This window comes from Ornithodoros turicata, chromosome 5 (genome assembly GCF_037126465.1).
Source record: "Ornithodoros turicata isolate Travis chromosome 5, ASM3712646v1, whole genome shotgun sequence".
NCBI classification, from domain to species: Eukaryota; Metazoa; Arthropoda; class Arachnida; order Ixodida; family Argasidae; genus Ornithodoros; species Ornithodoros turicata.
Genome location: NC_088205.1, coordinates 80852549 through 81064448, shown reverse-complemented (window position 1 = coordinate 81064448; position 211900 = coordinate 80852549). Strand labels below are relative to the sequence as shown.

General features: G+C 45.5%; 2 protein-coding genes across 6 annotated transcripts; both read left to right on the top strand.

Moving 5' to 3' along the window:
* The first annotated feature begins 5472 nt into the window (after positions 1 to 5472).
* On the top strand, positions 5473 to 197235 carry LOC135394968 (glutamate receptor 1-like). 5 transcript variants are annotated; one of them, XM_064626093.1, is made up of 18 exons: positions 5473 to 5682; positions 6306 to 6446; positions 103008 to 103154; positions 128483 to 128607; positions 128672 to 128795; positions 161098 to 161348; positions 163981 to 164139; positions 166662 to 166862; positions 167256 to 167363; positions 167446 to 167559; positions 167903 to 168118; positions 169850 to 170205; positions 176152 to 176350; positions 179995 to 180239; positions 185587 to 185695; positions 190381 to 190518; positions 194567 to 194662; positions 196625 to 197235. In XM_064626093.1, the coding sequence occupies exons 3-18, from the start codon at positions 103019 to 103021 to the stop codon at positions 196709 to 196711; spliced, it is 2664 nt and encodes an 887-aa protein (XP_064482163.1). In that variant the 5' UTR covers positions 5473 to 5682; positions 6306 to 6446; positions 103008 to 103018; the 3' UTR covers positions 196712 to 197235. The 5 variants fall into 5 exon arrangements, with proteins under 5 accessions (XP_064482163.1, XP_064482164.1, XP_064482160.1 ...); XM_064626094.1 differs by lacking the exon at positions 6306 to 6446; XM_064626090.1 differs by lacking the exons at positions 5473 to 5682; positions 6306 to 6446 and adding an exon at positions 57189 to 57489.
* A 9578-nt stretch (positions 197236 to 206813) lies between these two features.
* Positions 206814 to 210215, top strand: LOC135396250 (OCIA domain-containing protein 1-like). Its single transcript, XM_064627274.1, has 8 exons — positions 206814 to 206914; positions 207268 to 207337; positions 207421 to 207474; positions 207545 to 207592; positions 208214 to 208346; positions 208451 to 208611; positions 208733 to 208966; positions 210095 to 210215. Exons 1-8 carry the CDS (start codon positions 206837 to 206839, stop codon positions 210133 to 210135), a joined length of 819 nt encoding a protein of 272 aa, XP_064483344.1. The 5' UTR covers positions 206814 to 206836; the 3' UTR covers positions 210136 to 210215.
* The last annotated feature ends 1685 nt before the right edge of the window (positions 210216 to 211900 follow it).

The following is a 211900-nucleotide window of genomic DNA, read 5'->3' as shown; positions in this document are numbered from 1 at the left end:
TTGGATCAGATTGAATTGGATTGGATCGTATCGGATCGGGTTGAATTGAAAATAAAAGAAAAACCTTGCCTTGTTCATTTTGTATTTTACTGGTTCCCTTAGACGGGTACCGAATACGTGACTCGTCACAACGGCGTGTCGAAGCAGAAGCAGGATAACAATTTTATAAATCCTAAGTGTAACTGCGTGGCATGTTCTTAGTGCAGTCGCAGCCCAATACTGATATCCACTGCTCTTACCTCTTTCTATGTGAGAAAGGAGGCCTACGCCTTATTCTTCCATGTCACAATTGCGCTTGTCCCACGTCCTCGGCAAGTTTTTTGGGAGGTACGACTAATGGATGTTTTCTGTGTTGTCCGGATGCACTTTCAGACAAGTGTCGGTAGAGTTTCCCGTGAAGCTACCCACGATATTTTCTGTACACGCGTTTCTGAAATGAATGGTATGTAATATGAAGTAAAATATGAACACATAGATCTTAGATTTACAGAAAGTGTTTACAGTGTCTGATAGAGTATCCGCGTAGCATAATGTAGTTCTTCCCGTGGGGCCCGCTTGTGAATCACGCGGCTTTGAATTCAAGTTTCAAAGTAACAACAAACAACGCGAAGTCTTGAACTTGTATAAATCGGGATAAAGTAGGTATGTAACGGTGATGCCCGATGAGTAACACAGACCGCGGCTCAGGGCACCACCAGTGACCGCGTAAAAATGGCGCTAAACGCTGGCGAGAGCGGGGTGACGCATTCTACATCATGCACATTAAGCTGCTCCCAGTGACCGAGTTCTCGGAACATGAACGGCTCTGCCGCCACAAGCAGCAAGCTGCCACCTAGCGGTATGCAGATACTTGATTATTGAACAAAACTGGTGTTGAAATAGCAGTTTTCGCGCGTTGTGTAATACGCGTGCTGTCTAACGACCGCTTTCAAGTACTTTCAAACGCACCTCACAGTAGGCGGCTTCACTGCATCACACAACGTCACCAACCTCACAAAAATGCAGTGAAATCCAATCCAATCTTTATTTTTGTGACGATACCTATGAACGAGTACATGGTCTAAACAACGGTGCAATGTACTCTAATTACCCAACAGACCACATTGGGTGCGTGGCACAGGCGACAAGCGCCCGGGTGATTGAGATATTCCGTGACGTAATTCCTGTTGAGCGGCGGCAGAATGACCTTCGAAGTGTGGGCTTGGAAGCGAGATACAGACTTTCTATGTTACCCAATGCTACGATTTCAGTAAACTGTAATATTTTTCTAACTATTATCATGCTGTTCTACTAGTGGGCAACCTCCACACGGATATCGGTGGTCGTTCGTTGGAAATGAAGTGCTTTAATGCAGACGTCTTCACGCCATGACGCCATCTTCACAGTAAACAGCTCCTATGACGTCTGTTACAAATTCCCATCTTTTCCATTTCATTCACTATTACAAGGAGAAGTCTTCACAACCGCAGTCGTCTCTTCCAACGTTGCTATATGTTCAAACGCGTGTCCTCCGTCTGCATGAGCCACGGCATGAGCGGACAACCTGAAGCGACATCAGAAAGCGAGTATAGTGGCCACTCCGGGTGTGCCATGCCCCCAGTTCGAGTGCGCCGAAAGAGGGGCGCCTACTTAACGCACCCAATGACATCACTTAACCTTAGCAGCCCGTTCAACCACAAAGACCACAATTCACAGCGAACCCCATTTCGACCCTCATAATGAAAATGGACGTGGATATCGATATACCGCCGCAGAACAAAGTCTCGCCGTTTTGTTTGCGTCCATTCACTGCGTCTAATGTTACACCGACCTCATATTTTAGAGTGGCATTATCCCAACATCCAGCAAAATAGCGGCATATTCTCCCTGGCCATATGACACCAGTACGAAAGAAGGAAATGCGACGCATAATCACCAATCTCATATAAGTCCTAACCGAACGATTTTTTTTCTAATCTGCACGACGAAAAGTCGTGGCCTCCATATACTCTGAGAAGGAGCCGTATATACTTCTAGTTTCCGTCATTTGCATAATCATCGCACTCTGTGACGTTTTCGCCTGTGGACTCTTTCCGTGCTCGTTAGTCGGCTTTGCATTCGAAAGCTCGGCGAAATATGCATGGATATCTCTGCGTGCTCAAGATCGCCAGAGCTGAGCCACAAACTACGGAATTATTCATGGTCCATCTGTCTGGCCCCAAGTTTTGAGAGTGTTAATTGGGAAGGCGTAAGCAGAGGGCGAATGTTCGAGGGTTCAATGAGAACCATTAAATATATTTATTTGCAAAGTTACTCAATCAACGGCATGTCCAAGTGGAAACATCATCCGTTCGGCACGAATACTGGAATGCGGTGTGTTCGGTTCGTTACACTGGCTGTGCGGTCTGAGAATCTCTAAGCCAACGCCCCCGAAGTACACTCTAAATCTTTTCACACCTTTAAAGGTGTAACAACGTGCATGGCGCACGCCTTTTTAGGTGTAATTTTGGTAACATCATAAGGGAGCACGGTTTCGCACAAATTTTCTTTACTCGACTGTTGTCTGTCCTCCAAAAATTCAGTCTTGCAACATCTCAACATTGTTCAACCGTATTGTAGACACTTGCGCGTGCTCGATTATCGATAGCGATGCATATATGCATAAGGTCGTACGTACGATATCCAAGATATAATGAGAGCAAGATTTGCACTGACACTTGATCTTTAGTAATGCTTTCCAAATTTTGTAAAATATCATCCTGGAGATGCAATGATACGCAACCAGGTTGCATGTTCATAGCGCACACTTTTAAAGGTGTGAAAAAGTTTACAGTGTAGGCCTAGGACCGCACCAATAGACGGGCTCAGAAAATCCCAGAGTGCTTAGCGCCGCTTTGAACTGTGGGAGTTTACTAATACGAAAGAAACGGGTGGCCTCCAAACTGTTCCGATTTCTCCCCTACCGGTCCATTGTCCACGACGTGTCAAGGTCAACGAAAGCGAAACGTGAAGGATTATTCTTCGTTCCCCCGCTCAGCAAACGCCCAGGATGCAACGCGTGGCCAAAGAGCACTGGGATTTTCTAAAGTCGTCCATTTCTCTGTCTCCGACTCTCCTTCCTACTGTCCTCTTTCTTCATTCTCCTTAGCCTGCCCCCCTCCGATACCTCACGGAGGTACAGGGTTGTATGTCTTATAGTCTTCCCACGTCCCCCTCCCCCCCCCCCCCCTCTCACATGTTATTGCCCTGTCCCTTTTCCCAGTGATGGGCAAAGTATCTCAAAATTGTACTTAAAGTACCAAGTACCTGACAGAGTTTTAACGTACAGTTAAGTACACCGCAGATTTGTTCGTATCACTCATTATTGTTTCACCATTTTCTGCTGACCACGCAGTGAAAAAGTAATTCTAAGTAATTATTGTTCCACCCACAAACGCGTTTTGGAGTAGCCAGTCCTGACTGGGTCGGGACTAACATCTCCATATTTTTCTTTCATTTCCAATATAAATTATATGTCTCGAAATTTACAGAAAATGTTTAGCACTCAGGAAATACGTACAGTTGGTCGAGTTTTAATTTTCCGCGAACCAAACCAATTTAGGAGCACATACAGGAGACAGACGTGCTGACGTCTCTTCTCCTGTATGCACTCCACGTTTCTTCGTCCCTTTAGCACTCATTTTCGGCGCAGTGTTGATTACTCATGACTGGGAATTAAGACAGATTACTTAATTTGCATTTACACCTGCGCAGTCAGCCTGTGGTGCTAATGCGACGTTCTGATATAATATCATCCACGAAGGCATACTTTCACGCACACACACGTACAAAAAAAAAGAAATGAAAAAGAAAAAGCTCATTTCCCCGCTGCTTTCTGTCGAGTCACATACATAACAAATTATCGCTATCATTATGAAACACTTGCTTGTTACAGCTATGTAAAAACGTAAAGCAAAACACATGTGGCTTCTGTTTTATCATTTCCTCATATAATAATTAGAAGATGTTCGGGCATTGTGAAATTAAATGATTATAGCATATGACGACTGATACTGGTGGAACCATCTGCACCGTGCTGCCCATCGCAACAACAAACAACGGACAATTTTTTTAATTTTTTAAACCAATCAATCAACGGGGAAATTCGCCACATGAGGTGCGGCCCACTACCCCAAGGCACAGTGGACAGGATGGATGATGGATGGAACGTGACCAGTGCATAAAATGTCAGTTTATTTTCGTGTTCCCAGGATCTAACAAGTATTCGATGATATAAAATCGGGTACTTCACGGTAAATGCTGGAGAAGGTGCTCTATAAAGTGCACAATTAAAAACTTGCTAAAAGTAAAGTATCCAGAAATGTACTTGAAGTAGTACTTTAATACTTGATACTTCAAGTACTTCCCATTACTGTTCCACGAGCCCACGCCTGTACACCACCCAAAGCCACAGTTGCTACGCGGTGTTTTAGCGGAATGAAAAAAAAAGAAAAAGCAATTTTCATGCCGTTCAATGCAAATGTTTGGGAGCTTTGAAAATACATGCACACCGGTAGAAAAATAAGAAAAAAATGTTGCTGCATATTTTCGTCGTCTAGGTGCTCCGCTCGCGTTCTAGGGGTATTGATAGTATTGGATGGTATTTATATAATTATTAGATTGATTGACGATAGTATTAATATTGCCTATACGGACGGAACAGTACAGCGGTGATTCACGGAGAAAACGGCGAAAAGGCAGGCGATCTGGTGGTTACTGTCATCAATACTAGAACCCTGAGATCGGGAAAGCAGCGGGAATGCAGTCACGGCACGTCGCGTGCCGTGTCTGCCTGTCTTCCCCAATCTCAGAGGGTGGTTCACAGTTTTAACACTCTCGTGCGTAGTTTCTTATTTCCACTTCGTCCGCAACCACTAGGTAGCAAATTGTTCCTACTAGAATAACCTTTGCCCGAAGGCCTATAAAATGGTAACCAGCGTAGTCGCGAACCAAAGACTCTCAAAACAGAGATGCAGAAAGCTCTCAAGGAAATAGAACCAGCGGACCAGTCTGACGTTAGCATCTACGTACACATCAGCATCGCCTCACTCGCATGTCACTGTCACTGTTATGCGACTGTACACTGTCAGCAACGTCGTCGCTAAGGTACACCATACTTTAAATTTACATACTCAACGTCATAATAACGTCATAAAACGTCACGCATCTGATTCGGCTGCCATATATTTTCAGTGAGACAGCTTTCTTCCTCTTCGCTCTTTCGGTGACATCATATCTGTCTATCGCAAACAGCTACAGCAGGACCAGACGCGTGACGTAAGCTGAAAGAATGCGGGGGGGCCTTCTGTTATCTAGAAGGTGTCGGTTGAGTTGGTTTATCGCGGCAAATCCTCTCCCATCAGGCCATGTCAACCAATCTTCTAAAAATGATTCATATGAGGTTATGCGATAAGTCAGCTCGGCGCGTTTCTGACGCATTCACGTAAACGCCGCTCGTGTGTGTTTCACGGATTATTATTTGAGTAGTGAACTTGTCAGCTTGGATACGTGTGTTTCTCTCAGCCTGGATATATTGCATGGTGCTGGTCGGTGGTGGTGAAACTGCTTACCGATGGAGTGCATGACCGACCACGTATTTCTGTCAGCCTGGAAACGCAACGCGCAACCAGTAAGGATACCTCACGCCACGTGTACCTCGAATCGGTAAGCGAGCGTCAAACTTTGCTAAAGGGCTTCTGTTTCATGATGTCTCGTGTTGTGGTTCGATTTAGAGTTTAATTTTGTAGCATGCCTGTTTATGTGACGTCATTATCATGCACTTTCTACTCAGTTCTATTCTCCATTCACTGTCGCCGCCGAGTGCCCCTCTCACATCAACAAAATGACGTCTTATGTTTGTGACGTTTTATAACATCATTTAGTTATGAGGGTGCCCGCGCAATCGTCCTGAGGCTTTGGGTTGGAACACTGCTAGTGACGCCACTAATTAGGTGATACGTCATATGTTACGTCATTTTCCGTGTAGCGGTATTAAACACAGGGTGTCGAGGTTTCAGCACGTAACCCTCAGCTGGGGCAAAATTAATCCCCACGCTGGCTTCGCGCCTAATCATAGTTGTCTAGCGACGTAGTGAATTATTGATATTCACATTTATGATTTGACCATGGCACCATAAGTGAATGTGTGTGTCTGAGGCATGGTATGGGGGGGTACAGCAGTGGCTCGTTCCTGGATGTTCCAGGGCCATGCTGAAGACTGAGAGGTGGTGGATCCGAATCATTCTACCGGTTGTGCTCTCTGAGGTTTTCCCTGGGTTTTTCGGCAGGCTTTTCACATGGATGTCGGCAGAGCTTCTCCTGGACGCATAGTAACCCCCCCTGGCTTCCAGTCCTGCCTGCTGTCCGCGCGTCTATGCCGCTTATAGCCACAGTCGCTTCGCGGTGCTAACACTGCATCAGGAGAGAATGTGAGCCACGTTTTCGCTTTTCTCTGATATAAACTGCTTATTTATTGAATGATATTCTTCACATGGGCATAAGTAGCACATGACGACAGCCACCACTATATAGTGAGCGCTCATTGGCAGTACCTCAACACATCTCTCCCAGACATTGTGCCGCATGCGGTTAGCGACGTCATTTTTCAGATGCCACAATGCAATGCGAAAGCCGGCACTGTTTCGCAACGCGGTGTTTAATTTAACCTCTCGCCGAGCGCGCAGGACTTGACACCAACCGAAGCGCACGGCAATATGGGAGTTACTGATTACAAGGCCTCGCCGTCCAAACGACTGTCGGAAAGCAGCGGTGGCAACTATATAGTTCACGGGAACCGTTGTCTGGCGAGGAACAACATTTCACGGCTCGACTTTTCCAATGGATCGATGCGCCACATTTGCTGGCAACTTTGAGAATTAATTTTTGCGAAACGTCGACAATGTCCTCGTAAGGAGGGAATTGGAAGCGTATTTCACGGTTCGTGAAGCGGAGGTGACGTGGGACGGGTGGTAGGACGTTATCAACTGATCAACATTCTCCGTTATTAAAGAGTGGTGCTCCAGTCTTAAAAAACTTTGTTGATGAACGAAGAACGGCGACAGTGTCCACACCTTACGTTCGCCCTTGCTGTCGAGATATACCTAAGAGAGCGAGACAAGCAAGACCTGTATAGTGGTTAGCACGTGTATGGTGCAGCGGAAACTACGCAACGCATAGTATATATTATAGTGCATATTATAATGCACTGCATTAGGCGTGCATCACAAAGAGCTACACTGAGAGTTTCACTTGATCCTAGACAGCAGGGTCCTCAATATAGTGAAGGTGTTGGGACCTTGTGCACTGAGCAAGAAGGGTGCTGCCTTGGCGGCACCTGTGAAATTTGTTCAGAGCTGCGGGATAGATACAACCTTCTAGGATCCTCCATGCATGATCTTGGGATAATTGTGACTTCTAGTGAACATGTGAATAGTGGACTTCTGAATAGGGAACGTGTGAATAGTGAATAGCGAACTTGCGAGTAGAGCACCTGAGAAGTATTTTTGGAGGGGGGGGTGAGAATTTATGTTAGGAGTAGCAGTTTCTCTTCCTTTTTTTCGTTACACACAAACAAACCTTCGTCTTCTACTTCGTCACTGCCGTCCAGTGGCCACCAGTCGCGCAAGGAGAGGCAGCTTGGACGGCGCCGGAAAACAGGCCTCCGGTGACCTATAGCTCCGGTGGCCTAGTTGATGGCATTCCACGCTGGGGCTGGGAGCCCGCTGTGCTGTCTGGATGTTTCCCCTGGGTTTTCCTCACAGGCTTTAAGACAAACGTCGGCACAGTTCCCTGTGAAGTCGGCCTAGGACGCATGATACGCCTGCCTGAGCGTAGCCGACTATACGGCAAGCAGTTCCACGGCCCCCGGTGACCCATAAGTAGAGTTCCGAGTTTTCGGACTTTATTTGGGGATATATTCCGGGAGTGTTTTTCGGATTTCGTTATTTCGGTGTTTTCGGCGTTTACTGTTTTTGACCTTATCATTCCATTTTTAACTAGTACACTTTTGGCAATGTTTTGGCGCATTATAGCCTCCATCGCTGCTGCGCCATTAAAATACTAATAAACACTAATCATCATCATCACTTTTTACAACTGAGTTAATATTAAAAAAAAAATGCTGAGAAAAAGCGATGGCTGTGAACGAAGCGAATGCGAAGCTTATTTGCCAAAAGAACGCTCACCGTTATGCGGCATAACCAGCAGGCAACGACATCTCCGTCACTGCCACCTGGAGACGAAATATGGATATTCCTTGACAATAGTCGCCAGGCAGGATTCGCTTGCGTCCCACCTTACTGTCCGCGTGGCAACAACTAGAGTCACTGAATAGGAGCACAGAGTATCGCATTCCTTTTCCTCGCCGGAGCCGCCGATCGGTGTCCGCGATTGGGCCGATCGTGTCACGTGGTTTCTCCTTCCAAAAACTCGTCCTCCATGTTGGGTCACCTCCATCCAAAAACGGTTTCCTGCGTGAGGCGAGCTGTCTCGACTGCGCGTTGTTCTCCACCGGAGAAGGGAGAGATTTGCGTCCCGTTGCTAGGCGACGCAGCCGCCCCTGACCCAATATGGCGGGCTCGCTCAGTGTTGCTACCCCGCTTTTGAAGAGGACGATTTGTATGTCATATATGCGCCCCTGTGCACTTTACTTTGAGGTGGACGTCAAACACTACTCACAGAAAAGATGGGAAAGGGAAATCCTAGGCGCTCTACATTTTCCAAGGAAATCTGAAAAGTGGCCGAGATTGCCTCAAAATGTCCTCACGTCCAGTAGTGACTAAATACCTATAGTCAGTGACTACATTGTCGAGATGCGTCTAGGCAAAGACAGAGCGTTGCACAGTGGGTTTGCGTCAGTACAACAACCCATATCCTTGTCGCCGGGGCTAAGCCGCGACGAGGAACCCACAATGCGGGGCAATCTCGACACAAAAGCAATCCAACCCAATCAGCCAGTCCTCAGGGCACGGTTTTTCTTGCTTGCTGAGTTCTCGGTTACTAGAACCACCATAAGCGGAATTTCTCGGATTTAAAAAATAAAAAATCCGGATTGCTTTAAATTTTACTGGCGTACGTTTTTCGTTTTTTTTTTTTCGGGTAAATTCGACAATCCGGAACACTACCTATAAACGACCTTTCTGCCATTACGGGTGCCGTTGCGGTTGTTAGCCTGGCAGTGGAAACGTAGATTTACTGAAGCGGAAACTGACCTTCTCCCGCTGCTCCTCGTAGCCCGGAAACGCCTCTTCCGATCAGCGCACCAATCTTTCTGCGAGCTACTTTAAAAGCATTCCCTGCATGCTCATTTCCAAACATAAAACCCATTGCTGGCGCGACGTTAGAAACAAGCGAAGGCAGTGAAAACTGCCGAGAATCAGAATACCGGGAAGGACCAAATAAAAATCCACCACATAAAGACGGATGAAAAATTCTCTGTCCGTGCATGCCGACTGTAAAAGTGGCGCTTTCGATGTTGTGCCGGTGTGTGTGTGTGTCGAGAAATCGATTCTCTTTCCTTTTCTTTTTGGGAGTGTTTTTTTTTTTTTTTCGAGTCTCTGTTTCTGTAATCCTCGCCTGGCAAATAGGGAAAGGCGAAAGACAGAGTGTGTGGACGGCGACACGTGTGGCTGTGAGCAGTCTGTCTGTTGCACTTTTCCGGCTGATGAAATGGGAGAAGCGGGATCGTAGAAAGAAACGGTCAGCTGACCCGCCACTACAAAGTAGTTTTCACCTTAAAAGGAACAAAAACTTACACCTTATACTTCACTGCGTAATAGGATCGAAGGCTGTTCACAGTGTGATAGTGCGCTCTGTTTTGGTACATTAGGAGGAGTGGAGCGTACGCCCTTTTGTGAATGGACAATGCAGAGGGTGCGTCTTGGGAAAGTCGAAACGAAAAGGATCACGGTGAACGGAGATAGTCTCGGCTTCATATCTTTATCCTTACCCTAACGTTATTGGATCAAGGAAGACCTGTACGGTTTACAGATGAGCCAAGACAAAATTTTAAAAGACGAAAATATAAATTCGAAGTGAATGAAGAATAACGGAATACCAATAAAAGATTTCATTCTGAGCTTTCGTGCAGAGTGCGCAGTGTACAAAATTTTCTAATTAAATGATTGATTTGTGCTTCTTTATTATTTGTTTTTTTTTTCAACTTCATGCTTGCGCCAGTCAACTTCAAAGAAAACCAAACGAAAAGTTTGTTGGGTTGAGCTTTCCATATGGATTAGATAAGACAGGAAATTTAGAGAACGGTGAGTGGCGTTTGTTATAACTGTTCTCCTTGCGTTTATTCCCATACATATACTTTTCCCCTTTTATCTTTCATTTTCCTCTTCTTTTTTTTCTGCCACTAAATTCCCCCATATATATTTCACTTCAATTGAACTTTGTAGTTTACGACAGCCACACTAGCCCTATAAGAAGCCGTGCCTTCACTCATCTGGAACTTACAGACCCAACAGTCTCGCGCGAAAAAGAACAATTAGTTGCCTGTTCGCCCGTGCGAGAATCCTTTGTGCGGTTTCCTTGCTGCGATAAAGAAGCCCAATTGTCGGTGGAAGATGTAGCGAGGAGTTGCTTTACACCTTGCCGTGCTGTGTTCTCCGCCTCGGTGAACAACTTGGCCGTGTTCTCGGGAGCTGTTGGTTTCTTTCAGGGGGTACTTAATGTAATTGCTTCATTCCTCAAGCGGTTGCTCACATCAATGGCTGCGGCGGCGCTGAACGCGTTCGTTTCAGCCGACAGTACCCCTTCTGTACAAAAGAACTCTGAAGATATCAAAAGATGAGGACAAAATGGGGCCTGTGCGTATGGGAACAGACCAGAGAGTGCGCGCTCCGATGAATAGGTTGTATAGGAGGGTGACCTCGATTCGAATACCGCGGCACCTGCTGCGCTGTCTGGTTTGTGTTCCTTGGGGTTTCCCTCAGACGCTGTACGGCGGATGTCGTCACGGTTCCTTGTGAAGTCGGCCCAGGACGCACAATGCTCACCGAGCAACATGCCACCACAACGGCAGGCAGACTCGCTCGGTAAAATCAGGATATACAAACATTGGAGAAATTGTTAAACTGCGGTTGGAAATGCCGTTGTGAAGGATGCCGGCTCAGTTCCTCCTGAAGTTGGCCCAGGATGCATCTCTCTCTCCTCCACCCTTTCCGGCTGTCCTCTCACCATTTGTACACATCCGTTCAACTGTCATAACCCCAGTTGCTTCGCCGTCGCTACACGAAAGGAACAGTTCCTCTTCATTAAGCTCTATACACTTTTTTTTCATGGCGTATTTTCTTTCTTCTGAAGAGCAACAGAGAACAACGTTCAAGGTCCACATCATAGCCACAGCGTTTGCTCCGCTTGAATGATTTTCCAGAATACGAACATGTATCACCCAATGATCCGTGAAAGAAACATCATTATTTTCCCGTTCCGTTTATAACTGAACGCTTGTAGAAGGACCCTTAGCGTCATGGCTCCTGCCGACGCCATATGTTCTCGTACAATACATATAGACTCCTTTCACGGACGAAATCTTCGGTTTTTGACCATTCTCTGTGCTGTGCGGTCGGCTGGGCTGGTGCTCTAAGAGCTCCATCGTTCGATCTAAAGGGCAGAAGAATGAATTGAAATTCTTATCAAGAGCCGTACGTGAGAAACACTGCGTGATGCAGGTACCTCCTTTCAGCTGCACTCTAAGAAAAAAAGGAGTGAAATGAGGAGTAGAGAGAGAGAGAAATACATGATGGCGATGATATGGGGATGAATGGGGAGTAATTGCAGCTTCTAGTCCCCTAGATTGCAGTTACTCCCCATTTTATAGTCCTCTCACCCCGACATTTACTCTCCATGACTGCAAATAGTCACTGAACATCGCAAATGGTCTTCGGAGTGTAATAGTGTACATAAATAACTGCTCTTGGTCAATTTAGTGACATAAGGCTGTATAACTCAGCCAACTTAGCAATTTTTCATCCACACAGTGTAAGAAACAGTTAGACTTGTTTCTTCGCAAATTGTGCCCTATGTATGTCGCAAGATTTGCTATCACTCGACGGTTTTATTCAAAACATTTTCACGCATGCACACGAATTATACACCTGAAATTCTTAGAACAGAGCGTGAAATGTAGTCTCCACTCTGTGACATTCATTTAGCCCCTTGCATTTACTCCCGAAAGGGACCATTTTTTTATGGCAATGCATTTAGTCCCCAAAAGGAGTAAAAATACTCCTTGTTTTTCTTAGAGTGTAGCAGCTAATAACCCATGAATGCAGAGTTGCAGGTCTTGCATTTTGTAGCCAGTCCCGCTGCATAATGAACTACTAGGAACCCGAGGGTTTCCTTATGAATGGCCCCATCTGAACCCCTAGAACTACATAGGAGAAATAATCGAAGGAAACTGCTTTATGAGATACATAAGTGTGATACTGGCCTGGACAGGGAGGAATTTCTTAATCCACCTGGATACATGGAATGAACCATTCCTAAAAGATTAGACCTTATCGGTACCCCTCAGACATTTTAAAACAATCTTTCTTCTGCAGTACAATCCAACTGTGGAACTCCCTTCCGTCTAGTATCGTGAATGAACCCAACTCTCGTGCGTATTTGTTCAGACTGAAGGCTATGTCTGATTAGTGTTGAGATTGGTCGCCTTATTCTTTGTTATCTACACTATTTGTTTTCGTATTCGATGTCCTTTGCTCTCTGATCCCAACACCCACTCCCACTGCTACAATGCCTTATGGCGCTGCGGGATATTGGGAATCAATAAATAATCCTTTCTCTGTTTTTCTTGTCATGTCCCCGCTCTAGTAAACGATTCCGATAAAGCTGCTGTATGATTATGCTCGGTGGCGCGTGCCGGAAGCGAGTGAGAGTGAGGCAGACGTCGCCTCAGCGTTCCCGCATCCAAAACTACTCAATAAGAAATGACTAGCTGTCAGCTTGTTCAAATATTGTACGTGGTAACTCTGAAGTATCGTGAGCACCAATCATTGCCTCCGTTTCTCCTTCAATCCCAAACGGTCATTGATCGATCAGCTTTAAGTGTTACGGAGTAGACGTCCCCAACCGTCGTGGAACCACAATCTTCGTATCTTCCTCTGAATATCCTTCCATCCTAACGTGAAAGATCATGTAACTGTGTTTCTTCTTTTCTTTTCCTTTTCTTTTTCTTCCTCTTTTCTCCTTTCCTTTTTCGTTTTTTTTTTTTTTTTTTGTTTGCATTTGCTCTGAATATGGTGTTGGTTGGGAGAAAGAAAAAAATAAAATCGAGAATGTGACGCTCATGAAGGGGATCGGTTACTCCAGCAGTTCTCATAATTCAAAGACGACAGCCATTCATAATCCTATACCCAATATACGCCATTGAAATGCACCTGTCTCACATTGCATATACGTCGCAAAATATTCTCTCTCTCAACGTGGAGATGAAGTCATATCCAATAATAAATGGAATCTAATGAAATAAATTTGCGTACCATCTGCCTTCGCCTGGCAGCATTATTGCCCCCCGCGCCGAGGCCTGAGGACGACAGCGCCATAACAGATGCGGCGGGTGTTCTGCTAAATATAATCGTCGCTCGAGCAACACGGGAATATAGGACGCTCGACTCGCTATGTTGTCGTAGGCCACTGTACCACCGACACAACCATCGGCATTGTTACCCAACGTGTCCATCATGGTACCGGAAGGCCTGGTTCGTTCCACCTGGGTTTGGGTTTATCGAGCCGTGAAGATGAACGCCAGTTCGGTCGGGCTCTGTCGAGCGGACGGGAGCGGACGTCGACCGACTGATTGGTCACTGGAAGGACTGTCGCCTGCAGTGGACCACACGTGTCGCGGGAAACCATGTTACCGTAAGACGATGACTGGGTTTCTGCTCTGTCACGAAGGGAAGGTATGTTGGCAAGAGTATGTGATGATGAGGTAATCAAAGTAATTAGGTATAAGGTGGGGGTTAGATATATTTATTCGAACAGAGGGGGGGAAAATGGGAGGAACGGTCAGCCAAAGGATGACGTCGGCTTGCTATTCCGCAAAGAGAAAAGAAAATAAATAAAAAGAAAAGAAGAAAAGAATTAGGAACTAAAAGGTAAACTAAGAAACGATGAGAGAAGGATGAGATGGATTACAGAAAAAGATGACTTAAAAGGTTAGTAACTGTACTGTAATAAACTGTAATAAATAATAACTTAACTGAGAAGGTTAATGCGTTGAGGGTGAGAGTGAGCCACTGAAGAAGTGCCCCAAGTATAAGGTATGGCGCGTTGAATTCTTGGCACGACTATTTCGGGATATGTATACCCTATGGCAGTCATGGTAAAGTTGAAAAAATGGCTAGGAAGCAAGCGAGCTGGTGAAGATGATGCATAATGTAAAACCCCCGAGACTAGGGAACACGAAAGGACAGACAACAACACGAAGTCTCAAACACAGCTGAAAGTTTTACTTCACATACAAGAAATACGTACACAAACAGAGGGAAGAGAACAACCAGTTGAGAACAATTTATATTAGATATAATAGATATAAATTTCTTGTATGTGAATAAAATTTTCAGCTGTTTTTGAGACTTCGTGTTGTGTCTGCCCTTTCGTGTTCGCTAGTCTCGGGGTTTTACATTATGCATGGTAAAGTTACTTAACAAATATATCTTAGTTGCAGCTAGCTTGTGGAAGTTGTAACTCAGAGTTAGAGGTACGTTTTCTCGAAATGTAACTATAACTGCTGTGGCTGCTGTTTCCAAGTTAAAGTAACTCATTCACAGTTATACCTACTAGGGGGGGAAAAAAAGGCGCCAACAAAAGAAGAGCATGAAAAAAAAAGACTAGTTCAAAGCTAAGAAAGTTCGAGAATATGGTGTAGTCTACAAACGGTACAAAATTCGTACATTTTAAAAATACACTTCCTGAAATGTTCTGTATTAAGCAACCAGAATGATATATGGCTATTTAATTCGAATTAAACTTAGTTTCGTCGTGTATTACGTGGCGATGTTGACACCGATCTAACGCGTTTCTTTTCTGTAATCGCGCGCCCTTAAGAGCCAAATTTCCAACTGAACCATATGCGTTGGATGCAGCATAATGGATGCGCCAGAGGCTTTCAAGTAGGAAATATGATGGCATCAATCCTGCGTCAAAGGAATGCATTACGCCTTTCTCCGCTAAGGCGGGAACAGATTTATTGTTTCCTTTCGGAACACGGCCTGGAACATCTATTATAAAGAACACGAATGTAGAGGGGCATTGTAACACTCGCAGTCGGCGTCGGAGACATTTTCCAGAACATTTCTAGAATTTTGCCCATATGTGATTGCATTTGCTAATTTAATTTTTGGCCACTTTTTTTTTTGTGACCAGTGACCATTTTGATATATTTTATGGCAAATTTGGGTGGTCATTTCGTAGCAACTTGTTTTTTGCCAGATCTCGAGCAGTAATGTTCGCTTGGTCAAAATGAAACAATCTCGCATGTTCACGTGGCGCTTTCAATTTCAAGTACCTAAAACCGCTGGATTCCTAGCAATCATGTTCGGGTGGCTAGGGTCACGTGATCCCGCTCGGTCGCCGACCTAGCAATTCCCGAGCGCTCGGCCGTGTTGCTACGAAATGACCACCCGAATTCGCTATTAACATCTGGTCATGAGGAAATCGCACGTGCACTACTATACTCGCATAAAAAATATCTCATTTATACCGCACTTTTCCGATAAGGAAAAGTTAGTGGAAATATCCACAAATTATCACTAGCTCGTTGCTTATAATGTTACGCTAAACATATCCGGCTTTATTATTGTTGGTGTCACATGACTTGACCCTTCTCTCTTTCCCTCTTTCTCGCGAAGAAGTAGCGTGCTCCGCGTTCCTTACCTTTCAGTCGGATGCGGCGCCTTGTTCGTTAGCCTCCAGGGGGCATCCGTGTGTAATCCATTAGGATCCGTTAGAGGAAGAGGGCGTAAGTGGGAATCTTCTGCAATCAGTCACGTTGACTGAGACACTTTTTGCCTCGCAGTCGTAATTAGCAGGGCCAACATTTCTTCTTTCCTTTTGTTTTCTTTTTCTTTATTTCTGTTTCTCAGCCACTCTTTCGGTCAGAAAACTTGCTGACGTGCAGGTAATCTGCGACAGGTTCGCCCTGAAACTCACTCCAGGGAGGCTAAGTTCGTTCAGCGTAGAGATAATTTGATGCGCCGAGAAAAAAAATAATACGGAACGCGTCTATTGGGCAGCGGGCAGCGCCGTGCGCAGCGCTGTCCAATAGGCGCGTTCCGATTCGACGCATCAAGTTATCTCTACACTGAACGAACTTATATTACCCCTGTCAGTCGGACTAATTTAGTGTCACTTTCAACGAGTGACACTTGCACTTAGTGTCATTCGTGTGCTGTCACATGTGTCCTTTAGTGACACTCGGCAGAAAGTGCGCTAACGATTTAGTAAGTTCCCCAAACTCACTTCACTTCTCTCCGGCTGACCAGTAGCCTCGACGGCAGGCTTTGTGGTACAGGTACAAGTAACGAGGAGCCCCGACACCGTGTCGACATTGTGTCGAGAAAAACGTCCTTACTCTCGTTCACAGCCTGCGAGAACTTCGCGGTCTCGGCGATCGGGCGGCGGCCATTTTGTTTCTGGCACCATTTTGAGGCCAATTTATTTTATGTTGGAAGAAGAGTGGCAGGAGGTGTTTCTAAATCAAAGAAAAGCATTCTGAGGAAGGTAACCTGACGCACGCGTAAAACTTTTGCCGCCGTTTATTCTCATCTATCGTATAGCAGCCATCATTGCTTAAGTGACACTTACTTAACTGTAAAGTCGGAGCATGAAAAAACGCGGACAACGTGAATGACGCAAAACACACGCAAGACATACGGGCTCCGGGCGATTTCTATGCTCGGACTTTACAGACATGTACCAACTACCTAATACGGCCATTGTCGTTACACTTACTTAAAGTGCCACACAGTCGATATGACACGGAGCAAAAAGAACTCTGTAGTCTGAAAAGGCACGGAGTTAGAGATGAGTTTGTTCCGTGAAAATCTCTTAGAATGGAGCGTGGGGGGATTTATCGTCGCGAACACGCAACTCGCGATGAAATACGGTAGTGTGTATGGCCGACATGAGCCCGAGTGGAGCCTGTGAAAGAGTGAAAAACATCACCGATCACCGGCAAAGAAAGCGGTCCCAACGCGTTCGCATTTCACGGACGCGAGAAACATCAGGTTACTGTGAAACCGGCCTTAATGGTATTCCCTGTAAATCTCTTCGAAGCAGTGAGAGGGAATCCACGAAATCTAGTAGATCTCGTTAGTTCGGGTATAGGCAAAGTAGAGCATGTCCAACGTCTCCCTATTTTTCTTTTACTTTACTTCTTTCTTTCTTTATTTTTCGTCATCCAACTTAAAACAAACAACGCACGAAACACTCCGTACCCGCGTACTGCGCCGTTGTCGTGTTCACTCCTAAAGGGCATTCCTCGTCTCTGTATTGTTTTTTTTCTTCTTTTTTTTTTCTTTTCTGTGTACCCAAGCAGCACAATGTACTGAAAGTCGAGTGCAATAGGGATGGACGGTATGTGTCTTATCAATGTTCTTTAGTTTCATCAGTCTGTTCAAGGCCTTCCACCTACCCGTCCACCCCTATTGTACTCGACTTTCAGTACATTTTGCTGCTTGGGTAATTTCCGCAATACTAACCTAAGCTGTACCTTCGAGTCCAAATTATCAGCTCATCTATCCGAACTCTTCAGTAATCATTTGTTCGGGGGACGAAATACACAGAAAAGAAGGCGAGCGAAATGGTACCCGGACTAGGGACCATTTCTCTCTCTCTGTCGTGCCCCGGCCCAGTTTTCATCCGTCCTTCTTTAGGCCTAATCTTTTAGGCCCCTATCGCGCACACACACCGACCGCAGCAAACCGCAGGTAGTAGCAAAGTCCTCTCTCTCTCTCTCTCTCTCTCTCTTTCTCTCTCTCCCCACTTCCGATGGATTATGCACGCAATTATTCGCCAGACTAACCATCAAACAAAGCGCAAGGAAAACGACAAGACAAGAGGGGCTCGTATCTAGCATCCGTACACCTCTGTTTCCCTTTTGCCGTGCGAAAGTGTACATCTGGCAACAGAGCAAGCAGAGGTAACATTGTTTTCGGATGATAATGTCACTGTGCGGAGAGGCTGCCGTGACCCTGTTGCGTGCCTACGGTGTGGGTTAATAATGAGTTTTTTTTAGTGCGTCGTACTAAACTTACTTATTACTAAAGCCTTTGTGCCCGTAAGGGATAGCGTGGTGGTTATAAGCGCACTGCGCGGAGCTCTCTTTATGTTTTTGCGCGTGCGCGGAACCACCAACGCTATACGTGAAGCCGGTTGCGTACGGTGCATTGAAACTCACTAATAGAGAGTTTTAGTGCATCGTACGTTATCGCCTTTGCGTACGAAAGGGATATGGCTGGCGTTTCTGCGCACTGCGCGAAGCTCTCTTTCTGTTGTGGCCGTGCGCAGAACCATCAAAGCTATGCCTTCCGTACGCATGGGCGGTAGCGTACGATGTACTACAACTCTCTATTAACGCAACAAGGCTTCGCTTTAGGGGCAACACTTGAGTTCGTTCCTCGGTTCGTTTCTCTCTCTCTCTCTCTCTCTCTCACACACACACACTCTCTCACTCTCTTTATGTGGTAGATGCAGGTCAGTCATGCCAAGCGGTGCATGAGTAGACGGATTCGCACTTGTGGAGCCGCCATCTCCCATATTGTTCTTCATTTTCTCCATCCATCCGTCCCTCCTTGGTTCCTCTTGTGTTCACGGTAAATATACCGGCCTCGGTAGCTCAGTTGATAGCGTGCTTCCATACTGATCCCAAGGTTGCGGGTTCGAACCCAGTCGAGGACTCCAGCGCCGTGGTGCCACGGGTTATACAAGTTGCTTTGACGCACCGTCTTCCAGGAAGGACGTGTGCTGTGTGTCGAGATTTCAGCGCACGTTAAAGAACCCTCAGGTTTGCAAAATCAGTTCACAGACCGACCACTACGGCGTCGCACATGATCACAGACATGATCACAAGACAGCGACTCTTTTCGGCGCACATTTTAGGCAGATATTGCTGCTGTTCCCTCTGAAGTCCGCCTAGGAGGTATAGTACCTCACTTTCTACCGCAGCTTCCTGATCATACCCGGGTAAATTACTTCTAAACTGTAATGAAATCACATTACTCATTACTGCAATTGAAATGTAATGAAGTTACGTTACAATTACTACGAAAAAGCAACGACCATATCAAAGTCATTAATACAAACTCCATTCTTTCGTAAAAAGGTAATGGGTAACGTCACTACAATTACTGCCCAAATGTAATTAAATTACATTACAAATTACATAATGTCAGAAGAAATGCATTGCATTGGAAACTACCAGAAAATGTAATTCATGTTGTTCGAGAAAATTTATTGGACGACTCATACTATAGAGCACACTACGAGTACTAATACTAATACACACTAATACACTAGTTGGAATTAGGTATTAGTTAGTAACTAATCTCAACTAGTGTATTAGTGTGTATTAGTTACATACACACTAGTTAGTTAATACACACTAATACACTAGTTGGAATTAGTTATTAGTTAGTAACTAATAACTAACCGTATTAGTTATTAGTTAGTTTTTTTCTTTTTCCTTTGAATCATCATCATCATCATCAGTTATTAGTTAGTTATAATTCATTACTGTAATTTCATTACAGTAATGACATTACTACCCAGGTATGCTCCTGATGTCCTCTCCGCGCGTGACCAAGTTTGTACGCCGCTCAAAGCCCACGTTGCTTCGATGTGCTCGCGCTGCGTTTAAAAAAGAAGAAAGTCAGCTCAATAAACACTCTAACCTGCTCCAGAAAGAGGGAGCAAGTTCAGAAGGACAAAAAAAAAAAGGAAAAACGAGTCCCAACGGTATCGCAAATCAAGCAGCGGTAGCGGAAAAGCTGTTCTTTCCTTTGCGTCCCTAGTGATTAATGCGTGGATCTTTTCCCTTTTTTTTTTTTTTTTTTTTACCTTTAAGGGTCTCCATAATTGGGAAGGTGGAAATGGTCGGCCCGGGGGACTGTTCTAAACAAATCGTGTCCAGCAGCAAACGGCTGTTACCCAAATGACCCCTGCCCGAGAAATAGTGTCCTCCTTCCCCCTCCAGAGATCATGGCTGGCATCTCTGTCGTCCCACGTAACCTTATTCCGGCGCACGCACAATTCCAGTCTTTGTCCTCTTATTTATGTTCATTCTTTCTTCTCTAATGTGAGCGAGAAGACGTTTCTGTTTCGGAGAGCGCTCTGCAGTGAATGGTTTCTCCTTCGTCCGCTTTCTTGACGTTTTTTTTTTTTTTTGTATGTGTAGATATTGCAGGAAATGCTACGTTATTTGAAACAGAGACAAGGAAGAAATTTTCGAACTTATCTCGAAGTCTTCTCGAAGAAAGGTCCTCACGAAAAAGCAATTCGCGAAAGGGATGCACACAATTTATTCATTTCCGCATGCCACATGTACTCTAAGCACGTCGTCCGAAAATACAGCGCGGTATTTGTCGGTTTTACGGGTCTTTTTTTCTTTTTTTACGGTATTTGGTACACGGCGTATAGCGGTATCGCTCACAACGTAAAGCACCGTACTTTTGCATTCTGTTTGTGTCGCAGCGTTCGTTCCGTGAGACTCACCGAAGTGCTGCCTCTTTGATTGTTCAGAAGATAGGACAGGACAGATTTTGAGGATGGAGATGAGCTGTCTATTCTCCGAAGGTTGATCTACGAAATGAACGTGATTACGTCGCGTGGTAAGCGACCTTGACTTCATCTTCTTTGTTGAGATAAAATATTGAGTTCGAGTTTCATTATAGAAAAAAGAAATATTTACATAACATTAAACAGATTGCTTGCTTGCTTGATTGATTGATTGATTGGATAATCGAAAGTACCGCAATGAGTAATAAAGTGTCGTAAACGCGTAGTAAATGCGGAGGAGGTACCTTAGGCCATCATCATCATTATCGTCTCTTTAGACGTGTGCGTGTACCTTGCGCGATGCCTACAATGTCTACATCAGTCAATTTCTAGCAGGCCGCATATGATGATATATGATATGATGATTTCATATGATATATGAAAGGAGAGATGAATGCTTTTTTTATGACGCTTCTCACACGTTGTGCGTCCAACGCTTCCTTCAAGTGGGAGCATTCGTTTAGAGAAGAGAGAAATGCCATCAACATTTCACTTTGCGACCGAAGGAGGGGTTGACCACATGTCCGGCAATGCCCACTAATGTGTGTAATCTAACCACATTTACTCAACGATTGATTAAATCTGCGTGACTCAGTCGGTAGCGTGTGCGCCTTCTGATCCCGAGATCGCGGGTTCGAACCCGGCCGAGAACGCCAGCAACTTGGTGGCAGGGTACAAGTTGCTTACACACGCCGTCTTCCGCGAGGGACGTTAAATACGGGGTGCCGTGTGATGAGCTTTCATCGCACGTTAAAGGTTTGAACCCTCAGGTGGGCAAAAGCAATCCACAGACCGACCGCTGTGGCGTCGCTCATGATCTCAGTTGTCTCGCGACGTAAACACCCAATTATTATTATTATTATTCTGCATGTATCTTCGAAAAGCCCGATCACTTTCACGTCTGACATAAAATGTTAAGCATGCAGACATTAGCCAAGTACTTAATTGATCGATTAGTTTGATTGGTAATTTATATGCTCGGTTAGATTGTTGTACTTAGCTACGTATATTACAGAAAATAACAGAGGCGAAGCGTGTACGGCTCGTAAAAGTTACCCTCGCCCATTCAACACAAAGGGCCAACCAACCATCAACACAATTACGGATCTTTTATTTGGTACTATCTCCGCTAGTACTTTTATCTACGTATCTTTTATACTAGCGACGCAAACACAGTCGTCCGAACAGGCAGGCAGGCAAACACAGCTATATACAACGTGTTGCCGAAACTATTCCGAATTCCGGAACCGCGGCCGTCGTTACTCTGCGGAGAACTAAACGTTTTCCGTTGCCAGCGACTGGGAACGCAATTAAGGCGGGCCTGAACCCATTCAACCTGTTTACATAGACGTCCCCATAAACTTGCGGCCAACGAAAGTCGTTCAATATCTTCGCTCTCTTGTGTTCTCCGGGACGCTTTCCTCCACAAATTTGGGAGGATCGCTTTTTACGAGATCCGTAAAAAAACTTTGCAAGCCGCACTCTTGACGTGGCCGTAAATATGCGTAAAATTTTAAGCCCCGTGGACTGCCCTGGATGATTCATAAGGAGCGCCCTCTTCTCCGAGCGGGCTGGGGTAATAAGTTGTGACCAGACATGTACAAGATACTCACAAGTGTATTTAAGATAAGATAATAAATAGTAACGTTAGAATGGTAATTAAGAGTATAAATACATGAAAAAGTAAGATAGAGTACAAAATACTTCTAAAAGTATTTGAAATACAATTAAGATACTATTTATCCTTGAACGCAAAAAGTTACCAGTCAGTAGTCAATGCGGCAAGTCGCCGCTACGTGACATGAATCACCTAAACCCTCGCGCACTACGCTGACCCCCGCTGTGTGATAGGAGTCATCTAGACACAAGTGCCAAAAAAGATGACAAAGAGATACCACAACAACAACAACAACTTTATTTTTGACCTTGGAGAGTGGGGAGTTTCGTCGACACAGGCGATACTCTACCCCATTGCTGGTTGGAATGGGGGGAATAAAATAAGGAGCCCCATCACAATTACGATCGAAGTCCGATGGTGTCCAGAAATGTCAGAAGAGCTTTGAGCGCAGAGCGTTGCTGGGCTGGATTGGGCCAGGGACCAAGCAATTTCACCACATAACTCCAGTAAGTATATGTGACGGAGAACAAAGCAAACTTCTAGCATGTCCCTGCTCGGCGAGGTCAGAATTCGGCATCACAATGTCAGGGCACACATAATAGAACCCTCACTGGCCAAGGATTAGTACACAGGGGCAAGATCTCTCACTGGGGACTTCCAAGAAGGGCCAATGTCCGGGTCAAGCCAGAGGGACTCAGGAAATTTCCACTGAACAAGCAAGATAATGGAAAGACGAGACACAGAAAGTCTGAAAGGGAGATCCAAAATATGTAATTAGAGTATTGAGTAGAAAATACCGTACAATGTATTTTAAATAGAGTACAAATGCACAAAACAAAAAGTATTGAGCACAGTACCAATAGTGTACCGGCCGGAGGAATGTTAAGTGAACAAAATCCTCGAATTAAACTACGAGAATAATTTAGTTCAATTAAAGGCACTGTAAAGGAGCAGAGGCCGAATTTCATTTAGTGTGGCTATTCTATAGTCCAAGCCATCAGTACAATAGCGGCGCAAATTTCATTCCAATTGGTGGTGCAGTTAATTAGAAAATTAAAATTAAAGATTACGGGCAACACTGTATTAGGGATCCGTACTCTCAGCCGCGTACGGCGGCAACCACGTTGCGTGCGTATAACACTGGGCCCGACAGCCCCCGAACAGCGCTGCGTTTCTTTTTCATTTTATTTCGCAAAAAAACACCCTAAACCGGGGTCTCTGAACTCCTATCGAAATATGATACGAAATAATATAGCCACCAAAAGAACAAAACGGGACAAAATAGTGCTGCGTACGTAATACATAATCGACAGTGTTGCCTGCTGCACAGGGGGTTGTTCGACACCAGGCGTCGCGCCGCTGCACTACGCCTGATTTTTCATGATAAATTCAAAATATTTAGAGAGCGTTGTCGGTCGTATGGTTCCGCATATGGGATTCACCAGCAACAAAGTCTCAAGGCACGTCGCCAGCATAGCCTGCTTGTCTTTACAGTTTTACAGTTTTACGCTTTACAGTACCTTTAAGATTTCTCTATGGCCCCAAGGGTTACTGTAATCTTGCTCGGGAACGAGACCGTATTTTTCTTCAGTGTTATTATTAAGGTTGACGGGAGCTGTACCTAGTTGTACGGCTATTATCACGGGCAATCGGGGTTTTCTGGTTACTGCCTGAAAAGATCAAGATACATCGCTTCGTAGGCTGTATCTGAGTACATTCCACCCCTGTTCATGACATTATATAGGGTCGGTATACGCAGTGGCTACGACATCGGATCGTGGCGACGGATCCAAAGCCAAAGACATTCACTGGCGCAGGTCGCGGGGTCGAACCTCGCTACAGTCTGCACTGTCGGAGGTCCTCCATGGGAATTTTCAATGGTCATTCCGAAGGCGATGTTGCCAGAGTTATCCCTTGCGCCGGCCGAGGGCTTATAAAACCCCGGAGCTTTCTCCCGTTCCCTCCTGCGGTCTTCTCTTTGTCTGTCCACCTCCGCACACTGTAGACACAGTGGCTTTACGGTGTTTACGCGTAATTTACGTGTCATAATTTCATGCCGCATTACAGTATAAAGAAACGCGCCCGTTTTTACCGACACGGGATCCTGATATATATATATATATATATATAATGCAGGAAAAAAAGCCATTAAAGAAACAAATAAATGATACTAGACGTGTTTGAAATTCAAACTTACAGATTAGCATGGCTTCTATGGCTGCACGCAGAGAAACAGATACTCATGGAACGATGCAGCAGCACCAGAGGACACGTGTTTCGCCGTGTTTGCGGCTCGTCGGCCCTGGGTAGCTGCGCATCGTTCCGAATTGGCAAACCAGGGGTCACTCAGCGAGCGATATACACCTGGGAGGGTGACTGAGCACTCCTCAATGCCACAGTGCAAGCTAGTGAATTGTAATGCAGGAAAAAAAGCCATTAAAGAAACAAATAAATGATACTAGACGTGTTTGAAATTCAAACTTACAGATTAGCATGGCTTCTATGGCTGCACGCAGAGAAACAGATACTCATGGAACGATGCAGCAGCACCAGAGGACACGTGTTTCGCCGTGTTTGCGGCTCGTCGGCCCTGGGTAGCTGCGCATCGTTCCGAATTGGCAAACCAGGGGTCACTCAACGAGTTTGCCAATTCGGAGTTCGAGTTCGGAATTCGAGTTTGCCAACGGTTTGCCAATTCGGAACGATGCGCAGCTACCCAGGGCCGACGAGCCGCAAACACGGCGAAACACGTGTCCTCTGGTGCTGCTGCATCGTTCCATGAGTATCTATATATATATATATATATATATATATATATATATAAAGGAAGTGTAAGAAAAGCACGATTCGAGCGACATGGTCGTCTGTGTGTGACATTGATGAAACCTTAGAGGCGCGGGGTCTCCTTTCGCCGGTGCGCAAAAATGGGCCGACTTTTTCGCAGAAAGTTTTTCGTCGATACTTGGAAGCTGGTCTCCTGTTGCGAAAACATCGTTTGTCCCGTTCGCTCTTGAATGCAGGTAAAAGAAGAAAAAAATTATTTTTCTTTTCTTCTTTATTTTTTTTGCAGACACGTATAGAGTTGTCTTTCAACAGTGAGGAGATAGCGTTACCATTAGGTATTTGAAACTGCTTGGGTTTGCCAGCGGATGTTCAGTATTTGGAGTGCACTTTGAAGATGGAAATGGATCATGCTTCACTTTTCAAGTTGAGTAAGGAAGTTGCTTCAGTAAGTCATTTTTAGAGCGAGATTAATGAGTCGAAAATTGTGACAGAGAAAACTTTTTTTTTTTTCTGAATTGTTGTGCAACTTGGCGTACTGTCTCCGAAACAGCCACGTGAGCTTCTCAATCTTTACACAAAAAATTAGACAAGAGCAACATGCAGAAGTTAGTTTTGAGGCGGTAAGGAGCGGTCACCCCAATACGCCTGTCCTAATGAGGACATGAACAGCAAATGAAGGCAAAAGGACACGAAGAGGAAACTACGAAAAAACAAACAGACAAGAAGTGCAGCAAATGGTTGTCCCGTCTTACACCGCTGAAAAAGCTGAACAGCTAAAATGGCGCTGAAACCGTCTCGGAATATACAGCCGGCACGTCAACAAATATTCCCCATTTCTTCGTAGACATCTCGCAATACTCTTTGACCTATCAGAGTTGTTAGACCACCGTTTGGTTCGTCGCTGATTCGAGCGAAAAAAAAATAAAAAAAATAAATTAATGCGAAGAGGGAACGCGCCTGGATGTGAGATCATTAAATCTGCGTCAGTGAAAAGTGCGGTCCCCAATTTCTAATCTGCTGGGAAGCCCGGTCACGTGTTCGTAGAATGCTTCTGTTTCTGTCGCCGACAACACACCTGCGACACGCACGGACACAGAGAAATTTTTGCCGAGATTCGGTTCCTCTGCATTCGTCTCCGCGGATAATCGGATCGATGCTGGTGAGGTTTACAGTTGGCTGTCCGTTGGTCGCCTAAGTGTTTCGCGTGAGTTACGGTCTCTTTCTGTGGATTTGCGATGCGCATCTGGTACTGTTTCCGTTTCGCTTCGACAAGCGAAGCTCCTTGGTGTTTCAAAGCTGATGAACGATTTGAAAAGTTCCTTAATTTTTTTGGCTGTAGTGCACTCTTAAGAATGAACTTCTCCGCATAGCGCACTCCTAGCCAACCATAATCTCAAATGATATCGTTATCTGCCCTGGTTCGTTGAAAACGGGAGGCGTACGCCTCCTTTGTCACAATTATGTGACAACGAACAGCATAAGTGTCACAGAAAAGGCGTACGCCTCTCGTTTTCGACAAGTCAGGGCAGGGAACGATATCATTCGAGATGACTCATTGTTATTATTGTACACTCTTAAAAATGAACTTCACCCCATAGCACGCTCCTAGCCAATCGAATGCCTAGCCAATCATATCGAATGAAAACGTTCTCTCCCCCCGATTTGTTGAAAACGAGAGGCGGAGCATATTTCATGCCGTATACATAATGGCCGCAAAATAGGCTCCGCCTCTCGTTTTCAACAAATCGGGGACGAGAACGTTGTCATTCGGGATGGTGGTTGGCTAGGAGCGTGCTATGTGGTGAAGTTCATTTTTAAGAGTGTACAATAAGAACAATGAGTGACAAAGACACTCAGAGAGAGTTTTAGAATAAGAGATCCAAGTGCTTTCGGGTCAGATAGGAGACAGTGGATAGTGCACTCTTAAAAATGAACTTCGCCTCATAGTGCGCTCCTAGCCAACCATCATCTCGAATGATATCGTTATCTGCCCTGATTTCTTGAAAACGGGAGGCGTAGACCTTTTCTGTGACAATTATGACAAGCATAAGTATCACAAAAAAGGCGTACGCCTCCCATTTCCATCAAATCAGGGCAGACAACGATGCCATTCGAGATTATGGTTGGCTACGAGCGTGCTATGCGGTGAAGTTCATTTTTAAGAGTGTGTAGTTCACCGCGTTCACCGGTCTACGTAAGACGTCAGAAGATAATGTCCAAAGCTTTTGGTCGGGTTGTGACGACGCTTTGATGGATGTGGTTCGTTGCACCGTGAATGCATTGAACCACGTAGACGCTAGAAGTTTGAGGGAAACATCATTCTTTAGATTTGTTGAAAACGTGAGGAGGAGCCTATTTTGTGCCGTGCATAATGGCACAAAATATGCTCCTCCTCCCGTTTTCAACAAATCAGGGGCGGGAACGTTGTCATTCGGGTTGATGGTTGGCTAGGAGCGTGCTATGTGGCGAAGTTCATTTTTAAGAGTGTAGGTGTCGAGAGAGAAACCCTGGAACATACCCCCGTCCCGTACTCGGTGACTCAGTCGGTAGCGTGTCTGCCTGCTGATCCCAAGGTCGCGGGTTCGAACCCGGTAGAGTACGGTGGCAACCTGATGGAAGGGTACAGGCTTCTCAGACACGCCGTCTTCCGCGAAGGATGTTAAAATGTGGTGTGCCGCGTGTCAATATTTCGGCGCACGTTAACGAACGTTCTGCCCTCAGGTGGGCAAAATTAATCCACAGACACGACCACTGTATGGCGTCGCTCGTGATCACAGTTATCTCGCGACGTAAAGCGCCGAATTATTACGTGCTTCCGGTGACATCAGAGGAGCGCGAGCATCGGCCATTTTCCATTGGTCCTCGAAAGCACGTGACTTGGCCCGCGGCTACGTCACTGGCGTGGATGTCCGCCGTCATATGGGAAACGGAGGAGTTTCCGTTTTCGCGCTGCAGATTTCGTTCGCGTTCATTATTCTCGTCGCTGTAAAATTTGGAATGCAATTTCACGTCACTTATCCGACGAAGGGTGAAGCCAGGCTTGAGAATTCCTCGAAGCAATTGATAAGTTGATAAGTAAATTTAAACAACAACAGCAATTATATATTGAGGATGAAGCGGCACCCGACCGATTCTGCAACTCAAAAAGAATAAAAGAGAAAGAACAAAAACGGGTCGTAACACAGCAAAACGTAGTCGCGGGGCCCCAATTACATACAAAGCGATAATATGTGCGCAACAATTGACTTTAAGCGCATGACACGAGTTGCCTCAAGCCTTGTGCTCCCTCATTTTCCTCTCGGTTTTCCTCGGACGCTTTAAGACAAATGTCGGCACAGTTCCCTGCGAAGTCGGCCCAGGACACACAATCCCCCCTGCGATAGTCGCGGCGTTGGCCGCCTAAGCCATCACCACCACCTAAATACGGGTGTATTTTCGAATTTGAGTACATAGGCGAACCACTCTGTGCAGCGTATCATATTGACGCCCCGCTTCGCAGAAAGGCGTACGCCCCGCTGTCGTCCACCAGATGCACCAGGTGCATGAATACTTTCAAGCCCAGCTGCTGCGCGAATACCGTGTTACCTTGCATGAACTAACTACGCCTTACATCTGCAGCTTAATTCGAAGCGACTTGGGTTGGTAATTGGGGTTTACCTCAAAAGAGTATAATTGGTACTAACGTTTGGACCCAACTTGGCTTGATCGGAGTAATTTATCTTAATCCAAATGATAAACGAGTGCGGTATAATTGCTGGCTTCGTGAGTAATCTATCATGGACGACCGTAGTTGGTGCCTTCGGCTGAGACTCTACATGAACGAACGCGGGGGGCATCGATACGCCGCGATATGATTCCTTGAGCTTTTGCTCGCGAGCCTTCACCTGTTTGCGGTGGCTAGGAACCACTATGCGTGTATTGTTGGGAGAACTACCCGTGGAGCCGGGCCCTTTTACACAGCCAGAAACTCTACATCTTACGATAAAATGGCGTCGGTACAGGCTAGCTAGACGAACTCCTTGATGAAGGGCAGAAGAGAGAGCGCAACAACAACAACACGAAACACTTCGTGTTGTGCTTAATATCTTACGTTCCAGATGGCACTGAATGTATTGTTGCCCGAGAAGAAAACGATAGCTAATTTGTAGCAGAGTAAGCGTTTGGGCTGGTTGGTTCATATTGAATTAAAAACAATTAAAAAACCCCAGTGCTGGGTAGGACAAGGACAGAGGATAAAAGGACAAGGACCGGCACTGAGACCGCAAACTTTCAGTGCCGGTCCTTGTCCTTTTATCCTCTGTCCTTGTCCTACCCAGCACTGGGGGTTTTTAATTGTTTTTAATTCAGCTAATTTGTTGTTGCTAAATATTACCACTCTGTCCATGAAAGAAACAGACGGTGTAAAACGTGGAGGTTATTTTGCAAATCAGATTTTCGACTCTTTGAATACCTGTCAGAAACAATGCTCAGAAAATGTGACCCATTGCTGGCTGTTCATAGTTTCCTCCATATCATCGTCATCATGTATCTTTCTCTCTCTCTCTCTTTCATAGTTTCCTATTTGTGTGCGTGTTTTGTTTACGGGAGAGAGAGTGATATAGGAATGAAATAAAAATGAGCGGAATAGCTCACTGAACAGCTGATGTGCCCGCAAACAACAGGATAAAGAAATTTAGACAGGGAGCACCGATGGTGAGAAGAAAACGCAGCATCATTGGCAGAGAAATAACGAAACAACAACAACAAAAAAAAAAAAAAAAACAGCGGAAATCGCTACGAGGTTTTGAGGCATCTGGAGCAAGCCGAGGGTCGTCAATAATTCTATAGATAATCAATAACCATGAAGGTTTGCACAGAGACAAAGCTCTAGAACATCAACCAGGCCGGATAGCTTCTTTCGAAGCAATCTTCAGTCCAAGCGCCTTTGTCTTATACGACGCCAAACTCTCTGGTCATGAAAACGAACTTGACCACATGGCACGGTGAAACAACTTTATTTTAAAATCATGAAGCACGGTGAAGGCCAGCCATTGCACAGAATTAATATCGTTATCACTGCTGATTTGTGAAAAGCCTAAGTGTCGTAAAAAGGCGTACGCCTCCCGTCTTTAACCAATCACGGGTTCAGGACGTTGTCATTCGAGATGGTAGCTGGCTAAGAGCGTGTTATGCGGTGAAGTTCTGTTTTAAGGGTCTACCTCGTCTCTGTCTCACTCTAAAAACATAACTTCACTGCATAGCACGATGTGCGCTAACCAGTGCCACATTGCTAACGATGGGAGCGTACGCCTCTTTGTGTCAATAATAATATATCGAATTGACAAAATGACAAATTGGCAAATTGACAAAAAGGCGTACGGCCCCTGGGCTCAGGACGTGCTACTATGCAACTACACTCTTAAAAATGAACTTCACCACATAGCACGCTCCTAGCCAACCATCACCCCGAATGACAACGTTCTCGCACTAGATTTGTTGAAAACGGGAGGAGGAGCCTATTTTGTGCCATTATGCACGGCACAAAATAGGCTCCTCCTCCCGTTTTCAACAAATCTAGTGCGAGAACGTTGTCATTCGGGGTGATGGTTGGCTAGGAGCGTGCTATGTGGTGAAGTTCATTTTTAAGAGTGTACTGACAACACGCCGCCAATCTGTTGAGTTAGAGTTTGATTATAGAAAAAAAAAAACAAAAAAAAAACAAGGAAGATGTTGAATTCGTCGCCGCCACTCTGTTTTTAGATATGTTTGTATACATAACGTACACCACATTTCTCCCGTTCGAAACAGCTTAAAATTGAGACCCTGCTCCATGCCGGAACTCAAAGTCAGCCCCTCTTTGTCTCCCAGTCGGGAAGTCCTGCGCGTAATCTGTCCATCTCCGACTATCTCGATGGGACTGGGAGTCCCTGCTAAGCCTTGTTTACGGCGGATTCTGTTCTCCAGCCACGCTGAAAAAGGATTCCCTGCGACGCCGTTCAAACAACCCGAGGCGAAAGGCAAATACGCGCTCGGGTATCAGCCTCGTGCAAACGTCCTGATGTCTGACTGCGCAATGGGCTCGCTTATTGTCCTCCAGTGCATGGATTACAGGGGAGTGAGAAAACGACCGCTAGGACTAACGTGGAGCTTTGCTTCGTGACTGCGCTGGGCATCGGTGATCCTGTTAGCTTCGTCTGGTGCGATGATCGAATCTGAGACGAGAGACAGAAGATGACGAAATATGTGCCTTTGCGTATCAACAGAGCCACAGTCTGTTGAAGCCGATGATGGGTGAAAAGCCGCCCTGTCTGCTGAAGTTGTGCGTAAATTAACTTGATGCAGATAGTTTATTTGTATAGCATAAATTAGATTGTTTTCACTAAGCCAGTAAACAGCAGAACAATGACCGAGGGGTCCTCTTGTTAAGCCGATTGTAGTCTGGTTGGGCGTTCACTTTTTTTTTAAATAAAGAAATTCCACTTTAGTATACGATAAATATTAAATATTCCCCCTAGATAAAATAAATTAAATAAATATTGCCCTTTAGTATACGAAATTAAATTTGGTGGTTGCCATGCGACTTGTCTAGCGGAATTATATAACGTATCGCGGCGCTTTTTTAGCCTGTAATTTGTTTTTTTAGTCACTTGTATTGTGTGAACTGAAAAAAAAAGGGTCTCTCCAGGTGCAGGCTCCGCCAGGCACCGCTAGAAATTTTCTGGTAGCTTTCTGGCTTATTTTTCTTCTTCTTTTTTTTTTTTTTTGTTTTTTGGTTTTCACATTTACGTCTTCAAATGATCGTATGTTACATTCTCGCACTCAAAACAGCACATGAGTCCTAGTTACCGAATAGGTTCCTCTTCTATTGCACAGACTATAGCGTCTGCAAGTACGTCGGTTTGTTTCTTACCTCAGATCTTTCTTGGACGCGCCACATTAAAGGCATACTCTTTAAAAAATGACATACTGCGCTCACTCAGATGCCTTCGGAGAAATTTAAAAATTGCTCCAGTTTCAGTGAAATATCAAACATACAAAACCTTGATACGGCAGATACTAGAATTTGATTTGCAGCATCTATGTGGGACCCATATGTTATTATAATCTCACTCACTGGCTTCAAACGCTCAAAAATCGAGCTACCCGCTTCACCATTTAGAATTTCATACCTTAAACTTTCTCTTGGCCTACCAGGTCTTCGTCTACGTAGAAAGAATCTTCGGCTTTGTCTACTTTTTACAAGTTCTACCACTATTTCAACATTGGTCCTCAGAACCTGCATCCAGCATAACATTCCTTCCAGGCTCGACCATCATTTGAAGATCAAGTGTCCTCCTAGCAATACCCAGCAGTACCTCTTTTCCTTCTTCCCGCGGGTTCTGATCGATTGGAATTCTCTACCCCAGCCATTGGCCATAATCTCTGATTTCCATGTGTTCGGTTTGCGCATAACAACAACAGCACTTTGCGCGTAAAATCTGTCTTTGCTGCCACATTTACGAGGCATGCATATGGTGATCGCCTGCCATTGGTGACCTGATCACATTTCTTGAGCGCTTCAGCGCATCAAGGTAGGTACCCGGGTAGGTAGGTACCTGGGAGGTACCCGGGTTCGAATCCCGGTGCCGGCTGTGCTGTCTGGGGTTTTTCCTGGGTTTTCCTCAGACGCTTTCAGACATATGTCGGCACAGTTCCCCTAGAAGTCGGCCCAGGACGCACATTTCCCCAGGGCGTCAGTCGTGACGTTGCCCACATACGTGAGGCCGACAACGGCAAGCCCTTTCACCATCACCACCACCACCACCACCATCAGCGCATCAACCTGAACCACCGTGAAGGGGCCATACATAAAAAAGTTTGCCTACATTTCGACAGGGGGGGGGCTGCATTTAACCCCCCCAGCGCCCCCCCCTCCCCTCGCACACGCCACGTTCCTAATGCTTCCACATCCCCTACCAGGGGCGGATCCAGACCCTCGGTTTGGGGGGGGGGGTTTCTTTGTCGGAGAGCGTAGTGGGGGAGGGAAGAGAGGGAAATCCAATGTATAAACTGACGTTTTGAGGGGGGCGATCACCCCCCCCCCTTGGATCCGCCACTGTCCCCTACCACTTCGCCAACGTACTTAAAGCAAGGAACAGGGTACTTTTAAATATACTGATCAAGTACATTTGCAAATCTCTTGTAGTTTGTATCTCTTTTCGGTTTATCATTAACCGTTGGACGGTCGTAAAAGTGAGAAAGTAATTATGCTTGTGTTTTTAGTGAGCATTTTATCAGGTGCTGACTCGTGATTATGAGCTGAACCAGATGGCAGAGTTGCACATGCACACAGGCAGTCAGATGTGCCAGTGCAAAGCATTATTATATCACGAGCACGATTGATTCATTACATCACCTCTTTTGTACGGTGCTCTGGCTCTAGTCTCTTGGTATAATACGCGAAAAGGCACGATTTCACGCGGAGGTTTCACGGATTTCACGAATTTTCACTCCCGTTTTTCTTTATCACATCACCATCACCATCACCATCACACGTCTGATCCCCAGTTTCGTCTACTGATGTGGAGCAAGCCGAGGGTCGTCAATAATTCTATAGATTTCGAATAATTCTATAGAAGTATTTACGAGAACTCATTGCTGCTCTTAGAAACGTCACATAGGGTATAGAAAGTGCAATGCAAAACTTCGGTCACCTTTTTTTTTTCCCCTCTGCTTTGGTACTGTCCCTAAGCTCTACCAACAAATTCTTACGATGCGTGTTGCTAACGCACGAATTGGTATTCTTCGTTCGCTGTGTTTTGGAGCTGGTGTTGTGTTTCCTCGTTAGTTGTCCTTGTCTCGGGTCTTTGTCTTTCTTGTTATTCTTCTACTCATCCTAGTATGGTCACCAGAGTGAATGACCCACACAGACTGCACGTTTTTCGTTGGGCTCCTTTACCACTATTTATTGAGTCTAAAGCCCCCATCATAGCATCTCGGTTTATTCTTCCTGGCTCCTTACATATTGACTCCTTTGGTCGCCTCCTCCTTGAGAGAAACTTGTATTTGAGCTTCTCCGACGCATGTCTTGCCGCGAATTAGTGGGTCTGGTTCCACCAAGTTCCACCGACTGCTATAGAAGTCTCGTCTGACTGAGTGTGAGGGAAGACGTAGCGTCTGTGTATCCGATTCCAGTATGAATTGACTGGGCTTTCTTCTGCACCTGTGCACTGACAGCTTGTGGTGATGCAGCCCGATCGGTGAAGCAGGCCGACAGGCATGATCCTGTCGGTGGTGAAGCTTCATTTGTGACTTACTAGGAGGTTCACTCATTCGGTATCGAAGGACAGAAGTATAAAAGAAGTGGAACGAATTTGGGTATCCGTCGTGTAAGCTGGACAAAATGAAGGACTGCTTTTACCGAGGGGGAAAATGAAGGGTTGTGAGGCTTCTAGAAGCGGAACTACTAGCAGGAGGTATCTGGCGATGGGGCTTAAATACGTATTCACTTTTTGCGCGTGTATTGATACAGCCTTCGCGAATGTTTCTCAGAAACGCGACACGTTTCGAATGAAGATTTTCGAAGACAAAGTTCTCCCAAAACGGGATAAACCGGAAACCGAATATACAGGGTGCCTTTTTTTTTTTTTTCGATACAGATTTTTCGTAAACACTATAAGGGTTTCACTGTTTTCACTTCTGTCATCTCTGGGCCGGCGGACCTTCTTGGCTATCTGTTGCTCAACCGTCGAATGACTAATTACCTAAAAATCGTTAATTAACTTTTTAATTATAAAAGCTACGAAGTTGTCCCAATGAGAACATCGGTTCCTTTCGGTCACCTGATACCGTAACCGTTTTCGGAGCAAAAATCCGCTCGATAGATCGGACGTACACCAAGCAGAGCAACATCTTAACCCAATGTTGGCTGTACATAGGAAATACTGGTCCAATATTGGTCCAGCATTGAACCGGTATTGCCGATATCCAGCCGACATTGGACCAAGATAATTGTGCTGCTTGAGACGCGCTCACTCCATTCGCCCCCTACATTTCTTCTCATACAGACACACATATACACTTACTACGTGAGTGTGAGGCAGTGGAATCTGGTGAACACGATGGAAAGCAACCGACGAACATGTTATTGGTTCTTAGGCACCTTGAGGCTCGTGTTGTGTTCGTACTTTGCGCTCTTCAGCCTCAGAACAGTTACTTTGCATCGTGATCTACAGTGACTCATTATAATGATTCCAATCATTTTAACATCTCTCAACAAATTTTGCGGTCTTCATCTTCAGCACTGACGTACCGGATGAACCTCAGCGACCCTCGCCAACTGCTCGGCACTTTTGTGGCTCTCGGGAAACAGTAATAAACGAGTGATTCTCTTCACGTAGAGATGAAATCCTCTTATCCTCGGCCTGGACGTCGGTCCCTGGGGCTAAAACACCGGGCTCAGAGAAACACAGAGCATGGCTCACATCTTCTCTTTTGCCCTCCCTCACTAACGCATGGACAGCAGTGGTCGCTGCATGAAGATCGGCTTGCTCCTTTGACGGATCCTCCGGAGCCATAACATAATTTAAGCGTCTCGGGGCGAAAGCACATCAAATATGTGGAAGAGAAGGTTCGTGCTTAGAAGCACACACACAAAAAAAAAAGGAAGAAGAAGAAGAAGAAGAAAAACGAATCCGATGGTGGAAAGAGAGGAGTTTGGGTTTTCGAGGGATACCGTCTACGTGCCTCGGCCGAGATGTTTTGGAGCAGTGTCTCATGTAGTTAGATAACTTGCACGGCGGTTGGGGGAATGGTATAATAACACTAACAAAAACAAAAAAAAACAAGTGAAATAAAACGTAAGAAGGAAACGTTCACTGGAAACTGGAATAGCTTTTACGGGGAAAAAAAATATGAATTTTTTTTTTATGCCGCTTGATCGATTCCGTGTGAAAGTGAACTTTTTCGTTCGCTGTTATTGACTTATTCGTCTGTGTGGTTATTACTCACTTCTTCTTTTCAACGTTATTGTTCTTTACCTCTTCATTTTTTGTTGCGTTCCTTTTTCCTCTTCCTCCATCTCGCGCTCCCGTTGATGTTGTTGATGTTGATGAAGAAAAAATACGAGGGAGAGGTTGGATTCGTCACACGACAAATCCCGCTCCCGTGGTTTCGCTGCACTCCATTGAAACTCCGCCGAGTGCAACGAACGACAAAGTATGCGAGAAATATGAAGGGAGGTTGGCAACCATGGCGTCGTTGTGGAAGAACCAGGAACAACCATCAGGATGCGACGTGGCCCGAAACAATGTTCTTGGTGCAACCGGAGCGATACCGTGTTGTCTGCCCATTTTTGAATTATCCGGTTGTAGTGGCCAGTAGCGCAATAGCGATTTTTGTTTAAATAAAATTTTCAACTTTGTTATTTCTAACTACCCGCTCAATATAATTAGTCGTTTTTCACGACTATTTTTTTTTTCTTTCCGGTAGCTTCAAGCACCGGAACTACTTTAAAAGTGTTGCTTGCGATGATGATGCCGGTGTACGCTTCACTGTTAGTGCACTCTCAATTCTCAATGCAAGCCGTATACCTCAACCAACAATAAAAATTGGCTGCATATTTGAGCATTCTGCAGAAGGCGTTTAAATGACGTCACTTTCCACGCCCATCACGTGGTCATATAGGGTGTGACGTGGTGTGTAGCTCCCATGGTCTGACCTGTATACTGTTGTTTACCCAGGAAAGCTTTCGCTTTCATAACAGCCGCCTGCAGAGAGAGACTGGGAGGGGGGGTGGATTCGTCCCAAATTGTAATCTAATCTAATCTAAGCTACGGGGGAATGCAAAGGTTTTGACCTGTAAAGACCTTTGTAGGTACAGGTCTTCATCACAGGTCTTTACAGATACGCGTAGTTTACACAGCATTTTAGGTGTTGCGGTTTGCGACGTGTGGACCAGAAACCACGTCTGTCATGGCAACTGAGAATTGAATTTTGAGAGCAAAGGGAATGGATTACCCGAAGAATTCTGCTATTTCCAGTTCGGTCCACACCCCAACCTCCCACCTTACAAAAAAAAAAAAACGGGGGGAGCGGGGTAATGGTAACAGCTTGCTAAAAGAAAGCCACCCTAACACTGCCAGCTCCTCCAATCATACAGCTCCAGGAACTGTTGCGTTGTTGAACTGGCGAGCGCGGTGGCGAAAAGTAAAAAGGAGAACGATGCTGCTGAGAAGTCCCTTTGCGCCGCCTAGGTTTCTATGTACTATGTGAGTTCGACAACAATAACGAACAACAAGTTGACAGCGACACTTTTCTGAGCGTATATGCTTTTACAGAAGGACGGAGAAAAAAAAACAAGTGATGAAACCAAAAAAATCGGAGAGAGGAGTATTGAACCGCTTCTGCTACGCCAATGAGAGAGAGAAATCCCCTTGCGGAGGCTTATAGTTGTTTGCCCTTAGCTGTTAGTCGCTGTCGGATCAAACAGGGAAATGGAACAGAGCTCCAGGCGCAACTCCGTCGTTTGAGAGCACTCATTCTTTGCGGGGAATGCGAAATATAACGTCTATACAAAATATAAATAAATAAATAAAACGAATGCCAAACAGACAGACAGAGAGCAGACGATATAGGCATCACGTGAGTAATGATGTGCCGGGAATGTAATCCGCTTCCAGTCTTTCGATGAAGTCGCGACATCTTTGTGCGCACGTGCTGACCTATCTCTCTTTTCTTTATTGTGTGTGTGTGTGGGGGGGGGGGATGTGAAATAGAGTACGACAACGACAGTCCTCATAATGCATATTGCTGGAGAGGAACAGAGCCAGTAAGCTGTTGGAATTGATTGCGAGAATAATAAGCCAGGTTCAAACTTCAAGCCCCAACTTCGATACCAGTTGATGGACGAAGCAATTGCACGATGGGTTCTGTAAAGAGAAAGTCTATCCCTCTCTCTCTCTCTTCTTTTTGGAGTTACCTGTCTACGTATTCGTATTGTATTAGTCCGCTACCTTCATTCATTTCGGCATGGTCGTCATCACCCTAAGCGCGCTCCCAACCTCACGCGCAAGGTTTCGTTTTGCATCAACGTTAAAGGGGCCGTAAACAGGTACAAAAGGTGCACATTTCTTTGTGTTATATTACTGAAACTTAGGTAGTGAAAACTCCTTGCAATTACTAACGCTCAAAAACAAAAGGCGCTTGCATACGGATGAAACATTCACTGCACTCTTTCGCATTTTAGCTCCGCCCCGCGCTCTAACTTTACGTCATTTTGACGTTGCGCTTTCCTCACCAATTACGATCGAGTGCTCCGCGTATAATTTTATTTCAAATGCGGAATTGGACTAGATGAACGTGAATCCTCTTCTATTCAAAATCTAAACAGTTACAGCCTCAAACTGAAAAAGAAATGCGTTTAATTTAGGTATCATATGCGCACTACGTTTTCTGGGCAGTAGCACGCAGCACACCACGAGCGCGAATGAATACCCGTGACCACAGTTCCGGAATCTTAGGTAGGTGCGCGATGGAACATCTTCGTCATCTTCGAATGGTTCCAACAACTGGGTTGCCGTACTTTGGTGTGAGCCACGCGGCATCGCGTCACCAGCTCGCGTCGTACAGTGGATGGCGTGCTGGTCATGTCACGTCGTGACTGGGAGGAACCCGGGTTCGAATCGCGTCATGTGATAGCAGCCCAACTGTTGACGTTTGCGCCAGCCGGAGATGTTGAAGATGTCATGACGTTGAATTTCGGTACCACGGAGCGCACGTTTCACACAAACTAACTGAGCGCTCCGACTCACAGCTGATAACGAAGTATGTTTATTGGCTGGTAATTTGAAACGTCATGTGCGCAGCTCGGCCCCCCGATTGGACGGCAAAACGCTACGTAGCCATGTGATGTATGCGTGGTGGAGAGAGGCTCGCTGGTTACTCATCTTTGAAAGCAGTTATACGGGTCAATGAGCTGGCACGAGCCGAACGAAATGTATATTTGGGTATTATGATCTGCGTTCTTTCATGGGGTATCATTATTTCAGAAATGTTTGGTGGCCTGTTTACGGCCCCTTTAACGTTCCGCCATTAAACATCGTCCCGTTGTGGAGTACGGTCGTTTGTTGTCTCCAACTCTACAGTTGGGTGACCCACCAATGGCACAAGAGGAGACCGCTCCACTGCACCCTCGCTAGAAGCCGCGGTCGCCTCGCATGTCTTGCCACGCTACTCAACGGCGGACACGAAACAATGGTTCGCACGACTGGAAGTTCATTTCGTCAACCGTCCGATCATTTCCCAGCTTTTAAAAAATTTGGAAACGTCATCGCCCGCCTTCCACCCGAGGCAGCTGCTAAACTGACTTGGATCATTCACCCGCACCCCGAAACTCCGTATACGATACGTTGGGTGATGAAGTCATTCGGCGCTTCAACATCTGAGCAACGTCGCCTTGAGCGATTGCTCACCACTCAAGAGCTTCGGGACCGACAGCTCTCCCAGCTGTTGCGGCGCATGCGCGAGCCTGTGGCTACTTTCACCACCGATGATTCAGTCCTTCACGAACTCTTCCTGCGGTCGCTGCCCCGTACCGTACGGCTGATGCTCGGCGCTGCTGAGCATTCCACCCTCGAACACCTCGCGAAGATCGCGGACCGTATCATCGACTTGACTGGCATTCCCCCACCCGGTGATATCGCCGATGTCACTCCCCAGTCGAAGCCCTCGCCACAAGTTGATCCCTCCATGGCGGGTCCTACTGCCTCCCTTCCACGACTACACGGCGTCGTCGCAGCCCTGACCGAGAAGGTCGCCACAATAGGCGATTTCAGATATTCCCCTTGTGCTCCGCACGGGGGCCCTCCGTCGCCCAAGTCACGCGCATCGCGCAATGCGTCGTGGGAAATGGTTTACATTCGTGCTCGTCTGCCTGTTACTCGAAGGTGCGGGAGGTGAAGGAGAGATAAAACCGAAACCGTTAGCGCTCTTCTTCTTCTCTCTGACTCATGAAAACTAAATCCCAAGGTGCAGCGGGGCTTTCGCAACACGGCGCTCTCTGGTGGGCCATTCATGCAATTTCTGAAATCGTCTATTCCCGTTGGGCAGCACTAGTCTTCTCGGTCTTCCTCTCGCCGGCGAGGAACACCATCTCACTGTCGCAGCCTCTCTCCATCGCCTGTCAAACACCCCCCACTGTTGGTAACACCGAACCTTCGGGGATGTCGCTCGAAATTGCAGGCCGCCATGTTGTCGGGTGGGAAACGCCACTCCCTAATAGTGAGTTTTAGTATACCGTTGATAAAGTTATCGTCTCTATCGGAACCAATCGCACTCGTGCGTGACTCAGAATCTTATCCATTGATTGGTTCCGGTTGATACGGTCAGACGCTAGCGCTAGAGCTAGACCTTCAAGACGAATTCCTGCTGAAATTCCTACTTTGGTAACCAGCTTCTAGGAATTTTCCTTTTTATTCGAATCATTCGAATTAATAATATTGATTCTATAAATTTGATACATTACACGATCTGTTACGAATGTGTTGCACCATCTCCACATCACATCCGTGTGCCTCTCCTGGACGCCGTTGCTTCACGGTGCAACTAGAGTCACTAAACAGCGGTTTAGAGTATCGCGTTCGTTTTCGATTCGCCGTTCGGTGTCCGCGATTGGGCCAATCGTGTCACGTGGTTTCTCCTTCCAAGAACGCGCCGTCCATATTCAGACCCCTTCATTCAAAACCGGTGTCCTGGGTTGCGAGCTGGCTCCACTGCGCGATTTTCTCCGGTGGAGACGGAGGAGATTGGCATCCCGTTGCTAGGCGACGCTGCCGCGGCCGACGCAAGATGGCGGGCTCGCTTGCCGCCGTGGCTCAGTGTCACTACTCTGCTCCCTATTTAGTCACTCTAGGTGAAACCAGAGCCACCAAGGCAACCAGGGTTAAGGCGTCCCGCTCGTAGGTCGTGCTGAAGGTGGCGGGTTCGAAACCTACCACCTGTTCTGCTGCCTGAGGTTTCACCTGGGTTTTCCGAAGACTTTCCAGACGAATGCTGGCACACTTCCCCGCGAAGTCGGCCCAGGACGCTTACTAACCCCCCCTGTCCCCCACTCCTTCTTACCTGTCCTCTCTCCATCTGTTCACATCTGTACGCCGCTCGTAGCCACAGTTGTTTCGCGGCGCTGCCGCGGAATCAAACGAGAAAAAAAAACGTGTGGAAAAAGTAAGCTTTGCGCCATCTTTAAAGTGGGACTCCGCAACCAAATCACCACAAAGATTATGACACAGCAGTAATCCTTGGGGCGTCATATATACATAGGGACATACATATACGAAATATCGCGTTCCCAAAGTGCGCAGATTTTATTCCAACGAATTATTACGAAGTGAGCGCTTCGCCTCTGTGAAGCGAGAGGGCGCTGAAAGCAACACCGCAGACGTCATCCGGCATGGAAGGATGCAAGCTTCGTAGCAGACGACAACGTTGGGTGACGTCACAGTATCTTCCTCCGGGCGAACCACTGTGCGCTTTGCATTTTGGTTTCGGTTTGGTATTGTCATCATTTACGAATTAATTACTCGCACAAAATGAATGCGAATGTTGTATTCGGTATCAAGGGATCGGTCCGTGTTCGGTATGATGCTCACTTAATGTTTTTTCGAATCCTTGCGAAGTCTCCCTTTAACATCATGCTGATTTTCATGGGCGACTCACCATTCACCACACACACCTCACAAACGAACTGGTATGGTATCCGCCCGTAAAAAGTTACTTTTCTGTATCATCCTATACAGACCCATCACGGCGATATCGGTTTTATCAATCGTTCTCACTGATCGCAAAATGGCTCCGGGTGAAGTCATTAAAGTTTATTGATAACTTTGGAACTTGATAATTAAGCTTGAGCGCTGGTTCCCGATGGAGACATCCGAATTCCTCTCACATGTGCGGCGCGTCATCGGGAACCATCGTCCCTAAAACCGGGGAAAATGTTGTTCCGTATTTGGTTTTCAACACAGGCTGTTACACTGCACTCTAAAAACAGAACTTCACCGCATAGCACGCTGTGCTCCAACCATCGCCAAGAATGATATTGTTATCGCTTCTGATTCGAAGAGGGACGAGGGTGTACGCCTTTTTGTGGCAATTTTTATATATCCAAATTGACACAAAAAATGCGTACGCCCACCTCTCTCTTCGAATCAGAAGCGATGAGCCTATCATTCGTGGCAATGGTTGGCTCACAGCGTGCTATGCGGTGAAGTTCTGTTTTTAGAGCATGCTCTTGCAGGAGCAACAAACGCGTAACGTTAGAGCTAGATAACCTCTGGATCACATATAAACAAATTTTCTGCTGGTAGATGATCAAACGATAATAATGAGTACAATATTATGACGCATAGTCCTACGCCCTAATCTTCTAAAAAATGACTACAAACAGGATGTTTGGCCAATTTTGAGGATCGGATCCCGGGTGAAAGATAAGGGACCGTCCCTAATCCCTCGCTCTACTATGACCAGATAAGGCACCGAACGTGAAATTAGGCTGCATATGCCTGTAAGGAAATGAAGCTATAGCAGGAGGCTATAAAAAGGGGAAGAGCCGGGGTCGGCACCAAAAAAGCAATTTCCGTCTCGCCTCGAGGGGGCGTTTGTGTCAGTGTTGAGGGGAATGTAGGCTGAGCTAGGGAAGGGAAGGGAAGGCAGGCGTAGTAAAAGTAATAACATGCGTTCCCGCTTGTGTGAATTCTTTTTTAATTATCATTATTACTAAAAATGTAACTTAAAGTGCAAAGGACGTAAGAAGAGTTGGAAAAGAGAAAACATTTGGGGTTGACTTTAGCAAACAGATTGTAGGCCTCACAGCGGTGAGCAAAGTCACGACTAACGCTTTTGGAGGGAATGTATGTCCTGGGCCGACTTCTGAGGCATGTCTGACAGCGTCTGAGGAAAACCCAGGAAAAAGCCCAGTTATGGGAAGTACTTGAAGTAACATTTCTCGGCACTTGTACTTTTACTTAAAGTCATAGCTCGGCGCTTCGAGCCTTCGAAACTGGCGATCACAATCATCTGATAAGGCGTGGGTTCGGGACCCGCTACGAACTCACGTGAAGGTCGACATGATCGTATCGGTGAGCGCGGTCATGTCGCATATTAGTGCACTCACCAGACAACATCACACTCGTAAAAAGAGCAGATGTGATGTTATCTGGTGAGTGCGCTAACATCCGGCATGATCGAGCTCTCCGATTCGCCATGTCGACCTTCACGTGAGTTCGTAGCAGGGCCCGCACTCACGGCTTATCAGACGATTGTGATTCGTGAGTTTCGAAGGCCCGAAACGCCGAGCTATGCTTAAAGTACATTCTAACTTGTGTACTTTGTACAATGCTTTGAGTACCTTTCCTGAGTACTTTCCTTTGAAGCGCGCAAGTACCCAGTTGGCAATACAAACGAAAAACTTGGTCGCAAAATCATTGCTTTCGGTTCATCATCCAATGTATGTGTGTGTGTCATATTAATGAGCCAGCTGTAAACTATCCCTTTTTTCTAGCTAGGAAGCTTGGCAGCAATGCTCGCTAGAAGCTTTCTAAAGATAATAGTAGAAATATAATTACCTCACGTTTCACCACTACCAATCGTTGAAACTTCCATAAGTATACAACAACAACCACAAATAATTTAATGATAATGAATGGTACATAAGTATACATAACATACGAAAGGTACGTAAGTACATTTCTAGTATGTCCACGCCGAGACTGGGAGGTGGTACGGGTTCGAATCCCCTCACCGACTGTGCTATCTGAGGTTTTCCCCGGGTTTTCCGAAGACTTTCCAGACGAGTGTCGGCACAGTTCCTCCTGAAGTCGGCCCAGGACGCCTACTAACCCTCCCTGTTCCCCCACTCCTTCCTGCTGTCCTCTCTCCATCTGTGCACGTCTGTACGCCGCTCATAGCCACAGTTGCTTCGCGGCGCTAACACCGAATTAAAAAAAATTGTAGCATGTTAATTCGTACTGTACTTAAAGTACAACAAGTGCTAGGTACATGGCACTTCACTTCAAGTTCAATTTTGAGGTACATCGCCCATCACTGGTGGTGAGACAGCGTACACTCTTAAAAATGAACTTCGCCGCATAGCACGCTCCTAGCCAACCATTATCTTGAACGATATCGTTATCTGCTCTGATTTGTTGAAAACAGGAGGCGTACGCCTTTTTTGTGACAATTACGAACAGCATAAGTGTCACAAAAAAAGGGCGTACGCCCCCGGTTTTCAACAAATCAGGGCAGATAACGATATCATTCGAGATGATGGTTGGTTAGGAGCGTGCTATGCGGTGAAGTTCATTTTTAAGAGTGTAGGGTGACATTACGAAGGCACGACCGTATTAGCCGATAGACACCGTATGATGATGAACCATTTCAACCATTGTGTCCATTAAAACGTTGATTCGCACACAGCTGACGCTGAAAATCGCTTTACGATTGCGCACCCGTCCCATCGCAATAATAAGGATTGAATTAGGTTCGCACTATTACTTGTAGATTGCACACGCACACACTTTAACACGGGAAAGCCATTGTGTAAAGTATATCCTCCTTCCCCCGACATTACGGGCGAGATGATTCCATTGCGAGAGGCGTTTCCGACTCCTCGAGGATCACATTCCCCGGGTGCAGTTTTAGAAAGAACCATTCCCAGTGCTGTCTCCAACGGGGAATAACCATTTGTTTGGTAAATTACGACAAATGCTGAACGGACGCACTCGAATGTCTTTTCCCTTGGGCGGCTGCTTCCTGTAATTTACGTCAGGATCCTAGCAAGAGGTGTTTACCTAAACAGGGATGAATCCGACTTAATTGCGACCACGAAGCGGCCACCCCATGGGGGTGTTCAAGTAAGTGCCGAAAAGGTGTCATCACGTGATCACCGGTTTCGAATAATTGACGTTGTAATTTGGATATCTGGAAAACCTCCCCGCTTCATCGTCAAAATATAATTGTTGTTGGTGTTGAATATCTGAAGCCGTATAATTTCATCGAACTGTTTATGTTATTAGACGGGTAGAAATCGAACGGTCAAGGAAGTTGTTGTGTATGTCCATAGTCACACAGAACACTTGGAACATCCAACAAGAGGTTCTTTAATTTCGGCACATCATGGCCCGACAGCTCGGAGCCACGTAGCAAGTACAAAAGAGACTCAGAACCACCTACAGCGCGATCTTATACACAGTTAGGCGGCGCTGCTTATCAAGGTCATACATGTAGGCACGTGGAACAGAATCACAACACGCGTGATAAGATTAACCGCTTATACACATCAGAAGTATGAAGGGAATTGCCTCAGGTCGAGAGCCACATTTATGTTATTGTATTATATAGTATGTGGTACATATTAGGTATTACTACAAATTCTTCATTATTCTTTATTAATGTTTTATTTTACCCCCATTTCTAATATGGCTAAATTGTGTTAACGACCTATTGCTTAAAGGTTATTTAATGCATGCCTAATAATGCTAAATTGGATTACCTTGCTCTCAAAGTGTTCACCTATCTCACAGTCCTTGATACAGCTTTGATTACTTTATGCCACATCAAAATTATCTTGTAAGCCAAAAAATTATCAAAAAATTTAGAATATTGAAGCAGCTTCAACGATGTTAAAAGCTATAAAACCTCAGTGCCGACTAAAAGAAATGATTAAGGACCTTCATATTTTTTTAGTCCTGGCGCTATGGTTTTATCGCTTTTGACAATGTAGCACCAACCAGCCCGGACCTCAACCTTGTTCAACGATGTCTCAAGAAGCATGTAGTGACGTGAACTTTAAGCGATGTGAGTCCACGGAACTTCGCGCATCTTTAAATGCATACAGTGTCCGTTGCTAGACATACATGTCAAAGCAAACGCTGCGAAAGAAAAACTCTCAAAAGCGCGTATATTTTAAACCGCAAACTACGGCGCTAAATACCCCCCCCCCCTCCTTTTGTCCACTGTCAGCATAAATTATGGTGCTCGGCCAGCGACAAAAATTGCCCGCCCAATTGTATGTCGTTTACGCATTCCTTACGAATGGCTTCTCAAGAGAATATGATGGAGCTATTCCCCGTGTGACCATTATTTTCGTGACGTAATAGCCGCAGCCATTACTCGACTTTGCAATGAATAGAGTACCGCGTTTTATCCTCGAAGCCATTGTGTAAAGTGGAATGCTTCACCGTTTCATGTGCGCTTCTAGTTTAACTGTTAAATGGCGCCTTCTATGCTGGCCTTTCACTATACCGGTGGGGAGCCATTGTGGAAGTTGCCCTAAAGCCTGGCCGAGTGAATGGAACATTCGCACGTTGGTGGTGGTGGTGGTGGTTTTGAGATCATGCTAGGAACTGGAAGCTTGTTGCTACCACACTCTTAAAAATGAACTTCACCACATAGCACGCTCCTAGCCAACCACACTCTTAAAAATGAACTTCACCACATAGCAAGCTCCAAGCCAACCATCATCCCGAGTGACATCGTTCTCTCACATGATTTGTGGAAAACGGGAGGCGTACGCCTTTTTGTGACAATTAACATTTCTGCATAAGTGTCACAAAAAGGCGTACGCCTCCCGTTTTCAACAAATCAAGGAAGGGAACGATATCACACGGGATGATGGTTGGCTAGGAGCGTGCTATGTGGCGAAGTTCATTTTTAAGAGTGCACCATCCCGAATGACAACGTTCTCGCCCCTGATTTGTTGAAAACGGGAGGAGGAGCCTATTTTGTGCCGTGCATAATGGCACAAAATAGGCTCCTCCTCCCGTTTTCAACAAATCTAGTGCGAGAACGTTGTCATTCGGGGTGATGGTTGGCTAGGAGCGTGCTATGTGGCGAAGTTCATTTTTAAGAGTGCAGGAGCCGTGCTGTATTAGGTTGTCCGCAGTATTCGCCGGCAGACCTTTCCGACGGGTATCTGCACAGTAACTTCCTGACGCCAGCCCAGGGAGAATCTTTCACTCCTTCCTGCTGTCCTTTGTCCTTCGGTCCACGACTGTATACACGGCTGATAACAACAGTTGCTTCGCGGTGCTAACACAGGAATTTAAGAATGTGGATGTTTGTCTCCCTGCAGTACCGACCGCAGTACCTACCGCTGTTGGTTGGGATAAAAACGAAAAGGAAATGCCTCGGTGGATAAACGCGTGGAGGTCGTAACACTTCCGCTTACTGTCCTCAGGGTAGAATGTTCGAACCCAACCGAGGGCGCTAGCGACTTGGCGGCATGGTGCAAGCCTCTGGTAGAAGCTACTTAGGCAGGCCGTCTTCCGCGAGGGGTCGTTGGATGCGGTATGCTCACGCTTGAGATTTCAGCGAAGGTTAAAGTTCATTCGGGAGGAAAAAATAATTCCAGCTCCGCCGACAACGGCGCCGATCATGATCCTACACTCTTAGAAATGAACTTCACCACATAGCACGCTCCTAGCCAACCATCATCCCGAATGACAACGTTCTCGCCCCTGATTTGTTGAAAACGGGAGGAGGAGCCTATTTTGTGGCCATTATGCACGGCACAAAATAGGCTCCTCCTCCCGTTTTCAACAAATCAGGGGCGAGAACGTTGTCATTCGGGATGCTGGTTGGCTAGGAGCGTGCTATGTGGTGAAGTTCATTTTTAAGAGTGTAGTTAACGCACGAAGTAAACTCCTGAAATCTACTTATAAGTGGTCATCTCCGGGGTTGAGAACAAAGACAAAAGATGCAAGAAGCAAACCGTATTATCATATCTCAATGATCTTGTGGACGTAGACAATGTTGGAATTGATCAGATATTTATTGATTTTTTGAATATTACATAGATGTTGCGATACTCCGTCCCACGTTTCTTTTTCTTTTCTCTTTTTTTGGGGTGGGGGTGGGGGGGACTGCATTTCGGGCTTGCCTAGCAGTCCCTATCTAACAGTTTATGTACACACTGAAGTAAGAAAAAATAAAACAAACTTCCAAACGTTATTTGGGATGAAGTAGAGACATTTATCTGCATCTGCGTGAACCCGTGGATAATATCCGCCTATGACATCGGCGGCAGCCATCTTAGCCAATGAGGGGGGGGGGGGGGTCACGAGAGGTGTCACGTGCATAGCAGGACCAATGGGACTGGTCATAGCTTTTGCTACGACCATAGAGTGCCGAAAAATGCGATGTGGTCAAGCATTGTCCCGTCCTCCAGTCTTAAATAAAACTTCTTGCCCCTCTATCGTTACATCTTACTGCGGGCGTGTGTTCAAAGGTCCGGACCAACAAGGACGGGTAGAAAATTAGTTCTTTTTTTCCTCAATACTGTGGCGTGCAATGCATGATGCAATGTGTATACGAAAGTGTCGCCAAACGCTTTAATGGGAGGATTCCGATCCCAACCTCAAGTGCAAAAGCTATACTTTCGGACGCTGCTATTGTGATTAGTATCGTTATTATCCACCACTTCGCGCTGTACAATCCAGTGCTGGGGGTAACTCGTAAACAGAAACTAAGCTACACTCTTAAAAATGAACTTCACCGCATAGCACGCTCCTAGCCAACCATCATCTCGAATGATATCGTTATCTTCCCCGATTTGTTGAAAACGGGAGGCGTACGCCTTTTTTGTGACAATTATGAACAGCATAAGTGTCACAAAAAAGGCGTACGCCTCCCGTTTTCAACAAATCGGGGAAGATAACGATATCATTCGAGATGATGGTTGGCTAGGAGCGTGCTATGCGGTGAAGTTCATTTTTAAGAGTGTACTTTTTTCGGTAACTTTTAACTTAACGTAACCTTCTGAGCTCCAGTAATTTATTGAGGAATTCGTTCCTTTTTGCGGTAACTTTGTCAGACTTCATTTTGTTCTATTCTGGTATACAAAGTATCGCAAGCTGCGTTCTCCTTCTCCGATGCGACTGCAGCCACGTGCGCGCCGTTCTGACCGCGGTTCCGCGGTAAACGCTAAAAAATTTAATGCCGCTTAGTAAGCGACGAGCTTTTGAAAGTCTCAAGAACATTCTTTGAATTGTTAACAAACTGGTCAATTTAAATTTCTCGTTATACACTCTTAAAAATGAACTTCACCACATAGCACGCTCCTGCACTCTTAAAAATGAGCTTCACCCCATAGCACGCTCCGAGCCAACCATCATCTCGAATGATATCGTTATCTGCCGTGATTTGCTGGAAACGGGAGGCGTACGCCTTTTTTGTGACACTTATGCTGTTCATAATTGTCACAAAAAAGGCGTACGCCTCCCGTTTTCAACAAATCAGGGCCGGTAACGATATCATTCGAGATGATGGTTGGCTCGGAGCGTGCTATGGGGTGAAGCTCATTTTTAAGAGTGTAGCCCACTATCATCTCGAATGATATCGTTGTGAGCCCTGATTTCTTGAAAAAGGGAGGCGTACTGATTGATTGATTGAAAGAAAGAAAAAAATGGGGATAAGGGAGGCGTACTACTATTTTGTGACACTTATGCTGTTCATAAATGTCACAAGAAAAGGCGTACGCCTCCCGTTTTCAGCAGATCGGGGCAGATAACGATATCAGTCGAGATTATGGTTGGCTAGGAGGGTGCTATGCAGTGAAGTCCATTTCTAAGAGTGTACTTTAATTTTGCGGGGCTTTCTCCACTGCGAAGTGCGCACTTTCGGAATATTGTGCCCTTCAGCCCTCGCCATAGATGTGTTTAAATATACTTTTCTGTCTCTCCCACACACACAATAGCTTTATGGAATTGAATTCCTGCTGCTAACAGGACTCTTCCCATGAAGGATATTCTGTACCACGCAATCCTGCTCCTGTCATAGCCTTAATAAGGCTGCAGTATGTTTAAATAAATAAAATTTCGTTTTGGCCGTACATTAGGACACTCAGATTACGCTCATTATAACGACGAGCTGTGTATTTATAATGACGGAGGGCGCTGTGTGCTAAGATTAAAACTTGGCGCGGTTCTACGGCGTAGAAGACAACTTATGGAACCTAAACTTTCAATGTCTACCTTTGTGCTCCGTTGAAGAACCTTATTACGAGATCAATATCGTCAGATGCCTCGCTAGAGAAGCGCATAAGGTACTCTTCTTTCGCCACATCAAATGCTGGTGTAGTTTTCGTATAAATAAAACTACTTTTCTGAAAAGTGTCTTGCACCGCCCGTTGCGAGATCAAGGTCTCAAATAATTACAGAAAGGGCAAGAACTAGAAAGTGTATATTAGGTAGCAAGTCACTTGAAAGGAACCCGTTACTTTTCCAAAGTAGCTTAGGAACTTCAAGTTTATTTTCCCTGCCTGTAACTTTGTTACATTTTTTGCACTGTACACTCTTAAAAATGAACTTCACCTCATAGCACGCTCCCAGCCAACCACCACCTCGAATGATATCGTTATCTGACCCGATTTGTTGAAAACGGGAGGCGTACGCCTTTCTTGTGACAATTATGAACAGCATAAGTGTCACAAAAAGGCGTACGCCTCCCGTTTTCAACAAATCAGGGCAGATAACGATATCATTTGAGAGTGTGGTTGGCTAAGAGCGTGCTATGCGGTGAAGTTCATTTTTTAGAGTGTAACTTGACTGCTAACGAATTCCTTTCGTCGAGTAACTTCCCGATCTCTCGGTAATATCTACTCCAACTCTCTGAGAAATAGCAATTTAACTTCACCATTTTGACAACGTATTTTGCACCCAGAGTGGATGAATAATAATTGAGCTCTCGCTGTATTCACTGTGCCACTTACACACAGTGAAGCTGTCACTATGAGAGAGTCTGCTTTCTGAATGTGGGACGTCATTGGGACGTTTGATCCAACAGCCTCATTCTTCTTTCACCGTTTGTTAGTTTATCCTTTATTTCCTAATTCGTTCCTTTTCTTTTTATTTATGTTATTCTTATTTTATTTATTTTCCTTCTTTCTTGGCGGAATAGCAAGCCAACGTCCCGTTTGGTTGACCTTTCCTCCCTTTTTTCCTTTGTTCTAATAAATATACCCCCCTACCCCCAAACAGACGCCTCCATCACTGTACGCCCACTACCATTCGAGAACTGCGTCGTGCTGTCGTTCACTTACGTAAAGGCAATTTTCTCTGGAATGGGATCTAGTGTATGTATCCGGTTGTAGGATATCCTATTTCTGTAAAGCGTGATTGTGACCGTCGCTACGAGGCAAAAAAAGAAAATACACGGATCTACAGTGCTGGACTGAACTTTGAGGAACACCGAGCGGCGGTATTTGAAGTCCCTGTTGTGACATCCCATCGAGGTAGTCATTAAAGCGAAGTCGTCTTTCTTTTGCCGCCAGGACGTCGCCAAGGGAGAAAATGACGGTGCTCCAGTGTTCCGTAGCTTTTGCCTCCCTTCCCATCTACCTCAACTCACTTTACTCAGCTATCATCATCATCATCATAATAATAATGGTTCTTTTATGCGGTTTATGTGGCCAGGCAGCCAGAAGGACAGGCAGACAAAGTCGGGCCGAAGGTATAGTAGGTCAACGATAACTGCCACGGGCGCATTGCATGCTTGACCGTTGATGAGAGCTCATGCTCCCGTGGTCGCTGTTAATGGTCATGATGCACCCTAGCCGAAGGCTGCATAGTTGTGGAAATGCTTGTAGGAGCTTCGAGGGGAGCTACACCAGCACTTCCACCGAATAACAGGCACAGAAGGGATGCGGGCCCAGCTTTTTCCTTTCAATCATCATCATCATCATCATCATCATCATCAAGGGACGCGCACCGGGCACTCTGATGGCGTTGACACCTACCAACTACACTCTTAGAAATTAACCTCGCCACGCAGCACGCTCCTAGCCAACCATCATCCCGAATGGCAACGTTCTAGCCCCTTATTTGTTGAAAACTGGAGGCGGAGCCTATTCTGTGCCGTGCATAATGACACAAAATAGGCTCCGCCTCCCGTTTTCAACAAATCGGGGGCGAGAACGTTTTGTCATTCGGGATGATGGTTGGCTAGGAGCGTGCTCTGTGGTGAAGTTCATTTTTTAGAGTGTACCACCAGTCACGTTGCTGGCAGCTCCTGGGTCATGTCGAAACCTGGCAAGTTTTGTCCTCGAGTCCCACAACCGCGCTGTGCTGTTCCATGTTTTCCCTGGGTTTCGTGCTAGACTTTCCAGACGGAGGTTGGTAACTCCCCCATGAAGTCAGCCCAGGACAAATACTACGGTCCACCAGTCTCTTATTCCTTCCTGCTGTCCTCCCTCCATCTCAATCCCGCTCATAATCACAGTGGGCTCGAGGCGCTAGTAACAAAAAAATAAGATCCTCGCGGTTCTATATAGTACCACCCATTAGATGAAGTCGGAAGAATCCGTACGGCTTTGCCTTATAATCAGCACTTTGGAATTACGAGAAAAACCGAAATATAATTGCGTTATCAGATTATATGATCTACAGTCCACAGATTCAACTTTCATCGATGTTAGTATTCCTACCGCTATGCTTGCTTCTGGAATGCAAGAGTGCTCTACACATGCTGTGCTGCGCCTTCGTCATTAGAAGCTCCTCCTCCTCCTCCTCCTCTTGCCGAATAAATTCCCTCGTCTGGCGGCATTTGTATCTCTCGCACGTCTGAACCAGCAAACATCCGCATGTCGTTTGCCTGGAGAGGGATGAAAACGGTAACGAAATTAGGCAAATCCAGTTCGTTACGTCCATATGTGCTAGGATCACGATAACATATTTCTTTTCTTCCTCTGCAAAGGCGTTTGTACGCTGTGGCGGAGCACTCGGGCACGTACTTTGTTTTTGCTGTCTTTCGCTCGCTTTTTTTTTAAATTCGTCGTTAGCGCCGCGAAGCAACAGTGGCCATGAGCGGAGTACAAACGTGGATAGATGCAAAAGAGTTCCTGGGTTTTCCTCAGACGCTTTCAGACATATGTCGGCACAGTTCCCCTAGAAGTCGGCCCAGGACGCACATTTCCCCAGGGCGTCAGTCGTGACGTTGCCCACATACGTGAGGCCGACAACGGCAAGCCCTTTCGACATCACCACCACCACCACCAGATGCAAAAGAGGACAGCAGGAAGGAGATGGGAGACCGGGGGTTAGTATGCGTCCCGGGTCGACTTCAGGGGGAACTGGGCCGACATTCGTCCTCGAACGTCTGCCGGAAAACACAGAGAGAACCTGGGACAGCACTGTCGGTGGGAGGATTCGAACCCGCAGCCTCCCAGTCTTCAGCGACGACCTTGGCTAACACCAACAAGGGTATCCCTTTGCAAACTCGGTCATGCCGCTAGTTTTTGTATCGCTTTCAACACTGATATCAAGGTAAATTTCTTGTTTTATGTCTATCAGATGTAGCGTAACGGAGCTAATGTGGAGGAGACCCTTGAGGATAAAAATGAGGATAAAAACAATGACGTAAGCTGCCGTGGCATGGATGTTGGGAGGACCAGGGCTAGTTCGGGGTCATAGCCGTCGAGCATAGCCGTCGGAGACGCTCCCCATCGACTGCCTGTGATGTAGCGCGTGACATTAACGACGGATGTGGCTTTCTCCTTTCTGCGTTGAACTTCGGCTGACCAGGACAGAGATCTGTCCACGATGACCCCAAGAAACCTGTGACGTGTTACTCTTCGGAGCTGTTGACCATTGACTTGAAGCTGAAACTTCGGTAAACGTTTCCTCGTGAACGGCATCACTACTGTTTTCTCTAACGACACATCCATGCCCCGTTGAGACAAGAAGATGGTAACCTTGTTTAGTGCCTCCTGAAGACGTGTACGAAGCTTTCGCTGGCCACTGTTTCCCGGAAGACCACAGACATAAGTCATCGGCATTCATACTCAGACGTACACCTCGTGGTAAAAGGGACGGGAGTGTCGCCAGTAGGGCATTAAAAAGCATGGGACTGAGTACTGCTCCCTGTGGCAGTCCTGCGGTCACTGAGTGTTTCTGTGTATCCCCGGTGCTGGTACGTATGAACACCGCCCGGCCACTTAAATTCTCCCTTATTTTTCACGCCAGTCACGGTCATTGCTGCTATGTAGTTACGTTACTGCAGGTATGCGACTAACTGTGTGTTGTCCACGAACCGTGATATATCTACCTCCCGCATTCGATTGAAGTCAGTACGATTTCGCAACGACTAACCACAACACACAAATATTTTGAGGTTAGATAAGCTGAGTGTGCACTTAACGCTGTGTTTGAATCTTTTACACTCTTAAAAATGAGTTTCACCGCATAGCACGCTCCTAGCCAACAATCATCTCGAATGATATCGTTATCTGCCCTGATTTGTTGAAAACGGGAGGCGTGCGCCTTTTTTGTGACACTTATGCTGTTCATAATTGTCACAAAAAAGGCGTACGCCTCCCGTTTTCAACAAATCAGGGCAGATAACGATATCATTCGAGATAATGGTTAGCTAGGAGCGTGCTATGTGGTGAAACTCATTTTTAAGAGTGTACAATTGCAGTAATTTATTTGCAAAACACACATGTAGTACTTGAATGAGAGCCCAATTTAGAAAATTCAAAGTCCTTCCTCAAGGACGACGAGGGCTGAAAAAGCTCCATTTTTCCGCGTCGTCTTTCGGTGTCCTAAGCTCAGGTTTGGTGTTGGTATGGAGATAGGACGATTCGTATTCCACTTCTCAGGATTTTATATATATATATATATATATATAATGTAAACTAAAGCCAGTTTACCAGTTAAAGTGTAAAGTTAAAGTGTACCAGCCACTGCCTGCGCAGAATGGCGTAAATGCCACATCCTCCACAACTCAGAAGATAAAACGGTATCATTCTGACATGCATACAGCATTCGCTCGTTGACGCTACCTGCAAGGCCGTTCTGACGACAATGACGTGGTGAGTTAAAACGCTTCCAGAGGCTGTACTGTCTGGGTCCTTCCTGAGGCTTCAAGAATACTTTCCGGACGGAATGCGTGCACAGTTCCTCCTCAAGTCCGGCACTTACTCAGGAGAGCACCTACCCGTCCCTTCCACCTGTCCTTCGTCTGTACGCTGCTCACAGCCACAGTTGCTACGCGGCGTTAACTTGGAATTATAAGAATTGTTTTCGGGGACGGTTATCCCTGCTGCTGTTACGCGGCGAAGTCGTTCCTTCCCTTTAATTCGGCGTGAACACCGCGAAGCAACGGTGGGCTTTGGGCATTGGGAGATTGAGACGTGGCAGATACGGTGGTGTAGTACCCGCCATGGCGCAACTTCGAGGGTAATTGATGATGATCATGATTGAAAGAAATTGTCAAGGGTAATTGCGTTGTCATCTGTCAGGAAAGTTTGCTGAAAAATCCAATAAGACAAGACAGCCGTTGGTGCGATTCGATCCAATGGCCTTCCTCTCTGTAACGTGACGTCACTGGAGTGGAGTCGTGGAGTCACCACGAACCAGCCGATCCTCTGTCACCTTGATCGCGACAGTGCTAGTGAAGTCTTGTTTCTGGAGTATGGTAAGACCAATTGCCGGTGAAATCTAAGACCCTCAGCGTAGTAACCGTAAGATAAGGGATTAAATGGCATAAATGAATAGGGTAGAGTAGATTGTGCAAATACTCCATCGTGTAAAAGCCCGACGTGGGAAAAACGACTGAAACCAAAGGATCACAAGGATACGTACAACCAGGCGTAGGAAAACAGAACGACATAGCAAACTGGACACTGAGAACAAGGTCAAGCATGAGTGAGTAGTCAAAGAAGGCGTCTGAATGGCTCCCTTCCCTTACAAGGTCTTCCCTTGGGCCTTCCGTTAATGAGCCTTCCCTTACAGGGAGTTTGCGTGTTACAGTTTGCCTTCAAATAATCGTAGGAAGTCTCCTTAATAAAACCCTAAGGCTCGATACTGTAGCCGTCAGAGTATTCCTTATCTTACCTATCTCAGGTACCATATGGATAATGTCTCTTTGAAACCACGTCCCAGCAGGTGTCCGTAACGTTTCGCAGATGTCGTCGCCACTGCGAGATGGAATGTCTTCTCATGTATGTTTTTCACAGTGCTCGATCAACATTCAAACCGCGCGACCCCTACGCATATCTTCAAAACCAGCAGCGTCATGGAGAGGAAGCAGCATACGCGTTTGCGCGGAGACATGAAGTTCATGTTGAAAGCAGACAGGAGGCGGAATAAAATCCCTCTGCCAGCTGCGCTACCTGAGCTTTTCCCTCCCTTATTTCCCTGTTTCCCCCCTCTCTTTGCAGCCCTCTCCACATTTCTCCAGGTGTGTACGTAGGTGATGGCCGCAGTAGCTTCACTCCGCTAATACGAAAAAAAAAAAACGCATTACCACCTTTTTCCAACTATTCCCCCTTCTCCGCTATAAACTCGTAATACCGCTTCGACGTTCAAACCAAACGTACAAAAAAAAAATTCTCCGTCTAACATGCTTTCACGAAGCGACGTCCTCGCCGCAGATCTGAAAACTCTAATAGCAGAGCCGCTCTCCTTTCATGCGGCGGTAAACAAAGTTCCGTCCCATCGACAGTCCATCAGGGACGCGCGCTCCATTACAAGCAACAAACTCCATCGCGCAACAACCACCGCTATTGAGAGACCGCTTTCAGCTAAATTACTTCTTCCCTAAACTCGCGCCGAACATCCCTTCTCAACCCTAAAACGTTCCCCCTTTCTCCCCTCCCCCCCACCACCAGGTTTTACAACTTCACTCTCGCTTCTCTAATTCATTCCGGCTTTCAAATTAAACCCAGCACACAAACGCCCAACGAAACGTCAACTCACAAAGAAAGGGAGGGCCGTCGCTCCACCTGCACAATGTTGCCCGTTACACGACGACGCTTCGTAAAATGTCGCCAGAATTGGCGATTGCGTTGTTCCATCCCAGAAAGCAAGGGACGATTTTTAACGCCCATTCTTGGTGAACCTCATCGTTCTCGCACCCTTTGTACCTCTCTCGCGCGCACAACAGAACGTGTGCAATGCGCATGCGCGATCCCTCTTTTTCCCTGTGCTCCAGCCTCTTCCCGAATCCGGAGCTCCTCGTCAGAAGGTAGGGCGAGCAACAAGCCGCCGCCGCCGCCGGGTCTTTCAACTCCGGTGCTGAGTCGCCGCACGTGATGTGAAGGCTACGGCTGTGCCCGTTAGCTACTAGGTGGAGACGGGACCAGTTTAGGATTTTAGGGAAGGGGGGCAACTTTGGAACGGGATATATATATTTTTTTTGAGGGGGGACAATAATGTGGTGGTGCTTGCGGCGTGGCAGTGTCATCGTGAGGGGATGGTTTGGTTACCTGGTGATTGTGCTGTCGGCAAGGTTTCTGTGCGAAGCGGATGCAGCACGAGGGCTGCCAGACCGGATACCTATTGGTAAGCCCCATCTGCCGTATGGTCTTCTTCTCTCTCTCTCTCTCTCTCTCTCTCTCTTTATATTATAAGAAAAACTGTGGCGAACACCGTCAAGGATTCGAGGACGTCAAGGATATTTTGACTTGTTGTACTCAAGTAGATTGCGCAAAGGAATATACAAATGCGCCGTCAGGGAAAACAAGTTCACTCCTCAGAAATTAGACAACCTATTTTCTTCTTCTTTGTTCTTTTTTCTTTTTCTTTTTCTTATCTTTTTTTTTTACGTTCAATCTCAATCTCTAGACAACGTATTACAAGTTCCGAATACTGTCAAAGCGACCTTCCTCCCAAGATGTGTTGAATGATGACTGCAACTCCTGCCCGCTACCCTAAACGTCACCAAACTCAGACTGTTCCACGAACGCTGCAGTAGTAAAGCCTGTTGATGTTGCCAGTAGCAAGCAACCTTGTGCTAAGCTAAATGCTGCCTTTTACTCGAAGGGGCGTTTGTGAATGAACTGTCGTGTAATAACGGTACCTTCTGACAGCATTCTTGGCGTACCCGAACCTTGTAGCATTGCTGAGCAAAACTGACAGAACGAACGGCATTGAAAGAGAACGCGTGGCACGCATGCTTACGATGAGCCGCCCTATAAAATGGAACCGAACCTCTACGTCTCATTTCCTGAGTAAGGGAACATCGGCTGTTTTTTTTTTTTTTTTTTTTACAATTTCCACTAACGGTAATGTCTAAGGAAGGCGTACATCCTCCATCAGTGAAAACAGGATGTCGTCGACCGTGTCCTGCAGTGAAGTTCTCTTCCTTTAATACATCTATATGGCTCCGGCAACTTGTTGCTTCGTTCTATGGTTCCCTTCTGATTCCTGCTTGTGTTGTCGTCACTTTTTCTACTTGCGCTGCTGATTGGGGTTGATGTCGATAGGCGTCACTCTGATTGAAGAAACACGCGTAACGGGAGAAACATGTAATTCGTAACCGCTGAAGCAGAGACTAGAGGATTAGACTTTCAATTTCTTCCATTTCCCTAATATCATTTACGAACGAAGAACATACTATAAAAACTCATTAACATTGAAAAAAATGGTTACGAATAAAAGCGAGCTGGTGAAGCTGATGCTTAATGTAAAACCCTGAGACTAGGGAACAGGAAGGGACAGACACAACACGAAATCTCAAGACTTCAGTCTTGAGACTTCGTGTTGTGTCTGTCTCTTCGTGTTCTCTATATAATCTCGGGGATTTACATTATGCACCATTAACATTGTTGCCTAGCTTTTTGAAGTAACTTCACCAGGTACGTCCGACGAACGTATTTTTCTGAAATTTCATTGTTGCCTACATGCTTTCTACTACCCAGTGAATGCACCGAACCTGTTAATCGATCACACCTGGCGTTCGTTATCAGTCTTGCCATTTTTGCACTTGGACGTTTGCACTTGGCTCATCACCTGGTAAGGTATATCCTGATGCACGCGGCGAGCGTCGGAGCGCATTAACGGTCATGCTTTTGCCATCCTACCTGTTGCCATGGCAATGACGGCTTCGGCTAACAACGTTAGTCAATTAACTGCCCTAGAAAAAGAAGATCGGGTGCGGAAAGAAGAACCTGAGGACGTCGGCGCCCGTTAAAAAGTTTCCCTGCGTCTCAGATTTCATGACAGGCTGGGAGACGGAGTCGACGAGACGCGACAGTTGTGTTTTCTTAAGAAAGAAAAAGTCTAATGACCTACGTCAATGGAACTAAAAAAACAAAAAATAAACATTTTGTTTTCTTTTGCTATAGCGCGCACTACATGCCCTACGTAGTTTTCGTTTTCTCACTATACCTTCATGTTGATGTTTGATGTTGTTGTTGATGATGTTGTTGAAAATTAATGTTTTTATTCCGTGTCAGCGCCGCGAAGCGACTGCGGCTAAAAATTAATGTAAGCGCACAAAGCTCCAGCTTGCATCAGCTTCTCAGTGCTTCTCATTTGATGCACTGCAGCTTCAACTTAAAGTTGGCAACCAATGTTGGGTTCCAAAGTTGGCAACCAAAGGTGGACAGGGACAAAAACAGGGAAATACGAACTACCCCCCGTATTGTTCCTGTAGTTCTCTACGCTTCTCAAGAATGCACACGTAATAATAAAAGCGTTCATAAAACTTAAAAATTCAGTAAAAACATTCATAATAACAAAGTTAGTTGCTTCGCCCCGTGCAATCTGTACGCTGATTGATGAGGATGTCGACGTTGATGACGATGAGACGCTAATTGATGAGGATGGTCAGCGCGGAAATACGTGTGATTGAAGAAGCGATTGATGTCGTGTCGTTGTTCTTAGGTTGATGAGAACACACTTCTTGGCTGAGACTTCTATGACGGCGAAGGTTCGTCTAATCTCGTCTAATCAGTCAAAAGCGTTGCGCATTGTCCCATCCTCCAGACTCCAATTAAATAAATATAAGCGAACATTACAGTATTATCTATGGTCAAGAGAAGAAAATGTTTTGTAATATTTCTAGCGAAGTTTGTTTGAAGTTCGTTTGAAACGTTAGATGCAGACATCCTAATGCGAATATACATATTGAGTATTGTCATATTGAGTCCCATTGTCCCATTCCCATTGTCCCATTCTCCACTCTCACCTTTCCTTTCATCTCACAATATCAACGTATCCTCCCAGTCCACCATTCAATATGAGAATACACAATACACGCTCTCGTTGATAATTAGCACAAATGCTTAATAGCACGCATATTACCTTCTTTACACATTACTTTTAGAGCTTCGCGCATTGCGCAGAACCGCTATGCTATTCCTTACGATGTACTAAAACTCTGTAATAACAGGGAAAAAAAAAGAACAGAAAGGCTGGTGATCACAGGAGTCGGTTTGTCTTGTACGATGACCATGAAGACGAATATGTATACTGAAAACCATCGACACCTGGTCAAAGGTCAACATACACACGCCTCCTTCAACGCAACATGAAACACGCATTTCGCAAATACACACCATCTGGAGTTTCAACATTAAACAACCGGAAGCATCCATTTCCTGTTGCTTCTCTGGTTTTTTTGTATCGATGATTTAATTTTTGTAAGTCGGAGCTTGGTTTCACCCAGTTTGAAACAGATCGAGTGGTGCTGCTGTAGGCGACCGCGCATAAAGGTACCAAGAGCCTCTCATTTGAAGAGAACGTAAAAATACATAGTTTTTTTTACACAAAGAGCCGCATACAAAAACACAAGGGAGGGCATTAAGTTATGACGAATGTTTTAACTGACATGTAGAGACAGAGCGCCGAAGAGACACAGACACAAAAGCGCATATAGGAAACGTCAGTGGTACTACACACACATGTTCTGAACGCGTGCAATCTTATACCCCTGTCACACGGGCATTTCGATCCTTCTCGAATCCGATCTGCATCGAACTTCCCGAGCACGCTCCAGTTTTGACGCTGCTACACGGCCACTTTCAATGCGCATTGAATGGTTGACCTGTGCAAATGAATAAACGGAACTCATTAATTTCGCGTTTCCTATATAACAGCGATATTAGTGGTAATTTATCGTATACCGATGTAAGCATCATTTGTAGCTTCGCGCGCATGTCCGTCTTAAGTTATGACAGTTCACCGGGGTCGAGGATGCAAATGGCGGCCGTCGAGCCGTCTTGAAATTCTCAATCCTGTTATGGGAACTGTCTTGAGTCGAGCAGGATCAAAGTTCGATCCTGCTTGGAAGTGGCCGTGTAGCACCATCCGATCTGCATTGGGTTCAAGCAGGTTCGGTTGAGCAGGATCGAAAATGCCCGTGTGACAGGGGTCCCGTGTGACAGGGGTCCCAGGGGGGTGACAGGGGTCCCAAATGCCCGTGTGACAGTTTTATCTCGATCCCGAAATCCCGTCCCGGGATCTCGGCATTACTCCGGAACAAATCCCGATAACCCGGGACTGAAAAAAAAAAAATGACGCGGGATTTCCAACTCGTTGCGTGAGTAAGCAAACAGAGCTGAGCGGCGAGTCGGTGAGCACGAATGAGCAAACCAGGAGCTGGACATTAAGGAGCGGGAGTCACAAGTTGCGGCCTCTGGCAAAAGGCTCGCCCTTATTTGCCCTTATTTTCCCGGCTGCGAGTACATGGGTTTGCCGATCGAAACCTAGGTAAACTTTTGCACAAAGGCGCCAGAACCGTTGTCTCTGTAGTGATGGCCTGTCGCTGTAGCGACGGTCTGTCGTCTCCATTTGACGTTACATGCTATGTGATGACCGACATGAGCGCCCTCTGTTCCCCGACTTTTGTGGCATTGCCATCAACCTCCCCCCCTCTCCCGTGTAGATGCCCCCTCTCCCAAGTGTTTGCGCACGCTGACGATGTCTTCGTGGTACTATACCCTTGAGCTTGCACTGAAGACATGTGAAGACTATGATACTGTTTCTGAGGCGGGACTGAACAGATCTGAAGTGCCGCTCTTTATTTTTTTTTTTTTAAATCTCCATTCTTTCTACCGGCCAACGTTAGGACGTGCTTGATTGCTATAAGCGGTCCAAGAAGCCCTTGAATGTCGTGCTAACGAACTGGGGACCATTATCGGTAACGTGCTGAACGGGAAGGACTTGAGCAGAGAAAAATGGTTTCGAAGTGGGCTTCCACAGTCGAAGCAACTTTTGTACACGTCATAGCCTGCACTTCTGGTCATTTACTAGAAATTCTTGGTGTTGATTTTGACAGTGCTTGTGAATTTGAATGCCCGACGCACCAGGAAGCTGCCACGCTTCTTCCTTTCGCTTCGTTGAACCCTAGTTTTCACACACGCCCCTCGGACAGCTGCCCCTCGTGCTGCATGTGTGAGACATAGTTTCTTTTGCGATATCATGATCTGTATCACGACACGCAACATATTTCTGGGTGAATCAGTTTTCGATGATATCCCGAGAGCGAAAGTGCCCTGGGGGGGGTTACGTAGGGGAAAGGTGCGGTCAGCATGCTCTGAAGCGGAGTCTCGGTGCACCCAGGGGACGGAGCAGAGGGAGGGGTGAAGAGGGAGGGAAGAGATGATGGTGGCACAGGAGAGGGAAGAGCGTGCTAACTCTATTGCTCTGGCATTTGGGTAGTCCAAGGGAGGACTACCGACCACAGAAAACATGGACAAATCGTGGTTATTTTCTTCCGGGACATCTCTAACGAAATGAATCATCAGCCTGCCAGCATCTGCCAACCACCCCTTGTACTAGAACTTTCACGTCGTCCTGTCTCTTTCCCTCTCTCTTGTGTCTTTCGTGCTTTGTTATTATGAACTTTCCATACATTGGGCTGCACGGGACGTGCCCAATGAAGGTCGCTACCAGAGCATTCGAATAATAATAATAATAATAATAATAATAATAATAATAATAATAATAATAATAATAATAATAATAAAAAGTACGCCTTCGTGCGAATAGTGACTTTTGCTTTCTCTCGAAAATCGTGTACTCATTAATGCACAAGCATCACAATGAACTTAAAGTACTTGGGGTTGAATGCCAGGAGTCTTATCAGTGATGTGCTCGTTTTCGACAGAGTTGCCAAGGGAGAGCGCAACCATGATTTTCCCATCCACCCCTATGCAACTGCATTTTGATGCACGTTGTGCTGCTTGAGTGACGGAAAGAAAATGGGAGTGGGGCGTACACCCCGCTTCCCTGAAATCAAACGTGTGGTGGCGGTAGCGTTGGTACGATGTTCAAAGGAAGAGAAGTGAAAATCAAACATGTCGCCAGCCGCACCAGTGCGTCGAAGTGTCTCATGTTCGGAGTTTATGAGATGGCCGCAAGGGGGCGCTCCGCATGTTCGCACACGTGACACAGACGGTGCCGAACATTAGCATCCCGTCAGTCCCTTTTAATCAACATTCTGCTCAGTGCAGCCGCGAAGAGCTTCAGCGTCGTTTTCAGGCGCGACTCCCCGCGGACAGTGGCATAATTACGTGGCCTAACAGCTGTTGGCGGTGTCATTAGGAGGACTGGATCTTGATCAGCACTTTCATTGAGGTCGACAACGGAGCGAACAGGGAGGAAGCGAGCGTCGTAGATGGATTAATTAAACGCGAGACGCTCGGACGACGTCGGCAGATATTGTCATGCAGTCTGTGTCTTGCGCGGCGTGCTGGTCTCGTCCGGTCGCACGTAGCGACATATTCGATAAGTATGATAAAGGGATTCGCGCCTGATTGCATATATAGTAAGATTGGAGATTGGGCACGCATTTTGGGTTAGGTCGTTATCGTGATTAGCGAGGATTGATTCACTCTGACAGAAATAACGAACGTAAAGTAGTTTGTAACAGCTTGAACGCGCCTATAGGGTGTTTTCACATGAAGTCAGACGAACGCGTTTGGTCGCCATGGTGGTATTCGCATATTTGGCGCAGCTGCGGATATTATCTAGTATTTACTGGAAAACGAAGCCTTGAGTGTTGTTTTGGAATCCTGTCGCGTTTGTACCGTTCTTTTTCTTCCCGAAGACACTTCGTCATTGTCGTTCTTACGTTTTCTTTTATCAAAACCATGATTGTTGCATTGAAAAATAGCGCAGTGTGTCATCTTTCAATGCCGACAGCACGAAATGTGACCACCAGTGGGTGGAGCGTACGAGCATGCACGTCACTGCCACGTCACAATGCGACGTAGGTGAAAACTCCCTATGATAAGATTGGAGATTGGGCACGCGTTTTGGGTTGGGTCATTATCGTGATTAGCGAGGGTTGATCCACTATTTCCTGACAGAAATAACAAATGTTAAATAGTTTGTTGCAACTGGAACGCGCTTATACCAACGTGCAGGTTCGTCAGCGACACTTGTGGTACTCGTGGAGAGAGGAGAAGACGAAGAAGTACAATGACGTTCGAGTATCGGAAGATTGCCTATGGTAGATTGACCTCCGAAGTTATCGTCCGTTTGGCAGAATGCGAAAGGTGCCGCTAACTTTTCGTGACCGTTTGTACTGACATATTGGCACATTATTACAGAGCCGTGTGTATGTTGCAGTAACGACGGTATCGTTATCCCTTCCTTCCTCTCTCCCTTGCGGTGAAAGCGTCACGTTCTTCTGCGCAGGGGTTTTCTTTTTTTTTTCCTTTTTTTTTTTTTTTGTTAGAGGCTATTGCTGAAGAATTTCGAACTGCCAGATGAACCACGCGTTATCATGTACTCACAGACTTGTTCGTGACTGTTGCCAAGTGCAAGATAAGAGTAACGATACAAGTGTGACAACATTTCTTATAGGCTATGGGTTCGAACCCGGGAGAGCATGCCACCAACTTGGTGGCGTGGTACAATTTCTTTGTGCACGTTGTTGTCCGAGAAGGACGTCTAGCGGGAGATTTTCATTAATTCGTTTTTTTTATTAATTAATTCGTGAGCTGACCGCAGCGGCGTCGCTCATGGTTACTAATCGTCTCGCGGACTGCGACCCCCCAAATATTTTTTTTAAAGATTCGCTTTATATTTATTGTTTCGCCAGCGGCACAGGGGCTGTTGCAGCAAAGTTTACACAGCGCCATTTCGGGCCCAAGCGGTCACGTATCCAAACAGTAGAGAGTTTCATCGGCGGGTTCTGTATGGTGTTTCAAGCGGTATGCGTAAAAGTGAGCTACAAATTCTGCAGGAGATCCACAGAAAAAGCGGTGCATCTTGCCAAACTGCGAACAACTCGAAGGTCAAGTATTTAAAAGTGCCACGTCGTCTGCTAAACTTCCGCGCGTTGCATATTTTGAGGCGCTGACGTCGCTGCTCACTCGCGCCACCTGGCCCACAGAAACAGGTCTATGGTCGTGTGGGTACCAACCCCAAGGTCACTCTGAATACTGGGAGGTGACGGGTTCGAAATCGTCCACCGCCTGTTTTTGTCGCGGGTGTTCTCCGGGTTTCCTGGTGGACTTTCCCGCTACACGCAGTTTCCCCTTTACCCGGAACGCATATACTAACCTTCTGTCTTCCACTATACTTGCTGTTGTCCTCTCTTCATCTGTCTGTACGCCACGCATAGCCACAGTTGCTGCTCGGTGCTAGCACGGATTTTCCTTAAAGACATCTATATTGTTGGACTGTCAATGAGGCTTAACTACCTTTTGCACGTTTAGTTAACATTTAAAAGAAATTTGAAGAATTCCAGCGACTCGAAAAGACAACCCTGAAGTAAAATACGAACCTTTCTTGAACCGTGCTGTAGGACGGCTCACTGGAAAACTGATTCGAGTATATCTCACTCCTCTCGAATGTTCCGTTGCCTCACGAGTGTCCAACGTGATGTAAATAAAAATAAATAATATGAAATATATACACGCATGGAAGGTATATCTACGGCAACATCTTCTGCGTTTTCATTTTTCGAAACATTCATCCGTTCATCTGCGTAGGTTCTCCCAAGTTTTTCATTTTATTTTTGTTATTGTTTGTGAGAGCTGAAAAACGCCAGCATTCCGAGAGGACATTCTCCGTCTTCCATCCGCCGTCAAACCCCGTGGTTGTCTCTGCAATTGAGCCGCCTTGAGTGCTCTTCCGTTTCACGCTCTATCTGGTTTTTTCCCAGAGGGTTTTCCAGGAAGAACGAATGCTTCCCCTTCACAGTCGAAATTCGATTTTCAACTTACGAAGATATCCGCGTCGTTTTATTATTAGTATTATTTTATTAATATTCTCGATTTCCTCTTTCTTTCTGGGCCCGGAACTATTTTATCGATAACGCGATATCACTTTGATGTATATTGCTTTCGACCCTGCTGGACAGCGTGCCATGGATACGTGAGTTAATGGCCGTCAGTTCTGCTTCCGCTAATGAAGTCATAGTATCTGTTTTCTGGAGCACATGATCCGGATTAATGCAATCTGGATCCACAAGGTATGACAACATTATACGTTGCGATCCAGGGGCTGCACGAACGGTATACTCTTCCTGATTCTGATTGGCTCGGAGGATGGGGCGGGTTTTATACGGGTAAACACGAGATATAACCAAGGGCGGTTTACAGCCCCCCTCTGCGATCGCGGATATATCGGCATCATTCCGCACATGGTGTTCGTAACGCAGCAAAGTCATGTCTATGAAGCGCAGATAGGGACAAACCATCCTTGTCCGTGCGCTTTCCAAATAAGCTGTGAGTTCCCCCGACGGGAAATACTCCCCCACATTACGACCCTCATTCCAGGCAAGCTGCCTTTACAGGCATGTCATACTGCCGCTGTGTGGAGGAAAAACATTGTGACAGTGCGCGCAGGACGTAACGCGATGACGTAAAAGAAATTCAAACCTATATATTCCCCTCTTTCCCCGCTAGCTGACCCCTTTTTGCATATAGATTGGGCGTTATCGCCCGCGGCACGGTCGTAAAATTTGTCAGGAAACTCGTAATCGTGTCCCCGTACCTGGATTGGCTGGTACAGTTCATTATCTTTACGCGGTTTCTTTCCGTCTTCCGCGCTTCGTAGATTAGCGTGTTGGCAGGGCAGGCAGGGTTAATGCTGTCCTTTGACATTCTTTGTGTCGCGCAGAAAATCTGACGTCCGTTCTATTAAGCGTCGACGTTTTTTGAAAGTGTGGCTGCTGTCTGCTGGGCAAGTATGGAAGCTAACACTGGCATCGCGTGCTATGCGTGTTGCAAGTGAAGCCCAACTTCGTTTTGCTATGTTGGCTGGCAAAAAACGAACCACGTCTTTTTTTGCGTTTATTGGCACGTATTCAACTCGTACGAATGGATTGGTAAAAAAATAAATAATAATAATGGAGACGTTAGTCCCAAACTGCTCGGGACTGGCTACTCCAGGACGAGCTATTAAGGGCTCATTGTATGTAAAAAAAATGAAAGGAAAGGAGGGTGGCGGAAAGAAGAAAGGGAAAACTATTGAAAGCTATACAGACTGTGAATCACACATGCCCAGACTCGATGTCCCATTGGCCAACGCATTTCTGTTCAAGATATGCGCCCATCCTTCGTCGTTGTGTTCAACGTGGGGTGTGCGTGAAGATTCAGAACATATCCTTCTCGAATGTGCGCGGTTTCGAACTGCACGTTTGCAACTTCGGAGATCCCTGGACCGTCTTGATAGCCCACCCTTTGACGTTGTGAAAGTGCTGGGCGAATGGCCTGCGATTCATCGTCAGGGTGCTGAGCGCTCACTCATCTCCTTCGTTAAGAGCATAGCAGAACTCTCGTCTTTTTAGACGTTCTTTTTTGCTTTTTTTTTTCACTAGACCTGGAGTAGCTTGTACCGCAGTGAGCGGGCTCATATCTCCATTTTTGTTTTCCTGTCTTCACCATCAACATGCCCAGATGCGAACGTGAAAAACTCAACCAAGTGCGGAAGTGGAAAAACTCAATGCCCAAAAAACAAAGAGCGTCACAGAGTGTCAAAGAGGTCCGTCGAGACGAGGAATTGCACAAGGCCGCGAATGGCAGGTAAGTATCAGCTGATTTCCAGTCATGTCACACCCAAGAACCTTTTCGGTGGAGTGTGGGCAATTCTCCAGGTGGGCCAGCGACGACACAAGGGTACGACATGTACCTCGTGCAGTCTCGGAGGATGTGATCCACGTCTTCAACTACACCACACAGAACGCAGTTGGGGGAAGGAACCCTGCCGAGCTTAGAAAATAGTCGGCCGCTAGCTGTATGGCACGTTGAGGCGTAGCCTGTAGATGAGCGACGCGATGGGTCGCGGAAGCGCTGACGGCATATAAAAATGGAGATCTGTCTCTACCTTGCGCAGGAATGACGTAGCAGGTACGCTTCTTCGCCAGTGTTCGCTGCACACCAGACGTCGCGAGTGTACGGGTTGCTCCCTTCGCGTTCGCTTGGGTAAAATACGTAGTGCGCGTCGGAACACAACGTGCCACATGAGCCCGTCTCGCAACTAGGTCGGCAGCTTCATTCCCAGGGACGCCACAGTGACCTGGGATCCACTGCAAGTTGACGTTATGACACTGTGTGACGGTAGACGAACACTCCCTGAGGACGTCGCACGCCAAGGGAGCGAGAGAGAGTTCGATCCCGTGGTACAGGGCAGAGCTTTCTGGGCGATTTTGGAGTCACTGTAGATGGTCCAGTGTATCAGGGGCTGACGGGTCATAATGAAGGAAAGCGCCATAAGAGTGGAACATAGCTCGGCCGCTGCCGCCGACGTCCGCTGCGATAGCCTTTCACTTCCTGCAATCGACAGCTCCATAGGCAGAGCAGGCCCGAGTCCATCAACCGTCGGTACAGATTTTCATTCTCCCTAGAGCGCGATGAAGCATGGCCAGACTAAGTTGCCGAAGAACAAGTGTCGTAGCTGATCTTTTCGAAGCCAAGCCAGGGACATTGACATGCACAGGAGGTGCCTGTTCGGGACTGTGGGTGGAGTCAGTTGTGTATGCTTCGGAATGAGGTTGCGGTGAGCTAAGACAGCTTGGCAGTTGCTGCATGCTCTGGTCGCCGAAGAATGTCGCGCACTACTGCATAGCGGTAATGGCGAGTGGAGAGCCTCATGTACTGCCCAGAATATTGTGCTGTCCGAATGAAGGCTACACTCTTAAAAATGAACTTCACCACATAGCACGCTCCTAGCCAACCATCATCCCGAATGACAACGTTCTCGCCCTAGATTTGTTTAAAACGGGAGGAGGAGCCTATTTTGTGCCGTACATAATGGCACAAAATAGGCTCCTCCTCCCGTTTTCAACAAATCAGGGGCGAGAACGTTATCATTCGGGATGATAGTTGGCTAGGAGCGTGCTATGTGGTGAAGTTCATTTTTAAGAGTGTAGCGACGCCTCCTTGGCTTCAGCCATGACAGGGACAGTTGGCGTGGATTTATGGACGCCAAGACACTTTTTTCGTACTCTTTGCAAGTACGGTTTCCAACACTTGTCCGGACGAGGGACAAAGGTTATGAAACACTGGAAGAAGATATATCAACATCTGCCGTATGAGGGACCGGTGTAGATCAAGCCATGCCCTTGTAGAAAGTCCCCAGCGGGCACCACAGAGGTATTATAGGACATTCTTCAGCCGAAGACTCTTTCATGCAGCGAACATCCGCTCTCCGGGACAGACGGCGGTCGAGAACCACACCAAGAAAGCTGTGGTCCGTAAGGCGTCGCACAGCGTGCCCACTTATATAGAGATGAAAGTTCTTCAAATGACGGCGTGTGAACGGCAAAAATAGTCTTCTCATGAGAGAGGTCCATGCTTCTGTTTTTTGCAGGAAAGTGGCAACGTCATCAAGGGCACATAAATGTACGGAAAAGCAGACGTCTTCGTAAGTTACCTGTAAAGGTGGCAAAACGCATCTCACTGACCCGTTACAGCAACTAGCCTCCCACTTCTGGCTTTGACTTCTGGAGTTGTCCCGTGGCGTGTTCCTCTGGACTTGTTTGTTTATTTATTTGTTTATTTATTTATTTTTTCGATTTCGCACAACGCCGTCTAGATGCAGAAGGCCTGTTTAACGTCCGCTCTCACTCTGTCCCTTCATGAACAAACAGCTCACTCACGACTAAGGTTTGTTGAACAAAAAAAATTCACTGTACTCTTTGGCGCACTGCCAAACGCGTACGAAATGCGATAGCATTGCAGCGGACGAAGGGCAGTCCCTGAGCTGTGACCGTATATGATTCTCGTGCGGCGCAACGGCAAACCCGACCATAGGTTACCATGGGCCTCGTGCAGAAACGCGGGTTTCGCCTGCAGGCGCGTTCGCTTCTTGTTAAATCCACCGTACTCTTTGGTGCGCATTTCTGAACGTCTGGCCGACTGAAATGGTGGCACGATTTGTCGTACGCCGCCTCCTGGCATTATCGGCCGCACGCAATTTACGTTCCAGGCTTTCGATCAACGCGTCTGCATCTCCGGCACATCTGGGATCTCTGTACTTGCGCGAATGCTCCGCAGCACGGCTCACTTTGCATTTGGCACTCACAATACTGACTGCTTGCTTTGCATTTGGCTCTTTCGCATTTGAGTCTCCTATCACGGTGCATCGCACAGGAAGGGCTCGACAGCAGAAGGTCACGTGTCACAAATCCACCGAAAACAGAAAAATTTCGATCAACTTCCACGGAATGTTCTATATGCTCAAGCTGTACTATTCCTGTACCCTAGCTTCCAACCCCGGGGTTGCGGAATGGGGTCACCCATTCCGTTCTAATTCCATTCCGAGGAATGGAGATTTGGGATAGTTCCATTCCTTTCAATTCCTCGGAATGAAAAGGTATGGCCGATTCCCACTCCTGGAATGGCTTCTTGGCCGGTAACCGTACTGGCTTTATAGCCCAGCAGTGCTAGAGGAGATTGACATTACCCTGCACGGAAAAAGCACGAAGGCAATGATGAAAGATGAAAGTCACCGAAAAGGTTAGCCAGCTGTAGGGATCGAACCCACATCTTCTGGATTACCGGTCCAGGGCGTGTTAAGCTTAGCTCAATTGGTAGAGCCCTGGACCGGTAATCCAGAAGATGTGGGTTCGATCCCTACAGCTGGCTAACCTTTTCAGTGACTTTCATCTTTCATCGTTGATTTCTTAGGCAATTTGAGGCTTTGTTTGTATCTGTCCCTTCTATGTTGTTCCAGCATCAGAACATCAGTTTCTCTCTTGCACGAAGACAATGTTATTTTGCTCTTGACCGTGTGCGCAAATGGCACGAGGGCAGAAACCAGCGGGGGGGGGGGGGTATATTTATTAGACGAAAAGGAAAAAAAACAACGGGAGAAAGGTCAGCCAAACGAGACGTCGGCTTGCTATTCCAGAAATAAATAAATAAAGTTAGAAAGAAAAGTAAGAAATAATAAATAAATAAAAAGAAACGAGAAGAATTAAAGAAAGAAAGAAATCGGAAGGAATAAGAAATAAATAAATAAATAAATAAATAAATTTAAGAAATAAGAAATAAATAAAACCGAACCAAAACTACCACCGGGGCACACAGACCATTCCATTCCCATTCCATAGGACAGTTTTCGCAATTCCATTCCAATTCCATTACAGGCTCTGATAAACCTGGAATGATTCCGGATTCATTGCAACTCTGAAGTGGCAACTCCGCAACCCTGTTCCAAACTTCCTTCTCGAATTGAAAACTGTAGGGCAGTTGTTTAAAAGAAAAAAAAAAAAAAAAACGGAGACGATGACTCACCAAGTTTCCACTATAGAGCTACCTGACCGGGGGCTTAATCACTTCATCGTCGTTACGGTCGTTACAAGCTAACGAGCGGCGGGAAATTCAAAAAGGCGGACGGAAAAATTTAAAAAGGTGGGCACGTGATAAAACACGTGCACGGCACTCTTCGCGCGATACGTGAAGGCCGTGGTACACGTCACGCGCAATGTGTCACGTGCCCAGCTTTTTGAATTTCCCGCCACTCGTTAGCTTGTAACGAGCGTAACGACGATGAAGCGATTAAGCCCCCCGCTTCTGACCAACTGTCCATTGGCTTTCACACAACAATGATCCAAGACAGTTGATGATCGTACCATCTGTCCGTACACGTGTATGTGGATGATCTCCAATATTCCCTCGGACGAACCTCCACGTGTGGCAGCGACAGGTGTCAATCTCACTCTTCTTAGAAAGCGAAGGAGTGAACGTGAGCCGAGTTGGTAATTGCGTTCAGCGCGGAATGCCCGACCAACCGAGTCCCCAAAGAGCCTCTTCTTCCCTTAATGCATTTTTTTTCTCTCTTTATATTCTTCCTTGTATCCGTCGGCATCCGTCTAATGAAAGATGTCCTTCCTTTCGCTGCTGCTTTCGCCGTCTTCTAGTAAGCTCATCTTGTTAACGTGCTGGCGTTTTCTTTATCTTTTTTTTTTTAAGTTTTCGCTGCGGTCGCTCGCGATTACGTTTTCAGGGCTACATTTTTAACTCGACTGCATCTTCATTTCTTTACGCAGAGTAAACACCACGAAGTGACTCTGCTTACGAGCGTTGCGGTTAAAGTCATCATTTTTTTCAGTTGTCCTTGCATTTTAGCGCGCAGTTATGAAGGCGAGGCCGTACTGATGCTTCCAGCGCCTCCTGGTTGGAGTTAGAACCGCGATGCTCTTCTTTTTATTATGGGTGAGCGGCGCGAGGCAACTGTGCCCATGCGCGGTATACAGACGTGGAGAGATGGACAGATGTCCTCTGACAGCAGGGAAGAAGGACAAACATGACGGTTAGTACGTGTCCTGGGACGACTTAAAAATGAACTATCCGGATATCTATCTGGAAATAGGCTGCGGGACGTTTTCGGAGGTGTTCCCTGGGAATCCCAGCGGTGGTCGTTCCAGATATGTGTCGATGCTGATTGGAGTTTACCCAGGACGCGTATTTACCCTCTCTTCTTCCCGCTCCTTAATGTGATGTGCTCTCTTCACCTGCCCACGTCTCAGTCTCCGTTTCTCCGAGTCTCAGGACTCGTGAACTGCATGTAACGTTGTGCTAGTGTTTATTCTCTTCTTTCTTTCTTTCCTTTTCCTTCCGTTTTGTTTCTTTCTGTTTCTCTTTTTTTCCTTTCTTTTTGTTTCTTGTTTTCTTTCCTTTCTTTTTGTTGCTTTTTGTTTTTCTTTCCTTCCTTTTTTCTTTTGATTCCCCCGTTTTCTTTTTTCTTTCCTTCCTTTTCTTTTTTGGCTCCCCCTTTTTCTCTTTTTCCTTCCTTTTCTTTTTTGATTCCCCTTTTTGTTTTTTCTTTCTCCTTCCTTTTCTTTTTCGTTTTCCCCTTCCCTTTTTCTTTTTTTTTTGTCGGAATAGCAAGCCGGCTCTTTGCCTGGCTAACCTTTCCTTTCTTTTTTTTCTTAATAAACATATCCCCCCCCCCCATGTCTACAAGCAGTTCATAGCCACAAGTGCTTCGCGGTGTGCTAACACGGAGTTTAAAAAAAAAACAAGTCTTTCCGTATTTCATCTAATTCATGCTTTTGTGCATTTGTCTATAATAAAAACCCCCCTTTGTGTGCTTTGTGTATTCCTCCTTTCATAATAAAGATCACCCCCCCCCTCCCCTCCCCGCCACACCCGAAGCCCAGTACACCTATAGTCATGTTCAACCTAAGGACGGGATGGCTGAGTTCCTCCTTCTCTTCCTACGTTTAACCGCTAGAAGATAACATAGTGTTTGAAACGTCGTACGCACTTCGTAGTATGCCTTCGTGTCATACATGTGGCAGACTTGTACGTATTTGGAGTATTGTATTTAAAATACTGTATTTTAAATACCATTTGCGGTATTTTGGGACTCTACTCAATACTTTTTGTTTTGTGTATTTGTACTCTATTTAAAATACATTTTATGGTATTTTCTACTCAATACTCTAATTACATATTTTAGGTCTCCCTCTCGAACTTTCTGTGTCTCGTCTTTCCATTATCTTGCTTGTTCAGTGGAAATTCCCTGAGTCCATCGGACTCGACCCGGACATGGGCCCTTCTTGGAAGTCTCCATTTAGAGATCTTGCCCCGTATGTACTAATTCTTGGCGGGTGAGGGTTCTATTATGTGTGCCCTGACGTGGTAACGCCGAATTGTGACCTCTCCCAGCAGGGACCTGCTAGAAGTGTTTTGATTTGTTCTGGGTCACCTATACTTAGTGGAGTTATATGATATCTCTTTGTCATCTTTTTGGGACTTGTGTTTAGATGACTCCTATCACATAGGGACGGCTTACATAGTATGCGTATTTTAGGTGATTCATGTCACATAGCGGCGACTCGCCGCATTGACCACTGACTGGTGACTTTTTGCGTTCAAGGATAAATAGTATCTTAATTGTATTTCAAATACTTTTTGAAGTATTTCGTACTCTATCTTAATTACTTTAATTTTCATGTATTTATACTCTATCTTAATTACATTCTAAGGTCAGTATTTATTATCTTATCTTAAATACATTTTTGAGTATCTTGTACATGTCTGACATGTGGCAACTTATATTATAAAGTTCTCTTTCAGCGTCCAAGATGCTGTTCTTAGGTTAAACAACTCTATAGCACGTCTACAGGTTCAAAACTACCTCAGACAAAACCGGTCCTTTCGCACACCGTTGTCTACATCCCCCAATCAGACCCAACCCGGATATAGCGTTTTTTTTTTTAATACCTGTACCCGCATATTGCGCTGTTTACCTTGCCACCGTTTACGCCTAGAACGCAGGAGACTTTCAAACTTATGTATCCAATCTAGCCACTCTCAATTTGCTAACGGAAGATGCGGGCTTCCTGGAAGCGTCTCAGCTGATGGCGTTAGTTCACCTTTCACTATGGGCAGGCATATATAACGCGCTTAGAGAACGAGGGCTGTCTCAAAGGGTTCCTTTGGAGGTTGCTCTTGTTACAGAGTGTTGAAATAGTGTACACACGCGCTGGTTCCGGGGACGCTTTTGATAATCAGGTCCTGTAAAACGAGTACGGAGTGTCACTTGTGCAACGACTGCTTTGATCGGTGTAGTAGCGGAAGCTTTAGAAGTATCCGCTCGAGTGGAATGGCATTGCTTTACCGTCAGGTTAAACCGTCACGCTCTTGTATTCTTTTCACAGGAAGCGACTGTACTTGTGTAAGTCGAGTGTAAGTCCTCTGTCTGGGATTTCGGGAGGTTTTCCGTTCATGCGGTATTCGTTTTTCAGTACATGTTCTAATATTGTGTGTGTGTGTGTGTGTTGTCAATGTAAATTTGCCCAGAGTGCAAGTATCCGAGCAGCCAACCCTGACCCCGTCTGAACCACGTGGTCTGACTAAGGACTCCACTTTTTTTCTTCTTCTGTTTCATTAGATATAACCTGATCTAAAGAATTGTGAGGTAGGAAGTAAAGGTAAGGTAAGCGTGTAGTATGAAAAACATGGAGCATATTGGGGTCCTAACAACTGATGAGCCGAGGGGGGGGGGGGGTGCATACGTTCATTGAAAAAAAAAGGGAGAAAATGGGGATATGTTTAATACTGATAAAAAAAATGGAGAAAGAAGAGAAAGGTTAGTCCGGCGATGAAACGGTTTCACGAAATCACTTATATGTGACGCAGAAAGATCGTGTTTTGTTTGGATTAGCAATTGTGCAGCAGCGCTTATCAGCACAGTTATGTATCGACGTAGAAGTCTGGATTGTCGATTATCGACAGTCACTAGCAAGGTAACGACGTGCTTAGCGTGTCAAAGCATTTGACAACCGGACTAGTACTAGTGTCTTCAATATTGTTGGACCGTGGCACCCAAATGGCAGACAGTGGACGTTCTTCTATGTAGTCAACAAGTCTCCCAGACATTCAACCGGGCACCAGGTTCTAAAGGCTTTGGGATTTCAGTGAAACAAAGTGGAACTGCAACAATTCCAACCCTTTTCGTTACTTTTTCTTTCTATCTTATTTCTCCCGAACATTCCAATTTGTCTCCTTCAAATATAGCCACGCTTTCCGAGTACACTCCGATCTGCACGAATCTAAAACAATCTACGTATTCTGACACCGTACACATAAGAGAACCTGCGCAGACCCTGTATTTGGAAACAATCTCGGTCCGGTCCCTCTGCAAGGCAACGGAGATAGCAAAGGGAACTCGCTCGGCAAATTACCCGTCTCATCCGAAGAGACAATGCGAATTTATTCAACTCGGGGGGGAAAACTCTCGGGAAGTACTTTCATAACGATATAGTCTTGAAGGAGAGATTGCTCGAAAATATACCGTCGCGGTGAGAAACTTTGTAGCGGCGCCTTCAAGCTGCTCTTGCGCACGCAAATCCGATTGTTTATGCGTCGGATATGCGGCGTACAAATTGCACAACAGACCTGATTAGACTCCGACGTGCTTTGTTCTCTAATCGAGTTCCCCACACTTAGCTCTCCTGAGGAACACAACAATCGGTATAGACGGCAAGGTTGCCGGAGAATTTGTACGTGTTCGTGACTGCGTTGCATAGGATGAGAAGCTTAGCGAAAAATAGCTAAACTGAGATTGTATAAAATTTAGCGCGTTGCCGGTTTGGTATTCGGAACAAAAACCGTTGCATGGTGGCAGGCTATACAGGGTGTCCCAGAGAACGTGCCATTAGATTATAATTTAAAAGAAAACAATTACGCCACCTAGCGTCACGCGGTCAACAGCATTTGTTGTAACTAGGGTTTTGCCACCTCCTGATGCGAATGTCATCTACCTATTAAAAGCGACCTTTACTAGGCGAATTTCCCAGTTTCGTTCATAAAAACTTACGTAATAAAACTTAAGTTAAATTACATTCACATCAGTAGGTGGCAAAAACCTAGTAAGAACAAACGCCGTTGATCGCGTGATCCTAGGTGGCGTAGTTTTTATTAATTTTTATTAATAATTAATAACTTTTTATTAACTTTTTAATAAAATAAATAATTAATTAATAATAATAGTTAATAAAATTAATAACTTTTTATTAACTTTTGGGACACCCTATATGCAATATGTGTATAAGGCTAAAGTGTAATCTGGACGGGCAGCTCGAACTTGGTGCGTGCATTGTGAGACAATGCTTTCAACGAGTACGGGCTGTTCTTGGATAATACAGTGAACCCTCGTTAATATGACCCCCGATAATCTGACGTACGTGCTTTACGACCGTACTCCTTGGGAACAACGCAGTGAAACCTCCGCAAATCGCCCCTCACCCGTTAATATGACAATTCCGCATTATGACCAAAGTTTACGGGAACGACCATGGTCATAATAACGAGCGCTCACTGGGTACTTGGAATTACCCGCAGTCCTACCACGCGGCACGTGGAGCATGTCGCCACACAAATACGCTGACTCACCTTACGTGTAAATATACTCCTAATTTGATTTTTTATATAATATTATTTAATTATCTTTAATTAGTTTTAAATCCTCGTTTGACTCGAACTTAAAGAATGGACTAAATGTCTCTGAGGTAATACAGGGGTGTCTGTACTGAAAAAAAACTGAGTCTGCGCAGAGGTGTCCTGGCGTCGTTATTCCCTGTGTCCTGGCTCAAGGTTCTTGTAGAAAAATTCACTTTGATGTTGTAGAAAAATTTATTAAACGTCAAGACGCGCTAAAACTCGAGGTTCCTTTCGGTATGGAATTCCTTCACCAGCTCGCCTTGATTTATGCCATATTATAATACAAGGGGCCTGTATTGACATACCGTTTGACTGACCTTTCCGGCTTTTTTTTTTTTCTTCTTCTTCTTCTAATAAATATGTTTACTGAAATTTACTACAGGTCCGCAGGCTTGCGCTACACAAGCTGAAGAGAAGTTACGTACTGTACCGGTAGGCGGCGCTAGGCTTCATGAACAACAACAACAACTTTATTTTAGTGATTATGATTGGGGAGTTAGGCTTCATTTAAATGGTCGAGATGGCTGTTGATAAAGGAGATCAAGATTTAAGCAGAAGTTGGCATCTTGACTTTCTGGCTAATCTTTCGACGCTTCATTTTAGGAGGATAGGGATTATTCTTTTCTTTGTCTCGTTCATGTATTCTCATTTTTTTTTCTCTCTTTTTCTTTTAATTTTTTTTAATTTTTTTTCAATCTCTTTAAATACTTATTTTATTCACTTGCGAGTGCTAGACTTCTCCCATTTTTGCCTGTCAGTTTTTTTAACTCTACAAACCCCAAGGAGACGAAGCAAACTACACAATAGAAATTGTACTACATTTTGAGGACGCGGGACATCGTTTACATAGAAGCCGCTGCACTGGATGCTTCTTCCATAAACCACTGGGTTTTTATAAGAAGCTTTCACACTTACCCTTTATCTTACTCCTTATTGTTACTTTTTATACCTTTCGTTACCTTCATTAGCATACAGCAAGCAGTTAAATTGACGTTGAGTAGTCCACGTTTCTATTTTCTGCAGTACCAATGCGGCACGGCGACAGAAAAACCCACTCTATCGCACTGCAATCAATCTTCCTATCTCCTGCCCTCGTAGCAACCGCTCGGACACCTCTTAATAATCGTCTCAGTAACGGGGAAGCTACATCGCATCAATATTGCTTTTCGTTCCACCATCTTGTCAACAACTGCGGTTCACGACCATCGTACAAATAACGTTCTATTTCTCTTTTCCCAATCTTCTTTTGGGAGAAAAAAAAACTCTTAGCGGCCACAACGGTAATGCTCACTTCATCGAAGATCCGAAACCATCTTCTTCCGTTTTGAACTAAAACCGCAACAAACCCCCCCGAAGAGCCTACGTGGTTCACCCACAGAGGTTCTTCCGTCGTTGCGGATTAGCAATTTATTTCCGGGCGGACGAGACAGAAAAAAAAAAAAAAAAGGAGACAGAGGTGCCCAATTTTTCCGCCCGAAGAAACCCTTCCAAATGGAAGCCTTAAAGAAGAGCGGCGTTAAACCGAGTCTTCCTTATTTCGACGCCATTTTATTCCGGGTCTTCAGTCTTCTGAAATGGGCTGGCGTCACCTGGCGATGATGATGTTTCGACAGCGAAAAGTGAAAGGCAGCAGCCAAGTCGGTGTCGTTGGTAGCACCTGCTTTTAAGACGCTGTTAATCGGGCAGGTTGTACAAGGTCGTTGTGCGTGTGTCGAAACCAAGTTGCGTTGTGGTGCCGTACGCATGGGGGGGGGGGGGGGGGATTGTGCGTCCTGGGCCGACTTCACAGGGAACTGTGCCGACATTTGTCTTGAAGCGACTGAGGAAAAACCAAGGAATTCATTCATTCATTCATTCATTCGTTCGTTCATTCGTTCGTTAATTGATTAATTCATTCATTTATTAATTCAGTCATTCATTTATTCGTTCATTCATTCATTCAGGTTGAAGCATGTCAGGAACCCAATCCAATCATTATCTTTTTCACGGTGTCTGCGAACGACCGCATGGGGGCAATTGTTATGTAATGTTTAGTTTAATTATTTGCGAATGCTTAAAGTAATAATGTTCCCCCAAAACGAATACGCACAAGTCAGAAACCCGGCACGCAGAAGCAGCAACACCCTATAAAGAAAGGACACCGTGTCAGTCGCACACATGCACTCAAAGGCCAGCACGTTCTCTTCTTATATCCCGGGAGACACGTGGCCTGAAATGTCATCCATCACAGTTGGCAAGCAAGACATATGTAGCCATCGAACACGCCTCCTCAAATGCACTCCGAACAACTCATATTCTTCCCTACTATATACCACTCTTCTTCATTGCAAACAAACACATTGTGGCAAGACAAACAATACGAGACACACGATAAACGGTATTCATCCCTATGACTGGGTGCCATAGAAGAATCACTGTTTGCGCCCCAACCGTGATGGACGGCAGCGGCAATGTGACAAAGACAGAACTCCTCTAGATCCTCGTTTTTTTTTTTTTCCTTTTTTTGCCCCTGAGCAAGACAGAAGAAGTCTCCCAGCTATGTAAAGAAGAGAAGCGCAGAATATATCTGCGTCGTAACGGAGGAAAAAAGGATCACAAGCGGTGATGCTACCGGACCATTAGGGACAGTATCCGAGCACTTATTCATATCAGTTGGATATTCTTACCACGTAAATCATTTGCATCTTCCGCGCTTTGTATTCCTTCTGCTCGGTGGAGCGTTTGATGCGCAGGAACTTTCTTCCCCCCCCCCCATTTCTTCTCCTAGCTTTTATTTCCTAGTCCTTTGTGTCCCTGTTTGTTATTCGCAACTTGTTCGTCTTTTATGGCCGGTAGTAATTTGTCTGGAGTTTTGTTGCGCGCTCTCCCAACACTGCTCTCACCACGCATATAAGTTGATATGCTCTGCGTAGTGCCTTGTTCGCGGAGGTGCAGATCAGTCGGTTGAAGTTGCCTAGTTCGAAAGAAAAGAGAAAAACACTAATACGTCAGATCTGAATCTTGTTTCGGACATGATCGTTCCTGGCATTTCATTTGTTTACTTTTTTATATATACGTTTTATATATATATACATACGTTACCCTCGCGGCCCTAAGGAATTACTGTGGGAGTTGAGCATTAATGCGAAAGGTTAATGCAGGTTCTAGGATGATTCATTCAGATTAAACAATAATAAAACACACAAAAGAAACACCAGGATGGATTACAAAGCAGATAGTCAGTGGCAACACTTGGAAAATATGAAGTATCTTGAACGTAACTAACAGGCAAAAAAATGGGAGAAGTCTAGCACTCGCAAGTGAATAAAATAAGTATTTAAAGCGATTGAAACATTTATTTAACTGAAAAACAAGCTTTCGGACGGAGTCCGAATGAAGGACGGACGACGTCCGAAAGCTTGTTTTTCAGTAAAATAAATGTTTCAATCTCTTTAGATACTTATTTTATCTTGAATGTCTACGACCGACGGTGGCTCGAACGTTCAATCTGGAAGGGGCGATCGGTGCGCTAGAACGTGTAGCGCGGGGGGCTGGCAAGAGCGGGGATTCGAGATGCTGATAAATATTATGACGATGCCCTAAGGTGAATGTTGGCAATGTTTCTTAGGAAGGCGACGCAGGACGTCCGACCTTCCTGAACAGGACTCCGCTGTACATACTGGTTGGCAAAGAGCTCGGTAGTAACCACATGATCACCTCCACCTGATGCGGAAGCTTTGCCTGCGTCCTTCTGTAATATATATACTATATATATACTTGGAAAAGATAGCCGGAGCTCTTTGGCTGCACGTATAGCATATGTCTGTAACTCAAACGTCGCCATGCCAGTGCTGGACAGCCGTTTCGGCCTTCTTGGGCCTCATCAGCAGTACGCAGGCGGGCAACGTTTGAGTGGATGGCGGCAGAAGGTCACGTAACACGTGATTCCTCCCATCAGGGTGAGATAACTCACTCACTGAAAGCCCAGTGCAAAGCCAGTGAATTATACTAGGAAAAAATAGCCGGAGTATATATATATATAGCCGGACTATATAGTATACTTATATATAAGTTGCAGAAAAAGACTGCAGAAAAATTTTGCTTTTTAACGTCTCCCTACATAATAAACTTGTGTTTGTAACTTCCGTAAAATCTGTTTCCGCGTCTTTGTCTGCAACTTCTGTAAAAGTTCGTGGCCGTTTGATAATCTTTTTACGTCAACCTACTTATATATAAGTATACATACTTATAAGTATATATATATAGTATATACTATATACTATATATATAGTTCTGTTATATCTATACATGTTGAACGTGTCGCGAAGAGACGCACGCCACTTGCCATATATGTCATGATTAATCCAAGGCGGCACAGTTGGTTGTCCAGGTCAGCCGCAGTACGTACCGAAAATTCAGGATGGCAGGTGGTTTACAAGCGCATCTTTACTTTCCAGTGCTGCGCAGAGAGAAAAAAAAAGATCTTGAACACCGAGCCACCCTAATGCACTCCCTCTTTCAGAACCTATTCACGATACTCATTTGAATTCAATGTGACCACGTGTATTTTACGATGAGACATACTCTTGACGAGCATCCTTATTATTATTACTTCTTTCTCTTTTTTTTTTTTTTTTGCTCAGAAATATAATGCATAGCTGTCACCCGAAACGTGTTTCCGAGCTCGATAACCTATCACAGCCTATCTTCTCCTTTTCTCCTTCTTTCTTCCCCTTTTCTTTTCTTATTTTTCTTTTCGTCCCCTTTTCTTTCCTTCCCCTTCCCTTGCCTTTTTGTTTGGAATAGCAAGCCGACCCTCGTCTGGCTGACCTTTCCTTTCTTTTTCTTAATAAACATATCCCCCCCCCCCCTATCACAGCTGATCCCACACAACAAAAAATAGGCGATAAGGACACCAGGTATCGCGGCATGACTCGTCCCAGAAAGACTGCTTTGACGAAGCCGTGGTCGTTTCTACAATTTCAAAAAAAGAAAAAAGAGTAAGAAAAAAAGCTGTACAGTATAACTTCTATTTGGGGACTACATCCTTGCCACATGTATCACTCCCTTTGAAGTGTACAATTACTCTGCAGTATATGGAGTTATAGGTAGTTAGGGAAGATGTAAAGAGGATCTAAGAAGGGGAACTGACCAGGCCCTATCTCATTCCTTTGAAGCCGGCTGACATGGTCGATGGAGGGGCTTTGACAAAGCGTCCCTGTTGTCCGTGAACGCAACAAGTGAGCAACAGGTTGAGCAAAACAGTGAGGGCAACAGGTTGATCGTCTAATTTGGCGTCACGGCTATTATAGCGGAAGATGTGTACAGTGAACCCTCGTTAATATGACCCCCGATAATCTGACATACGCGCTTTACGACCATACTGCTGGGGAACAATTTAGTGAAACCTCTGCAAATCCCCCCGTTAATATGACAATTCCGCATTATGACCAAAATTTTCGGGAACGACCATGGTCATAATAACGAGGGTTCACTGTATACGACTCTGCAGAAACGACCTGGCTCACCTTACTCTGAGAACATGATTTGCAATGAGTTCTTCACGGAGGTTATATCGCAGTATTGCTAGCGCCTTTTTTTCTAGAAAATACCCGCCTTTTCTTAGCCTTTTTTTACTGCTTTTTTAGGCGCCTAAACCACAGTTGTACTAATTGTGCTGTACACAGTGCTGTACTAATTGTCGTATTCGCACTTATATGCATTACCACGTTATATTAAATTTTCCTCCAACAACAAAACCACAGTTTTTTTAATGTCTATAAATCAGCTCTCTGCTCATGATCACAATTTTTTTTTCGAGACGTAAAGCCACGAATTATTCTTATTACCTATACTTGACTGCCTTCTTAAGAGACCGCAGATAAGTGAGGTAAACAGGGGGGAGGGGGAAATCAGCAGGGGGGGGACGACTTTGGAAACCACTTTTCTCATCACGCCTTTCGAAGATGTAAACTCTCGCGTGATTACCTCGTTTTGTTTCCTTACACTCTGGATTCCTCTGATCCAGTGCCTGTTATTTTTGCGGCCGCAATGAATGCAAATTTCCTCGGCTGCCAGCGGCACTCACAGTCGCCGCTAATTTCAGCGCACGCAATCCATCGATTGCGTCTGAGCGATTTCCATTACAGTCTTCTAGGGTATACACCGAACGCAATTTAAGGCGAGCAACATTTCTGTGAATATTCAAATGTGTGTGTGTGTTTTTTTTTCTCTCTCTCTCTCTCTCTGCACTCGCTATGCGAGCGTGATAAATGGCGGGACTTGTAATCGGTTATTAAACGGACGTGTTGAAGCTTCCAGTTGGATATCCTATATACGAGTAATGCGTGTGCGCACCATTTTGTTTCTGGCTCGTGATCATTCGTGGGATATATATGTGGGATAAAATCTTAAATGCTAATTATTCCGACGTATGGGAATAAGGAATCATAAAGAAAAGTACTTGTGGCACACTGTACTCTGTACTTGAGGAGCTCTAGCTCAAGGGAAAGGCCTGCTGGTGTGGTGTAGCGTGTATCAGAAGACCCAGGTTCGATGGCTGGCGTCAGCACCTCATTCCTCTAAGTTGTTTGAAGCTGTATGTTTAGGGGCAGTTCAGCTGTAGGACGTTGAAAAGCTGAGATGGAACTGCGCTCGTTTAGTCTGCGAGAGGTACGGGGTTCGACGCCCCTTCACCTCCAATCATTACTGTTCGGTGGGGTTATGTGTCGTGTCAACATTCTGCAGTTGGTTATTGTTGGTGCTGGTTTATGTTTTGTTGGGTGCTTTATTGTTGCTGCTTTATTGGTTATTGATCCGATGCGATGTGATAGAAAGAAAAAAAAATCCTGCCTGGTTTTAACGTGCCTTGACCGGCAACTGACCTGCCGGCAGTATTCACAAATAAATAGATAAATAAGAAATGTTAAGAAGGGGAGGAGATTTGAGATAAATGGGCATCGAGCATTATAGGGCTGGTTAATTTTGATTCGAGGTTCCAGAGTTTTAAAATTCTGGGTGGTGGGGGGAGAGGATTATATTTATTAGAACAAAGAATTTAAAAAAAAATGAAGGAAAGGTCAGCAAAACTGTGACGTCGGCTTGCTATTCCGCAAACAAAAAAAAAACAGAAGAAGAAATGAAAGAAGTAAATAAAAAGCAAATAAAAGAATGAGGAGGTAAAGGATAAACTAACAAACGGCGGAGGAAGGATGAGAAAGATTAAAGTAAAAAGATGACGTTAAATTCTGGGTTGTCTACATATGCAGATGATTGATTGATCGATCTGTTACATATGCAAATGAAAATGTCACGTGAGCAACGCCGTTATTTCTGAGCCTATATAAATCGTTTAAGAATGTCGACCACAATTGTGCTTTCTCCTTTTTTTTTTTTTTCGGAATAGCAAGCCGGCCCTTTGCCTGGCTAATCTTTCCTTTTTTTCTTAATAAACATATCCCCCCAGACACACACACCCAGGCCACTTTTGATTCAGTAAGTGCTCTCAATTGTGGCTGTGGCTAAGGAACGTCCGTAGTGACAATTTCCGCGCGGTCATAGGAATGATGCATGAATATCCGCGCGGCTCCGCGGATGTAAACCGCACCAGCCCGCAACTGTAAGTCCGGATCCCAGTGCTGGTGCATTGTCGTCGCCAACCATTCTTTGAAGGACTAATGGAAATATCCAAATGTACGCTGTGAGGCTTCAATGTCCTCTTGTGTTTCGTTTGTGTTATCTATTAGCATATTAGTACCGGTATTTCGGAAGCCTTTAACAGATGCATTGCGCGAAAACTTGAAATTTTCGCAATCTGCCCCGTTTGGAGATGAATATTCGGTTTCTATTGTCTGTACAAATTTTCAACAATTTTATTGCACGCAATCATATTACGTACTTTCTATATTCGTCGCTCTTATACCCCTGGCCTTCGTAAATAACACGCGTTGCAACAAAAAAATCGATTAACCATTTTGAGCGCTGTTCCAGGAAGACCATAATCAGGTCTCCGATCGATAAAGACTTCTACAATGTCCTTCCTCGAGACGTTTATTTTTTATTTTTTTTATTTTTTTGCGAGTCGCCCAGCTGCTAATGACTACGAGACTTCCCTCAGCTCCGAACTAAAAGAATCTATCCCTTTACACGTATATTTTTCAGCATCAGCGATCTTTTATCCCCTCTTTCTTAAATTGGAGGACACGCCTGTCATGTTATCCACGCAAAAATTGGTAGCTCTATCTATATATTAAAAACTATATCCATCCCCCGTCTCATCCCCTTCGTTACGCGGGCTGCTCTGTTATTCACGGTTATCGGAGCGCGACTTCTGAAGCAAACCCGCCCCTAGCTATCGGCGCGTGCTTTAATTTTTCAAGAAGGAAATATTGGTGGCGAAGAATCGCTGATGCGTCGTCGGCCAGCGTAACATGTCATTCGGGAGCCCGTAGCAACGACGGCGTTATTAATACTTAAAACAATATAATAATAACGAATTTTAAAAAGAAAACTAAACGACAACGCGTGGAAAAGTATCAATAAGTTTGCTGGCGAAGTCCACTAACCGTGGAACTTTGATTAGCCGTTGTAAGGCGCGTGCATAAGCTGCGTTTATACATGAATGCCGCAAAAGCGTATCCTATCAAGTTATGGCGACAAATCCTCTCCGACGGGGCCATGTCAGCCAATCAACGTGATTCTATGCGATTTTGTCGCGTTCATGCAACCGGGGCTATATAGAAAATAGAAAAAAATAGAAAATAAATTGGATTAGAAGGGAAAGGGGGAAAATATGCAAAATGCTCAACTTTGATATCAGCTTTGGTCGACTTCAAGCGGTACCCGAGGAAAGGTAGAAGCAACAGAATAAAGTTAGGCAAAGATTGAGAGGTATTGAAGAGTGCGATTAATGGCACTGTCACACGGGCAGTCTTCAACGACCATTGAGATCGATGACCATTCAAAATGCAGGCAGCGCTCTCTAGCGTGTAATGTGACAACCTATCAAGAAACATTGGATCCAGTGCTCGTTGGGAAGTTGACGCGTTACCCGCTTGATGGCGCTACGCCCATTTTCAACGGTCGTTGGTTTCAATGGTCATTGGAGACTGCCCGAGTGACAGTGTTATAAGCTTTGCATGAGAGTGATGTCCAATGTTGTGAGGAAACTAAAAAAGTTTTCTTTTCTTTTTTTCTTTTTTTTCTGCATTCGAATACAACGCGTATCAGAAGGCGTCACTGTAAAACGGGGTATGCTGTCAGACGTTTCAGTAAAGACAGAAAACTGTTGACGTGCCTCCGTACTCTACACATTCTGCCAGTATTGTTGAGCAAGTGATAGATGATGGTATGTGTACACATTTCCAGTACCGACTGTTGGAAACGGGCTATGTTGTACGCTTTACGCGGGAAATTGTTTCGGGTGAAATTCGTTATATCGATATTCTTACCTTTGCAACGATAATACGTTGTAGTTGACCTGTCCCTGTGTCCTTCCGTGTACCCGTGTTTATTTTGAAAAATTGTTCACAGGCAGTACCCAACAATAAGGCGTTGAATACCTCAAATAAACTGGCAACGTAACTATGGGGGGGGGGGGGATATGTCAAAATTGGCTCGCCATTGGTGGTGGTGGCGATGGTGGAAACAGCTTGCCGTTGCCACCACTTAATCATCATGTACAGCTACAGCCGCTGCTACTTCAACTTGGCTCTTGATTGATCGATTGATTTTTAAAAGAAAAAAAGGAAAACCTTGGCTCTTAGCGAGATCCTGTCCAATTGCGTCACAGAGCCACGCACGTTCTCTTGAGACACGCAGTAGATTTCCCGAAGTATTGGATAGAACGACAGGAAGCGTTACAGAGACAGCGACATCGTTCTACGCGGTATCGTTATAGTCGATCAGCAGCGACATAACACATACTTCGATTTCACTAAAACAGGGCGCACTCGAAATGTCGAACATCTTCGCCGCAAGACGCTGAGCCAACCTTTTCCCCCGCTCACAAAATGGCGTCTCTTATTTGCACGTCCGACGTCGGTATACGCCACACCGTACGCATTCTTAATGTATTTCGGCAGTGGCATTCTTCCCATTCCTTTACAGCAGCAGCCTCCACAATTTGCAAAAGCCGAGCGACGACCAAAGAAAGAAACGGTAAATTTCACGAGGCGCAAAACCCATCTGCATTAGAGTGTAATTACCGTGTTGCACGGCGCTAATTTCTGCGCCGGAACATCCAAACCGACGCAACAAATAAGAGCGGACGACATAAACTGGAAAGCATGAGAGATACTTTATAGATGGCTTTCTCTCTTGCAACATAACTGTTTGCTTGCATACTTCGTATGTCTCTACTTTTCCTTTCTTTCTTTCTTTTTCTTTTTTTTTTCTTTAGATTTTTCTTGAGGATGCAGTTCGTGACATTCTTATGGCGTACCTCGTTAGTCTCGTGCCACCGAAATGGCAGTAACAGCCAGCTGCAGTCGTTCGGGCACTTTCCACTTCGACGGAGGGATGAACTAGACGTTACTGGCTGTATAGAGATGTAGCTAAAGAGTATATAGTCGAGTTAATTTCTTAATGTAGTTTCTACGAAGCGCACAAAGCAATTTGAGTGTTCTCTCGAGTCGTTAAATCAATATACGCCGTTCAAAGCGACGTAGAATGGCCTTAACGGGGTTGCGCGACAAGCCCAAGTTAGCCCCCGGATAAATGTAAAAAAAACGCTCATGTGAATCGATGTGAACCTCCGCCCTCTTAGCTCTTCATTCGGTAAACATCGTTTCTTTTATCGGCGTCCAGAATATACCAATAACTAGAGTAGAGTCAACTTTTTTCAAATATATTGAACGTGAATGCAATGAAGCGAGCCAGACGCGTGTAGGACAACCCCCAACTGCTCCGTTTACCCCCCTCCCCCCCGCTCCCCCTTTCCCTCCAACTGCATCCATTCATTGCTTAGTAGAAATGGAGTTGCTTTTACGAAAGGAAGTTATACGAGTTCCGCTTCGATAAACGCCGGTAATAGATCGGTACACGTAAAGAGAACTGTCACCATCAGCTGCCGCCGTCGTCGCCAGGACGAAATGTAAAAAAAGCCCCCCAATCGGATTCCTGAAGGACAGCGTACAGTTGAAGGAAATCTAGTATTTGTCGCCGTTGCCATAAAGGAAGTGTTGTCTCCAAAAACGAGACATACTTCAACGGGAAATGAAAAAGAGCAAGATGCCCGGGGGGGGGCGCGGTGACACTGTAGAAGGTGGTAACCATATGTACCGCTTTCTTTTACCTGTTTTACAATTTGGTGTTAACACTGCAGAGCCGCTGTGGCCGTGAGAGATGTAGGCAGACTTGTGGGCGGATGGAGAGAGGACAGAATGATTGATTGATTGATTTTTAAAAACAGACAGGATGAAGTAGAGGGACACAAGCGGATTAATATGGGTCGTTGGGTGGATTTTGGCGTAGCGGTAGTTATCCGCAACACAGTTTGTCACTGCTCGTACTCACCCATTTCCTGCGTCTTCTGCGTCATGCTCATCCGCTGGGTGTTCCAGGAAGTCCTCAGGTGAGGATCACTGACCCCTGTCGGCGGTTCCCTGTTTCCGGCGAACGCATGAAAAAGTTGCGGTGGACGGTTGTCGGCGGTTTTCGGTAAATACCGGAAACCAGATACACTAGTTAATAAGTAATGTGTCGGCGTCCATGTCCATAGTCCTGGAGGGATGTCACCTGTCCGAATTTCATCCGAACAGTTCGGAAATTCAAGGCTCGCGTTCGGTGTCCGTGCGGAGGTGTAATCCGGACATGAAATGTTCGGAAATTGGCGAAGTCGGAGTAAAAACCTTACGTTGCCAATGGTTGAGCGACAGCTAAAATGATCAATCAAAGCTACATTGAGCCACATGAAGACACTGTGGACAACCTGTCATCTAATATTGAACCCTCCGTACCCAGCGCTCAGTCTCAAGAATGTGATACGGTCCCTCAAAATCCACTTCGTGCAATCCAGACTTGTACAAAATACTGCGCAAAAGTATTTAAAATAAGATACTAAATACTCTACGGAAAAAGTATTTAAAATAGAGTACAAAATACTCAAAACTGAAAATAATTTGAGTAGAGTACTAAATACTCTAAGAAGTATTTAAGATACTATTTAAAGTACTTTAGTATTAGCAGTAAGTGAAACGCGTATTCTGAACGTGGCCTTACAAATGAAAGGAATAAACTTCATCAGCCATGCATATCTTTCATTTGCAACGTCTTGGTGTCAAGTAATGTTTGGTGAACTTTGGTGAACCCAAGTAAAGTTTGTTGATATGTTCTGACCCAAAACTTCGTAATCCCTCCTGTATGTCGGTTCGGGTCTTTCAACCTCTGGCATGTGTTTATTGCTTTGATGACCAAGTAAATAAATGCCGGGATTATCTTGTACCTAATACCCTGGTGATTCACATGGCAATATGAATAGGAACGGTTTTCTGACGAAGCTGGCTATTGAGAAGCAAGGCCAGGCTTGGGACCAGCCTATTGTACAAGAGGATAAATGACAGATTCGCGAAGTCCCGAAAAAAGAAAAACGAAGAAAAAGGGGGTTAAATTCCAGTGAGCTGAAAATCTCGGCACGGCGGGAACCGTGCTGGATATGGCTTGACGAGGAAGGAAAGTATTTTGAGTACTGAGTAGCAAATACCGAAAAACCTATTTTAAATACATTAAAAATACTTGTCGCAAAAAGTATTGAGTAGAGTACCAAAATACCGGAAAAAGTATTTAAAATACTGTATTTTGAGTACGTACTCAAGATACGTACAAGTCTGGTGCAATCCAAGACAGGCCAACAAATGGAAGGAGGCGCGGCAGGGGACAACAGCAACAGAGTACTAACAGTGCGGAGTGGTTGATGAGGTCACTATAGACTTATTTACATCGCTATTTACAAAGAGAACAAGAAAAAGAGACAGTTGATACAGTGGCTGGATGCGGACTGCCCGGGACAACATTTTCTTCCGAATTGTTCCTCGAAAGGCTAATTTCCCCCATTTTTTGGAACCTAGGGACCGCCATTCGTGTGGTACTGCAGTGGAGTGGACATGTGGTCTTGTGGATTATCTTAGACATCTATATTTCTAGTTATAGGCGTTATACAGGGTGTGTGCAGAAAAACATGACCCGCATTTAGGCACATAGCTTGTTACCTACCTAACTAACGAACTTCCGGTGGCGCACGATGGCGCATTTATGCGTGCGAAATCTGCAGAAAAATTGTGGAAGCCATACTCAGCTTAAAAAAATAAACGGAACAACGAAAACATCGGCTTCCGTGCATCAGAATAGGGCAACATGGTGGACAACAGGGTGTATGTGAAAGGGCAACACGGTAGACGTAGGAGAGTTGTGTTCAAGTACCGCTAGGGGAGCTATCGGTGCATAAATCGAAACGATGTGCCACATGGATGCTCATCGGCAGTACCCCTAGCGGTGCCTGCACATAACTCTCCTGAGACCGAAATGCACTACCATGCACTGTCATGACCGCCCTATTCTAATGCATGGAAGCCCATGTTTTCGCGCTCTGTTTATTTTTTTACACCGAGTATGGCTTCCAGGATTTTTTTTGTAGCTTTCGCTCGCATAAATACGCCGTCGTGCGCCACCGGAAGTTCCTCGGCTAAGTAGACAACGAGTTACATGTAAAAATGCGGGTCATGTTTTTCTGCACACACCCTGTATATTACGCGAACTTTTTCATCTAATTAACCACGACTTCCCGCCAAAGGAATTCATATATATGTAAGAACCTACCCTCTAAGCGCCATCGTTCCCGACATGCCCATCTTTACGAGCTTAGCCTGCTCTAATGCTAGGATCCCCGCAATCCGTCATCTCACCGTCCCATGACATATACTCGGTAACCTCCACTTTTTTTTATTATATCACGAAAGCACGTTATAAATTTTTCTGCATCAATTTCTTCTTCTTCGCCCGCGTCGGTGGAGGCCGGAATGCCTTGGGCCGTCTGGCGAGCTCCGGGTGTCCCCAGGGGAGCTTGACGGGAAGACGAAGTTTCTCGATGTCTAAGGCCCTTTCTATCCTCTCTCGACCGCAGATGAGACGATGGTTTAGACTTGCTTTGACGTCCATTTGTCAGAATGCCCCCTTATGGGTGCAAAGAAGCATTTCTTATTCCTTCTGAAGTAACACTGGCTTCAATCGTTGCAACCTCATAATAAACTGTTTTGTTCGCTGCCAGACTCTAAAACTGAAATCAAACAACTCAGGGAAAAGGTGCTGACGCCAGCAGGAGTGTTCGAGTCCTGGCGACAGCACCTTTCTCCTGAGTTGGAAGGGAGTTGCCTCAGGACAGAAGCCGCTTCTGTCCTGAGGCAACTCCCTTCCTACATTCTACCGGTTCGCTGGATTTCTACCCATCTACTTTCTCTTGAGTTGTTTGGTTTCATTGACTCTGGGTGTTGCGGAGGCTTACGTGTTTTGTGTCGTACATGTTTGTGGCCTGCCTCGGCTAATTCTCGTTGTTTAGGTCTAAAACCGAATTTCATTTCATTTCTTTGTATTTACTTTTGTATTTTCCTATAAAAACGTTCGCGGAAGGCTACACAAACAACACATATTGATTTCCTTTCTTACACATACTTCCAGTTGCCCAGCATGTCCATCTCATAGTGTATGCACTTTGGCACAATTTTTGAATAACACTTGGACCCTTACTTTTTATCGTCCTTCAGTCGGGCTTTCTCTACCACAGGCATGGAAAGCAAGCGCGCCATTGTAAACATACTCCGTCGGGCATCCTCAGCACAGCACAGCACAGCACAGCAAGTCCCAAACTAGGAGATACTACCTCTTCCACTCTTTTTAGCAACCATTCCTTTCCTTTAGGTATAAAGCTACACCTTTATGTAGCACCATTTTTCTTTCTTTTCTTGTCGTTACTCTCCTCTCTTTTTCTTGTATTGCTCCGCTCCTTGTGGTTCGAAACATCTCCAAACGGAAGATATCTGCGCTTCCGAAGCAGAAAGCTATATCCTTTCAGCGCCCAAAAAAAAAAAGGAATGCTTTCTATATCCGAAGCTTAGCAGGAATTGGAAGGGGACTATCTGGTCGTACGGTCTTTAGACGGGATGTTTTTATAGTCTCCAACTGTAAAGACAAGCCTCGCCTCAGAAGTAAACACCGGGATCCTAAGGGGAAAAAATGGCGGCGGCAGATAGCCGCGAGGCATGAAAAGAAGGAAGAAGAAAGAGGCTCCTTAGAAGGGAATGTTCTAAACAATACTCCCTCCGTACTACAAGTAGACAAAAAAGGGAAAGAGGAAATGAAGTGGAAATGAAGGAACGCCGGCGGGAGAGAAAAAAAAAAGGGGGGGGTGCGTGAAGCAAAATTGAACAGAGAGTTCAAAATTAACACCTATCGCTCCACGTCTTCGCTATCATTTATTTATTTATTTATATGTGTCTACTAACAGCATAAAGCCTTACGAGCAGTACACAATAGTGTGTGTACAATTATGTGTTCTCACTATGTGTTGGTCACTCTTGTGCACAGTCGAATCTTCACCGTTTCTTCGTGGTCTTCACGGCATTTTTTAATTTATTTTCTCTTTTTCGTGAAGGCAAATTCTGAACTTTTTTTTCTCTTTTCTTTTCTTTTTTTTTTTTGGCTTAGTTCCCGTGGCGTACTCGTTTGGATATAGTTTTTGACGTCGAGACTGGGTGCTGACGCTCGATCGAATCCCTGCACCGAATGTTTTTTTTTTCTTTTTTTTAAATTTCGTGTTAGCGCCGCGAAGCAACTGTGGCTATGAGCGACGTACAGACGTGGACAGATGGAAAGAGGACAGCAGAAAGGAGTGGGGGACAGAGGGGTTAGTATATGCGTCCTGTGCCGACTTCAGGGGCAACTGTGCCGACATTCGTCGGGATAATCTTCGGAAAAACCCAGAGAAAACCTCAGACGGCACACCCGGTGGCCTGGGTTTTTCGGCAGACTTTCCAGGTGAATATCGGCACATTTCCCTCTGAAGTCGGCCCAGGTCGCATACCATCTGTCTACGTCTGTACGCCGCTTATACACACTGTTGCTTAGCGGTGCTAACACGGAATTTCAAAAAAAAAGAATTATTTTATTTTATTTACTTTTCCTTCCTTTGACGTTATGCATTGAAGCCAATTTCTCGCGTATGTTACACAAGCGCGACTAAACGTGGCGATGATGATGATGATCGGAACAAGAAAATAAAATCTGGACGAAAGTCGTGACCTTCGGCTGAACTTCAGCACGCCTAAGTAATTGAGTTCTCGTGCCGTTCCCCATTCTCTAGATTCCCTAAACAGCATCACGTCTAGCCACCGAGACTCCATATTTTCCCCCCGTCTCCCACCTTGAAAACAACCTTCACCTGTACCTGACTCGCGTATGAAGGAAATAAGAAGTAGAAAACGACGTACATTCGACTCGGGGTAGCGGCAACCACTCGGACCTTTCTAGAAAATTGCTCGTCGATAAAATATGCACCGAGCAGTAGAAGCAGTATAACGGTCTCCGTGGTTCACCATATCTCGTAAGGCAGCCGGTCTGGCCGCAACTCATCCGGCCGTACGTGCCTATATAAAAGTCATAAAAATGGGCTTGGCTCGGCTACCGATCAAGGCATATCGCGAGTTCCGCTAAATAAAATATGGCCCTTCGTCATCGGGGTGTTGTTGAGCTTCGTCCTTCGGTGAGATTATTCTTTCTTTCCTTTTTTCTTTTTCTTTTCAATCATTCCTTTCCGCTCGTCAGACGAAGAAACACGTCTTCGCTTGGATTTCGATGAAACATGGCCAGGAGTGCGGTGCGTTAGGATATGTCTCTATAAGTGCTATTATTTTATTTTTATTTATTTTTTTATTTGGTAGAACTACACCGTGGGGTCAGGACTTCTCTATGCCACGACCATCTCTATAATGCATTATTATAGAGATGGTCGTGCTCTCCCTACATCTGTACGTCTGTGTTATAGAGATGGTCAGACTGATACCAGGGGACGTCGGAAGGTGGGGCAGGGGGGCCTTGAACTCCGGCTGTGGGGCCTCGTCCTCCTTTTTGGCGCGCAGATGGGACGCGTTGTCTGGTATCCTCTCTTATAAGGGGAATTTTTACGGGATTCTCACGTTGGGTTTGAGTGAACTCGAATTACTGCGGGTAATGTTTTCCTGAGTAAGGAAAAAATGTCTTGGCATGAGCATATTCACTGGTACAGTCACTGGTACAGTCACTCTCCCCCTGACACAAAGCACGTTGGAATCCTAAATAGGTCTGTATCTGATAATCACACAGAGGGGAGTCAGCCATTGACTAACCGAATGCTGTAAGGCAAAGCTGTTTTAACATATCTCTACTCATTCTGCACAGCGTATAGCGTGTGACACTTTACTACAGTTTTTCTTTCTTTCATGTATTTTCTTTTCTACTTTTTTTTTTTTTTTTCGTGTTCACGGCGGTCTTAATCAGCGAATTCTTCGAAATAAATTCAGCTCGCCCCTCGAGGAATAGCGTGTTGTATGCCCCTTTTCAGCCGAGTTGGGGGGGGGGGTATATATGTTTATTAAGAAAGAAAAGGTTAACCAGGCAAAGAGCCTGCTTGCTATTCCAAAAGAAAGGAAAAAGGGAAAGAGAAAAAAAACGGAAAAGAAAAAGAAGGAAAGAAAGAAAGAAGAAAAGAGACACTAGAACAACGGTCACATGCAGGCCGGATTACACATGCGGACATGCCGCATCCTTTTCCTAAACAAAGCGCGTCTGGCTGCGCCGTGTTTTGCTCGACCGAACGTTGTTGCACGAGCAAAACCGTATTGCGAAGCACATTTCGCGACACCGTTCTTCGACCCAAACGGTTCGAATCTGTAATCTCCGAAGTGAGCCACATCCAGTCATCTATCACTTCATTGTTTCCTATACGTAACTCTGTTAAGTTAAAGTTCGTTACATGGAACATTAATCTCGACAGTAGCACGGGGCTTCGATGCACCATTAATACTGATGAAACCGAAAAGTTGTAAAACTGCACTTCACGAGAATGGATGGGCCTGCGCTGTGCGTTCGCCATCGTTATAACCCTGGAAACGTAAAACTGCGTCGCGTAGCGCGTTCCACGCTACCATCCTGCTTTTTTTAACACGTTGACGTACGCCTCTTTTGCGCAACACCACCCGCGCTACTTCGAAGCATAATAAGAGTCAATATGATATCATGTTATCGAGAACTGAGTTAGCTTTATGCGGGAAAGCTCTCTCGTAAGTGAAGTAACAGTAACCCTGTCACACGGTAAACTGAACACGGTAAAATGTCACTTCCAGTCATAGAAACCATGGAGAAAACGTGGCCGTGAGTTTGGGGAAACCAATTAACGAGACAAGGAGGAATATGTTTAATAGAATGAAAAGAAAGAAAAATGGAAATGTCAGCCATTCTAATGCCGGCTTGCTGTTCCATAAAAGGAAGAAGCGCAAAATAGCACAAAAAAGAAAGAAGAACAGTTAGTGCAGCACAGGCACGATATGGCACAAGAAAGCCCAGTCAGAGGCTAGACGCAAGGCCCGAGTCTTTGAGGAAGCGGAGCAGGGCTGTGGTGACGGCCCACTGGGGGTAGGCCGAGGGACGGGACCAAGGAGGGTGGCCATGGACATTGTGTTGCACCCAAGCTGCATTAGACGGCGACGGAGGGCTTGCCGTTCCGGAAGGTGCTGCTGGCAGTGCAGAAGATCATGAGGAACGTCGGCCACCACGCCACAGCTGCAACACCAGGCGGGGAGCTGGATTGGCCCATTTTGTAAAGAAGCAGTGGGGGTGCGGGCAGCGTTGAGACGGAGGCGGTGCAGCAGTGATTCGTCCTGACGACTGCAGCGACACGCAATGAAGAAGGTGAGCGAGGGGTCGATGGACTTCATGTGACTGCTGTAGGCGGCGGCCTCAGATGTAAATGCTTGGGCACAGGCAGCACATAGGCGGCGAATAGATAGATGGCAAGCCGAAAGGGTATGGGGCAGACGTGCAGTGGCAGGAGTAGCAGCTGTGGCAGCTTGTCTTGCAGCTGCGTCTGCGCGTGTGTTACCGGTCAGGTCCACGTGACCGGGCACCCATTGGACGGACAAAACATGACCATTGGCGTGGAGCCTGTTGTACGTCTGCATGATCAGGCTGGCTATATCCTGTATGAGGTTGGGGCGGGACGACATCAAGCGGAGGAGGGACGCCTTGCTGTCGGTGAGGACGACCCATTTCCCAGGTGGCAAGTGAGAAATGTATTCCAGGGCGGTAAGGATGCCGAAGAGTTCAACCACGGTAGATGACAAGGTGTAGGACAGTTTGTAGGCCCGTTCATGATCTGTGTCGGTGACGTAAAAGGTCGCGCCCGATGCGTCAGGAGTTACGGAGGCATCGGTGAAGATTTGTCGGCAATGGGGATGAGTAGAAGTGAGGTGGGCCAAAGCGAGCTGTTGGGCTACCACAGGGCTGATTGCCTGTTTTCGGGGAAAGTCCGGTATAGTAGTGTGAATGCGAGGCCGTTCTAAGGTCCGCATTGCTGGCACAAAGGAAGGGGCAGGTGTCGAGGACGGGAGATAGTCTCGTAAGCGGACAACTGCACTGACAAAAGCGGACGCAAGGCAGCTCACAGCAATGCGGCAAAGGAGATGAGAACGTTGCGTCATACAGCGGGCGTAGACGTGGAGACCGGCTGAGTCCCGCAGAAGGGGGATAGGCTGCTGTGGGCTGCTCTCCCGAGCTTCGCAAAGTACGGAATATGTCTCCGTTGTTCGAGGGATTCCAAGACAGACACGGAGACTGCGGGCTTGGAGGTACAGGAGCTCCCGTTCTTTGGTGCAGCTGAGGGCATGAAGGATCGGGAGGCTGTATCGCAGTGTGCCCAAAAGAAGAGCCGTATGAAGCCGGTGGAGGTCCTTGCAGCACGGGCCCCAGGACGCACATGCGATAGGTTTGAGGACATTGACCTGGCTGGAGGCTTTCGTACCAAGCGTCTTCACGTGAGAAGACCGTGTGCGACCTCGGTCAATTGTGAAGCCCAGGTAACGGCAGGTTTTGACAAATGTTAAGGGCGAACCGTCGATGAAGAGTGGATATTTGTGGAATGATCTCCATGAAAAGGCCATGGGTACAGTCTTGGCGGGTGAGATGGCTAGAGGCCGCGGTCGGCAAGATAGCGGGCGATTGTGTCCAAGGAGCGTTGTAGACGACGTTGGATCGAATCGCGACGAAAAGCAGAGGTCCAAATTCAAATGTCATCCGCATAGATTGTGATGTGGGTGTGGCTTGGCAGCTGTGCAGGGAGGGAGGCCATAGTGATGTTGAACAAGAGGGGGCTGAGTGAGTACGCCTCGGTGAACGGGATACAATGCGGTATCTCAGTCAGCAGTACGAACAAAGACGGAACTATTGGCGAGGAAGCCTCGGACAACGAGACGAGTACACCACGGAACTCACAAGGAGACAGGCTGAAGTCGGCCCGGGACGCATACTAACACCTCTGTCCTCCACTCCATCCTGCTGTCCTCTCTCCATTCGTCCACGTCTGTACGCCTCTCATAGCCACAGTTGCTTCGCGGCGCTAATACAGAATTTAAGAAAAGTTTTTGTTCAATGCCCCAGGCGTCGTCTAAATTAAGACAATGGGTGAATTAGTAGACTAACTGTGAAGGAAGATAAGCTCAACTTTTCGTTACTCAACCACGAACCCCGTCTTCTAAATGTGTCTAGCAGGATAGTCTAACCGTGTATTCACATGAGCGATACCCTCACGCAAGATTCTAGAGGAAGAAAAGGAAAAGGCGAAAACCCTGATCACAGAGCCCAAGTTCATTCCCGTGTTATGTTGAGCATTCACACGGAATATCGGGCGTAGCCACACTTAGCAGACGACACTTAGCAGACGACACCGTCGGCGCATTTTCCTGTCGTCTGCTACGGAATATCTTGTGGCTGTGTCGCAGGATATTCCCCACGGCTAGCAGTGTACGTGAAGACACGACGTTGAGCGCTCGCGATCACGAGACAGCAGAAAGCTACGACGTTTTTTGCATCTTCAGCTGTAGTGTTCTGAGGAATGTCGCTCGTGTGTCGAATGCACGGCAAACGTAGGAAGCTCCAAAGACATCGTATAACGAATTCAGCGAACCCGCGCTTATTTATAAGAAATCGACTCTCCTTCCGAATCTCCAACCGTGCCTGTGCACGCAGTTGCACCACTGCAGGCAAGCTCCCACGGGGAGTATCACCAGATAATCTCCTAGCAACGCGGGTAAAAGAAAGCGAGTAACGTGGTAAATAAAAGCGTTATAACGGAATTTAGCAGGAGGTCGGTAAGGCCAGACTTATTTATGATGCTCCTCTGGGCTACGATGAAAACCCAGCGAGCCGTTCAGGATCCGCGCTGCCTAATGTTGCGTTGCGGCTTCAAGAGCTGCCTTGAAGCCGGAGATAATATTCGGGTGCAAGAGGGGCATCCGAATGCGTCGGCAGTGGTGTTCATCGTCAGGGTACGGTCTTTTTCATAGTGGAACGGCCAAATGGAATGACGATGTAGCTTTTTTTTTTTTTTTAGCTGTTGGCTTATGTTTCGGCCCCTGTAATAGGGTTGCCATCTTTTTTCCGTTGGCAAATACCGAGCACCGGGGCGGAGGGTAATTGATTCCAGCGACGTAAGGTGCTCATCACAAAGTAGTACGCACTCATGAGGCTCCCTCATTGTTTGGAATTTGAGAGCGTGTTCGTTTTCCAACTTCATGCTTGGCTACACTGTGGTAGGAAGCCCACGCAGTGGGTTTTATACAGGGTGTCCCAGAAAACGTGCCATGGAATTATAATAAAAAAAAAACTGCACCACCTAGAATCATGCGGTCAACGGCATTTGTTCTTACTAGGTTTTTGCCACCTCCTGATGTGAATGTCGTGTAACGTAAGTTTGATTATGTAAGTTTTTGCGAACTGAAGTCCGAAATTTGCCAAGTAAAGGTCACTATATTACCCCACCAATGTGAAGAGCGTGTCTAATTTACTCAAATTAATGATAATTGACAGGGATATTCAGGGGCTATCCCATCAGAAAAAATAGCCGAACATCATGCTCTACGGAGGTAGCGCGCGACAAATTTTTCAGCGCAATCCTTGTCAGTCTGACGAAAGGAGGTTGGAAACCCAGCCCACACAGGCAACGTAGAAAGAGATAACACAGGTATGGCTTATCGCGTCCAACTTTCGCTGGGATCGCACTATCCCTCTCCCAATTTCAGGAACTGTCACTTTTTCCACTATCACTCTGTGGGCTGGGTTTCAAACCTCCTTTCGTCAGACTGAGAGCGATTGCGCTCAAAAAATCGTCGCGCGTTATGGTTCAGTGCTACGAAAAGCATGATGTTCGGCTATTTTTTCCAATGGGATAGCTCATGAATATCACTGTCAATTATCATGAACTTGAGTGAATTCGGCACGCTCTTCATATTGGTGGGGTAAAAAAGTGACCTTTACTTGGCAAATTTCCGAGTTCAGATCGCATATATTTACATAATTAAACTTACGATACATGATATTCACATCAGGAGTTGGCAAAAATCTAGTAAGAACAAATGCCGTTGACCGCGTCATTCTAGGTGGCGTAGTTTTTTTTATTATAATTCAATTACACGTTTTCTGGGACACCCTGTATACACAGACCTTTGAATCAATACGATGTATCAAATGTCTTTTTTCGCCAAAAGTTGCTGTAGTAATTTCGGAGTACTAATAACTGGGCGTCAATGCGGAAAACAAGTAGAAGTTGACGGTAGCCAGGACACGCCGAGACAGGACAAAGCGAGACAACTAGGAACGCCCCTGATTGGCCGGCTGGAGTGCGTAACGTCGCTTTTTTATTGGTCCAGTGAATTTCATTTTCACCACTTCTGTGTGAACTGTATCAAAGTATGGGATCTATATGGGGAGCTGCTACAGTTGGGCCATGCCACGCTCCCCTCCATTTGTTGCCCTGTCTTGGATTGGATAAAGTGGATTGTCATGGTCCGTATCAAATTCTTGACACTTCAAACCTGAGCGCTTGCTACGGAGGGTTCAATGGATAGATGACAGGTTGTCTACAAAGATCTTTACGTGGCTCAACGTAGCTTTAATTGCTCAATTTAGCTATCGTTCAACCGTTCGCGACGATGGACGCAGACGAGAAACTCAAGTCGTAAGGTTTTTACTCCGACTTCGCCAATTGCCAAACATTTTATGTCCGGATTACGCCTTCACCCGGACACCGAACACAAAAGCCTTGAGTTCCCGAACTGTTTCAGTGAAATCCGGACAGGTAGCAACCCTAATCTGTAATGGAGTGGAACGTTGCAAGGCAGAGATTTCCCTACACCTCCCTAAGGTTTTTGCACCCCCCCCCCCTGAAATTTCAGAGATTGCCAAATACAGCTTGGCTATACCAATACGTTCGGATCAAGCATCGTGTGCTGTACCCGACATTTGAAACTTGGATGACAACGAAAGGAAAGTTAGGTAGCAAGCGAGCTGGTGGTGACGATCCATGACTTGAAAACCCGAGACGGATGTATAGGATGAAAATTTCATAGCCATGCAAATTACCGTATCATGCATTGTTCCAATATAATTTGGAACAAACTTTTACAAAACCTTTAACCCGTGTATAATATGAAGCTTCATTTGCTCACCTTTACACGGTCACCAACGCTCTCGTGTCGCGTTTTTACCTGTACCATGTTCATATTCTTATAATCTGAAGAAGTGTAGTCTCGTGCACGAAAGTCTTGTTTACCATTTTGTTTCTTTCTTTCAATCAATCAATCAATCATCTTGTTTACCATTTGTAAATAAATAAGTTGCCCCTACCGTTTATTAACCGTCACTCGTTGATTTACTCGCCACCAGCGACTTGACATCGCCAAATTCTTGCCTTCGCACAAGCAATGGGATAGAGTATTGCCCCTAGTGATGAAACTCCCCAACCGTCATCATAAAACAAAGTTGTTGTTTGTTTGTAGTATAGACTATGTTGTAGTATAGACGTTGCAGAGCCGCTGTCGCAAGATATTGTGCGATCATAATACATTTGCTTACGCATAAAATCGCATCTGGAGAACGTTGACATCCCATCAACATGCTGTGGAGTTCTTCGTTCGCACAAAAATCAGTGAGACGAGGACTTCATCGGACACATATATACCGGAAAGCTCCACATCTCCGTTTATTTTGCTAAACTTCCCTATCCGTCGTTACGTCATGCGGCATGAACGCATGAAAGCGCCGCCTGTCAAACACAGATCCTCACCATTCGCGCGACGCAGAAGCCTGTCACAAAATTCCTTGATCGAGTGGTCGGCGCTCGCGACGCGTGCCTCTCATCAGTAAATTATGTCATAATGCTGCCGTCACGATACGCCATGCAAAAAGGCTTACATCGCTTATCCTGTCTGCGGCTTGGATGCTCTCCAGATGAGGTAGCACAGACCATAGACTAGACGAGCTATGACATGACCATACCTCCGCAAAATTCTCTTTCATGCTCGCTCATGCTCAATGTGGGGAATGAGCTGAGCGTGTGTGAGCGAACGGAGGGCTGTAGTGAGCGGTAACGATTAACGATAACGGTAACTATTAATGGTAACGAACTCCGAATTACCGCGGGCGCCATGTAGATCAGCCGGACAAGCACCACTAAGTGCGACGCTTCCCACTATTATGCTAATCATGATATCCCATTAAGTCATTGCTCGATATCCTGACGAGGTGGTAGAAGAAGAACGTGGGCTAAGGGGGGGGGGGGGGGGTAATATGTTTAATAGAGTGAAAAAAAAAAGAAAACGGAAATGTCAGCCAGGCTATTGCCAGCTTGCTATTCCGAGAAAGAAAAGAAGGGCGAAGGGCAGTCTCATGGAGAAAGCGCTTGCAGCTACTACACGGCGGAACGTGGCATACCTGACAAAATTCACACTCATGTGCATGCTAACTCATGCACACTCACGCTCAATGTGACGAATGAGTTGAGCGTGAGTGAGGAAAAAAAAGGGAGCGGAGCTGTAGATGAGTCAGCAGGAGTGAGCAGCAGTCACAAGTGCCGACGTCTGCTCGGGAACCGTCCATTTAATAGACCTCTCCATGTTTATAAACAAATGACGTCATAGTGTTCGACAGCGCCACCGGTTTGGTAGAGTTGAACTATGCTGGGAAGCTATGGGGCGAATAAGGTCGCGCCCGAAAACCACGGTCTTGAGGGGATTACGATGGTCCCTGAAAGGGACGTGACCTCCGGTCCTACTGTTCTTTCAATAGAAGGCAGCGAACAAGTGCCCATTCGTGGAACCCAGCTCTCACCATTCCGATCTGTTTCGGTTTCAATATGTCTACCAACATCATGATGACGTTTCTCGAGTAGAGGTTTATTCGTGGAACCCAGCTCTCTCCTTCCGATTTGTTTCGGTTTCAGTCTGTCTACCAACGTCATGATGACGTTTCTCGGGTAGATGTTTATTGCGTATATTGTCGGCGATAGCGATGGGTTGCGCGATTTTGCGTAGGCTATTCTGCCTTCTATAACACGTGTTACCACCGGCTCTTTATGACATTATCCCAAAACAGCACAACATCTTGGTCCAATACTGGGCTGCTTGGAATGTAGTGCCCCATTGTATTCATGACTAACCCGTCCATGTTGCGCAGGTGCTATCTTCATGCCTGGACAGGAAGAACTGCGCCACGCGTACGAACACGCCCTGGAAGTGCACAACCTGCGCGATCCCCACTTCGGTGTCTCCACGCACATAGAAGTTGTCGACTCCGACGACCCCTACGAAACTTCCAAAAAGTGTAAGTCTCCACACCATACTCTATAAAGGCTCACTATGAGGTTTGTGCTAGTCACTTTTAACATTTTGTGATTTCTCACGGTTTGTTGTCTCGCTTGTATTTGAAATGCCAGGCGGTTTCCCTCGCCTCTTTACCTCTCTCGTACGTCGTTTACGACTCAGCGTCGCATTCACCCCTGCACTCCGGTATAGGCTGGGCCACAACAACACGGCGCTGTGTACAACTTGTGGTGTCCCGGCAGCAATCCGACACATTTTAGAAGACTGCAGCCAGTACGTATGCGAGCGACGGGCCTTTAAATGTCAACTTGAAATGCTCGATCAGAGGCCATTCAACATCTGCAAAGTTCTCGGCCCATGGAGTAACCCTGGACATCAGTGCCGTGCACTTGGCGCTTTTCTTTCCTTTCTGAGGGCCACCGGCCTCCTTCACGAACTGTAGGGATTTCCTTCCCTCGTCATCCTCTCATATGAACCTCTTTGGAATGGGGTAGGGTCCTGCACTCAACGCAGGGAAACATCCTACATCATCATCATCCATTCATCTATGTTGTTGTTGTTGTTGTTGTTGTACCGCCAAAGCGACCACAGCCTTTTCAAACCAGTAAGAATCACGTTCATTGGAACGTTGTTCCCCAACTCACACAACGAACACCTAACAACTGCGGTCCTTCCTTCGGTCCTTCCACGACCTACGATTTCGAAGCCCACGAAAAGAAGAACAAGAGAAGATACCAACTACGAAGTACAGGAGAGATAGAGAGAGAGAGAGAGAAGTCTGTGTGATTACTGGACATGGAAGCGCACGAAGTAGCATTTTATTGGTTCCCATCTCACGACGGTTTCATCACGTTCTTCGGCAAGACGTGATTATTGGACAAGGGAGCGTGAGACGTGCTTCTATTGGAGGTTTCGTTCGGCCTTGTCTTTTGCAAAGGGCTGCCCTCTCACTTGCGTCTGCTTTTATCCGTTCACCTGCTCTATTTCTTCTTCCTCTTTTTTTTTCCTCGCTGTTTTGTTACATTCGATACCGGAAAGAAGCAGCAGTCGAACTTGTTCATGCTCTTCCCACTTTGCTATTCAGCTGCAAGCAGCGAAAGAACTATTGGGGGGAAAAGCGACAGAAGAAAGGACGCTTTGCTGACAACGAACAACCCGATGCATTATCGAAAGAAACTAAGATTGGTCAAGCAGAAGGCATCGCGCTGTTGCTATGTATCTCGTAGAGCAGACATATAGTAGTGACATCGAATGAGACGTCGCCATGGCAACGTCCAGGGCGAGGTTGAAACCTTTCCCTCTTCACATAATTCTACAGTTCAGGAAAAGCTAACAACGTTCACTTTTGCTCTCTGCAGCACATCGAATAGAATCACGGGGTTGAAATCAGATTGTGTATGAGATTATTGAGTGCTACACTCTTTAAAAAAATGAACTTCACCACACAGCGTGCTCCTAACCAAACGTCATCCCGAGTGACATCGTTGTTTTTCTCCTGATTTGCTAAAGACGAGTGGCGTACGCCATTTTTGTGGCCATTATGCACTTTCTAATAGATTACTTCAGAAAATCTCAGTGCTCCTTGTGCACGCGATGCATCCTGGTTGATTACTGAAATGAACGAAATGTCCTTTACGTTCCGTTTTCGCTAACCTTATTGACACCTCGTGGACAATGAGCCGGGAGGGGAGGAACCGAAACAGCTTGGAGACCTTCTTCTCCTTTGTTTATCGGCAAGGTCTCACAGTCCAAACCGGCGCTCAGCTCTCCGGGATTTTCTGAAATTTTGTCTATTGGCACAAAAATGGCGTACGCCTGCCCCCCCCCCCCCCCCCCGTTTTCAGCAAATCAAGGGAAAAGAACGTTGTCATTCGGGATGATGGTTGGCTAGGAGCGTGCTATGCAGTGAAGCACTGTTTTTAGAGGGTAGAGCACCCGGATGTGATGACCACCAACTTCATAAACAAAACACTTCCACAAAACGGCTTCACACTTCTACTCTGAAGAGAGCGTTGAGTGCGCTGTCCATTTTGGGCAGAGGTCAGTGGGTATATCCCACCGGAAAGAGGTCTTATGCGTCGTCCCCTCCCTGGGGACCGCGCTGAGAATTTTTCCCGATAGGATGCCTCGTCCACGACCGTAACTGTCTGCTGTTATAGCATTTACTCGAAATTTCTCAAAAACAGTGTTCTCCATGAAACTTTTAAAAATGAAAGAATGCTTAAGAAACAAGCGAGCTGGTGGCGAAGAGGCATAACCCAATACACTCTTAAAAATGAACTTCACCGCATAGCACGCTCCTAGCCAACCATTATCTCGAATGATATCGTTATCTGCCCCGATTTGTTGAAAACGGGAGGCGTACGCCTTTTTTGTGACAATTATGAACAGCATAAGTGTCACAAAAAAGGCGTACGCCTCCCGTTTTCAACAAACCCGGGCATATAACAATATCATTCGAGATGATGGTTGGCTAGGAGCGTGCTATGCGGTGAAACTCATTTTTAAGAGTGTACAATAGAGACAATAGGGAGGACGTTCTCATCGTCCTTAGCCCCAGGTTTTTTCTTTGTGGATCCTTTAGAACTGTTTTTTATTATAGTGACGCCTAAATTTCGATCAGAGTGTAGGCCCTTTCAAGACGTGCCTTTTATGCCTTACGTTCTTTCTTATGCTGTCAGGACCCCCGTAACATTTTCGGCTCAGGATGTTACTCGGGACTCTTTAGATTAAAGTCACGGGAAGACATTAAATGTAATTGCTTTCCACGGGCGCTGTAAGGTGGAGCATCTAGACACATAACCGTAAATCCTTTAAATGTCCAGTAAAACAAGTGAAACGGCTCAAACTGCCAGGGCGAAAGTTAGAAGGTATCTCCGGAAATTATGGCCATGCCCGAGTTCAAAAACTAGTCTTCTAATGGTTACGAGCTTTCATGGTGGAATATTCGACACGCGAGGTACTAAAAACAGTCCCGGGATTTTAAAGAGCATCTTTTGAAAAAAAAAAGCGCTCTCTGGTCTTCCGAAAAGAGTTGTTCGAGTCTTGGTTTAATGGTGGCTTTCTGCCCGTAGAGGAGGTCCTGCCTCGCTTTAAAGGTCTCTATGAGGGACATATTGGTATTATTGGTCGCTCTCGCCCCTCCCCCCTCTCTCTCTTTCTCTCTCTCTCTCTCTCAAAATTGCTTGGTCCCTGGCCAATCCTAGCCCACCAGCACTCTGCTCTCACAGCTCTTTAGACCTTTTTGGACACCATAGCACTTCGATCTTTCTTGTGAAGTTTGGACTAAAGTTTACGAAACGTGCTACAGCGCATTCCTTGCTCAGAGTGGCACACTAGCAGTGAATAGGTCCGTACAGACTAACAGGACATGCGCTTGGGTAACTCAGTCACCTCTTTGCAAGTCCGCACTGTACCACTCGCTGATAGCGTATCACGCTCAGGAAGGAATGCGCCGGAGCCTGTTCCGTAAACTTTTGTCCACCACTATAAAACTATTACGATCGTATCATATTAGAGCGCAGCACGGCACAGAAAATTATGAAGTCGTAACTAACAAAACGATGTACAGTTCACCATGTTGACGGTGCTGCGGTCTCCGTTAAACTTCTTCATTTGTCATTAATTAGATCACGCTGCATAACCCAAACTTCGCTGTATAGGGCCCATCCTGCGAAATATTTCTGAGAGGCAACGAAGAAAGTTTGCGAAAAAGAATGGCAGCGGAGTGAAAACAGGCAGCGGTCGAAGAAATGTTGAAATGCATAACGGTGTCCATATTTCATAGATGCCTTGTCAAAGCTCTCGCATATCACGGATTCCTCCGTTCGAAATCTCGCCTTCGCGCTTTGAAGGAGAATAAATTCCATAAATTCCGACGCCGTGCACCTTCAGCGAAAGGTCTTGCCATGTCGCGCGCTCGGCATTCTTGTTCGATGTGTTCGAATATATCAGCTGCTAAGAGCTCTTTTTACGTTCGTAAATTCTTTTCTTCTTGTTTCTAGTCTACATTGCAGATTTCATTTTTCAATCTGCTAAACCTGCACAAAAATGTCCTTATCTTTCTTTCTTTTTTACTTGGACCAGGATGTTTAAGAAGATTAAAAATTTAATAATTCGGTGGTCTTACGTAGCGAGACAACTATACGATAGTGAGCGACGACAGAGTTGTCCGTCTATGGATTAGTCCTGTCCGCAGCTACTGAAATCTCGCAACCAGAATTAGCTAGGGCGACCTGCAAACAGGGACAACACAAAAAACGCCCAAGAAACGAGCAAATCCCAATAACTCAGGAGACAGGCGCCGACGCAAGGGTTGGAACCCAGACCCTCCTGATTTCCTGTCAGGTATGCTAACTGTTACACCACGCCAGCATATGTCTCTTGAGTATAGGGTGAATCACCCCATGTCGTAGTCACGATTAATTTCTTGTTGCTGTTGACTCTTGAGAAATAAGTTGACTCTTAAGTCGCCTAATAAGTCGCCTAATGAGTCGCCCAAAACACGTTCATCCCATACGTCATTCTCACTCATTCATACAAACAGTTGTTTGAATTTCCTCGTTTCTTGGACGTTGGAGCGTTTACGTGTTCGTGTAGTCCCTGTCTGTAGCTGTAGTCTTGGCTAATTCTCATTTTTCACATTAGATATTTCAGTGAAAGAGTGAGAAAGGTGGAAGAGAGAACGGGGGGGGGGGGGAAGGACGTGCTGTTGTCTTCGCTAGTCTTGGCTAATCTCTGCTAGTCTTGGCTAATTCTCGTTGCTTACATTAGATCTTTGAATGCATGAGTGAGAAAGATGTAATAGAGAACGGTAAGGACGTGTTTGGTTGTCCATACATCTCTCTGGAGAGAGCCCTACTGCCGTGTGCAACTACCAGCCTCCCTGACCGGAAATAATGAAGGCTCATGTTGGAATCCTGGCATTGAGTCCCTTTTTCCATTTGAATTTGCTGAAGTCTCAAAACACGGCACACTGTATGTAACGCCCGTCGCGGAAGACGGCGTGTCTAATATCGCTGTCACACGGGGTAATTGAGTGTCATTTTCGTCAAGCGCACTCTGACTAAGCGAATGTCACTTTCATTACGTGCTTGCTACACGGCTTAAGTAAGTTATAAGTAAGTGTCATTTAAGCGATGATAGCAACTACGATAGGTAAGAATAAACGGCGGCAAAATTTTTAGGTGTGCACCGCGATACCTTCCTGATAATGTTTTTCGTTGATTTAGAAACACTTTCTGCAAATCTTCTTTCAACATAAAACAAATTGGCCTCAAAATGGTGCCACGACTGGCCACAACAAAAATGACCCGCCGAGACCACGAAGGTTTCGCAGGCTGTTAACTAGAGTAATGACATGTTTTTTCGTCACAATGTCACACTGTACAAAAATTACAAAAATCAAATATACACGCCGTTGAAAATACTTGTTTGAAAACATTGTGGTGTCGTGGCACCTCACATTTTCTCAATATTCTTACATGCCCGCCGTCGAGACTACGCCTCGGTCCGACCAAGAGAAGTGAAGTGAGTTTAAGGGGAATTAACTAAATCGTCAGTGCAGTTTATGCCGAGCGTCACTAAAAGATGCCGTGGTACAGCACACGACACTAAGTGCAAACGTCACTCGTTGAAAGTGACACTAAATTTGTCCGTCTGACATGGGTATAAGGAACATTGCCCTGCCACAAAGTTGCTGACGTCCCCAGCAAGGTTCGAGCCCCCAACCTTGGGACTATAGTAGGCGGGCACTCTACCAACTAAATTCACCGCTCTACCCAGGACGGGTGTGCTGAAATCCTACGGATCACGTGACGTAGTAAGACATAGGCAGCCGGCAACGTAACATAATGGCAGTTTAATGGAGGATCCCGAAGGAATGGGTAGCATAATGGTGCTAGAAGAGGAGGCAGGTGCTGTGAAGAGCCTTGGCATAACGTGGCATACTGCGCTATCCAGGATATAATGGAACTACAGTACATGTCGTGCCTTGTATTGCGTCAGGACGCTTTTCCTCTAATAACAAAAGACATTGGGCCAGTTGGTATAGATAACGAGAATAGATAGAATAATGATTGCGCTATCGATCTTTTTTTTTTCTTTTTCTCTCTTTCTTCCTGTGAGTAAGCCTTTCAATCCTCCTCTCTCTCACTCCAACGTCTCTTTGGCCGCTCTGCTCGGTCCAGTCCTACACAACCAGGGGGCGGTTACGAACGCCCTCTTGAGTTTTCTTGATGCCTCCGGCCTCTCGACCAGCCTCTAAGGCCGGCTTTTGTGTGTGTGTGGTTTCTCTTCTTCTTTTTAAAGAATACTAAGGTTAGTCTACGCCTGACTAACCTTCCGTCCCTTTCTTTTTTCAATAAACATATCCCCCCTCTCCTTTCGCTGCAGTGACGGCGCGTGACACTGACAGTGACAGAGGTGCGCACTGGACCTCAGTCAGCAAAAAACCCAAAAGCCGTACTTCGTCGTTGATATGCTCTTTTTGCTTTTCAAGGTTACTCCATCTACTCCAGAGGAATTCCTACAGGAATCCCCGTATTCCCGTATTCCCACAGGAATAGGTTCACGCTATGCGCTGCTAGTGTTCCGCACCCCTACACGATGCAGACCGTTTCACGGAGCAACTCTTTACGATCAACTCTGCTTACTTACCCCTACAATTTTTCGCGTTTGTCCTTTCTAGTGCCACATATCCTTTTTCCTGACATAGTTTATTTCCTGTGCGTTCTTTGCTGTTCATATATATATATATATATATTTCTTTTCTTCTTCTTTCTTTTTTTTTCTTCAACGAGCTCGTTTTAACAACGCTGTCGTCTGCAACCGCTGTTGTGGCCACTTGCTACCATCTGCGTTTCGAAGTGCGTCGTCTGCTTCATCCCTCGGAGGTCTTTAATGGTCTGCAGAGAGTGAAGGGAAACAGACCTGTTGCTTCTATCCCGCTATCGATCGCTTTTTTTGTGAAGCGGCCTCTCTGCTACTGCGGTACCGACCCTCTGAGCGATTGCGTATCTAAGCACGGTGGCAAGTCTTTTGTCGATCAGCATGTAAACTTTACATTCGCGGAGGTCAGCGGTGTCGGGCTCTCTTTCCGTGAACGGCGATATTGGAGCACTAATGGCTAGCTAATGCACGGCTAATAGTTAGTGGCTAATGGTAATGGCTAATGGTTAGGCTTCTAATGTGTGACGGCGATATGAATTGCCGTGGAAGTCGAATCAGTGTGTTTTAGTAGGAACCTCTTTCCTAGAAGACGCGCAGACTATATAGACGACGTTTACGCGAGGAAGCTCTGTCCTTTTTAAGACTAATTTATCTTACGTACACTCTAAGGTTGTTTGCTCCCCCATTACAAGTGTGGCGAAAGGCCGAAAAAATGAAGCCGTTAATGAAAACGAAACAAGTACAGGGTGTGTGCAGAAAAACATGACCCGCATTTAGGCACATGGCTTGTTGCCTACCTAACTAACGAACTTCCGGTGGCGCACGATGGCACATTTATGCGTGCGAAATCTGCAGAAAAATTGTGGAAGCCATACTCAGCTTAAAAAATAAACGGAACAACCAAAACGTCGGCTTCCGTGCATCAGAATAGGGCAACATGGTGGACAACAGGGTGTATGTGCAAGGGCACCATGGTGAACGTAGGAGAGTTGTGTTCAAGTCCCGCTAGGGGAGCTCTCGGTGCCTAAATCGAAACGATGTCCCACATGTGCCCACATGGATGCTCATCGGCAGTACCCCTAGCGGTGCCTGCACATAACTCTCGTGAGACCGAAATGCACTACCATGCACTATCATGACCGCCCTATTCTAATGCATGGAAGCTCATGTTTTCGCGCTCTGTTTATTTTTTTACACTGAGTATGGCTTCAAGGATTTTTTTGTAGCTTTCGCACGCATAAATACACCATCGTGCGCCACCGGAAGTTCCTCGGCTAAGTAGACAACGAGTTACATGTAAAAATGCGGGTCATGTTTTTCTGCACACACCCTGTACATATATAATAGGGAAGCAGTAGAAAGATACATTATTGACGTATCTGCGACATCACTGCGACTTCGCGGTGACTTTGTAACCTCCAATCTGCATGCTGACGGCTCGGAGGCGCGCTGTTCCTTTGTTGTTATTCCATCTTGTAGCGATCTTTCAGTAGAATTGGTGAGAGCAGACTTTTACATTGCATTGCATAAGTTGACAAGACGCTTTGATATGTTTGCTCTATTATTCCTTGCAAGGAAGCCATCTTTTGTATGGGCCAACTCTGAAATAGAGTTCTTAAAAATCGTCAACTGCCAGAACATCCTAAGTATGCTGACAAAAAACCAAGTACAATAATTGCATTGCATAAGTTCACAAGACGCTTTGATATGTTTGCTGTTATTCCTTGCAAAGAGGCAATCTTTTGTCTGGGCCAACTCTGAAATAGAGTTCTTAAAAATTGTCAAGCTAGAACTGGTACATTCTAAGTATGGTGACAAAAAACCAAGTGCAGGAATATGTCGTGTTGACCACACATGAAATAGCTTTTCATTTCTCTCTTTCTTTTTTTTCTTTTTTTCTATTTTGACTTTAACTAGTTGAGTCAGATCCCACGTTTCACTGTCTGGCAATTCAAAATTTACTTGAGTGTATATACGTGCAGTACTCAACGTTAAGGGTCGCTTTGTCTGGAAGTTTACAGCAGTTATGAAGCAATATTCAACTACAATATACCCCTGTTACACGGGAAATTGAATTTCGAGCTGCGCCATGCTGCACAGCGAAAAAAAAAAAAGAAAAGTAATTCGCAAATTCTGGCGATGACGATTCATAAAGTAATAATTGGGCGTACATTTACCCATTAACATTTATGTTAACCTATATTTGTGTGGCTGCCGGACGTGCGGCTGGGTAGGCCTGGGGATAATTTCGACTGGAGCCCCGCACCATCCGCGGATGGAAGTGGATATCCGCGGATATCCGCAAGATACTTGCGGATTCGGATGAAAATGTATCACTTCCTGCGGTATGCGGATCCGATGCGGATGGGTCGAGGTCGATGCGGATCGGACGCGGATGTGAAAGCAGCGGATCGGTAGCGGATCGGATGCGGATATACCGCGTGCTGTAATTTTTTGACCAGCAATTTATTTGTATTGCACGCCGACAGCGAGCGCATGCTTGGGTTCACCTTTGACCATGCACGGCCAAGACGGGAGAGGTGGCATTCTGGCATCTCGAACCACGCGAGCACCGGCGAGGTAGCGTTCCACGCGTTCCAGAAGTATCTCCATATCGCGTTTATTGAAAGGTTTACCTTTCCTTGTCGTCGTGAGTCCTTCCGTGACAGCATGGAGGCATCCGAAATTATACCAACATATATATGCTTCCTGCGGTCTTTACGCGCCCTAGGAAACGTGCGGATTTTAGCGGATCGGATGCGGATGGTGCGTTTTGCTCAGCGGTTCTGATGCGGATCGGACGCCGATAACGTGTGCGCGGATGCGGGTCGGATGCGGATGCGAAAAATCCCATCCGCGCAGGGTATCTAATTTCGACCACCCGGGGTTCTTTTGACGAGCGCCGGAAATATCCGACACACGGTTGCTGGAAGTACAGGGTGTTACCCTATAAAAGTCTACCCGTGCCGACACGCCGTATTCGCCAATTACTCAATGCAGGTGGCACATTGTGCGATCTTTATACAAAGCTCATAAGGACATTTAATCGTGGTAAATTTCAAAGTGATTGAGTGCCGCAGCACGAAGTTATAACTCCAAACGTGCAATTCCCATAGTCAAAACAAACAAGATGGCGGCGTTGAGAAGAGCACTTGACATGCTGCTCCCCACACGACAACGTGTTGCATATCCTGCCAGCCGGATGGAACTGCAGTTTTCATTTCGTTTTCGTGTAACTGTCGTATTTTGCCCAGAAGCAAGCAACGTGAAGAACGAAAAATGCTGACGCACACTAAGCAGACGACACCCAAAAGGGATGTCGTCTGCTAACTGAGAGGCGCCATCTTGGCTGTTTTGACTACTGGAACCTCACGTTTTGAGCTATAACTTTGCGTTACGGTGCTCAATCACTTCGATATTTACCATGATGGAATGTCCTTTTGAGTTTTATACGTAGGCAACACATTGTACCGCCTGAATTGAGTAATTGGCGAGCACGGCATGCCGGAGCGGGTAGACTTTTATAGGGTAACACCCTGTATTAGAACCGCACAACGCCGGAGTATTTGCGTCCACGTGTTTGCATCCATGAGCTCGCGCTTGAGCACGCAGGCACGCGTAAAATGCACTCCGCTCCTTCATCTTCGATATACGCTACTTCACGACAATACACACACTCCAACGGCTATACGGTTAGCCGTGATTCTGTTACCCATGTGGCGAATGCAAATACTTCTTCTGACTATACCGCTGTTACTCCGCATTTTCCGGACAGAACTGTGCTGGGGAGCATTGCTGTTTTGCAAGCTGACGTCGCTGACGCGTCTTTCCTTTTTTTTTTTTTTTTTTTTTTTGTACGTTTTAAAAGCATTGTTCGAAATTTTCATACGGGGGGGAGGGGAATATGTTTATTAAGAAAAAGAAAGAAAGGAAAGGTTAGCCAGGCAGAGAGCCGGCTTGCTATTCCGACAAAAAAAATGGAAAAGGGGGAGTGAGGAAAGGGGAAAACGAAAAAGGAAAGGACGGAGAAAGAAAAAAACAAGAAGGCGAATCAAAAAAGAAAATGAAGGAAACAGAACAAGAAAAGAAAAGGGGGAATCGAAACAAAGGAGGGAAAGAAAAAAGAAAAAACGGGGAGTCAAAAAAGAAGGATAGAAATGAATGACATACGGGTTCAAAGAAGGCTTAAGCAAATAATATTATTGCCCGCATGAAACTAGGGTTCTGATGTTGACTGGGGACGAGGGTAGCAAATTGTGTGAAGTTGTCCTTTTTACTGCCAAAAATAAATAAAGTCGCGAAACATATATTAGAAAATTAAATTGGCAAATATCGACAAACACTGGCGTATATATACTAATTAGGACACGCTGCATAGCAACACCTTCCTTTAGTCGTCAGCCTGCATTTATGAAGTTCCCCCACTGCGTTCAGAATCCGTTGCATGGTCCTTTACATCACACTCTTCTGCTGCACATGCACTGATGAATGCTCAGCTATACGGCGGCGGGGATGTCAATTTGCATGCAAACAGGAACTCGTGCCGCAGCCTTGATTGAATCCAGGGATCCGGTGTATACATGCTCTTTCCAACATGGAGGTCCGTCCAGGTATTTTGCAGCTCTGCTGGTAAACACACAGTGGCGCGTTTCGTATTCGTCTTTCTCGTTCAACTCGTTTGACATATATATACATGCATGTATGTTTGTGACAAGCCAGAGTCGTATGGCCTGAAAGGTAAAGGGCCGTTGCGCGCTGCGTTTCAGCTTTCAATTTGGTTTGTGTTCGGTTTTTCTTCGCGGAATGGATGTAGAGTGCGCGCAAGTATATTGCATTTTGGAATCAGGAGACGGTTCGCTTTAACGTAAAATCAGAAACACGAAACACGACGTTGTGCAGCGAGTTCTAGTATAACGTACGCTGTCGCCTTTGCGGACGTAACGGATAGAGTGATGGTTCTGCGCAATGCGCGAAGCACTGCTTGTGTCCTGCACGTGCGCAGAAACATTAACGCTATCTCTTACGTGCGCAAAGGTGATTGCGTCGTTTGGGTTTCTGGGTGGGTATCACGGCGTGTCGCTCGGGAGTATTCCGTGAGTCCAAAGCTCTGCAGCGTTCGAAGCCAACCGCCCAGTATGAAGGTTAGAAAGAGCTTTCGTCAGGAGCAGCAAAAGTATCACGTGACATGTAGGTCATGGCATGAAAATTGTGAAAGGAGGGGGGGGGGGAATATGTTTATTAAGGAAAAAGAAAGGAGATGTCAGCTAGACGAAGGTCGGCGTGCTATTCCAAAAAAAGAAAATTGGGAAGAAAAGAAAAGGAAAAGGAAAAAAGGGGGGAAAGGAGAAAAGGAAAGAAAAGGAGGAAAAATAGAGAGAAGGGGAAAGAAAAGGAGAAGAAAAAGAGAAACGTGGAAAGAAAAGGAAAAGAAGAGAAAGAAAAGGGGAAGACAAAGAAGAAAAGGAAAGGAAGAACACAAAACTAACTATTGTGAAAGGGAAGAGCACTGACCCTCCTCGACTGCAAAAAGTCATAGAGGATTCGCCCTTCTCGTCAGAAATGTAACGGTTTGATATGACGGAGTTTGGTAGCGTCCTCAGTCAGGAATCGGGTCATCCAAAAAACTACCCTAAAGGCCTGCCTGCATGGTGTGTGTTTCTGTGAATATCGCTGCGTAAAACTCTGCGCAAAAAAAAAATACGCCTGTCAAACCGCATGGAACGCGTATCCCGCTGCGAACAGCGGGTTTGGGGTACAGTATATGCTTTACGAAGTGTTGGCAACATCCTTCTCTCCTTCCGGTTCCGTCCTGAAACGTTTGTTTTTGTGCGCGTTCCTTCGTAATTAATTTGCATTTGGTAAAATGGACCCTCACGAGCGAAAGTTGGAGATGTCCTTCTGCAGCTTTTTCGTAAGAGCAGCCATTGCAAAAAAGTGCCGGACCGGATCCAGAAGTTACTTGCTGCGCCGTGATTGGTTGCTATGCCCGTGGACTGACTGCTGCGTGAAATATCAAACCTGCTCTGATACGGTGAATCACGCGCTACGAGCAGCTGCGACGTACGAAATTTAGCGCCGGGAGTGAAAACTCGGCTTTTACGCGAGAAAAGCGCACCATGCGGGTCAGCCTTTACGCGTCTGGCGAGATACGAGAGGACAGAATTAAACGGCTCGGATTTAACCTACCAACTATACTCATTAGAACCTTCTTTGACGGCGAGGCAAAGCCGAAGGTTTGCCAAAAGAGGCTCACTTTGTGTTCCCAAAGAGTTCAGTAAGCGTTGCACAGACGCTCAAGTTCGCATTAGCAGCTGGACCGAGTAGGGCCTGCGGTAAATTAGCCTCTCCCCCTCAATTTGCATGCAAAGAGACCAGCTTCGATTCAATTTCTCAAGGCTGTGTTCTGGGTGCCGGCTTACTGATAAAGTGGCTGTCAATGGAAAATATCTGGGAAACCCCGGCTCAGTTCGTCTTTGGCACAACGCCGAGAAAAATGACTTCATTAGAGAGTTTGGTCGGAGTTAGACAGTGTGCGAGTGTTGCACTGCAAGTGTGACCGCGTGGGACGCATTCGATATTTTATTAATTACGTGCCAGCGCCGCTAAGCAACAGTGGTTAAGATCGGTATACGGACGTGGTAGGACGGAGAAACAAGACCGCGGGAAAAGGTGGTACGCAGGTGGGCTAATGTGCGTCCTGGGCCAACTTCTGTTCCATAACTTAAAAACCCGGGACTGGGGGGACAAAAAATGACAACACAGGCCAGGTCTCAGGTTCGAGACCGTGTCTGTGTTGTCGTTTTTTGTCCCCCAGTCTCGGGTTTTTAAGTTATGGAACTTTCCATCGTGTTCACTAGATGCCGCGCCTCGTACTTGTGTCGTACTTGAGTGTAATGAGTTCCCCGTGCATGTCGTGGGAAAGCGGATGCCAGCGTGGTCGAATTGGTCAAGGCGCTCGACCAGTTATCGAGATATTGCGTGGCGCAAGTCCCGCCGTTGTCTCGCTTTTTCGACGTCTGCCATGTTTCGACTATTTCCGTCTCTTTATTTATTTATTTATTCATTCATACTGCAGACCCAGTTGCGGGTCCTAGCAGGTGTGGACATTCTTATTAAGCCACGAACAAAAAAAAACATTATAATCTTGAATGAGGACAGCTTCCTCAGGCAGTCTGTTCCAATCCCCCGCTGTGCGTTGCAAAAATGAAAAACTTGCGAGCGTCAATTTTTGATGGCTCTACTTCTAGAGACGTCGCATGATTCAGTCTCCCGGATCCTGTAACTCGCAGAGTTCAAAAGTTTACAATGTCTCATTCAAGTTTGTGATGAAGAAGCAAATACAAAAATTTTAGCCTCGACCTTCCACGACGCACAGCGAGGGTCTCTCAAGCTCACACTTACACAACAAATGATTAACAGAAATAGTCCTTCTTTAATCAGAAGAGATAAAGCGTCGATGCTGTCAATGTTGTCAACGCTTTTTCTCTCACCCGCCCCCTTATGTTTCTCTCCCTGTTCTTCTTCTAAATTGTCTCCTAATTATTTCAATGGTGGCACGAGTAGCTTCAGGCACGAGAACTCTCTTGCGTAAACAACACTACCTCGCAAATTCTCCATTTGCTCCTATTCTAATTACGCGACACTTAGTTTCGGGAGAGAAGCAAAAACACGTTAAGAATAAACGGAAGTGCACCTGGAAAGCAATTATGCGCGCAGTAATATCGCCAACAGTATCTGCATGAGGGGAAACACGCGTCGTATTAAAATGCCGCAACGTGCCTCTTCATAATGAAGCGGTTCTCACAGCGCGCGATAGGAGAACAAAACACAAACACACCCTGTTCTCATGTGTCATCCAACGCAATTTGGGTCGTTGTCCCCCGCATTATTAATGGTGTACATTAGTCCAAGTAGCAACCTCGCTCACTCGAAGATATATACACTTAGAATATACATCGTTGATGACGTACACCAGGCAGTTGTTTAATACGGATAGTACCACTGATGTTTCGTTTCTCTGTGATTAATATGTGGTAAAGTGTTTTTTTTTTTTAGTTTGTTTTTCACTCCGTGTCAGCAACTGTGGCTATATGAGAGTTTTACAGTCGTGGACGGGTGGAGAGAGGGCATGCGAAAAGGGGAAGGGTTACTATGACGTCCTGTGGCCCGACTCCAGAGCGAAATGGACCAATATTTGACTGGAAAGTCTACCTGGAAGCTTAGAAAAAAAACCTTAGACAGCCTGCGATGGGGTTCGATCCCGCGACCTTTAGCATAAATTTGGCATGGATGGATGGATGGATGTATACTGCGACTTTTAGCTTTAGAACGGGAGGTAGCTTGCTCCATCTAGCCAAGAATTTTACCATGGCGGTTCTACGACTACTTATCTATATCTCTCTTAACGAATTCGGGTGGTCATTTTATGGCAACACTGCCCAGCGCTCGGAAATTGCTAGGTCGCGGCCCCCGCGCTGGATCACGTGATCGTGACACCCGAAGATGACTGCCATTAGTCTGACGGTTTTAGCTCAGGTTCAGGTTCAGGTTCGATTAATCCCTTTTCGCTTGGTTCACGCTGGGGGCAGCGCAGTCGCTCGTCTTCGGGTTTCGTCGTCTGCTAACTCACGAGAAGGACACTTCGACGGGAACTTCGACGTGCGGGCCAACGCGGTAACTCGCCACCCTCGCAGTGCGGATTTGACGACACCGGTTATAGTTGGGCAACCCGTTGCCCAACAACAACAACAGCAACAACATAGATGAATGGATGATGATGATGATGTGGGATGTTTTCCTGCGTTGAGTGCAGGACCCTACCCCATTCCAAAAAGGTTATATAGATGCCGGGCGAATCATCATCATCATCATCAAGAGTGTTGCTGGCAGATTCCCTGGCGCTCGCAAAGCGCGAGACTGCAATTGAAAGCGAGATTGCTGCGCTTTGACCAAGCGAACGTGACTGCTCAGGATCCGAAAAAAAAAAAAGAAAGGAGAGAGAGAGAGAAAAAAGAAAAGCTTGCCACGATCTAACCACACAAATTCGCCACACGTAAATTATCCGTAGTTTTATACCCCCATTCATTTAGTCGGTTCTTCGTATTTTGCGTTGCTCCAGTTCTAACTTCGTCTCTATGTATATCGTTTCGAAAACCCAGTGTTTCCCGCACGGTCACATTCTCTTGCAATGGCTGAATACCCTTACATTCCAATACAATATGTTCCGCGGTCTCTTCTTCTTGAAGACATATACCGTGTGTCTCGTTTACGTTTTTCGAGTAATAAACCTTTACCCGAGAAACGTCATCATTTACGTTGGTAGACACACCGAAACCAAAACAGGTCGGAAGGGGAGAGCTGGGTTCCACGAATGGGCGATTGTTCGCTGCCTTCTATTGAAAGAAAAGTAGGGCCGAAGGTCGCGTCCTTTTCAGAGATCAGCGTAATCCCCCTCAAGACCGTGGCTTTCGGGCGCGACCTTGTTCGCCACTAGCCTTGAACGTAGTTCAACTCTACCAAACTCGTGGCGCTGTCGGACATTATGACGTCATTTGTTTACAAACAGGTAGAGGTCTATTAGCTACGTGGGTTTTTGTTCTTAACATCCCAGACCTTACCTCAAACAGCAGCGTGCTCGATCTGGAGTTGTCGAACAACGTCTCCTACCGTTATTTCATTATGTTCCTTGTACGCTCTGGCGTGACTTTGGAACTTCCGCCACCTAGCGGAAGCTGCATCCATTCCAGCACGTCGCTCTCGCGCTCTGAAGTGTCGCCATTTCATTACAGAGGTACGAAATTCTCTTTCGTCTCACCGTTGATGATAAGTCGACGTTCCATTACTTCTTGTTAATGAACAGTCAAAGCATCGTCTTTCCATGACGTGCGCGATAAAACGGCGATATTCCTTTTTTTTTTTTTTTTTCTGTTCCAGAAAAGCAAGCGGGTCTCAGCGCGTCCAATACCGCTTTAATAAAGTGGAGTCTCAGAAAAGACTCCTTCGGCATCGAGACGGCGGCTTAGCGCTCGGGGAAGTAAATTCTAGCCTCGACTGTACGCTTCATTAATGCGCTGAAAGGGAGTCGAGTTCCAGACCGAAGAACGCGACAGTAAGAAAGAAAGGGAAATGAGCAATGTCTCGTTGAGGAGTCGAGTAGTTGTAAATGGGGTATAACGTGAGAATGTAAGAGCAAAGGCAATACGAGGGGGGAGTCAAGAGCAAAGAGAGCGGAGCGCGAGCTAGACGATGTGGATGGAGATTACGTGATAGAAAAGTGTAGAACGACGACTCACGGAATGTGCCCTGTAACCACAGCCAATTGCCGTCCAACTGAACGGTCGTTGGGCGCGGGGGGAGGGGGGTCAACTGACATTGAATTTGACGGTAGGTGACGTTACTCGTGTAACCGGGGTGTCACGAGGTGTTTTCTTCTATGAGTAGGAAGAGCGAGATTTGCGCGAGACCCAACAAAAACTATGCACAGTATCGCAACAGAAATAGTCTTTAAAAATTAGCAAAAATTCCGCCTTTGCCCCGCCCGCTTGATTGCCGCAAAGAAGAGCGCACGGAAGGTGCGGGGAGAGGAGGAAGTGTTCCCGCCCCTTGTTTTACATTTCTTTCCCCCGCTGTGAGGTTGATGCTGGTGACAACCGTCTTATCACAAAGAAGACAAAACAACCGTCTTATCACAAAGAAGGCAAAACAAGTTAAAGGCGCGGACACTTCCTCCTCTAGACGGACGTTTCGCGCGTGCTTCTTTGCGAAAATCATGAAAGCAGGACTAAAGCTTCATTTTTACTAATTTTTTTTTACTATTTCTGTTCCGATACATGCATAGTTTTTGTTGGGTCTGCAGTTATCCGTGGACGACTTCATACTTCCGTAAAAAAAGGTATGGTTCTCTTGGCAATTTTCAAAGTTCAATTGAAGAAAATACATTTCCCGCAATTAAAAATCGTCGAAACCCTCCCTCAATGGTGGCAAAAGTTTCCAGAAGGTAATTGCCGAAAATCCCACAATCCTCCGACGAGCACGCCGCCAGTTAGAATGTTTTATCACTTTAGGTTGGAACACCCTGTATACGGTGTGTGTGTGCAGAAAAACTTTAAGCCCGAATTACCTACGCAGAGGTCAATACGGTGGTCACGGCACAGTTGCGTCTAGCTACCGCGCTAGGCCTGCCAGAATTCGTTTCGGTTTCTGCATAGGTGGCACCCCCAAGCGGTAGGCGACGCAACTGTGTTACACTGCCACGTCCCATCGGAAATGCACGGAGCAAAGTTCGCGCGTCTAAGGATTTTGTTACGCAGAGTTCGGTTACCACGATTCTTTGGTTGGTTTTCATGCGTCGACTTGTACCACCGGGAGTTCGTACACTCTAAGAAAAAAAAAGGTAGAATTTTCTACCCATCTCGGTAGAGCTGTATTGCAACCACATTTCTACTCCAACCAATTTTACCTTTTGGGTTTAACTGCAGAGTAGAAACAAACTACAGAGTAGAAACTGTCGTTCTACCAGATTGGGTAGGAAATTCTACCCTTTTTTTTCTTAGAGTGTACGGTGTGCAGGGAACGCGCTCTGCGTCGAAAATGTGGGGCTACTTTTTCTGCACACACCCTGTACTTGTTGCACGAACAAGACATGCACTCATTGGGCTTCACGCAAGTGCTTCTTCACCGCCACAAATCAACGAGTAGTCTGCAAGTATACTCCCACGGAAAACACGCACAGTACACCGAGAAAGAAAATCACATCCGACAAATTCCACGCGTTGTCTGTGTACGACTCCATCCCTGAATTCCTCCTCCTCCTCCTCGTCGTTGCTGCCGGTCTTCATCCAGTCGTTCGTCCCCCAAACGTGCGTGGTGGCGGCTGAGCAAAAAAGGACGCAGCAGATTGATGGCTTCTCTCGAGCAGCTACTTTTTTGGCTTCGGATTTGATAACGCCAACACCGTCTTCTTCTTCTTCTTCTTCTTCTTTGCCTTCCAGGAAAGGTAAGGGATGCGGAACAAGTAAAAAAAAAAAAAAGAGCAAAACGGGATACTTCTTTGTGGATTCTCGGCGGGGATTCGCGTGCATTTCTTCCGTGCTGACTTGATTCTCTTCCCTCGTTCTGTTTATGTTTATAGTTATGCCCCGTATACCTTTTCCTCCTATACGCCTAGATGAAAAATGAGGGACTCCTCGTTTTGGTAGAGCAGATATGCGCTCCATGCGAGGGGGAGACGTGTGACTTGGCCTGGAGTTCATTTATAAACTGCTACGTTTTTTTTTTTTTTTCCTTTTTCTTTTTAGGTTGCTTGGTATGTTCTTAGACTTCTTTTTGTTGTGTTTTGTATGACTGCTTTTGCTGAGTTGGATTCGAGAGCACGAGGGATTTTTAACGTTTTCGACGGAGTTGAGAGCCAAAGGGTGGCTGGTGTTACTGGACTATGGAAAACAGCTAAGCCAAGTGGCATTTCTTCTCGCGAAGAAGAAGAAGAACGTGAGCATCGACAGGTGGCGGTGGTGCTAATGGAAGAGGTCGTCGTTGTCGGCCTCACAGAGGTGGGCAACGTCACGACTATAACGCTCTGGGGAAATGTGCGTCCTGGGCCGACTTCTAAAGGGAACTGTGCCGACATGTGTGTGTGACAGCGTCTGGGGAAAACCCCCGGACAGCACAGCCGGTACCAAGATTCGAACCCGGGTACCTCCCAGTCTCGACGTGACATGGCCGCATTCTCGTCGAATCAGAAGAAAGAGAGAGAGAGAGAAAGAGAGAGAGAGTGTGTGTGCATGTGTGTTTTCGCGCTCTGGTTGGTTGAGTTTATTTCAAAGATAGGCTTCTTGTTTGTAACCTGTGACCTGTGGATGGGCATTTCACCACGGGACGGGCAAGTGACCTAGGTTCGAATTCGGGCGCCGGCTGGTGCAGTCTCGATATTTTCCCTGCGTTTTCCTCAGGCGCATTAAGACAAATGTCTGCGCAGTTCCCCGTGAAGTGGGACCAGTACGCACAATCTCCTTCTGCGGTGGCTGACTGCGGCAAGCAGTTCGATCACTACAACCGAAGTTTTATTTATTTATTGTTTAGCTCGACGTTCTCAATTTTACACGTTCACTTATAGATTTCTGGTAAGGTTATGTACTGGCTCCGAAAACAATCAAATACAATCCACAACGCGAAGCAATTGAGGCGTGACGTGTTCCTGAGTACACGTCGTCAAGCTGCCTTTATCTTACTCATTTTGCTTACGGTGTTAAAAGCCGTCACTCTTTATAACGTCACCGGGTACAAAATTCAACGCCGCTTCTGCTGTGGTTTTTCGCCGGGTGTCAACGTGCCGTGTGACGCGACGCGGTTTTTCAGGATCTCACTTGTCACCTGCTTGAAAGAAAGGGACGTGCCTATAAGAATCAATACAGTTTTATGTTGACGCTTATTAAACAACCCTTCCGTTTCACACCGTCGGGGAAGAAATTCTCTTTCCCTTTGTTTTTTTCCTTTCCCATGACTCTTTGAGCGGCGTACACGGGGGGTATACTGCAGAGTAAAAAGACATCGGAGTTTTATGTCGCCAGGCAATTATGGCCAAGAGAGAGGCACCAGCGGCAAACTTTGCCCGCCTGAGGGTTCGTTAACGTGCACCGAAACCTCGGCCTCTGGCATCCCGTATTTAACGTTCCTCGCGAACGGCTGGCGTGCCCGTCTGGTTTCGAGCCCGCAACGTTGGGTGCAGTAGCGGACACCGAAGCCGGCGGATGCCACGATACTATATCGTACTAATAGCGAATGCAGCTGGTCGTTTGAGTGCAGGCAAGTGCAGTGCGTCGCTGTAGGGCCCGTGCAGGAAAACTGCGCCGCCAGTGCTGCTTACACCGATCCGCCCAGCAGGTCACGCTACATAGTGCCAGTGTTGACGAAAAGCTCATGCAACTGATGTACAAGATGGAGTCGCGGCCGCGGGACAATCACAATAATAACCACTTTAAACATAAAATACGTGACAGTGCCAGAATCCACATTCACAACGTCCATTCGTACCATCCGAGCCAGGGTTCGAGTCTGTTATAGTCCGAGTAGCGCGAAATCCTTTCCCTTTCTTTTATTAATAACGCGTCCTGGAGTAGCCAGTCCCGAGTGCCTCGAGAATACCATCTCCATTTTTTTCTTTTAAAATCAATCAATCAATCAATCAATCAATCAATCAGCGCGAAATGGTGTCCACGACGTATAGTTCTCCAGCTTCGAACGCTTCGCCCGTGGACAAAAAAAAAAAAAAAAGCTGTCGAACGCCTCAGCATACAGCGGTGTGTAACTACTGCTACTGCTTAAGCTGTCTGAGATCGGCGAACTTGATTCATCCAAAGCATCCAACATCTGCAGTATGTCTGCCGATTGCATGGCGGCCATGTTGAGCAAGTGGAAAGTATGGTGAGAAGGAGCGGAAAGGGCGGAACTTGAGAGCTCGTGTTCCGGTCCACACCGCCGATATTCTCGGTGTGGCCGAGCCTGCGCGGTTTCAGTGCTCGCGAGCGCACGCAGCACGCGAACGACCAGCGGAACGTGTTGCGGGTTGCCCTGAAACGACCAGCAGAACAATGCACTTGCATTCTTGCTTACAGCTACTGCCAATATTGAACACAATGTATACAACTACCAGTGATGGCCAGTAGTTAACTACATGTAGTTAAACTACTAGTTAAACTACTTGATTGTAGTTAAAAAGTAGTTATCAACTACTTGCAGAAATGTAGTGACAACTACTAGTTAAACTACTATTTCGAGTAGTTAACTACAGTAGTTAGGTTACTGCAGGCGCCAACTACTTCCGATTTTGCCGCAAGCTTTACGGCACGATTGTGCTTCCGACTTTTACCTTGAGCTACTTGTTTGATGAGAACGGAGGTGCAGAGCAATTGTGCCGTGCATGTGTACTAAATCTTCATTTTTATCACTGCTTGTGATTCATATTTAGGTGTCCAAGAACACTATAGAATGTGATTGGTGTGAATCGACAACGTTAAGTAGTTATAGATGTAGTTAAAATACATTGCAGTAGTTTTAACTACCTCCCCTGAAAAGTAGTTGAACTACTAATTAAACTACTCCATCGCGAAGTAGTTAGTAGTTATAGTTAAACTACTGTAGAAGTAGCTAGTGGCCATCACTCACAACTACAGAGGCTGGAGAATGGCAGCAAGTTGTTCTGTTTTAAGGACTTATTGCTTTCTAACCAGATATTCCTGTAATGTAAGCATGGCTTTCTTTTATGTGTTACAAACGACAAAGCGCGCTGATAAAAGTAGATGGACACGGCATTTAGTATTCAAACTTCATCTTGAGCAGTCATGTGTCAGGTGGCATTATTAGAACACACGTGCATTCTCTCAAATAACGTGACCATATCATTTCGAAATCTTCAGATTGGATGTGATAATCCCTACTATACGGATGTGCTATCTCGATAGCGGTAACTATACTTGGGTCTCCCTTTTCCAAATCATGACAGGTGAAATTAGATTCGTTGAAAGGTCACCCATATGGATAATTCCTTCGAGCTATTTGGTTGTTTTTGATATAACCGTGATAATATTGCGGCTCGATATATCCAATTGCAGTGAATTTGTCGTTTTCTTTCCCTGACCGTTTATTACGCCATTTTGCCTCCCTCCTGCGTATAGACCCCGCCTCAATGTGGCTTTCACCCCATAATTCAACTACATGATCAGATGCTGTGACACAAGCCTCTGTTCCACCTGCGGTGTCGTGGCGACCACCCAGCACATTCTTATGGAATGTGTACTCTACTGCCCGCAAAGGCGGATACTGTGTGGTATGAGCTTGCCCGTATCAGCAAGAGACCGCTCAATTTAGCTGCACTCATTGGCCTCTATGGAGATCCTGTGCTTCATCGTCGGGTTCTCCACCTGTTCATGGACTTCCTGTCGTACACTGGGTTGCTCGAAACGCTTTAATTCTTCCTCGTATTTTCATCTTTCCTTCATCGTCTTCATATAATGTTCCACGTGCAATGGGGGGGGGGGGATATAGGTTTATTGCAAAACAAAACAAAAAACACGAAAGAGGGGAAAGGTTAGCCTGGCTCCAGCAGCCGACTTGCTATTCCCGCTTACAAAAAGGAAAAGGGAGAAAAGGAAAAATAAAGAGAAAGAAGAAAAAATAAAGACAAATCGGAAAGAGCGAAAGAAGAGGCGCAGTCACAGGCTCAGCGCGAGCCCTGTGTCGGTAAGGAAGCGTACGAGTTCCCTTCCGACGCGCCACTGAATGGGGCGTTGCAGAGGGCCCGGTAGCGTTGCCAGCGTTACCTCCTGAGCCCTAGGGCAGCTAGCCGCTCCATCAGAGTGGCACGGGGAGCGGCGAACAGGCGACAGTGGAGGAGTAGGTGGGAAGTGTTGCCCTCGGTAGAGCAGGCTGCACATGTAGGGGTGTCAAGCAGCGTGCAATGGGGTAGGGTACCGCACCACCGCAGTGAAACACCCCATCTCGTCGTCATCATTTATTGTTGTTGTGGTGGTTGCAGCGAATTAGTGCAAAATACTTAGTTTGTAGAATCTTATATGATAATGCTCTTTCCTGTTTTCCACTTTACTCGCGTGGTTTCTTCTTGTGTGACGACCAGACGACGAATTGTTTAACTTTGAAGAAGAAATGTAGAATTGTCATTAGCATATAAAATTGCCCCTACATCCAGATAAATATATAATGTATGTTTGTATAAACAAAGAATAAAAAACTCAGAAAATTGGTCCCAGTGGAGCTCCTGTAGAAACGCTACCGAACGTATGAATAGACTTCCATAAGTTTTTTTTTTCTTTACCAATCAATCAATCAATTGTAAGTTGCACAATAAATAACTTTCTAGCAAACTAAAAGAGGCACCTCGGATTCTGTATCACTCGAGCCTGTGACATAATAATAAGGTGTTTGCGCACCCTAAGCAAAAGCGAAGTAATTTTAATCTCTTTCGGGGCTAACGAGATAACGGTAACAGGTGGCCACAAGAATTAGACCTTTCCGGGACTAAATCACATATGTTTGTGGAAAGTTTAGGGGATGCTGAGCATGGTGCAGGGCTGGGAAGTAAATTTCAGGGCAATAGTACTAAGATTAGCAATAATTGCAATCTGGGGTCTAGAAGCTATAAACGTTACTCCTTTTCTTTTTCTTTCTTCTTTTTTTTTTTTTTTTTTTTTTGCGCTGAGATTGAAGTGTCAAAATGCTTACCTATGACCGCCAAATATCCCCATAGTTAGCAAAGTTAGCAATTTGAATTCGATGCAGCTTTTGATAAGCTCGCAAACTGAAAGTGCCGCCAATTCATCTTATTTACTTTCGAATTTTTTAGCTCATAAAACATTTAAACATATAAAACATTATTTAAACATAAAACATTACTTAAAAGTGGTCCTGCATCATTAATTTTCACGTTTCCGAGATACGGAATAATTGAAACAGCCCCGAACTAACATTTTACTGCGCGCATCTGCATAATAAAGTGGATGAGCGGGTGTGCATTTTTAAAGCTGACTTCCAGGAAAGTGCTGGTCTTACAAAATATTCGTCCCCTGTCTAGAGACAGCTTTGAGACATCTGAGCCAGTTACATTTGCACGAGAGGGCGCCTTAAACAGAAATGTGGAACGAACGTGAAGAAAGGGGCACAAAGTGCGAATTCAGGAGCCGGCAATTTTGAGAGACTAAGACACACGCACACGCACGCACACGCACACGCACACGCGCACACACACACACACACACACACACACACACACAGACACACCTGTATATCTGGCTTCTCTTCTGCCGAATATTAACTCTTACATCGTGAACAAAGTTTGATAGGACAAGCCCGTTGGTGTGCATAGGAAAAAAGTAGGCATGTGCGATTATTCGAATTTTTCGAATACCGAAGCGAATATTTCTATATTGAATTCGACGTCCGAATCGAATGTGCATCCTATATTCGAATTTCGAATCGAATCGATGTTTCTTCCGATCCGAAAACATCTATTCGAATGGTTCGGGAGTTGTACACGTAAGGCCGAAACGGTACAAACTATAATCAAACTTAAACTCAAAGGGCATAAAAGAAAGTGAGCTCTACTTCATATTCTGATTCGTACAAACATATCGCGTATACCCGCTGTAAACATGTTTATATCCGTACAAGTGCTGCACGTGAAACCGGTCCGGTTGAAAGAATTATTTGCGTCGTATTCGATTCGGTTTTATAACGATTCTCTTCGCATTTGCATTGGCTATGTATCTTTTTGTTTCGTATTTGCTTGTTGGAAAATAATTATTCGCGCATGTCTAGAAAAAAAAAGCATCTGTTTTTTTTTTTTTTTTAGTTTAAAGAAGCACGAGAAGACAAGTAAACACACTTGGAAGTGGACGTGACAGGCTCACATCGTCCTCTGCGTACTTCTACTGATATAATGGGGTGCTGCGAGAGTAACATAACTTCTCTTTCGCAAATCACACCGCGTCAGTATAGCTGCTGCTGACACTACGTCACACTGTCGCTTCTGAAACACTGCCCCGTGAATGACGCATACTTTCGAGTTTCGAGCGATACGAAGTGTCGTTCATTTTGTTTCTCGTTTGAACATAGCTGCACGCTTTTCTCATGTTGTCCCATTCTTTTCCACAGTGTGCACCATTATGAAGAATGGCACATTTGCCATCATCGCACCAACCACTGCGACCTCGTATGCTACCCTGGCCTCTTACGCCAACACATTCCGAATGCCTTTTGTGAGCCCGGCCTTTCCACAGGTACGTTTGGAACCTGGTTGCCAGCCGAGTGTTTGTGAAAAAAAGCTCGCGGTGTGCACTGCAGGTGACAGACCTACGGCCAGCGCTGTACGGCATCAGTATGAAGCCTCGATACCTTCCAGCCATCGTCGAGGTCATTAAGCATTACCGCTGGAAAAGCATCTTCTACCTCTACGATTCCGATGATGGTGAGGTAACCTTATCTGCATATTTTTTAAATCTTATTTTTACAAATACCTTTCGATTATATCGATGTCGTTCGGCTGTATATCCTGATCTGAGAATGAATTAATCTCCACTGATCGACGTGCATAAAGGTGTACATGACCCCCTACTGTGTTCTGTTTAGCTTCTCCTGTCTATTCAGTCTGAAAAATAATCTGAAAATTTTTCCGTTAAAATTTTCTGTCAAATAATCTTCTTTAAGATTTTCAAGCACTTTGTCCTTTTTTTTAGATTGTTGTCTATGGTGATAAATAAACAGGTTGCGGTGGGCATACACGTCACGTAAGACATCTGATGATTGATTGATTATTATTGATTGATTATTTAAAAGAAAACCAGGCCTCGCCTCGCCTAATGACCTCGTTGTGTTGTTCGGAAATACCTACATCCTTGCGGCAGGACGCACGAGGTCTCCGAGTAGCAATCTTGCCATGGAGCGGCATGTATGTAGACAGATCTCAATACGTAAACAACGACGTCCATCAACCGTAACGTACATCACTACGGGGAGAACGCAATCCGCCATCCGCGCTGCGTTCGCAAACATGCATCGCTATTTTTACGCGTGCCCTTTAACGTTCTCCATGAACTTCGACTGATGTCTTCCAGAATCAATTCCCCAAACAGCTACTAACTTCAACGATTCCCAAGTGTGACTAATAGATGGACGGACCCGGAACTCGGAATGCGATTAGCTCGGACTTGACTCCTATGTCACGTCCTACTGCATAATGGTAGTGTCTTTCGGCATTTTAGATAAGGTTCCTCGACTCCATCATTAGGACATCACGCAGAGCGTCTCCTGTCTGAATCCGTTACCATGACAACAAGCGCTGATCCACGCGGAATTAAGCCCGCTTTCGAAACAGTCGATATTGCCCTACGCGACCCGCCGGATTTGACGACATTATTTATTCAGTTATTTTCGTTTAAAATGCGCCATTGGGTTATATGTAGCCTGTCTCGGTTGGGAAATTATGAGCGGTGCGTGTTTCGTTTTTGTTCGGACCGGGTTTTTTACGTTAATGTTTTCCAAAATTTCGTAACCTGATGAAATGTGTTGATATTCCTATATTGACGTGCTGTATGCAGTATACTCTCGCGGGCAGGTGTACCGTGTTGGCAGTGTGCCAGATTTGTTTCTTCGTTTTGAACAATTACTTTCTTCATTACATAATTAGGTTCTGCCACGCGTACACATTAAACACGCTGCTACCACCGAGCTTCAGAGCTTAGCAGGTTCCCTATTATCGCCGTAAAAATAATGATGTCACTAACATAACGATGCCCTAGCACTGGTACTGACGTTTTAATTATCTTGTTGTTGCTAGGAGACGGCTGGTAGCGACAGATAAAACCCGCGCTTTACGTTTGCAAAGGGATTGCGCGGATGCGCGTAGCCTAGCAACGTGATGACTGAGAAGAGCTTGGAACCAGAGCGCCAATGCAGCGACGCTGTCTTTGTATTGCAAGCTGGCAATTTAATATCGGTACCGTATCTTTGGGCGGCAGAACTAGAAACGCATCATGGGCACACCAGGCGTCAGGTGCGAAAGGACACTTATGTTGTTCACACTAGTGATGTTTCACCAACACGTGGCTCATCTTTGTTTGGTACATTTGGAGTTTTCATTTCTATGCTTAACGCCGTGCTGTCATTTTGCGTGTTTTTACTGAACCGAGTAATCCGAGGGCGTTACGCGCCTGTAAAGCGTGCTTTGCCTGCCGCGCGCAGTGATGATGCGGGGAAGCCTAATACGTGGCGCGAAAGCTCGGAAAAGAAGAGCGTGGGATATTCATTCAAAAATTTGCGGGCTTTCAATTTTGTTGAAATTTCAGAATTTAAGCGTCACAGCTGCTGAGCGGCATTACGTGGACTGATTAAGTGTCAAAACCTCTTCATAAACGAAAATAACGGAGTACTTTCTCATTTATTCTTATTATCTGCATTGATCACGAACGCGCGCAGTGTACTCCTTATTCTGACAGTCTTCAATTACTTTCCTATGCTTCCTTCCTCCGTATTCTTCCCTTTCATATTTCGCAGCCGTATTCAGCAACAGCTTCTCATCCAGAGTTCCGCACGTAATTCTCCCTCTCACCGCCAGGTGCTGTTTCGTTAATAGAACCTCTCTCGGCCTGTCTGTCTATTAGCTTTCCATGGCGCGGAAGAACAGCGTGACGGGGAAGAAAGGCAGGGCATTAAAGAGGCTCAGCAATGGCTTTTCTTTCTCTCCACACGCCTAATTCATTACGTGCTTATTTAGCCAAGGGCCTATCTCTACGCGCGCGTGTGTGTAGCAGTCGTATTATATGCATCTTTTGCTGGATGTATAATAATTATGTTTAAGATCATCATTTTTCTTCTGCTTGTTTCTAGTCCGTTTTACTGTTGCTTTTTTTCTTGTTCTTATCTGCTTTTTTTTTGCGTGCTTTGACGCAGTCCTGTATCATAATGAAGATAGATTTGTAAGCTTCATAATTATGAAAATCAGTATTTTTTTGTATTAAACGCTCCGTGGCGATATCGGTTGATACAAGTTTGACAGATAGTGCTACGTGAAGTAGGGAGACGTATTTCTTTATTTTATTTGGTGATAATGTTAATTCATTTGCTTCCTCTGAAGAGGAGAGGTGATATAAATATATGGCAGCTCAAAATGCAATACAACGTGCATAACGCTGCAATAATAGATTAAGTTCCCTTCGAAGCAATGTACCTATGAAACAGCTAACTGCAGAACTGAACGGATAGCTCCGCTCCTCCAGTATTCTTGAACAAAAAAGAAATGAATATTCCTCCGCCTGTACATCGCTTATAGTTACACTTGTATCGCAGTATTAACACCGAAGGAAAGTATAATCGTGTGATTCGCTTATTTTTGCTAAATCTGGCCTTCTGCTCGAGAAACCGGAAACCGAGCATACCATTGCCTGGTGTAGACCCGTCCCTCTTTCCCAGAAACTTCAGCTAAACATGACCGACGACCCTACATGTAGACAATGCCACACAAGCGAAGACGACATCCATATACTACTGTAGTGCACGAAATATGTGGACGAGAGAAAGATCCTCGAAAAGCGTCTCTCCACACTGGACAGCCGACCACTTACCATTGCAAAGATTCTGGGTGCATGGTCTATAGACGACCATGCCGCAAGGCGGTAGGCTACCTGACTGCAATTCCTCAAGACCCCAAACCTGCGGGACCTGTGACACGTGCTTCCGCGCACCTTGATTGACTGATTTTTAAAAGAAAAGAAATCTTCATTTCCCTGTGTCTATCTATTTATGTGTGTGAGTGTGTGAGTTTTTTTTTTTTTTTTTTTGTCCGGGTGAACCTTTTCTTTTTCTTTTTCTTTTTTTTTTGAAGAGTAGGGAGCCAAATATTGGCTGACCTCTCTCAACACTTAAAAACGACGACAACAACAACTTCACCCACTGAATAATTAGGCTTAATTTTGCCAAACACTTCGCGCCATGTATGAACACAGGCACGCGACAACAAGATACGCGAATTTACTGTGAAACAACGCCCCGACGCGACAAAATGCTTCATGAACAGACCCCGAAAGAACCCTAGCGAACACGCGTTGCATTCATGTGGGAATTGCAGCTTACGGGAGGGTGCTAGGACGAAGCTGTGCTTGATGCGAACCTTTGTGAGCGGAATCTCTCGTGGAGCGCTCGTCATTGTGTTTCCGAGCAGGGCGTGTTGCACGTCTTCGCCCTCTTTGTGTCTGGCTGCGTACTTCCCATCTAGAAAACGCTGTTCCCATCGTCGGTTCGGGCAGTAAATGTAGCATCGTATACACCAGCACGACCGCGGCGATGCACCTCTTAGTAGTACTGAAGCGCGTTGCATATGTGATGAAAAAAACTGACACGTGAACCATTATCAATGCTTATGCCTGTTCAGCGGCGCAGAAAATAAAAATACTTGACCAATTAAGCTTATTCCCTTTTCATTTTAACTTCTTTTTTTTTTCCTTTTATTGCTTAACAGCAGTAATTAGTGCAAGCTTCACGACAATTCACAATTTTCCATATGCACGTAATTTGATCGTGTGCTAACACCACAAAGCAGTTTCCCTTGGTGCACGCACGAGAGGGACCATGTTAAGAAACCCTTCTTAGGAAACCCTCAGCACGCCAAGTGACCCTTGAGCTTCGCGTAGACTTCGGTGTCTCGCGTAATCTACAAAAAGAAAAAAAAATTGACAGTAGTATATCAAGTGTATGCTTCTATACGAAGTCTGCGGAAACTAACACTATAAAGGCATATTCTATCACCGTATAAGGAACTTGCTTTGCTTCGAATCCCAGAGACTCAGAACTATTCCCCAACAGTTCTGTATACGATTCCACGAAACACCGTCTACGCCATTTCGCGCGGGAAGGCAAAAATTAATTCGGTTCCAATTCCCAGTCGTATCATAACCAGAGCACGCGAAGGCAGTGAAACTGTGATGAAATCAATGCCATATACCCACAGTGCTCGGCCGTTCCAACTTCCGACTCCGTTTTACAAGCCTCTGCCTCGCGGTAATAAAATAAAGCCATTTCACATCCAAAACTCCGCAGCCTTACGAGAGACTGTCTCTTCACTATCTGTGGCCGAAATCACATTTCCTCAAATTGCGGCCAACGCTGTGCCATGCCAGGAACAGATTGTTCAATAATATTCCACGGTCGCTTCGTAAGATTTCTAAACGGCCCGACGGCGGATGTGCGCAGCTTCGTTATTATCTTAAGAATGGAACGGTCCGTGATGTCATAAAGGCCTCTTTATCTCTTTCTATACGTCTTTTCTTTTCTCTTTTTCTTTTTTTTGCGACTGGGTCGTTATTGTACTGTACGAGAAACCGCTACTGAATTTTATGCGCATGTTCAAAGTGGTGACAGCAACTTTGTTAAGGAGGGCACGTAGGTTGGAATACATCTTGGCAGTTAATACTTCAGTACCGATAAAGACTCTGGCAACATACGGGTTCCCTTTTTTTTTCTTTTTCCAAAGGACAGGAAGTATCTGAGGCCATCATGACAGGGAAAGCTTGGCCTTTGAATTGAAGTTGTCGTTCTTGCAACCGCGTGTCAAGATAGCAGACTCGCTTTTATATTCCGCGTTTATTCAGCTGCGTTTGACAGTAGGAACATCAAATATGCGCCTAACGTTACCATCATAAAGAAGCTTTGTTACGTTTATAATTCAAGGGCGATACAATGTTTTGAGTATACCCCGGACAAAAATATAAATGGTACGCGGACGCGGGGCTGCGGTGTCGCCACCGTCGGGGGCTGCGCCGTCGCACCGGAAGCAGTGGCGCCCCCTAAGAAGCAAGAAATCTTTATGATGTGTACGGAGTTGTAAGGATTTATGCCGGGCGGGACTGTCAGGGCGTGTTTTACAGTCGCTCAGTTTGAATGAGGGAGTGAGTGAGTGAGGGTAAAAGAACTTGTGTCCGATACGCAAGTCCTCGAGTTGTCAGGAGTCGTCAGTCGGGGTTATCAGGAGGCACAGTGTTATGAACATTCCAGTAGTAATCAGTATTATAAACTTACTATAAACTTGTAAAACGTATAAACTTAGTGAACTCGTTAAACTTATTGTACACCTATTATAAACTATAGACTTCAACGTAGCAGCACACTAGTTAGTTAGTTAATAAATTAGTAAAACAAAGTAAACCTTGCAGCACACTTTCCCCAGCACTGGCTCCGATGAGGTACGATCCTTTTTCAACTTCATTTCTCATTTTTAATAATGAACTTAAAATAATAAAACTTGCGTCAGTATTCTGCCGGAATTCCTTTCACAGTGTCCACGGTCCATTAATAAGCACCGTTGCTGGGCACTTGCAAAATATCTCTTCCCTCTGTGACGCACATGTCACAGCCATTTGCTTTATGTTACCGCGGTCATGACTGGCACGAATATTCACATACGCACATTCGCACTCTGAAACGCATAGAAATGTTGCTCAATGTCTCCCCGTAGAGCAGAATATGTCTTCTGCCACTCGCTTTGCTCTCGCACAAAAACTACAAAAGATTTTCCTCGCATATCAGCCGCACCACTAAGCCAACGTTTTCTTTACACACAAAAAAAAAAAAAAATGGCCGCCTACATCAGCAGGTGGCCCGGATGATGCGCGCGGAAAAGGAGAGTGTTAAAAAATGTATTAGGAGCTCGGAGGTGGATTTTTCTCCGAGAAAACGGTGCCATCGTGGAAGGAGATCTATCGCAGAGGCCGCCACTATTCATTTTTCACGGCGCTATCTCATAGATTTATGGTGTCACAAAGCGCTGGAAGACGCATTACAAAAGCCTGCGCTATGTGCGCGATACGTACAATGTATCCTGTTTCATGGGTTGAATACCCCGCTCACGTGGTTTAATTTGTGTATGAGAGCGAATGTGCTGTGAAATGTTCTTTATGTCGCTCATTCTTTGAGACGAAACAGGAGCTCAACAAAAAGCGTAACTTCTTAATTTTAGTCTAAAGTTAATGAGCAGTTGGAGTTGTGGATATTTTTATTCATTTTGAGGCTAACGGCAGTCTTGCGGAGGTGGCTTCACTTGAAGGTCAGGTTATTAGGGGACCGCAAAGCAACACTGCGCGTGAACGCTGAAAAGTTTTTATAAAGACGAAAGAATGCTCTTCTCGGCTGAAAGCTTGTCTAGCTGGTTCAATCGTGCAAACTACCTGGTCACGTTTTCAATCTCAGATCAGGTTCAGTCGGGTTCAGTGAAGAACCCGTTGTATGACGCAGGGAGCACCAGGAAAAAGATGTCAAGGCGCCAGTATGTCGCTCGTAGTCATGAAATTACAGTGATGACACGTAATTTGACACAGAGAATTCACGACTCAATTCAATGAATGGGTTGCGGTGAATCACTTCATCCCATCGTCATTCATGTAGTTTTCATTTCATTTTCATTTAATTTTTCATTTCATTTTCATTTAATTTTTCATTTCATTTATTGGAACATTTGTAAAAACCTGTACATCACAGGGTGGCCAAAAAGCAGCAAAAAAGCTGCTTGACTAGGGCACGACCCTTTTGTTGTTTTTGTTGTTCAATTCAATGCAATCCAAATTTTATATTTGTCTCGGTGCCCATGAACCACGGTATGGTCACAGAATGTTAGATTGCAAAAATTTGAGGGGATATACAAGCAACACTTAAAAAATATGCCAGCACCTAGCTGAAACAGATTCTGCAGATGCGGTGTTTAGACCGACTCCAAAATTCAATTTTCCAGCGTCTAATCATCACAGAAAAAGATGGGCGAAGTTCGAGAGGTGGAACTCTCGATGGAGTTCGCAAGGACAATCAACTATCCTCGACAGGTATGGCTTTAATTATGCCTTCTTAATGGCCCTTCTAATTAATTGTCTGTGACAGCACGATCATTTAGTTCGACCGTTTGACCGGTTCATCATTATTTATTTTTTTTACCTCCTCGGTCGTCGTCAGCTATCAAGAATTCGAAGATTTGGTCGTCATCTTAGATTTCGAAATCCACGGTTTGGCACGCGGGTGGAGAAGTTAATCTCGCGAATATATATATATTAAAAAAAAAACATATGCAAGACAAGTAAAACTGGTAAAATCAAAACTGGCCATGAATACAAATGATCAAAATATTTTGTAGCTGGTTATAAGTAGACATCCGAGACACCATCGCAGCAGTGCCAGTTCTTTACTTACTGCATCCTCCCTAAACATACTGGCGGTAATAAAGGTAACAGTGCGACATGTGTTGCGCAAATTAAACCCCCTTTCGATAATGAAAACGAAATACCCATGAAAGGGCAATGGCTGTTTAGCCAGAGTCCTTTGGATAGGACTCAAAACAGTGGGACAGAAAGGCGAACAACCCAAGTGATCAGTCGCCCTTTTTAAGCTTTTATCGTTTGCCTTGAAAACGCAGTCTGAGTGACCAAGATTCCCTAATGACGTTATGAACGGGATAACTAGGTTTCGTGTCTATGAGCCCTACAGTGCTATCCCGACAGTGCTATCCCGACAGTGCTATCCCGACAGTGTTCTCTAAGCAGTATCTCTAAAAACAAAGGGCGTCTCAAAGGTCTGTCACTGTACTGTATCGGATACGCACCCTTGACACTCACACCTCTCATGATAATGACGACAAATAAAACGATAGTTGAAAAAAAATATGGAGATATAAAAACCTCACTTAAGCGTGGAATGGGCTATACGCCAGTGCGACTAACAACGCATGACCATAGGAAATGATATCAATGGATTGATTTGTTGGTTGATTTGTAAAAAGAGAAAAAAAAACGGAGATGTTGGTCCCGAGCCACTCGGGACTGGCTACTCCGGGACGCGTCATTCAGAAAAGAAAGGGAAACTACACAAAATCTACACACTCTACTAATCTACTAATCAATGGAGATTGCAATGGAAACTTTGCATTAGTGTGGATCTGTTTCTCTGCATGTTCTAGTGAGATTTATTCACTTGCACCTAGTGTACTAACAAACTAATTGTTGGAGATGAGGAATGTACTTTTGTTTGTTTTGGGTTGTTTGTTTGTTTGTTGTTTTGTTTTGGGAGTAGCAGACTAGTCAGACAAGTTCAATTTCTCTCTGGTTTTCTTTTAAGTAATCAATCAATCAATCAATCGCTGTTTTCGATGGTTTCAATGGTCAAAAAGTTCATCGTGTTTACTCCCCAGGGCTCTTGGCAGTGCTCTATTCACATCAGCTAAAAAGTCGACGTTGATGTCGTCAACTGAGACAATCTGCAGTGTTGCAGTTCTTCCTGCCCTTGCATTTGCTTTACTAAATTACAACGCAATTTACAATGCGTTTACTAAATACATTTTCTGTAAAGTTAATTCGCAAGAATACCCGCATCTGTGATGCGCTTTACAGATCGAAAAACTGCTCAGACGTTCCAAGCATGATTACGGACGACAGAATTTGTCACGTTGATCGAAGTCGCCATTGATGCTCGCTCCGAAAAGCGCAGCAGCCTCACTGAGCTTGTCAAAATCTCATTACTGCAATTAGCGGAGAGAATTCCCACCCGCGGGAAGCCACAAAAGAGGGCCGCCAATTTAAATCGGGGCTTTTTGACGACGAAGCACTCTTGAAATCGTACTCCAATTAAGCGGCAAGCAGAATGTGTGCGTTGTCTGTGAACAAAAGTCTGTAAAGCGAATTAATGAGGTATTTCCAAGGCAACGTCCGCTGATTAGACGGACGCACTACGAAGGACACGCATGCTTTGATTGCAAGCTCTCAAAGCTCACGTGGCTCAGTACATGGTTAGCGTGCTGGCCATGTCACGTCGAGACTGGGAGGTACCCGGGTTCGAGACCCGGTGCCGGCTGTGTGCTGTCTGGGGGTTTTCCTGGGTTTCCCTCAGACGCTATCAGACATACTTGGGCACAGTTTCCTTAGAAGTCGGCCCAGGACGCACATTCCCCCTGATTGCCCACCTATGTGAAGGCGACAACGGCGAGCTCTTTCATTGATTTATTTATTTATTTACTCCTCAATTAGCACCACCTCATTAGAACCACCATCTCATGGTCTTCCTGTGAATAAGTGTGGATCATGAGCTACCGCTACGCATTCAGTCCTGGACGCGCGCCGATTGTCTACGGGAGAGGAGAAGACTTTTGGTTTAGTTACGGTAGTGGCCGCTACAAGCGCCGCTTGTCGTCTGTTGAGGTCAGGAAATTGTGTATGAAGTGTCATCATCGTCGCTACGGCTGTTCGTCCATGACGAGGTAGCCCATTAACTCCCCACTATAGTTTAGTTATCCCCATGGTCCTCTCACGTGTGGACGCTCTTCTAGATCCTCTTCATCACACTGGGCATCAAGCTACAAACTGGTCTTCGCGTCGTCGCCACACTGTGCCGTGAGACTTTTTTTCTGTTTCGGTGTGCGGAGATTTTGTACCCTCAGGGTCCCACCCACATCCGTAGAAAAGCGCGAGACGTGCTCCTATAGCTTTCGCCTACCCTGTGGGTCTGTCGTGAACGCTCTCCTCTCTCTCTTCTCTCTCCCTCCCTTCTTACTAATTTCTTTATATCTATGTCTCTAATTTTTAATTTCTTTTAACTTCTAACCCTTCTTTTTCTTTTGCTCCCCCTTCTCCCTTTCCTCCTTCACAAAAGAGTGAAACTTGCTGCCTTCTCAGAGCAGGCAGACCTCACTCCTTTTCCTTTGAACATTGTATCACCACCACCACCCCCATCACATGATCCAAGACAGTGTGCTAAGTGACGACGAACAGACATCATCCAAGACAATGTGTCAGGTGATAACGACCAGACGACTACTAGTACCAAGTTCTTCATCAAGTGGCGGTCGCCCGACATACTAGCTACCGGCATTCTCGACTGCATATTGCCAATGAAAAAAATGGCTAGGAAGCAAGTGAGCTGGTGAAGATGATGCATAATGTAAAAACCCCGAGACTAGGGAACACGAAGGGACAGACACAACACGAAGTGCCCTATGGTCGCCAGTTTCTTCATAAAGTGGGCAAGGTGGACTCGCCCAACTGTCTTGTCTACTGTGCGGGACAGTGGAAAACACTGAACATATCATCATGCATTGTCCAAAACATGCTGCACAAAGAGGCATCTTGAGGCAGACCCTTGGCCATCTCGACAGCAGGGACTTCAGCATAGAGAAAGTCTTAGGCGTATGGGACGCTAACCACAGGGACGCGGCCTTCAATGCTCTTGTCAATTTCATTGCGAAATCTGGACTAGAAACTCTATACTAGACGGAGCGTGGACATTACTATGATCCTTGATGTGAACGGCGCGCTCGGTCCTGCGTTGTCGCGGTCGAGACGCTCACCCCGGTGAACTTTTGCGGTGCGCTCGCACATTCTGTGGTGCAATCGTACCGTTTCCTTTCTTTTTTCTTTTCTGCTTTGGGGTGTACCGTCTTTCTTTTTTTGGGGGGTAGCAGAATTCGCTTGCGCGAATTCAACCTCCCCTTGTTATTTTACCAACCACCACCACCACCACGAAGTCTCAAAAAAAGAGAGACTTCGTGTTGTGTCTGTCGCTTCGTGTTCCCTAGTCTCGGGGTTTTTACATTATGCATATTGCCTATTTCAGCAGTATTTTGCTTCACGTTCCATCGTGCAACAACACCTTTCTCATGTCTTGTCTCAATCGCAACCGGCTCCGCGTGCTACTCATCCAGCAACCTCGAAGAGGCAAAGCCGTTGTCTTCAACAAACTTTCGCTTTTGAAACCTACGTCAACAGGCATCCTGTAGCAAATAAATCGGAGAACGGAAAGGAAGACTCAACTAAATCACTCTGTAAACAGAAAGTGCGAAACCAAACACGCAGTTTACACGCCACAAACGGGATGTGAATCATTGCGCTTCAATCTTCTTCGAAGGGCTTTCCTGATTGCGTTGGCAGCCGCTTTGTGTCTGAGCGCGTTTTTGCGTTTACTCACTCGTGCAACGCAGAAGATTACGCAATTTATTCTCTCGGCGCGTTACTGTTGAGTCGTGCAATGATTTTGTACGCTTCGCATGCAAATGCCATTGAAGGTCATGTAGAAGGTCGTCGACTACACATATAATATGGGACACAGGACAGACTGAATGTTGGCATACACTGACTCCCGAATAATATTATTTTTTCTTCATTTTGTGTGACTCACGTACCTACAGGGTTAGTCTAGCAAACGTTACACATTTTGATCGCATCGTAAAAATAGAAGACGGGGTTCATCCAACACCAAACTTTGCAGACTGGAAGCCATTTGTCTGAAGTTTTGTTGGAATTTTTTTTTAGTATTACGGTCCTGCAGAAGAAAAATTAAAAATCAAGCAAAATCTCGCCCCATGCATTTTCAATGGCCTATCTCACTCAAAAGCCGCCATTTTCTGCTCTGTGCGCTTCAGTTTCATTTCACCACACACAGGTGGCACTAGCATACAGAACAAGACTGGAACAAGACGATTGGTACATAACGTCAGAATCGGCATGTGACATCGTCGTAGGGAGCGCTATCTGTGGAAAGTGATGTGAATGTGAAGCAGACACAAGGAAAAATGGCGGTGTTTGTGTGGGATAGGCCATTGAAAATGCATGCGGCAAGATTTTGCTTGATTTTTAATTTTCTTTCTACATGACCATAGCGCTTACAAAAAATTCGAATGAAACTTCAGATAAACGGCTATCAGTCTGCCAACTTTGGGATGGACCAAACCTAGTGTTCTATTTTTACAGTGCGATCGAAATGTGTAACGTTTGCTAGAATAACCCTGTATAGTGTAAGTATTTGATGTAGGAAAATAATTAGATAGCGTTCGGCCACCTATGTAAGTTAAGGTAGAAGGGGGGGGGGGGGGGTATATGTTTAATAGAGTGAAAGAGAAGGAAAAAAAGAAAAAGGAAATGTCAGCCAGGCTAGAAGGAAGCTAAAGTAATTCTATCTTCAATCTTGCCAGAAATGCTCCATCAACGGCACAAACAAAGTCGGTGGTACGTTTGCAGTGCAATGTGACTATGGCGATACTTCGTTGCGTTTCCTTGGATTGAGATCGGATTCAAGATTGGATTCAGGCCAGATGGAATTTACGTGTTTCGCAGATCGCTTCAAATGAACTCGCTCTGCGACGGAGCCCACTTCCCTACTTTGCCGAGAACGTTGCGATTCGGTTGGAACTCCAACGAATGAGGCTTGTGCAGGGACGTCACGTTTGGTCACGTGACTCGGGATAATATATTCACAGTAGGAGGGCGCATGCCCTTAGTTGTTGCGGTGTGTGTACAATTGCGAGGGGCTATTGTAAGAACACAGGCTGGTGCCTCATTCGGCCCGCAATATGACGCTTGCGACGCATCCCCATGTTTTCCCGAGTCACGTGGCTCAAAGGCGCTCATAGGCTGCGCGTGACATCACGTGCACGAACTTCATTGCTGTCGTCACTTCCGGATATATACTTCGATGCGGAGCAACTGCGAAGATTTGTCGTCTGCTTCAGTCCAGACGATTTGAAGCACAGGCTTTCTGTGGCTTCCGGTGGCCGCTCATACGGCTCATACCGGCTCGTCTTGATAGCTACGGCCCCCGAAAGCTCGGTCATCATTGGTGAACTCTAATGACTACGTCACGTTACTTATGTAGGTGGCATTGGCTTCAAGGGCTGGTGTGATCTTATTTACAACCGTGCCATCGAAGAAAAGAGGCGAACACATGAGGCGTAGTTTAATTAAAGCACATTTCTTCATTACCTTCATAAGCGGTTAAATGGTTACGAAATTCCTTACCTTTCCCGACACGTCCTTCTGAGAAGTCACACCCATTTCTTATCCCGTCAAGCAAGCACGTAGCGTCGTATTGGACGTGGAGTTTACGCACGAGCATGGCTTTTTCGCCGTGCTTTTGAAGGCATCTTCAGTATCCGTGGCGGTCTTCGTGTCACTGACCGCCAATATTGCAGTAGCTTCGTACTGCAAACACATCCTTTGTTTGCACGAGAACATCCAAAGACCCGGTCGAAACGCGCTTTATGCTCTCATAGGCTCGTGTTTACGTAGCTTCCAATACTCGAAGTCACTTCCCGATGTGCGATCGTTAAACGCGTCCCCGTCGAAACACTTGACTGTCGTCTGCCAAGGTATATGGAAGTAGCAGCCGAGAGACGGCAGTTCAAAATTTGAAGACACCGAGATATTAGCATGTGGTGACACCGGTACTGTGAAAGAAGATTTCGCACTCGAGATTTCAATTTTCATTTGTTTATTTTAAACGAAAATGTATGTGATATTTCATTAATTAGGATTACACACGTAACATGAAAAACGGTTAGGAGCAACTAATATTTATTCGAACAAGAACTTTCGTGCAAGAGACTGCACTTCTTCAGGTTACACAACTAAGTGCTATATATATATAGTATATAGTAACTATATATAGTAACTAGTAACTAGTATAAATAGTAACTATATATATATATATATATACTGGTGTCGCACTTAGTTGTGTAACCTGAAGAAGTGCAGTCTCTTGCACGAAAGTTCTTGTTCGAATAAATATTAGTTGCTCCTAACCGTTTTTCATGTTACGTGTGTGATTCCCTCTTCGCGGGCTCCTTGACAGTGTTTTATTTTTTTCCCTTTTCGACGTAATTAGGATTAATTAGGATTTTTTATTAATTAGGTATTGTTAGGATGATCGCCTTCCACGATGAGACTTGGAGGTGACACGCGTTCGAATCCTCTCACCTGGTGTGATGTGATTTGATGTGATGTGATGTGACAGAAAAAGAAAGTGATGTGGATTTAAGTCACGAGAAAGTCAGACTGGCTACCCCAGACCACTTAGTTAGCCGCAGTTCGTTGAAATAAATAAACAAAAGGGGAGAAACCCCCATACTTTTATGAGTATCTTCTACAAGCCTGCTTTGTCCCCACAAATCCCTTCGCACTACTGACGATAGAACAATAAACATTAATTCCTTCCTCTAAAAGGAACTCCCCTTCTCAATCCCTCGGTGACACACCCAGCCACGGTTGCCAGACGTATACACTCCCCTTTATTTTTCTTTTAAACCTGCGCGACGTCACAAATTTCCGCCACAAATTCATCCTCTTCTCCACGCTGCACCATTTCCCTGTTTTCCTATCCTCCCCTTTTTCTTTCTTTTTTCTTTTTTTTTCTATTTCGCACGCAAACGCCACACTTGCGGAGAAACTCGCTCTACCAGCATCGCAGGCTTTGAAAGGAAAGGATGAGGAAGGGACAACTACTCATCCAGAGCCGTTTAAAATCGAGTTCCGAACAACGTCTGCGAACAATGGGCGACGAACGCGAGTCGAGGGATTTGATTTCCAGCGGAACCTAATTTGCTGGCCTTCCCTACGACGGAAAAATTGCTGCCGTTTCCGCACTGCTTACCCGCCAAAGTGTTGCATACGTTTCGAGCGTCCAACGATTGTGTGAGACCAATCATCATCCCCTTTGTCTCGTGTCCAGCCGTTTTCCTTTTTTTTTCCCCTTCGGTTCCCCTATTGCGCTCTTTCAATGTCCGCAGCTTGTACAAAGCGGCCGCGCAAAAGATGTATTTAGTAAGCGATGGAGCGTGGGGATGGAATCTTGAAGGTTGATTGTACGGATTCAATGCGCGGACATAAGGAACACAATGTTAACAGTTTGTAGGATTAGTATGTGATAAAGTTGCTAACGTCCTTGCCCAAGCAGCACAATGTACTGAAAGTCTGGTGCAATAGGGGTGGACGGGTAGGTGGAAGGCCTTGAACAGACTCGTCACACTAAAGAACATTGATAAGACACATACCGTCCCAAGCAGCACAATGTACTGAAAGTCGAGTGCAATAGGGGTGGACGGGTAGGTGGAAGGCCTTGAACAGACTCGTGAAACTAAAGAACATTGATAAGACACATACCGTCCACCCCTATTGCACTCGACTTTCAGTACATTGTGCTACTTGGGGTCTACCCCTATTGCACTCGACTTTCAGCACATTGTTCTTCTTGGGTGGCTGCGTATTCGAACCATCAGGAATCATGGGTTCACTACACGGACACACCAGATCCACCGAGAACACCAGATCCACCGAGGCGGAACGAAAGATCGAAAAACATTGCATATCTCCATAACTTAAAAACCCGAGACTAGGGGACAAAAAAAAAACGACAAACACTTTATGGATCTATACCATCAGCTCGCTTGCTACCTCTCTATCCTTCGGTTATCGCGTATCTGTTTTTACGAGTATCACCAGTGCGCAGGGTACCTTGTACCGATCTGAAGCATTGCCAGCGTTTTTATCACGCTTCTGCGAAGGAAATGGTAGATCAAAGAGTGAAATTAAACGGTAGGAGCAACTTATGTATTTACACATGGTAACAAGTCTTTCGTGCACGAGACTGCACTTCTTCAGGTTACAAAAATATGAACATGGTACAGGAACATATATACAGTTGACGGGGGAGTTTTTGTATGAGAGGGTTACAGGGTGATGGTGACAGGGTGATGGGTTTGCTTGAACGTGCGCAGAAAGAAGGAAATGGTACATTAAATTGGCAAATTCCAGAGTTCAATTCGAAATATTTGACCTCTCGTAATTGATTTCCATAAAGCTGTACGTAGCGTGACGCAAAAAAAATGTATGTAGAAGTAAATACCGGCGACATCGTATGTTTCAGTCAAATTAGATGTAGACATAAAAAGTGTGAAATAATCTTATAGACTGCAGAGGGATATTTCTTCAATGTACGTACAACAAATATGTCTCGGATTTAGCAGACGTTTTCTCGAATGTGGGATCATTTTGGACGGTGCAAGAATATCCATTCATTACCACGGCTTTCGTCACGTCATTATAACCTTGAATATGAAAGCGTCGAGATTCCTGTATGCTTACTTTGTGCTGACCATCCCTAAGGTGTCTCATCAAATAAGTCGACAATACATAACGTAATGGAATATCGTCTTCATACATGGATGTGGTGCTCGGCGTTGTCCCATCTGAATGATTAAATTTGCCGTCTGCGAACAATGACATCTTTTGCTTGCACCGGAACCTAATTTGCTTCGTCCATTTGTCACACTCCTTTCCCCAGCAAAGTGACAGAACTCGCAGGAAATGGGGCTCTTATATGTATGGAGGGTTCGCTTGAACGTGCGCAGTTGGGCTACGAGGTAATGCAGGCAGAGTTACAAAGACCTGTTCGCGAAATTGCAATCCGCATACGGTAATGTCTCAGTGATTCGCATTTTCACTTGGCAGTGTCAGGCAGACTTGCTGAAGTCGTTTTCAAAGCATCTGCATCTGACATAGTAAGGGCTTTAGGGAACCATCGGACACGCTTCTTGACTCCGACTTCCTGTGGTCTCCAGCCAATCATAGCGCAGAGCGTCGAGTCGCGGAGGGATACAGTTTACGGACGTACGACCCACGGCAGCTGAAACAGGTTCCTTTCCCTGACTTCTTCGAATACAATAGCGGCTGTGAACAGTGACAGACCACGAGTTCCTTGAGTGAGCGACATATAACGCGACAGTGGTGTAACCGGGAGGGGTTTGGGGGGGTTCAACGCTCCCCCAAAATCGTACATTTGGTAGTGCATTTAAGAGAGGGAAATCCTCCTCCCCCATGTAATGTTCTTGTAGAACCCGTCCCGAAATATTTTTCTGGTTCTGGACAAAAATCCTTTCGAAAACGTTGCCAAACGCTGGTCACGGAACCCGTAAATCCGAAATAGTGTTTCTGTTTCGTTTCGTTTCTCTCTCACCAGAAGGCGTTGCCGTTCGTGATAGGGAGTAGTCGCGCGTGAAACAACTTGGTTCTCCTAGAAGTGTTTTACTGCCGTCACGTTACCAGGACCGTAATCGAAAGAGGAAAAGAAAACGCTGTATGTTTACGTTCACCAAAAGCTCTCTGGTAAATTTAGTATAGGCACGCTCATATTTTGTACGTTTAAGGGGGGAATCACTTCTTCGGAAACCTGTGGGTGATTTTCGTTCGCACAAGACACGAGAACGCTCTTCTTCTTCTTCTTCATCTAACTGGATGGTGTCTGGAGCTAAGTGGTCTCCCTGGTGGGCACCTGCAGCTCCATTTCTTTTAAGCTTCAGCGTAGTGTGAAGACGTGTCTTGAATGTGCGCTACGTCAACGCTCTAAACTATCTTCTTCTTCTCCTCAGGAAGATGGGCGCGATGCTGCGATCCGCAAGGGAGATTGGCCAGAGCTAATTCATGATGACATGAGTGTGATGGTGACACTAAGGACTAGAACCGGTTGGAGCCGGCAACGAATGAAATGAGATTACCTGCGATGACGGGATTCCATTTTTCGGTATTGGACGCACCGAACGAGAGTAATGCCGATAATGCTCTAAACTGTCATCATAAGATTGGTACAGGCGTCTTGTCAATGACGTATTTTTTTAGAGGACAAGGTTGAGCCGTTGATTTTTACTGAATTTTATTGAATTTTGAATTTTAATGAATTAAAGTTAGGTGCGTCTCGTCTCGATAGAGTGTCGCAGACTAAAAAATTTGCGAATTCGGGCTCAATACATCGGGCTGTGCGAACAAATGTTCTCTATTGTCTTGCATAGAAGTGATTATCTCTTAACAAGCTGGTCTTGTTTGTAATCTAGCAGTGAAATCGGGGGGGGGGGGGGGGCATTGTTGTCCAACTCTGGCTGTGAACTCGCCCTCGGCGACCTCTACTCACATCCCCCCCCCCACACACACACACACAAGTGCTTTGCAGGACCAGAAGAATGATGATGTCTTTTTTTTTTTTTTTTTTTTGTCTGTCCGAAAACATTTCCTGCTAGAAATTTCGTGTACTCTGAAGGTTTGAGGAAGTATGAAAGACGTTTGTTAGCCTCAAAATCGAAAAGCGCTGAACTATCGATAGCACCCACTCATAACAAGTAACCCCATGTCCACGCAATAAATTCCCCCTCGCAGCATACATCAGTATGCGCACGTGCAACAACAACAACAACAGCAACATAGACGAGTGGATGATGATTATGATGTGGGATGTTTCCCTGCGCACACGCAACAGAAGAAAATCATGAAACAGGAAGCTGACCGAAGACGATAGTAAAGGAGCCACTAACCATACAGGCCCTGACAGAGATTCTAATGGATTTCTATAAACACGCTTTCTGCTTCAACGCTTTCAGCCACGAAGGTCTCGAAGGAAATCCGTACAAAATTAAAATTATTTTTAAAAAGCCTAGAGGCTGTTTTACAAGGGCAATTTCCTCGTGCACATCCGAGCCTGGAAGACTATATGCCATAGCGTCTGGTTCAGCGCGATGTCTCACGAAGCCCTTTTCTTTTTCTTTGCTTTATTTCTTCTTTTTCTTTATTTCTTTATTTCTTTCTTTATTTCTTTCTTCTTTATTTCTTCCTTTTCTTTTTCCTCCTCCTCAATACACACTCTTCTACCAGGATTACCAGGGTCTGCTTTCAATTTTTTTTTCGTTAATGGGCCTCTGTCGACAGCAGAGCTCGTGTTTCATGCCTTGCAATGGTGGAAAAGTGCGAGCCATCAGCGTGTAATTGAAAAAAAAAGGAATTTCTCGACATGATGTGCTCCAAGAAATGAGAAACTTTCGTATTACTGTCGCGGATAAAAATGTAGATTGCGTAAAATATACGCGTGTCAGCCGCAATGACAGTCACTACCGGTGGCAGGTTGACAAACGATTATGACGTCACATACAAGCATTTCTAAACCGTCCATTCAACTGTTCGCCCGCCGCAGTGTTGACGTTCGTTTTACATTTTTTTTAAATATTTGAATTAGTAGTATTGTGTGGCAGTACTTATAATATTTAATGTACTTAGTAATATGTTTCTTCTTTTAAGTTCGTAAGGGCTTTCGCAAAGGTAGGGGCCAGTGCCCCTTGTAGTTATCACCGAACTGCTTGCCTTCCTAATATGGCGGCATGTTGCTCGAGGGAGATCGTACGTCCTGGGCCGACTTCACATGGAGCTGTGCCGATGTTTACTTCATCAATGGAAACAGCGAACAAAGGGAAGCACCAGAGCAGCAGGGCTGAGTAAATACTACATTCGCTCGTTGGTTGTATGAGCTTTGTATTGAATGAGCTTTGTATTGCCTTACCGACCGTCCCAGTCGGGTGTCGGCACGCATTTTTCCCCCTGAAGTCGACCCAGGACGCACACTAACTCACCTGTCTCTCGCTCCATCTATCGAGGTCTGAACGTCATAACTAGGATTCCGCGCTTTCTGTTTTTATTCGAAGGCGGATTCGGCGTATGTGTTTTTTTTTTTCGGTGTTTATTGATTTTCATGAAATCGGCGTTCTTCGGTGATTTTTCTGGTGTGTACATGGTTTACGCTGCAGTTATCGGCCAGTATAAATCGCGACGGAGTTTCAAAGCTTTGCGTTTCGGCGCCGTCCCATATAACCTAAAACCAATACAGAACTATAGACTCTGTGAGACATCACAAGAACCCCGTGAGGTCGGCCCAGGACGCATACTAACCCTTCCTCCCCATTCCCCACTCCTTCCTGCTATCTTCTCTCCGTGTGTCAACGTCTGTACGCTGCTCATAGCCACAGGTGCTTCGCGGTGCTAACACTCAACTAAAGCTGATGATGATGATGAAGATAATAATGATGATGATGATGATGATTCCTGTTTTTATGGCGCACAGACAACTAAGGTCATAGTCAACTAAAGAAAAAACAGCAACAGGAACACTTTATGGCTCCACATCGAAGTGGTGGTACCGTGAACGCAGAGCTCTTTCTTTTTCTTTTTTTTTTTTCTTCTCTTCTTTTCTTTTTCTTTTTTTGTTAAATTTAACGTGTGCAGCGATTTGGACATCCGTTTGTATTCGTTGTTTTTCGGTGAAAACCGAATGACGAAAAATATACAGGCGTATGAAAGAACTGATGTTCAGAGGCCGGAACAACATAGAAGGGACAAATACATACAAAGCCTCAATTTGCCTAAGAAATTGCTGCTATTTCTTATTTTCATTAATGATCTCCCGCATTCCATCTCATCCTCTATCAGGCTCTTCGCTGACGACTGTCTATTGTACCGCCCCATACTGTCATCCTCTGACCAAGTAGCACTCCAGCAGGACCTTGTGGCTCTCTTTAACTGGTGTGTTACTTGGGGTCTTCCTCTTAATGCTTCCAAGTGTTGTTATATTCCCTTTTCACGGTCTAGGTCACCGCTAACACATCAGTATCACATAGGCCAGGATGTCATCCGTGAGTCTCATACTTACAAGTACTTGGGGCTTCATTTCTCCTCAAACCTCTCTTGGTCAGATCATATTCATACCATTGTTCGCGATGCAAATCGCAAACTTGGTTTCATCCGTCGCCACCTTAAACTTGCTCCACCTGAAGTGAAACGTCTTGCATACAAAACACTAGTCAGGCCGAAGTTGGAATATGCATGTAGTATCTGGGATCCTTACCAGTCAACACTTGTGGACCTCCTTGAATCCTTACAGAATCGGGCAGCTCGCTTTATTTTATCAGACTATTCTTTTCCGTCCAGTATTACATCTTTAAAGGCCTCTATCAATCTTCCTCCTCTTGCACACCGTAGGAAATACTTTTGTCTGTGTTTATTCCACAAATTCTACTACACCACAACCATCCGTCCAGGGTACATCACTATGGCCCACTACATCTCCTCTAGGATCGATCATGCCCATAAAATCGACCACATTCCATGTCGTACATCTCATTTCCAATTTTCTTTCTTCCCCAAAACCATCAGTGCTTGGAACGACCTTCCCCAGTTTATCGTAGCTAACTCCGACTTTTCAGTTTTTCGCAGCCAGCTAGCTGCCAGTTTTGGTGTCTAATTTCATTATCATCGCATATGTTTTCTTAACGTTTTCACATAAGTGTTTTTTTTGTTTTTTTTTGTTTTTTTTTTTGCAAAGTGTTCAATTGCTTTTGTTCTGATGATCTGTTCTAATGATTCTGATCTGTTCTGTTCTGACTTGCTGATGTAACCCCCCCTCACTCAACGCTCCCCGAGGGCACGTGAGGTATTCTCATAAATAAAAATAAATAAATAAAATTAACGATGTAAGATGAAAGTCAGTGAAAAGGTTAACCAGCTGTAGGACTCGAACCCACATCTTCTGGATTGCCGCAATCCAGAAGATGTGGGTTCGAGTCCTACAGCTGGTTAACCTTTTCAGTGACTTTCATCTTTCATCGTTAATTACAGGCGTATGTTCTTCGGGGTTTTTCGGTTAAAACTGAAAACGCGGCACCATAGTCATAACCATAGTTGCTTTGTGCTGCTTCGCGGTGGTAACGTGCAATCAAAAGAAGAAGAAGCAATAACAGTACCTAATCAACACACAGTGTACTAAAGTATACATGGGGATGGCTGGGAGGTGTCTTAACCATTGTCGTGCTTCATTTCGCAGATCTAACGCACGTAAAGAGTAATTCGGTGCTTTCACTTAATTCTGCTAATTGGGTATCTTCCTCGCCGGAAAGAAACACACCGTCCGTCTTAGGAGTGATTAGATTTCATCAACTATCTCCCGGTCCTCTGTTTCCCAATTTTGCGTCTACACCGGGGTGTTGCTTCTTCTCTCTTCTTGGATAACATACGCCGAGCACGGGGGAGCAAATGGAGCAATGCAGTGATGCTCGCCCAGCAGAGCGCAGAGACGGTCCCTAAATAGATGCTGCCAGATGTGGTTAATGAGAGGAGAACGGCCGCTAATATGCGTGCCGGGGCTGTCTCAGGAATTGTGAACGACAATGGAAACACGAGACGTTGCCTAATTGCAGCACTCGCTCCGAAATAATGAAAGTGAAAATAGCCGTCATCTTTACAGCCCCAGTTACTCCTATAAGAAATGGCGCGGTCATGGCTACTCTGGTCAACGACCTACTAGATTATAACGACCACGTCATAATCAGCAACCCCTATGAGGAGCCCGTCCGCACGATCCGCTAGGGGCGCTACTCATCGGCACGCGAGACCTGCGTCACGATTGGACGATGGAAATTTGAATTCTGAACGCGCAGAAGCGTTTGTGCGACTACCGTAGCAGACGACAGCAATAGCTCCTATGAAAACGCGTAGAATGATGATGATAATCAACCTCAGAATGAAACATCCGTGGAATATCCACCGCTTGTACAGAAATACTAAGGCAAGCTGAAGTATACAAAGTATCGTAGAAGTTGAGGAAGCAATAACTGGGACGATGAGCAGCGCCACCGCTTACTCCCAAAAACGCGGCGCTGGGAAGGGGTGCCTATGACATGGTCGTTATATCATCTAGTAGGTCGTGCTCTGGTCTTGTTGCCTACTCTTTTTCGAGGTCTTGAAAGTAGAGGACCAGCGGCATGGCCGATGGGGTTAAGGCGTCCGCCCTTGGTGGTAGCCAAGGTCGTGCTGACGACTGCGAGGTGGTGGGTTCGAATCTTACCCCCAGCTGTGCTGTCTGAGGTCTGCCCTCTGTTTTCCGAAGACTTTCGTGACGAATGTCAGCACAGTACCCCCTGAAGTCAGCCCAGGACGCATTGCTTCTTACTAACACCCCTGTGCCCCACTCCTTCCAGCTGTCCTCTCTTCATCTGTCCATGTCTGTACCCGCTCGTAGCCACAGTTGCTTCGCAGCGCTAGCGTGGAATTTTTTTTAAAAAAAGAAGATCGAGGAACAGTAAATTGTCCTGATAAGACAAATTTCCTTCTAGAAATTGCTCTCCTTTCTAACGAAAGAGTAACAAAAAAAAGGAAAGAGTGCTTTCTCATTCTCCATGTACACTCTAAGGAAAAAAATGAGTAAAACGGGAAGTAATTGCAGCTTCTACTCCCCTAGTCTGCCAATTACTCCCCATTTTAGTCCCCTAACCCGACATTTAGTCTCGACATTTACTCCCCAGGACTGCAAATTGTCACTAAACTTCGCGAATGATCTCCTGAATGCAACAGTCTACGTAAATATGTGCCCTTGCTCAATTTGAACGACGTAAAGCTGTATAACTCAGACAACGTAGCAATTTTCCAGACACACAGTGTGAGAAACAGTTAGCGCATCTTTCTTCGCAAATTGTGCCCTATGTATATGGCGCAAGATTTTATATCACTCGATATATCACGGTTGACGGTTTGCTTCAAAGTATTTTCATGCATGCACACGAATTAGGTACCTGGGACTCTTACAACAGCGCGTGAAATGCAGTCTCCACTCTGTGACATTCATTTACTCCCGAAAGGAACTATTTTTTGTGGCAATGCATTTAGTCCCCAAAAGGAGTAAAAGTACTCCTTTTTTTTTTTTTCTTAGAGTGTACCCACGCATACAAGGAATGTCGCTGCAGCTGCCTGTCGTACATTATTTCTTTATTTATTTTTATTTATTTATTATACGTCAAAGGCCCGTAGGCATAACATGACGGAGTCGTGGGTTGCATAGTAGCAACGTACAAAGCAAGTTATAGGCAAAGTGCAAAAACACTTATATGAACAGAAACAAATAAACAAGCAATGGACAAAGTGCATGGCAAAGTGCAAAAACACTTATATGAATAGCAACAAATAAACAAGCAATGGACATTACACAGTATAACTAAAGAACATTGTGGGCACTAAATGCTCAAGTCACCCATTAAATCAACAATTCTCTTTTTGAATGAAACAGGATTAGTAATGGTTGCAATATCATGGTCAATGTCATTTACCTCGATATGAGTAAGTCGTGTGTGTAGTACACATCCATCCAGCTACAGTAGTGACTGTACATCCAGCCATGTTACAAAGTACACTTCCTATCCCATCCCATCTCGTAATCTCACGTGGTGGAGCACCCTGCTCATCGTCGCCGATAAGCTGCGTTGTTGTGGTTTATAACTGTCGGCTGCAAAGACAGCACCACTAATGGCGAATTCCATTTGCTGAGCTGGGTTAAGGTTTCCCTGCGGGAAAGCGGAAAAACCGTTCCTCTGGAAGGTTGTAGAACGTCAAGACCAATCCAATCACGGAAGAGCAACTCGAATTGCAGCACCGTACATTCTGCGAAACAAACTTTGCTCTCGCGAATGCCAGATGGCGTTCTATTGCGTATGCACCTCCTACGACACCGTTGGGAGTAGATACAGTCGACCCGCGTTTATCCGGACTTTGTTTATCCAGATCCTGCGCTATCCGAAAAAAAAAAAGCATGAGGACGGATTTCTCCCCATGTATTTCGCCCTCGTTTATCCGGACTTCAGCTTCCGGAACTCGGACGAGAATTCCAGGGAACAGAAGTGACTAATACTCAACAATCGGCTTCAGTTATCCGGTCATTGTCCAGGAAGGACATTTGGCCCACACTTAGTCAAGCGAGGTCGAGAACCCTGGTCGTGGCCTCCTTCTTACTGACACAAAGACGGTGTTGCTAGGAAGAAGTTTCTCCCTTTCCGACTTTGCACGCTACACAAAAGTAGTCCACTGAGCAATCTCGTCATTTCAGACTGGGAAGGTCCGCAACGAGGATCCCTCCGCCGCAATCACAGATGACGACATCGTCAGTGTCGTCGCTTCCGATAGTGGTCAAGGAGAATCTGATGATGAAAGCGGGGATGCACCAGCTGTGATGGTAAAAAATGCGCGGGCGGCACTGAGAACCGCGGTAGTATTTTCCGAGCAACGAAACAATATTTGGCAAGGTAATGCCGTTAGCGAAGGTTTGCAAGAACTGGATGCTTGTATTAGAATGAAACAGATGACAATGGATACTTTTCTGCGTAATGGTCAATAAAGATGTCCTTTTTGGGATCACTCTGGATTCTCGTGTTTCACTTATCCGGTTCCCCCGCTATCCGGACATTTCCACAGGAAACACGGCCGTCCGGATAAACGTGGGTCGACTGGTACAGTTTGGGACAAAAGTTTACGGAACACGGCACCAGCGTATTTCTTCATCGGAGCGCTTCCCTGCTAGCTATCACGAAGCGATCGAATAGGAAACGGGTGGCGGGCTATTCTATCCATCTCTCAGTGTGTATGTCCACTCCTTTTTGCTGCTAGGTTGTCGCTCCATTGTAGAAATGCGACACCCCGGTGTTCCGTAAACTTTTGTCCCAAGCTGTACTTGTCTTCATCCGTGGAGCAAAACTTGTTTTCGTCGCAGAATTACACAAAACTCGCAAACGTCCGCTCAAAACTCATATGAGAGCGCACTCGTAAATGCAGCTACCTGCTGTAACAACCTATACACAAAACGGTCTCCTCCCTCAATACCGCGCACCTCTCTCCTCTTCACTTTCCCCTCCCCCATTTCTTCGCCCTAAAGCGACGCCGCGCGGCAATTGGAGCGTGTTACTTTCGGTCCGTTTCGCTATTAATATCGATCGCTTCCAATATTTTTGTTCCGAAACGAAAGTTGGAAAGGATCAATGCAACCCTGCTGCTGTACACGAGAAGTTCCAACATAGACGCGCGGCGCTAACGAAAAATAACGAAACAAAAAGCGGCGCTGCAAATGATTCTGGCGATGATTTCGGATTACAGCGGCGTGTCACGCCATGCGTTGCGGAGAAGCCGTCTTCCTGCTCGTTTGCGACGAGCTTCGTGCGGTAGTTACCTGTTCATTAGGAGGCGTTCGCTGTTATTTCTTCCATTTGCGTTCAGAAGAATGGATAATTACCGTACGCTTTGTGCCGACGAACCGTTTAAGCGTTACCAGTGTTCTCTGCATTCCTCGTACAGGATCGTATTTGTTTGCGAGAAGTACCTTGCGCAAAGAAGGAAGTAAGAATGAGGTGGTGGTGGTGGTGGTGGTTGTGAAAGAGGAGGAGGGGGATATGTTTATTAAGAAAAAAGGAAGGAAAGGTCAGAGAGACGGAGGTCGGCTTGCTATTCCAAAAAAAATGGGGAAGAAAAGAAAAGGAGAAGAGAAAAGGAGCAAAAGGGGAAAGAAGAGAAAAAGGAAGAAAAGGAAAGGAAAAGACGAAAGGAAAAGAGGAAGACAAAGAAGAAAAGAAAAGGGCTCGCGCTTGTCGGCCTCACAGAGGTGGGCAACGCCACGACTAACGCCGCTGGTGAATGTGCGCCCTGGGCCGACTTCTAAGGGTACTGTGCCGACATGAATGCATCCGACATAAATGCCGACATGAATGCGCAATGAATGTTCCGTCATTCAATTCAATTAGTGTTTCCCCCCTGCGTTTTCCGACAGCCCTTCCAGACGGGTTTCAGCACAGCACCCTTGAAGTCTGCCTTGGACGCACACTTAACCCCACTATCTCCCACTGCTGTTCTTTTTTTTTAATCTGTCTCTGTTTTTACGTCTGCATACCGCTTATAGCCTCAGTTGCTTCGCGGAGCTACGATGGAATGTAAAACATCCATTTTATTCGCAATTGACAAACGCGATTCCACCCAAGACCCAGCAACCTCTCCATTCCAGCCTTCCGGGCACCTGCGTCACACACTCTTCTCGACGAATCATCAAAACTCTGGTTCCTCGCACAAAACAAGAAAAATCGTGAACGCCTCGAAAGTATACGTCAAACTAACATCTTGAGGACTAACATCACTTTTTTTTCTTTTACCAATCAATCAATACATCAAACTGCATACCTAAAAGCACACTCTGCCTCCCATTCCAACCTCAGTCAATGCCGGCTTCAAGTGGAACGGAACATCACATGGAAAGGGAAACAGCGCGTCGTGTCGTCCGGAGATTTTCCCTGTCTTGTCGGCATCGTTTCCAGCCTTTCAGGGCAGAAAATTGAATGCGGCATCCCAAACTGTCGCTTCACCTCCTTTCCCACCTCCTCTCCCGTCGTACCGCCACCGCCATGCTTTCGCCGACGTGCACAAAATATGAAATTTATTCTCCTATGCCACTCCCTTTCCAATATCTTTCTTCTTCTTTCAACGTATGTATGGAAGAGGAGCTCCGATGGTTGTACTCTTCCACGCAAAATTACCTTTTTCTTTTTTTATTTCTGGTGCTCGTCACATATTTCTTGTGTATTGCCAGGCGTGTCCAAAGGTCTCGCGCACTACATATTTCGTTGGGAAAAAGGAGGTATTGAAGAATAAAAGAAAAAAAAAAGGCAGTGTTCGAAAATCGATGGGCAGAAAAGAAAATGCTTCGAAAGCGTGTTTCTCTTATAAGTGTTTCTGGTTATTGCTTTTTTGGAGTTAGTTGCAAGCTGGTCTGTTTCTTGATAAAGAATGTCTTGAGCACTTTGTCCCGAAGTTCCGTTATTTTACCGAGGAGGATATAACTGTAAAATATAAGTGTGTCTCAACGGAGACAGTGACCGAAAGTTGAATGGATGCTGTCCTGGTTGTGCGGTTAGTGTATATTGCAAGGAACAAATAAACAAAGACATATTGCGCAGATAGGCGCAAAGCTTCGTTTGTGTTTGTGTGTTTGTGTGTGTTCCAGAGTTGTACTTATCACTGCAATACATAACAGCAAGAACTCTGCGCAGAAAGAGCCATATGTAAAAATTTCTGTTCTTCGTCACGTGGTTCACTCACGTGACCCCATGTACCTCTCTGACGTCTATGCAGTGATATTTAAGATAACCTGACATGACAACCCCTGACGTCCGTTCAGGATGTGCATGACCTTGTGAAGTCACTATGACGCTGTTCTCTGACCCTTACCGCATTTTGTGAACACCTTTTACCGGCTTATCTTTGATGAAAAGATTCTATCGAATTGACAGCGTTGTCAAATGCCTTAAATATACAAATACAACATTCTAGTCTTTCAGGTAAACACTTTAAAAGGAGCGTTATCTCTGCGGTCCTACTGTGCTAGCTCACGTTTCGAAACCCCGTCCAACCACTGTGAGTAAATCTTTTAGAGCCCTACATTTCGCTGTCGCTAAGTAGACACTCATAAATATAGACTAGAAATACAGTTTTCATCAACGTAATAACCTGTTTTAATATCGTATTTATTAAAAAGCGTGTTCTCTGAACTGCGTCGCACATGAAAGCCGGTTCTTGCATATTGCATGCATAGGTAAGAAATAGAATTCCACTTCTGCATATGTGTATCACTGCATATTTTATAAGTCATTTCGGGAAACGTTTTTAATGTTTTTTTTTTTTTTTCACTCCACACATGCGCTTAAGTACAATGTCTTTGTAGCTGAGTGGGTAGGCTGAGCGTGGACGCATTGGACTTGCGTTTAATGGCCAGGAAAGGAGAACGCGTCCGCGTTTGCAGCAGGAAGCTTACATGTGTGGAAAGTTTCGTTTCCTCCGCGTCGTAAATCTAACGATCCGATTCCGCACGACGGCCGGAATACAAAGAATGTCTTTTGGAAACTGAAACTATGCCAAAGAAAAATGTTACGGTACGGATGCCCTGCTCGATGCCCGAAGACTTGAAGGAAGTCCGGCCTTTCTTTCTTCTTTTCGTGTTTATTTATTTATTTATTTATTTATTCGCAAACTTATAATGAAGTTGGGTGTAATGAAGATAAACTTTGCGTGAATTTGGGTGAACTGGATGAAGCTCAGGCAATATTCCCTTTGAGGTTTCCTTTCGGTACATCCTCAGGGATCCCTAGAGCCTAATGCGCTTCAACGGGCCGTCTCAATAGCGATGGCAGTGCACTGAGCACACTGGTGCGCTGTGCGCTCTGTACTCTAAGGATCCCAGAGGGTGGAGCAGCAATACGGTGGTGAGTCTACCTTAGCGTCGTTAATCCAAGAAATTGTCTCAGAAGCCATATGCTTCATGCTTCGTTTTTTGCTATCTCAGCGGCACTAGGTTAGGGTACTGGTATAGATTTTGTGTTCAGCGTACGGGAGGTATGGTTCAATGATTATGCGCGGTACCATTCATGACGCAAATACTGGGATTTCTGGACTGGGTCTACTTGTATAGTCCGTGCACACTGTCCGCCGCATTGCCTATTTTCATGTGAGGACATATTACGACTTTGTTTTGGGGTTGAGAAAATGAAACGTGCATTAGGGAATCCCAACGGCAATGTCTGTTCAGCAACACCTCGTGTTCAGCTCGAAAGATCATAAAGGTAAAACCACGACCTGATAGACTGTAGCGACCGTGTCGTAATATACGACTCCTGCGAAGGGCGCCGTCCGCATTAGTTGAAATTTCAATTTTATGCTGCAGAAGTACTCACACTGCCATAGCAGACGACAGCCATGTTACAAATCCTATCAAAGCGCGTAGAAACATGATGATTATCAAGTTATAACATCTGCAAGATTATATACCCCGTGGGACATGCACTACTCACACAAAAATTATAACGTAAGCTTGAGTATAAGGTATCATAGCTATCATAGCAGCTGAAGAAAATAAACGGGCCTACGAGCAGCACCGCCGCTAGCCCTCATATTACGTACGTAGCTCGTGTCTAGTATGCCGTGAATAAAACAGATATTCCTGAGAGACAGCAAAGATATGTTGTTTGCTGGCTAGAGCATATAACGCAAAATATAATAAAGCAGTGCATCCTGCGCGCGTGAAATACAACCGCGCTTCGAGCCTGTAAAGGGTACTTTGCCGCATTTCGACAAAGTTGGTGGGAGAGCCAACTTTGTGGGTATTGGAAACTGATTCGTCGTGTCCTGTCCGACGTAATTATAAGAAGGAGTTGGAAGGTACGCGTCATCTTCTTCCGCATCTCGTTTTCCTTTCTCTTTGCTTTCCTTTTGCTTTTCCTTTTCTTTTTTGCTTATAAATTCACGCGTCCATTCATTCGGGTTTTTCTCGTTTGTTTTCGTAGCAGCTGTTTTGTATAGTCACTGAACACCGACTGAACAGAAAATCTTTCCAAGAAGCATCGTCTCGTCTAACGTTTCTATCCTAATTTATGTGCATGCGAGCTGTCGACCTTAATCTAGTATATCCTTCGCGTACGGCATCCAATACTGCTAGAACAAGGGAAAAGAAATCGCTCGCAACGTCTCGCACAGCATCCCCCTTAACCTCTTCTAAGCCTTCCTAGACTCCTCTAAGTTGGCAATAGATTCCGAACTTGGCAATCTCCTTCCAGAGCCAAACACACCACCTACTTCGCCAAACAGACTGCCTTTCATTTAGGAAAATCCCCCGCCATCCTTTTTGCTTAAAGATATCCTCACGCAGGCGCCATTACCAAAACGTTGCGACTCGAGAAGTGCCCAGCCAAAGTCTGCTACTCCTTAGCCCGCCTTTTCTTGTAAGAAGCTAATACACTTATATTGATAGTGACTCGATAAACGCCACTGGAAAGCTTATACGAAACAATCTCCGTCGCTCGCTCGCATAATTGCGTTTGCTTTTGCTTCTATACGGGAGTCTTGTTAGCCTAAATGGGTCCGCTCATTTTTCATGTAAGCTTTGCTTCGGGGGAACGCCCGGTGCCCGATACGTTCCACATGCGAGTCTTGTGTATGTTTGAATGCGATCAAAAGGAATAGGGAATAAACCCTAGCGGGGAAGGAATAGTCACATAGAATCTCAGTAGCCAAAAATAAACTCGCTCGAGGAAACGCGATTAACTTCGAGGGCTGCAGGAAACGATATCGCTCTGCCTTCTGGTTTGCACGGAAAGTAATGCGTTCGCCTTTTTTTTATTGGTTTTATTAGTTTTATTAGTTTACCCCGCGCTATAGCACCACGAAGCATCTATGGCTATGAGCGGTGCACAGAAACGGGGAGACCGAATGGGAGACAGGGCAGCTGCTACGCGTCCAGGAACAACTTTATGGGGAACTTTGAGGACAACTGCGTGGAAATACTGTCGAAGGACCCAAAGAAAACTTCAGGCAGCACAGCCTGGGGGTCGTATTCAGTTTCAGCCCTGCCATAGTTTAACGTGACCTTGAGGATACTACTAACGAGAATTAAAGTCACTGGGTTGAATCTGGTGAGCTTAACGCGAATCTGGTCCATATTTTTTCGTTTTCAATCAATCAATCAAGATGTTGTATCCACTCAGTAAAGTCGCTGGTAGTGGAGTGTTCGAATTTTATGTTGTAGCTTATGCGTTTGTAAAGTGTTGAAATGGGGCGTACGCCCATTGCTCGCCGACAACACCAAAAGCATACTGTGTATTCGAGTTTGTCTTTACAATGCAGTGGTACTCCGCAGTCGGTCTGCCCTTATTAAAGCGCAAGTTGAATTAGATACACGAATACTATATATATGTGTGTGTGTGGGAGGGGGGGGGTAATGTCTGAATCGGCTCGCCGTTGTTGGCCATACAGAAGTGGGCATCGTCACGACTCACGCCCTGGGGGAGTGTGCGTCCTGGGCCGACTTCTAAGGGAACTATGCCGACATATGTCTGAAAGCGTCTGAGGAAAACCCAGGAAAACCCCCAGACAGCACAGCCGGCACCGGCTGTGGCACCCTGTAGCTGTAGCATTTAAAGGTACAGTCACCAATGAGGGGTTACCTTGAAGTATCGAAAACTTTCGTTACTTTGAAAGTGATACCTAGCACACTGACATTTAAAAACACACATTGCATTTACAATTATTTCCGTACCTGACGCGCATATTTCGGTACTCGTCCACCAGGTTATGAGGAACTCAATTCCAGATTGTATCGTTCTTTCCCAAGGTTATCGAACGAACAGTGAAAGAGGGTTTTAACGTCTTTACGCAGTTATTAATGTACCTAGCAGACAAGAAATGTCGTTTGTGGATAGTGTGAAGTGTCGTGTGTGGAAGTACGCGCTCGATGAGTCGACGAGAAAGAATCGTTTTCTTATTTACTCCTTTCAGGACTCCTGAAACTACAACACATCTTCCACTTGACGACGGATCGCTACCAACTGGAAGTGAAGATCGTCCGCAGGGTGCGAAACGCCAGCGAGGTGCACCGATTCCTACGGCGAGTCGAAGACCGCGACAGACAGAGTCGGAAGTACGTCGTTCTGGACTGCAGCGCCCAGACGACCAGACAGATCATCGTGAACCACGTTAGGGATCCTTTCATGGGAAGAAGAAACTACCACTTCCTGCTCACCAGCCTCGTGCGTAATTTCTTTTTATAGTGTAGAGGACTCGCGGAGGGTAGCTAGTATACAGTCAAACTCCTTTATAGCGAACACCTTTTTAACGAAAATACCACTACAGCAAATCTTTTTTGCGGTCCCGCTGGAGCCTATAGGTCCAATAATGGACATCCTTTTTAACGAAAATTCCTTTACTGCGAATTCGTTTTGCTGTCCCCTGAGCTTCGTTGTAACGGAGTTTGACTGTACTGGAACAGAAGCATGTGGATGTACATCGCAGTAAGGGGTACATCGCAATGCTGAAGAGGAACCGGGGTGCATAGCAGACGTTAAAGGAGCGTACTAGCGATACATCGAGACACTCAAGAAGAGTGACGGAGGTACACCAAGCCATTGAATGTAGTCTAAGTGAACCCCAGTAGTGAATAGGTATTGGGGGGTACACCGGTATAGTGAAGACGGATTAGTGGAGGTACGTTACGGCGGTGAAGAGGCGCAGGAAGGCGCATCTTTGTGCAGCGGGGAAGAGGAACAAGTAGGGTACGTTGCAATATTGACAAAACTAGTAAGGGTACACATTAATGGCACAGTGGAGAAAGGAGGAGGTGGTACAGCAAGGCTCTGAAGAGTCCATGATGATAAACCCGAGCGATGGGCAAACTTACATAGAGGGCAATCACAACAGCTGAAACCAGCAAAACTGTTTATTTGACAAGTGAGACGCCAACACCAACATAGTACAAAAAGGTCTATGGGAAACTGAAAGGAAAACCTACAGACGGGGAAATAATCTATGGTCAGCTTCTGGCAATCTGTAGAAGGCGCTTCACTGAAGGCTGTACGGTCACCGACGCTTCACTAGCACAAGAGTGGATTGCCAAATGCGGGTTTGTATACATGGGTCAGACTTCACAGTGTGTAAATTATAGATTAGGCCAGCATAAGAAAAGCCCGGATTCCAACTTAGCTGATCACCTTGAAGCATTGAAGAAATGGTGAACTACTCTGGAAAAAACGTCTATTGCAAAACAAACAGTCACAAGAAAACGTTTGCTTAAGGTGCGTTGGCAATCTGTTCTTCGTGTCATTGTGCTAGTGAAGCGACGGTGATCATACAGCCTTCGTTGAAGCGTGTTTCCCATGTTGCCAGCAACTGACCTTAATACCCTGTCTGTAGGTTTCCCTCTCAGTTTGCCACGGACCTTCCTGTACTTATATGTTGGTGTTGGTGTCCCACTTGTAAAATAAACAGCTTTGCTGGTTCGAGCGGTTGTGGTTGTCCTGTATGTAAGTCAACACATCGCTCAGAGTTTGTCCACCAGCTTGCCTGCGTTTATGCCATTCACCCTGAAGATTGCTCGCGGTGCACCAAAACACCAAAGCAAAGTAAAAATAGTGGAACAGTACCCTGAACAGTAAAAGGGTACACCACAATACTGGGGATGGCAGTAGTTTGCTGAAGTAATACTTGTTACGTAGATACGCTCTCTTCCGTGACAGGTCTTAGGTATGATGGAAGCCCACCAGGATAATAGATATGGCGGACGCGTCCATTAACAATGCTACCGCTGTAAGACAAACGAATATGATTGTTGATTGTAAAAGCAGGTGGGTACAGGTGTTCTCTTTCGGTATCGCGGTACGTTTAGTTACTTTAATGCTGTACCAATATGTTCCTCCGTTGCGCCGACACAGGTGAACAGTGTGGCTCGATTCTATTTCCTTCCTTTCGGTTTCGGCATATTATCGCTTCCTTTGCGGTCACCTTTCACGACCTATAGTTGAGCCAGTGTTCCGCAAGAGGGCGTACCTGCTTTGCACGGCGTCTTCCTTATCGGTATTGATCCAGATGTCCAGTGCGGTAGACTTCCGAAGGTCTAATTGCATTGTCTGGACGTCTTCCAGCGACTCCCTGTCGCGTTCTTCGCCGCAGCCAGCTATGCGGAAGAGATAAATCTTCCCGCGGCCGTGACTCGGTGGGGGAACAAAGCTTCTTTGGCGCCTCCTTTACCGCTAAAAAATGGCACGACAAAAGGGGCTGCTATAAGGAAGAATCAAAAAAGGGTGAAAGAAGCAGACTGGGAGTATTGCGTGTGGCTTTATTGAAAGACCTCCGTCGCTCTAAATAAACTAAAATGAAATTCAGTTTGAAGTCGTAATTAAGTGAGATGTGTCAGTTTTCTCTTCAATGCGCCGTATTTAAGGAATCTGTCCGTGGACCTTTTCACGGAGCCCGTCGCCAATGGCACGTGTGCTAGAGCGCATGTCCACCTCGAGGATACGTCTACTGTGGATGTACCTTGTTAACAATGTAGTCGTCTTGCAACATGTCACATGACATGATCTATGATGATGATGATGATAGATTGAGGGCTTTGACGTGCCAGAAAACGCTGTATACCAAGTGAACCCTGCATTCTTGAAGAGCTGGCCGCATCAATCTCCGCGGTTGCCGGAAGGAATGCGCAGTGTCTGGTTCAGTTCTATTCATCGTAGCACATTCACGTCGCAGAAAAAGAAAAATGAAAGACTATCAAACTGTGTGTCAACAGTTTTCTTTATTTCTTTTTGTTACGGTGTACCGTACTCCCAATGTAAACTAAAGTGATGAATTGAGTGAGTAACGAATTTATCGTTGTGCTCATTACAGATTATGGACGAATTTCAAAACAACCCCAGTTTGGAATTCGGTGCCGTAAACATCACGGGCTTCCGCATCGTTCAAAACAACACCATGCCTTATAAAGAAATTTTCACGGAGAGAATATCGAGGATACCTTGGCCCGATCCAAAGGCCAAGAGGATATCTGTAAGTTCGCTTTTTGTTCTTCATCATCTTCTTCTTCTTCCTCTTCTTCTTCATTTTTTTTTCACAATATAGTTAGCGTCTGACTTTTCCCTGTAAAACCGCAATTCCCCCCGATTGTCCCTTCCCGAATCAATTTCGGACCTATTCGGGTTAAACCCGGTTTCTCCACGAATTCCCGCCACGTAGTACGTTATGTCATGTTTTGCGTACACGATTTAGTAGCAATCTGTGCACACGTTTGATGAAAATGTTACCTGCGTGCACTACGGGAAGCACATGCAATGTTACACCGTGTGATGTTTTGGACTATAAATCGCGAGGAATGCACGGTTGACCATTATGTGCACCTCTAACTACGGCCCGCTTGCTGGACAGGAAAGAAAAAAAGTAATCCGATAACACCCGATCATATCAATAGCACCCGATTTTATCCCGAATTTCAGATATCGAAATAGCACACGATCCCCCCTCCCCCCCCAATCCGGGAAACACGTTTAACCCGAAAAAAGTCAGACCCTAAATATAATGTAATACGTTCATTGGCATCAAATTGCAAGCACAATTAACCATCGGGATAGTTGGCTACCTAACATACCAACTAACTATTTAATAAGCTATCTAACAACTCGAACGTGTATAACGAAATGGGAAACGTAGAACGCCAACTAAAACCCGTTAGTTACACATCTTGCACATTAAAAGGAAAACGTGGCTACCACGCTCTCTTTCTAAGTTTCGTAACATACGGGCTTCCACAGTTCGATATGCCAGGACGATTTGGCAGCTGCGCAGTGAAGATTCCGTTACAGAGTATATCGAGTACGACCCAAGCAGCTGAAAATTTTTACAGTGCATGCGAACAGGGTCCGTATTAGTTGGGGTACACGAACTGCTTTTCTTTTTTACTTCTTCTTTTTCTTTTTTCTTTTCTTCCTTTTCTTCTTTTTTTTTTTTTTTTTCACCCAGTGTTACCAACGGCCACGCTTTAGTTTGCAGGACACCAGCGAGTTCTTCCGCATTGCCCAGCGGCAAACCAACTTCCGACGCGCAAGCAATCGGCGTCAACGATGTCGTTTAATCACTGCTTCTATCCACTTGCATCTCACTAACGCACAGAATAGCGGACAGAGTCAACAAGGCGCTTAAACAAACACAGCGACATCTCATCACGGCATGTCAGAGGCTAATCGAATGTCGGCCTCTGTAATCCTCACAGACTGCCCGCGTCTCAAACAATCGTTATCAGTCCAGTCACGGGGGAAATTGCTTTAAAAACTATCAAAGTTATAGTTACTAAACGTAAAAAAGTAACTAATTAAGTTACAGGTACAGTTCTTCTGACAAATATTAACTGATTAAATTATAGATACACTTACTGTGCACAAGCAGTAACTAGTTAGGTTGCAGCTAGAAGTAACCTAGTTACTTCGCAGTTACTGAACCAGGTAACTAGTTGAAGTTGAAATTTCCTCTCTGAATAAGAGTAATTCGTTAGTTAGTTAGTTAGTTAGTGTCGTTAAAATTATGTATGTTGACATAGAAGCTGTGGAAATGAGCTATATAAGCCAATAAAGCAGCGAGTAAACACGTGCGAAGAAATAATCCATAACCGTAAAGGACCCCGGCTTGTTGATTGTAATTGATTATCAATGTTAAATGTAATTTATGATAAATGTTCTGTGTTGTGTGTTTGTCCTTTTTCGTCATTTTTAAGAACTGCACTGTAAAGTTTTCATCGCTTATATCGTGAAGAAACAGTGCCTACTCGCGGAGGGGTTATGAAGTTCGGTAGCGACTTGAATTCAGCCAGGATGTGTTCAGGCCTATTTTTGTAGCCACGTGACGCATTTACTTGATAGTGACGGCTCTGAAAAGGCCCAATCTCACATGCGTTTCAAAATGCGGCGTCGCCTCACCGTTCGTGGCGCGGCTAGAGGAGCCTATCACATCCACACTGGTATGCTCCCAAAATATCGTTTCTTGCCTAAAGCTCATAAACCTTGTCTCTAAGGGTGCGCCATCTCCAACGCGTCTGGCAAAATTCCTCCCTGGAAAGTCATTTCCGTTAGACTGCAATTCCCGCCTCGTCACCACACCTGCTGGCAGTCTTCCGACGTGGGGCGGAGACAGCCATCGTTGCTAGGGGACAGGCGTCAGAGCCTCATGACGTCACCTACCCATAGGGAATCCGAAACTGTGAAGCTTTTGCGGGTCCTTTGGCAAATTCGTGGAAGCGCTTAATGCTCACTGGCGGAATTTGTACTTTGAGCCTTTGTGCGATGTTTCGCGCAGGCTGCGCGTTATAAATAATATTCTAGTCCGCAGTGGCACTTTAAACATGCTCTAAAAGCTCTCTTCGCTTTATTGCTCGAGCCCCGACTGCTCATTCATTCATTGTGATGGAGAGTTATTATTAAACTAAATTATTAAATAATGCGGAGATAATGGAGCAATTCAAGCACAGTCGGCTTTCAGCTACTAATATTTTATTTCCTGTGTTTTCCGCACGAATATCCATTTAGGCCCACGCAGCTTTGATGTACGATGGAGCTCGAGTGCTGCTGAACGCGTTCAAGCGTCTTCTGCGTGACTACCCGGGCATTTTCAGTAAGAACTTTCGGCGAGGCGAGGTCTATAACAACAACACGAGAGGCATCGACTGTCGCAAGGATCGGATCATGCCCTGGGAGCACGGCGAAGAAATAGCGAAGCGCCTCAGAACTGTAAGCTCAGTCTTTTTGTTCTATTGCTCAAGTGGAATAACACACTGGCAGATTCCCCATTTCACAACAAGTAACCGTCGGGCGAGAGATTCTGTTAATACATCAAGAAATAACACAACACAACACATGGAGTTTCAGTATAGCAAGCAAAATAACACAGTCCTACGAATCTTGAGGAGGCTGCTGGGGAACTGACTGGCTGAGCTAAGGCGGCCAGCGTTAGAAGACAGATATCTTGTGGATATCTCTGCACTGGGGGAAGCCGAGAGTACAAACGTTTGTAATTAATTTCAGGTAGAACGTCCTAAACAAAGGGCGACGGCCTTAACCACCCGTTTTTGTCCTGGACGAGAACGAAAAGTGCATGAACGTGTCTCCTGTTTTCCACCTCAGGCAAAGATCCGTGGACTAACCGGAAACATCAGCTTCGACGACCGTGGGTTCCGAACCAATTTCACCATCGACGTAGTAGAAATGACAATCAACAGTGAAATGGTGAAGGTGCGCAAAGAAAACGAGCGGGTCTTCTTCCCAAACACACTCAAGTGAAGCCTGCATTCCTGAGTGCAATTCGTCGTTTCAGATTGCCGAGTGGTCAGACGCCAATGGCCTCGAATTGTCGGCACCCAAGTATAGGAGGGTGCTTTTAGACACCGGCTTCGAGAGCAACAAGACTTACATCGTAACTAGTATACTGGTTAGTGGACATTCATATTCTTCTTTCTTTGTGATAATGGCGTGTCGCACGCAAGGCAGTTACGACTCCACTCGGTGAAGGGGGAAGGAGGTTTACCAAGTTTCGACGTGTACCCTAAGAGTAGCACGTTTGTACGCGTATGTAAGAGGGTGTATGTCAGTCGTATGGATTCGTTGTTTACCTAATGTTGTCGTTATTTCTGAATGAATTATATGTTTTTTAATGTAGTCAACAAAGCCGTAAGTCAAGCATTAACGTTGTGCTTTTAGACCTAAGAAGGGGTAGGGGGCGCCACATAACGGGCATCGTCCCTCGTGCTGTTTTATTACGTTGGTTGGGCCAGGAAGAGCCTTATCTGATGTACAAGAAGGCAGAACCCGGCCAGATTTTGTCGGGCAACGACGTCTTCGAGGGCTATTGCAAAGACCTCGCAGACCTCATCGCCGAACACCTCAAGTTCAACTACACCCTCAAGTTGGTCAACGACTCCAAGTATGGAGGACAAGATGCCAACTCTGCGGCTGGTTGGAACGGCATGGTCGGGGAACTCATCAGGCAGGTGTGTTGAAAAACGGATTCAATTCAAATTTTGTTTCATCTAGACACAGGCCGCATCTGCTTGCAGGTCGAGAAACAAGCTAAGGTTAGCATGTGCCGCAACGCCAGTACACTGAGGATTGCTCCACCCATAGCCTTGAAATTAGCAATGCGCCTGCCTAAAATACAACGTCTTTGTTTTCTTTTTCTGCTTATTTTCTGCAGAAGTCTCCGTTTGCATAACTCGTTACCGCATCAGTGTGTTTATTTCTTTTGTTCCAAAAAACGCTCAGCTACATTATCGTCATTTGAAGCAACGGCAGCGTCATCGTCATATCGTCTGTCATACTGTCGTCTGCTACTGTTCACAGACGATTGCCGCACAATTGCGAATTATATGCGGAAGGCTTGCTCCATTAGTTCACTGGGTGGATTGCCAGTCGTGACGTCCCCTAGAGCAGCTTTATCTGATCTTTATTGATTGACGGCACCCACATCCACCTAAGCGTGTGCAGGATCAGCAACTGTGACGTATTCCTGACATGGTATGATCCCGTCTTCTGCTAAAAGTCTCAAGGCGCGATCGACACTTTAAAATTATTCCACTACAGATCAAGGGGAAAGCAGCACTTAAAATCCTGACATCGTAAAAAAGGTAGCAAAGAGCAAAAAAAAAAAAAAAGAAATCGCATTTCTGCAGAATTATGCGCATTAAACGAGTGGAGAAAAACGCCATTTCACGTTTTCTCCTTCGCGTTTTTACCATGTGAAATGCGCAGGATCATCAATCAGGAGCAGATGGCTGGAGTTGCTGGACATTTGGAGCACCCGAAAGGGCCTTAATTAATTTTCACCTGGCCGCAAAACCGTGCTCGCTTCACGTATAATTTTCCTAATGAAAAACCGCCGCCCTGTTATTTTAAAAATGACGCATTAAAATCAAGGCAAGACACCAGCCCCTTGCATTACGTTTCATAAAGCCCCCTTTTTTTTTTTTTCAATTTGTTTTACCTTCGAGCGAAACGCGTGTAGTGCGCTTTTCCAAAGGGTATAATCAGGCAAGAGATTATGCCTCGCGTAAAATTGCATTCCGTGCTTTGTTATCACCATTATAATCTCTTCTTCTTTGTTTATATAGATTTCTTTTTATAAAGGAATACTCCCCATGGCGATACAGCGGGTGTTATATCAATTACGAATGTAAGCTGAACTTAAGGTGAACGAGATCGCTTCTGTTTAATGACTTCGTAATAAAATGAGTATAAGTTTGTTAATGAATGCCGAAGGGAAAACTCGCTCGTGGGTTCGACGGAAAAGTTCGAAGCGAACTAGGTGGTTTTCATTTTCAGTCGAATATCCGGAGCGGACGAATTCGTTTGTGCTTTCTTTTTCTTTTTTTTCGTTTCTGTGGCGTAATTTCCCGGTAGGTGACACCTCAGTACATACTTTAAAAATAATTGCAATATAATTGTAAGTGATCATAGCTGTCTCGCGGCGCAAAGTCACGAATTATCAATTATCATAATTCTAAGTAGCCGTGACATGACTGTAAATAATAGTAACGCCATTGTAAATAATTGTAGGATAACACTAACTAGCGTAATTGCAAATACGTACGTACTAAGAGCAAATATAGAACCCGTAAAATAAAAGGTTTCATATGCGTCATCTACCACACAGATGGTAGTACTGGTAGTACATTAGGGGTTTTTTTTTCCTTTCTCTCCCTTTTTTCTTCCTTATCTCCCAACAGGAAGCGGACATGGCCATCGCTCCCCTGACCATTACTTCGGCCCGCGAACGCGTCATCGACTTCACGAAACCCTTTATGTCCCTGGGCATCAGCATCATGATCAAGAAACCCATGAAAAAGAAACCGGGAGTGTTTTCCTTTATGAACCCGCTGTCCCGCGAGATCTGGATGTGCATCATCTTCGCCTACGTCGGGGTGTCCGTGGTCCTTTTCCTCGTCAGTCGCTTCTCCCCGCGCGAGTGGCGCTACGAGGAGACCTTCGTGGGACCGTCGGTGTCCAACGACTTCTCTCTCTACAACAGTCTCTGGTTCTCCCTGGGAGCTTTCATGCAACAGGGATGCGACATCTGCCCCAGGTACGGAGCACAAAACGTAAACTCCTCTCTAGTTCACCTGCTCTCTGCTGCTGCTGCTGATCGCGGTGCGGCTGGGGTGGATGCACGCTCGTAAAAAAAAGGTGGCTGCCGTCAACGAGCCAACGAGTAATTCACGAGGAAGCCAATCAGTGCTGAACCTGGGGCTGGACCAGTACCAGGACCTTCGTGTGTTACAGGGTCAAGGATGTTACCTTTCCACCGCATTCGCATGGCCTTCTCGTGAATCGGGGATCCTCAATTAAGTATTTACTAGTACGGGTAATTGTAATGAGAAATTACTTGTACAAGTAATTGTAATTAGTAAGTACTTGTACAAGTAATTGTAATGAGTAAGTACTTGTACAAGTAATTGTAATTGAAAAAGTAATTACTTACTTGTACAAGTAATTGTAATTAGTAATTACTTGTACAAGTAATTGTAATGAGTAAGTACTTGTCCAATTAACTGTAATGAGTAAGTACTTGTCCAAGTAACTGTAATGAGTAAGTACTTGTCCAAGTAATTGTAGTTGTAAAAGTAATGACGTACTTGTACAAGTAATTGTAAAAGTAATTACTTACTTGTGCAAGTAATTAGTAAGTACCTGTGCAAGAAATTGTAATGAGTAAGTACTTGTACAAGTAATTGTAATTGAAAAAGTAATTACTTACTTGTACAAGTAATTGTAATGAGTAATTACTTGTACAAGTAATTGTAATGAGTAAGTACTTGTCCAAGTAACTGTAATGAGTAAGTACTTGTCCAAGTAACTGTAATGAGTAAGTACTTGTCCAAGTAACTGTAATGAGTAAGTACTTGTCCAAGTAATTGTAGTTGTAAAAGTAATGACGTACTTGTACAAGTAATTGTAATTGTAAAAGTAATTACTTACTTGTACAAGTAATAAGTACCTGTGCAAGAAATTGTAATGAGTAAGTACTTGTACAAGGAATTGTAATTGTAAAAGTAATTACTAACTTGTACAAGTAATTGTAATTGTAACAAGTAATTACTTGAGGTTACTCGATTTACGAGAAGGCCATGTCAATGTATATACCATTGACGCGTGAGAATCAGTTTCGAAAAAAAAAATGTCAATGTAGTGTAAACGTCACTGATAGGTAGTCAGGAGGGTTCCAAGTTCAACCCCTGGGGTTGGTACTCATTGGCTTTTTCGTGAATTACTTGTCGATTTTTTTTTGTCCCTTAACCTCTTGAAGGCTCTATGTTTTGTGTTTGTCCCTAGAGGGAGCTCGCCTTGGTGAGGGGGAAGGGAGGATATATTTATTAGAACAAATGAAAAAAAAGAAGGAAAGGCTCGGCTCGGTTCGTCTTCCTATCTGCGGCATAAAGTACGTTTTAGAGATGTATTTTGGACGTACGTACTGGACGTGGACGGTGCTATGATTAGACGTAATGGCTCTTTAAATATTAAAGTAGAAAGTAAGATTCGCGCGAGGCGTGCACATAAGGAACACTTTGATCTTTGAGTGGATCTATAATATTACCAGCAAATTTATGGTATACATTAACATTGGCCGTACTGACGCTAGTAGTATCCTCGGTACAACACTTTTTATAAATAATCTCTTTGTTCTGGTCTTCATGTAACGCTTATCTCGTTTTCTGTTAATACTTACATGCGCACCATTGTAGATATTGATTGCTGAAATATTACTTATCAACTGCCCGGATAAACTTCAGTTATGAGAGACCGCGCTTTAGAAGAAACTACGAAATATGTTTTCGTTGTTGATTTCTAAGCTGTGGGCTCCAAAAGCATTTGTAAGCATTTCGATATCAAATAATAATAAAGCATTTCTCATAAGCACCAAAAATGAACAAGTGAATAAAACAAAAACGAGAAATAATAGCCAAATATTTTGAATTCCATTTTAACTCCCTTAGAATACGCACCTTCTTTGTCTTAAAAACGCAACAAAAAAAAAAGAAATACAAAATCTGCCGTTTTCCGAATATTTATATTCCCCAATGAATCCAAATACAGTAAACTCTTCTCGAGCAAATATCTATTTCTCCTGCACGTTTCACAACGGCTCAGTCAAGCACAGTCCAAGAGACTAACAAGCGTGCATCCACAACGGCAACGTGCCGAATGCTTTTACCGGTAGCTTTCAGGCCGTTTACGCATTGGTTCTGCTCCGCTGGTGCATCTCAACCCACCCACACTCTTCAATCGAATACACCTGCCGCATTCAAACGCACTTCCTGCTTTCGCACTCCTCCGCGCTAGTCAGTCGCTTGCATCTGGCTGCCTGATAGGTTAATAGCTTTCTATTCACAGCCAACGACTGTATAGAACTGAATCCCAGTTGATTTTATGCTGTGTGTAGTCGAAAGGGTGCTCATTAGGAGCTAGAATAGGACGTGTTATCTAGATAGCGCACTTTGGGCATCCTACTTTAAAGGGGTGGTGACACTTTGAAACATGTGGCGCGTTGCATCGTCCACGCGTGTATACGTTACGTCACTGCGCAGAGGGGAGAGGGTAAACTTTTGGGGAAACCACGTGACAAACTGTGTGTCCACTCACAAGGCAGCAATAAGGGGGTATTCGCAGACCTGCGTGGGTCCACAGAAGAGAGCAACCACGTGCGCCTCACCTTGAAATGTCACCCCCATATTTGAGAGAGGGGTCCAATTAATTCAGAGGCAATGGGGGAGAGAGGGAAGTTGGGGAGCTGCGCACAGATCTGACCCACTTGCATGGCGTGTTGCATGGAAGAGTACTGAGGGCGAAAATGATCATTTTTCCGCGTGTCCCACATGGCGAGGCGTAAATACTTAAACACACGTAAGCGTCAAGCTCTGGGATTCGGAGGAGTACAAGTTACTGACCTTCCCATTGGGTGCGTTAAGTAGGCGCCCCTCTTTTGGCACAGCCAGACAGGGACTATGGGACACCGTGAGCGGTCACTTAATCCCCAAGCGCTTGTCGTCTGCTTCGGTGCACCCATTTGAAATGGGAGCGCGAAGAACTCGTTGCTGTCTGACGCTACGGAATGCGCCGATCGCGCATGTGTCGCGTTAAGCTAGTGGAGCATGAAGCACTCGCGCTCCGGGGCTTCTACTTAACGCGCCCATTGGTACTTGTAAACACGTGATCCCTCTCCTGAGCTATCTTGTTGCTGTGGGCGGTGACGCCCACAGCAATGCCAGAGCCGACTTAGTTTCGGTGTTCGCGGCGCCGATTTTCTTCTCCAACGCCATTTATATAAAACGGGAATGCAGCTCCAACATGATGGCCCCTTCAAACCGACTCCTTCATTTAGCCGGCGTAACTATGGAGCGAAGTGTCACAGCCCTTTTAAAGTAGTCTTTTACTCTACTTATTTATTTTATTTCAGCACACCCCAAGGGCTCTTAGGGAACGGTCGTAGTGTTGAGATGTACCATTTCATTATTACTGTTATTTAAAACACACTGGTTCATTCTATCCATCGAAATTTTCATTGAACATTAGAGAAAGAGGGAACGCAAATTATAGGGGCACTAAAATGCAAAAACAACTTGTCCTCAAACGAAAGTCCGTGTTTCAACCGTTCAGAAGAAAAACGCAATGAAAACAGAGCCGCCCTTGGAGGCAACCAATAGGATTCCCAGATTGGCCCAGAGGATCCCCAGCAAAGATTGGCGGCATCCAATGAGACAGCAGGAGAAGGGCGCGCATACCTATCGTTACGTGCGTGGATTTGGAACGGCCGTGTCCGATGGTAGTGTTCCTTACATGCGCGACATGATGCACATTGCCGCATTTTTCAACGCCGATTCACTGAATTGTAGCCCACAACAGTTCTCGCGAATGTTCCATTCCCATTTATCTTCACGCCTTTCGGACAGCGACGCCAGTCCGCTTTGCAACGCGCACTATATGTTTTTAACCGGGACTGCTCCATGGCGCGACCACGACCTACTAGTTTATAACGACCATGTCGTACGCACCCCTTCCCAGCGCCGCATTTTTGGAAGGTAGCGGTGGCGCTGCTCATCGTCCCAGTTATTGCTTCCTCAACTTCTACCATACTTTGTATACTTCAGCTTACCTTAGTATTTCTGTACAAGCCGTGGATATTTCACGGATGTTTCATTCTGAGGTTGATTATCATCATCATTCTACGCGTTTTCGTAGGAGCTATTGCTGTCGTCTGCTACGGTAGTCGTACATACGCTTCTGCGCGTTCGGAATTCAAATTTCCATCGTCCAATCGTGGTGCAGATCTCGCGTGCCGACGAATAGCGCCCCTAGCGGATCGTGCGGACGGGCTCCTCATTGGGGTTGCTGATTATAACATGGTCGTTATAATCTTCCTCTTCTTCTTCTTCTTCAGCCACAAAGGAAATGTCCCTTAGCCACACAGGGCGATTGGCCAGGAGTATGAGAGGGGAGTATAGTTCCAGGGGGACGGGTGGGCGTACGCCGTGGGCGCGACATGCGCGTGCACGCACACCGACTAAAGAACACCTATGCATGAACTGAAGCGTCGTTCACTGCTTAGCGCCGCAGCAAGAAAGAGTCCGGTACAATTCTGAATGTAGCTTCGAAACGCGCAATAAAAGTTCTGAATTATGATAACAAGTACGAAATTAACATTGTGTGTAACGTAATTTGAAGTAGAACTTGCTTTTGCATTGTAGTGCCTCTTTAAGTTAAGAAAAAAAAGACGATTTTTTAGTATTCCACGCACAGCTGGCCAAAGGTTTTTTATCACCTGCCGTAGCACCGGTTACTTCCGACAGTACCGAAGCAATTTCGTACTTCACCTGGAGGAACCCTTTATTTGAAATTCCTTGGGAAATCCCCCATCCTCGTGAAGGAACCTTCGTTCACTCCAACTGAGATGGCCGACAAAGAACGCACCGAGAACCATAAACACGTTCGCAATGGCTCACAGAAAGAAAACAGCGAACGAATGCCAGCCAAAGAGAAAGACTCCTAGCGGACGAAAACTCCGGCAACATAGTATAGGCCCACGCAAATTCAGACAAATAGCAGCATCACACGAGCTTTTTTCGGCGGAGTCAAGATCCTCGAGAGACGTTCCCCTTTCCCTCACCTTTCTCCCTTCCCAAATGGCTGGATAGCAGTCTTGGAAGCGAGCTTCGTAGCCCCATATTTGGGACAGGTGTTCCAGCCCCGATACATACTGTGTCCCAGAGGCAATGAGAGACAGGAAGCTGAGGAAGTCTCTCTCTTTCCTTTGTTCCTTTCTTACTATTTTCCTGCCTTTTCTTCTTCTTCCTCTTATTCTTCTTCTTTTGCTTGTCACTTAGTAGACTTGCTGGAATGGCAGCTTATTGTGTTGCGGATTATTTTTTGGCAACGAACGATGTCCGGTGTTACTTCGGCACCATCTTTGATGCCCTACACGCTGTGACCTTTTTGCGTGTGTCTCAAAAGAGTGTTGCATTTCGCAAAATCCTTTCCGCAGTTTCTTTTTTTTTTTTCTTTTTTTTTTATTGACCACTCACTAGTTATGTACTCACGATGCGTTTTTTTTTTTTTTTTTCAGTTTGGTTTTTGTCACATTTGCTTCCCGAAAATACGCGAGCGAAATATCGCAAGATAACAGATCACGTACTTCATATAGCGTACCCAAAAGCACAGTCCGTATTTGGTAATTGCGCCCATAATTGGACTATACATTTGAGGTATTCAGTTTTATGACACACTTGTCTACCCTACAAAACTAACAGATCACTATAATTACTATTAAATGGTGTAGCCGTCTTTCTCGAACCTTATTTTACAGTTATTATTATTTTATTATTACATACACTTCACCGATACGCTGCTCTGAGGACATAAGTAACATTGTTCTCTGTTGACTCAGGACCTGCTGTCGAAATGCCACTTTGAGCCGAACTTACGAGGCTGAGGTTGAGTGTGCGGAAAGAGTTTTTCTCTCTCGTATCCACCGATGTAGGTCCATCTCTGGGCGTATGGTGGGCAGCGTGTGGTGGTTCTTCACGCTCATTATCATCTCGAGCTACACTGCCAACCTGGCTGCCTTCCTCACCGTCGAACGGATGGTCACTCCCATCAACTCTGCCGACGATCTTGCCAGGCAGACGGAAGTTGAATACGGGACTTTATGGTACTCCTCTACGCAGGAGTTTTTTCGGGTGAGTCTCGTGTTGAGCTGTGACGTGTACAACGGCTCCTTGTGTGTACCAATGGGGAAGCAACTCCCAACGGGACCTTCAGGGCTGTCCATTGCTCGTTGTCCGGTAGTGTGGTATATGCGAGGCATTTAAGGGAATATGTGTGCAAGGCCTACACATCTCCATTCATTCTAAAACAGAACTTCACCGCATAGCACGCTGTGCGCCAACCATTGCCACGAATGATAGGGTTATCGACATGGGGCCGTACGTCCTTTTTGCGTCAATTCGGATATGTGATATTTTACACAAAGTGGTAGTGGTTGTGGTGGTGATGATGGTGATGACGGTGGTGACGGTAACAGCTTGCCGTTCTTGACCTCACAGCTGTGGGCATCGTCACTATACTGTCGATGAAGATGAGGCTGTACTATTGCAGTGGGACTGGTGGCTTTTAAAAGTTGGTGAGTGTGTTTAAAAGTGAAATAATGCGTGGAAGTGAGAGAAGGCGATATACCGAGTCTAAAAATATAAGAATAATAAAATTATGCATTTCATTAACACCATCTGAACCACAGAAAAACACGGCCACGGTAAGCCTAACGGCTTCGGATGGGTGATCTTGCGAAAGGTATGAGCCTTGGGTTAGGTCAGGTAAGCACAGTTTAGTTAGGTTAGGTCAGGTTAGGTTACACAGATTGGGGGGGGGGGTGACGCACTAGGCGGTGCGGGCATGAGACTGTGCCTGACGAAAGATGGCGGAAATCAGTTCCATTGCTATAGTATATCCGAAGATGAATAAGAGGTGACGATGGTGTGGTGATGACCAGAAGATGGGGGAGTGACACATAAAGGCGTACGCCCCCTCTCCCTTCGAATCAGAAGCGATAACCCAATAATTCGTGGCAATGGTTGGCCCACAGCGATGCTATGCAGTAAAGTTATGTTTTTGGAGTGATTAAATGATGACAGTTGAAGAAAAGGCACCAGTAGTGGTATTCGAACCCACAACCTCTGATTGCCGGTCAGAGGTGGTACCAGTTACATTATGCTAGGTACCCTCTGTTCAACGTACCAAGTCCAGCTAGGAAACACGCACTCACTCTCAACACATTCCCTCTTACATTGTTGCCAGACACTCCCACATTCACACAGACAAACACACCCATGGCGGCCGGCATCTTTTTTCGTGTGAAGTTGTAGTGAATGAAGCAGTTATAAACGTGGAATTCTACATAAACGTAGAACTCTATGTTTAATGGCCTCATTTTTTTCAACATTACATGATGGGTATAATGCGTTGTGCTATAGCATTCTCTCGGATCTTGCCACGTTCCCACTCTCTACAAGTTTGTTTAAAAACAGCAGTCATGCCAGAGCACTGACCATACAATCCCTTGAGTGTAGTTGTAAATCTCTGAAGAACGACTTCAAAGAAAGTTAGCGCTTTCAGACGGAGGCACAGTAGAACAGAACGGCACACGCGCGCCGGAACGCGCGTTTGCAAGCGCGAATTTTCTTTGAAGTTGAAATGTACCAACTAGCTCAATTTAATACACCTCTAGAGGACGTCTGCATTATGCATTGCAGCGACAGCCAATTCCGCGGCGCCACGGATGTTGCCTTCTTCTGTGCTGGTGGCTACTGTTTCCATGGTCACGAATGGCCACTTGCTCCTTGGGAGATATTCGCAGTTTTTCGCAAGTTTAACGATACCGTGTATTCACACGAGAGGCACCCGCTCGGAATATTCTAGTGGAGCAAAAGGATAACGAAAACGTTCGCGTGGCAGAAATTTCGCAGCGTGTTATGTTGAGCATTCGCGCGGTGACTGAATATCCGTAGTGGCATTGTGCGAACTTAACAGACGACACGGTCTGCGTCCTTTCCTGTCGTCTGCGTCGCTGTCGCCTGCTACGTCGTCTGCATCGTTACGTAGTCTGCTAATACCTTGTGGCCGCGCCACAGAAAATTCCCCACCGTTATTAGTGTACAAAAAAGATATGACGTTGAGCGCTCGCGGTCACGTGGCAGCAGAAAGCTTTTTTTTATCTTCTATTAGAGTATTCCGGGGAATGTCGCCTGTGGAAATACACGGATAGTCTATCATAGCTCAAATGTTGTGAAGCAAACGGCGATGTTAGAGGCTGTATATATTTAAAGGGACTATCTCATCCATCGCTGTCGATTCCGAAACTACAGCGCCATTTTACTCCTCGTTCATCACCGACAATACTTTACTGACCCAAACACACAATACTGACCCAAACTTTGTATCCCTGAACGAGTAAATAAATAAATAATTAAACAATGATGCCAAAAATCCGACGCAAATTAGACGAGTTGTTTCAATGCAATTTGATGTAATGCATGGCAAGAGCAGACGACGGATGTTGAGAGCATTCAGGAATTCCCTCTCTGTAAACGTCACTTGGGCAAGGCCAATCATTGAGCGCCCATTGGCGCGGGTAAAGCCAATCATGGAGCGGCAGAGTCACTTTGGCGTCCGTACTCCGGAGTGATGGCGTCTGTAGGTCGCGGAGAGGTCTGAGGTCGGCTCGTGGAATGCTGTTTCTGGTTCCCGTCGTACGTGTTTGTGCAGCGAGGAGCGTAACATCGTGTTCCACGGAACATGGGCACGTCAGCACTTACACTGGAAAGCGAAAGTCGACGTATTCACCGCGGTCTATTCACTTAGTATATAGACTTCTACCCGAGAAACGTCATCATGATGTTGGTAGGCAGACAACCGAAACAAATCGGAAGGGGAGGGCTGGGTTCCACGAATGGGCACTTGTTCGCTGCCTTCTATTGAAAGAAAAGTAGGACCGAAGGTCGCGTCGCTTTCAGGGACCGTCGTAATCCCCTCAAGGAGCGTGGCTTTCGGGCGCGACCTCGTTCACCTCTAGCTTCGAGCGTAGTTCAGCTCTACCAAATTGGTGGCGCTGTCGAGCACTATGACGTCACTTGTTTACAAACAGGGAGGGGTATATTGTGGTGCAAACGCGAAGCAGACGACCTCGGAGACAATCACCTGCGCTGCGCTCTCATTGGTGTGCCCGGCTTACGTCATTCTGGCTCAGCTGCAGAGGCAGTGCGAATCTTTAAAACTTGTTTATTTATTTAATTTATTGATTAATTTATTTATATATATTTATTTAATAAGTAAGCTGTTTTCAGAAGAGAAACTTGGCCAAGCAGACGGTGAAACCATGCCGAACATTACAGTATCGTACTTAAAGTTTTACGCGGCAGAGAGACGTGGACAGAAAGAACCAGACCGGAATGACTCCGTACTCACAACTAAATGAAATTTTTATTGTTGACAAACTTAAATAGCAAAATTCCATGGAAAAAAAATTAACTAGCAAAAATTTTCTTTAGTTGCGAGTACGCAGCCTTCTCCCGTCTTGGTTCTTTCTGTCCTTGTCACTCTGCAAGCTTAAAACTTTAAGCATGACTTACCAACTACCCCTTTTCTCTACGTTAGTCATTCATTACAGTATCGGTCTCATACACACCTTTACGGATGCGATAAACCGATAGTCCCTTTAATGAGCGACTGATGATCTGAAGGTCAATTCGAAGATGGTGCACCTCGAGAGTGCGATAGTTATATGCTTCTTCCTCACATCTATGCGTTTCGGGATGTTTTCCCATTGCAGCGATCCAAGATCGCCGTGTACGCAAGAATGTGGGAGTTTATGAACTCCAACAAGCGCGTCTTCACGGCGTCGTACGAAGAAGGCATCCGACGCGTTCGAGAGTCCAAAGGCAAATATGCCTTCCTCATGGAGTCCACCAAGAATGACTACATCAATGAGAGGCAACCCTGTGATACCATGAAAGTGGGAGGAAATTTAGACGCAAAGGGCTACGGGGTCGCCACGCCGTTAGGATCGAACCTCAGGTATGTTTCTTCAGATCTCATATAGTTTTCATTGACAAAAGGGGACGTTCTCTACTTTTGAATAGCATATACGGGGTGTCCCAGCTAAATGCGAACATATTTTTTTAAAATATGTGTATCACTTTTTCCCGAGATCAAAATCTACCGAACGGATTTTTGCTCGGAAAACGGCTCCGGTATCAGGTGACCGAAGGGACCAGATGTTCTCATCGAGGCAACTTCGTAGCTTTTATAATTAAAAAGTTAATTAAGACATTGCCTTAGGAGTTTGCTAATGCTCACATAAGAAGTGCCTTCAGCATATGCTACATTGCAATTGATTTCATCTCGGAAAAAGTGATATATATATATTTTTTTTAATATGTTCGCATTTAGCTGGGACACCCTGTATACGCAGGCGAGCCGGTGGACTAGATTTATGACGATGAAAACCTGAGCTTGGGCGCAACGATCAAGATGTAACACACACGAGCTCAGAGTTGAGCTCGTGTATATGTTACGTCTTGGTCGTCGGGTGCTGTTGTGTCCCAGCTCAGGCTTTCATCGTCATGGCTCTCTACTTTCCTGTCTTTTTATTATCTGTGCTTTCTGATTATGCCGAATGGAACTGATGACCAGATGAAAAATAAAAATGTGTTGTTATATAGCCCCGTCGCGGTCACTCGCAACTGACTTCTCCGATACTTGTACTCTGCGAAAATATACACTGACGACAACAAACTACCATAAAGAGAAGAGCCTGAACGGCAAACCGCGCGAAATCCATGATAGCGCAAACTAGGCTGAAGGACAGACAAATGAAGAGACCAAGGCCTCAGAAAAAGGGAATGGGGAACAAAGAAATTGACGGAGAGCAGCCTTGGCAATCGTCACGACATAATCGAGAAAGTACGGGACGGGTGATCAATACGTACTGTCGAAACGAGCGCATGTCAAGCAGCTGTTTTGCTGCTTTTACGCAATTCGCGACATTGTACATTGAAATTTTCTGAATAAAGATTATTGATTGATAATGCGGCATGTCCGACGCCAACAATGACAATGGAAAGAGGCTCAGCAGGATATCAGTGACATAGACGAGTCCAGAAACGGCACAGTGTACGGATTGCCGGTACTTTGTATCACGCTGGCTGACTTTTCTTATGGTGAAATATCTACGAAATGTAAGGGGGACAAAACATTCCAGAGATCGACAAGCACAATTGCGACATAAGACGATGAAGAACGATGAAGTATATATATATATATATATATATATATATATAAGTTCAAAAAAAGACGCGGAAACAGATTTTAGGGAAGTTAAAAACACTAGTTTATTACATGGGGAGACGTTAAAAAGTAAAATGGGCAAGGGGTCGACGTTTCGACAGTGGCACTGTCTTCGTCAGGACAAAAGATGCGTAGCTGATTACACATTTCTTAAATAGGTTTGCTACATGACGTAAAATGATGATGTAAGTACTTAGTCTGAGAGTCTCCAAGAACAGCAATAAGGGGGGCAAAAGAGGGGTACTTCCTGACAATCCGTCCTTGTCTTGCGGCGGCCATTGTGGAAACGTAGGGTGAGGTAAAAGGATTATCAAACGGCCACGAAGTTTTACAGAAGTTCAAAAAAAGACGCGGAAACAGATTTTAGGGAAGTTAAAAACACTAGTTTATTACATGGGGAGACGTTACTGAATTACGTTACTGAGACGTAATAACTGAAAGACGCTATTCGTCCTTGAACTCCTGAAAAGGCGTCAGGATGGTTCGAGCTTTTCGAAAAGGTCAACGAATCTTTCGAAGCGGGAAGTCTGTAAGAAGTAAGCAGGACGATCTATATTACACCTTGTCTGTGCCGTTGTGCTGCGGCAATCTCCTCGTGATGGACGTCAAGAGGGCAATATCTCTGCCTCGCCGCCAGGTAGCGCTACCAGGATATGACATTCAGAAATATATCTACAAGGGAAGGAGCTTGATGATGGATCATTCGCCTGGGAGCCATTCCTCAGGAGTAGGGATAACTGGTGGTGGAAGTGCGCAAAAAAAAAAGAAAAGAAAAGGAACTGATGCCTCAACGCTCTCTGTAATTGACATGAGGGAGAGCTTAAGATTCAGCGAGGTTGCGAGATAAACCGAACAACGGAAAGAAATCAAAATGCCAGCGAGCAAAGTGTTTCATACTGATAACAGATACTGATAACAGCTTCAATGTAATCAAGCCTCATGAGTGTTCCAAACAGGAAGAGTCCACGGGTAGTCCCCTTACTCGATGACAATACACATAGCAGACTACCGTTAACAATACTACTGTGAACAACCGTAAAGCTGGCTTTCCCGCACGAAGTGTACTCGTGCGGTGAAGCACGCTTTCAGTTTGGGTTCGGAGACTCTCTTAGGTGCAACACTGTACTTTGTGGGGTGTTGTACGCGTTAAAAACTGTTATCAATAGTACCGTTTGGCCTAGATCTTATATAAAACTGCTGCCGCCTTAACATTTCCCATCGCCTATAACACCACCTATACCTGATGGACGATTGTTTGCCAGATATGGCAATCCGACGAGACTCGCTACGATTTCGGTTTTAAGCGAGGAGCAAGGCGTAACTTAGTCACACGTCAGTTGTGTAATAACACAGTAGTAACGTATAATTCCCTGTGGAGCGTGGTTCCAGAAACAAGGATGTAAGGTTGTTCCAATATTCCGATTTTTTGAACACCGAAGCGAATAATTGTGCATTCGTTTAGAATGTAATTTCGAATCCAATGTGGAATCCCATATTTGAATTTCGAATAGAAGGAATGTGTTCCTGTGTTCAAACCGAATATATCTGAATAATTTCGAAGCAGCACGTTTAACTTTGAAAGGGACACAAGACATAATATGCGGCAACAACAACAACAACGACGATGTAGTGTGATGTTAATATGCGGCAAATGAGTGCTGCTTTATGCGAATTTCGTATGCATGCATCACGTATGTGTGCATCACGACCTACTAGATTATAACGACCACGTCAGGCGCACCCCTCCCATGCGCCGCATTTTTGGAAGGCAGCGGTGGCGCTTCTGATCGTCCTTGTTATTGCTTCCTCAACTTCTACAATACTTTGTACTTCAGCTTACCTTAGTATTTCTGTACAAGCTGTGGACTTCCACAGATGTTTAATACTGAGGTTGATTATTATCATCATTCTACGCGTTTTCATAGGAGCTATCGCTGTCGTCTGCTACGGTTGTCGTACATACGCTTCTGCGAGTTCAGAATTCAAATTTCCATCGTCCAATCGTGCGCCAGTCTGCCAGGGCGCGTCAGTAGCGCCCCTGGCGGATCGTGCGGACAGGCACCTCATAGGGTTTGCTGATTGTGACATGGTCGTTATAATCTAGTAGGTCATGGTGTGCACGCTGTATGTGTACGCGGTTCGCTTCGTAGTTGCTTCGGGCAACTATTAACCCAGACTACTATTAGCTTCGCATTCGTTTCGGTTTAAAACTGACCATCGTTGCGGAGTTGTCACTCCGGAGTTGCAATGATTCCGGAATCATTCCAGATTTATCAGAGCCTGGGGAGTGGAACTGGAATAGAATGGCGGAAACTATCCTGGGAATGGAATTACGCCTTTTTTCGCAGGAATAGAATTGGAATGGAGTGTGGTCTGGGTGCTCCCGTGCTATATAGTCTTGATTTCAACCCACCGGTTCCTGCCCTCGTGTCTTTTTGCACACACGCACCGTACCTGCAGAGCGAAATAATATATTGTTGAATATTCGACACGTATATATAAACGGGGCTTTCCTTTCACCTTCATTTCGAAAATAATGTTACGGGTAAGCTCTCCGCGGTGACCCGGAACTCCGCGCAGCTTCAGGAGACGTAGAACAAGTATTTTCCGCAGCTTCGCATACTATGACATGACAGCGAAGTTTCTTATCAGGCACCTCTCTCTAGCACCTCGTGTTTGTGAACAGTGGAACACACGATATCCCTGATCAGCAAGATTGCTCACATGTCCGCATTTTTAAAGAAATGTTTGTCATCACAGTTAGTAGTGTATCGATGTTGTTGTGATGTTAGGAACCGCTCCGCACCTTGTGTTTGTGCTTTTTCCGTGCTGGGTAATGCCTACCTGGTGCGATATGATGTGATAAAGAAACAAAAATGGGGTCCGTGCCAATGTCCTCTAACACTGCTGGATTAGCCAGTACAGTTACCCGGCGGTCCTTCTTCTTTCTTTTCTTTTCTTTTTCTTTTTTTTTATCGGTGGAATTAAAGTAATGGAATCCGACTGCTGAGCCATTCCAGGAGTGGGAATTGACCATATACCTTTTCATTCCGAGGAATTGAAAGGAATTGAATTATCACAAATCTCTATTCCTCGGAATCGAATTGGAATGCAAGGGGTGACCCCATTTCGCAACCCTGAAACAGACCCAGGCCTCCCCAGTGGTTCGTCACCACAGCCCTGCCCCGCTTCCTGCAAGATTCCTGCTTCCTGCATCCTGATTTGCATCCTGCATCCTGAAGATTCCTGCTTCCTGCATCCTGATTCGCATCCTGCATCCTGAAGATTCCTGCTTCCTGCATCCTGATTTGCATCCTGCATCCTGAAGATTCCTGCTTCCTGCATCCTGATTTGCATCCTGCATCCTGAAGATTCCTGCTTCCTGCATCCTGATTTGCATCCTGCATCCTGAAGATTCCTGCTTCCTGCATCCTGATTTGCATCCTGCATCCTGAAGATTCCTGCAAGCTTCCTGCAAGCCTTGCGTCCGCCCTCTGGACGGGACTTTCACGCGCCCTGTCGTGCCTGTGCTGCACTGACTGTTTTTCTTTCTTTCTTTCTTTCTTTGTAACTTTTTTAATCTTTATTTTGAGTTTCTTTTCTTTTCTTTAATTTTTGTGGAATAGCAAGCCGGCATGAGCCTGGCTGACATTTCCTCTTTTCTCTTATCTTTGTTATTAAACATATACCTCCTGAAAACTCACTATTTTCACAGCCCTATTCTTAACCCAGTGTCAACACGACCGAATCATTTTGACTGGGTCTAAAGCTAACCCAGTCTTAAGGAAGTCCTTGCCACACGCGTAACCCAGACTAGTATCCCACTGCTAACCAGCTCTTGACCTTCTATGCTTACCCACCCTTGCCACTAACTCGCAACCGAGAACTGCGTTGGCGGCAGTCTCTACAAACTTCAACTTTAGATTCGAGTCCATATTCACAACGCACGCGCCGCAATATTATTTAATGTCGGGTGAAAACGCGGCATAATATTCAACCGCGTCTTGCACATTCCATCCTGTATAGGCTTAGCTCGTGCACGAGAGCGTAAACAGCGTTAACGCCTTTGTTCCAGGGACCGGCTGAACCTGGCCGTGCTATCCTTCAAGGAGAACGGCGACTTAGCTCGCCTCGAGAATAAATGGTGGTACGACCGCAGCGAATGCAAGACCGGAGATAGCAAGGTAAGCCTCTTTGCAACGCCTGAAAAAAAAAAAAAAAAGAAAGGAAGACCTGGATTACAGTTAGCACGCAGACGATTTCCTAAGCGGGTCCTAGAACTGCATCTGCACTTCGGGAAAGCTGCTTCGCAGAAACCTTCGCTAATGATACGTCCACCTGTGGTCTTTGAAAAGTGCGCACAGCGTTCGACAGGCTGACCTTTCCTTTTTGCCTGCCTCTCTTCTTTTTTTTTTTTTTTTTTCGTAATAAACATATCACCCCCCCTCCCCCTTCGACAGGCACGCGCAGTGTATATACCGCTTTTGCGTTCTCTTTTGAAGCGGAAATCGGACTGTGCTGGAATTGGCGTCGGGTCGCCTGTTGGGTGTGTCGTCAGAAGAGATTTTCGTTTCAATCAATCAATCAAATAGGGTTTATTGTTGACCAAACAATATGCATTCAGTTAATATACAGATGGAGGTCCTGTAGTTAAGAACTAGTTTCATGGGCTTATTACTGTGTAGCACAGTCAATTATTAGTTATTAATCGATCAATCAATTATTACGGTGCAGAGATAGAGAGAGTACCCGAAGAAGCTGGGGCTCTCAGCGGTGCACGCACATGAACAGGTGGAGAAAGAGACAGCAGCATAAATGAGTTGGTGACGAGGGGGATAGTGTCATCACCTTGTTTCGTTACGGGAATTCGTTAAAGAGATGTTAGCCCAGCCATTAGCATCACCTGAACAGCAACATATGCGCTACAACTAACGAGAGGGCGCGGTGTATCCACTCGTTGGTATATTACTTCATACGTATATTACAAATTTATTTCAATGGTACTTCACAATTTATACAATATTACTTCATAAAGTTTCGCAGCTATGGAGTTTTGCTCGTTCCACTTCGTAACGTTTCGTTATAGCTCTTATCCTGCACGGCGTACTCCGCCACATATGTTATCGCCTATGTGAGAAAGCCTACCGTACATGTATGTTGGTGGTGCTTTCATTTCTGTGGTGTCTGCCTAAAATTCTTCGAGCAATCAAATTATTAGATTCCTAAAATAAAGTTAGAGATTCTACTAATTCTAAGGAAACACTAATTAATGCTAATATTTCGACGCTTCGATGCAGTCTTCAGCAGTGCGATGCAACGCATTGGCAGAAAAAGAAAACGAGCAAAACTTCACAGTACGTCTTGACCCTGGCTTGACTGTACCCTTTTGGTGGCGTCGGTAGCGCGTGCGAGCCAGCAAGGAAGGAAGGAAGGCCATGTCGGTGGCCTCAGATTTTCAGCACGGCACCATACAGATATTTTCACAGCACCTCGCGCATGCACTCCAACCACCCCCAATGGTCTTACAGCACGTCCCCGAAATATACGGGTGTCACACTCGCACCCTATGGAATTCAGACATCCCCGACCCCAGATATGAAAAGCCCGGCGTAAATCCCTGGCACCACGTAGGACGAGAGCACGTTCCTACGGATTTTTCTTTTACGTCCCCGGAAAATGTGCAGTTTCGTCGGAGCGGGATTACTGGTGTGGTGTGTATTCTAAAGCTCCACTCAGGCAAAAAGGAGGGTGCTGACAGAGCTCAAAGAGTATTTTCAGCTACATATAACAGTCGTTTTATTACACGAAACAGTAACGTAAACGAAATTGAAAGTCTTGTACGAGAAGCGGATAACGGAAGTATTGTGAGTAGCGAAAATACGGGCGGTACCCTTCCTTGGCTTCATCCTCCGTTTCTTTATTACACGTTTTATTTCTGCTTTTGTTTCACAAGTTAAGTGTAAAGACCCTGGGCGTGTTTTGTCTTCAGGAGGAAGGGACGGTTTTGATTGGCTGCAGTGTGGGAAATGATAAAAAGCGACGAAATCAAAATAACAACAAAATGAGCGCGTAGCGAGATCTTTGGGTCCGCCATTTGCAAAAGTCCCATTACGTCCATATTTATCTCTGACTAGCTCGAACAGGTCGATGCTGGCTCGGTGTTTTTCGTTTCGTTTTGTTTTCTTCTTTTTTTTTTCCTTTTTTGTTTGTGAGGGGGACAGTATTTTATTATTTATTTGTTATTTGCTTCTGCTTTCAAGTGCACTCTTTGGTTTCTTGCCTCAGAGCAATTTGTCACCAACCCCAAAGTCCGATAATCCATATTTCCAAACGACACAAAATTACTTAACCGATAAGTCCTCCCTAATAAAAGTCGTTCGTCGATAGGGCAAGGAATGCTACGTTAAAAATGGTTTCTTTCTTTTTTTTTTTTGTTTTTTTTTACGCAACAAATATTCCGAGGAATGTTCGTAAAAGAAGCGTCATGAGGTTGACGCGACAGTAAGCGACAGATATTGCCATCAAAGCGATAAGCGTACGAGTAAACAACGAGAGGAGATCATTAAATCAACCAATGTGTGAGAACAGTTTTACAGCCGTAACACCTGCTCCTGCTGGTCCTTCCTGGAGGTTCTTAGGGGTGCATCTGTACTGGTTTCTGCTTGCGTGCTTTGTGTCGTAACATTTTATTCGTAACGGTGCGCATCGTAATAAACGCCAGACTACTGAGGAGAATAAATTGGTATTATCAGCGTGTTTGTAGTTGGCAAAATAAATGCGAGAGAAATGCGACTATACTTGACATCCGGGTATCCTATAACTGAGAAATATCTACATGACTTCTGGGTGTCCTCTTTCGGTCTAAACCCAATATCCAGTTGTCTACTTCCGGTTGTCCACTTCCCGCGTATACTTGACTTCCGGTATCCACATCCGGTCCAAACCGACTTCCGGTTATCTACCTCCGGTTTTACTTCCGGTTCCACACTTTCAATTACTATGTATAAATCCATTTAATTACCCTTTAATTAGCCTCGACTGGTTCCAATTACTCTTTAACTACCGAAGGTAACCGCAGGCTACCTGAGGCAATCTTCCATTTAATTCCATTTAATTACGTTTACTCTGTAAGACTATGCAGTCGTCTCTGTCTCTCAAAAGAACAGAATGAGGCTCGTGCCCCATTCCTATACCACATTATTGGCCTGCTGGCATCTTACATGCTTGCTTTAATTACTTTTTAATTACTCTCAATTTCCCTTTAATTGACTTTAACTACATTTAATCTTTCTCTTCATTACAGTATTCTTACATTCATTACCTTGAAACTCAACTTCCTTGCTTTAATTACCTTTAATTACTCTTACTCTTAATTACCTGCAACTACTTTAATATGATATAAATGTCATCTAACTTACGTTTGATTTTGTCAGCTTTTAAGAAGCAAACTCGAAATTTGCGAAGTAAAAAGATCGCTGTTTTATTCCACCAACGTGAAGTGCGAGCCCAATTTCCTTATAATTGACATGGTTATTGAGATGCTATCCCATCGGAAAAATTGCTGAACATCATGCGTTTCGGAGCGCCCACAACATAGTGCTCGTCCTCTTTTTGCGCGCCCTCGCTCTCAGTCCGACGAAAAGAGGTTGCTAAAACCAGCCCAAACAGGTATAGTAGAAAAAATGAGAGTTCTTGAACTGGGGAGAAGGAAGGCATGATCCCAGCGGAAGCCGGATGCGATAAGTCATGCCTGTCATATCTGGTACCGAAGCAAGACGACGAAAACATTCATTTGCGGCACGTTTCGGCTCACTTTTTCTACTATTCCTGTGCAGGCTGGGTTTAGTAACCCCCCTTCGTCGGACTGAGAGCGAGAGTGCGCAAAAAGTGGTCGAGCACTTGACATTGGTGGGGTAAAAAAGCTACCTTTACTTGGCAAATTTCCGAGTTCAGTTCGTAACAACTGACACAATAAAACTAAGGTTATATCACACTCACATCGGGAGGTGGCACAAACCTATAGTAAGAACAAATGCCGTTGACCGCCTTAGTCTAGGCGGCGTAGGTCTCGTAGGTCCCGTAGGCGTATAGGTCTATAGGTGGCGTAGGTCTAGGAGGGTCTCGCCGCCACCTCACTAGGAGCGCTGCTGTGTCACTTCATGGTGGGGATACTCGTTTCAGTTTCGTTTTTGTTACTTGCAGTAAAAACTGTCATATTGGAATGAAACTGCCACTTACTTGGAACACATGCGCCGTTTTCGTCATGCATTATCAGGAAAGATCAACGCTGGAACAACTCTTACACGTGCAATGCCTTGATATGCAATCAATGTGCGAACACCGCCCGGCAATATCCCCACGACACGGTTCGTTCAGTGAACACCAGCGGGCGTTCTCGGCGCCAATAATTTAATGACACGTTTTCTGTGACACCCTGTACACGCAACACAAGTAGACGCAGCGGCATCTGGTGAACATGGTGGAAACTAACTGCTCCGCGGTTGAAACGCACAAACAGACGAACACAACACAATCCTCAAGGTGCCTACGATCATGAGCAATTGAAATATGGAAGTCGTCTAAAAGCCAGACAGCGACGGCAATCAAACCGCGCGCATCTCTCGACTGCCGCTAATTCGCGTGCGTTAATTCGCGTGCGTTAATTCGCGCGCGTTAATTCGCGCGATATTCGTGATGCCGAGTTTGTGCGCGTCTCTTACGCCGCGTGTTGTAAAATTTTGGAATGCGGATTCACGTGGATACAAATACAATTGTATTTCAACATTTGTCCGGCAAAATTTGAAGCGAAGTGTCACACTCCTAACCGTGTAACTTCCCTCCCTACATCGTTTTTTTTTTATTACTTTAGGAGTCTACCCAGAACGAGTTAACCCTAAGCAACGTGGCAGGTTGCTTTTACATCCTTATTGGCGGGCTCGTTCTCGCCATGGTGGTGGCGCTACTGGAATTCTGCTACAAGTCTCGTCTGGAGGCATCCAGGTCTAAGGTATGCCCTCTCTTCTTCTCCGTATATTATTGTAGCGGAGGTCAGGTTTCGTCCGCATGCTATAAGTGAAAGCGTTGGTTTTTTCTCTTTTCTTTTTTGTTTCTTTTTGTTGTTGTTGTTGTTGTTGTTTTTTGTTTTTTATTCAGTTTTAACTTTCATCTGAGTGTACACTCTTAAAAATGAACTTCACCGCATAGCACGCTCCTAGCCAACCATGATCTCAAATGATATCGTTATCTGCCCTGGTTTGTTGAAAACGAGAGGCGTACGCCTTTTTTGTGACACTTATGCTATTCATAATTGTCACCAAAAAAGGCGTACGCCTCCCGTTTTCAACAAATCAGGGCAGATAACGATATCATTCGAGACCATGGTTGGCTAGGAGCGTGCTATGCGGTGAAGTTCATTTCTGAGAGTGTAGGAGCTGTGCGTTTGCAGGGTCAAAGTTCAGCAGGGACGGTTGAACCTACCCCTTTTCGCAAGTCTTTGGTCTTTGGCTGCATAATGAGATGTGGTTGTAGACGTGTGTCCTTCCGATCCTACCGCGCACTTAAATGACGCGAGCATATGCAAAGCACAAAAAATTAACCAAACTAATGTTGTTTGTGATTTTAGAGCACAAAAGAAACGGGACAAGAATGGTATAGCAGACGACACTATAATACGTATACGCAAGGATAGAATGGCTAAAAAGCAAGCGATGATTACAACTCCTAGTATTAAAAACCACGAGACTAGGGAAGTACGAAACAGACACACACGGACAAAGTCTCAAACACCGCTGAAATATATATTCGCGTTGTCGTCTGGTGTGCATGATACCTGCAGTATTTCACGGTTCAAGCCGAAGAGTGCTCATATAGAGTGGAGCGAAACGAGCATGATTAACTTAATCAGGCCAGAGGTACGAACCCGTAGCTAAGCCGTATCTGCAGAGTAATTTGCTCTTCAACCGGGTGCAATATCCTCTGCTACGTAGCGCGTCGTCTGCAACACGTCGTCTGCAACACGTCGTCTGCAAGTACAACAAATATCGTCCGTCATACCTCTAGACCTCCATGTATGACACATGGCCTGAAAGTTTTCAAGAAAAAGCTGTGCCAGACTTATAGTTCGCTTACTGCCACACATTCACATTTTCCACATGACCCCAAAAAGCCGTTAAGCAGAGCGCGATCCGCTACGAGAAATAGTTATAGTGTACCTCCCTCCATCCTGGCAACTGCATTGCACGCTGCAACTTCGATCCCCTCAATGTGGTCTCAAGCATTGTGTGCACCGGTCATGTGGAATTCGTCACCGCTGTGCCTTCTGCTAAAAGTCATATCTACTGAAATTTGAGACGCAAATTCGAAGTAATTTTAATGGTAGCCGTCGGTCGGGACGTTCTGCGACAGCGGATCATCATAGCAGACGACGCTAAAACCTTCGTCATCATTAGAACGCCATAAAAACGTCATACAAACGTCGTCATCAAACTTTTTCTACTACAGGGTCGTACGACCTTGAACATATGTTCCATTTACTCTTTGAACTGAATTATTTCATATGTACGCCACAAACCGCTATTCTATTACTTTTAGACATATCATAACATTTTACACTTATTGTCATCCAACGCGATCGCCACCATTCATGGTCATGTAGCGAGCGCCATTGCGGTAAGCAAGTAAACTAAGCTCGGCGCAATGTTTCTACGGGAGCGTCGGGAAGTATTCAGGCCTTGTTTAATACATGGAGGCCTAAGCACTACAGTGTCGGCGCACAGAAAGCAAATTCCCGTTTCTGGATCTCGCCGAACACTCGCGTCTACGTATATTTTTGGTCCACTTTGTTCTTCCGTTATTGGACAGAATAAACAAGTGTGCATTACCCGTGTGGTTCTTTATGGAACAAACGCAAGTCTAGTTCGTGACAGACATATTGCACATCGAACTGTCGTTCCCCACTCGTGACTGCACACTTCCACCACCAGGTGTAAACATCAGAAAGCAGTCCCGTACATCAACGCGGCTTCCATTAGAACACGTCTGCCAGCAGAACTGACATCAAACAGAATGTATTGTTTCTCCTTTTCTTCTATACGCTGTACTCAGAGTGAAAGCACGAATTGCCCGCCTTCTCCGTTTTATGCATGCATGTATTTCGCCGAGCTTCTCGTGTCTCAATTATGCTTTCACGACGGCAGCCGCCATTGTCAGGGAATTCTCGCGAAGATTCTTCCGGCACTATCCTGAAAAGAGAGTGACAGTTATAAGGAAAAATAAGGAAAAAATCTTGCCCGTGTACTCGCTCCGCAGGACTTGTTCCGTTTAATGGCCTCCTCGCAAAGATAAACGGCAACGAGCAAGAAATGGATTCTCGTTGAAATTAGTTGACGTTGTCGTTGGATCTTTCTTGCTCTCTCAAAAACAAAAAGGACGCAGTTTATGCAGAGAGACGTTCCTGTCAAGCCTAGCGGGCTTTGAATTATTTATTCGTTTTCCGCGAGCTTTCCTGAGGTTTTTTCTTTTTCTGGCATTCGTCATTGTCGGGATTTTTTAACTCTCGCGTTTTCCTATATCCATCATAGGCTTCCCTTTGTGAATGTGTCTTCCTCCTCGCTCTTTGTGTCTCTCGTCCTTGTCGAGATGGGGACAGTATTGCATTTTTCGATCGTCGAAGCCATCTTTGATCGTTTCCCTGCCCTGAGCCCTGCCCTGTCAGGGTTTATTTCCTGACTTTTCCGACTTTTCTTGCCGTCTGCGTAGTTTCGTGCACGGCTCGTTCTGTGACGAAAAATAAGTAGGACTGAAAAGATGCAGCCGTGAAGCACGAGTTTGTATGACGTCGTGTCAAACTTGCGCCTCCAAGTTAATGAGTTCTTTCTCTCTTTTGGGAGGCATAATAAGTGACAATTACTGTTGAGTCGTTGTTTTTGTTGGGCTCCTTTTCCAGACGTATGTATTTTCTGTACTGCGTAAATGAAGAGTCAATAAATTAACTTCCGAATAGAGAGAATGTCGATCGGTTATTGGCAAGACTCCAGATGGGGAAGTAACGCGAACCGGTCTTGTGTAGTCTACGTAGTAGACTACACTACTACACTACTACGCAGTAGTCTACACGTAGTAGACTTGTAGACTACGTAGTAGACTTGTAGACTACGTAGTAGACTTGTAGACTACGTAGTAGACTTGTGTAAGAAAGTCTACGTAGACTACATGTAGTCTACGTCTACACGAAGTCTACGTAGTAGACTACACAAGTAGTCTTGTACCTATAGTCTTGGTACTTGGAACCAAAAAACGAATGTAACTGACGTAACGCTCAAAACCGACGTAACAATAAGGCGGATGCGGTAGCGGATATTAAAAGCTCTATCGTTTTTCGAAAGGAGCAACATTTGTCGAGGTCAGGCTGTGGAATATCGCTTGTCCCCGAATCCTGAGTTGAATACTACCGTATATGCTTTCCTCGTGTTCTCTGTACATTGCACAAGAACAACTAACAATTTTCTTACAGTGCATTTTGAATGTTCATACGTGCCTTGGACCCGTCACAAAGAATCTTAATCTCCGTCTCTTCTCTTGCTCGCCCTCTCCACATTTTCTCTCCCGTCCCTCCTTTTTCTTCCCCCATAACATTCTAATCTTCCCCTATCGCTGTAATCGTTTCCCGCTTTTCTTCCTCTATCTTCCCCATGGCTACCTCATTTTACTACATCTCCCCAATAACCCTCATACTTCCTTGATTTCACAATAACCATCCGCCATATTTTCCCCATCTTCCCAATAACTTTTTCATACTTTCCGAATTTTCTAATGACGATACCCATTTTTCCCTCTATTCTCCTTAATTTCACAATGACCATCCCCATCTTTCCCTATCTTCCCAATAATCTCTCCAAACTTCCCTGCTCCTCACGACCATCCTCCCATGATTTTCCCATCTTTCCAATAAACTTCCCGTATTTCTCTAATTTTCCAATTACCATCCTCATATTTCGCTACCTTCTCGATATTTTCCTCAATCGTCTTCCTATCTTTTTTTTCTCTATCTTCCCTAGATGAGCATGTACGAAGCGATGAAAGCCAAAGTACGCATGTCCATCACGGGTACCCAGAACGGCGACAGGGGCGCTGGCGAACGGGACCGAGGCAGGGTACGCCAGGAAGCTCTGTAATTATTCCCGCGCTTTTTATCACTTTGTTTTTTTCCTCCTCTATCCTGCCCTGCTTGAGAGCCATCCTAGTGGAGTTCCGTCAGCCATAGCGGATAACGCAAACACTGCTGTGCCATGGGAGCAGACATCATGCGGGAAGCGTATTTATGCAACCTCTCCTGCTCTTCTGCATTTTTTTTTTTTTTTTTGCATTCCTCCTATAATCCTCGTTATACATATATTCCTCTTTTTCCCCCCCTCCCCTCTTACGCACTGAGTTGCACGCATGGTTGCTTGCATGACTTCCACAACACAGTGCTGCGTTTTCGAGTTCGGCGTCTCGAAGCGAGCCGCCCGCGTATATGCGCATTTCAGGACGTAATTACGAAAAGGAACAGTGCTGTGCTGAGAACCAGACTTTCGGTTCCGCGCGTAACATTCGCGCTAAAATAGGTTGTGCCCCACACTCTTAAAAATGAACTTCACCGCATAGCGCGCTCCTAGCCAACCATTATCTCGAATGATATCGTTATCTGCTCTGGTTTGTTGAAAACGGGGGGCGTACGCCATTTCTGTGACACTTATGCTGTTCATAATTGTCACAGAAAAGGCGTACGCCCCCTGTTTTCAACAAATCAGGGCAGATAACGATATCATTCGAGATAATGGTTGGCTAGGAGCGTGCTATGCGGTGAAGTTCATTTTTAAGAGTGCAGTTGCTGACTGGGCCGCAATCTTGCCAGAGTTCCTGCAAATTAAAATTATGGAATCGGATATTGCGACTATGAAGACCCGACAGAAACTCCCGTCACGTGTGCCAACAGCCAGACTTCGCAACAGATGCAATATCATTCGGCACTCAGACAAGCCCTGCGTGTCAGCTGAGGTGTGCTTGACCGTATTCTACCTAAAATTAGTTACTTTTTCTCGTTTAAGTGAATGTAGTCTGAACATTTTCGCTTCCGTACCTATACCACATAGTACACCCTGGATCAGCTTTCGTAAACTTTTTTATAAACCCGTTATAACAACTTTTCAAAATGCATTCTTAGCTGAATGTCACCCGAGTGTGTAGCACATCTGAAGAGAGAGCTCTATAGTTCAACCTGTTCCTATATCCCTTGAGAGCACATGTGAGTTCACCTCGACATCTCTGGCACAAGCACACGTCACTTCACACGTTTCATGTGAGAGATCCTGGAACACCTGGAACCTTAACGTACTTCGTGTCATTTGTGCGCGACTTCACATTTTACCGCACGCAAAAAGTTTGCCGGCCAACAATTTTGCCAGATGAAAAGACGGAATTTCAGAGCAATACTGGTCCCGGTTAACTGTGCTGCGAAAATTCCAAAGTCAGCTCTAAATTTAGAAGTATATACACATCGAAAAACGAAACGAAAGACATATTATATTCGGCATACTCGGCAGCACTCTTCGATAAGCACACTCTTAAAAATGAACTTCCCCTCATAGCACGCTCCTAGCCAACCATAATCTCGAATGATATCGTTATCTGACCTGATTTGTTGAAAACGGGAGGCGTACGCCTTTTCTGTGACAATTATGACCAGCATAAGTGTCACAAAAAGGCGTACGCCTCCCGTTTTCAACAAATGAGGTCAGATAACGATATCATTCGAGATTATGGTTGGCTAGGAGCGTGCTATGCGGTGAAGTTCATTTTTAAGAGTGCGTAGCACAAGAGGTGTGCAGTAAACATTCAGGGTTGCCAGCGCTGTTCTTGGCTTCGAGGACATCGTTCTCCAGGTGTTTCGGCGGCCTCTTTCTGTAGTGTGCGAATAGCAGTACTCGCCAGGTCCAATCAAAAGTATTTTCCGTACCCTTTTTTTTTGTCAGCATATTGATTTGATTGGGCTATAGTACTGTACTATTGGCACACATCCTTTTCCGTCGTATTCAGGGACGCGCACCCTGAAGCTGACACGTCTTCCCAAACAGCTCCATAATCCGGGGCCTCACATGATTTCCGCCGACGGCTACGAAGACGTCACGGACCGAGCGATCAACACCCACACCCAAGTATGATCCCCGTTCACCCTCACCACCACCACCACTGCGGGGATTCATCCTCACCACCACCACCACCACCGAAGGGGCACCGCTGGGACGCTCGCAGCTCAGCCGCATGAAACTGAGGTGGTATATTTGTTACCACGAACTGTTACAGACAGTGTGGAATAGCTGACGGAACTGATAGAGGAATGAGTGGAAAACTGTGTTCTTTCTCTTTTTCTTTCTTTTGTCTTTTCTTTTCTGTTTTTCTTTTTTTGTACATAGGTTTGTGACCAAGTGCTTTGTGTACCTTGTCTTAAATATTCGAGGTGGAACAGTCAGGTATCACATATACATGCACGTACGTGTGTGGTAAACGACAGCTGTACTGAAATAATTATCTTATATTTTGGAGTGCCGAAGCAACGCCATCTAAACTACAAAAAAAAGGCCTGCTCGCTAAGCGGCGTTGGGCGCCACGCCCCAAATCAGAGTCCGCCAATCGGAGCTGCGGAGACGAGCCGCGATCAGTCACATGGGCAGCTGCTAGTCACACACTTTCTGCACTCTTAAAAACGAACTTCACCACATGGCACGCTCCTAGCCAACCACCATCCCGAATGACAACGTTCTGGCCCCTGATTTGTTGAAAACTGGAGGCGTGCGCCCTTTTTGTGACACTCACGCTGTTCATAATTGTCACAAAAAAAGGCGTAGGCCTCCCATTTCCAACAAATCAGGGGCCAGAACGTTGTCATTCGGGATGGTGGTTGGCTAGGAGCGTGCCATGTGGTGAAGTTCGTTTTTAAGAGTGCAGAAAGTGTGTGACTAGCAGCTTAGAAATGAACTTCACCACATAGCACGCTCCTAGCCAACCATCATCCCGAATGACAGCGTTCTCGCCCTTGATTTGTTGAAAACGGAAGGCGGAGCCTATTCTGCGCCGTGCATAATGAACACAAAATAGGCTCCGCCTCCCGTTTTCAACAAATCTAAGGCGAGAACGTTGTCATTTTGGGATGACGGTTGGCTAGGAGCGTGCTACGTGGTGAAGTTCATTTTTAACAGTGTCGGTCTTCTTTAATCTACACTCTCAAAAATGAACTTCACCGCATAGCACGCTCCTAGCCAACCACTATCTCGAATGATATCGCCATGTGCCCTGATTTGTTCAAAACGGTAGGCGTACGCCTTTTTTGTGACACTTACGCGGTTCATCATTGTCACAAAAATGGCGTACGCCTCCCGTTTTCAGCAAAAATCAGGGCAGATAACGATATCATTCGAGATGATGGTTGGCTAGGAGCGTGCTATGCGGTGAAGTTCATTTCTAAGAGTGTAGCAGGCGTTACCTGAAGTCATATAAGAAGGTTATTTACGTAGGATCGTCTTTGACCTTGGAGTCGCGAGAGGCTTTGGATTTGAACGTATAAACAACGTTCCGTCGAAGCCACTTTTTGACTATTGCTGTTATGAAAAACAAAACCTAAAACAAGCTCCCGTGTGCAGGCGCAAACACCTCGTCAATTCAGCGTTACATATCGCTGATGCCCTTTGTGCCCGGAAGGACCAAGCCTGTTTTGTTTTATCTCTCTCTATCTCTCTCTCTCTCGATAGAGAGAGATATGCATTCATTAGCATGTTTCGTGTCCCCTCATTGATTATTCAAACGCGTGTAATCGCATGCTTATCGTCCAAAGAATCCCATATTTCAATTACGCATTCATGGCTGTTGAACCAAGCACTTGTTTGCTATGTTCTGGATACCCAGAACATCGAATACGTGAAGCTGAAGGTTCAGCAATACAGTATGGTTGGAACGGGCACAAAAGTTACATTGAGCCTGTTTTTCTATCATTATTATTATACTGTGTGACGTACTTCCGATATGGTCGTGACCTCCATGAATACGTAAACCTAACTCGTGCTTCCCAAAGAACCTTGGTGATCTCCAACACCCACTATGTACTTAATCATATGTCGAACGTCATCAAAAAAACTATGGTTTTCTCTCTCAAGAGGACACAACGCATCCGCCCAGTTTAAGTTCACGTCTCACAGTGATAAGCGTCACTTCACGGGCGAGCCTAAATCATTATACCTGACACAAGTACTTTTTTTATATATATATAAAACCCCCATTACCAACTTTTCTGCTACGTTGTAAAGTTTTGCACACGTGACGAAACTTGACGCCCAACAAACCTCACACCTGCTTCAAAGCTAATCACCAAACTTCGAGTCTGTTAATGAGTCTATTTTCCCCGCTCATATATACACCCACATTTCACGCTCGCCGCTTCTTGTGCAACAGCCACACCTAGTTAAGGCTGCACGGTCTCGTCATAAACCCTCTTTATGTGCGCATCAGGGTATGCACCTTTGCGCAATTATTAAATTATACACCATCATACGTCCCTTATACTTTGCCAAATTGCGAGTTCCCTCTATCACAAGCCTACTTTTTTTTTCCCCCTCCGTGGAGTTTAGCCCGCGCTATCTGATCCGCGAACGTCACGACGCATGCGCGCACCAAAGTATACCGCCCACGTATTTCCCCCGAGTTTGCTAAATAAGTTATAACAGTCCCTACTTCGCGGGCTAATGTGCGGGAACCTTTTTGGAGGTGGTTACTTATTTAGCGTTGGTTTTCGTCGGGAACGAATCGGGAAGTGGCCTATTACAATGTACGCTTCTGTCTGTTGGTTCTGCTGCTGCTGCTGTTGTTCTCCTTTCCGATGTTGCAGGAAGTCTAATGGGCAAGCAGACCGCGTTAACAGCTTCTGGTGCAACCCGCTGTGTCGAGCTTTAGTGCGATGTGGTTGAAAGCCGGGCGAACGCCTTTTTTTTTGGAGGGGGGGAGGGGGGGACGCATTGCATACGTGTGGATTGTCACTAAAGAAAATTTTCGGCAAGTTGCAAGAGATATAGTATACTTGACTCTTCAGAGCACAACCAGACGCTGTGTCTGTTTGTGTTTTTCTTTCTTCAGTACGATTATCGTGCTCTCATTCTGGTGTGCGGAGGGGGGAGGCAGGTAAGCACTTTTTTTTTTTGTGACATGCTCTGCATATATCTGGATTGTCAAAAAAGAGATTTTGGAGATATGTATACTTCAGACTGAACAGTATATCAAGCGTTGTGCCCATTCGCTCGGTAAATGATTTCTGTTTCTTATTCTAGTCTTCAGAAAAGGCAAGGTGAACGCCATTTTGTGACGAAGTGCACGTATGTAGATTGTCACAAAAAATTGGTATGGTAAAGTACTTTATCGACACACTATAGAAGAGATCTACTTGAGATTTCTCGGCTTAACAACTATTGTATAAATTTATATTGTAAATTTTATATAAAATTATATTGTATTGAACGATATAGCTTTTTTTGTGACAGAGGGCAGGCTTGCATGTATAGGCTGTCATAAGGCTGCGCACAGTCTGCATTCTCAGCACCTCTGAAGAGACGCACTTTTCATTGCCGCCGGCAGGCGCTGAGAAAGTCCCGCAAAGTCCATGCTATAGATGAAATCGAAATGGCACAGCATATAGCAGGCAGTCTTAATCTTGTGTGACAACTCATTTTGTGTACAGTTATACGTGCATGGTGTGGTGTCACAAAAATGCGTTCGCCTCACACCTGATATCGCAGTTGATATAGAACTGTTGAAGACGCAGAGGGGAACAAAAAGTTATTCGAGATCAAAATAACAAGCACCTTTCTCATACAGCTTCCATCCAAAGCTAAAACGCTCATAGACATTGTGCTGTATATCGAGTGTTGCATACAATATCCGCTTTGTGTCCCAATATCCCCTGTATATCCCCCGTATATCCCCTGTATATCCCCCGTATGTCCCCTGTATGAAAAATATCCATGTTCGGCATGTAAGCATGTGTAAATCCCGCGTACATGAGCTTAAGAGTGCCAGTCACATCCCATGTTGTGGGTACTTGAGCATATCCTCCAATGCACAGTCAAACAATTGTACAGTGTACCCTCAGAGCGTACCTTTTATCCCGTTCTACGCGCTGTGGTGTCCTACATGACGGGGTGTCTACCGCGGTGAAGCCAACCTTACTTTCTTGAAACTTCGGAGCTTTGGGTTCGAACGATTTGGATAGAGCTCACGGATACTACAGTTTCCGAACGGATACGTGTAACTGTACCTTTCTGTAAAATGAGTAATTAGTGTACAGCAATGAAGTAATGACGACAATTAAGTAATACATGATGTGTATGTATTACTAAAAAGCAGCGAACTCCCCAACAATGTACCGAGTATTATACGTACCGGAAACGGTACGCTAAGTATGTAGCACCTTTGCATAAACACAGGGTAAGCCTGGCATCACTTAGCGCGTACGGCCCCTTTACACCCCCTAGGATATAACGTCGATTTATCCATATTTTCCGAAGCTGTGCTTTCATGCAGCTTCAGCTAATGCCACCTTAGTCCAAACATGTGTAGATATCAGCCACTACAATAACGTAGACGACGGTGTTGAAGATGTGTGTTGACAAAGACTCTCTTAGGACGAGTTCCAAACATTTCGTCTGCCTTGATGTCGAATTTAAAATTACCGTAGTAAGAGTATTTATCGCTATACATATAAATCCTCTTCGTTTTACTACTTATGCTTTAATATCAAGTCGGGTGAACATTTAAGAGAATACCGCTGGGAAGCATCATGCTTACAACACGGTTCATCTGTAACGATGTTGGAACCGCCTCAGTGTACGGATACAGCGATCGTGGTTTTTCATCGTTTTAAGCGGGGCGTCGCTGTGTCCTGTTTTACCTCCTGTGATGTTCCGCTTAGATGGCTGACGCCGATTGATTTATAAGCTGAGAACACAATATTAGGTGGTCGATGAGATTGTTAGAAACTGTGTCTTGCGGGTAACTGTTGCTGTCTTTTATCGTACTGTACAGACTTTTTATACAAATCTGTTCATCTGTTAGAATGATGACTGTGTGTCATGACCGTGTGAAATTCCCACTGATCTTGTTCACCGAATCCCTCTCGAGAGTTGATTGGTGCAAGTTGTTTGGTACATTTTGAAGCTTCACGGAGCAGTCCAATGACGTTAGCGTGCCCCAATGAAGAGGACCAATCGTGACGCACGAGGTAGCGTCGGTCAGATATTTATTCGCAGTTACCACTGTTCATGTCATTGAGAGAGGAAATAAACGAGAATGTGATTTCAATTTTTTCTGTACTGCGTTCTGGTGTGTTTTCGTTATAACCGGAATTCATTTTTCGAAGTTTCTGAAGTATGTTCTATAGCGACATTATACGTTCGCACAGTAATTTCTTTCAATGTGCTGCTGCCACTCCCACCGCGGGCCACCGAAAGAATCTGCAGATATCATTTCGTTTTACGCTCGTGTAAAGAGCGCATTTCCATAATAGAAGAGGTGAAATTGAAACGCTCCTTCACAAAGAAAACGTAAAAACTCCATCCACGAGCACAAATCACATTTCTCCGTGAAAGAAGAGCGGAGCAGTGTGTGTTCTTTGTCCTATTTTCTAGGATTATTCTTAGACAATTCTCATTGTGCTTCGTGGGAGACAAACAGATGGTGAGCGCTTCGGAAAATCAACAATCTCTTCCGGCCCTCTTTTTTCCAGTCACACGGGTTTGTTGTGAGCAGCGATGGAATGAACGCTATTGTAACGTTCTCCAGCCAACATATACGTCGTATTTATAGCGTTTTTTTATTATTATTATTATTTCATTTATATTGTCAAGTCGAACAGAACAAAGATACACCACGTCATGGGTCCCACAGGCCATACACCTATAGGTACACAAGCCCTGTTCAGTCCTCTTGTTGTGCGGACCTTCCAGATCTCGTCTGCGTTCCAGTGTCGTCTGCTTCGAGAGCTTCGAGGCGATTCAAGCAGACGCGCGTCTGCTACTCTAACGACAGGCATACCTCATCTCGCCAACCAGAGAGGCATGATTCCAAGCTGATCGCGTCGCGTCACCTCTCGCATTTTAATTTGCATCGAGAGTACCACTTTATATAGAAGGGATCTCCGAACACGTATTCACAAGCAGAGTACACAGATCGAACAGCTCAACTCGTCGGCATAGCATCCCAATGCGAATTTCGCAGAAGTTCCGGTTGTGTCGCATGTGTGCAACATCGATCATAGCGGGTCTTTGAAATTCAAGGCGAAAATTGCTTGCGAGCTGGCGTCAAGGAGCAGAGAATAAATCGATGGCAGTGAAGCCGAATTTACGCTCGCAAGATGGATCGTGTCAGAGCAGGCGCTTTGATCTCCGCTGCGGTATAATTTACAAGCTACGAGTGTGTGCAAATATGTGCCACTCGACCCCGCGAAGAAGATAATGACCTCGTCTCAATACTTATCTTCTCCCCATTAAATAACACAAGGAGGGTTAGATTTGAAAAGTAGGGATCCATAAGAGGAACAAGTTTTGATACAAAAAACAAAAAAACAAAGGACGTCTGGGAAACTTTTGGGGCGCATATTCTTCGTGTTTTTTTATTGCTGATTATTCGTAGATTCTATTTATTTGTCTTCTGTTTATATTATCAGTTTGTTTGTGGCTTGCGATGCGAGGTTTGTCGATAACTTATTACTATGAATGGTACTTATTTATTTATTTATTTATGGACGTTCCTCAAGGGCCCCGATGGGGCATTACACGAGGGGGAGCTGAAAAGAAATTTACGAAACAAGTGTGACAGTACATACACCAGTACAATATTGTCCACACACAATAATACATGACCATTATAATCACAGTAATACACAACTATTCCACAACTATAGTACACACACACACACACACACACACACACACAACTAGTATACACAGTTACACGCCAAGAATGCACGATCTAGAAATAGCATATATACATACTATACACATTACAGTATTAGAGAGAAACTATGATGTGACTTGGCAAACTTGTCAGTTGATTAACATTTCTACAGTGGGCATATGTGGCTATGTACAATGTACAAGTAATATTAATTATAGAACTCCAATAACAATAGCCCGATCATGTTTGAAGGTGACGTTAGGTGACGATTTTAGATTTGATTGCGTTGATTTGTCTTTCTTATTCTTTTCTTCTAAATGTTAGCGCTTCGAACCAACTGTGGCTTAAAGATGGCAAGAGATGAGGGCAGTTGGAGCGAGGACGGCGTAAAGCAGTATCAGAAATGGGGGATAGTGTGTCGTCCTGGGCCGGCTTTACGGAGAAATGTAGCGGCATATCTTTCTGGGAGCAGGGTTCGACTCCGTCGACACCCAGTCTCTAGCACGACGTTGGAGCAATCGCCAACTCATCCACCAACTACGAGGTACGTTTAAAAAAAATGACCAAACTTTTGTTAGGAAGCATTTATTGCTGGTCTCATATCAGCTGAATCTTCACTGTCGGTTTCAAGGTAGTTCCCCCCCCCCTTTTACTGGTAATGGACCGCTCCCAACGTTTCTTCCATTGCTGGAATGGTTCCTGGCATGCATTCTGTCACAGCGAGTTCCCTTGTCATCGTGGCTGAGTGCTTAGCGTGCTGGCTATGAACACTTCGAAACTGGGAGGTACCCGGGTTCGAATCCCGGTGCGAGCTGCGTGCTGTCTGGGGTTTTCCCTAGGTTTTCCACAGACGCCGTCCGACATATGTCGGCACAGTTCCCTTAGAAGTCGGCCCAGGACGCACATTCCCGAAGAGCTGTTAGTCGTGATGTTGCCCACCTCTTACGAGACTGACAACGGCGACCTCTTGAGCTATTCCATTAGCGCCACCATCAGTTCCCTTGTCGCTTTTTTTTTTTTTCTGGATCTCTTCTATGGTCTCGAAATGACGTCCTTTCAATGCGGTCAACAAGGAAAAAGTCTGCTAGGGCCAAGTCCGGAGAATGTAGGGTTGGTGGGGAACAAACGAATGTGTGATAATGAAAAGATGGACGTGTGATATTTTAATCTCTGCTCTTTCCACAGTTCAGGCCATTTCGTGCTCAGAGCACCTCGTCGTCACTGCCACTTTGTCACGAACCCGACGAGCAATCAGTACACGCGTTCAGTTCACAGTCAGTAAGTAGATATCTATTGATAACTGAGAACCGAAAGAAATGACGGTTTATTGTCGAAACGTGCAGCTAGGTATGCTCAGTAGGCGTAGCGCCCTCTCTGTTCCAGATGGTGCGCTTTTTTTTAGAAAGGTCTTTCTATGAACACATCTCGTATATCAACCCGGCGGCACTGCTGGTACTGATAAGATGCCTCACGGAGCCTCTGCGACGGGTCTGTTCTTGTAGAGTGAATGCAGGAAAGGCGGAAGGCTTTCCTTTGGCATCACTATAATAGTTCTGCCTGAGGCTAAAGTCACAAAGCAAGATTCGCAAATGCCGAACGCGTAAATTGTAACATAACGGGTGAAACCGTACTCTCGCGACTTCGCAGCTTTCACGATGGTCACACACTCCCAAATTCACTTTGTGCATGTCCACTACGCCAAACAGCTCTATGGCCACCACCGCCATATGTGTTCTTGCACAAATATATTGTTGGAAACAGACAAAACAAAAAGGATGAAGTGCATTTGACAATCATTGCAAGCTCACTCAATGAGACAGCGGACAGTTTGCCAAAGATATACCCTATCTGCAGAGATAATAGACGAGTTCAGAAAATCCCAGTGCTCTTTGCTCACGCATTGCATCCTGGGCACTTGCTGAGCGGGGGGAACAAAGAATAATCCTTCACATTTTGCTTTCGCTGACCTTGACACGTCGTGGACAATGGACCGGTAGAAGAGAAATCGGAACGGTTTGGAGGGTACCCGTTGCTTTAGTATTAGTAAACTCCCACAGTTCAAAGCGGCGCTAAGCACTCTGGGATTTTCTGAACTCGTCTATTAGAAATGTGGGGGTGGTAAATATTGATTCCAGCACCCAGTATCGGAGATTTCCGACGCACATCAAGAGAACCCCAAGTGGTCGAAATTATCGGCAGTCCTATACCCATGTGGCACGTGCAACATGTCAGAGAAACATCACGTGCAACACCACGGCACCATTGCTATTATTTTTGAGGTCTTGCCTGCACTTGCTGCAATCACTCGAGCCAAATAAAAGCGGTTCCTGGCGTTATCTTGGTATCGTGCTCCTCGCCCTGGTCACGAGCATCTGTCCTTCCCCTGGCAGCCGCGGATTCCTGTGACTCCCGATGAACCGAGGTGTGTTTGACGCGCTTTCGGTGCCTTGCCCCTCCACTCAATGCATCGTGCAGGAACTTGCACATTTCCAACGTGCACCCACTGCAGGCAGAATGAAAGAGTCCATATCGTCATGCACTTTGTTTTTTTTTTTTTTTTTTTTTTTTTTTTCACGTGCTCCCTCGCGCACTCGCACACACACTGCACTGCATCGTTGTTGACACAACTTCATCATCCTCACCAATCATAGCTAGGTCACATAGACACGATGGAAAGTCATTGTTCTGAGGCTGGACCATAAACACGTATGTGTTCAACATAGACACGTTTAACTGATAGTCTAGTCCTGGCCAATCTCCCTTGGTGGATAACGGTCAGTGTCTGAGGTCGAAGAAGAAGAAGGAGAGGGGTGATGGCGAAAGGGCTCGCCGTTGTTGGCCTCACAGAGCTGGGCAACGTCACGACTGACGCCCTGGGGAATGTGCGTTCAGGGCCGACTTCTAAGGGAACTGTGCTGACATATGTCTGAAAAACGTCTGAGGAAAACCCAGGAAAAACCCCAGACCGCACAGCCGGCATCGGGATTGAAGAAGAAGAAGACCAACCTGTCTTTCTGGCATACGCACCTTCAATCAGTGCTGGTGTCTACGGGGGGAAGGGGGCTCAATGGCCCCCCGTGAGCCCGCCTAAAGGGGCGGGGAGGCAGAAGCCACTTTAGGACGACAAAACAAAAAAAGAAAATCAAGAGTATAGGGGGAGTGGGGCACAAATTTTCCATTTGGCCCCCCTGGAGGCGAAAAGTAGACCCCGGCCCTGCCTCAAATCAAAGTACCGCCCCTTGTTGTGGGAGCGGTTATGAGATACCGAAACCGAAACGGAGTCCATTTTCTTCAAATATTTAGTTTCGCGTTCTGTCGCAAACGGCGCGGCGGTTCGCGATAACGCAGAGGGCAAAATGGCGGCGCCGAGTGATGTTGTTGCTCCTGAGCTTGGAGGAACCGGCTATGATGCTCAACAGCGAAGACCTGGAGCGGTTGGTTCAATGTATACCTGTTATCGCGGTCTAGTGCATCCAGCCAATGGTGCTGAAACATTATGCGAACTCAGGTTTCAAAATCTGCTCCGTGAATGTCACCAAACATGCCCATGCATCACGCTCAAACAATACTCCGTTGATATATTCAAAATGCAACGCCATATTTCGTCTCATGATATGTTGCTAAGATGTGTTGATTGTATCACACGGTGAAACCGTAAAACACATAGAAATACAATGGGAAATTATCCATACATACAAATAGCTACGCAGTACACGAAAAATGGTCAACTAATACATCGTTAACATGTTCAGTGAAAACAATACTGCAAATTGATTGATTTTCGCAGCAATATAGGATTACAATGGAAGAGATGCGAGCCATTAAGGACTGCAATAGAGAAAGCTTTTATTACAGGTGTAAGTAGTGATATTGGAACTACAAAACTGCACTCACGTCCAGAATTCGGATGACTATGAATGATCCGCAACTTTTGTTGCAGGCCTTCCCTTTGCTTCTGCAGCCATGCTCACTGTACATTATGCAGTCAAAGTTGGTAAGGCACTACAGCTGAGAACCACGCTGACGGTACTGTGCATGAGCTTGAACTATACTTTCCATTACAGGCTACCTGAGCCCGCATCCAAGGCTAGGCTCATCCATAAAAGTTATAGGTAGTTGCAAAGTTTTTGACTGCACATTCTAGTAGTGCACCACATTGCCTTGTCTGTGTGGAGTTCTGGTTGCAAAAACCCGTCCGCATCCATTTTCATTTAATTGCCCTAAAGGCCCTGATTTGCATTACATAGGGGGGATTTAGTAGGATCTACAGTATTGTAGTTGAAGTGTACCAGTCGAACAAGACACAATTTAGTATAACTACAATACTGGAACAAAACAATGGAATGCAAAAAATATGATACTAGAAAACAACAATGTATGTGTTAGTACTTACATTTGTGCTCGTTGAAGGGCACAGTTCAATGTGAAATACAACCTCCAGGTGGCTACGAAATATGTTTGTCGTGTTGAGAGACGACTTGCAATGGTTGCTTATTCCACATATCGGTGATGTGTTGATGAGGTGAATGAAGGAATCTTCTGGTATGGGCTGGAAATGCACGAATTTTGTACGGGTGGGAAAACCAAGATGAATATCCAATTTAAGCGTGTGTGTGACTCATGATCTAGTATCTAAAATTCAAGCCTCTAATCTCATTAGCGTGCAGTGCTGATGATTTATCTCGCAGAACCAGTCTCGAAGACACTTCATCCTATTATACACTCATCCTTAGGGGCCGGCTTCGTCGGCTGGCTAGTCGGAAAACTTTCCTACCAGAGGAAATGCGAGGAAAAATTGATGGCGCTGCCCGGAAGCGCCATCGGAGAAGCTCTCCGACGTAAATACGGGCTGGCCACTCCCGAAGGGTATGTCAGTTGAGATTCTGTGGGAGGTATGTGCCCCGCTAGCCTCGAAATGTAATGTGCTAGCTTCGGCAAATGTATGTAAAGTGTTTCTGCTTGCATTTCAGCTTCTCAGATTCTCAAGCTCCTAAGTCATTTGACTTTCCATCGTCCGAGTCTGGGTACTCTGTACTAAACGCCAGCCCGTCATCGGGATCTCTTAATCTGGACGTGGAAAAAAATGTCCATTATCAGGGCTTGGACGACAGCCAGCGACCCTCACTAGACAGTGAATATACCTTTCCTCCCGTTTACTAACTCCGTACTTCTCCACTGTTACCACAGGGGGCTTACAGGTGGTTACTCCGTATCACCCAGTGCTATAATCCACGCGTTGCCCTTTCTTGCAGACGAACCTGTGTCTGCGGAGAGTGAAATTCCTCCGGCAGCCAAGTCCAGCACGTCTTACGACGAACTGCGTAGGAGAAACAGAGAGGAATACGAGCGTCGGCAGATGGGCCCCAAGCACCCGCCTGCACAGCCCCCTTCTCCTCCCACCTACCGTATGCCACCCAGTAACGAACAATCGCAAGCATCGTCCGGTAGCAGGAGCACTCCATCTACGGTTCCCGCAAGAAGCACAGGTGCTGAGCCGGAGAATACCTAACGGAAGCAAAGCTTATCCTATTATTCGCTGCGAGATCGACCTATAGGGGGCGACACTGTCACCTTTCTAGTGTGGATAACACACGGGCCGATGCTCGGAGTTGATGGTTGTTTTCCGTAATTCTCGCGTATGTTCACCGGAAGATCACTTGTGCCGCGATGGTACGATGCCGTTCGGTTCCCCAATGCTCCACCTACTGCACTGAATGCGGAATGAACGTGTAAAAGCAGACAACACATCCACACTACGATAGTTCTCCTGTTCTCTGGAGTGCGCCGACACCGTTCGATCTCGGAGCAAATAGTACTCGTAATCTCGTTGTTTCAACATCAGTTGACGCAAACAACAACTATGAAAGAAAAACTTTAAGGTCGCAGTAATTGGTTGATTGATTCGGTGCCATCGAGCCTGTGTCGGTCCTAGCCCTAGGCACTGATGTACCTCGGGGCGGTGGCATAGCCAGAGGAGTACAACCCCCACCCCAAAATTGCACCTTTGGTAGAGCATTTGGGAGAGGGAAACAAGGGTGAAATCCTCCTCTCCCATGTAAAGTCCCCACAATACCCCTCCCAAAATCGCTATGGCACTGTCTGTCAGTTTCTAAATACTGCCATGTCGTGTGGAGTGGTCACAATGTCTTAGTTCACCCATGCACAAAAAAAAGAAAAAAAAAATATTGGTATAGAATCTCAAACAAGAGACTATGGTCACCTTCTGGAGTTGTCAGCTGTCTCTTTGTGAAACCAAGCCTTGTGAAGGCTTGAAAGATGTTTAAAAAAATGCAAAGAGTATGTGGCTTGCGGTTGTCAAGAGGCTGTCTTGCACATAATGCATTGTCTTCTAGGCAAAACACATTGTTGTTTCTTTGATTATGATTTGTATCAACGCCCTCCATGCTGAGGCACAGTACATTGTCATTTCTGATGGTGCGTTAATGGAAATGCTGGCTTTACAGGCACCTATGCCTGTCTATGCCTTCTGTCTATGCCTCTCATAGCATATGAGTTTTTATGTATCTTTTTGGATGCATGCACTAGCAATTTTCAATCCCTGTACAAACTGTACCAACCTGATTCTGATTACCCTGATTTTTGTGCATTTTCAGGTAACAAAAAGAACGAATATGGAGACACTTGGGACGAGTGATAGGCAACATTTGTTGGTCTTGATCTTTTTGGCCTGTTGTAGATTACACGAAAAAATTAAAGGGTTCATCAAGCTTTCAATGTTGCCAGTGCACTGTCTGAGATTCCCTTTGTTTCAATTCGAAGTTTGTTTGTTTTTCTTCACAACACGAGAAAGTGATATTCTGCCATGTGCACATAAGCGCGACATTTTATCTCGTGACACTAATTTGTTGTGCTATGTCGTGTGCGGCATGCACAATGAGAAATGTTGTCCGCTATAAATCTTGACAAGCTTTTTGTGCGATTTTAATGCGTGACATTGTCAACTTGGAAGGGCTACTCGCTTAGTTCTCGATTTACACACACACAAAAAAAAAATGCATCAAGTAACATCTGAGCTCAGACCCGTCTTTTTTCTCTATCTGCTCCCTGGTGGAAGCAGACGACACGCTTCCTCGCTGAAGTTGTAGACAACTGCCTCGAGGTGACGCTGATGCCTCGCGCGAGTGGAGCGCGAAATTCAAATTGATCTGAGTATTCCAGGAAGCGCGGTGGTCGGTGCATAGGAATGTGTGGTTTTCCAAATGTGACTTCCTTGTGTGAGCCTCGTTTACATGAACCCGACAGAAGCGGGTTGAGTCGAACCCGACTCGACGCTCCAACCTGAGGTGATCGCAGCGGCGCCTAGCGAGTCGACCGCCGAGCCTGTCAAGCGTGAGGTGAGGCAGGTGTAAAGTTCTGAAGCAATGTTACGCTTATAGTTCAACGCTTAATACGCGGCCCCTTACAGCAGTACTGCTCAGGTTGGTAGCAGTACTGCTCGAAGCAGTGGCGTAGCCAGAGGGAGGGTTCAAACCCCCCCCCCTCCCCCTCCTCGGAAATCTTACCTTTGGCAGTGCATCTGGGAGGAGGAAACGATGGTGAAATCCTCCCCCCATGTAAAGTCCCCATTGAACCCCTCCCGAAATATTTTTCTGGCTTCGCCACTGGCTCGAAGGTTTGTGTGCGCGATCTCCACCACTGGAGAGACGGGCGCTGCCGTCGTTTTTGCGGCGAAAGTAGGATCACGTGACTCCTGCCTGCTTCGGCGCATGCTAGCGGGATGTACAGCTCGCGCATTTAGCCTCGCTATTTTCGATGTTCCTTCTTATTCTGCTCGTTGCCTGGTGGCTATTTTATCCTTTTCTATGCCACGATAAGCAGTTTTTGTCACTCAACGAGCCTGCTTCTGGACTTCCATGCAGCTTGAGCTGTGGATAGGTTCGCGTGATGGCAAAGACACGCAATGGTGAAAGGAACGAAGAATAAAAAGACAGAAAGAAAGCCAATAAACAATTTTCCTGCTAATGGTAGACATGCCCACGGAACGCTTGTAACGATCGGAGCACTTGTCTGCTAATCTAGACCTTCGGTAAGGTTTTGTAAGACTGCTTGAGTTTTCTTTCTTACGATATTTACACTTCGTCTAATTGGAATGGCTGCACAATGTGTAGGCAGTGTAGACAGTGGCCCCAAAACGTCAGATTATACATTGGATTTCCCTCTCCCCCCACCACGCGGGAGAGGGAAAGCCCCCTCCCCAAACCGATGGTCTGGATTCCGCCCCTGTGTGTAGGTCAGTGCTCGCGCCTGTACTGCTTTTGCGGAACAAATATTCTGTTACGAGCACACGATGAGCTTCCTCTAATGTTCAACATGTATTTCTTATTAGGTTATGTCTAAATGCAGAAGAGAAAACCCTAGACGGCAGTAACTTAGTGACACCGTGCAAATTTCTCATGTAC

Excerpts from the sequence above, each read along its gene's own strand:
- LOC135396250 (XM_064627274.1), top strand. The coding sequence starts at position 206,837 with ATGGCGGCGCCGAGTGATGTTGTTGCTCCTGAGCTTGGAGGAACCGGC. Across the intron at positions 206,915-207,267 it reads AACAGCGAAGACCTGGAGCG|CAATATAGGATTACAATGGA; the intron begins GTTGGTTCAATG and ends TGATTTTCGCAG. Across the intron at positions 207,338-207,420 it reads AGAAAGCTTTTATTACAGGT|GCCTTCCCTTTGCTTCTGCA; the intron begins GTAAGTAGTGAT and ends CTTTTGTTGCAG.
- LOC135394968 (XM_064626090.1), top strand. The coding sequence starts at position 57,360 with ATGTGGTGGTGCTTGCGGCGTGGCAGTGTCATCGTGAGGGGATGGTTT. Across the intron at positions 167,560-167,902 it reads ACATCGTAACTAGTATACTG|GAAGAGCCTTATCTGATGTA; the intron begins GTTAGTGGACAT and ends TGGTTGGGCCAG. Across the intron at positions 176,351-179,994 it reads CTACGCAGGAGTTTTTTCGG|CGATCCAAGATCGCCGTGTA; the intron begins GTGAGTCTCGTG and ends TTCCCATTGCAG.